The sequence below is a fragment of the Cygnus atratus genome, chromosome 7 (genome assembly GCF_013377495.2).
Source record: "Cygnus atratus isolate AKBS03 ecotype Queensland, Australia chromosome 7, CAtr_DNAZoo_HiC_assembly, whole genome shotgun sequence".
Taxonomy (NCBI): domain Eukaryota; kingdom Metazoa; phylum Chordata; class Aves; order Anseriformes; family Anatidae; genus Cygnus; species Cygnus atratus.
In genome coordinates this window covers 36,642,993-36,900,834 of record NC_066368.1, presented here as the reverse complement: position 1 = coordinate 36,900,834, position 257,842 = coordinate 36,642,993, and the positions used below count along the sequence as shown (strand labels likewise).

At 40.8% G+C, this 257,842-nt stretch overlaps 6 protein-coding genes and 1 long non-coding RNA gene across 17 annotated transcripts; 3 read left to right on the top strand and 4 right to left on the bottom strand.

Moving 5' to 3' along the window:
* Nucleotides 1-15,450: 15,450 nt before the first annotated feature.
* KAT6B (lysine acetyltransferase 6B) lies at nucleotides 15,451-126,693 on the top strand. 11 transcript variants are annotated; one of them, XM_035540377.1, is made up of 17 exons: nucleotides 15,451-15,538; nucleotides 22,570-23,464; nucleotides 68,959-69,067; nucleotides 78,847-78,962; nucleotides 79,115-79,196; nucleotides 80,198-80,330; nucleotides 83,829-84,211; nucleotides 85,687-85,808; nucleotides 87,770-87,885; nucleotides 89,823-89,964; nucleotides 92,895-93,056; nucleotides 95,492-95,585; nucleotides 115,885-116,116; nucleotides 118,103-118,262; nucleotides 118,884-119,150; nucleotides 120,420-120,723; nucleotides 122,643-126,693. In XM_035540377.1, the coding sequence occupies exons 2-17, from the start codon at nucleotides 22,844-22,846 to the stop codon at nucleotides 125,126-125,128; spliced, it is 5,529 nt and encodes a 1,842-aa protein (XP_035396270.1). In that variant the 5' UTR covers nucleotides 15,451-15,538; nucleotides 22,570-22,843; the 3' UTR covers nucleotides 125,129-126,693. The 11 variants fall into 11 exon arrangements, with proteins under 11 accessions (XP_035396270.1, XP_035396245.1, XP_035396252.1 ...); XM_035540352.1 differs by having other exon boundaries at nucleotides 83,829-84,760; XM_035540359.1 differs by lacking the exon at nucleotides 15,451-15,538 and adding an exon at nucleotides 15,755-15,923.
* Nucleotides 126,694-132,661: 5,968 nt separating this feature from the next.
* On the bottom strand, nucleotides 132,662-147,605 carry LOC118244550 (dual specificity phosphatase 29). The gene is made up of 3 exons (XM_035539621.1): nucleotides 147,421-147,605; nucleotides 137,390-137,610; nucleotides 132,662-132,909 (listed from the first exon to the last, which is right to left on the bottom strand). Exons 1-3 carry the CDS (start codon nucleotides 147,603-147,605, stop codon nucleotides 132,662-132,664), a joined length of 654 nt encoding a protein of 217 aa, XP_035395514.1.
* A 24,004-nt stretch (nucleotides 147,606-171,609) lies between these two features.
* LOC118246667 (dual specificity protein phosphatase 13-like) lies at nucleotides 171,610-180,727 on the bottom strand. The gene is given in 5 exon segments (XM_050711977.1): nucleotides 171,610-171,751; nucleotides 171,753-171,864; nucleotides 177,316-177,536; nucleotides 178,241-178,432; nucleotides 180,570-180,727. Coding segments are annotated over 5 exon segments (825 nt in total).
* Nucleotides 180,728-187,503: 6,776 nt separating this feature from the next.
* Nucleotides 187,504-202,834, top strand: LOC118243383 (uncharacterized). Its single transcript, XR_004777263.1, has 5 exons — nucleotides 187,504-187,620; nucleotides 195,200-195,249; nucleotides 195,419-195,677; nucleotides 200,676-200,807; nucleotides 202,581-202,834. It is a non-coding gene; the product is annotated as an uncharacterized LOC118243383 (long non-coding RNA).
* LOC118243374 (dual specificity protein phosphatase 13-like) lies at nucleotides 195,425-198,663 on the bottom strand. The gene is made up of 3 exons (XM_035537384.1): nucleotides 198,503-198,663; nucleotides 197,152-197,372; nucleotides 195,425-195,655 (listed from the first exon to the last, which is right to left on the bottom strand). Exons 1-3 carry the CDS (start codon nucleotides 198,661-198,663, stop codon nucleotides 195,429-195,431), a joined length of 609 nt encoding a protein of 202 aa, XP_035393277.1. The 3' UTR covers nucleotides 195,425-195,428.
* A 17,166-nt stretch (nucleotides 202,835-220,000) lies between the features above and the next one.
* Nucleotides 220,001-222,032, bottom strand: LOC118246675 (dual specificity protein phosphatase 13). Its single transcript, XM_035544006.1, has 3 exons — nucleotides 221,881-222,032; nucleotides 221,346-221,563; nucleotides 220,001-220,200 (listed from the first exon to the last, which is right to left on the bottom strand). The coding sequence occupies exons 1-3, from the start codon at nucleotides 222,030-222,032 to the stop codon at nucleotides 220,001-220,003; spliced, it is 570 nt and encodes a 189-aa protein (XP_035399899.1).
* Nucleotides 222,033-228,415: 6,383 nt separating this feature from the next.
* SAMD8 (sterile alpha motif domain containing 8) lies at nucleotides 228,416-239,863 on the top strand. Its single transcript, XM_035537362.2, has 6 exons — nucleotides 228,416-228,564; nucleotides 234,103-234,710; nucleotides 236,551-236,646; nucleotides 236,894-237,011; nucleotides 237,829-237,979; nucleotides 239,072-239,863. The coding sequence occupies exons 2-6, from the start codon at nucleotides 234,130-234,132 to the stop codon at nucleotides 239,374-239,376; spliced, it is 1,251 nt and encodes a 416-aa protein (XP_035393255.1). The 5' UTR covers nucleotides 228,416-228,564; nucleotides 234,103-234,129; the 3' UTR covers nucleotides 239,377-239,863.
* The last annotated feature ends 17,979 nt before the right edge of the window (nucleotides 239,864-257,842 follow it).

Below are 257,842 nucleotides of genomic sequence, written 5' to 3'. Positions count from 1 at the left end.
GCTATGGAGATTTTGAGAGGAATGGCCTGTCAGGGAGCGGCAAGGGCTCTCTTTGCAAGGGAAGGCAAACAAAGGCCCAGCCCCGCAGCCCCTGAGGGAGGCAAGCAAGGCAAGCCCAGTGAGGGTAACCAGGATCGGGCATAGCCCATTGAGCACCAGAGATGTCTACAGTGACAAGGCAGGCCAGGTCTGGCTGAATTCAGTCACAGGTCAAGGTCTGGGGTCACAGCAACAGGCTCAAAGCCAGGGTTAGGCAGGGCTGTGACACAGCTGGAGCTGGAGCTCAGATGGGGAACAAAAACCGAAGCTTAGCCTAAAAGCAAGTCTCACTGGAAGTGGTCTCAGTCCTGGCTGAGGCCTCCCCACAGTGCTGTATCCAATGCCAGCAAAGGAGCTGGGGCACCTCTCAGCTGCACTGCCTCTAAGCTGGCCCTGAGCCTGGGCAGCCAAATCCCCAGGACAGAGGATGCTCTCAGGGTCCTGTGACAGCCCCTCTCTCTCTGTGTTTGTTCTTGCTTAACTATGGAGGAGTAAACTGGAAAGTTGCCATGGAATGTGGAATGGTCCACACCAGCTTTAAAATCCATAATCTTCCCTTTTGGAATTTGGCTTGCCAAGTATAACTGCTGCTTGTTGCTTCGTGGTCCAGCATATGTTTTTTTCCAACCCTGTAGAGTCTGAGGAAATCGTGAGGCTGCTCAGCACCTGCTGGTGCTGGTGAACATGCTGGTGGATATGGGATGGAGAGGACCCTGACACTAAGCACCACATGAGATGGATGACCACCTGGGAAGTCCAAGGTACAGTCATAAATATTAAACTGCAGAAACTGAACAGCCAGAAATGAAATGCATTGTTACAATAAACAAGAATTTTTTAAAAAGTGCAAACAAACAGATTTTTTTTGCATGTGCACATGCAGTTTAAACAGGAAAGCAATTTTACTGCATCCCTGTAGCAAGGGTACAGAGCTGCTCCAGTACTCTCACAGCTACACAAACTCACCTACCAGCTGGACTGGGGTCTCACCTGGGATCTGAGCTCTCAGCCAGTCACACAAAGCACAGCATGAAAACTGTGCATTGCAAAGCAAACTGCCAGGGAACTCCTAACACCAGACTGCAAGAAGATTCTTGTCCCGTAATTGGGATCTGAATATTTGTTTTGATTGTTTCACTGCAAAATACCTCAGTGAAGCTACAAAGGATAGATTTGACATCTATTGCTGACAGGTTTTCCTACAACATTCACCAAAGCTGTGTTTTGTGTGCCTTCTCTTCTGTTCTATTTACTACATTAATTATCCATGCATTAACACAGTTTACAATCGCTTTCATTTATGTTAGCATTGCATTCTCACTTTATGGGTAACTTTGTTTATTAATTCATTCTGCTGGCTTGCCTGAAGGTAACGCTTTGTTCTGCACCGACACTGCCCTGTTCAACTGCAGAATGGTTCTCTGAACGAAGTCCATGCTGTTAGCTCGTTTCAGAGGATGGTCTAGAGGGAGATGAACAGTTCTACTGCACTATCAGTTGCCATTGGTTGTTATGCTTAGCTGCAAGGGCACAACATGCTTCTAAAGGACTTTCCCACAGTCAGATTGGTATTTCTGTCAGAGCTACTGTTTGAATGGACATGGTGAGTCTTGTTCAGACTCAGAGCTTGCTGCAAAAGGTGCATTTCCACTTCAGTCAAACAAGACCCAGCCTGAGCCTGGTTGGAGAATCAATCGTAGCACGTTAGAACCTCACCCCCGCCCCCAAATCTCTTTTGTAGATAAACTAGTGAACACAAATGTCGTAGGAGTGGAATGAAATTTTAAATGCTCTGACTGTGTTCTCAGCTTGCCTGAGGATTATAATTTTGGTCTGAATCTTGTTATTGCAGATTTTCTGGTAATCTGCTTTGTTTTGTTTGTTTACATTATTTTAATAACCTATATATAAACCCATAATAATGTGTCACTACACTAAAAGTATGTCATATGCATGTATGAGCATGTGTCTACAGTTTTATACAAATGTGAAGTTGCTTGGTTTTTAATGAGTTGCCTTGGATTTTTAAATGTTACGCCAGCTTTTCAAGAACTTGCCCTAAAATAATTGTATTAATTTAAGGTTGTGTTTATGGAAGAATTTTAAGACATAACTGTAAAATACTGCATAAAATGGGAAGTATAAGATACAGTTAAGATTTTTGTGTCTGTCTTAAAAATATATGAAATGGAAAAATGGGGAAAAAAAAAAGAAAAAAAAACAGAAATCAGCATCCGATAAAGAAAAAGTGTTGTATAGAATTGAAATATGGACAATTCTTCCAGCTCTCCTTTCAAAAGTAAAGCATATATCAAGAAATGAAATGAAGAAGAATGGGAATATTTGGCTAGACTTAAGGTTGGTTCTAATAACAGTTCTTCCAAAAGACTATTTGAATTCTCATAGCCAAAAACATTTGCTACTCTTTTTCCATGTGCGATTTTATAAATCAAAAGGTAATGGATATTGCTAAAAAGTCCTGAAACTGTATGGATGAGTTTTCCAGTGAACCTCCAAGAAACCGGCAAAGTCACAGGCCCTTAATTTAGTCTTGCTAGCACCAACACAGTACTTTCACAGAGTATTGACTTGATTGGAACTGCTCATGTACATAGATGTTTGCAGGGGGATTTTTGTGTATGGCAAATTCTTGCAATGTGGAAGGTTTTCTTTTACCCAGCAGTGCAATATGCAAAAACACTCCAGTAATGCAAAATGGAGCCCACTTAGCGCAGCTCGTCATAGTGAAATAGCCTCATCAGTGGAAGCACCCGGCATCCTCTTACTCAGGATGTGATAAGATCTCAGTGACATACAGAAGGGTTTGTAGGATCAAGTTATTATTTGTATAACATTAAAATCCTGCTCTATGCGGCAGGTAAATGTGTGGCGCTCTTCATGGCATTTGTTTATAAAGACAACCTGAAAACCCAGCGCATCTATGTGTCAGGGTGTGTAAGCATTGATGGCCCTGACCAGCCTCACCTGGGGCCTCCCCTCCACCCTTGCTCCTGCCCCTAAGTCCAGGAGGACTTAGGGGCATTTCAGCTCAGCCCTAGGCTATAAAGCAGTGCTGATTTCCAGCTCTGCTGCTATGCTTGTGCTTGCCATGCTGTAGGCTTTATCCAGACTGTAGCTCATAGGCTAACTTCTCAGCTGGACCTTGGCTCTGTCTCAGCACTATGGACCTGCCTGGGGATCCCTGCCTGGGGATCCCTGGAGCAAGCACAGATCCTGATCTGTGGGCTGCCCAGCTTGACCTCAGAACCTGCGTCCTCACCACAAACTTGCATGGTAAGCTTGACTCACGGTTAAACTTGGTCATGACCACAGGGTCTGCCCTGCCATGCTCTGCTGCTGCCTGCCCAGGTGTCCCACTGGGCACCTGGCCTGCAGGTTGCTGGTGCTGTACAGACAATTTGTACCTGTCTGGGAGCAGGAGGATTAATTTAAGAGATGAGTTACAAATTATCAAGAAAACTAATTAATAATCGAAACAGTGAGTCAGCACGTGTGCTGCCATTAGGTTGTGGCGCATGAAGGATTTCTTGTATCATGTCTCAGATCTTGTTTCAGCAGTATGAAATATTGATCATGAATTAATTAGAAACAAATCATTTGCATGATCATAAAATTGTTTTTCTTTCCATGAGTGGATGTAACTCTTTAATCTCTGTCAAAAGAGCTTGAATCTGTCTCTGAATTGCATTTGGGGTCTCCTGAGTTTCAGATTCTCACTTATTAGGGTTTTTTAAGTTATATGTGTGGTTCTGAAAACCTCAGTATTCTTGTTTTTAAATCTGTTTAGCAATGGCAGATAATTCTGCCTTCTTAAATATCTCCCTAAGGCTCCCTGTGTGCCAGAGAAGCCTTGTACCTGGTGCAGCTGACAGGACACTTGCAGCCCAGCACTGCAGCAGGGACTGGGCAGAGCAGAGGCAGAGTCATGGGTTGGAGGTACAAACTCTGGGGAACTTGCCAGCTGCAGGTCTTCCTCAGTCCCTCTGATGCCTGTCAGTCGAGTAGCACGTGGCACACAGCTCCCTTTTTGATGAGAAAAGGACTTCTGTTGCTGGCAGACAGCTGCCACTCGAAGTACCAGTGCAGTTTGGCCTGCCCGTTTTCTGGACTCTTGCCACAGGCACCTTTGTCAGAGGAATCTGGTATGTAGTGATGCTTCTTGGTGCATATTTGGGATAGTTTTATTACTTCCCTGCATGTTTTGTGGCCTGTCACATCTTTCAATCTAAAAAAAAAAACAAACGTGTTCCTATACTAAGCTGCAACAGGTCATAAAGCTGTGTTTGAAAAATGTAAGATGCTGCTGAAATCAGGTGTTGTTGAAGCCCGTATGGATCATGTAATGTCTATAAGATTTTTCCCAACAACATGGAGCAGATGAGTTAAAAACAAAACAAAACAAAAAGCTGCAGCTCCCCCAAGGTCAGCATAGAGTCATTCAAATCAAGCAGTCAGTCCTGTCTGTAAAGAACAGCACACTTAATATTGTTAGACTTGTGGTGGAGATCACAGTGGTGTCAGTTCTCTGATCAAGGAGAAATAAAGGTTCATGTTCCTGTCCCAAGGGAAGGCAATTGGTTTTGAAGGGTTGTCAGTCTCGAAATTTCAAATACAAACATGTACGTATGCCAGTAAAGTCAGTTTTCTGAATGTATGAATAACCTTCCTCCAGACTCGATTTTGCAGCACAAAAGCCTCTGAATGGCAGTCTGACACAACCAAATGTGTTGGTGTTCATTTGAATCTCTCAGCTAAAAATATTTGAAAACAGACTTAAAATAAGAGCAGCAAGTGGCTACAGGTTGCTAAATTGATTACTGTTGAGGAATATCGCAACTGCTTACCCTAGGTAATCATCTGCAGTAAACACTAATAAAGGAGAAGAGTTGATACGGGACTATAATTGGGGCTGCAATGGCTTAAATCACAGTAGAGGGAGACTTAGACTGAACATCAAGAAAAATCACCTGATTGCACAAGGTCTTTAGTCTATGAAAAGCTGGGGAGGTGCTGAGGGAACCTCCACCCAGGTCACTTTTGAGGTGATTCACTGAGGGAAACTCACATCTGAGTTACATGTTCATTCTGGATATTCATTTGCACATCATCTTTAAATCTAAGCTCTAAGGAACACCTTGTGGGGAGTGATCCTGCTGAAAGAAGTGAATTTTGCCAGCTTTTCCTCATTTGGATCTTTGGGTTGGTCCCATGCTTCCCTCCTATGATAGTATGCTCAGAGCATTTAAAGAACTAAATTATCAACCCAAAACAAATGATTCCTTTCCTCCTACCTTCTCCTGAAAAGAAGATAAAAGGGGGGGGGAAATGAGAGAGAATTTTAAGTAGATAAAATCAAGGAATTCCAAACTGAAGTAGGCTCTTCTGTTTAAACAGTAGTTAATGCTGCTACTGATCAGAATCACAGTAATGATTAGATGCCTCAGTGGAGATTGAGAGGGAGGGTAGTGTCAAGGAGGTATTATTGTCCCTCTATGACAGAAGAGAAGATGAAACTCTGGGAGGTTAAGTGACTTACAGAGTCTATAGGAAAGACAGAAAATGAAGCCAGAGCTTCCAAGTTTCAATTCAGTGCTTTAATCCAAAATCTTTCCCTCTGTCAGTGAGCTTTGTTACGGTAGGGCTCTGAGAAGGTTTGATGTTACTTGACCAGGGTGTTGCTACCTATGCAATGTGGAAGCTACAGTGCTCTGATCAGGTGGCCTCTGCAACAGGAATGGGAGCCAGTTAACGTGGTGGGCTGTGGGTTAATTCTTCATTAAATGAAATTGTTGTTCACATGTGTCATGCAACTGCACTCAAGAGACCTGATTTTGATTGCTTGCATTGCCAGCTGGGAACTCAGAAGTTTGTAATTTTAGAAGCAAAAGGAGAAATGTAATTTCCTGGACTGCTTTTTTTTAAGCAATTATCCAATGTCTATAGAGTCAACATGTAAACTCAGTGCTAATTCTTTTATAAGAGGTTAATTGTTTTAATAGGAGAAAAAAAAATATGCAGCATTTGAAGTTCAGTGGGTTTATCTCTACATCCAGAAACACACTCCCAATCTGAATGTCTCTGTGATAAACCCCAGCATTTACAGGCAGGAGCATTTCTGAGCTCTTCTGCTTCACCAAGAGACAGGATGGTGTCATTCCTATTTAACAAATGTGAAAACTGTAGCAAGGAGCTTTCAGCAAGACTAGAGACATCATCACATGTTTAACACTTGGGATACTGTTGACCATTGTTGTATTTCATCATTTCAGCCACCCTCTTTCCTGAGAGGGGTAGAGGTAGGCACAAAAATTCAGGGCCTGATTTTCAGTGGAGATGACAAGAGAAACAAGTCAGGCTTACTTTCCCTGAAGCTAATGAAGATAGGGTTATTTTTCTTATATTCCCAAATGTTCTCCATTTAAAGATAGGAATTAAATTGTTTGTTCTTATTTTAACCAAATTAGGAACAACATTTTCTAGTAGAAACATCTGAGTTTATTGTGAATGCTTGTTCTTTGAGATGTTGCCTGCGTTTATAAAGAGAGATTTTCTACCTCCACAAGTTTACAATGTGAAAAGTATTTCAAATTCTGCTACATCCAGTTCTTAGTATAAGGAAAACTTTTATTATAAACAGGTAAGTTTATAATCCCTAGAAAATCCCAACAATCCCTGAAATAAGATGTGTATTCCCAATGTAAAACATTTCTCATTTGCTCGTACAGTTTTACCACTAATTCAAGGGTCTCCTATGTGTCTTGGCATTTGCAGTGACAGCATTTGTGATAAAGTTATTTTTATGATGTAATGTGGAAGTTTATTACATATTCATAGATTCCTTTCCTTCTAGATAATTTGATATTTGCTTGCTTTTTGATCCTTTTGTATGTCCCTTGCTTCCCAGAAAGAGCATTGAGGCCACAGATGAGCTCCTTATTTAACTTTATTTTAATTTAGTCCAGATTAATTATTTTGTGCACTCTACTTAAGATTGCTTCACTTGCAAGAAATCAATGTTCAGTATTACCTGAAAAGGAAGGAAAATTAACCCATTGTTTTTAAAAGTTTGTTATTGATAACATAGACCTTAATTTATAAGTTTGTTTTAAAATTCCAGTCACTAGGAATGCAAAAATAAGCCCAAACATGCAAACACTTAAGGTATGATAGTACTGAAGGTATGATAGCTCACTGAAGGCAGTGGAAACCTTTAATTGGTTTTAAAGAATGTTGTAGTATTCCCTGAAGCAGGTGTATAACTTCATGGACACACTCCTGGGTATCCCCACCAAAAACTTCCTGACTGTTGAGCTGCAGTTACCCCCCTCGATCAGACCACAGTAAAGCCAGGTGAGGTGGTCACTGTTCTGGGTCTGTGCTAAAGCAGCCCAGCCAGACTGTCTGTTCGGGCATAACTACATCTGCAATCACTCCTTAACCCCAAACGGTTTAGTTTATGCACTTTTCACATCAGGTCAATTCCAGGGTGTCTGGAAGTCCTCTGCACCTTCTGTGAAGAACTTGCATGTGAGTGGGTGACAATCGAGGGGCTGACTCACTGTGCATGCAAGTTAAGCACCCAGTTCCTGTTGGAAGACAATAAGAGTTGATTAGCTCTCAGCTGAGCTTTTGAAAATATCCCATGTTGCTCTCAGGCCACCTTTCAGATAAAAATAATACACAGCAAATGCTACTGGTTGCAGTGGAGCAGAATATTTATCTTCATTCTTAGCTCAGTGGGCATGATATCTCACTTAGCAGCAATAAGCTACATTTAAAAAAAAAAATCTGGCAGCCCAGAATTAACAGAGTGGGTGAAATACTGCGAGGAGCGAGAGAGACAGCAGTGGATGTTATGGAAAGACACAGGGTCTGATTATCCAGGCGTTGAGAGGGATGGGGGGAGAAAAAAGAGGGGATGTTCTGCAGCTTAATTAATGGAAAGAGGCTTGTGCATCTGACAGCAGCCCCTCTGCAAGGTGAATTCTTTCATAAAGGGACTCATTCATGAGTTGCCAAGACATCCACAACCTATTCTTGAATTCACACAAAAATTAAAAAGAAAAACTGACTGGCTAATTTAGCGACTTGCAGGATGCAGCTGGTGCTACTGTTTTCACAAAAAAAGGGCCTTTTCCCTTCCACCTCCTAACCATTCCAGTCCTCCTCCCCACCCCCAGCTATTTTGTATCCTGCTGTACCAGTGAGGAGTGTGACAACTCCCTGACTTAGCGGGCACTGTGGGATATCGCATAACAAAGGGGAATAATATCAGGAGAACAAGGGGGTTCTGGCCAGTATTTCTGAACTGGGAACCAATTCTGGCTCTCATCAGCTCAGAAGTAGGACTTCCCTGTGTGTGTATGTGTTGAGATGTTACTGTTGGATTTTTGTTTGTATTTATGAATGAAATAAACAAAAAGCTTCATTATGCTGGATAATGCAATTCCTTCCCTGGCATCTTGATAAATCACCAACTACCTACCCTATGTACCACTGAGGACCACTGAGGAGACAGTTTGTATAGTTCCATGTATATGAAGATACTTCATGTCTCCAACACGGATATATTATTACCTTAGCTATTCTTAGCTACTACAGTAGTTCAAGTTCTCATGTTGCCTGACACAGAAAAACAAGTCCCTCCTGCCCCCCAAATCCCTTTTCACCCAGATTTTCCTTCCCATAGGGTATTTAGTACAAAATCATCCTGTGTGTGACAATAATTTAACAACCGGAGTTAGTCAGCTGGGCAGACCTAATACAAAAGAGCCACTGGCTATTTTTAAAGTAGCACTAAACAAACCTAAAGGTTTCTGAAAGGTGTTTGAAATGATGTGGTGCATTGCCACCTGACTCTGACAGGCCTCCTAGTCTAGCTAACACGGGTGGAGCTGCTCTGGCATCAGCAGCTATGGGAAATGACTGAAATAAATTGTTTGTGTGGCCAGAGCTTTATTTAGCAAGGAAACCTCACAACTAATGTTGCCAACAAAAAAAAAAGCATAGCGTGCATCATACAGACTTAGCTACAACTCCTGCTGGAGGCAGCAGTTTGGTCCTTGAGACCAACCAGCCTCCACTTGATTCAATCTGCAAAAGAAAAAGCCTACAGTGGATGTTGCTTGGTTTCCAAACAACACAGAGCAGACCTAAGTTTTCTCTAAACCTAGACTCAGCAAATTCAGAGTCTGTTTGTCATAACTGGTTGTTTCCCAAACTCCCATCCTTTGTGAGAAGGTGGGTGTGCCAGGAGATGCTGAGCAGAAACTGAAAGGGGAAGTGCTCCAACCAGCTCTGCAGGAGGTGAGGGCTTTTACTATCCATTGAAACTGAAATGTGGTGGGTGTGCCTTTACCTCATATTTCTTATTGCTCTGGCTGCTTGTCTAGTGCTGTTACGCACCAAGGGTTGTGCAGAGTCAGAATAGTCTCCAAATTATGTGGCTGGTAATATCCTCTCTGCTCATTGCAACTTCTTCAGCTTATTATTAGGATTTTAAAAAATACAGCAGTAACTGGATGAGAATGGGATTAATAAAAGTATGGTCAAGCTCCCTCCTCCCACTTTTTCTCCATGTTTCTTGGCAATGTTTGACCATTAAAGGGCTGCCAACAACTTCAAGTCTGGAAACTTTCCCCTGGCTAAAACTGAACTAGAATGTAATACACCCACATCACAGTTGGAAGTTGTGAGAATTCATTCAGTTGCATTAAGGACTGTCAGGATCTTTTAGAGGCTCAAAGTAACCTTGTTCAGCAAAACTGCATTTGCAGTCTCTTTTATTGGCTTCTAAGTACTGAGGATGTCCTTCTTTTCATCTGAAGGGCTCAGCAAGTGTGATGCCAGGCTTCTTGGCAAGCTTCCCCCCCCCCCCCCCCCCCCCCCGCCTTGTCCACTTGGATCTGGAGAAAGTAAGAATAATAATGGTCCTTAAAACAGAGAGAGAGTATTCCAGCAGTTTGGAGAGCACAAAAAGTTGTTGGAAAGCTGTGAAAGGGATTTTGTGTGAACCCTACAAAGAATCCCCCCCCTCTCATAAAGTGACAACCCAATATCCCCAAAGGGAACAGCAGGAGGGAAATCTAAACCTGTGGACAAAGTCAACTGATAATGATTGGAGAGTTAATTACTTTAAAGCTCACAAAGACAAGCTGAGGTGTTAAAATGGTTCCTGCAAACAGCAGCATCCTCCCCTTTCACCTAGACTAACTAATCGCAGCAGGACAGTAGCAAGAAGGACCTGAACAGCCCCTGATTACAGCAGCTTTCACTTGCTCTGAGCAAAGTGATCCTTATTCATTTCCAATTCCATCCGTCATCTCATCAGCTGCCCTCACAAAGCATTACCGTAAACGTGTACAAAAACACAAAGCTGCATCAAGTTCAGTGATGCTGGTTAATACAGGGTCCTGCAATACCCCAGGCCTTCCTCTTGGGGTTAGCCTAGAAAACGCTACTCCTGTATACAGCAGCAAAATACTTCTTGCCATATCAGTGCATTTTACATGGCAAAGGGAGAAACTTAAATCCAGTATAAATATAACTCACAATTTACCGTGGAACCTAGATGATGATCTCTTTTTCTTCAGATAGTTTGTTTTAGGTCACACTTCATATTAAGATTCTGTTTGTGAGGTTTAATGCAAGATTAGCAGGTAGAGACTGTAGAGTTTAAATACATTGGTAGGAAGTGTTTCAGATGATGATGAGCTATCGTCATAAAAAAAAAAGCGGACGCATTGGACTCATAACAATTGATTTCTACCTATTAAAACATCTATTAATCACTTACTAATCCTTTATCATGGTTATAAATAGATTCTCTGTATGTAGTGTTGAGATGCTGTGTATATGAAAGACATCATCGCACAGGACACTGTCACATATAAGGTCCGTCTGTTTTTTTCTGCTTTGCTTTTAGCCTTGTTCCATTGTACTCTTAAATTCTCTCTGTCCTTTTGGCTCTTACATGTAGAGTAGTTAATGCAGCAAAAAGACATGGTCCTGGCTAGGGGTTCAAATATACATTAGCAAGCAAGTTTCTTCTCCTGGACTATTACAGCTAACTCTGTGACTGGATCTCCTGTGGCTAGAGCAGGGTCCTTGCAACTCAGGCAGACATGCTTCCTTACACTAAGCACCTTCTTCTAATGGCTGTGCTCTATGCTTTGTATCCCCGATTGGAGAACAGGAAAAATAATACACATTCACCTAACAGAGCTCTTATAGGAAATAATTAATTAAGGGTTGTAAAGTACTTTGATCTGGCAGCGTGGAATATTTGCCAGAGTAGAATGGAACATGTGGGATTTATTATAAAAAGTCACTGTCTCTGTCCCTGTGGGATGACAGTTGATCTACCACAAACACTTATTTCCAAATTACAGTATCATACCAGCTGCAACTCCTGAGTTGAGACTATTATAGCATTTACCTTATAAACTGTTAGTTTCAGGAATTAAAAAGTCCCCAAATCAATAAGATGGCATCAAGAAGACTATATTATTATTCACTTTTAGTAAATGTAATAAATAAGACAACAAATGATCAGAAAATATGCCCACAGGTTATTCACTTTGTGTGTTTATAACTACATGCGTGTATATATTTGTATAATCTATAGTAGTGTTTGTCAATACTGTTTAAATTGGGCAGTGATGCTCTGTTGTGTGCAGTAATGCATATCCTCATACTTAAACCAAGAAACATGCAATTTGCATTTTGTGGGGTAGACTTAGTTACATGGATTAATCTTTCAGGTTAAATTACAATATAAAAGGCTGTAAAAAATACCCTAATTGGGGAAAAAAGGAAAAAAAAAAAAAAAAAAGAAAAAGACTGTTCTAGTCCAGAACAAATGTGAAGTTGAATGTTAGAGATACTGGGAAGGTGCTGAATTGGTGGCAGGTGAGCTAAGCAGAGGAGATGGTATAGGTATGCATTAGGGACACGCTCGAGGTGACTGTAGAGGCAGGGAAGCAGCTCACTGCACTCTTAGGATGACTTTTCTCCCACAGGTCACTTCTCTCCACAACCTAAGCCAGGGAAGGCAATTTCCAGGTGACTGTACTCACATATGTAGATATGTACTATAATAACAAAAGAAACATCCTGTCTCTAGTAAAGTCGGAGGAAGATTTTCCACTAACAATGATGTAGGTCAAGACTTCACCCTATAGCATCTTAAAAGATACATAGGGAACTGTCGCTATACCAAAACAGACAACTATATAATTGTTTCTAAACATGTTACAACCTCACTGATTGTAATGAAACTCTACCAGCGATTGAAGCCCTCACAGGCAAATCTTTGTATATGGCAGTAATTTGAGGCAAAATAATGTTCTTGCTGATTTCAAACAATAGTTCAAACTCTAATTTAGCGTTCTTTATTGTATAGCAATGAATTTGGTCTGCATATGGCTGGGCTTCATCTAAGTCTAAATCTTGTCTTACACCACTACTATACACATATCAATAGATAGATTTTGATATAGATTTTTATTTTTGAGAATCTTTGAGAATTTAACTCAGACCATGCTCATTCCTTAACTTCTTCCTTTCTCTTGCTTGTGATCCAAAAATAGCAACTGTACATGTATTTTTGGAATAATCCTAAGGACAGTTGAAAGTAAGGATATGGTTACTACATATACTACAATACAGATGTGCAATCAAATATACTTTTCTGTATGAAAAAAACATTAAGGATATTTACGCTGTAATTAAGGCAAGGAAATAAACAGAACACAGTGATCTGGGCCATAGAACTTCTTACTAAAAGCAGGTGAGGGTGTCTTTGATTTTAGAGACTTTTTTCTTTAATATTAGGGACAACTTTTTAGCAGATTTGTCATGCACATTTGATGTGTAGGTGTATAGACACCTCTTACTGCTCTGGGGCATTAACAGCCATTGTACCTCATTAGTTTCATAGTGTATATAGGAGAATAAATCCCCCAAAGTCTTACAGTAGAAGACATGCTAAAGTGTGAATTTTATTGCTTACACTGATTTCCTTGATGGGTTTATAACTTTTCAATGGATATTTTTAATGTAGTTTATTGTGTGTAAATACAAAGCATTTTTTTATTTAAAACTGAAAAACTTCTTGTCTAGATCACAAACCACAATGCACCCAATTTATTAGACATGCTTGGTTAGATCCAAAGTGTTTCTGGCATGTATGGCTTGCCTGGGTAACACGCATTGTTTCGGAAGTTCCACTTGTTTATCACATTGAACTGCTCTAAATTCATATGATGCAATTCTTTTAAAATCATTATTTTGGGAAATAGTAAAATTGACAGTGGTAACAGATCTAAGTTCATTGGAGAATGATTCATCCATAAAGATGTGCTCATGTTCATGTGCTTAACTTCTCTACTTTTCATAGTATTAGGTACACCTGTAAATGTTAAGATCCATGGGAGTTTCTCTTCAAATAAAAGATTCTTGAATATGTTAAAATATGGAACACAACACCTATAACATAGGATATATTGTCCTATAAGGTTTTTTTTTTTTTTTACAAAAAGGAATTAAGAAGAAAGAATGAACGTATTTAAAACAGAGACTTTTATGATTTTTCTCTGTGCTATTCTTATGCCTTCAGCACACTCATAATTTAGAAATGGCCAAACAGATTGTCAAGTTTTCTCCAGTGTTTTGTTTCCTGAACTGGGATGTGCCATGCCAAGTTTCAGTTTCAAGAGATTATTTTTCTCTTTTACCACTAACCAAGTTGTAAATTTCCCAGAAAAAAATAAGTCTATAATGGAAATGTTGACACAACATTCAGAATAGTGTTGCTGCAAATTGTGCTGTAATGATTTATATTGTTTCCAATAATTTTAAAACTATTTTCAATCACAGCCAAGTCTGTGTAATACATGAACCTTGAAGGATTCTCCAATAAATATTAGGTCACTGCACATTTTAGTTTCCTGCTGTATATTTAAAAGACTGCTTCTGGCCATTAAGAGACTAAATCTTCAGTCAACAGGTATGGTATCATAGGTATAAACCAGAATAACATTTTCACCTGGTGATTTCTGTAAGTAGGTCATTCAATTTTACAGTGCTCTGAAACATCACCAAGGAGCTTCCTCATACAGTATCTGCAGCAACTGACAAAAAAAGTTGCACTAAACCAAAATACTTAATCTATTATTATGGAAACTTTGTTCTCTTACTGGTGTACATGCAATACATGATCTAGGAAAGACCTTCTTGATTTATTGTAGAAGGTCACTTTCCATCCACTCTAAAAGGGATTTTTTTTTCCTCTGTGCGTAGATTGAAAATAAATAAATTCCTTTAGCTCTATCTTTTCCTCTTCAGGACCAGACATACTAATTTTACAAAACTTTGCGGACAGACACCCAAATGCAGCACGTCACCCACAACACATGGAGAAGGATGCCTTGGGGACCCCTGAGATGGGTCATGGTTCGGGTTTGGGAGGATGGGGAGCACCCCTAGCACCTAGCTGGTGCTTAGTTGAGTAGATAAACATGTAGGTAGGAACACCTTTCCCTCTCTTGACTGGTACCATACCCTATGGTATTTTGTCACCCCATAGTTCAGTGAGAAGTGGTATTTGCTAACCATAACTGAGAAAAATATCTTGGGTATTTTAGACTTCGACATGTTTCATGGCCTTTGGCAGCATGGCTCAAGGTGGCATGGAGAAAAGGTTGAAACTAGTTTTAAGTCCGTGTGCTTAACCACCTTGTCCTTTAAAATATCTCCCTCATAATATCTCATTGCAACAGACTCGATGGGAGGACATCTGTAAATCGTTCACCTTCCTTTCATCCCACAGCCTAACTACGGTTCCCCCCCGACACAACCCTCTTCCCCCGCACTGAGGAATCGCCCAGGCCCTCGAGGAAGGATCTGCCAGCGTTGGTGCTCCAACAGAGACATTTTAATCCCTCCAGGGTGGACGAAAGCCCCTCAGCACCCCCGAGCCCGGCGCCGGGGCCCCCCCGGGTGCCTGCTCCCCTCAGGCCGCCTTCCCACCCCGTACCTCAGCCCCCAACGGCCGCCGCCGCTGGGCCGCGCCTCCCCCCAACTTTATTGCCTTCCCCCCCCTTCTCTCCCTCTCCTTTTTTTTTTTTTTTTTTGAGGGAGAAAGGTGGGGGGAGCTCAATTTCCCACTTGCCAACAGCAGATTAAAAAAAGTGGGGAGGGACCTCTTCTGTCACAGCCTATGTAGATTAACCTTTCAATTAGCTGTTATCAGGTCCTGTGTCTTAGCACCAGTCCTCGCAATCTGCGTCCGCTCAGCGTCGGGGAGGCTGAAGGTTCGGGGTGGGTTTCTGGTTTAATTTCTAAAATTAACGCTAATTGTTCGTGCGGCCTCCCTCCCCCGCCGCGAGCCGATGGCTTGCGTCTGATCTGCCCGTCCACCTTTTAGTGGTTTGGAGTGAGAAGAGGAGCCCCGCGGAGGAGGAGGAGGGGAGACAAGGTATTCTCTCTGTATTCATCTTTCCCCCCCCCCCCTCTCGCGAAGGGGCTTAGAGAAGGTAACTGGTGCAATCAATCCGCTGGCTGGGGATTCCCTCCACCCCCTCCCCGGCTTGTCTGGCTCTCCTGGCTGGGTCCCCTCCGTGTGTGTGTGTTTGGGGAAGGGGGTGGGGGGAGGCTGTGTTGTTGTTGTGTTCCTGGCTCTGCTCGCAGCCAGGAGAGAGAGCGAGCGAGCGAGAGACAGAGAAGGAGCGAGCGAGAGAGAGAGGGAGAAGCCGCGATCGCGTTTCAGGGGCAGCACATTCCGCAGGAACCGCTGCTGCAGAAACACACACGGGCAGAGAAAGGAGGTCATTGCGAGCAGAGGGGGGAAACCTGCATCCGAGGTCAGACTCCCCGGAGTTTACGTGGGGGATAATAGGGAGCATGCGATGGGGTTTGTTGTGCGTCGGGTGACAGGCTGCAATTTACCATAATAATCCCCTTTCCCTCCCCTCTCGCAGCGCAGGGGGCTTGTCACTAGGCTCCGCACTTTTTTTTTTTTTTTTCCCTTTGCATTGGGGGCTGATGCACGTGTTTGCAGACACTTGCGCTGGGTAAATGCATTGCAACGCTCTGCGTTTTGCAGGGGAGGGGGAGCAGCAGCAGGAGGTGATGGCTGGGCTGGGGAGAGGGGGAACGGAGCGGCGGGGGGAGGCAGGCAGGGGTTTTTGTGCTGCATGCTGCCCCCCGCTCGCTCCCGGGCGGCGATTGTTCCTCGGCAGGCGGGCTGACAGGGAAGTCCCCGCGCCTCGCATGGCGAAACTTGCAGGGACCTGCGTGCAGCCGGCAGTCATTGTCGCCGTTCCCGTTTCTCCCCTCCCCTCCCCTCCCTCCCCTCCCCTCCCTCGGCGGTGCGGGGCGTGCGTGTGCGCGATAAGCGGCTGCCAGCGCCAGGCACCTCGGGCGGCTTGCGCTGCGAGCACGCCTCTCCCGCCCGCGCGGCCGGCGGCAACCGCGGCGCGCGCGTGACTCTGAGTATGACTCTGAGTATTGAGGGCTGCTGAGCAGTGTGTGTCGCGCGCCCGCCCGCACGCCCTGTGCCAAGCTGCTCAAGCCGGCCGCCGCCGGTGCCTCGCTCCCGAACTTCAGCGGCACGAGCGGGTGGGGCGGTGACGGGTGGGGGAGGGGAGCGGAGCCGGGGGTAGCTAGATGGACGGCGGCGCCAGCCAACGGGAGGGCGAGCTTGCGAGAGCTCCCTCCTCCGCCGGCGGCCGCTGCCTAATCGCTGGCGTGCGAGGTCCAGCAGTGAGGTGGGCCGGGCGGCTGTGTGGCGGCGCTGGCGGCCAATGGCAGCCTCCGGCACCGCCCTTTCTCGGGAGCGGGCGGGGCCGCGCGTGGAGGGAAGGGGCGTGCCCATTGATTGACACGCCCCGTCTTCCAATGGGGAAGGCCGGTCGGTTGCTGGGCGGGACGGGCCCGGTTGATTGACATCCACCCGCCGCCTATGATCGCGGCGCGGCGTGCGCGGTGCGGCCCAATGGCGGGCGCCGGTGGGCGGGGCGCGGGGGGTAGGTGAGGTTTTAATGAGCCTCCATTGGGCTGCAATCAGTGTCATGTCGGACTCACGTCAGGCACAACGGGGCGAAACAAAATGGCGGCTTAGGTGAGGCGCGGCCGGGCGCGGCGGCCGGGGGGAGGAGCGGCCCGCGGGGGGGCAGCGCAGCCGCGGGGGACGGCCGCCTCGGCGCGGCCCGGCCGCGGGAGCAGAGAGCAGGGGCCGGGCAGCCGGCAGCAGGGGGAGCCGCTGCGGCGCCCCGAGGAGGCTCCTCCCCCGCCGCCACGGTCCCGCGGAGGTGAGTGGCGGCGCCGGAGAGGCTCGGCCCGTCCTGCGGGCTCCGGGCGCTGCCCCGGGAGTGGGGGTGGGGGGTGGGGGGGAGTGGGAGGTGATCCCGGCCTCGGAGCTCGGGTGTATGGCGGCAGTTCGGGGCAGGTTGGGGAGCGGGGGCCGAGCCCCTAGAGCCGGGCTGCGGGAGGGATGCCCGAACTGGTGCTCTCTGGCCCCAAAGCTCGCCTTCATCCCGCTGCCCCTGGGCGCCGGGAGTTATCCGTCCCTTCAGCAGCGGTGTGCTCAGTGCATCCCTCCCCAGGTGCACTGCCGGTAGCGCCTGCTGCCTCCCTGTGCTGGGGGATGCTCCGGAGTCACCGGGCTTTGAGTGCTCAGAACTTCTGCGGGAGGGTAAAGCTGGGCAGTCCTGGTGGGGGTGTCGTCCTCGTGCTGCTGGCCTTGGTGGTGCTTGGTGCTGTCATGTCAGTTGCCTTTTAGTATCTGATCTTAAGCTGGCTGTGGGCTGTCACAGTGTGCAGGCGCTTCGTCAGTTTCAGGTTCCCATACACTACTCTTGCTCCCTTCAGGTCTTCTGGTATAGCTCTGAAGTTATTGTAACATCTTCTTATCTGTCTGTGTTTAAAGCGTGGGCAAGTTTCAGTTCCCTTCCTTGTTATAATTAAAAAGTACAGGTTCTGTAAGGAATAATACGGTAGCTGGCTTCATGATGTGGATAATTCTCAGAGTGTCATGTGCTGGTAGTCCTTGTCAGTATCTCCTTTCTCCTTGTATCTTTGTAGGTGGCTGTTTTGTGATGGTGAAACGAGTATCATGCCTCTTTTTGCATCATTAATTGAGATTGGGGTGGTAGAATAGAGCTGATTAGCTGCATAATTTGTAGTAATGGCTTGGAGGAAAGAAAAATGGCAAAGAACTCCCTGAATGCAATGGCAGTCTCCTCTTCTTCCTTCTCCTCTGCTGCAATCCTTACCTGACCCTGATGCTGCAGCAGAGAGCTGGCCTGCTGCTGCTGCTTCTTCTACATCTGTGCGGAGCAGGTAGGAGGAAGCAGAAAGAATTTGTGCTTCACAGGTCACCAGCAGGTTGCATGAGTTGCTGTTCTTTTTTTGTTTGTTTTTCCTCCCCTTTTTATTTATTTTTCTGGTAGCAGCTTTAACTTCAATTTGAAAATGTTTACCTGCATTTGCATTTAAGACAACTGAAGTGAATTTTTTATGAATTTATCTGAAAAAGACTTCAGATGATATTTTATAAAATGCTTTTTGGATACTTGTGTAGTAACTTGTTTAGTGCTGTTTTGGAGTGGGTAACATTTTTTTTTTTGTTGTTGTTAGTGTTTTTTATTCTTTCCAACTAGACAGCTTGCATTTAAAATGTGGATCACTCTGAAGTAGTTCCAGATACTAGTTCAGCCTAAAAAAGACCTCATTACAGGATTATAGGATTACTGATGACACCTAAGAATGACAGATTCAGTCAATGTGTTCTTTAATTAGAACCAGCTGTACAATAGCTGTATGTTTTTATATTTGCATTCAGTCTAAATCCCAAGCTGCAACTTTGCAACTTCTTTGCATCTATTTGATTATTTATGACTTAAGTTAAAGGACAAACCCTGACTAGGGATGGCTTCTCTTGGTTTGAAAGTAATGTATTGTACCCCGCCCCCCACCATACCAATGCTTATGTTCTGCAGCCTTTTGGTAGCAGACTTGTTAACAGCCTTGATGGGTGTTATAGCATGATCAGAAGTTTCTGCAATGTTACCATTTTCAAAATAAGATTTCGTGTAGTGTAGAAGCTGAAACATGGCATGTGACATAGAGCTTCATAATTCTTGCTATAAGACTTGAAAGTGGTCCTGTGCACATAAGAGTCTGGAGAACCTCATCTGTGATTGGATGGGTGCTGTTGAGGGCTTGATTAAAGGTTATTTAATTATAAGATGAGGGAAATTAACAAATAGAAATGAGTGCCTGCTGTTAACTTATAAACACTCTTAAAAATTGGTATTTCCTCAAAAATCTCTGGGTAAGCATCGCATTTTTTTTTTCTTTAAACATTAAATGAGGTGTGACCTTCTTTGGCAGCTTTGGTGAAATAAATCCTGAACTTAGAAACCTGAACTTCATTTTGAAGCTCCCCATGCCTTTTTACATTCAATTTGTAAAGCTCATTTCTGAAGCAGCTTGTTCTGTATTTATACATAGCGAGTGAATGGGTATGTATAGATCTATATGTTGTTAATCTTGGATCAATAGCTGTCCGAGCAGGACCTGATTTATGAAAGGCCTCTTTAACGTAGCGCTCCTGGGTCACTGCCTGGATTATGTTGCTGGCAAAGATGTTTACTATGAGGAGGTTACTCTGAAATTTATGTATGGTAGACCATGTCATGTGGGTTGTGGAGGTCAGGGTGCTGCACTTTGGGTACGTCTGCGATCAAAGTGGCAGAATAACTGAAACTCCTGGTTGGGGTAAAACAGTTCCGAAATGGGATCAGGTTAGCTTTACAGCGTTTCCTAAAGCAGAACAAACTTAGATTCTGCTGGAAGGAGTGAATTGAAAATGTCTTGACTTTTCTCTTGGAATATCCTGCCCCATGTTGGCAACTCAATGCTCCTGCTGATACGCTTGACTAGTGTTGATTTAGTAGGCACTAGCATGCAGGAGGTTGTATTACACATGGGGAATTTTAAATAAATAAGGAAAAATGTAATTCTGAATGTGTATTGCTGTGAAATTCCTGTGCCAAGTAGCAGGCTCTACATGAAGCTACAGGCTTATGCTCACCTTTTGCCACAGTCACTGGCCAATAAAAATTCCTGTAACCCACAAGTTGCAGCATTTATACCAAAATGTTCATTGATGTCCAGGCGCTTGGAACAGACCTGCACTGTGTATTCTGGAATTTAATGGAAGTGATGTGTTTGCTTGTATGAAATTCAATATAACAGTGCTGCAGGAGGTTGAAAAATGAGGAAAGTATGTCTGACTCAGCAAACGCAGCTTTCAGCATTGAATTGAGTACTGACCATCTTCATGAGGACCCCTCGTAGAACAGCCGAATTAAGGAACTTGGGATCTTACAACTAGCTTTCTAGGAAACTGGCACATTGTTTATATGCAACTAGAAGGGCCTTCCAAAGCCTAGGGCAAAGCATAAAGCTGTCTCTATTTGTGCCAGTCTCCACTATATATAGGCTTCTGCTTTGTTTGTTGTGTTATTGTATTTTCAGTGTTAGAGTTGTGGGAGAGTTCAAAGGATTCATAATACCTCGGAAACTTTTATTTCCCATACTTGTTTGCAGTTTGTGGCTACAGTGTTGCTTTGGAATCATGCGAAAATGGTGAATCTGAACAATGCTGTACACGGAGGATTAAATTAAAATGCCTGTTTAGAGATCAAGTTACTGTTTTATTACTGATTCTTGAAAAATGCAGTACTGTTATCAAATGTAACTTGCTGGAGTACAGACTGGAAGCAAGAAACATCATTCAGTCTGTGTAGTAGGGTTCAGTATGAGAGCCAATTAAATGTTCAGGCCCTGTGTTTTTTATCAGGAGTGTGTCTTCGTTCTGGCAGTCAGTTGAACTTGTGTATTTGAGTCCAAAAATGCTTACGCTTCAGTTGAACCTTAAGAATGAGAAATTAATTAAATGAATTGATTAATATTTTTACTATTTGGGTATAGAAGAGTTTCACATTCCCCAATTACCAGCTGTTCTTTTGTTACAAATTCTGTTGTGTAGGTGTAATAATATGTGAAACATGATCTTGTACCTTAGATTTAAAGAGATTTTTGAGGGGGATGAAGAGGAGAGCACATATAGGAAACCAAAAGCCTTTTTTTTTGTAGTTGTTCTCTTTACAGTTACAGAGGATTCTTTTTAACAAGTTGAAAAACAAAAGATTACTCTGCCAATTCAGGTTTTTTCCTATTCATAATTTACTGAAGTTTTAAACATGATTGAAATGCAAGGTGACTTGAATAAATGAATATAAATGAGGGCCAAGACTTATGTAATCACAGATATTTCTGCTTGTTGTAGGCTGATTGTCTTGGCTTCAGAAATGTAGTTTCAGATTACTTCATTTTTGGATTTTGCTGAGAAACTGGTGAATCTTCTATTTTATGAGACAGCACACTTACTGAGAATGAAGATTTCTCTCTTTTTGTATGTATTTTACTTTGATTTAAAATAATTGTACAGCTCTGTTCATGTCTTCAAAAGTTGCCACTAATATTTCACAGCAAAAAAAAAAAGCTGTTAAATATATTTAGTCATTAGATGACCACTGTTTTAATTTGTGTGTTTTTTTTCATTTTATAAAAAATGAATGTCTTGCAGAAGAAATAAATTCCCATTCAAGATGTTCTTTCAGATTTCTGAAATAAGTTTTTGTAGCCACTGAATTTTCTATTAGAGGAATATATTCAATAATAAGTAAAGAAAATTGTTCTTGGAGCTGAATCACTGCAACATGTTTTGTCAATATGACCTCCTTATGTGTTCTCATGCTGACGGTGTATATATGTGAAACTGTGTCCTGTGACTTTGTTTTAATATATGTTCCTGAGAGCCTCTATCAAAAATAGGTGCCTGTTAACTGCATACTTTGGAATGAGGTGTGCCTTTGTAATTACTTTCTGCATTATAGGATAGCTAGGTATTAATGAAAGATGTAATACCAGTAACACTGTTCTGATTCTGGAGTATTGATTCTTTTCCGTTGTGTAATCAAAACAGGGCATAGTGCTTACAAGGCAGCACACAGAAATGGCTGTGGTTCATAACTTGACTTCCATCAGTTAAGGGGTTTTTACTGTACAGGTATAATCCATACATGTAGACATTTTCTTACTCCAATGTGTCTAAGAATGTTTTGTAGGCAGTTCATGTTTTTGAGACTGTTTTCAGATGTTTGGCTGAATGGAAGCTGCCTGACAAGTCAGTAGTAGGTTAGGTGTTGGGGTGATGGAATTTAGGAGAGCTAAACCCATTGAATGCTATGAGAAATGTAAGGATTTTCTGATGACCTCTGATGTGGGGAGGGAATTATCCAACGTTTCAGATAACTTCTCAGAGATTTTTGCATACTGCATTATCTACACTACGAATAAATGTCTGATTGTGTTCTATTTGTTACTCTTCTGGCATTAACTGTAATCTCCCCTGCCTTCTCCTTTTTCTTTTTAAAGGTTGAAACAAACGTTTTGTAAGGATGTACGAGTATCACCATGAATGAATCCTTTCTGCCTTTCCATATTGGTAAAGTAATTGGAAGTTTCAGCCAGCAGATGCTTCCCTGTCTTCTCTGACTCTTCAGGATGGGTTTTTTTGAGATGTATCTAAGCAGTGTGTGGAATCCCTTGATTTGTCTTTGAGGTGTGAACAACCTCTGAAAAATTTGCTAAAAGGATAAGGAGGAACCTCTATGGGTAACCCTTGGCTGGAAACAATTACTGGTCAACCATGGTAAAACTTGCCAACCCACTTTATACCGAGTGGATTCTTGAAGCTATACAAAAAGTTAAAAAGCAAAAGCAACGGCCATCTGAAGAGAGAATATGTCATGCTGTTTGTGCTTCCCATGGATTAGATAAGAAGACTGTTTCGGAACAGCTGGAACTTAGTGTTCAAGATGGTTCTATTCTTAAAGTTACCAACAAAGGCCTTGCATCCTACAAGGACCCAGATAATCCTGGACGGTTTTCATCTGTTAAGCCTGGCACTATTCCTAAACCTGTTAAAGGATCTAGAGGAGCTTGTAACGAGCTTCGTAACGTGGATTGGAATAAACTGTTGAGAAGAGCAATCGAAGGGCTTCAAGAACCAAATGGCTCCTCCCTGAAAAACATAGAGAAGTATCTGAGAAGTCAAAATGACCTAGCAAACATTTTCAACAATCCTGCCTTTCAGCAGAGATTGCGTCTGGGGGCCAAACGTGCTGTGAACAATGGGAGATTACTGAAGGATGGACCTCAGTATAGAGTGAATTATGGTGGTTTGGAAAGCAAAGGACCTCCAAAATATCCCAGCGCTTTCCCAGCTTCTCTTCCACCTGTCAGCCTTTTACCCCATGAAAAAGACCAGGTAAGGCTGAAAAAATGAAAGCAAATGTAGTAATGCATAAGCAACGATTTATCTTGTTCTTTATTTAGCCTTTTAAATGCATGTAAGCGAGGGTGCATGCCGAAGATCTGTGCAGGATCAGGTCTGATAAGGCATGTTTACTTAGTTCCCTGTGTCCTGCCGTTCTGTGTTGGGTGGTTTGTTTTTTGGCTTTTCAGTGGGTAAACAGCAGCAGGGAGGAGTGCAGCTGTCTGCTGTCTTCTGGGTGTGAGGTTGTTCTGTCTTGTCTGGTGGACTGGTGTTGCTGATAGCTGCTATCTGATTTGGTTCTGGCATTCTTACCTTCACTTTGTGTGGACATGATTTTTCTTGTGGTTCTAACACTAGCTGAAGTACTACCAATAGAACTCTTGATATTTAAGATACTTAGTGTGTTTTGTTTGTTTTTTAAGATATCTGTATATAGATACTTCACTTAGCTTTAAAACTGTAGTTAATAGGAATAGGAACTGGAGCCAATGTAAATATTCTAGGAATATAAGTACTGTCAGACTGACAAACAGGGGTAAACTTGAGAATCCTCTTCCTATCTTCAATTTCCTTGGACTTGTTAGATGTGTGTTTTTTTTTTGTTTTGATTATTTGGACTTTCTTTTCAGGTTAGTTATTCACAGTGTTGAAGCCTTGAGGGAGAACGTTTGGGGGATGTCAGTTGGTGTTTTGTTTACAAAAGGCTGGCATCCAAGACGTGTCTGTAGGTATTCTTTGATCGTTCATCATTTAGTGTGGTGAAATGTATTTTGAGTTTTCAGTATACTTGGAAGGAAGCAACCTCTTGTGCTTGAATTGGTTTATATAAAATGGAATATTTGTGTTTTGTTTTTTTAAAAAACTTCTTAATGGTAAAGTTGGAGGCAGTTCTTTTTTGGCATGGAATATGCCAGACAACTCAGTTATTGTAGAAATGCCATTAGCATCTATTTCTAGATACTATGTTATGTGTTTTTTTTTTTCTTTTTAAGATGGTTTTCACTCATCTTTGTCTTTCAGCAGATCTTAAGGCATTAAAGGGCACAGAGAAGAGTGTGCTTGATTAAAAAATATTGAGGCAAATTTCAAAGAGTTGTTCATGGAACTGTCAGAGGTGACACAATGAATGTTGGTATCTGGACGTTGACTTTTCTGAGTTTCTCTAAATATGGTTGGTCTTATGTGGATTTCTGTCCATTTCTATTAAGTTGGACTTGGCAGGTGTTTGAAGGATGCATGGAGAGTCGTGCTCAATAATCAGAATGGGAATTCAGAAGGGTGGTTTACCATGCAATTACTGCTGTAGCTATACACTCTAAGGATTTAATTACTTGTAGTGATAAAGCTTTCTATTGTATAAGTACTTTCAGATAGTCCTCTGCAATTCTGATACTGCAGTGGCATTAAAAATGTGAAGTCTGAAGTACAGAGCAACCACTACAGTTCAATGCTATGATGCTTCATGTGAGTTCTGGGGGAAAGAAAATCTTCCCTGTTAGGCTATGCACTGGGACTGGCATCCGTTGCTAGGAATGTTAGTTGGGTCACGGCGCTGAAAAAGCCATTATTGCCGTACTAAAATGCTGGTATAAGGATAAATCTGTCTTTCAGAAGTTAGCCAAACAAATCTGTTATCTAGCAACTGCTTTGGCAAGAAAAAAGCTTTTGATTTGGGTGCCTCAAAATTAGCAGTGTGACTTGCGTGTTTAAAAACTGTTTGACATACACTTCTGCCTGACACAAAAATACTTTTGACGTAAGGTTGGCAAAGCAGTAGTTGTGTATCCGTGTAGTGCACATCCTCACGTGCTGTGCTCAGCTGTACTAGTTGTGGCACAGGTTACTGGGCAAATGCGTGTAGACTTCGTTCAAACATAGGGTGTTTCCTGATCCTCAAGCTATGTGGCTTTAAAAACACTGAAGAAGGGACAGTTCTGCAACTAATTCTATAAGCAGGCTTGTTATTGGGATGCGATTGCATGTTCATTTGATGTTAATGATAAATTATGAATGAGCAGAGAAATGCTGCAGGAAAACTGCTCGGCCATTTTAATTGGAAGAGTTAGTGTGGAAGAGTTAATGTGGAAAAGTTGGTGGCAGTACTGGGGGAATGCCATGATTATATTTTATTGTCAAAAATTCAGTAATCAATTGGCATCTCTCATGAATGGCTGGGCTTGAAAGAGATGAATGTATTTTAAAGCTTCTTTGTTTGACTGTTCATGTAGTTAGCTCGAGTAAAAGCTGAGTGCACACATTTTGTTTTTGGGGTGGCCTTTTTTTTTTTTTTTTTTTGCAAAGACTAGAGGTGAAGTTCAAGTATATTTTCTGTTGACTTACCTTGAGGAGAAGAAAGAACAGGAGGGGCTGTAGAAAACTGCTTAGATAGATTACTGTTGAAGCTTCTTGATTTTTTATTTTAAACTTGTGCATAGTTAACATCTCATCAGGACGAGAGGTAAAGATTTATTGCATTACAAGTCTGCATCTTTTCAGAGCTCCCCCTTTGGCAACCTGAACTTTCACACTTGCAGTACTAAGTGCAGACTCTGATCCTTTCTTCCTATGTACAAGGTGAACCAGCAACGTTTGGGGGGCAGGCAGGGGGTTGTGCTGGTGGCTTTTCACACACATGCACCCCTTCCTTCCCCCTCTGAGCCATTAGAGTGCCTAGTACACGGAGGAGATGATACTGCTATATTGCAGTGCCACTGAAGTTAGTTTTGTGGAGCTGGAGCCATGACTGTATGCCGGGGGTGTTGGGTGTTTTGCGTGAGATGAAGTACGTATGTGGAACAGGGAGCAGGAGGTGCTAAATTTTTCTCTCGGTGATGATACCACGCTGCTTTTCTTGCCTCCCCGCTGAGTGGGTGATCCAGCGCAAGTAGATGTAGTTGTCTTGGTTCAGTAGAAGTTGAAATAGCTGCAGCTAGTTACAGCAGCATTAGCTTGTATCACCATGTTTCATCCTGTTCCATTGGCCTGGAATGAAGGATTTGTTTAGAAACAGTATTTCTTTCAAGTGTTACCTTGACTATTGGGTTTGGGCAAAGGTGTGTCAGCTAGCTGTTACAGGAAGCAGAAGCACACAGTACAGCTGTGTGAATTCTCAGTTTCTCCACCCCTTTCCATTCCCTCGTGTCTGTGCGGGTTGCGTTTTCACTTGTGCTTCAAGAGATGCAAGCACAAGGCTCAGAAGAAGGACAGGTTGCATTGGGAGGTGGCTAACTCTCATCGTCGGTATGGTTTCTAGGCAGTTCATTCTGGAAAATATAACGGGTAGCATAAATACCAAAAAAGATGCCACAGTTACCTTGAATATTCTGGTCGTTACATTAAGAGAGCCTCTAGTTTGGTGTGGATGGGTAAGGTGAATCAAAGCACTTGAGTAGCTGCTTATTTTAAAGCGTGAAGTTTGTATTAAGGAATAGCCTAGCCTCCAGCCAGAGGTGGGCCCTTTATAACAACAAAGGCAAACTGAAAACAGCGTGATAGCCTTTAGGTTGAAGGCTTCAAAGGTTTTTCCTTTCCTGTAAATAAACAAAAATGAAACAAACAAAAAACAATGCATGCAGGAAAGCAGAAAAAGAAAACTTGTTGCTTAGTATTTTGATCTTGTGCACTTTGCTTTAGTGCAGTGCATAGTTAGTTTTAACAATTTAACTGCTCTCATGGGCTCTTCTTTATGTTCAGAGTATCTTGCATAGGTAGCATCTCTCCCATGCTTCACACCTTCTCTCATGCAGCATCTTCAGGAAAGGGCTGTGTAAGTATGTTAATTGGAACATGCAGTATAAAAGTTGAGAGCGTAGTAGGAAGGGGTGAGAACAGAGGGGGAAACGAGTCTGAATATGCTTCATGGTACCTAGTTTTTGGATAAGCCTCTGACACACTAAAATACACATCTGGAAATGCAGCAGTGAAAGTTCTGGTTCAAGTTCTTAAATGGGTGGTAAATTTTATCTTCAATGGAGTCAGTTGTAGGACAGCCATTGCTCTTCGCACACTGTGTTTCTTGTTCTCCTGGGCACTTGGACAAGCACTGGGAAGGTTCTGCTGCCTGGGAGCTGGGTGAAACCTATTGAGTCTTAAGAGGTGGTTGTCTCCTGAACACAAATGCTGAGCAGATGTAAACCTGAAGAAGCTGATGTTTATAGGCTGTAGACAGGGCTTTAATTTCTTACTTTCAAAACATAATTTAAAATGGAAAAAAAAAAGGCTTCAAAAGGTGAGGTAATGGCCACTTGTTTAATGTTCTCAGAACAGTGGGAATGTGTAGTCTATCTCAGTGGCAACATCCCTGCTGTGTTCAGTATAGCTACTACCTAAAGGATCCTTCAAAAGAGGCAGTGCAACTGCAGCTAATCTGATGCATGCAGCATTTTCTTGGTTGTCCTGAACACTCCCTTAAACAGCTGAACAACTGTATTAGTAATTGTTTCCATTTGATTCTTGGCATGACATTTTTTTCTTACCTTCCTCCCCCCCTTCCTTCACTTTCAGTTTGTATTTCTAAGCTGACCTTCATGCAAAAACAAAAACAAACTTTCTTTTTTAATACTCTGAACTCCTATCTAATTTTGTTTTCACTGGCCTAGGTACATTTAGCTTTTCAAACTGTAACTTGGCATAGGTTGAATTTCAGTTTTCGGGTATGCAGCTTGTGCCAGTGCAGACACTGGGTGTTCCTCCTTCTGTCTTTTAGGCAAAGGTCCAATCTATAGAGGAGCTTTTTTGGCATCCAGGCTCCTCCCTGCTCTGCTCTTTAGTTTCCTGCCTTTATGTGGCTAGGCAAGCAACTGTTGGCTGGGGTTTCTTTGCTTGTTCTACCTTGTTCCCTCTGGCCTCTAGGCTTTCCACTGAGCAGAAACTGAAAAGTTAGGCAGAAAGGAAGTGCTACACAATGTATCTGACTGATGTACATATAAAGGAATATTTGTACTGCCTAGCTTTGGATGTAGCTTTAGATTGTGTCTGTGTTCCTCAGGATAATTTTGAGCACCAATGTTCAGGTAGGTAGGTTTCTGCAAGAGACTGTCTGCAGTGCTACAGCTGAGGAGGATGTTGTCTAAAGAGACAACCTGTGTTTCTACCCTTGCAACATCTTCATGGTGACAAAAGACTGTTATTTGTTGTTACTTGCTGCAACACCAGTGTCATTTGACAAGCAGTAACTCATGTTTGTGCATCTCACTATTTCAATTTAAAAGGTATCCACCTTAATTTCATGTAAGAGGAAGTGCCTTTGGCTCTTGTCCTTGAAGTTCTAGAATGATTGTTAGGTACTGTTGTCCCTGTAGTTTGAGATGCTAAAAGTACCAAATCCTTGCTTGCAAAAGCCAAGTGAACACTTAATAATGGGTCCTATTCACGCTTCAGATTTTGGAGCTTAGCACAAGCTGGAGAATCCCTTACCCCATCTCTTGAGCATTTACAACTAAAATGGAAAAGTCTTGTCATCACTATGCTAGAGAAGCAGCTCATATCACTGTAAATAAATAATGGGCTTTTAAAATGTGTGTGTGTATATATATTTATTTTAAGGTTCAGCAAATTTGGATCAAACCAAGAAAAGTGCTTGTAAAATTCTTCTTGAACTGTGTGGTGGGACGGGAATTCCAAACAGCTGTTTGCTGAGTTAGGTTGGGATGTGCCTTTGTGATGACACTGCGGGGTTGGCTTCCAGTTTCTGTTGTCTGCAGGTACCGGCTCTGCACACAGGTCATCTGGTGGCGGTTTCTTACACAACTATTGGGGAATACCTTATTCATTCTTTTTTCCCAAACTCAATGTTTAGCTGAGGAACATAGTTTCACATGGTGTGCTCATGCTTCTTGTTTACTGCGAGGAGCAGTTCCAAGCCTTATACTGTAAGCCATTTAATCCTAAGGACTGCTAAAATTTGTTTCTTGTGGTAGTTTCTCTTATATTAGTTGGTGTGATATACTGCAGTGAGAGTCCTGGATTGAAACTGATAGCAATGAATTAAAGAAAACCTGTGTGGTTCTGCAGTTCTGTTTGCGGTTGTTCATCATTCCTCTCTTCTGCAAACTGTCCTGTCTCAGCAGGGAGTGACATTGGATCCTCAAACTAGAGGTTTTAACCTTTGTCTCCTTTCACAAGGTTCCTTGTAGAATAAACAAATGGCTGATTAGTCTGATTTAGACTTGAGGAATATGTTGGAAAATATCCACCTACTTTGGATATTTTCTTAGTGCTCTATTCTCAACTATCTTGAGTGCCTCTCCTCTTCTGTGTTCAATAATAGTGCGTCCTGACTCTTGGGTCTTTATTCTGTGGCAGTTAGAATGCGATGACTGTCAGTGTAGTTTCTTGGTGTTGCAGGAACTTGGTTGTAAAACAGGGGATGAAAAATCTTGAAAATCTGCAGTTGTGGTAGTCTGGCATTTCTTGACAGATTTTACATGTATAAGCTGTGTGTTTATATGTGTGTGTATATATATTTTATATATATATATATATATAGATATAGAATTCCTTAAAGTTCCCTGGGTATAGATCAACTGGTAATTAACCATTGTTCTTCAATTTGATAGTTGGAAATGGCAAGAATGGTTTTTTCTTTTCTTTTTTTTTTTTTTTTTTAAGAATTAAAAACTACTGTTAAAAGAAGAATTAGTCAAATGGTGTAAAAGCATTTTTTTCCCCAAATTTGAGCCCATTTATGGTCCTGTTAGCATCTTCTTTCGGAAGGCAACTCTCTTCTGTTTATCCAGGACTATATTTTCCTTGGTTTAAAGATAGATGCATGTTTCCTTTGATTGTTAGGACCTCTTTTGGCCAGGACACTGGGACTTTGTGGCACAAAAAAGGGACATGTTATGTCCTCCTGTGTACAGGATCAGCACTCCTAGGACCTAGATGGTGGCTGTGGAATTCTGAGTACCAAGTGCTTCAAATCAGGTGCCACGGAGCTGACAGATCTCATGCTGTCACTGGTGTCTACCTGATAAGAGGCCAACTAATCTTTTAACTAGAATGATTTCCTCTGGATGCTAATGGGGTACCATGACATTCTGCTGTCATGTAGACTATATTGTCTTGCTAAATGGCTTCCTTGTTTTGGCAGTTAGGGAAATGATAAACGTTGGGGATGATAAACATGACTGTAACTTGATTAAATGGTCTAGTGTGCTTAAATAACTTAGCCCGAAAACTTAAAAGCTCAGCAGGAAAAATTTTGACATGAAAACCTTACTAATAGCAGCACCATTGCCACCTCATAGTCTATTGACATCTGTTAACTTTGCTAAATTGCTAGAAGTAATGTGAGCTTTTGGTGCAATATTCAAGTATTCAAGTGGCTAGATATAGTGAAAGTAAGTAATTTTCAAATTTTCTTCCAAAATTCATGAGCCTAGACAGCTTATTAGGCTTGTAGCCCCATATTAGGCTTCTGACTTTTGAAACTTGTTTTTGGGAGTGGCCCTTGTGTTAAGTAATCAACTTAAAATTGTAAGTCCCACTGAGTTAAGCTGACAAACTTTGGAGAAGGGCAGGTCAGACAGCACACTTCACCTTTCTGGTTCTGTGAAGTGAAGGGGACTAGCAAGTGCATGCAACTGATGATGCAGTAGGAAATTCTGAACTTGGGTTTGTTCTGTTAATGCTTGGGCACAGATGCCTGTGGTAGCTGTGGCTTATTTCATATAGGTAGTCTGGTTAGGTGTGTATATAAATAACAATGTTAAAACAGAACTTCTAGGAGTACAACACTTCACCACTTAGGACAAGAAAATAAGAATTCAAGTAGAGTTGGTGTAGGGTGTGTTTTACACTTAAATTTAGGCAGTGACAAGCCATCTTTATTTGCAAAATATAGGTCAGTTCTTCTTTCTGAAATACTGTGTTTAATGGGTCTTAAATACGTGCTTTTTTCCCCCCTCACACTTAAACAATCAGTTTAGAACAGCTCAGAGGTCTGGTGTGGGTCATTGAGGCTTTCCTCCCATGAGGAGACACTTTGTGGGATGTTGCAGAAGCAGATCAGAGTAAGGTGCACTGATACTTTAAAATAAGCCTATGTGCGCTCTCTGTCCCTCAAGGTCTGTAAGCTGACTCTTCCCTGTGAGATGGGATGCAGCCTTCAGTCCTGCCAGGTTCACTTGCTTGATAGGATTAGCAGACGTTTTTTTCTGTATTATATATAAATAATTTTCTGAATTGTCCTAGTGTGGCTTAGCAGCAGCTGAGTAGAGATGTATGGCAGCTCTTTGCAACCATTTTCTTTCGTAGAAATGTGGATACTGGATTGCTGATTCAGAGCACCAGGTATCACTGCCATTGAGGCCCTTCTGGGTTGAAGTTCCCTTAAGGGCCTCAGTTTGCAACTTCTTGGTAATGCAATTTAGGAACAAATTCGGTGTTTTTTTCCCCACCTTCCTTGTTATTCTTCCTTAAAATCAGACTTGCAGTTGAAATGAGTATTGCCGTAATGTACTAGCCTAGAGTTTTAGAGCAGTATGACATAACTTGAGCATGTCTGTAATAATGCTGCTTCTCCAGAGTGCTTAGGATTTGTGGATAATGAACAGTAGTTAGCCAAGCAGTTATTACAAATACATAGTTAAAAGGTGATGAAAAAGGCAGTGCTTGATAAGCCTAAAGAAATTCTCAAGGCCAAAATAATCTCTTTTAGTAACTGAATTTAGTAGTTAGTTAAACAAGTTCTTTGCTTATAAAGGCTACTGTAGCTATCCCTTACATCTGTTCCAAATTTGAAAATATATTTAGCTGTGATTTCCTGCTTTGTTGCTCCTGTTTTGTCCTGTAAAGACGAATGAACCTGCTGTAGGAGTTGGGTTAATAATGTGGTAGTGGAAGAGGAGGACAGCACACTGTTAAAAGTAAGAATCTAAATACCAATCAGATAATAGATATCCACATGGGAATTCATGTAATACATGTTGGGGTTATACATAAGTAAGGCATTTTTTTGACCTGGTAATTTCTGCTGTGTTTTGAAGTGTCCAGCTCTCTTCCCTTCCAGCTTCATCCCATTATGAAAACTGAATTGCACAGAAAAAATCGTTAATACTATTTTACAAATATTAATGCTGCTTTAATAGTGGAAAATTGCATAGTAAAAAATTCCTATTTATTTTGACATGCTTGGCAACACATTCTGCTGATTTAGCAAAACAAGCTTTCATATAGATGCTACACACACTTTCTGAAGTTCTGAAAGCTGTAGATAAGTCAGCCAAGAAGCGAATAGAGAAAGCCAGTCATCAGGTTTGATTGTCAAGTTGTATAGCAGCATGTGCTGCGTGCATGTGGAGCGGTCTGTTACGGTGTGGGTGAGTGCATATGTTTAACTGCACAAGCAAATTTGTGTGCACACTGGCTTAGAAACCAGGGACTTGTTCTTCTGTGGCCATTGGAAAGAATTCTTGCTGGGTCACTGTGCTTGTCAGCCGTACATGTTGAGGAGGAGGAAATTGCTGGTACTTCTGTCTCTTAATGATTCTACATGTTCTTAAAGCAAATTTTCAGCTATGACGTTTTTAAAGGTGACGGCTTCCATTGTAGCCTAGTAATTCCTCCTCTTGCTGTCTGTATGTAATGTTAGTCTCTTGATTAAAAGTAAGATGTTTTACCCTGGATAAAACATGGAACACGATAGCTGTTAAGAGAAATCATGACTCAGGTTAATCCTCCTGCTTCACATCCATTGAAAAGCAGGGCATCTGATAAACATGAGTTCCGTTCTGGGCTTTACCCTCCCAGTTCATGTGATGATTGGCAGTTCTTTTACCTTAATGCTTGTGTGCGTTTTATTTAACAACAGATGAGTAGCTGCTTGGAGACGTGTTTTCAACTCTTTCAGTAGAGAATTTCAAAAGTTTTTCTAGATAGGAACGTGGGAGGTGGTAGGAGTGTCTTTTTAAAATAATAAACCACTGGAGAAGTCTTCCCATGTGTCCAGCTTCACATACACCTCTGAATTCAAGATGTTTGGCTTAAGTTTGTCTGCGCACTTAAGGAAATGACTGAAGCTGCTATTCTGCTCGGGGCTGACAAGATTGAGTTTTATGTCTTTCACAATACTAGTGGTGGGAAAGGGCTGTACTGGAGTTGGTTTGTTTCCTTTCTCATCGATAACTCGGCCTTCTTAAGTAACACTTCCAACATGTTTGATGGGCAGCTTCAGCCTGTTACAGAGAAGGGTAGATAACTTCTAGGTGTAGACTGGACATAAAAACAATTTACCTGATTTTGTTAATAAACCTGTTATAGTTGACTGTATTTGAGGAAAATGTATTTGGCAGCTGGCAGCTCTGTTCTTCTTAAGGGGGAAAAGGCGTTGGGTGTTCGGGCTTCGTTGTGTGAACATGCCATATTGAATTTTCTTCATGGAGCTCCAAACAACTGCCTACAGTCTGCGAACATGAAACTGAGTCTTAATGGATTGTTTCTTGCTTTAATGCTGTGTTTGGATGTATCTTGAAGAGACCTCTGAAGGATTCAGTTCCTAGGGTAGAGCTGCTAAAGTAACAGGCAGCTGAGACTAAGCGTTTTCCCTTTGCTGATCTGTGTGGTAGTAAAATTCTAAATTGCTTGCTGTTTTGGTATACGAAGCGAGTTTCACTAAAACAGGTGATTTTTTTTTTTAATTTTGTATGCACTTTACTTCTAAAGCATGATGCCTTAAAACTTTGGTATTTGACTTAGAGTTAGTTAAGATACAAATGTCTTAGTGTGCTTAATGTGAGAACAACAGTAATCTTCTCACGCCTATGTAGCAGGGGAGGGAATCCTAAAATAGTTATAGTGGCTAAAGTGGTTTTAAACTTGAATCTTTTATTTGACTTTTCCTCTCAAAAATATTTATCTGAGTTTTTAGCTGACTTGCGTATTACCTTTCAATTTCCAGCGGCAGCCTTAAGAGTAATATCTTTCCTCTCTGCAGAACACAAGCATTCTGTTTACTTCGTGTTACTGATATCATTGCAAGGCCAGCAGCTTTAAATCAGTTAACTTTTGTCTTGTACATGCATAGCTATGATTCCCATTGTTTTTTGCTTTCTTAAGCCATGACAACTTCACTTTTATTTCTAAAATATATATTTAGTAGATTTTTACCAATTACAGCAGACATCTGTTTGGAGATCACTGGCAATCGAAATCACTTACGAAGAAATTGTTGGCTCGTGATGCCTCTAGAGCACTTCTGTAAGTTCAGCTTCTTTTTAGCTGTTGCTAAGAGAGAAATTTTCATTAACATGAGGGATGTGAGGACTTGTCAGCATGCTATCAGTTGTTTTATAGGCTGTTAGCTCTGCCGCCTTGCAGATGGTTGGAAAACTCTTGGTAGTGGCTAAATGTGTGCTGATTATCTCATTGAATTAAGGTAACCTTTTGTTGTTCATTGAATTCTGCAGACCAGGCACTGAGCAGCTGCTCTACTGTTGTTGAATTCTGGGTTTGGTGAATACAAAGATTATGCTAAAGGCTGTTTAGTCTAGTGCCAGGTACTGAGCATTGGACCACTGTAGGATTTTATTTGATACCACCTGCAGTATTTTAATAATCATGGCAATTATCAATATTATGACAAAACTGTTTTCAAATGTTGTCACCATGTGCTCAGTGATATTTTAAAGCTTTGGAAATGGGTCAGGAAGAGAGATGGCAGAGAGCTGTTAGTTTTTGATTTTGTCTTTTTCCCCTCCCTCCTACCTCTCTCCCCCTGCCTCTTCTTAAGGCAGTACAAAGCAAAGACACTCTTGTTTCTTCCTGCTTCTTGCATTATTAAAGTTTTTTTCTCTTTATATTTGACACTAGCTCATGTGTCAAATATCAGTTTAAACTAGTTCCTAGTTTGTTGATGAAACTGGCCTCAAGGACAGTTTAAGCAATCTGCCTATTATAAAGTTCATAAATAAATCTGTTTATCTGTTTTGGATTACACTTGGGTGCACTTGTTTTATTGGATATGTGCGTGTGTTTAAAGGTGGTAGTTCACTGTCGTGTTAAAACTTGCTTGTAAGCTTGTCTTCCCACCCTTTTGAGAACTAGGCAGAATTAAGTTTTCAAATAGGTTGCTTTTATTAAAGACTCTCCAAGAGCTAAGTAAAATAATTAGATTTTAGAATCATTTTGGAGGAGGTGGGACTGGGGCATTCCCAGGTAGAGCTAAAATGACTTGGATTACAGAAAGCAAGAACCCATTTGGATTGTTGGACAGTTTTACAAAGCTTCAAAAAAGAGTTCAAGTTCTCAGATCAGTGTAGTTATCCAAGAAAATTGTGTTCTGTAAGGATCTGGAAGGTATTTTGTTTTGGGGGTGGGGTGGAGGATAGTTCTATTACTTCAGAAGTAGAATGAATAACATAAATCAGAATAAGGTATTGTTACAGCAATGCTGCACACAGGGGTATACTTGTGTTACAGTGCTGTATAGAACAGGGCAGGATACTTCCTTCTGTAACATAGCAGTGGATTGAGTACTTAAGGGATCTTCTAGAGGGCAGCTTTCCCAAGGCATTATGGTTCCTAAGCAAAGTTTAGAAATAGATTGGATGTCACTGTGTTTGGTATTCCAATACCTTGTCTTCAGGGTAAGAGGTGAAGAGAAGAGGGCTGGGGGTTAAATGGGCTGTGGTGAAAATGCAACCGGATGCACCTTACAGGAAAAGGTGCTTCTGAGACCTGGTTCAGATTCCTCTGGCTTTGTTCTTGAAAGTGTCTTCTTTGTCAAGTATATGAGGTTTTAATGGGTCAGACCTTAATGGGCCCTTCGACCCAAATCATATGTGCTGATTAGAGTTCTCCCAGTAAGTTGCTGCCTGCCTTCTGTGCGATTTCAGGAAGTATTGTTGGGCTGTTTCTGTTGAAACTAAATTGTACAAAATCTAGGAAGTCTATTTTGATGTAGGCTTGACTTGTATTCACAAAACAGCTAATACTTAGTCTCCAAAAATATTTTTCTTAGATCTATTAAATCCCGTCACAGATGTATTGGATGCAGCTTACATGTGCTGTCAGCATCAGCTCTCTACATGGTTGTTGCCACAGATGGCAGAGGTTTGGTGTTAGTGCTGTATGCCTGGTTTTGTTTTGTAGGTGTGAGGTTCCAAGTACGTTTCCAGCTTTTCAAGGAGTAGCATAATCTAGAACAGATAACCTGCTGAATGAAAACAATAGCAAAAGTTTTTTTTTTCCTTTTTCCTTTTTTTTTCCAGACAAAATGCTTTTTCTGCTAATTTAGTAGAATTACATTGAAGACTTCTCTTCTGAGCTTGTTAGTTTGTTTAGCCTTATCAGTGGGAAGCTTGAAGGGAAAAGCTGTAATAAATACTTTTTAGCCACTTCCATGGTGGATTAGGATGTGTCCTTTTGTGAAAGTGAGGAGTAGTAACGTATAATCTATATGAAACCTGTTCATGCTATGTACAATTTGGCTGAATACTTGGGGTTCTTTTTTTCCCAAATTATCAGTTAGTAACCAGACTGTATACTTCTGAGGTGCTATCAGTATCAGTGATAACAGTATACTGTTTTCTTCCTTCTATAACCAGTTTGGAGGCTTCTCCAGAGTGCTAACAGGGAAGTCAGTAACACCAAGAGCCCAAGCGATAGACAGGACTGGACAGATTTCATTCTCTGGTCTGTGTGGGACCAGTTCAGAAACTTCAACTGAGCAGTGTTGTATTTTGTTGTACAGCCATTTCTGAACTTCTCCCAGGAGGGGACCTTAGCTGAGGTTAACTTGGATTTTGTAGTTTCACCCCTGATAATTAGGGGAAGGAAAAAGCCAACCATGACCTGCATTTACTGTTAGGGTATAGACCACAGCATAGTTCAGGTCATGTCATAGACATTAATTAGGTTCTTTTGCAGTATTAAATTATTTAATAGTTAGCTGAAAATAATCTGAGGAAATGGGAAACCTGAAACTTAAATGGTGGATGTTAGGCGGTTTCCTGCTGGAGGAGAAGCTGCCTTTCTTTCTCACGTTCGTATCCCACTGGTGCTAGCTTCTCTCACCTATCTGTCTGCCTTCCGCTGTTGGTGCGCACAGCTTAGAAGAGAGCCAGCTCGAGGCCCTGACTGCAGTGCATCTGTGTCCTGACAAGAGAATGCTGCCTTAGGGCACTGCTTAACCTTCCTGGCCCCGGGGAATGGAGTGCTGGGTGCTGCCTGCAGCAGGTCTGCAGGGGCAGTAGCACAGGTGAAGCTTTCAGAATGGCACACAAGGAACGTGTGTGAGCTCAAGAGCTCAGGCTTTCATAGCTGGATTAAAACAATCTTTCTTTGATTGTGAGTTACAACAGTTAAATCGCTAATCCATCAGAGTAGAACCAAAAGACCAAATGAACGCAGTGGAGGTAGTTTTTTGAATTTAATGCTTAATTCTGATTCAGGAGAAGATTGTTAGGGTGTCATGCAGATGTTCTATTTGAGGATGGATGGGCTTCTCCCTAGGTATTAAATAATATTGTAGGTATTAAATATAGCATTAAAATAATAATAAAAGATGGTATTTTGCTAATAGAGCATAAATCAGGCTACTCAATTCTGAGTTATAATGCAGAAGTACTTCCTGTAGTACCAGAGTTTTTTCTGTTTACCATCCAAAATTGGTCAATGCAGGTTTTTATGTGCAAGAATCCATAGTGACCTGCAGCATCACCATTCTTTTATTTTTTAAGCTGAGAACGTGAGGTATCTAGCGGTGTAAAAAGGGAATGAGAAATCAAACTGAAGTGCAGTGTGCAGGTCTTGAGGTGCAACCTTCCCTTTTCTCTCTTCCCTTTCCCTGTGGATTATATGAACTCGATCTAATGACGCTTCAACTAGTGGTACCTATAGATAGATGTCTGTCTGTCTATCTCTTCAGCTGTCATCAGTATTGATGGGCACCTGCCTGTGAAAACTTACGGAGACATTTGGCTAGTGTGTTATCCTTTATAAAATACTCCAGAGGAAAATGTCCTGAGTGCTAGCAGGTTTTCCTGTGCAGCTGTCAGTGTTGACAATTGACAGCTGTTAAGAGCACAATAACTAAAAGGCAGAGCCTTTTACCTCCTCACAGGAAGCAGCTTTTTTACTCTTTTTCTTGTGTGTTTTTTGTTTTTCCTAGTGATGCAAAAGAAAATACTTTCAAATGTCTGGAATTCTAAGCCATCATGAATATGCCTGATGTGAAAACAATATCCACAAAGCTCTACAATTCCATAACAAAAAGCTGTATTATGCAAGTTGTTGTCCTTGTAAATTCACAGTGTGATGCCAAGAAACCATGAAGAGTCTTCTCTTGCTTCCATGCTGTATACTAAGGGTAGAAGTGAGGGGTGGGGGGAATGCCACCTTTCTGTGAGAGTTGTCTTCTGTGTGTATGTACTGCAGCATACCAACGGTTAGATTTGTAAAAGCATACTTTTCTGATGGCTTTGCCTTTTGTACAGATATGCGGTACGGTACAGCATGGTTGAAGGCAGTTGAATCCTGTCTTTCCTTTCCACTCCTGCTTTCTCCTTTGATTCAGTGAAGATCATTCATGACATCTGAGGCCCAACAAGAAAGGGCTTCTTGGCTTTCAGAATTTCAGACCTCTTATGCTAAACAAGATAGCACTTATTTTTGCACAACTGCTTGTTCTTGGAAGTAGGTTTTGCAGTAGATGAAAGGATCTTAGTATTTAGTTTCAACTAGCCATGAGAAAGCCTTCTTGAATTGTTCGTTTCTGTCTTGAAATGTTGCTATTTCAAGCTGTTACGGTCAGAAATTCCAAGACAAGACATTCCAGGTTCTCCTAGGAGGACTTAGCAAGTTAGTCTCTAATTGAGATTCAAATAGGACCTGTTCTATTCCTTTTGGTCCAGGATAGCATCTGACATGGCTGGACATGCAGGACTTATACCCGCATGCCTTATTCACTGCCATAATCAGAACTAAATGTATTATTTTCTAGTACCACAGGTAAATGAATCTCTAACTGCTTTTCAGTCTCTGAGTAATGAGTCTGATCTATTGCAGTAAAAGCTCTACCAGTCAATGTGTGTGGCACTTTAAGTGATTCTGTTGGTTAAATCTAATTACTGTACAGTACTTTTTAAATCAAGCTTGTACTGGCTGCAGGGCAAAGCATCTTAAGCCTTGTCAAACTTAAACTGTACATTATGTGGAACTATTTTAAGACTGATAACTGTGATCCCCCTGTAAATATAGAACATACTGCACGAGAAAGAAGAGCTACAGCTGTTGAAGTTGGTCAATTATATAGGAAATAATGGGATCGACTGTAGCGAGATGCCAGAAAATAATTGTGTGTAAATGAGAGCCAAACTCATTAGTCTGTGACGACATACAGTGAATGCAAGGTTTTAATGATAAACTAGGTACTAATTGCAAAGCTTTTTCTATACTACAAATGAACTAATTTATAAACTGCCAGCACCTCAAGAAAGAATTCGCTTAAGCCTGGAAGCTTGTGAATTATAACATATGTATTAGTTTGACAAAAGCTGTATTGCATTATCTGTCCATTTTAACCAGGAAGTATTTTTCTTATAACCTAACCGTAAATCTCAGGAGGAGAAAACTGTAGGAGTGTGATTTTTGCATTGTAATGCTGTTTAGCAGTAGTGATACGGGAATTGATGCAAATAAGTTTTAAACAGCTTCCAGGGAAGAGATTTTTTTTTTATCTTCTATGATGAAGTACCTGCAAAACATACCTGCACATATCTTACATTCCTACACAAATGCATTTATGTGTATATAAACATTTTATTTGCATCATTGTTATATATACTGTGAATTACCAACCTTCTCTTCTTGTGAAGACTGACATTTTTATTTAAAAAATGGGAAAATACAGTGCAAGACTCAGTGAGGATGGAAAAACAGAAGACTACAGTAAATGAAAGAAAGGTAAAAAACAAAATATTCTGTGTGCTGTTAACTTTACAGTAGTGACTTTTACACTTGAGAGCAGCTTCCACTCTGCAGGTACTGGCAACCATTCAGCAGTGTTGAATGGAGCATATTTTTCTCACCTTAACCTAGCCAGTTGTCCAACTTGGTGCTGGCTGCAGCCAGCCAACAGCTGGGCCAACAGGTGCAGAGTTGCTCTAAGAAATGCCACTGGACCACGCCCCACTGCAGCCTTCTCTTAGTGATGTGTTATGACGTTCTGAAATGACAAGCAAAATTGTCCTGGAACCTCTGCAGCGTCAGTGTATTCCTCGTCCACGAGGAATCTTACAGGAAAGCTGAGTGAGGGGTGGGAGAAACCCTGTAGCACAGCCTTCTGTGTAATCATCGATTCTGCCCTTTGTCATAAGAACTTAAGGCACTATCATGCTCAGTGCTCATGTGTGGAATAGTAGTCACCTGAATCTAGCCCCATTATCATGCTTGGGGACAGTAAAAGGACACGTAGAACAGAAAGGACCCCCCTTTCCATTCTAGTTAGTACAGCAAGAAGAGGGGAGTAAGAGACACCTAAAGGTGGTGTCTCTGCCTTCGAGCTGTAACGGAGCAGTTGGCTGTTGTGTGGGTGGTTTTCAGACTATTTTTGTTGGGAAAAATTGCTATAAAGTTGCAAGGATCAGGATGTGTTTTCCAGGGATTTCTGCTCACTGAGGTGTTTTGTATAACCTGGTACCTGTGCGTCCTATATCTTGTATTTTATTGCAGCTTCATTTCATTGCCTGCATATAGTAGCAACTGGCATGGGTTTGACGGTAGCGTTGTTAAATGACTTTGGATGGTCTCAGCTGTTGGGTTTGAGGAAGGGGAAAACATTTTCATAAGGGTTCCGCCTTTTTAGAGTTGCAAGGAATCCTGTTGCGCTTCATGAAAGTCTGTACCTCTGTTCTTTATCACCCTACTCTGATACCTGACTATTTCCAGCTCAGTTGTAATATAGATACTGTCTGTGTCTCATAGTAAGAAGTTACATGGGTGCATGTTTCTCTCCTCAAGGCAGGCTATGGAGGCGTAAAGTGTGCAGGGATGGGCACAGCATAGTCTTGCAAAGATATAAACTTTTCTTGTGGACTTCTCCACCTCTTGAAATCGGATCACAGGTTTGAAGTGGATAATGTATGTGGAGTTTGAGTTAAGTCTGAGTATCTCAGTATTTATATCACTGAAGATTTTGCCCAAGTGCATGTGTGAGCAAGCAGCCCCTTTGCATAAAGCGTCCTGTCTGTCTCCTCTCAAACCAGAAGAGAATAGAGAAGTAAAGCATGGAAGCAGTTAACATCGTGCTCGGAGCTAATGCATGTGTTTCCAAGCACACTTTGAGTTTAACTCTGTTTTGCCAGAGGTTTTCAGACTATACTGTGCAGGCACCAGAGCTCGTGTGTTGATAGGCAGTGACCATCATGCTCACGCTGGGAGAGATGGACTCCAACTGCAGACATGCCCAGACTGCTGGACTGTTTGGTGTGTCCCAGAAGCTACACATGGAGCTGGATTGCTGCGCCTTTAGCAGAGTTGCTGCTGCTTCTGACTTCACACAGGGTAGTGTTGAGCTAGTTTGTTTTAGCAGTTGGTTTGGTCAGTTTTGTGCAGCCAAGTGACTTGCACAAGTTTCCCCAGCCAGTGGGTGTGATAGAGCCTCCCAGGCTGGCTCTGAAGGAGCCACCTGTTGCTGCCGTAGTTTTCAAGCCAACAAAGTTTGGGAGCCAGGATGCTAAACCATATCTGTGTGAGAGGAATTAAACCCAACTTCTAAAACAGCTGGCTGGGAGGTTATCATGATAGCCTGATCCCAAAATGGTTTATTTTGTATGTCTTCCTGCTATTGGGGAATTTCTATGGTCAATAAGAGAGTATCACTGCATCAAGAAAATGTACTGAAAGCAAATAAATCATTAATGTTGACTCTTGCTCAGATCAAATGTAAATGCTTTTACTGTATTATGTATTAATGGTCTTGGTTTGTTTGGGTTACTTTAATGCACAATTGTTTTCAAGGAAATGAATCTTTTTTGAGCTTGTTCAAATATACCAAGCTTAATGAAAGGCTGTGTGAACTGGATGCGGTTTAATGAGGCTTGCTTCTATCAAATTTATTGCTTTAAACCCAACTACAAATAAAGTGAATTAAAGATCAAATTATTTCAATATAGATGTGCATTGAGCCAGAGTGTTATAATGATTAATTTCCTCAAGTGTTTAATTCCCAGTAGGTTTTTGTGTCAACAGCCAAAAAGGAATTTATTGACTTTACATTAAGCATAGTTTGGTCTAGTTGATTATATTATTCACGTGTAAATTAGTGGGTGGTAGAAGACTGTGTTGTATTGGAATTTTATTTTGTCTTAAGAAAATTGTCTCATGCCTTATTAACTACCAGTGCTTTAAATGTATAATTCTGATGTTTGGAGTGGATGCTAGGGCATTCAGAAAGTTTTTTTTTTTTTGTGGGTTTCTTCTATTCATTGTGGAAGAACATCAGCATTTAAGCACCATCCCCTCCCCTGCCTTGAGTGGGTGCTTTTATGATGCTATTGAAAGTTTGAACGTTTTGTGGCAAATTCACTAGTATTGTTGTTGTGTTTTTTTACCTTATGACGTGTTTAGGTTCCTTTTCAGTGTATAGTAACTTACAGGTGAGTTTCTTATCTGCAATAAGCATAGTTTAGACACAAGTCATTTCTCATTGCTTCCCTTGAGAGTCCTGTCTTATGCATCTGTTACTCTAAATAGATAACTTTATGCATTTTATGGATTGGAGTCAGGAAACATGATTTGACTGCATGTCTTTTCTCATGCAAAGATAATGCTAGAGGAATATCTGGTTTTGGTTGTGTTTTAAAGGGCAGGAAATGCAATGTGGAATAGTTATAACAGTGTATGTGTCATTGTCAAAAAGTTGTATCCTCAAATGCATTCTCTTCTCTACTATAGCCTACCATCAAAGTATCATTAGAAATGATAGGTGTTGAAACAGATGATCCTGATAGACCTTTTTATGTTTCAAATAAAAATTGTGCTGTGCAAATTAAAAATTTTAAAAAGTAGATTACTAGTTGGACTTGACAGCCCTTCAGTTTGAAAAATAATTACCATTGGATCAAACTTTCTGTTCAGTGTCTGCTATCAAGTTATCTATCAAAGAAAATGAGATGAGTGATTAAAAGGTTCAGATCAAAGGCAACTGATTTAGCTTTACTGGAGGTTCCCATCTTTTAATTTAAAATGTATCTATGTCTAACTGATTACTTCTCACATTTATAAAGAAATATTGACATCCTGCTGAAGTATGCAATGACCTCACTTCTAGCTGAGTTGTGTAGGTTTCACTGCAGGCACTCTGAAAGCATTGATATTCCTGTAACCTTTAGAGGCAAGATATGTGTTTAGTGTATTAATGAGCTCGTTGAAGTAATGTACAGTAATTTCATCCTTCGGTAAAAACAGATGTGAAAGATTCAGTTTTAATATTTAATCAAGCTCAAAGCCTCTGTTGGCTTGTTTAAGTTGACCTGACAGCATTATACCTGGAAACACTTTGAATTAAACCCTGAGTGCTTGACCTTGTTCAAACAGTTGTAATTTAATAAGGCTGCTGTCTTTGTGGAGATAGTGCAGCTAATGGGCAAATCCTTTCTTGGCCAGGACTGCTTTTTATTGCAAAACTTCCTATCTGCTCTTAAAAATATTTTAATCAGGTGAAGTAATAAAAAGGAGAAAAGAAAAATAGCCCAAGAGCTTTTGCTGTGTTGGTTGCTAGCCCTAGATTATAGTTCGGGGATCCCAGAAGAGGCTGACTTTCTTCAGGTGTCTTCCAGTGTTCTCTCCTGACAGATCCCTGGCTCTCACCGTGCCATGGCTCATCTTGTACCAGAACTTTTCAGATAGTTAGGTTGTGGAAGCTAGTTCTGAAATGGTGTGTGTTTGTATAGGTTCACTGAGGTCAGTAGACCTTAAATTAATTTAAGGCAAGTGAAAGACTTGTGCCTGCAAAAATGTTTCAGCCCCCCTGATCTCTTTCTGCTGAGCTGCTCTCCAGCCACGCAACATCAAGTTGTGCTGGACTTCTTACATTTCATTGTGCGTAACGGGGATTCTTTTAAAATTTGCAATAATCTGCTACTTGATAGGGAAGACAGTCAAACTACATTAAGAATGTTTTCATAATTCCACAGGCTACATAATTTAAACAACAATAGTAAAATCAAAATTCTCTTGAAATAATTTTCATTCCAAAGTATAGCAACACTTCATTATGCCACGGTGTTATTACAAAACATCATGTGGTTGTTGCTAAAGAGTATTAATATTGTTTTAAAGTACATACTGGCAAGGACTGCATATATTCACAGAAAAGCTACCATGTGTTGAATGTGCCTCACAATGCCAAACAAAATAATCATTCATTTAAAGAAACCTTTTTCTCACTCTAGCAAACCGGGACTTGTAAACTCAACTTCAGTAAAAATAATTCTAGTTCTAATATAATGGAAAATATTGCATTACACTTTTCTTCATATTCCTAATGTGCAATTGATAAATGTGATACGGATACAGGCATTTAACATTTGTTTTCTGGAATCAAGCAGCACATCAAGGTAAGCTTGAATGTGCATTATAAGGAAGTCCATTAGTACTGACTGATGCCCAGGAGAGGATCCAGCACACTATTTTTTTCCATCACCAGTGTTTTTATTTATTTACTTTCATTTTTTTTTATTTTTTCCAAAGATGACATAAGCAATGAGGAAATAGCTCAGAGTTGCTGAACCTCACTGAAGCGTGGCTAGTTGAGGGTAGTCTTTGACTTGCATGAGTGAAGAAAAGAAAACAAATTTCAAAATAAATATTCTTTCATCTGATAGTTACTTTATTGACACCTTGCATTTAGGGATTTTAATTGCTTCAGTGGTTTGAGAGCTTGCTAATGGTTTGTCAGTCTTGAGTTTGCTGCTGTGATCTGTCATCACCCTCGTTCTGTGCAGTAGCTCGCTTTGTCTGAAGCTTGCATTTCTACCAAAACTTCTGTATGAGCACCAGGACACCAGTGGTAGGAAGCAGCTGTTGGCTGTGTTTGTGTTGGGGACCTGTGGCAAGGCTTTGGGTTCAGTGTCAGTCCGTGTTAAGTGCAGTTTTGTGGATCACCTTCAGGTTCTGCCTGGGCTGTTGAAATGCTAGCTGATAGCATTTTGGCAGTTTATTGTTATTGGCTTTCCTTGAGAGGGTTGGTAATGGCATGTGACGCTCTTCATCTCCGGGTGAAATACAGTTTAGGCCCCTTACTGTGGGAGGTCATCCTGAATACTTGCAGGCTTATGTAAATAACAAGGAATCTCCATCCAGTTCCTCATGAACAGGTGCCTGTTTTTAGACTCGGTAATATCATGTTCTTACAAGTGTAAACAGAGTCTGGGCTATTGATTAATAACTCCTGTAATGCAGGGAATGTGTGAGGGTGTTGCCCTTTAACACAACCATTCCTGTTTTGATTTCTTGGAATGTATCTGTAGGCATCTGATAAACATATTTGAGGAAACTTCATGTGCTGTACTTGCTTTACACTCTAAAAATACAGCCCTTTTCCTGGGGCTGTTAGTGTGATGCTGTAGCAAGCTGGCTGGCTTCTTCAGTTGTCTCATTTTCCTTCGAGGCTTGTAGTTGGCTGCCTGTGAATTTAGTGTGTGACCCAAGGTATAGGTGTAGAGGTTGTTGCCGTTTTGGGGTACTGATTCTGTAGCCAGTAGGTAGACTAAATTAGTTTGGCTAATAGGAGGAGGGAGGCTTGAGGTTAGGCTTGCTTTGACTTGGAAGTGATCGGACACCCCTCTGCTCTCCCCCAGTCCCAAACCAACAGAAGAGACTAATCTCCAGACTTGATTAATGCTTACTTCTTAATTTTAAATGAATTTCCTATAAATTTTCACACTTGTTACTATTGAATTTTGGAATATAACAAGAGGGGGAAACAGGCTTGTGCTTGATGAAGACATGACACCATTTAAGACGTTAAATGTTTCCTTGTGAGTTGTATGTGGGCAGGTTGGGTTCCTCGGAAACTCCAAGAAGCTACTAGGGTGCATCTTTACGTGCCTCTGCAGTGTATGATCATCACCATCAGTGAGAATGCTCATTGTGTACTTCCTTTACCGTTTGTTTATTAAAAGTTAGATTGGCCATGTTTAAAAAAAATAATCAGCAGTTTCCTACTGGGAGTAACTGGGCCTGAGGAGAGGTCCAAAGTTTTGACTTGTGTAAGGTTGTTTTAAAAATACAGTCTAGTAAAACAAGGCAGGAGAAGAAAACAAAACAAAACTAAGCAATTAAAACCTGCCAATCTGCTGCAAAGTTATGTTTTGATGGGAAGTCTCTAGATTTTACACAGTGCTACTGTCTTATGAAATATATCTGTCTTAAATATATACTGCTGGAATCAGCAGACATGTTTAAGGTAAGGCTCGTCCAAAGTATGAGAGGGGGAAAGAAGTATTGGAGCTAAAACTTCCTTGAGGGTATATTTGGCAAGGTTAGCTGCTGGCTGTTTTAATATCTGCTTTACTACACTTAAAATAAAAACACAAACAAAAAAACCCACCACCAACAAAAAAAAAAACACACCAGAATTGTAGTTTCATTGCAACTGCAGTCAATGTCAGTCAGCTGTACTTTGCACATCTCCCCTCAATAGCATCTAACTTCTTGGCCATATTTTTTGTACTTGATCAAAAATAGCATGTAAATTTTATGGGAACAGAGTGGTCAAGAGATGTCTTTGGAAGCATTATTGCTGAAGGAAAAGGAGGGACAGCTGTACCTACATCTTTGTTGGTCTTGCGGGTGGTGGTAGGTAGTCAGCTGAAGAGTTCATGCATGATACTGAACAACATGTTTATATGTTTGCTGTTGGTGAGTTAGAGACCATGGGGACATCCAGAGGAGGAGGAGTGTTAGGGCTGTGGGGGTGAGCATGGGTGATATAGTTTGAGAATTTGGAGACGAGGAGGTAGTGGGGAAGGTACAAGATGAGTTGGTTTCTCACTTGATTACCTTCACTAGATGCGTTGTTCTGGGAAATGAGCTATTCATAAAAGTTCAAGGCTCTAGGTTAAGCTAATGTTGTTATAAAACTAAACACTTACAAAATCTCAGGGGTTTAAGGGATATTTCATAGCCTAAAATAAAAGGGGAAATCTGAGTGTTTTTTCTTGTATAGTAACAGATGCAAATACCATATTTGTCTTTAAAGGTTGTGGATATTCCAGCTCCACAGGCTGTGGAATTAGCCAGTCAGGATAGCCACACACAGTAAAGAAAGACACTTAACTTGTTTGGTGTAATCTCTCTGCCCTGTCTCCTCCTCTCTCATCCTGTTCCCATTATACAAAATTGTTTTCAGGAAACAATTTTTCTATTTGTGTACCTTAATGGAAGATGCAACAACACTGAGAGTTGCTTTATTTTTTTAAAAGAGCAACATGGTTCAGGAGTCATGTAAGCTCTTCTCTTTTGGCTACAGACAGACCTGAATATAAAGTAGACAGCCGAGGTTTTGCTTTGGTTACACTTTTTGGCATGTATTCTTAAGAGATTACCCCTGGAATCTCTTGTATATGCAACTCCTCCACCCCCAATCCTTTTAGTCCTTGTGTAATGTAAGTCCAAAGCAGGATTCTTGTCTGAAAGCATACAGTGATATTTTTGATTTGCAGAGCTCTCCTGAAGTTGGAGAGGTGGGGAAATAATAATAAAAAAAAAAAAATCAAAATCAAAGTAAAATATATATATATAAAAGAGGAAAGTAAAAAAAGCAGTATGCTTTCCAGTAGTTGGGATGAAGAAGTTGAACACTTATTTTTGTAGTATTTAGTAGTGAAATACACTTTTGGTAGTGTAAGCTTCTATATTTGTTTTGCCTTTCTGGGAAATAAATGCCAACATATGTAATTAAAACAGGAATCAGGCTAGCCTGTTTTCCTCAGTGGGAGGTGCAAATAGTTTTACAACTTGTCATGACTACAGCTTTATTTTCTGAAGGTGCAAGCAATTACCCTGTTGATGTAGCTGTATATGTGGTATCAATACCTTGTGCTGTGCCTGCAGTGATCAGCGTCACATTGAGTGCTGCATGGTAGGATCTATCTAATGCGGTTCTGTAACACCGAGCCCAGGGGGGACTAGCAGCATGAGCAGCAGTTTGCTTTTGACAGCAGAATGTCCTTGTTGCTATTGATTGGGTTGTTCAGTGAAGTGAAAAGACATTGATCCAGCTTTAAACTGGTAGTTATATGATAATCCTGGAGATGAATGAGTGTCAAGTGAGGTATTGCTGGAGGGAGTTGGCATGGGGGGAATCCAATACTGTTTTTTTTCCCTGTGTAGTTAATAATAGGCTAATGATATTTAAAAATAGATGTTTTATTGTATAGATCTGCACTACATTAAATGCAACTAATAAATATGAAACAGATCTTTCTGTACAACAGATGTAAATAGTGGTGAAAGGACATATGTCTCCTCTCTAATTCCCCAAACAGTTGTGTTCTGTGCTCTCTCTAGTGTAGGGTACTGTACATAATGTTGACATCTCTGCTGGTGTTGGGGGTGCTGATAAGGGGTCACTCTTGCAAAACTATCAACAAGACACCGAAATACTGCTTGGCACTGAGGTGCTCTGAAACAACACAGGTACATTGTGCAGCCAATGCCAGTTAATTTGCTTGTCCCATCTCCCTGTCACCACCTCATCCTCCAGTAACATGTAAACCTAGCAATGTGAGATGATGATAGTTTTATTGCAAAGCTAATTTTTTTTCTAAAATGAAGAATGTTGGGATATTGGGGTGTGGAATACTCTCTTCAACACTATTTCCTGGCTGTCTCAGATATTATCAAGCTGAAAGGGATAATGAGATGGCATTGCTGAAGCATATTTGCAGTGTTAATATATATTCTGGGATTTGAGTTTACTTTGACTTTTGCACTCTAATATTTTTTTTCTTTGGGGTAGATACTTCCTGCACAGCTTGCTTAAGAAATGGGACAAGCGTCTTGAATGTGATATGGGAGGACCGCCCTTTCTCCAGTCAGTATTTGTTAAATGTTTGTTGGGGGGGGGCTGAATGCCACGGCTTTATTGCTCAGCCTGTGGTTTGGTGGCACTAATGGTGAATGTCTGCACCTTGTGTTGCCAGTTACCTGAGCGGGGCTGCTGCTTGTTCCCCCAGGATACCATGTGCTTCATCCTCATGAGGAACACCAGCATTCTCAAAGGCTGTGCCTGCAACACCATGCTCTTGACTCCCTCTTACCACAACAGCTTACCCGTTTGTAGGGCTGTGGCTGTTGAGGCACTAAGGTAGAATTAATGTTTTATCTTTTTGTTGCACTGTGTGCTTGCTTTTTACTTGCATCAAGCTACAGATGTGCACACTTCAATAAGGATACCATGGAAAGATACTCTGTGGGGGCTTAATTTCTTTGTACAGTGTGGTCCACAGAGCCTTCTCCAAATGAGTATGCAAACTGTAACCCGTATTAAGGAATCATACTGGTAGAACAAACTACAGGTTAAAGTTTGAGAAATGCTGAAATCCATCTTCCATCCACATCAATTTTTGACTTCCCTGTTCCCCTAAAAGACTAGTACCTGAAGTGCTTGAATTGCCGATGTGTACGAGCTTCAAAGATACTGAAACAGTGTGTGGGGGAAATGAGGGAGGATGTATGGATGGATGAGAAACAGCATCAACAGCAGCATGCAGAATTGTAGTCCAGTAGGCTACTGAAGCAGGTGCTGGCCATAGCTGTTCCTAGTGACAGCTGGAAAAAGGGATTTGAACTCCATCAGCTGGACCACCCCAGGAATTTACCGCCTCACCTTCATCACTTGCCAGACTTTGGTAGTATGGACGTGCGCTCTTAGGTGGATTGGATGCATGAGATAATTGTAGTCTGTGTCTGCATGTCATTGCTTCTTTTACCTTACTGCATGAGCATAGCTATTGGTAGGGATGACTGGACCAAAGGAATTGCTCAATTATCTATTGTGTTTCCTAACAGGATTAACATTTCAAAGCTTGAATTAAAGTTTTTACTCTCCATTGTCAAAACCAGGTTCTTCACTTTTGTGAATGAAGTAAGCCTTTTTTTGAAGAAAAAAGCTTAGGTCTTTGAAAAGAAGTGACGGGAAGTAGTACCATCTAATACATAATGCATTTTTTTGGGGGTTCTTGGAGCATTTTTCATATAAACTGCATTACAGTTGCTCTTAATGTGTAGAGAGTTGATTGTAATTATGAAAGGTCATGGGTTTTACTGCAGTGCTGGCATCCAGGATCAGGATACTTAGTAACTCAGTCCCGTATTTTTACATTCAATGTGTTTCTTTGTGTTGTACAAAGATGGTGTTGTTAAAATTATACAAACTTCCCCCAATAATCATACAACTTGATATTAAAACATTTTTGCTATTAGTCTTGCATTGCTTCCTGACCAATGTGCCTCTTAGGTATAAGCAATAAAGAAACAAAAGGCAATGATAGCTAATTACTGATAACACCCATTTTACTACTCTAACTACATTGATCTCTTTCAGGAAGGCAGTGTAATAACACTGGGTAAGACTTCTTCCAAATGCGGATGCTTCTTATATGAATAAGTACTGAATATGGCATGTATTGTCACTTCTGCTGCTTTTTTTGTGTGTGCCCTTGCAAGTGGGGGGGATCATGTTGTTTTCAGAGTCTTATTGCTTAAGTATGTATCCAAGAGACAAGTGTTGTTATTAGTGGCTTGTTTTGGGAGAGTTACGTTTGTTGAGTGTGATCCTCCTTACTTTTGCAATACACTTAAGTAGCTTCATACATAAATTAATGGCACTGAATTTGAAAGAGGCAAGAGTGATTTATCAGTGTTTTTGTCCTAGAATACTCCCCCTCTGTTTTGTTTTGGTATGTTTCTCTGCTTCACTTTTGCCATAACTGCCAGACCTAATGGCCTTCCAGGAAAGCTGAGGCAGACCCCCAGCTCTCTCCATTTTGGAGGAGACCCTTTCACGCAGAGGGGAGGCCTATGCTAGAGCTGCCTGCTGCTTTAAAAGTGTTCAATAGCAAGTGTTGTTTTCAAAAATGTGTTTAATCGCCTGACCAAACTTATTTTTTGTTGTGGACCATACAGATGATGTTTTCATGTTTACCTAATAGGCCCATATTCTTTCAACCAGATGCAATGGGTTGGTTGTCACACAATCACTTTTCCAATTGAAATAAAGTGGAGACCTGTCCTTAAACTTGTTGTGATGGATCCCAGTGAATGGAAAGGTCAGCTGAGGGAAGTTATATTTTTGCTTGTGAAAACAAGGTGGGGGGTAGTCTAAAACTTGAATGGCTTAGTAGTGTGTGGACTTGTATTAAAAACAGAATTGTTTTAAAATACTAAACTAAAATCTAGGGTTAACAGTGAAGTTTGTTCAGAGAAATTCTGCCTGCTTTGATCGCCAAACAGCTTAAGTGCAGATGAATGCTTGTTCATTATCTGAGTGCTATTAACTTGTTACTACCTTACGGCATTGAATAAAGTGGGCCCGTCACTTCACTTCTGAATTGAAGTGGTATTGGATGGCCCAGAAACTCGTCCCTTGGACAGTTCTGCTCCAGGTCCTCGCTTCTTGTCTCTTTTTGTAGTGGGGGCTTGAGGTGGGAGGTTCCTTCTGCCTCCATAAACTTGTATCTCAAAGCGGAAAAGCGTTTGATACAACCACTTTTTGGTTAAGAATGAGTTTAATATTTCTTAAGATATTCTCTCAGAGCTGATGCCTTTGGACTAAAACTGTGTTGTAGGCTGTTCTCCTTTTGGACTGCAGTTGTTCCAGTGGCAGGTCAAGGGGAGGGATGGGGCCAGAGCTGCCAGGTGCTGGGCTCACTTGGGTGCTGGTGCATCAGAAGGAGCGGTCCTTAAGTGCCGTGAGCAGCCTTCTGTTTGAGTATTTTCTCTGTTTAAATTGTAATACTATCAGCTATCCAAAGCCAGTGTGGAGGGATTCAAATCACGGGTCCTAGAATTTGAAGTTCTGGAACACTAGAATTGGAATCCTTCCAGTGAATTAGTGGTCTTGTAGGACTGTGTCTAGCTTAATTCAGGTGCTTTTGGTTAAGCATGACTTAGAGAAAGTTGTGAAAATGCCCTACTACCTTGTTTGGTATTGTAATGGAAGTGGAGTTAGTTGGGGGAATGAGGGGGTTAACTAGTGCACCAATGAAGTTATGCTCCTGTGTAAACAGAAGTAGCATGGTGGCTCTGACATCTTCTTCAGCTCTGTCAAGTGGTACCTCTCATCTGTTTGCTGGGAGGTTGTGTACAGTTCTCTCATCTGTTTCAATGTTTCTGTTGTTGGACTTGATAGCTATTCATTTTTTACTATGTCTTTTTTCCCCTCCCCTTTTGGACACTGCACAGAAATCCTTGCTACTTCTTTACAGGGACAGTACAACAAAGGTGCTCCAGCCAGTGAACTTCAGAAATAATGGTTTCAGGAGGCTTTATGGGGAATGTGTGGGGAATACCTTTTGCCCAAAATTGCTTCCATATCCCATTCTACTTCCATTCCACATCTTCCTTTCCAAGCAGTGGCGACGTTCTGAAGGATGTTATGTCAGGAGATTGTGTAAATTCCTATGAGAAGGGCAGACATCTTAATAGAGATCTTGGAGTCCAGTTTCCCCCCATACCCCATTTAGCTGTGATTACAGGTGACAGAGCAGCTTTTTTTCCCCATGAAACACAAGCCGCAGAATGCAGAAAAGAATGCAGGTCCTCTTGCAAGGTATTTTATCCTTCAGTTGTAACGAACAAGATGCAAAAAAAAGTAACAAATAAGAATTTGTCAGATGTCCTTTTTTACTTCCTTCTGTACCTGTGGGTATTATCTGTTGTTCTTGTGAAGGACTAGTGTTTGCTTTATTATTGGTTTTTATTATTATTTTGGAGAGATACAGATTTGAAATCAGAAGTTTAGAGTTTTATTATTTTAAATGATTTTTTCCCCCAGACCTTAATGCTTTAGGAAATCATACCTAACAATATCATTTTTTCATTTTTTCCTATCATCTGTAAGAGAACATTTCATATTATGAAGGCATGAGAGATCTCCCAGTTGAGTTTCTGGGAGGGCCATGTTGTTAGGAAACACTTCCCGAATCATAGTATTAACAGCATATTTGGCTTAGAGCTGATGTTTTTTCTACTGGTATCTTGTGGGAGCTGTTGCAATGAAGACCTTTGCTGCCTTATTTTTAATGTGGCAAGAGGTATGCGTGGGGTTTAATATATAACGGAGCTATTAGTTCTGATCGGTCATTTCTAGCTCACTTTGAGCAATAAACTACTTTCATCAGTGAATGTCAAACTTACTGTTCACATGAATACAGACTCATTAAATTGCAGTATTATAATTAAAAGGTATATAAATCTATGAAGGCTGTATAGGCTGTCATTGATAGGGGATTTGAAGAGACCTTTCTAGAGCTGTTTGCTGTAACAGCAGAAATCCCTGGATATTTCAGGGTAAGGTGAGTTTTGCTGGCATGTGGGGTATTGTGTGAAGTTTTACTTTGTTGTCCTGAGAAGAGGACGGCATATTGCTCCCAACATAAAGGGGATGCTGGAGAGACTTGGGTCTTGTTGCTCTTCCTGAGGACCTTTCAACTCGGTGGAGTCTTTGTTGGGGCAGCAGGGGAGTGGGTTTTATTTAGTGACCAGTAGAAGCAGAGCTACTATCTGAATTTTCACAGCAGAAAACAACAACAACAAAAACCAACCAACCAAAAAAAAAAAAAAAAAGGAAATTGCCATCTCAAAGAACTTAGTAAGGAGTAGAGAAATGGTAAGAAACCTCTGTTAATTACCATAAGCTTATTAATTTTGTGAAATAGCAGCAATGGGTTATCTTAAGATCTTTTCTAAGAGCCAATGAATTTTCTGTTATATTGAAACTTTAAAAGCACTTTAAGAGGAATAAACTGTGTAAGCCCATGTCATAAACCACTCATAACTTGTCTTTCAAGGAAAATCCTCTTTAGGATTCATTACTTTATTCCTCGGTATGCACTCTGTGGTTCTTGCTGAACAAAATCAGTCTAAATTTACTGGCCACTCAGTACAGACTTCAGTTAAACTTCTTGTTTTGTTTGTAAGGAAAACAGTATTTGTTGTGGTCCTTTCTGCCTGCTTTCAATTCACTTGAGGGGCAAACTGGAATTCCAGCTACAACACATGGGAATCCTGCAAGATGCCTGCAAGCCTTTTGGCCCCCATCAGTGCCAAGACAGGCACCATTGTCTCTGCCCAGTCAGAGAGACCGAATATACAGGCAGTAGAAATACGACAACTTCACAAGTGTCCTAAATAACTGCTCTTCCCCTCTGCCCCCAGCTGTAAGGGAAGAAAGCAGACTGGTCACTGTATAAACATGTGCATTAATATGTAGCTGTTGCATAGACTTGCATGGTGTGTGTTTACTGTGTCACAGTGCAGAGCCACATGCTTGTATGTCTGTGTTGTGACTTGAGTAGCTGCTGTAAACCCTTACAGGAGTTGAAATTTTAACTTCTGGAATACCGGATTGGTTCCCCCACCCCAATGTGAAGTCTTTGGCCTGCCTTATGGTCATCAGTTATTAGTCCAAGAGCCTGGGCCGTTTTGGGTTTGAATGCCTTATCAGAGAGGTCTACAGGGAGGATTAAGAACATGCCACTGGGAGAACGTTTTTTTTTGTCTGTCTTGATATCTGCCTTTCTTTGTGTTTGTTTTGTACTACTAATTTGAATTTATTATTTATTAACTTGTTGGCAGGTTGCAAATATAAATCAGACTATTTTGCTGAAATAGGCAATTTGTGCTTGATCTGAGTAGTACTAGATCTATCCCAGATGAGAAATAAAAACACTGTTATTGTAATCTCAAATAGGAGTGTCATTGAATAAGTTATGTGATCCAGGTTTGTGTTTCTGAAGTTGTGCTTCTGTCGAATATCATTTAAATAGTCTGTCATTAAGAAAGATTAGAATGAGAAGTTGTTTTCAGTTGCTGGGTTCACTTGATTCATATACTCTGGCTTTCAGACTTGGAGCTTTGCTGTGTTTTGAGTAATAAAATTATACAGGTTTTTTGTGCAATATTAATACTTTCCCCTTCCTTTCTCCCCTCTTTCTCTTCCTCTCATCATGTTTTGTCACTGTCACCTCTCTTCAAGTGTAGATTTATTTCTCATGAATTGTTGTTTTCTTTGGCAGGAGCTACAAGCAAGTCTGTGTGAAATTATGTAATGTCTGAAAAGTTATGTTCATGATTAATTAGCCTATCATAAAATTATTTTGGCCTGTGTGGAATAACTAGATCATACTTTTTATTTACTTGGCACTGGTAGTCGGCACTCTGGTCACATCCAGTAACTATAGAATGCTTTGTATTAACTACTCTATACATTACCCGATTTATATTTGGAACATGAAGTATGCTTTTTTATTGGCCAGTTAATGTGAACTTCACATTCAGGTTCAAATAAACTTTAAAGGAAACTAGCTTGGGCTGCAAATATGTCTTATTTCTCAAATAGTAGGATTTATAGTTATTTGCTTAAAGCTGAACACCTTTTAAATGACACGTTCAAAAAGTTTTTACAAGAAGTGAAAAAAATGGGGAAATGAGATGTTATATCTGAACTGCACTGACATCAGTGGCACAACTCTGACTGCTGCAGAGTCAGCAAGCATTTCATCCAGGATTTTAAGTCTGGAGAAGACTTTGTACGATTTATACTGTAGCTTTGCCTTCTTTTTCTCTTTTCTTTCAAGAAATCTATTCAGTACAGTTGAATTGTTCCAATAATACTGTGTGGATTTTGGATCTTTCAGATCTTGGCTTGGTTAGCAAGACTTCTTGTTAGTAGTGAAGGCTTTTAGGTTCTATTCTGAGTGTCAAAGAGTAAGCAAGATCTGTTCTGTGAGTTAGGCTATTTAGGATTCTTTACAGACTTTGTTTCTAAAGCAGTGTGGATTTTAGACAAGTAGTGTTCAAAAAATTCTTTGCTCTTTAAAAGTTCTGATTTGTATCATTTAATTGATATTTCAGAAATGCTTGATTTTGCAAAACTGAGGGAGATATTTTGCTCATCCTTAATATTACTTAGCTAAATTAGCTTTGCTGTTGAAGAATACCACATCTAACTTTTGTTTTTGCTAAGTTGAGGGCCTTCTCCTGCTTGGGAAATCTACTGTAGGCTTCTTACAAAAATACTTAAAAGGCACCAAAGGACAAGAGCTGTAAATAATACTGATTTAGGGTGGTAAGAAATAGGCTGATCTCCCTGGTTGTGCCTCAGGAACCATTGTCTCCTTGTTCAGACTGGTTAAAGGAAATAGGGTCCCTTTTAGGCCAATGTAAGAACAACTAAAATTTGTACAGAAGTCTATAGGATCAGAATTTTGTTGTTTATTTTCTAGTGCTAGTAGCTCAACAGTGAGCACCTGAATTGAAAAATTGACCTCCTTGGTTAACTTGTCCCTTGGCCTTGTAGGTTACTCCAGTCCTAAAGGCTGCTCAGCAAGATAGGCAGGGTAGTGTTCTTCATGCTGCTTCTCTTTCCATTGGGTTATCACATTTTCTCCTGGATGTGAACTAAGTGTCACGGGCAAATCTGTGCCTAGAAGATCTTCTCATGAAATGGATTCCTGCAGTATGTTGTACGTGTGTCTGTGTGCTCTTGTCCCAGCTGTGCTCTGCACTCGTGGAATTAGATCTAAGAAAGCGTTCCATTGGTCGCACTGCACAAGAAAACTTACACTGGAAGTAGTTAGAGTATGATGGGTAAGGCCTCATACTTTTAGCGGTCAGTGTCCCTTAACCTGCACCTACAACTTCATTCATAGTTATTCCATCACTTAATTCTGTTAATGTGTGGAAATGAACAGCACCAGCTCTGTATGAGGTTGAAATAATCCTGCCAGTGTTGGAGGGAGTTGTTTGGCTTCTGAATGCTGTGAGACTTCATTTCAAACTCAGGCAAACTCCAGTATTACTTTAAGATTGATGTGTTAGTGTTTTTTGTATGCTCTTTCCTTCAGCTATGCCGTTTTGCTGGAGTGCAAGGTTCTTGCCACCATCTGTAGGCCATCAGTTGCTGTTCTTGAGGCAGAGCATAAGTGACTTGAAGCATGGTGTAAAAATACCTCACAAATCATAGTGAGCTGCTGGCTTAGTGAACTTTGCTACAATCCTTCTCCTACCCTTTTTTCCTGTTATTCTGATGCTATGACTCATAAATGCTCCCTTAGTAGCATGGCAGTTCAATGTTATTGGCAGGAGAGAGGATGGCTTCTTAGATTTTGTGGGTTTTTGCTTGGTAACTGCAGACTTTGAATAGATAGTAGGTAGATTTAAACCAGGGTTTGAGAGCCTGACTGATTTGTTTCCAGGAGTCATGCAATACAAATCACTGCAATCTTTTTAATTTTTTTCCTGCCTGCTTAAACATAATGGTCGAAGCCAAATCTTAAGCCTGTTTCCTTCAAGAGGCTTTCATTTAACTTTATTTAAAAGGCATGCTTGGAAACCTTTCTAAGAAGAGCTGGCCTTCTGTGAAATATTTATCGGTTTTGTTCTGAGCTGTTTGTGTTCCAGTTTACGTAGCAGGGCTGGTTAACAGTGATTTATTATTCACATGGAGATAATTTTCCCTGTATTTATAAAATGAAAGTGTTCTTTTTTATATAATTATAACATTAGTTTTAATTTGGAGGAAGGGGTGTGGGTGGAATTTCTTGTATATTGGCCTTTCCTTGTGCACATAAAGAAGCAGGGACCAGTGGAGCAATGTGCTTCATTTTGTTTGGAATGCCAGCCACTTAAATAACCTTTGGGGATGTAGAACTCCTTTGCCCATTCATTTTTAGTATCCCACTGCCATAGGTTTCTGCAGCTGATCAAGTGAAAAACTGCTGTTCTCTTCGCTCTTGTATAAAACACACTGTATGTACTTTACGGACCTAGCAGACTTTCAATGGCATCGCGTCTTGTAAAGTTAGAAGCCCTGTGAGTGACTTGAACGTCAAGGCTGTTGGAACAAATTGCCTTTCTCCTCTCAGGAATAAAATTCAGTTCCCATTGAGAGGGTAGGGAGAGTGGTGGTTAAGCTGTTCTCATTTAATCATTTATTTGTCCAGCTTTCACCCTTTTCAGAAAGGAGATCAGGAGTGAGTGTATTTTAAATTAAATGAATAAAAGTAGATTTTTCATTATTTCTGTTGCTCCTTAGCTCACCTAGCTGGATAATATATTAGTGCCATTGTTTTCACCAAATGAAAACCAGTGACTAAGCAACAGCAAAATCAGTGGTATACTGGTGTTACTTGTTGCCCATAGGAGTACAGGGGTTTAATTAATACTTGGGCCTCTGTAAGAGAGGTAACTGTCCTAACAATGATGTTATTTGTATTGCATCTACTCTTAAAATCAGCCTTTCGGCAGAAAGGATGTCAAATTACAGGTGTACCATGACAAAACCCTGTTCTAAAAAACAATCAAAAAATCAAACACAACACAGCTCTCTTTATTTAAAGCTTGCATTTTCATAATGATATCAGTGGAAGAAATCCAAATAAACATTTCTCTTGTAATCCCGTATCAAGTTGTGGAATGTGCAGCCTTAATCTTGCTTTGGTCCCAGTGCTTTTCCTTTATGTATGTGAGGCGAACAGGCAGGATATATCTTGACTTTGTGTGGCAAATGAGCAGCTTCATCTTGGAGTAGAACTGTTTTACTTTTTTTGTTTAAAACTGCATTTTGCACTATCCTAGTCCCACAAAGCCCTTGCTTCTGTATTTATAGTGCTACTCAGCTCTGGATAGTGCTGACAGTAAACTTGCCCCAAAGAGTAAACGAAATAAGATATGCGTATGATCCACTTAATATGCAATTAAACATTTTCCCTGAGCAATTAGCATCAAGACAACTAATAATTACCCTGTGCCACACTGCAAACATATTATGCACATTTATGTTGGATGACTTTGGTAATAAGTTATGAATAAAAATGTGCGTATATACAAACATCTGAGTAAACATGATATTATGCCAACCAAGTGTGTACTTTTTCATACTGGAGTTTGTTTAATCTACCTAAAAGCAATGCTTTTTCTCCAACGAATGTCAAAACTGACATTCCCATGGGATCATGGCCTGTAAATCACAGCGCTGCTTAACTGCTTGTGATTATACATGTAACTTCTTGCTTCATCCTACTTGCATTGCGACAACAGGTAGAGCTTGGAGTTAGGAAATGCAGTTCCATTGCAGCAACTGCATGTACCTGTGACCCAAAAAGAGTCTCCCTAAAACAAAGAACCAAAAACACTAAAAGTACAAAGGGGTTCTATCCAAAAAGTTTGGGAATCAGAAGATCATGAATATATGAAGAAAGCAAATACCATGAAAACAAGGTAGGTGAAGAAAAGGTGAAAATAAGAAGTGAGTAATGAGCAGGATTTGAGTTAAGCTGGGTACTTCGCTGTTTTTAAGTTTACCTCTGAATCAATACCTAGAGATGTACTTAAAGGGGTGAGATTCGTTGTGGGATTGCATACTAATAATGTGGGTAATGTGTAATAGAAGTGCTTTGTCATCAGGCACAATGGATGGCATGGTGGTTGATGGTGTAGCAGATAAATCATGATGATGATGGTAGGTCAGTGTTGTTAGGCTTACATGCATCCTTTTGTGACAGATGAAGTGCATGGGGAGCAATGGAAATGTCTGGAAATGGAAGCGTCTGGGTTCTGTAGCTGTTGAAATGATCGCAGGGTCTACCCATATCAGAAGGGCTGGTTTTAGGCTGTCGACAATGGTCTCGTGTGTCTATTAAACTTGGATTATGGTTGGCAAACCTTACCTCTGCAAGCACAGAGGCTTTAAATAGGTTCTGTTAAAACTGAAAGCTGAGCCTCCAGAGAACTGGGAAATTTATCTGTGGTTTTGAGGTGCGGCTTTGCACCTTTCTCCAGGAGGCTGCTTTGGGTATCTGTTTTGTACAACAGAAGGGGGCTTTTTGAATTGTTTTGGTGGATGCCAACAGAACACGAGTGCAGTTTCATTTGTATGAAGTTAATTAAGAGGACCAGGGCAAGCCTTTCAGAAAAACCTTTTCAGCCTTTTACAGCCTTTTCAGAAAAGGTGAGCACGTCTGTGGTTTTCTGTGGTGTTTTTGGTATGTTTTTGTTTTTAGACAGGGTTTCTTCTGCCACGCATGTTGAGCAATCTTCAATATGAAGAATATCTTGGATGGTTTCTTGAATACTGCTGCAGCAACTTTAGTAAATTGAAGTTAGTTTTGTTTTTGTTTCTAACATTTGTATTTTCATATGAAACATGGGAAGTCTACTTTGAAATAATTTGAAATACAATAGAGCTTGGCTTTTATTGCATTTCCCAGTTTGCAAGGAAAAGAGGCTTTTGATGCCTGAAGTTGCATTCTGCTTCCTAAGCAGTAATTGTGAGTCCCCCTGTTCTAGGTTGTGTTGTTCTCAGGTTTGGATGAGCAGGAATATTCCTTTCAGTAACTTAAAACTGTGTTTCGAAGACCACTACTAGTGTATGTTATTTTGTGCATGTCTTCTTTATTACAGTGTTTGTTTATGAAGGCACAGGTTAGCTTTTTGTCTGTTCAGTTTCATAAGCTGTTGTGGTGCTTGCTGACTGATGAGGTCAGTCCCGAGGCACAAAAAAGTGATGTGGGGAGCTGCATTCAAGTGGGATGCATGCTGTCCTGCGAGGTACCCTTGCCTTTTTGTACAGTCTAATGAAATACTCTGGGAGGAAAAATAATCTAATAACACAAGTTTGCATTACAGTTTGGCTGTATTTTTCAGGGTGGGGAGGAGGAATCAAGTTTTATGTTTTTACACTTACTGGCTTAAAAAAAAAAGTTGTTTTAGGGATAATACACGGGATTTTTAGCTGGAAAACGGTGAAAAAGCTAGGAGTAACTTGGTTGGCTCTGCACATCTTTCATCCTAGGATTGATGGGGACTGGATAGAGTCCCCATCTGTTTAGGAACCATAATTTTCTTACAGGCTGAAGTAGAGCTCCAGAAAGTGGGGGACTGCTCCCCTGCCTGCTGCCACTTGTAGCAGTAGGTCCATTTGGATGTGCGTTCAGGAGTTTCCTACAGAAAGTTGGATTTCCAGTTCTTAGGACGACTCAGGAATGCTACATGAGTGGTGGTCCTCACATGTGTGCTCTCACAACCTCCTTCATCCATCATATACCAGTTGCTCTATTTGTGCACACAAAGGGAAGGGCAGGGACCTGCAAGAATGGAGTGCAAGCTCTGAAGCCTAGTACCACTGTTGTAGTTAAATGCCTTTGGGGGTGTAAATCCAGGCAGACACAAGTGGTTTCATGCTTCTCAGTTTTGGGTAATTTAGTTACCTCAGAGTTATGCTGCATATCATAATTTCCATACGTATGTACCCCATGTAAGTATGGGAGACGGATGTGATGTGAGCAGAGGAGAAGCCACTTTGTAATAAGGATATAAGAGATTTATAGCTCAAAAGAAAAACATGACTCTGTGTTCTAGCAGTGAACATCCTCTTTTGGGGGAAGAGGAGAAGCTCTAGATTACATCTTTTCCTCCACATGCTCTTTATGTATAGTTTATTGACTTTAATCTGTAATACAAAATCTTTTTCCTTGGAACTGTTCTTATGCTGTTTTTTTCTTTGTGCTTTCTGAAGGTGTAGGTCCTACAGTCATGTTTGTAGCATGGCTAACATTTTCATGCTTCCACAGTAATAGCCTGGGTACATGTTCCTAGTATCCTTTGAGTTAGTGTGTATTCTTGCCATGTATTAGCGTGGCATTGTAGAATTAAATATGGGATTTAGTGGGCAGTTGTCATTAAGAAGTTGATTTAAAAATTAAAGTTTAGCTTACTTTGTAATCCCTAGTTCCTGAAACACAGCATTTTTTTCACTGATGTGTAAAGTGAACTCTTTTTGTCCTCCCACAGAGTGGGTGCAGTAAGGGAATTGGAGCTGAAGGTACTAGTAATGCCTTGCCTTGCTTATGACCAGAACAACTGTTTGAGTAGTTGAGACTAGAAATTAATATATGTCTCTCATTCAGTTTTTGTTTCTCGGTATTAATAATAGTAGTTAGAATGTTTAGAGATGATAATGGTGATAGTTCTTATCAAGGACTTCGTTTTTTGAAATTAGGATATGATTGTCAAAAAAAGAACACCACCACCAACCAAGCTCCAAAACGAAGATAGCACTTGAAGGTAAAGATTGAGATCAAAACAGTGGATCTCTAGTGAAGGTCACGGCAGTTCCCATTTGACTCTATCGTGTTAACCTTGAAATAACTTGTGCTGTTTCTATTCATGGGATAATAGAGATCTAAAATTTGTGTATTGCATATGGATGCATCTTCTAGCAAGTTGTCGTGCTGTTGAGGCCTTTCTGAAAAGGCATTGTGAGAGCTCAAATATGAACATTTGAGGCTTTTGGATTGCTGTTGAAACTTATTTTTTGGGAAGTATACATGAAACTTCTTAGTTCTCTTAGCGTGCATAACATTTAATGGGACTAGGACTTAAAACCATAATTGTTTATATACAGCTGATGTCTAGCAGTTTTAAGACAATCTGTTTTAATCTTCAGAGTGCTATAGCAATGTAAATAATAATCTACTTGCTTTCAGTGGGATTTATAGTTGTGGGTAACTTCACGTACTTGAAAATAAAGACTTTTCAGGACTTAAGATGTGACTTTTGGGGCTGCAGACTGTTAGAACATTGAATGCTCTAAGACTTTCATGGGAATTATAAATTAGAAGAACATGTAAATTCCTCCAGCACATGAACTACTGTAGGGAAAAAATATTTTGAGTTAGACTTTTGAGACAAACTTATTTTGGCATAAGTTAACTGAAAACCAGGGGAATTTTAACCGTGGATTAATTTTATGCGGTGGCAAAGCTTGTTAGTTTCTCAGAATAGATGGATATGATTCACTTAAAAATAAGTAAATCACATTTACTGGTTTCATAAAGGACAAACTGAGCTAGCATTAAGACGAGGTTTTCACTTAAGTACAGATGATGCACTAGTTGAACTACATGCTAACACTGCTGTTACAATTTCTAGATCAACATGAGTTTTTTTGTGAATCAATCTCAGGGTTTGAAGTGTGAGTGAAGACAGAGAAAGCAGTAAGGAAAGTGGGTCCTTAATGTTTCACACCTTGTAAAATATTCCAGGTAGTTGCAACTTTTTTTTAATCAATTATAAAACACTTCCTGAAGTCACCAAAACCAGTGTTTCTAATTTGGTTTTAGCTTTTATCAGTAGCACAAACTCCCTGGATATTTTTTTCTGAAAGTGATTGAAATGATTCAACAATGATCAAAATGTAGATGTACATACCCCTGTTAGTGAAAAAGATCTTAAATGTTAGTACATGCATGCATAATTACTGTCTAAAATGGGTTTGAAACTAGTCCTTTTAAGATAAAGATTGAGTTGTGCAGGAGGAACTCTATTATAGCATCCAAGCTCCGCTAACATCTCTGCTCTGCATGTGAGGCTGTGCCAGTCTGCGGGCATGGGGCAGGCATCCTTTGGCCTCAGTGTTCCTTGTGAAGCCCATGGCTGTTCCTAATTCGGCAGTAATTCCAACAGACTTGTAAACACTGATCTCTGCTCATTAATTCTCCATTCTTCCTGCTCCCCTAGATGTTAAAGTTGGATGATATTTTTTGATTCCTCATGGTGAATGATGTCACTCATGTGTCTTCTCTTTTCTTGTACTATGTGGGTGGTTGTTTCACCTTCCTTTCCTATCCTGTGCCCAGTGCATGATGGAGGATAAGCTGTGACACTCTCCTCCACCTCACCTGCTGCACCAGCTTGCACACCTTTCTTCCCATGTCCCTGTGACTTGGTCTGCTGTTAGTGCCTTCATGCTTTTTGTGGTGGGGTAACAGCTCAGGTTGATGATGTGCACTCAAGTGACATCTTTTACAGCTTTGCACTGCACTCCTGATGAAAGGCAGTACCTCTCAGGTTTAACTATCTCATGCTCTTCGCCCTTTCTCTAGGTATTTAATGGCAGAAGTTTGAATATGATGTTTGTGAGGGTTGTTTGTATTAGGTGTCTTTATTATTACTATTTTTTAGCATAAAAATTTCATTGTGTACACAGCTTACCAAACTTCTGTTTGGAGTAAATGAGCTGCAGACCTTAATTTTTCCTTGATTTTATTAGTGCCCTTTTTAGGAAGGTGATGATGCATTTATGAGATCAGAGCAAGGGTTTGTATGGTGCCTAAAGCAGACACTGGCTGGGACCTGCTAAATATTCTGAGGTACTCTATTTGGGAAGCCAGTGTTTTGAAACCTTACCTGCGTGGCTCTTCTGGTTCACATAGGCTTTTATGACACTGTTTTGATCAACTGTAGTGGGTGATTGTTTATAGGAATAATCTTGCCTTTGCGTTTCGTGCCTGAAGGGAAGGGGGAATACATTTGAGACTTCCTGTTGTGAATGTTAAAAACAACGCCTGGTTTATTTAATATTTGTGTTGTATTTGTAGCAGGATTAAATAGCTATCACCTACCAAAAGCTAGTAATTCGTCATCGCCAAGTAATACGTACACAAATTCAAAACAGATTGTATTTCAGAAATTTAAGTTCTACATTCTACGTTATAATCTTTTCTTGCTTATTGGAGAAGACTGGGAATGTAATGTCACAGTGTGTGCATCACAGGGGTTCTGACCCAAAATTACTGGTGTCAGTGAAATAACCATGATATGGCACTGGCTCGTAAGGCTATTTAAAGGATAGATTGACTGCAGTAGTTGAAGTGTGAAGTTTTTAAAGGGTTGATTAGCTATGATTGTTGAATGTATTGTGTTAAAGTATTGTTCAATTTCTAATTGGGAAGGAAAATAATCAGTTGACAGTTGCTGAATTGCTGGTCTGTTATTGCTCTGTACTAGATTTAAAAACAAAGTTAAAATCTGACTGCCTAGCTGCTTTTTTGCAAAGCTTCAGTTTCTGAAGGCAACTGCGTGTTAGCATAGGGGGTGGATTTTCTGCATATTTACCCCTACTGCAATTGTAAATACACTGTTACTTGAACAGGGCAGCCTTCTAAATTTGGATATACAATTTCTTCTGATCTAGAAAACCAAAACCTTCTGACAGACATAATTTAGCTTGTTCTCCAAGTTGAATTGGATGAGAAGTTCTCCTCAGCTTACTAGCTCTGTGGAAGAAACAACAGTATGTTACTGGAGAAGCATTGTTCAGACCTATATTCAGGGACAGAGCAGTCAACAAAACCTTAAAGTTTTTGCAACAAAATCACTAATGTGTTTCTGAAATATGAGATGGAAAAAAATAAACTCAGATTGAATAGCAAGAAAAATATTGGTTTATTTCATGTAAAGTGTTACTGCATTGAATAACCAGAGTGGTGCCTGCTACCTTACCCAGGATGGGCTCAAGTGGGAGCAGGAGGTTTGTTGCTGTGGCCAAAATCCCAGTCATGTGGGTCCTCAAATCCCAGTCCTGTGGTCCTCAAATCCCAGTCATGGTCCTCAGCTCCCAGCACATTGACTGTTTGCTTTTGGGAGTTTCTGCCCCTCCCAAGTGCTGTTCGGTGGGCATCCACCCGTTGCCTGTCCCCCCTCAGTGTCTCCCATCCCGTACTTAGCCTCTTGCTGCTTTCACTGCTCTTCTGCAGCCTTCTCCCAGGCCTCCGTGAGCTGCTTATTTGCCCTTCTGGCACCCATTAATGTTGTGACCGGTGAGGGTTGCCTGGCCCATGGGTGTGGGAAGATTGTGACAGTGGGTTTGTAGGATTCTGTAATGCACAAGGACTCGAAGGCTTTTGTTTCTTGAATTTCTTCATTGTCAGTTGCTACAAATCACTGCTGGTAAAGCAAGTATATACTCGTGATTGTTTACCTAAGCGCCTGCCTGCGTGCCCTATTTTGAAGGGCAGCTCTCACCGAACCCCTCCCAGGGGCTAACATAGGACACCCAAGTCCTGCCCCACAGCTGAGCTGTGTCATGGAGCCTGGCCTCAGCTGGGCATCCCCAGCAAGGGCCTGTCCTGTCCTGGAGGTCTCGCGTGGAGAAGTTCTTGCAGGAGAGCTTTGGAAGAGAAGCTCATCTCTGAGTAGAAAGCAAGCTGCTTTTGGGTGTTTGGAGATGTGTGGGGATTGCACACTAGTTCCTGGTACAGCCAGTAGCTGATGGCGATTTCTGCTTTCCCAGACCATCGGTTTGTTATCACAGCTTCTCTGTTCAGTGCCCATCAGGGAGATCTGGGGCTCCCAGCTGCCCTTGTCAAGGATGCCCTGATTCCCAGGCCAGCCGGTGTACTGTGTCAGTGTTTTGACACCTATGGCTGCTCCAGCACCGAATTACTGGCCAGACGAGTTTCTGTAAGAGATGAAATGGAATTAACCTTGATGTTGACTAACAGTTGTGTTCCAGAGAATAATGATACTTGATTACTGTGTTTTAGGTGAGAAACTAGTGATTAGGGCTTGAAAAATGATACAGGTAGGAGATGAGCTTCTTTGTTTTATATGCTGACAAAGACTTTTTATGGTTCATCCTAATTGAGTCAGTTGTGGGACAAAAATACCACCAGGATGACTGCAGTTCTGCTTTAGCTATGCAAGTTCAAGTAGCATGAAACTAGGCTTTACTTAGTGTGCTGACAGGAACGTCTGTATTAACTAATGTCAGTAGCTCAGAGATCAGACCTAGTAATGTTCACAGTTATTAATGTAAATGGCTCCTAAATATATACAGGAGCCTGTAAGTTTCTTGAAAACCTATATGTGAAGTGACAGGATTTGCAAGCTCTCTATTACTGCGTTTGGTATGGGAACATCAGTCTTTGTAGCCTTGAACTGCCAACAACCTTTGTCCTTTATTTTACCTTCAGTTAAAAAAAAGGGGGGGGGGGGGTGGAGTAAGGGGATTGAAATAGGAAAGTACATGAATGTTGGCTAATGGCCATGTCTTTCCTAGAGCAAGAAAAAAAGTCTTGGAAAGATAAATGAGTGTGTGGACCTGGATTTGTTTCATTACATGAATGATATGTGATGTTTTGTAAATAATTTATCAGAGCAAGCATTTCTGAAATGGCTAAAGCACTGTTATATCAAAGGAAAAGAGAACAGTATCATTGCCAAGATGAGGTTTTTACTGGCTTCCACTTAAATATCTTAAAATTATCTGTGTTAAACATTTCTTAAAGTTAAGAAATGTTCACAGGATGCTGCAACTGAACAGTTAGATAGCTCTGAACCATTTTTCTACTGCTTTTTATTGGGGTCTGAGTGATTAAACAAAAAGCTAATTTTTAGTAGTGTATGTATTTTTTTAGGTTAATACCACTTTCATGTAAATACATCTTAAAGTGATAATAATTGGACAGATCATTATAATTATGATCTCTTACTGGCAAGAATTGTAAGTAATGGGTTTTCCTTTATCTGTAGGTATGTTACTTTAAACTGACAGGTGGAAAACTCTACAGGTATGAATATGTCTTCCCCTATCTGGGAAGGTACTTATTACTTTGAGTATCCCATTGAAGAAATAGTTGCACCTAGTTTTACTTGTTACAGATCCTGTTTATAGACTTTCTGTGCAAGTACTACTGATTTATGTATTTAGATGATGCAGGTAACTAGTTTCACTGAAAATCTCTGAGAATTTGTCATTGGGAGAATGAGGAAGTAAATTTGTAGGGTTTTTAATAGTTTTTGTGGAAAGTTGTGTGTTAATTGCAGGTATTGAAAGGTTTACATGTTTGTTTTATTGTAATTGCATGAGATTGTTCCAGCGTGATGAGTCCCATCAACTAACGGTTGATCTATTGAAACCAGTGTTTTTAACCTAAACTGGTAGTTTCAGAGAGAGGCACAAGGAAGCTATCCATTGTACAGAAGTGGATAAAGTATGTCTTAACATTGACACGCGTACACGTACTCCTTTGGAAAGGAACTCTATTCAGCTGTAATAAAAACTAGTTTGCATCTTAATCTTTGAAGCAATATTACAGCTGAACCAATGATTTCTTTGTGTTCTGGAGCTGAAATAGTATATTTAAGAATAATGTCCTAAAATTCTTATTTTTCCTGGATTTTTTTTAACACTAACCTCATGTTGGAGATCTTTATATGGGTAAGTACAAAAAGTTGCTAATTATGGGTTAACTTTTGGTTTTGAAAGATGTTAAGATGATAAATCTTATTCAAAAGCAAATAAATTTGTAATTAATACATAATACAACAAAATGTCAATTAAAACTGACTTTCTGAACTCAAGTATATGAGAGAGAAAAGGCCCCTGAGAAGGGTTTGCCTGTGTCTGTAGTTTTTGGGTAACTTTTTTTCTTGCTTAATAAAGCTAACTACGCCTGTTTGTTTTTTAAATCTAGCCACGAGCCGATCCCATCCCAATATGTAGCTTTTGTTTGGGAACGAAAGAATCAAATCGTGAAAAAAAACCAGAAGAGCTGTTGTCTTGTGCAGACTGTGGCAGCAGTGGTAAGTTGGATGAATTTACAAATATTATAAATATTTATGTATAAATCTGTTTTTAAGGTATTAAAGTATTTTTAATGTGAGAATGCCATTCTCCCTTTGGACATAGATTGACAGCTACAGCAAAGTGTGTTGGGTGAGGCAGTGGGAGAGGCAGGTTTTTAAATAAAATTTTGTCAGACATCTACCAATGAGTTGTTTGAATTCATTTGTAGGCCCACAGTTTAGACATGCTGAGGAAATTTATAGGGAAATGGTACTTGCAGAATGCTGGATGGTGTGATTTTTCTGGGGGGTTCTGTGCTTGATTTGAAAACTCAGTTTTGCTCTGTGCCTGCAAATGAGCATCAGGAATTCTGTACTCATTTGCAGCATTTAAGACGTTGGGGAAGAATGGAAAAAAAAAAAAGACAACTGTGTAGCAGTCTTTGCTGTTACGTATCTTGTGTATCCAGTTAATTTTCTTGTAAAAAAATCTTTTGTTACTCAAGTGGTAATTTGTATAGTGTTTAAAATAACCTACTCAAACTGTTAGGAGAAACATCACATTTGTGTTTCACTCAACAGAAAATGTGTATGGCTTTCAGGGGAAAAAGGGAGTTGTAAGAAGAACAAGTCTTTTGGCTAGTAACAGGAAAATTACGGAGTCAGGTAAATATTTTACAAGTACAAAGAAGTCCGGCAGTTAATGAGCTAGGTGTTTGCTTCCTTATGAAGTTACATAAATAAAGCAGAACTTTAAAAAAAAAATAGTTGAAGAAAATAGTACACTCCTTTTTTCTTCATATTCTTCAGCTAGTGTGAGAATCCAGTTTCCCCTTTGAATGATTTCAATTACTTTGCAAAAAGTGTTTATGAAATGGGATGAATTTTTATATCAAGAACTTCTTTGTCAGAATGCATAGGATGGTTTTTGATATTAGGTCCTTATTTTCCCCCTTCCAAGAAAGTGACCCTGTTTGATAAAGGAGGGTTATACTTCACTGCTTGTTCCCTGAAAGGTGTTTGTGTGGGTGGTGGTGGAGTTGATCCAATAGCAGGTATGGGAACTGGTATGTAGGCAAACCGGAGGCCACTGCTTGTCAGACACAATGAAGTGACCATCCACTTACATGTACCTTGCTGCTGTTCACTGGAGCTGCTCTTGCTGTACCTGTGCAGCTGATCTGAATGCAAGTGCTTCTAGCAAAGTGATCATCTGGCTTAATTTTGAAACCATCTGGGTTAATTTTGGAAGCTGTAGCACACTGTTGCTTCGAGCACTGATTGCACATGGATGATACCAAGCATGTTCTTGGCTTAGGTTATTGCTGATTTGCAGGGGGATTTGAAACTCATGAAGACCTTGTTAGAAAAAGCTTTATGGCATATAGCTGGCCTAACTGTCGAGTTTGGGTTGTGAAAATCCTCTGATCAGTTCAGCTATTCTAAAAGAAAATCCCCTGTGTAAAAAGAGCTTTATATCAGAAGAAGAGTTATTTGACCAGTAGAGCTTGTCACTTGGGTGGACTGCTCTTGTTAGCTGTGTCATTAAAAGAATTTTTGCCCACGCAAGCTACCGCTGCTTAAGGAAGTACTTTCAGCAAAGCTTTTTGCAGTGCAGATCATCCCATCCCAGCTCACAGACACACTAGCACTACTGCTTCTTAAAGTCACAACCTGCAACATGCTACCCCTTCTTCTGCCCTGGTACACGCGGTTGCATGTGAGCTGGACTGAGGAACAAATGTAGTTGAAAGATGGCAAGTTTGATCGGTTCCGTGCTCAGCCATACAACCTTCTGTGTCAGAAAGAAAATGAGGGAAGTGCTTGGGTGGTAAATGAGTAGGGTCTGAGTAAGCCATCGCTGCTTTTGAGAAGGATGTAAATGAAAATATTGTTTCAATGTCTTTAAATTCAGAGTATATATCTCTCACAATTTTGTAGGTGTGATGCTGAAGATGGTTAATCTTTTGGTACTGTGATAGCTATAAAAGTACTCAAGTAAAAACAAACCAGTATGGAACAAAAATGTATTTTCAGTTCATCAGGGTATGCTTTTCATTGTGTGCTTCTGAATCCATCACCCTGGACAGATTATTTTTATTCTAACCAGTTTGTTTTCTAGTATATTTAAGTAAACGATTAAACAGTGAAATAAGGAAGTGGCTTTACACTGAACCCCTTAGACTTGTTAAATGGCCTTCCAATATGGCTTACAGGATTCTGGTACTTTCCAATCTGTGTTCTAGTATTTGGAAGTTTAATAGGATTTGTGCTATTGTGGTACTGTGGTACGCAAAGTTTATATTAATCAGGTGACCTCAGATAACAGCTCTTCTGTTATGGAGTAATCCCTGGTAAGTCTAAGGGCTCTGGAACTGCGGAAGCCTTGACTTTCATGGATCAGCTTCCCTTTGAATTAACACTGATACATTCTGTCTGCCTCATTAAGAGTGAATTATCTTTAATTAGTTCCTCAGATGTACCTTATATGAAGAATGAAATGTTGAGACTGCCAATCAGATTGCTGCGTGGTTAAACTTTAGCTACTGATGCCTAACTAAAAGAAAAACCAATTTCAGTGCAGTATATAATAAAACTTCATTCAAGTAGAGGTTATTGTAATTGGATTTGTAATTTTGCACACTGCAGTATGTCTCAAAGCTGGTCTTACTGTATAAGAAACATAAAAGAAAATGCATATTGTGCACAGCAAGCAAATTGTTCAGTTGATCAGAGATTAAATTGCAGTGCCCACTACTGGCATGTCTGCTTTGCCTTAGTTTTTTTGTTTCAGTTGCTTATGCTTCTTCAGGTAATGCTTCTGCATTCTGAAAGCAGAAGCTATTTGGGTATTTGAACACCTCTCTAATATACCTCTCTAATATCACTCTGATTTTGTGATATAATCTATTTGGGTAGTGAAAATGAAATGCATTGCTGTGTCCCTTTTCACAGGGTGTTTTGTAAGGGAGTAAGATGAGGGATGTCAGATAAGAGAAAACAAATTCTATTATGAAAGCAAATATTGTTCCTTCCTTTTTTCCTGCTTTTTTTTCCCTTGCTATCTTTTGATTTTGAAAAATCAATAGACTTGAGAACTGGAATCAAACTCTACCTCTGTTTGCACAATCAAGAGGTGCAGAAGCAACTAAAGAGCTGCTGCTGACAGATTTTTGAAAGGGAGAAAGAAGTTTGAGTTACCGGGAAACTATAATAAATACTTAAGAGCGACAAAAAAGCACAAACAAAACCAACAAAAAATACAAGTAGAACAATGGTGGGTTTTATTATTCCAAATAAGTATTATGTTAGGCTGAGAAAGCAGGAGGGTTAGTGATCAAATGTGGGTAAGGGAAGCTGGAGAGCAGAACAACAAAGGTTTTTAATCAGTTCAAGAGGAACAGGGACAGGAGATGTTTGGAAAGCAACCTGTGGAGGCTGCTTTACAAACAGAGATCAGGGTATGCCTGAAATGTAGGAGCTCACAATGGAGCAGGTGGATGTGGCCTGAAGGCAACTGCAGCCCATGGAGAGCAGGAACAGGCTCCGGTCCAGAGCTGCAGCCCATGGAGAGGAGCCTACACAAGAGCAGGTGATCTGGTGGCAGCCCACGGGGGACCCACACTGAACATCTGTTCTTGCAGGATGGACCCTGTGGTATGGACCCATATTGGAGCAGTTCTTGAGTCTGAGGGAAGCTTGTGCTGGATCAATTCAGGAGGGACTGCATCCTGTGAGAGGCACCCTGTGCCAGAGCAGGGGGAAGAGAGCATCTGTGAGGAGGTGTTGTGGACTGACTGCAACCCCCATTCCCCTCAGCTGCATGGGGGAAGGATGTAGAAGAGCAGATATGGGGAGAAGGTGTTTTCAGTTTCCTCTTAGTTCTTATTGCTCTGGTCTGTTATCAATAGGCATATAATATATAATAATGTTTGTTTTATTAATCTCCCTTATACAGAGTCTCTTTTGCTTGTGGCAGCAGTCAGTGTGTGATCTCCCTGTCCTTATCTCAACCGATAAGCTTTTTTCATTGTTTCTTCCTTCTGAGGATGGGGAGTGAGAGAGCAGCGTGGTGATGCTTGGCTGCCTATTGGTATTAAACTGGTACATAAGGGAATATGGAAATTGTCTTTTACTCTTGTTTACTACCATACGTGGGAGGAGGTTGGCTAGTTGGATAAAATTAACTGCTAAGAAACCTGTAGCTAGAAAAACATACTGGATGTCCAAGTTAGATGCACTGATCCTTTCTCCTTGTAGTTAAGTTCACCCTAATTAATAATGCTTTCTACCTAAAATGTTATTGAACACATTTTTCTTTGCAAATTACTTTATAGGTTTGTTTCCAACACTTGTATTTCATGTTAAAAATAACATGTTAGCGTATCTAATTTATCCCTGTAAGTAATTGTTGTCAGTAGTGTAACACTGTTCTCTTAAGACTGTTGTTTTGTCAGATCCTTTGAAGAATATACAAGACCCAAATTTGCAATGAGGAAACAGAAGTGGACTTGTTAAAGGAGTTCTCTTCACTCAGGAGTGAGACATTGTTTTAACTTCCTGATCTCACCTATTTTTACCACATTAACATATTGCAAGTCTTCACCTCTTCTAACTGGGGTAGACAAGAAAATTTTAAAGCATTTGATTTTTTTTTTAAGGTTGAACTAAACTTATATATGTATTCCTGGTGGAAATTGGCAGCTTTCGAAGGTTGAAGTTACCTGTAGTCTGTTAAGTTTGTAGTATATTGATGTTGCTGAGGCTTAAAAGAAAGTCATAGAATCATTTAGGTAGGAAAAGACCTCTAGGATATCTAGTCTAGCATTTAACCTAGCACTGGCAACTCCACAATTAAACCATGTCACTAAGCACTACATCTACATGTTTTTTGAAGACCTTCAGGGATAGTGACTCAACTACTCTGCTGGGCAGCCTGTTCCAATATTTGACAACTGTTTCAGTGAAGAAATGTTTTAGTGTGTTTATGTGGCAGGGTTTTGCTAGCGGGGGGCCGTAGGGGTGGCTTCTGTGAGAACAATCCAGAAGCTGCCCCATGTTAGTTAAGGGCCCTGCTGCTGACCAGAGCTGAGCCAATACGTGATGTTGTTTGTGCCTCTGTGAGAGCAGATTTAAGAAAGGAGGAGAAAAACAAAAAAACTGCTGGGAACAGCAGCTGGGGGAGAGAGAGGAACGAGAAACAGCCTTACAGACGCAAAGGTCAGTGAAGGAGTGGGAGAGGTGTTCCAGGCACCAGAGCAGAAGTCCTTTGCGGCCTGTGGTGAGGACCATGGTGAAGCAGGCTGTCCCCCTGCAGCCCATGGAGTACCACGATGGAGCAGGGTTCAACGCTGCAGCCTGTGGAGGAGTTCCTGATGGAGCAGGTGGACCTGCACTGAAGAAGACTGTGGCCTGTGGAGGACCCCTGCCGGAACAGGTTCTGAGCCAGAGCTGCAGCCCGTGGAGAAGAGACGATGCAGGAGCAGGGGATCTGGGGGGGCAGCTGCTGCCTGTGGGGAACCCATGCTGGAGCAGTCTGTTCCTGATGAATGGACCCCGTGGTATAGAGCCATACCTGGAGCAGTTCTTTAAGAGCTGGATCAGTTCGGGAAGGATGGCATCCCGTGGGAGGGACCCCATGTGGAGCAGGGGACGAGAGTGACTGAAGGAGCGGCGGAGATGAAGCGCTATAGGCTGACCGCAGCCCCCATTCCCCATTACCCTGCACTGCTTGGGGGGAGGAGGTGGAAGTGGCTGGATGGGGGGAAGGCATTTTTGGTTTCTTTCCTTTGTTTCTCACTTCTCTAGCTTGCTAGTAATAGGCAATAAATCTTACTATCCCCCGGCTCTGAGTCTGTTTTGCCCATCACAATCATTTTTGAGCGATCTCCCTGTCCTTATCTTTACCCTTGAGCCCTTTGCATTATATTTTCTCCTGCTTCCCCTTTGAGGAGGTGGAGTGAGAGAGGGGCTGAGGTGGAACTCGTCTGTCCACCTGAGTAAAACCACCACAAATGTTTTCTAATATCCAACTGAAGCCTTTTCTGGCACAACTTGAGGCCATTTCCTCGTCTTAGTGCTTCGGAGAAGAGACTGATCCCCACCTTGCTATAGTCTCCTTGAAAGTAACTGGAGAGGATACCTGTGATAAGGTCTCCACTGACTCTCCTTTTGTCTAGGTTAAACAACCCCAGATCCCTCAGCTGCTCCTCATAAAACTTGTTCTCTAGGCCCTTCACCAGCTTTGTTGTCCTTTGGACATGCTCCAGCACCCTGATGTCCTTGTTGTAGTAGGGGGCACAAAACTGAACACAGTGCTCGAGGTGCGGCCTCACTGAGGCCAAGTACAGAGGGACAATCACTTTCCCAGTCCTGCTGGCCACGCTATTTCTGACACAAGCCAGGATGCTGTTGGCCTTCTTGGCCACCGGAGCATGCTCCTGGCTCGTGTTCAGCCAGCTGTTGACCAACACCCCCAGGTCCCTTTCTGCAGGGCAGCTTTCCAGCCCCTTTTCCCCCAGTCTGTGTGGTTGTGCCACAGATGCAGGACCCAGCACTTGGCCTTCTGGAACTTCACACACTTGGCCTCGGCCCATGGGTCCAGCATGTCCAGGCCCATCTACAGAGCTCTTCTACCTGTGAGCAGATCAACACTCATGGCCAACTTGGTGTTGTTTGTGAACTTAACAAAGTCAAGTGATTGGACCAGAAGAAATTGCTGTTTCAGTGTGGAGATTGATAGAATGTTACTGGGGTACTGTGTCCAGTTCTGGGCTCCCCAGTACAAGAGGGACTTGGACATACTGGAAAGAGTCCTGTGGAGGGCCATCAAGATGGTGAAGGGACTGGAGCACTTCTACGAGGAGAGGCTGAGAGAGCTGGGGCAGTTCAGCCTGCAGAAGAGGAGGCTCAGGAGGATCTTGTCCAAGTCCATAAATACCTGAAGGGAGGATGCAGCCAGGACTGAGCCAGGCTCTTTTCAGTGTTGCCCAGTGCTGGGACAAGAGGCAGTGTGCACAAACTAGAACACAGGAGGTTCCCTCTGAACATAAGGAAGCACTTCTGTGCTGTGTGGGTGACTGAGCACTGGTACAGGTTGTCCAGAGAGGTTGTGAAGTTTCTTTCCTTGGTCTTTAAAAGCTGCCTGGATGTGGTCCTGGTTACCGATCTGCAGGTGTCCCCTGCTTGAGCAACGGGTTGGACCAGACAACTGACCTCCAGAGGTCCCTCCCAACCTCATCCTTCCCTGATTCTGTGGTGAAGACCTCTTGGCAGATATATCTGCTTCTGAATATGCAGGAGATAGTATGTTCTCTCTGTTCAGATGAGTCAGTGCTGAGATTATAGGGACTTCAGAGCCAAAAACATGCTTTCCCTCTTGAGCAATTTTACAGGTGCTTTCTTTACGTTTGAAGGTCACAGTGACTCTGTTTAATGGACTACAGAAATTGGTTTAACTATGGAAGTAGTTTAAAATATAAGTCACTTATAGAAGTAGAGCCTGCGTTGATTGCTACTTCATGTCTGTTAGGCATAACCCACTTCTTGTTAATGCTGTATTTTTCCTATACAATCTTGCGTCCAAAATGAAGAATGTAACTATTACCAGCTAGTAAAGAAAAATACCGTATTGTATTTGGAAATCTAAAAACCTGTGCTGTTTCCAGTAGCGCATACCTAGGGACGACAGTAAAAGAACATGGCAAGTGCATAATGATACTTCCCTTTGCACAATTCCAGCCTACAGTTACTTGTGTCTGAAGGACTTTGAGTCACAGGCAGTCTTCATGTTTAATCCCAGTAGATGTTTTTCATGATTTTTTTTTTGATAATAGAACCTTTAAGGATAGGAACAAATGTCTTAAGCTGTGTAATTACTTGAATGAAGAACGTTACGTTGGTAGATAACAGAGAAATTACGTAACCCTGTTACACTTAGTCTGTGCATGGTTACCAACTAGTGAGAATGAGCCTTTCTTAAGGTAATAACTGAGAAGGATAAACATACTTCAAAGTTAAAATCAATGAGTTAAACCACAGCTTGCTTATTTATGCCTTGAAGTAAATCACTTCTGTGCATGGTAGATGTATTTAATTCTAGTTATGAATAAGGAGATAATTGGCTTATGGTAACACTTTAATGTGTTAATGTACATGTTAAGTCATGGTTGATGGAATAAGTGTGATATTGATTATTAATATTATTGACTTCAGGGAGCTTTTTTCCTTCTTAGCAGGCATTTTTTTGAATCAAGCACTTATTATGCTTTATTGAAAGGGACAGAGTGACACTGAACTGCACTTTGCAGTTCCATGGTGCATTTGTAACTTCCAAGAGAAATAGCTACTTTAGGTGTGCAATCAGTTATAAATACAAATTGTTAATTTCTGTTAAACTGCATGGTAAGAGTCAAAGGGCAACATTTTCTGATATTTCTGTTTTTGAAAGTATTTGTGGAATTTATTCCTGATTTTTTTTTTTTTACTTACAGATTATATTTCTACATTTTATTTTGAGAAAATGGTATTTTTACCCTGTTTAAATTCCTTTTTTAACAAGAAGTGGATTGATTAAGTCTTGGGTACGTGCTGTAAGAGGAAACAGTCAGTACAGATTTCGGATTTTGAAGTGGTTTTTGCATTCCTTCATTCATCTTTGTCGTTCTTGCCTCAGTCTATTGGAAGATTAAAATAGCAAATGCTTAGGGGGATTAGCCTGTATCGTTGTTTGTAGTGGTTTAGCTGTGGTGGTTTAGACTGAGAGAGAAACAATAGATGGACAAAATCTGAATCACCATCACTAGACCATTACCTGGAAGAATGTACTTACCAGCCTCTAGCAATGAGAAGAAAGCATCATGCATTCTCATGACATCGGTACAGCATGGCATCAGGGATTCTTACCTCCCTTACAACTTGATGTCCTTGATGATCTCTAAATATAAGTGCTTCCTTGGGAAGGTTTGTTCTTTCCTATTTAACAGTGCTTTTATCTTTTATGGATTAAGGGTTTACACTCCTTTGAGATTGTTGAAGACAAGAGAAGTCACTGCCAGTATTGCCTAAGGTGTTTTATGTGTTCAGTTGTCTGATACCTTGTATTAATTGGCAGAGCTTCTAGGCTGCCATGGAAAAGATGATGATCCCACTAGGGAATAAAATGCAATTTCATGGGAAACTGAAGTTCAGCTACTCTTCTTTCCCTACGTGATCTTGTCCCTCACTTTAAACCTTCTGTAGTAGTAAACTTTTTGCGTGTCACTTGTCCACTCCATTTTTTTCTTCTAACTGCTCTGAAATTGTTCTTCGTATATAACTTAGTAATAAGTAGGAATGAAAAATGCATATCGCTCAACTATTAAGTTTCTCTGGTAGGTAGTTAGAAAATTTTGAAAAAGATACTAATTCAGTCTTGTATAAAGATTTAGTCTGTTCGTTGCACTGCTGTGAAAGGAGTGGGTTCAAGTATGTAGAAATGCTTTTTTCAGGACCAATGGCAGTTGGTTATTTCCATCGCATGTATAACTAGTGAAAGAAAAGATTATATTTCAGATGTTTGTGAAGACTTTTCCCAGGCGTCAGTTGTCAGCTTTCTACTTCTCTTTATAAATGAGTTTTATGGCAGTTTTGCCGTATCTTCTTGGTAAGAAGTGAGTTAAATGATGTATTGCAAAGTTCTAAAAACTGCTGGTGCTTACAAGGCTCTGGTGGTGCTGGCTACATTTTGTTGAACATAAGCATCAGTATTTCTTAAATCTCAAACTTTAAATATGTCGTGGTTTATTTTATTTTTTTAGGACATCCATCATGTTTGAAATTCTGTCCTGAGTTAACAACAAATGTGAAGGCCTTAAGATGGCAGTGTATTGAATGCAAGACATGCAGTGCATGTAGGATCCAAGGCAAAAATGCAGTAAGTTAGACTGTTCAGTGTTACCTGACTTTTGTTTATCATAGCTCTATACTTAGCACATGTGCAAATACAAATCACTGTTGTGCAACCTCTAGCAATGCTGTATTAAGTCTTTTTTTCCTCTTCCTCTTCCTTCCCCCACTCCCCTTCAGGATAACATGCTTTTTTGCGACTCCTGTGATAGAGGGTTCCACATGGAGTGCTGTGACCCACCACTTTCCCGAATGCCAAAAGGTGATAATGAAAATACTTTCAATGAAAATACTTTCATTCATAGTCTTTTCTCATATTAAGTGACCAAAAGCTCTTGATCATGCTAATTACTTTTGCATTGGTGAACAATATAGTTTCAATCATGTCAAAACCAGAACTTTATTTTTTGAGTTCTTTTTTTTTTCCTCTGTGAAACTGTAAAGGCCTCTGGTCAGTTGACCAGGCGAATTCACCATGAATTGAGTTCTTGGCCTATTATCGAGAGTGAAGTTTTGCAAAGGCTGTTTAAAATGTTTGGAGTGTATATATTGATGTAGAAATCCTTAAAGCCGGTGAAAAAGACAGCTGCCTCATGTAAGGGTAACTTAAACAAAACACCTGTGTCCTTCAGGTTCTCTAGATTTCTGATATATAGCACCTCTCATTTCTGGTCTCACATCTTTATGGCTTTCCTTATTTAATCTTAAAATTACACTGCAGACTTTTTCCAGCTTTTTTTCTTTAAATCTTCTAGTGTTATTTATAAAAGCAAAAAAAAAAAACACAAAACCAGACAAACAAAGAGTGTTCAGACATGGTTATCTAATGTTAAAAGGATGACAAATTCAAGTTGTATATTAAACCAAACATACATAGTTGTGATCTGGTATTTTCTTTAGCACACTCTAGCCTAGTTAGCTGTGTAATGCACATGTAATTTTTTCCCATCTTAATTTTTTCAGAATAAATATGTATCTGTAGTGTAAGGAAGAGCAAGCTATAACAGGCTTTCTTTTAAGAACCCATTTGCTCACCATCTTTTGTGATCTCTTTTGCAACTTTTTTTTTCCCCCTTTCCTTGAGCACTTTGCTCTCAAAAATTTTGAGGTATAGGTAGAAGGGGATCGCTTTTCTTTGCCTACTTCCCCTTCCACCTGTCTTGTTTATAAGAAAATTTTACATACATGGCATATGTCTTGGTAGACACCTGCAGGACAGATTAAATAAATTGTGTACAATTAAACTTTTTTTCCTTTATGTAGGGATGTGGATTTGCCAGGTCTGTAGACCAAAGAAGAAAGGGAGAAAGCTACTTCATGAGAAAGCTGCCCAAATAAGGCGACGATATGCAAAACCTATCGGACGACCGAAAAATAAACTAAAACAACGAATGTTGTAGGTTTCTCTTAATTTTTTTTTTACTGTACTAGAGTAACAAGTTTCAACCAGTTTTTAACTGTGTTACAAATTGGGGAAAGTAAGTGATGAATATTCTAGTGCAGACCTTCTAGCCCAATGGATAATGACTTTTTATTTATAATGGTTAATTTTCACATCTTGTCAGAACGTGGTGGAAAAAACTTCCTGTAAGTTACTTTTCTAGGTCCCTTTTTTTTTTTTAATACAAGTTGCACCTATACCAAATAGAAATAAAAGTCTGTACAGTAATACATGACACAGCTATCTTTATATGTAACTTAAAATAATTGATGTACATGCAGAGACCATATTAAATCAATAATAAATAATGAATTTACTTATAAATAATTTCAGGCGACTGTTCTGTTCAAAGGCCTGTTCAAATGTAGTATAAAAATGACTTTATTTGTTAGTATCAGTTCACAAAACCCATTCCAGAGAGCACAACATATAAATACTATAGAAGTTCTGGTTTCAGTGGTACTCTAGAAAAAAAATACGTTTGAATTATGTTGTTAAGCTGCTACTGGTTACTAGGCAAAGAGGCTGCAATTTGTTTTACGTATTAGGAATGTGTTCATCTAATACAAGAGAATGCTGTAATTCTTTTGGCATCTGTCCTTCCAGGGAACACTGTAATTGGACATCTTAAGGCTTGGTTGGAGGATTTCTTTTAAAGTAGTTTAAAATGCTGAGTTGTCTTTACACTCAGTCTTAAACAGGAACAGATTCTGTGTTAACTTCAATAGCATGTTGCCCTCCATTTCATGTTTCTGTCCACATGTGCCTTCTCTTCCTATTTAAGTTTGTTTGGCTGTGTCAACTCAGCAGCTGAAAGGCTTTCTGGCTGTACCTACTACTTGTTTTGTCATGTGGCTGTTACCCAACCATTTTTCTCTACAGTCTAAACCTGTCTGGTATGCTTCTGAGTTGTATGTTAGCTGCTGTAGAACTTTTGCATTTTGGAGAATAAGAACTTGTGGAATCACCATGTAAAAGGGGAAACACATACATATATTAAAAAAAAAAAAAAAGTAAATACTGGCAGTACTCAAGTACAGCATAATAGTCGTGTTGATGTACTTGGTAGTGCAGCTTACTATCTATATATTTATTCTCCTCTTTATGTCAGGATCTCATCTTTCCTTTAGGTCCGTGTTCAAAAGTTCTGGGTAGGAACCCTAGGAGGTAGCGTGGCACTATATCAAAGTCAAAAATGTAGTTGTAATGGCTCATAAGAACATGCTCATAAAGAAAGAAAGCATGAAAAACTTTTATTTCTCCCTTCTCTTAACTAAATAAGTATTTAAAAGTCATTGAAATAGCCATACACCTTTCAGTGTTTTTACATGGTGAAATGGCTGTATTTCCTTGTGTGTGCATCTCCCTCTGTTTATCGCTACACCTTTGTGGTTACCCCTTTGAGAATTCTAAAAACGTGTCCTTGATTTATGCATTCCACAGTGGGTTTAGCAGGCATGTTTGTCTGATACAGTATTTCCGCTTCCCCTCGTTCCTCACTTGTAAGGGAAAAGTTGGAAAGCTTGTGTGGGTTTTACTGTTAGCTTTTGATGATGAAATTCTCAGCTATGGCTTTTAATGTGAATGCTGTGTTAAAGGATGTTAAAGTCCCTGTAATGTTGGATGATAATTATGAATATAAAGGTTTTCTTTTCTTTGTAGCAAATGAACCACATGAGCATGTTAGTTTAGTACTTAGGGAAGTTTTTTTCTTTGTAAAAATACTTGCATTACAATGGGCACGCTTCTACTACTGCAGTGTCTAATCTACATGAAGTAATTTTGTTTTGGAAAAACAATAGTTAGGAGATTGGGTAAGAGCAGAGACGTGTTCTCATAGAATCCTACTTAAGTAATAGTAATGTACAGAAGGCAGCAGTGTCATACATAAATGTGAGTGGTCACATGAAATACAGTAAGATTAGCTAATGCCACTTGATTCTTTTTGTGTAGTACAAAGAACCTGTCCAGTTATCCTAGAATAACCATCTGCCTATTGATTGTCTGTAGGAAACCCTTCACAATTATACTATACAGGCAAATTACTATATAGGATTAACTAAAAACAGGTGCGTTAGTCACCACTAGTGCCAAAGGCTAGTACATGTGGTAGTAAGAGTAGGTCTTGTTATGGACGCAAGCTTATGGCAGCAAAGGATTTGAAAGACTTAAGTTTTTGGTTTTGTTGCCTCTTAAGAGCTACCCAAATGTAAGGATGTGTGAGTAGAAAAGGGCCAGTTCTTAAACTGGTGGGCCCTTGGAGTTCAGCATACCAGATGGTAGCCCCAGGCTCTTTGATCTCTAATTAGAAGTAACCTGTTGGAATTAATTATTCCAGCATCTCAATTAAGAAGGCAAAATCTGTGAAAGAGAACTTTTCACTGCAAAATAAACGAGCTAACTTCAAAGAGCAGGATGGAAAGGGGGAATGGAAGCATTTGATGCAACTATATAGCTCTGTTTGGATTTGCCATTTGATCATGCCTCCTGATATTTCTCTTACTCCCAATAATTTTAAACATTCAGTTTCTATATACTTAAAATATACTACTTACTCTCCAGCTTGCCATTCAGTGTTGTTCATCTCTTTAGTCATTAGCAACCAGCTGAACGTGTACTTCTGCTGTCACAAGTGTTGGCTTTTCAGCATGCCCTTTTTCTTCCTAGCATTCAAGTAGCAGTCACCACTTTTCTTTCTTAACATCTTCCATGTTAGGCTTGACCGGTTTGTGGTTTTTCTATAAACACTGCTTGTTCTTACAGTTTTGATCTTTCTTCTTGATGGTGATTTTTTTTTTCTTGTTGTTCCAATTTCTAGGAAAAAAAAAAAAAAAGAGGCCATTTGTTTGGGTTTGTTGTAATGCTCTCCATAAATGACCTCAATTTTCTTTTATATCTTAGGTGGTAATTTTTATTGCTAGTGTTGACATATGTTATCAAATGAGTGTGGATAAAAACAGCAGTTTGTTGAAAATTGACTGTATTGCTAACTAATAGACTTTCTCTACAGTTTAAGCAAATGTTTTGATATGCATTAACTTATTTACATTGCATATGAGCATCTTCTTTGTTTATACAATAAATTCTATTGTGATGAAACCATTACTGTGCTCAAGAACAGTGCATTAATATTTTTCTCCAAAGATGCACATTTCTAACATGCCTGAAAGTAGATGGAGAGGGTGTATACTTGGGAGATCTTGCTATCTGAGCTGCATCTGTTTATATGTATAGTGGACTACCTTATTTAAACAGAGAAAAAAAGAAACGTGGTGGGGAGGGGAGAGAAAAAGTTGGATGTTGCATCATAGTGTGAATTACTTTAAAAAATGTGTATGTCCTTAATTTTTTTTTTGAGTACAGTGGCATAAGTAACATGTATAAAGTGTAGTGCTATTTGGCAGTAGCTGTGTCTTTTTAATGCTGATTTTTGTTTTCCAAATTTTTGCATAGGTCTGTAACCAGTGATGAAGGATCCGTGAATGCATTCACAGGAAGGGGGTCACCTGGTAGGGGTCAAAAGACTAAAGTCTGTACCACACCTTCATCTGGTCATGCTGCATCTGTGAAGGATTCAAGCAGCAGATTGCCTGTTACAGACCCCACTCGGCCTGGTGCCACCACCAAAATCACCACCACCTCCACCTACATATCTGCCTCTACACTTAAAGTTAACAAGAAAACCAAAGGGCTTATTGATGGCCTTACTAAGTTTTTTACACCATCACCTGATGGTCGCAGATCACGAGGTGAAATAATAGACTTTTCAAAGCACTATCGTCCAAGGAAAAAAGTCTCTCAGAAACAGTCATGCACTTCTCTTGTGTTGGCTACAGGTACCACACAAAAGCTAAAACCTCCACCTTCTTCACTTCTACCCCCAACCCCCATCTCTGGTCAGAGCCCCAGTTCACAAAAATCCAGCACTTCTACTTCTTCTAACTCTCCCCAGAGTTCTTCCAGTCAGTCAAGCGCACCCTCCTTTAGTAGTCTTCCTAGTAATAGTCAGTTAAAGGGACTCTTTGATGGACTCTCGCATATCTATACTGCTCAGGGACAGTCTCGAAAAAAGGGACACCCAAGCTATGCACCACCCAAGCGTATGTGTCATAAACCAGAATTATCTTCTACTTCAAAATCTAATAGCCATTTCTATGGAAAGAAGGAGGTTAGGAGTAGGTTTATTTCTCATGCATGTACCTCTGGATGGGGTGTGTTTAGAGGACATGCTTTTAAAGCAATTGCTCACCTCAAGAGAACAACTTTCCTTAAAAAGCACAGGATTCTAGGCAGATTAAAGTATAAAGTGACCCCTCAGATGGGGACCCCCTCACCAGGGAAGGGGAGCTTGGCAGACGGAAGAATTAAACCTGATCAGGATGATGGTAAGCAAAGGTCAAAGCGCCAACCAAACCTGCGTCCCGTCCAAAACCAAAATTCTTATTTTGTCACATAGGTCTTAGCTATTTCTCTTATTCTTACTTCACTTTCATACAAAGGCGACGAAGCTGACCTTTTATCTAATGCTGACTAAACCTCCAAAATGTTTTTTCTGACTAATACCACACCACCTTTTTATTATTTTTTGCATCTGTAGTGACATTAGGAGCCCCAAATGCCTTCATGATGTTGCTTATGGCTGTTTAGTACCGCATGAATAGCCACTTCATGCTACTTCCTTGTTCTTCCTCTGCCCTTTCTCTGGCAGTAGTGCTGTCATTATGATTGTGTGCTGTCAGTGCTTACAATGGTGGGCATTTCAATTCATTTCCCACTGTTCCATTGCTTTTTCATGAACAATTCCATCCTGCTATAGTCTCCACAACACTTGATCTGTACTGCTGTAAACTACCTTTTTAATAATTACTTTTATTTAAGAAAAAGTATACTGGTAACGTTTGAATGTATACTTAGCTTAGCATTGGTCTCCAACTTTTAAGGGAAAGTTTTTCTCTAATTTTTATTATTAGAATAGAATATCCTTGTAGAATATCCTGAAATTTATCAAGTGGCATAGTTTTAATGAGAGAATATATTCCCTTTTATGAGGTTCAAAACTAATTTAGTAGAACTGGACTGTAAAGCCTTAGACAGAAAGACAAGCAAGTACCAAAAATTGCTTACGCAACAGCATACTACAGAACCAGAAGAGAGGAAAGATTCATTTCTGTTATTTATAATCCCAAATTTAGTCAAAATGGGAAATCATAACAGCTATAACTGCTACAATCCTATTTAGGAGCAACACTTTGGTAAGGCATGCATAATCTTCATGTCTGTGAATAAACTTTTTGCTGGTTTTAAATAACAGATACTGAAATCAAACTAAGCATCAAACAAGAAAATACAGATGTATTTCTGGTGGGAAGCAAGGACACAGTTACGCAGGAGGATTTGGAAGTATTTAAACAGGCTCGGGAGCTTTCCCTGGAGGTAAGACTATGTTGCATGAAATTACAGAATCATAGAATGGTTTGGGTTGGAAGGGACCTTAAAGATCATCTAGTTTCAACCCCCTGCCAAGGGCAGGGACACTTTCCAGCAGACCAGGTTGCTCAAAGCCCCATCCAGCCTGGCCTCGAACACTTCTGGGGATGGGACATCCTCAGCTTCTCTAGGCAACACGTTCCAGTGCCTCACCACCCTCATAGTAAAGAATTTGTTCCTTATATCTAACCTAAACCTACCATTTTTTAGTTTAAAGCCATTACACTTTGTCATATCACAATACTCCCTCATAAAATGCAGTTACATATGTAAATTAAAACCAGTTTCGTTCTCATATTCTCTTCATTTTTAATAAAATCCTTTTGACCTACTGCATCATGCTTATTGTAAATATAATTTGGGAGACAGCGTATATGCAGTTTAAGTCTCCTAGATTAGAGACAAGGCTTTGGAATGGGTCAGGTAATTGAGACTTGGGATAGATTTTGAAAGATATCCTTGAGCATTTTGGACACAAGACTACCATTGATTAAACAGAGATTAAGCACAGCTGAAATAATGGTAGTGACTGAGAGGATGATGGTCTGTGAGAATGTGCTTTGATGTCCTGTGCAGAGAAAGCAGCCGCTATGAAAACTTAAGCCTGTCCCAACAAATACTGCTTGGTAGAAGGCAAGGGGATTTAGTGAGTTCATGACTTTATTTTGCCCCACTATTTAACACACTTTGAGTTTGAATAATATAGATGACTTCTAGTAGTAAAAATGCTTGAGTTAAATCTGACTAAAACTGTTTATACCAGCTGGTGTTGATGCTCTTCTTTAAGGTACGTACTGGTAATCTAAAGCTTGCTGAAACTGAGCTGGTTTTCTTTACCAAGGAAGTTGGATATGGCAGCTGAATCTTCCTTTTGCAAAAGAGGCTTTTAAATTTCTTTGTCAATGAAATGAGCAAGCCTAGTAGGCTTCTATGTTGCAAGAAGCTCTTCACAAGTCAATCATGAGGAGATTTTGCCCTTCAAGCAACCAGTGTCTTTGAGAACCTGGGTCAGAAGGGAGGTGCGTGTAATGCTTCAACTGCTGTTTTTTATAAAATTGCATAATAAACCATTATGTCTAGTGCTTTTTCTAGCGATGCAAGTCACTTAATTTGTTTTTCATGTTAAAAGTAAAAGAACCGATGTTACTTGCCGTAGGTCAGTGTGACGACCGTATCACAGTGAATTCAGAGTGTGTTAACCAGCAAATTCAAACCAAGTTTAAAGAATCAACTTCATGATTAGTCTGTGTTTCCATTTGCTCATGGAAACGGTTCCCACCTCCTCCTCATTTATTTCTTTCACATGCAGTCCAAAAATGTTATGAGGCAAGATTGCTGAAATTGGGGACAATTAAATTACTTATTTTTCTATTTTTATTTCGTTTTTGTATTTAGTCTAGCAGTCATTTTCTGATCAGTTCAACCTCAGTATGTTAGCTCAGAACAGCTTATTTTAGTATACTGGGGACAGTTATGAGGTCAAATCCAATGGACCTCCAGAAAGGTTCTGCTGATCCGTCCTCTTTCCTTGTTTTAACAAGATAACGGCTTAGGGATTGAACCAGGACTGCAGAAAAGTCCTTCCACTAGATTCTGCAGAAAAGGATTCAGGCAGTTGTGCCTCTTCTTTGGCTGGGCCATTCATCATCTATTTGTATGTGCTTATTTGTAAGCACTACTGACCTCACTTCATGGTTGCGGGTTTGTTTGGCACCTTGAAAGGAATGTTCCCTTTTTATATCTAGCTTTTTGCAAACTCTGTTCTCTGCCTGGACTGGAAGAACTTAAGCAACGTTTGAATACTTTAGGTTTGTCACACCTTCACTGGGTGAAATTGATACAAAGATTAGTTTTTTTTTTTTTTTTTTTTTTTATAACTAGTATTTTGCTTTTATTATACCTGACAGAAAATTGGGTGTAAAAACACTGGTGAAACAAGTGGGCGATACCCCTCAGTGATTGAGTTTGGAAAATATGAGATACAGACCTGGTACTCTTCACCTTACCCACAGGAATATGCAAGGTAACAAGTCATCAAAGTCAACATATATTGTTTTGATTTTTTTCTAATGTGATAATTGTGATTTACTTTCGTACTTTTCTGTAATTGTTTGTAACTTATTCATGTAACTTTAAGAGCAGATATGCTTTTGTAATTATAAGGGAGATCAAGGAGTTGTCTTTCTTTTTCTACTAGTTCTAATCAAAGTTGCATTTAAAATGCCATTTTTTCCAGTTCTGCAAAAACTTTAACTTTGTAGCATGTATTAGTATTTTCTTTTTAACAACTTCAAACCAGGAAGGCCTAACTTGTGGCCATTTAGAACAGTTAATCGTGTTTGTCATCCAGAAGTTAACTTTCTTCTTTTTTAAGGACCAAGAAATCTGCAAATATTAGATAAATAAAGTTAAAGTGAGCCAAGTGTGGCAACAGTGTCCCATTTCTGTCTGCCTGTGCTAGGACACTTCAGTCAGGCAGAGAGCATGAACTAGTATGTGTGCTCAGTAGATTCCTGCTGATTTTGGCGTGTACTGAAAAAGCATATTTCATGAATCCATTGGATATGTGGTACACATGGAAATTTGCAGAACTGTATGTTCTTCAAGACGTCTACTCCAGCAGGCAACTGAGTTACGTGGTCTGTTCAAACCTTTTCCCTCCTTCCCTCTCATTCCTAAGTGTTAGCATTGTGGCATAGTGGGAATGAGGGATGTGTTGTCAATTGATAATACAAAAAACAAGGGCTAAAAAAAAAGTGTAAACAGCATGTTTCCTGTTATTTCCAATGCCTTTATAGTGTTAATCTTCTTTATCAGTTACTCTTTTAATCCCTCAATTTATATCCTATTGTGAGAGAGAGCTCTGTTCCATCAAGCAGATTAATTCTACATACAGGCATGATAATGAATAGTCGTTAGTACAAGACAACAATGAGATGTCATTTGTAGGAGACAGTTCTTGGCCCTAAGTGCAGTGGGATTACATCATGGAATGAACACTTAAACTATTTTTATGTTGTTGATAAACTTTCTTAGAATCCTATAATCATGCAAGCCATGATTATGATCCCAGGATATGCCAATATCTTCAGAGCAGTTTTTCCTCTGCTCTAAAACGTTGTGGTACAATCCATTGCTCCAATAATTTTAAAATGGAGGTTAATAGCCACAAAACTAATTGAAAAGGAGCAGTTTGTGGTATGTAGAACACTTGTCAGCATTGTCTGATACGAGGCATGTGTGTTACTTATATCTTGTCTGAACTGAATCCTCCTTGGAGGAATAGTCATCATCTAGGATGCGTTGTTTCATGGACATAGGTGGAAGGGAGACTTTTCACATATATGGACCGTTTAGACAGGCTTCTCTGGTTGAGTTAAGTAATAACGTAGGCAAGGGTGAGGGATTATAGTCCTACCACAATTGCTTTCCCATTGAAGTATTAGGAAGATAATTGTTTCCTGTATTATCTCCTATACATCTTCCCTGTATCCAAAGTAAAGAAAATTAAAGGGAAGGAAATTCTTTGTATTCTGCTGTGTCCTCTTTGTCTTTATTGGAAGAAAAAAGGTGAAATTTGAGGTATGACTGTAGTGTGCTTGTTTTGATGGAGACCACAGCAAAAGCTTTGGAATGTGGGAAGGGGCAAATCACAGGGATTTACCTAAAGTTGTACCGCAAAATAGCTGACCACAGTCACACTCTGTTGAATCAGATTCACTGTGATTAAACTCTTACCTTCTTTTTCTAATAGCTAATGTATATGTTTAATCATTCCCTGTAATGTAGCGATACTTTTAATTAATATTATTAAATTTGTTTTTTAAACTTAAGCAGCATTTACTCAGGGTACCTTATAATAAACTGGGGAAGGAGGAGCATGTCACTTTGTGATAACTTTTCTTTTTACAAAACTTAATATTTTTTTTAAAATAATATATCTTTGTAATTTTTCTCCAGACTACCAAAGCTTTACCTGTGTGAATTCTGTCTTAAATACATGAAAAGTAAAAGCATTTTGTTAAGGCACTCAAAGAAGTGTGGGTGGTTTCATCCTCCAGCCAATGAAATCTACAGAAGAAATGACCTGTCAGTATTTGAGGTAGGTGTATCCAAGTCTAGATTTCTGAAAGTAATTGTTTGGTAGACATTACAGACCAGTTGTAGAACAGTATCATGGAAACTTTAACATACTTAAGCACTTTCTCAGAGGTTCTTATTACACTGCAAAAACAAGCCCATCTTCCCTGTCCCGTTCCACCTTGTCAAATTCTGTCATGACTCTTACTTTCTTTATCTGTAATTCATGAATTACTTAGCCTTTTGAGACGCTTTTATAGTATGCATCTTAGAATGGACTGCAATGGATGCCCTTTGACTGAATTGCCTTTCCCTTGTCAGCAGAAGTGCCTTTCATCCTTTCATTTCTAGCAATTTATACATTTTGGGTGTAGAGAGACTACACCTGTAGTCTCATGTAGATTCTTCCAAGTTATAAAAGCAAGCAATACAGTTTATTACCTACTGTTCTAGAAATACAAATGATAATTAAGTGCTTTTGCCTCCTTCTGGATGTTTGAACATGAAATGTCCTGGTTGGATGATGGAGGTTCAGTCCAACTTTGGCCACAACAAACTGCCTTCAGTTTAGAAAGTCCAGAGTTGGGCTTGTGGGTACACAGCCTTTTATAAACTAAATTATTTTCTTGGGAGACTACTTCTTTAAAAGTATTGGAAAGTTTAAGGATATCCTGAACAGCAGAAATCTTGTATGTCACATAACTTTGATAACTGCAGGCATGCTACACGTTAACCTGCATGTGGCTGTTTCTCAAGAGTTGTTACCAGTCACATTAAGAGAACAGACTATCAGGGTTACTAGGACTTGTTTTTCAACAGCAAAACAGCTTCACAATATTCAGATGGGTATGTTGCCAACTTCTTTTTAATTGTAGATATTATAGGTTCTACTTGAAACTTGTGTTTACATATTGTATAAATGTCTATTGTGCCTGCTAATTGCCATTGTCTAATCAAACAATTGTAGATGCAGTTTTGGAGTCCTTACTTAAATGAAAATCTTGATGTTTGGTTCATTAACCTATTTGTTTTTATGCTATTAAAGAGAATAGCTATCTGCATCAAGATTGTTTCCTTCCTGACTCGAGCAATTTTTCTAAAGACTGTAGATTTGCTGGCAAAAGACTTAAGTTGTAAACAGGCTTAGTTCTTTTTCTATTAAAACAGAAATTGTCCTGTCAGTCTAGAATAATTAACCTTTTCTCTGTTTAGCAGGTGTTAAGGCTTGTGCAGTATACAGCAATAGGCAATTTCTGCTTTCCAGTTTGTTTTATTTTCATTAGCTACTGCCAACACATGAATAAAAAGTTCTTAAAGTAAAATTCAGCTCTGGGTGGGGAGGAAACCACACACACAAAACACATGGAAAACAAGATGCATGTGAAAGGGATGTCCGGAGTCTTTCTCCACTGCTCTTCTCCCCTTTCTCTGAGGTACTTCAATAAGCCACCTATGTTAAGACTTCTGAAATAGCTGTTCTTATTTCAAAGGTTCTGATAACTGTAAAGTTACTCATCAGATCATGTCCTTCCTCATAGGTACTTTAATGAACTTTGTGCATCCATTTTCTGTTTGGCAGCATGAAGGGTTTGTGGTTTCCTTTGTGTTCTCTGTTTTCTAGAGAAATATAAATGACTTTGGCATTTAAGATTTATGTACCTCTGCTCAGAGCATGACTTTGACAGATTTGAGAGAAGGCTTTGACACAGTTTACTACTACATTGTAGCCAAGGAAGTTTGACAGATGCTTCCTTTTGTAGTTTTAGTCTTTTTTTTTCTTTTTCTTTCTACTTTTATTTGAAGCTGATGAACAAGCTGTGTTTGCCTGCCATTTAAGGAGTCTTTTTGCATTTCCGTACAGACGTTCTTGCTGAAAAAGATAGCTTACATAATTTGGGTTTTCAGACTTGTGGCTTATTCAGTGATGATTTTTACTTGGTTCATGTTCTCCTTTAATTTGCATGCTTGCTACTAAGCGTGAAAAGAAGGGAAATAAAATGGACAATAGAGTGTGTTGCATGAGAGCTTAGTGTACTTGATACGTTCTCAAGTGCTATATGAAGTTTATTCTAATGCCTTTATTAGCCGTAGCTGTCCATTAATTGTTCTTTCTTTAATCCAGGTAACACAAGTATTATACAGCAGTCACGTTGAAGTCCCTAAATAGATCCAAAAGGTTGGGGGTTTACTCAAATTTATAACTAGGATTCTAACTAGAAACGAAGTAGAACATGGTTTCTTTTTCAGCACTGTGTGCATACCATTTGGCTGTCTCTGTTAATGAAATATAAATAATGACTTTATCAAAGAACATCAGTACAAGCAAACCTTTCCATTAAGATTATTTCAAAAATTCTATTGCCTTTGAATCCTCCCTTTCAGGGAGTAACTAATTGATGGAGGAAATCTGCATGTATGTCTGGCTTTTCTGTAGCTGTCTGCATCACAGCTTGACTCTTTACACTTATAATATAGCTAGACTAATTGTAGCACTTAGCCTGAAAATTTACTTCTCTTATAGATTCAATGTAATGAGCTTCGTTGTCTTTGATTTTATTTATTTAATTATTTTTGGTGTGCGTGCCGGACACCACAGCCTTCTTGCAAATCAGTTTAATGTAATTTTCAATAGCGCATTTTTGTTGTCTGCCACTCATGTTCATTTTGTTTCAAGAAGTAAGTGAAAGAGGTAAGTCTTACTTGAGCAATTAAAAAGTAAAGTTACTTTGTTTAATAAAACCAGATCCTCAGAGGATACTTAAAAATGCAAGGTAATTAGTACTAGTTCAAGAATTCTTATCTAACAAGAAGCAGGGGCATCTTCTTTTGAACTTTTTTTTTTGTAATGCTACCTTTTTCATGTTTCCTTCTAGGATATGGTTGATTCAAGAAGCTGTTTTGTTCTAACATACTGGTGGCTTTGGAAGTAACTGCATGTGTCTTGCTTTCTAGGTTGATGGAAATGTGAGCAAAATTTATTGTCAGAATCTTTGTTTGTTAGCTAAGCTCTTTCTGGACCACAAAACCTTGTATTATGATGTTGAACCATTCCTCTTCTATGTCCTTACGAAAAATGATGAGAAAGGATGCCATTTAGTTGGATATTTCTCAAAGGTAAAAGAAAATATGTATATATTTTAAATATTTGTACTTTCCTACTATCTTTTGTGTCAACAGCAAAGATGAATTTGATTCAGAAACTTGAAATTCTCTCTATGGATCTCAAGTGGAATGTATATATTTGTCCCAAATCTACTACTACTGTCTTTGAGAAAAAAACGATGCAAGTTGAGAAATAGTATGTGCAATCAGCCATATGCATTGTTACTTTTTGTTGTTGTTGTTGAATGTGTTGTGGCTTGTATTGTACAGTTGAAAAATTCAATCTTTTTCTTCCCCATCAGTTTTGCAATAATATACTAAGTCTAACTTTTAAAAGTGCTAAGTATTTGAAATTGTTCATTTCCGTATATTTTCATAGCTTCACTGGTAAGCAATTCAAGTTGTCTATTTAGATATAAACGGTTGGCTGTTTTCATCTTTGTTTCTTTCTTGCATAGAGTCTAATCTAATGAAGCTACTAAGTGCACAAAGCATAAGAACACAAGCCTAACTTTTATGGTGGATGTCTTTTTTAGAGTAGATGTCTGTTGCTTGTGGCTTTACTTGGAATTTTAAAACAGTAGTTGCTGCTGTAGACCAAAAATATTTCTGTGGACTGTCTTGACAAATGCTAACAAAAATAATGGTGAAAGATAATCAGATATGCCTGCAACTAGAAAAGCATTCAGCTGTCTATTTGTAAGAATTTTGATCGATTGGTACATAGTTACTTAGAAATTCAATACTTGGGTGGTCTCTAGTATCACCTTCTCCCTCAGTATGTAATTTACTTTCTTTAAAAAATGATTTGTATGAAGATGCTAACTTTAAGAAGTCTAAAAATCATATTAGAGTACCTGCATGCTGCGCAACGGTTTCTTGGGGTTTCTGTGTTCTGAGATGTGGGTCTTGTTGAGATTTGAAAAACAGACTAATAGGCACAATTTACTCCATCTTATGTTAGCTAGAAGTTCTTGTGGAATACAAACATGTCAACCCGTTTATTGGCAAGTATTTTTCTAGTAGGTTTAGATACTACAGGTGTCCAGATTAATCTCTCCTGATATTTCTTCTGAATGACTATTCAGCAAGGATGCATTTTGTTTCCCCACTCCACCCCTATTGCTTCGGCCAGTCTGTTTGTCCGTTTTGATGATAACAAATGCTTTCACTACCATAATTTAAGAAAAAATGTTGGAGTCATATCCAAATTTCACTTAAATACTTACTTTGTTTGTGTTGTGTCCTCCCATTCTCCCACCTTTTTTTTTTTCAAGCGTGTGTTTGTATGTGTGTTCTTGCTGGCAGATGTGCTCTGGCTTTGCTTGCGTGAGTATAAATATGTTGGCAGGATGTGTACTTCATACTAGCTGTGGTCTTGAGAGTTTGGGATCCTGAACAGAGTTTGGAAACCCATGCAGAAAAAATAATACTTCAGGATTCATTATACCATAGAAAATAAGAAACCTACTGAAATACGACATGGTTATCTACTCTCATGTCTGAAGAAAGGTTTGGAAACGAGGCTTGTGGTCCTGTCAGTGTCATCACTGATCTGGTGTCATCTTATGTGTGGAAGCTGAAATAATAGGTGGTATTTTAAACTACCTGTGTGCTGGCCCTGACTTCTTGTTGGTTATGCTGACCTGAATATCTTTAGTTGATTTATTTGGTCTTCCTCAAAACTACCTAGTGCTGATTTTTCTTTTCCTCTGTAATCTTTTAAAAGTAACAACACTTTAAGGATCTTCCTTTTTATCAGTAAACTCTAAAGGAACTAAAGCCTAAAAGCTGTATTGTTAGAACAGCTTCCTAGTTAAGATTCTTCCTTCTGTTGTTTTAAACAGTCAGTATAATATTTACATCCACTGCCTATGTCATATGAATTCACTTTGTCTGAAAGAGCTCTGAATTTTGAGTGTTTTGCCTTCATTTGGATTCAGGTGAGAAGCTTTGAAAAAGTTAGCGTGACTTAGTTTTGTGGGTATCGGTTGTTTCCACCAATATTCATTTAAAGAAGACAAAGGTGGAAACCAGCAAGCAGTCAGTGTAGCAATTGCAGAAAAAGCAACTTCACCATGTGTATGGATGTTATTTTCCTCTTTTATATATCTTTGAGAGAAAGGTCAGTGAAGCATGAAAATATTTCCCTTTTCCCTGTCCTCCTCCTTTATTACACTTAACCTTCATTATGCTGTTTAGACAATGTATTTAATTTTAAAGGTGCTGAGTAGTTAACTAGTAAAAATAAATATTTTGAAGGGTATGTTTGATTGGTATTTCCTTCTTATAATTAAATATTAACGTTGAATTATTCGACTTTGGTACTGACCCCAGGCATCTGTTCACCTTATTGGGATATTTTAAAAGGATAGTAGTGGCAGGTGCAGGCAATTGCCCACTTCAGCACTGCTTTGACATACTTGATCTGTTTCTCCTTCCCTCAGGAAAAGCTTTGCCAGCAGAAGTACAATGTCTCCTGCATAATGATCATGCCCCAATACCAAAGGCAAGGATTTGGAAGGTTTCTTATTGATTTCAGTAAGTGAAGTGTTTTGTTTACATTTGTGATCCAAGGAGCTGATGGTTATTGTATAAAATGGTAACATGTAAAACTTTATTTAACTTGCTTTGTTTTTTATCAATAGATGATGGGATTTCTGTTTATATTTACATAGGATAGAAAAGCTCCCTGAAGTGAATAACTTACTGCTGCTCTGTTATTGTACTCCAGGAAATTGAGAATGGATCTCTCAGCAGTGTAATATTAGCTCACAAAGCTATTACCCCGAATGAATTGTCTAAGTTTCTTTCCATTTTGCCTTGCTCATTAGTATAAGAAGAGGCAATTATTTGTGATTAAAGCTTAAGAAGATACTAGTCCAAGGCTTTCTCTACATTCTAATATTTCTAACTTACATCTTCTTTTAGCTAAAGAACTGTTTTTGCTGAAGAATTGCCACATAGAATGTATTTCGTTTTTTGTCTTAAAATGCATCACTTACTTAGTGGAAATTGTTACGGAAAAGTGTAGGTGTTCATGGTTGTTCTTGCTGATTTATTTTGCTGAGCTGTTGATTTGACCTGCTTGAAAGCTTGAGGGACAATTGTTTAAACATAGATTTGTTAGCCCCCAAACCTTAAAGCTGTAGTGAAACTTCAAACAAAATTATCCAAGGAAATGTCTCGGCTAAATGTCCTCAGTATTACTGAATCCAACTTCTTCCTATAATTTAAAGGGAGGATATTAAGGAATTTGTGTGCATTGTCTGTGATTAGAGAAATGGTAAATGTAGTTTTCACTATTACTTGTGATTTTTAAAGTGCTGTAGAATTATGTGACAATAGAGATAGTTAGGATATTAGGATTCCTGCCCAGAAGGTGTGTGCAAGAAAATAAAATGCAAATAAAAATATATTGCAGTATAACAGCAGGACAAAGACAGTAATTTGTAACTGTAGAGTTTTCACGTTCTGGGTCTTCAAGTGTGCTACCCAGCATGACTATGCTATGGTTAATAAACATACTTAGTATTTCTCTTCGTTTTGTGGCTTTTTAACAGTTTTCACTATACCCCTGTGAGTTAGGTAAGGTTGGTCTTGGACCACTTAATCCACCATTTAAATGCAGCCATCACTGGAGTGGAACACAACAGCTGTTCCATTGTGTGCATTCTGCAGCATTTTAGGAAAGGCAGTGAGAAATACCACATACTAGAACTGCAGAGTGAATTTAAGCTTGTTACTGTGGCAGAAATTGGTCCTTACCTGAGGATTAGCATCTCCTCATGCAAAAGGAGATAGGGAACTCTTACTGGGCACAAGTGGTAAGTACTTCTAGGCCTTTTCTTTGTTCTGTACTCCAGTACAAAAAGGAAAAAAAAAAAGTCCAAATCACTCTTAAGAAACATCTTTCTGGTTGAATACTGACATAGCACTGGAGTTAGGCCTACGAAACTGGTGGCACAGCTCTGAAACCTGTGGATTCCACAGAAGGTTTGGATTCAAACGTGCTGTGTCTCTTTGGATCTCCATGCTCTGTTATTATGCTGTGTGCTACTTAATCTGGAGAAATTGGTAGTGTGTTCTGTTACTCTTAACTGCCTGTAAAAATCTGGAAGTACATCAGGCTGTTTGAACTGTTACGATTTCTGTGATGTCTTGCAATGTTATGTAATGGTATAATTAGGTTGAACCTTGTCTGGTGCTGTCTTTATGCCTTCTGTCTTAGCAAACATGATCAGATCACAGCTGTAGGCTACAGCTGAATACATGTTGGACGTAGTCCAGAGACCAGTTTTATCTTCTCCTGTGGCTGAGCGAATATGCAGTCCAGTCCTTCAATGCTTTTTCACAGTGCCTTTCCTCTTTTTTTCTGGACAAGAGGTTCCCTTAACTGTCTGGGAATCAGAGCTGCTAGTGGCTGTCTTTTCCTAGGTGCAGAGAGGAAGCAAGTCTTGTTTTCTTCAGTTGTATTTATATCCTTTTGCAGGATTGAGGCTGAATGTCATTGAACAGAGTAGCCATAGCCTCATCCAGATTAGTAAACCCCAAATTTATCTCCACCAAAAAAAATCACACCCAAAATCAATTACTTTTTTCCCTATTTTTACTTTTTACTTTCACCTCTTCTGTTGTAACTGATGTCTTAACTGCTGTCGTTTTTTGTGCTTCACCATTCCTGCTCAGTTCTGGCGTTCTGAGAATAACTGCTCTAACAGGCCTGAGAATATAGCCAAACCCAGTTATTATTTGAAACTTACACAGATCAAGTTTCAAATAGTTAAATAAATAAAAAATTGCCAGTAACTTTATCTAGATTGTCATGTTTTCATAAACTTATCAGGAGATAAATTTTATGCTCTAAATGTTAAGTCTTCATTTATTATGCAGGTAACACGTCTAACTTCTCCGTTTTGAGTTTTCTGAGGCAGTCACTGAAGCCTGTTGACTTGTTTTAATAACAGTACCTAAAACAATTTTTAGTCTAAAATAATAAAAATGTTACTGTTGAGCAAGTAATTTTTCAGAAAGTGGTAGCTACAAACCACAAAGGTCTCAAGAACTTTGTGCAAGCAGTCGACTGCTCACATTACTTTGTATATACATGTAGACATATGACAGTTGGAAAGGCTGTAAAGAACACTGCCTTAAGCCGCCATGCAACTTCTGCTTTGTCAGCCGTATGGTGAAAATGTAGTTTGTGGTACAAAACTGTTTTTTTGGTAAGTGAAATGAATTTGTTCTGATTGTGATGCATTCTTTTTTCTTGAACTAATTTCATCTTTGCAGATGAGTCAGCGTGGTCTTCCTGTATCTTGGAAGGGAAAAATCAATTATTTTATTTTGCAAAAAGAAAATAAATATATGTCCGTCCCTTGAATTTTCAACTTTTTTTTTGATAACTGTATTTAAACTTACTTGTATTCAAATAGAAACTGGTAATGCTGTTTCTTACTCCATAGACACAAACATAAAGATTTTTGTAAGCTCTGTCTATCGCTTCATGAATCTATAATTTCATGGGGAAAAAAGATTTCTAGGAAGAGTACTTGAACTTTAGTGAGATGAAAGTATACTGTGAAATGTCTGAGTTGTCTAGCCTGATCGTCTTCAGCAAAAATTTAATGCGTAGTTTTTTCTATATCTAAATTGGTTGTTTAAATAGAAATTTTGTTTTTAAAAATACAATATATGCATGTGTATCTTTTACATTTTTTAAAGCTCCTGGTAAGATTTTTTTTTTTTATTTATATGGAAGTTACTTGTTTTGACTGTGATAGAAATTTGTTGGGTTGTTAGAAATGGGTTTAAAACAAACAAAAAACCAAAACACAAGTTTAATTCTAAATACTTACTACTTAAAACTGTTGATTTATAACATTGCGTACTTGATATTACGTGATCTTGTTTAATTCCCTTCACTATAAGATAAAATTAGTTTGACCTACTTCATTTTTCTAGAAGTGTCTAATTTGAAGACAATAGTTTGCGTTGAGTCTGTATTTTGTCTACACTGAGTATACTGTATTAAGTGTTCTTTTATAACAGTCTGATTACTTCAAATAAGGAAGTAATTTTTATTGGAAGTGTATCTACATAGGTGAAAGTATTTCCTGGAAAGGGAAGGGGTCTTAATTTGCTTGTTTTATTTAATGCCTTCCTGCTTTTTTTTTACAGGACAGATACTTGTTGCCAAACATATTTTTTTTTTAGTTTTGTTATTTTTTGTATTCTTTGAGGCTGACTGAATTATGACTGCAGCACTGTACCTGAGGGAGAATAATTAATGGATGAATCTTTTGTAGTTGCTGTAAATTAAGTTTCAGGCAGGTAGCTTGTAGTTTAACTTGATCCTGAAAAAAACTGAGAGCAGTAAAATAAAAGAGCAGGCTTTTAATGCATAAGATCCCAATCTGGATTGGTTTCACTTTATATCCGTGTATGAGTCTGCATGCAGCGATACACAGCTATTGCTTCTATCATGAGAATTATGTATACTTGCATTTGGGCAAGTCTTTATGTGTCTTGCATCAGTTCAGCCTACGTTACCGTTGTGGTTTTGGCAGTGCAAGTACTGATACTACTGTCTAGTTGCTGCCCCTTTCCATGCAGTCCCATTTTTTTTAATACTTAAGAAAATTCTCAATGCCAGAGGTTTTTCTTAATTGACTTGAGATCTCAAGAGTCTAGAATCCTTTGTATGCTTTTTGTTTCTATACATTAGGTTGCAGTGCCAAAAAATCTTAGTATTTCTTTATTTTTTGTATCTAACAGATAAAATTCAATATTGCTGGAGTAGAATACTGTGGTATTTCATATTTGTTTAATGAATGTTTTACCTAAGTTTTAAGCAATCTTTGGATGTACGCTTCCTCACTAAACTCAGCTCTTGTCAGTCCCATATTTTTGCTTAGTGGATTGCAATTTCCATGCTGGAGGTCCCAGCGCACTTAATACAACAGCAGTTGGAAGAAAAAAAGGAACCTAATAATATTAGGATAAACTTGTCTAAATGTGCTGGCTAGCATGTTGACAGTTCATTTGCATCACAGGAACAGTTGGGTTCAATGTCCAGGAGCAAAGTCCTTGATAGCCTTTTGTTACTTGTCTTGAGGGTGTTTCTGGTCCAGTTGATTTGTAGCAGGTTCTTCCTCCCTATCAGAATTCCTTCTTTTCATTCATTTTATCCTCATGAAATGATTATTCTTGTCTGAGAGAATAAACTTGCTTTAATATTGTTGTGATTCTGCTTGGGTTACATGCATGTTCTTTGTGTGTGTTGTTTCATTTTTTATGTATGTTTGGGAAGGTCAGTGCTGACTCTCTGACATTTTGTACCATTTATTGCATGCAGCTTTAATGCCTCTAAATAAAGTTATTTTTTCATTAGCTTGAACTAAAGCCTGGTTCCCCTCTGGGAGGTAAGGGGTCCATGACAGAGAAAGACCAATTCAAGCCTTGCAATGGAAGAGAAGAAAAACAGAAAAAACCTGCAGAACTTACATTACTTGGGGTACTGTTCTGGTACAAGAAGAACGACTCCGTTAATGTCCTTGTTTGCTTGTTTCCCTAAATCTGGTATCTGTTTCTTGGTCTAGTATTTTTGGTTTTGTTCCATACAAATAGCCAAGTAAATCTCAAGTCCTCACTTGCAGAAGCAGCAAAGTACCAGCAGTAGCAGCACTTGTGCAACAGTGATGTATATTGCTAGGGAAGGCACGTTTCCAAGGGAGGTGAGGAAGAAAAATTTGGCTCTACAAGAGAAAATAATCTGTTAATGAAAAGAAACTAATTATGTCTTTGCTCTTAAATGCTTTTCATGAGTGAACACCAGAGCAATTGATAAAGGAAGTCAGTACCACTACTCTTGTTTATAAACTGGTAACTGAGAGAGATGTCCACTTTTTTTTGCTCAAAGCATTTACGGTTGTGTCAACATTCATTAGGCTTTTGTGCTTCCTCAATAGGAGGTAGCTAAGCAGAGGCTTGGGTATGAGACTTGTTAGGGTGGTGTATCCATCTGTCATTTACAGCTTTGAAGAATTTGACTGCAGATTTGGAACTACAGGCTGTTTCTTTGATCTCAGTTCTCCTGTCTTCTCCACTGTGAATTCCTGCAATGGTTTGAGGGCTTCTGTGTGTAAATGCTGAATCAGTGAAATATTCTGGGCTAAAGGGAGCAAGGACAGATGTCCTTGAATATGTTTGTTTAAACCCAGATTACTTACTGAACCTGTATATACTTCCACTGAAAAGTAAGTGATGATGATGAGCTAGTGGATAGGCCCGGGGGAGCAAAGATACTTTCCTAAAGTGCACTCTTAAATTCTTTTCAGTTTATGCACTTGTTTTCAGAAGATTTGCATCTCTGGAAGCTTGAAAGGCCTTCATTGCTTAGGGCTTAGTCATGTAGAAGTGATGAGCATTGTGGATCCAGTCCAGAAAAATACTTTAAGCACAAAAAGTATCCCAGAAAAATGGACACTTAACGCAAACCTGTATTGATGAGGAAGGAGACAGTGGGTTTACTTCTTCAAGGTGCTTATTGCCAGAAGTTTTGAGACAATTTTGAAATTATCTAAAAAACTGCATTGCATGAAACATAGGATAGTTTTCAAGCACATGAGTTTAAGGAGATTGTGAAGGGTATGCTCTTTTCTTCTGGTCTTCAGTGCAATTTTGTTCTTCTAGCGAGCTTGGTAAAGAGCTGGTCTAGCCTATAAAAGGTCAGATTTTCTGTATGTGTTAACATCAGTAGAGGAGGAGCCTTTGGAAGGGTGACATTTTGTTTCCTGAAGGGCTTTCATTTTTCAGTAGGAAGATAGAATGAGGCAAATGAGCAAAGTTAACACAGTATGGAAATGTTGTTTCTAAGAATACTTGAACACAGTAAGCAATACCAGACTATTAACAGGAACACTAAAAGTGCAAAGCAAAGCACAAGTAATAAAAGACATAGTTTTATTCTGCATTGTGAGTTCACATATCTTTGCTGTATCTATATAGCCCTAGCCTGTGGTGTTTGTTTTAATTAGCTGCGTAGATTTAGCTTATAGGAGCAGGTTGAGGGTGCTGTCTGATTTAAAACTCAGTGTTCGGTTGGAAGTGAGGCACAGGACCTGAAGTGACTAACCTTATGTTGTCTATAATTATTCATAAATTAAGTTCTGGAAATAAAACGTGGGGTGGTGGATGGTGGCGGAATAGTAAAGACGGCTTCTGTAATGAAGCATATCTATTACCAGAGGTGAGATGAGGTATGTTCATGTGTACGACATATGAGTGCTGGTACCTGCTGAGAACCACTTCTAATACCTGTGCTGCTTAGAGCTTGGTCAAAGCTGCTGAGGGCTGTAAGTGGTTGGATATACTTTTTTGTTATATAGAGTTGATGGTCTACATCTCTTGACCTTGTTGTGGGAAATACTGTGCTAGCCAAAAAGTAATATTTGTAAAAGACATTTGAAGAAAAACAGGATTTTTTGAGGATGGCTAGGGAACAATGAACTCCTTCCATAGACACCCTTCAGTAGTCTTTTCCAAAGTCTGATGTTAAGATGTTTTGTGGTTTGCCATAACAAATACTGAAATATAGCAGGAATACAATCTATGAATAAATATACCTTTAAAAAAAATTGTGTACAGTTCTACTTTGCTATGCTCTGTGAACAGAATGTAGGGGGGATGTAGTGGGACCATATAGTTTAATCAGGAGCATCTTCATGTTCCTTTTCTCACATTACAATCCTGAAAGAAAAGTTTTGGTGCTGTTGAGGGTGTGGCCAACAATATACAGTAAGAATGAGAGGCTGAAGGTGGAGAGGAACAGGATATGATTTTTTTTTAAATGAACTTCACTGCAAAAATGTATACTCAAACTACTCTTAAGAAGTCGACACCACTAATTTAAGGAACTGTATAATACAGGCCTGTGTCTGTTATTACCTGTGGTGGCCATTATTCTTTTTTTTTTCTTTTTCTTCTTTTCTTTTCTTTTTAAACTACTGACTGATTTGCTTGTGTACCCCAATACAGAGCACTGTGTCAATCTCTTGGTCTTTTTTTGGTTTCTTTACAGATGTGTTGTGTCCAAATGAAAGGTTGAATTATCTGCCTGTTTTCTTCAAGAGGGAGCTGAAAGTCTCTGGGAGCTGTGAATTTGTGAGGGAGCCTGAATGCTGCTGCTTATTTTATGTTCTTTTCTTGACAATTGATTATGTTGCTGACCTGAAGGCATGAGTTTGGTCTCTCCTAAATAACTAATAAGGAATATTCTGTCAAGCTGAGATTTAGATGAGGGGGGAATAAAGATGGATTTTGAATCAGGCTTTGTTGACTTAATCTTGGGATTTCTTGGCATCACTTTTATATAGCTTCGAGACACTGCATTTATCAGAACTGCAAAAGAAATCAGGCATGTCACTTCACATATAAAAGCTAAGACTATTCTTACTGAAGAGCATCTTTATTTCAGATAGCATTGAAAACAGCTAAAAGGCAAGGCCAAACATAGTAGCAGTAAAAACAAATGTTTGTTGGACAAAGCTGTCCTTTTAGGGGATGAGTAAACAGGAGAAGCCATCTGCCTAAGACTGGTGGCTGAAAACAGATTTAATTAAATAGTGCATCCTTAATGATCAATAATTTCTGCTTTTGACTGCACAGTGTAGTTCTATTACAGCAAGTCAGTGGACAAAGCAGGTATTTGTTCATGATGTGTTACCTGTCGCTCTGGTGTTGAGGCACTTCTAGCATCACAGCGAGACATCTTGCCTCAGTGAGATAACCTTGTGGCTTTCTTAAAAGATGTCTTTCTTTGCTAGTGCCATCGCTTTTATCAGACAGTTCTGCCTTCTTGTAAAGAAATGACTTTTTTGCTTGCTTACTGCTGTTTTGAGTAACAGTAAATATTTAGCAGATTGCCACGTCTTGGACTGAGCTTTTTGAAGTGTAGTGTAATAGATTTTTGTACTTCGTAGATAATGTGTGTTTTTTTTATCATGTGATTTCTGCATCTTCTGGCTAACTAGGTATGACCATGAGATTCCTTAGCAGCCTTTGTAATCTGTTTTTTCGTTGTTCTAAATCTTAATTGGTTAATGTCTTGCTCTACAGAATGCGTTAGTATAGCAAACAAACAACAACGAAGATTTGCAGCCCATGTAAGACAAAAATGTACTTTTCATGTTTTTGTTTTTTGAAATGTCTGTGTTATGAACACTTAACTGAGCAAATATAGTATTTGTAGTGATTTGTTCTTTTCTCTTTGTCCAGGTGTGTCTTTTCAGCAGTGACTCTCCATTTTACCTTTCCCATTGCTCTAGTATTATGAGTCTGTTTTTTGTAGTTAAGAATAAAAGAATGATAGGAAAAGATTTTGGGCTGTGGAACTTGGTCATCTACTCTAAAACTGTTTAAAAAACATCCCTGGTACAGTTTTGGTCCAGGACATCTGTCACTTTCCAAGCTTGACAGCAATTTTCTTGAGCTGTAAGTCTGAGAGTTATGTTAAATACCAGGTTAGGTGCAGACATTTGCTCTCTTCTAGAGAGTTAAAAATTAATGGTATGGTTGCCTTGGTATTGGTAATGGTAATGGTATTTGGTTGGCCTTGTTGCCATGAAAAGGTTCTTGTTACGTTAGACATAGCTTGCTAGGGTTCATCTGTCTGTCTTGTCAATTGAAATCTTGTCCTGTTAGTATGTAGATAAGGCAAACAGAATTTTGTAATGGGCAAATTTGATTTTTTAAATACTTTTCATATGCTCTCCATGTTAACATCAGAAGATAATGGCAGATGTTAAAAGAAATTTGTTCAACAGTTAGTTGTAGAAGCCACTTGTTCAGTCTCACTCATGTAAATTTACATCTTAAAACTATTTAATAAATTGGTGATTTAATAAAATACTGCATATAAAATTGAGATCAGTCCAGCCTTATTAATTATCTTGTAAACTACTTAACCTAGTGACAAATTTCTTCATCAGATTGGTGGTCAGGACTGATGCCCTCTGTGCATGCAAGTCTTCCTTTTAAGGGTACTTCAGTTTCTTTTCTCTTTTGCTCATGCTTTCACTCCACTTGTAAATAGTCCACTTGGTACAAAGAGTGTTCATTCAACGGATTTACTGGCAACTGGCACAGATAAAATAAGTGTTAGCCAATTAGTTTGCTCAAAGGGTGCCTTTTGTTGGTCTGACTGTAATGCAGTCATCTTTACCTTTCCTTCACTTCATGAAGGGAATTTGTTTAGCCCTAACCTCTTCTGTGAAGCTTTCTGTAAAAGAACTAAAGGTTTTCGGCCCCCTGTGTTGAGTTTACTCGAGGATGTGGAAAGGAATGAGAGCTGGCATTATTTCTTACAACAATAATGAGAGAATCTTTTGGCTTCCTCTGTTCATCAGGAAGAAAGCTTTTCTTCAACCAGACAAAGAAGAAAAGAGAATGTAGCAGGTTGTTCACAGATCTGAGCATCTCAAGTTACAGCTAGTCTTTTTTCTTTTTTTTTTTTTTTTTTTTTAAGTGTTTGTGTGGATCTTGGTCTTGGGGTCTTTTGAAGCTGCCTCAAAAGTGCTTTCAAAGAGGGTAGTAACACCTATTTAAGATCCTCTGTCCTTGACCTTCCTCCCGTTTACATAGATAAGAACAGACCAGAGGCACACAGAATAGTTATGGAAAAAATATAACATGAATTACAGTTTTAGACATCTTAAGTCTTAATAAGCTCACACTTTCACCTTACCTATTTCTGCCTTTTACTCATGGTCACACCTCTGAACTAGGAATGCTGAGCTGACCTAATTGCATTGAGCTGTCTTTTCTGAATCCTCAGCTGTTGTGATTTTTCCAACTACCTTTTTGAACCTGTCTTCAACTTAATATAATTTCAAAATGAAATATCTGGTATTTTATGAGACAAAAGGAAGTCTCTAATGATAACTTGAAATGCTGGTTTGAGGGAGATCTTCATTTGAGACACTGGTATGTTATAAATGCAGTTACGCTGTTCCATCAGATCTCTGGTTTGATACTGAACGTTGCATGAAGAATTACGTGTTCTTCCTTTCCATATTAACGGACTTAGTTTACTTGGTTATGTTTCAAACAAAACAAAGTTAAATGGAAAAGTGGTTGATTCCATCTGAGTCTGGTAATTGATTTGTGGGGTTTGGCCTTCAAAGAGACTGAGAAGAACTTAGAACATGCAAAGGCAAACAGTTCACTGGTTGCTTCTTTTCCCCTGGATGGATTTTTCACAAATACATCTTGTTCTGACAGAAATATTAACAATGTATACATAAATAGGGGTTGAGCGGTGCTGATTACATAAGGGCAATCTTTTAAGCAAATGCTATTGCTTTTAAGACTCTTTCAGAAAGACTCCATTTTATGACTAAGGCCCTCCATCTGAGAAGTAGATCTTAAGCTGTTCACAACTTCTGGCAGCAGTTGGACTTTTTTTTTTTATTGCAGATATTTTTCCTGCTCAGGGTTTTCAGCACTGCATTGGCATCTTTAATGTCTGTATCTGGAAAACTTTCATAAGTAACTTGATTCTTTCTTCTGTGTGAGAGCTACTTCAGGGGTGTTGGAATACTTTCTATGCTGCTGGTGGAAGTATATGTAAACTTCTATACTGTGATGTGCATTCTTAACTATGAACCTGCGATTGACAGGTTTAAGTTGAACAATGTTTGAGAAGAACTATTATCTTTGTAAATCGGATTCAAGTCCAGAACGTTAATATTGCATTCATTTCTCATTTTACTCATGTAGTGTCTATGTGCCTGGATGCTTTGGTTATTAGTGCATTAAAATACTCAGTGAAGTGTAGCCCTCACAGCAGAAGTCCATTTAAAAACAGTTTAAAGTGAGGGAAACATAAGTAGATTAAGATCAGTTCTTAACTTCAAAGCGGCCTGCTCCTATTTGACTCTCATTTTCATGACATCAGTATGCAGTTCCTGTCCCTTTACTACTGTCTAGTAGTTCCTGTCAGTGGTGACGTTTTTCATCTGCCTTCCCTGGCAGATAGACTTGCATCCAGCCTTCATTGGTGATTACTTAAGTATGGAACATAATGAGGTGAATAATAGGGTTTGATCCAAACACTTAATTGCATGTATTGTTGTTCTAGTTTGTGATACAGTTAATCTGTACAGTTGGTATAGAGTTGCAACGTGCATTTGAACTCCAGATGTTCCTGTTGATAAGGTAATCGCTCTGGACCAAGTAAGTGATCAGTTAAAATACCTGTTTGTCATCTGTTATTTAAATAGTTGTTCATATATATATATATATAACCTATATATATAGGTTAGAGGGTTTACAGAGATGAGTTGGAACAGCTGAGAAGACTGGACTGGTGCAATAAACGGATATAGTCTCTTCAGGAAGCACAGGCAGGGAAGCCACTGACAGGAGGTTGGGCTCTACACAAAGGAATGACTTGAAAGCATGGACCTCTGTTATGGCCTGGGTGATATGCCAGTTGAGGGAGGCCTTATACCCCAAAATCACTCAAGAGGGCAGCAAGCAAGAACATTGTGGTGGGTGTTCGTAAGCCTAATCACATAGGGAAGAGGGTGAACCTTCTTAGCAACTGGTTGACATCTGTTGGGGAAGGCCCTTGTTCTAAGGGACTTGTTGAAACAATCTTCACAACAGGATACAAGCAATCCACCAGATTTCTGCAGTATGTTTGAGTTACTATTTTGTCATAGATGTTGGAAGGACCAGCAAAGGTAAATGCTTTGCTGGATTTGCTACTCACAAATAAAGAGGTGTTGATCAGACAAGTAACTGTCATGACAGCCTAAGCTGTAGTGGCCATGAGATAGTAGGGTTTTAGATCCTGAGGGAAGCAAGGATGGTGAGTAATAGGCTAAAGCCCACTGTTTTGCCTTGTTTAGAGGATTGATAAGTGGTATCCTGTGAGAGACTGCTGTGAAAGTCAAAGGAGAACAGGACATTGATCTTCAAGGTCAGTTTCCTCAAACTGTAGATGACTCCTCCTAATGTTCATGAAAATAACAGGTGTGACAAAGCCTGCTAGGCTGCAGGGAGAGATCCTGACTCAGCTAAAATGAAGTCTGCCGAATTTAGAAGTGGGATTGCCATTGCTTACACATGCAGGAGTGGGATTAAAGCAGAGCTTGGTTGGAGTTGCACCTGAGGTATGTGGAGAGCAACAAGAGAGCTCTTAAAAGCATGTGGACAGCCAAAGTAAGGATAAAGGGAGAGTGTGGCCCTGCTGCTGAATCAAGTAGGCACTGTGTGGTGCTCTCAGGTGTGGCAGAATTTAAGGAGTGGAGAGAGGTGGCATCCATGGTAAAGAAAGATCAAGTTAAAGAGTTCATAAGTAAAACAAATCCAGGTACATGGGACCAGATGTGACATGTACCCAAGAGGGCTGGCTGACAGGATTGTCAGACCTTTCCCTATCTTCTCTGAGAAATCGTGGCAAATGGGGGATCATCCTTAGTGACTGAAATGTGACAAATATTATGTGTGTCTTCAAAAAAGACAAAGTCTGGACAACTGACAATGAATGAAATAAATGAATTTGTGTCATCATTATATTACTTCGTGTAAATAATGTAACAAGTGCTAAGGTGCTTCTAGTTCTGAAAAAATTCAAACCTATTGATAGGATCAGTGACGTATTGTTAGTACAACTGAACAGTTCCGGAAGGATAGTACAGGGTTTAGTTGTGCCTTGACAGTAGTTTGGAACAGCTGTTCAAATGTGATTGAAGTGGCGTTAGTGCATGGCTAGAGAATAAGCATGTCCCTTGGGATGGCGATTGTGTTTCTGTCTTTGTTGTCTGTCTTGTCCTTGATTCGCAGGCAGCTAAGCCATATACGTCTCAACTGCTGAATAGTAGTGCATACAGATGACACATCTCTAAAGCAAATTGAAGCTGGTGACACTTGACCTTATTATGACATGCTGTATGTTGTAGCAGCTCAGTAGCAGTTTTATGACTGTGAGAACTGGCGAACTGGCAACCTGGCAGTTGTTCTAAGCTGTGTCATTCCTGTTTATGGGTTGTAACCTGTTTTTAAAATGGTGCTCTACACAGGCAAGTCTTGAGTAAGTTTGCAACCATTTCAGCTGACTTTCATGTTTTGCTCTAAGACAAATTAGAGTGGTGAAAGACAATTACTTTTGGAAGTCATGCTTAGCAGATCTGAATTTGGGTCTTGCTTCATTTGGTTTATTTCCCACACTGATGCTCAGTTATTACACATTACAAGAATACCATCTGACTTGTGGAAGTAAAGCTGATTGGAAGATTATTCAGATGTGATGTGTTGTGTATTGTTTGGGTATTTTAATACAGAAGCAATAAATTAATGCATTTGCAATTATATGGAACGTTACTTCCATTAAATTGTGATCCTTTGCACTGCAGAAGGTGGAAAGTTTTTTTCTTCCATGTAAATGAAGTAAAAATTCACAGTAGAAATTTTTCTCTCTGAAGCAAGGCAACATGATGACAATCAAGCATTTTCATGAGGAAACATGAAAGATGGTAGCCTAAAAAGTATGAAAGGAAGTTGTCGTGATGAAACCCTGCTGAACAGAATAGGTATTTCATACCTGCTAAGCCCACTGCTGTTTCTAGTGGAGTCCAATAGGTTGCAGTGTTAGGGTTAATTTACCTGCTGAAAGACTCTTAGGAGTCCTTCCTCTGCTACATTGCATTTTCTGTATTGTTCTTGTGCTCTGCAAGAGTTATTCCTATTAGAGGGCTGTGTGTTATGTTTATTAATAAATCTATGAGTGTGTGGAGAGGAAATAGGATGTAAACAGTTCTCTGTAGTGTTTTCAGTGCAGCAAAGCTCAGCTTTTCTTTCATTGAACTACCACCAGTGCTTCTCTATTTTTGAAAGAAATGCTTGCAGCATGTCATTGCAGCTTTTCTGTAAGATTATAAACTAATCTAATCTGCAGATGACTTTGGAAAAAAAAAAAAAGGTTTAATTTAAGTAGCAATTACAAACTGAATGAAGTGGTTTTTTTGGAACAGCTAGGATGATCCAAGATGAGGACTCTGGAATACTCTGGTAACACATCCTAATTTAAGATGTTTGTCCTTTTGTTTCCAAGTAATTAAGACATTCAAATAGTCTGTATGGAAGATTGACAGAATGGTATTTTTCCCCTTTAACAAAGGATGTATAAGGGCATGTAATACTAATATTAAAGTCAATGTGATTTTTCAATCAAGCTGATGTTAATTAGTAATCAATGTGAAGGAGTTTTTGTAAGCTATATTCTGGCCCAGTTCTAAGAACATAGGACTTCACTAGTATTTGTATTTTTTTTTTTTTTAATTCAGAGATTAATACTATAGATTTCCTAGAACATGGTAGATAAGGGAGAAGACTCAAAAAAAAATTCGTTTAGTTTTTCAATTTATTTTATTACATGAGTGGAGGAATTGTTGTGTTAATTTGGCACAAAGTCCATAGTTCATTGTGTGTGGCACGCATGGTGAGGTTGATCTGTCAAATGCACATGGGTAGTAGAACACAAGAAATGATAATAGAGGTTCAGCTGGTGGCATCTTCCTGAGTACTTTGCATTGAAAAACCATCCCCAGGATGCTCTGGGTGGATTGTATTCTGTTTGTATGTTGAATTTTCAACAAAATGCACAATTATATTGCCTGCTTGAGATTGTGAAAGATGTTGTGATACCTTTGTAAAAAGAGGATTAATAACATGCTCTTTATAAGCCAAATGTAGCCCTCCGTTTCACCTCCTTAATAAATACTCTGCTGCAATTCTTAATTCTCTGAAGTATAGATGCTAACCAATAGACTACTGCTTACTCTTAAGCTAAACAAAGTAATCTCTGTATTTACTGTAAAATGCAGCCTTTGTAGAATCTTTCCAGTATATAAAGTTTTCTAAAAACGGAAATACTAAATACAATTACATCAAAAATACATGTTCAAAACCTTAATATTAGCTAAGCTCACTTAATTCTCAGGTGAACAGGAAACCACTAATGAAGTGTTCATTCAATCCTGTGCATTACATGTACCACATTTTAGCTACTTCTGTGCATAACTGAGCCACTGTATGGCCTTGCTCTTCTCTTGCATGCACAAATGCATAATTCAGTCTCATACATCCAGGTGGCAAATGGTGGGATGAAGGGAAGGGAGGGCAAGACTGGGATTTCTGTTTTGTGGTTTACTTGATTCAAGTTAAATTACTTAACTTATTTGAAAACCTAATGACTTTATAATGATTGTGGCGAGTCTTAAACACACCCACAGAAACTGAACTTTATAGCTACATCTCTTTTTTGCAAAACTTTTCATTTCCGAAATGAAATGCAGCCCTCAGAAATGAAAAAAATTGATTTTTTTCATTGCCGTAGAATATAAGGCATGTATAGAGAACACACAAATTGCAGAGAGTCCTTCAAACATCTTCAAACCTCATTTGACATCCTTCTGTCACTTGGTCTCCCTCAGTATTTATATTCAGTATATATATATATATATATACTCAGTATATATATTCAGTCATTTAGTGTCTTTATTTGCAGCTTCTTCCTGTGCTTCTGGCCTCTATGTAATGTGTGTCTCTGCCTCCTTACACCTTTGAGAGCATGCCTGCATTGACTGCCATGTCAAAAGCAAAGTGACAGGTCTATATTTCTTCAACAGATAATAAAGTTTAATTCAGCTATCTTAAGTGAGATCGTGTCCGCCTTATTTAAAACTGTGGAGTGACTACTGCTTAAGGATTAAGTTAGACTTCTTATCAGAAAGCTAAGTGGGTGAAATTTAGAAGTGTGTTTGGCAGGGTAAGAAGGATGTGGAACTAAAAGGGACTTTGTAATGAAATAGCAGCTCATGGCAGTTTGTAACCTGAAGTGCACCTAAAACTGCGTACATCAGTGCTGCAGGACTGAAAGGGGCTAATGTGACCCCAGTTTTTGAGTTAGAGAGATACAAGTTAGTTCGCCTTATGTCAGTATCAAGCAAATTAGTAGAAACTACACTAAAGAAAAGTACTAGTGAGCACACAGGTAAATGCAGTAGATGGAGGAGGAAGATGGACTCCACTGTTTGCAAAAGACAGTGGTACAACAGATCTTACCAAGATCTTAGAAGGTGTCGAGAAGCATGAGGGTGGTGATATAGATCTGGTGTGATTTGTTTGGACAGATAAAAACTTTCTCTGTGGATTTCACAAGATGGTTGCCTATTTTAGTCTGTCCCATGTGTGTTTTTTTGTTGTTGTTTGTTTGTTTGTTTGTTTCCTGTTGGCCCCTGTTGGAACAAGGTACTATCAAGTTGGGCCTCTAATCCCACACTGTTTTATCTGTTACAGAGACAGTGCTGATTGTAACAGAAGTAGTAGCTGACTGACTAAAGGTTTTTGGAGGCTTGCACAGATGTATTAATGTTACTTTTTTATGTAAATGTGTTGTAGACTGTTGTAGCTAATTACTTAGAGGAGCTGCATATTAGGAATGCTGCAGATTCAAAGTACAAGATAACTGCTCACGTTAATTTCTTCAACTGTATACTTTTTAATGTCGAACTACCTCCTAAGTTTGTGGTGAAGGCATAAAATGTATGTATCTTACACTAATTTTTCCTTTCTCAGATCGAATTTATTCTGTTTTAAATACTGAATAAGATGAAACCTTAGTGGCTCTGGAGAGGTTGTGTGACAAAAATCAAAGTCTGTAATGGCATGTGGCATGTTGGTTCACTCTGAAGGTTGGAGGTAGGACAAGAAATAAAAACCATTAATGGTATTTTTGTCTTTTAAGTTTTTTTGATACCACCATTTACATGCACAGATGATGAGACAGACAACTCTGTTTTTCTAGCTTAAGTCTTAAAATTATTTTATTTTTATTTTTTTAGCATACAGTCTGACTTCTTTACCAATGGGTGCTGGGGAGTAGCTATATTTTGTCCTCTGAATGTTGCCATTGTTCGCAGTCACAAGTCAGGTGTTACGGTGTGAGAGTTTTTTCAGGTTTTCACTTTGAGGCTATCCATTATTAAGATTAGGTAGACACATTGACCCTGGGGGTATGTGTTTAACAGGGACATATTGTACTCATTTCAGATGCTTCAGGATAGATACACGAGCTATCAAGATCATTGTTTTTTATTTACCTGCAACTTAGATCAATTATTTGGCATCTCTTTGGTAAGTTTAATTTAATAGATGTCATTCAATTCACAGAATCTTAAAAGAGAAACTTTCCTTCAGTGCCTGTTACACATAACTAAGACTGTAAGCTCAGGTCTGTATTTCTGATTCTATAGAATATCTGTATCTTGGTTAAGTGTACATTGTATTGTAGGAAGGTTGAAGGAAAAATACCAACGCATGTTATTGACGTGTAGGATAAGTTTCAATACTTGGATGTAGAATATGTCAGAATGACCATTGAGAGCTAATCTCTTAAGTCCCCAACCACTGGAAGAATCTGATGTGCAAGGGTATACTAGTAAAGTCTAAGGCTATTTGCAGTTGTGTAATTAATAACACTAAACTCTTGATAGTGGTTTCTTCAGTCTTGTTAGATGTTTATCAAGGAAGTCTAGTTACAGCCATGTTATTTATGAGAAAAATGGAAATGGAGGAAGCTTACAGATACTTGCTATTAGTGCCCAAATTTTCTTGAATGTTAAGTTGGTAGTTTAAACTGTATAGTTACTTGAAGTCAACTGTAAGTTCTCTTCATGGAATTCTTTTAAAATCTAGGTACTTCTCCCTGTCTTTTTCTTTATTGAGACTCCTGTCACGACTTGTACTGCTGCATCCTTTTCTGTAGGCAACAACATCTTGGTATAGAACTCGTCTTTCTAAATTGTAAACAAGATGATCCAAAATTGGTACAAGTAAAACTCTTTACAGAATTATACAGAGTGGGCTATACATAAAGTCTAGGTCTCCTTTTGTGCATTTGGAAGTAAAGCAACAATTCTTCAAACTAGTCAAGATGCAATCTGTTTTTGAACGTGAAAGCTCTTGTCAACAACAGTTACAATTAGTACTCAGATGCATCATCCGACTACAAAGTTTTCATATGCTGCCACTTGGAATGTTGAAGTACTGTCCTTTTCTTGAGGTCCAAGGTAGTGTTTCTTCTGTAAGACAGAATAAATTTACTTGCTGAATTTCCAGTGGTACCTTGCAGATATTGGCAGGCTTTATGTAGGCTTCTGTGTGCCTGTGTAGAAGTAGGCAGATGTGGGATGGCATTCCTTTTGAAGTGGTAGCACCTTATTGTAAGTCACGCTAATGGATATGAACGTGACGCTACGTATTTCAGTTTGCATGTTGCTAGTGATCACTTGGAAAGTAGTACTATAATTGCTTCTCTGTTTAAACATTTTTATGCAAACTGGAGGTTAGACTATGATGGCCATTCAACATGTGTTTTCCAAATTCTGTAGCGGACCTTTTGTGTTGTCCCCCCAAAAGTGAAGACATTTTTTTCAGGCTGAGTGAAAATACATGTGTGCGTTTTATTTTTAGCTATAAATAAGTGTATGTGTGTACATGCATATATAAATGCGTGTGCATATGCGTACAATGTATATATAGTAGAACATGCAGCAAAACATGGAAACAGACACTGCTTCACTCAGCTGGGTGTTACATCGTATGTTTTAAATTTGTAGTGAAGTTGGTTACCAGAAACTTTGTGGAGAAACAGACGAGGATTTGCTTAACAAATATGACATGGATGTGTTGGGTATGTTTAGAGCAATCTTTTAACAATTAAAGGAAGGATTCCAACTTTTTAAAGTAAATTATTTCAGAAGAACATTGGTAGATGAAAACTATATATGTTGGTGGACTCCAGGTGACTTGGAGTAATGTAATTCCATAAGCGTCGTGTCCTAGCTTATGTTGGAAAAAGCATTTTGTAAGCCTGGTTTTCTTAAGACCCAAATTTTGGTAGCATTTGTAATGGCACAGTGCAGAATATTACCATGGAGAGATATAATACTCTAGAAGGATACCTTTTATTAATTGTGTTATTTTCTTCTTTCTCCTGAATTAGTTTTAATGGTGGCAAATACCAGAGTTCTTCTGTTATCTCCAAGCAGGTGTGTTCTACTTTGAATTGTAAAAGCTTCTTAAAGCTGAAGACAGTTGAAAAGGACATATTACGTGTATAGAAGATAAAATGAGGATGTATATTACATATAGGAAAATTAATATTATGTAATAGCTGATAAGTTAGTTGTGAAGACTGCAAACTGGAATTATGTGAATGCTCTTGAACATGAATTAAGGGAGGGTTTTTTTTATTATTATTTCTAAGTAATTCTAGTAATTCAACTTGTGAATTATGTCACCTCAAATACAATGACTAACTGTTTAATCAAAAATTTGTCACTTGAGGCTTCATGAAGAAAACTGACATAACTGGTGCTACCTGTGACAGTTCCTGTTGAGATTCTTCTGAGAATTCTTGGCTTCAGTAATGTAAATGCTTCTGAAAAGGCCAGACACCTGAAGTTCTAAATGAGAACGTGTATGATGAGACCTGCTGAAACGTGCTGGCTTTCTTTCCTCCTTGCCTTATGATTAGAAAGGGACTTTTGTTTGATTCTCGTAATGTTTGAATCTCTTAAAAGAACTTAATCTTTTTAAATGTCATTATAATTATGAAAAACAATCTCTTTTGTGGATAGGATTTATTTAATTGCAAGTGTTGCCAATAATGTTATGCTGAGCTCTCTATTAATACCAACTTTCTTAAGGGGTAGTTTGAATTCTTTAGTTATGTTCTCTTAGTAAGATATTTTGTGTCTTTTCATTCTAGGCTATTTACTTTCTAGAAGAGAGGGTCAAGCAGGATCCCCTGAAAAGCCGTTGTCTGATCTGGGTCGTCTCTCATACTTGGCTTACTGGAAAAGTGTAATTTTAGAATACCTTAACTGCCACCATGAAAAACAAATCAGCATCAAAGGAATGAGTCGAGCTACAGGAATGTGTCCGCATGATATTGCCACAACCCTGCAGCAGCATAGTATGATAGATAAAAGAGAAGATAGGTCAGTGAATCTTATAAAAATTAAAAAAAATGATGAGACAAAATACTTTCTCTGCATACAAAACACGTGATATAAAAAATGCCCATGTAAAATTCTGACTTTAAAATGAATAACAATCTTACTGAAGAAGTCAGTAAGGCCGTTTCATTCAGTATCATCATCTGTAAGTACAATTCCTGACTGTTGCTTTGCAAATATATTGCTTTGAATACCAATGAGGGAAAGATTTGGTTTTATGGGTGGCAGCCTCTCTCTACAAAACCCATTTTTCAGTCATTACTGAATTTCACAAAAGTCATAGGATTGGGTCAGCTCTTCGTGAAGTCCTGCCCAAGGTACTGGGAATACAAACTTTTTTTTTTAGAGTTTATATTTAATGCTATGATCAATATTGAAAGTTAATGCACTGAGAAGGTGAGTTCCTATTTTGTGAATGTCATCTTTCTTAATGATTGTGATTGCTGTTTTAAACACTGAATAATTTTATGTATTGCATTTTTTAATTTTTATTTTTATTTTTTTATACAAAAAGCCTTAAATGACTTTCAGTGGTATTTGTGTTTCTCAAGACCTTAATTCTTTCTGGATGGTCCAATCGTGGAAACATAATTAAGTGAAATTGCCTTGCAAACAGTGAGGTGCCAAGAAATAAAATGAAGATCACAGATTAGCTCAGCCTCGGTAACTTTTATGTGCACCAGTACTAGTATTCAAAACTAGCAAGTTTTGAACTGATAAGAATGCAAGTATTCAAAAAGGAGATTGGCCTACAGATAGTGTTCTGAGAGTGGTTTAGAAGGCTGTCGTTAGAATAAAACCTTAATTTTCTGGGGTGCTTATTTGTAGGCAACCTGTTGGGACAAAAGCATTTTACGAGAGAAATAAATATGTATTAATTTCTTGTGTGAAACTTGTTCCCTTTCACAAATTACTATAGGCTTTGAATACTGTCATCCAGTTAGAAAATAATGCTTTTTCATCTACAGAATTCAAATTACTTTATAAACGCAGTCAGTTAGTTTTTTTTTTTTTTCCACAGGTAGTAAAGCTTAGACAGGGACATGAACTGACCTGGCTAAAGGTATCCAGGTCAGTGGCTGAGCCAGGAAAAGAAATCACATCTTTGAAATGCCTGTCCAGAGATTTACCTTAGGAGTCAGGAATGGTTCCTTATTATTTCTTACATTTAATTAATTTTTCTTACATTAGTGCGGTAGAGGTTTGTCACAGTTCTGCAAAAAATTTTCACCCGGATATGATTTTTTTTTCCAAGTATTCTCTTGGTGGAAAGTAATGTTGTCACTTAATCACTTAATCTTTTTTTTTTTTTTTAAGCCTTCAAAATCCTTGCTTAAAAGAAGTTTAAACTTTTATAGTTATTTACTTTATAACAGGATACTTCAGTGGGGAATGTGCTAGCATAGTACTATTATGTTAGTCTTTGTCTACATTTGATATGCTACTTCATAATAATTAGGAAGCTGTTTTCTACTGCATCAGCATAGGAGAGAGGTACATTTTAATGTTTTGTTAGAAGACCTGTGTTTATAACGTGCTTTCGTGTCCAGTTAGCTGCCATCTTCAGTTACAGTATTAACAAGTTTCTCACTCTTTGCTTCATGATCCACAGTGTTTTCTGTTTTTATTTGTATGCCATATTAAAATTGGAAACTGCTCTGGCAGAGTGAAGGGCCTACACTAAACCTACTGCATGTATTTAGACTGGTTTACTATAACAACTTAACTTTCTTCCCTAGTGATGTTTAGTGTTGGGTTTTCCTTTCATCAACTGTTGTTTCCTTACTTTTCTTAGAAAACAGTCAGCAGTGTGTGTTATCTATGTACATTAGCTGTTATTTTTAGTTTGATTAATCTGTTGCTTTACCAGTCTATTTTCACAGGTTATTGTGCAAAAGGATTTAATCTGTAGGAAGATTGTTTTACATGATCACTTTCTAAAATAAAATACTGTTTGTTGGATTGTAGATTTGTAATTATTAGAAGGGAAAAGCTGATTTCAAGTCATATGGAGAAACTGAAAGCAAATCCACGTATTAATGAAGTAGATCCTGAAAGCTTGAGATGGACTCCTCTGTTAGTTTCTAATGCTGCAGTTTCTGAAGAAGAGAGAGAAGCAGAAAAGGAGGTAATAGCAGCAACTTTTTTTCTGAATTTCCTTTCTTTTCAATTTCATCATTCCCTAATATTCAACAGTAGGCTACCTTAAATAGAGCAGTTGTAATTTTGACCTCTGCCTAATTATGGAGGATACTGATTATGTTGTAACACACAGTTTTGGAAACTGCTCAGCAAGACGTGGTAACTTTTGGGGGGATGAATATTAAAACTTAAAAACGTGAATCTCTTGTTGTGGAGCTGTATTTATCACTCCTGAGGTAGTCAAGGAGCATGTAATCAGATCAAATTTGGTGCAGAGCTCAGGGGCTGCAATGTCAATTGATTCTTTGTGTTATGAACTTGCTCAAAGTGATCCATGTCAGTGGGCATGTAATGTAGTGCTAAAGGACTTAAATCAATTCGCTGCATCATTAATAGTGCTAAATATCCCATGAAATGCAATCTTCTTTGGTTTGTTATCCTAACTGTTGTAAAGGAGCCTACTAGATGATTCAGCTGAAATGTTGTTGCTAGGTTAGCCAGCAGTGCTAATCAGGGTTGACTTATTGTAACTCTTTAGCTGAACGTAAAGGATATGGCTAAGTAAATGCTGTTTCAGTGACCCGTTATTTTAACCTCAACCCTTCAGGCTGAGCGTCTGATGGAGCAAGCTAGCTGCTGGGAAAAGGAAGAGCAAGAAATTTTCTCCACAAGAACTAATAGTAGGCAATCACCTGCAAAAGTACAATCTAAAAATAAATATTTGCGATCTCCAGAAAGTGTGGCAGTGGTGGGGGAACGAGGGCAATCCACAGAGCAATCTAAGGAGAGCAGCGAGGAGGATGGTGGGGATGAGAATCAGCAGAGTTCACCTCCCCGGCTGACAAAGCCACAGTCACTGGCCATAAAAAGAAAGGTGTGTTATTCAGTGGTTTGATTTTGTCATTTAACTCTGATTTCAATAAAAGCATTATCATCACAATAACAGCCTATTTTGTTTGCAAGTATTTATTAGACTGTTTTAGTTCTTTTCTGTATCGTTAGAGCATTGAATGCTTCCTGTATTTGTTTTCTTCCCTTCCATCCAACTTTTTATCTTTTCGATTTTTTTCTTTATCTTATAAATTTGTCACATGTAAAAACATGGGTGCCACCAAAGAAATCAGAATTTCGTGTTTATTTTTAAACTAGTGACTGCCATCTGCTGTTGGGCATTGGTACTGATTCAATATTTTAATGTTTTTTCCTTTTTCCCTTTTTCATTTTAAGATGGACTTCAACTTGAGGGGTTTGAATTCTTACAGTCCATTAATACAGGAAATCTGTAAGGGGAGTACTTTTTTTCCAGACAAAAAGGCAGTTATGTTTTAAACCATATTCTTCTCATCTCAAAGAAATTGAAATGTCAATTTCTGCTTGCTGCAGTGTTTACATAGTCTTGAATTTTGTTGAGAAGTTAGCTGTTTGAATGGCTTAAATTACTGAAATAAGCACCCCAAAATTTTAAAACACATGATTTAGCACGTGTTTAGGTGTCTTTGGTGAGAATTAGGGAATTGGAGTGTCTCTTTGTTTTTATTTTCAATTAACAGACTTCAAAGAAACTATCAGTCTCTGAGAAATATATATGCATAGCAATAGAAATAAAAATATTAGCTAGCTTGCTTTATAGCAGCTAACCATGGGATTCTTTAATGTACTGGTAAGACCAATGTGAAGCTTGAGGTGCATTTCCGTTGCTTTTACTTTTTAAATATACTTTTGTTTTTTTGTAAAATAGAAATCAGAAATGTAGAAGAAAATCTGATACTTGTGAGTGTTCTTGAATTCTAAATCTACAGTGGAAAATCTTGTAAATACAATTTATTTATTACTGCTATGAATGTTATTTAACAGAAGTAGAATGTAGAAATCGCTGTTGTATGAAGAAACTTCTAGTCCTCATTTTTCACCTACAGAAGGGTTTGTGTGTATGCATAAATACATACTGGTTTTAACTGTGTATACTTTAGACATTTTACCCATGGAGTAGATCTACATTTACATTTGATACCATGTAAGGTATTTTGGAATGAGTAAATTGATTAAGGTGAACTCACTTAACATAAATGTATTTACTAGTGCACCAAGTCAACTGACAAAACAGGAATGTAGGAAGAGTTATATTTGTGGAATTATTTTTCAGAGACCTTTCCTACTGAAAAAGAAAAGAGGCCGTAAACGCAGAAGGATTAATAGCAGTGTTACAACAGAGACAATTTCTGAAACAACAGAGGTGTTGAATGAGCCATTTGATAACTCAGATGAGGAACGTCCCATGCCACAGCTAGAACCTACCTGTGAGATGGATGGGGAAGATGATGACTTGAAGCCTGTGATTAGAAAAACTTTTGAGTATCAGCCTGGGCAGCAGAAACAGGAGAAGGAGGAAGACCAGAACAAGGAGGAGAAAGACATTCGTTGTTACAGGAGTGATGACAACTGTACAAGTAAGCTGAAAATGTTCTTATCTTAACAAAATTAATTTGTCATGTGGGTTTGAAAGTAAATGTTATTTTTGTCATAAATAGGAAAGTTATAAAAAAGTTGTTTGGCTATTTTGATCTTAAAATCGTATCGTAATGATTTCTGCTTAGAGGTGCTACTGGAGCCATTAATCTTGCATAATTTATTAGAATTTGGCAGTGGCTTCAGGGTTTTTTTTTGTTTGCTTTTTTTCCTCTATCCCAGGAGTATTAATACTATAATATTTTTGTTCAGAAAAAAAAGTTTTCCAGTCTGAAACACAGGAGTCCATGCCATGTTGCCAAAAACAACTTCTCTGTCCCTGCAACAGGCACTTCATACTCCACAGAGCAAGAGTATCTTTGGAATGTTATCTAGTCTTGTTTTTGTATCTTGGTAAAAGATACAAGCAAAAAGGAAGATCTACTTTACAGAAATACCTTTCTGTTCAACATTGTTGGTAATTCAATGAAATGTCTGTAGTTTCTGGGGAACAATATGTCCTCATCTGCATTCAGCACTGTGGTACCTGTTTCTATCCCTGCAAAAGAGATGGTTTTAACTGCTTATCTAGTTTGATTTCAAATATATTTCCTGGCAGAAAAGCTAATGGATGGCTAGTGAAACTACTATTGAGCTACTCTAAATGTATGCTCATCCCTTGACCTCCTGGCTCTCAAATTACATTTGTAAGTTTTAATTCCAGAATGAATGACTGGATTCTTAGGGCTACATATTTTCTTTAAGAAGCCAGTGGGTACTACTTCCGTGTTTTTGTAATTACATGGAAGGTTTAATCTTTGTGATCCTCAGCTAAGGGATCATCCACTAATTTCTATTTTAAAACAGCTTTTGTGCAACTAGAACAGCCATGCTTATGAGTGTTGATGCTGCTACAAACCAGTCCGCAGGTACATTGGAATATTACCGCTTTTTCATGCTCCTTAGTAGGACTTGATTAAACCAGTAGTAGCAAATTCAGTGTTCTAGCTATGTATGTCCCAGTGATCAGGTTTGTACTTTGCTAATGAAACTGATATTGTGTATTTGTCCATGGACCATGTCGTCGCATTAATTGACTGTAGTAGTGTGACAGTACTACAGTGAGAGGCAGAAATCAGCAAAGGAATATCACTGAAGCCTTCACACTCCCAAGTGCAGCATGTTGTATCTTGAGAATTCACGCCTTTTTCTGGTATATATGTAAGTGGTACCTAGGGAGAAAGAAGAGAAGAGTGATTGGAGAGTTTTTTTTAATAGTCAGTGGATTAATTTAGTGTTCTCATGTGCTCTGTTTAATTTCAGTTATCTTTTAGCTTTTGTCATGTGTTATGAGTTGTGCCATGATATGCTGCCCCTAAGAAGATACTTTTGAATGAACCACCTTTTTTCAGTGTTGGCACTAAGGCATGATTAGATGCTTACTCTAGCCTGTCCTCCAGCATGGTCAAACAGGTGACTCCAGACTCTCACATTCCTACTGTCAAAACAAAACAAAAAACAAAAACCCAAAACACATTAGCTTCATGTCTATATAAAGTGATGACAGAGTTCTCATTCTAAAAATAAAGGTTAATAATCACATCCTTGGATGATATGTTTGCTTTAGTTTACATGTGGTGTGATTTAAATCTCTAGGGTTCTTTTAGTGTATAAATGGTGGTTCTAATGGTCACTGTCAAAAGGCCACCAATCAAGAGGCACTTTACATATCTACATAAGTGTGTTTAAGCTGTGCTTATTATGTATTTCTTTTGTGGTATAAAATCTGTTTATAACTCTCATTCCAGAGTTTCTTAATGCATTTTGAGTTTATAAATTACTTTGGGTTTATGTTTGAAAGTATTGATTCATTAGTCTGTGCAAGCTAAGATGTTTCTTTTGTCTCTGTTGCCTCCCAAAGATAATACAGATGATGTAGCTGTGTTGGAAGAAAGCACTAAAGACAATCTTGAACCTTTAAAGAGTAAGCAGGGTTGGCCTAAAGGAGTTAAGCGTGGTCCATCTAAATGGAGGCAAAACAAAGAAAGAAAACCTGGCTTTAAGCTTAATTTATACACTCCACCTGAGACTCCTATGGAGCCTGACTATCAGGTGCTGGTAGAGGAACAAAAGGAAGTAGCTGAAGATAAGCCCTGCCCAGTTCCTGCTGTTATGGAGGAAGAGATTAAAGAGCCTGCTGAAGGATTACCACCACCAGATGATAAGGTAAAAGAGGTAGAACCTGAACCTCTGCATCCATCCAGTGAACCCTTTGAAAAACAAGAAAATGATATGGTGAAAGTGGGGGAAGAAGAAAGGAATGTAGAAGAAAGTGGAATCGATTCAAAAGGTGAAGAAAAAGACAAGCCAGATGAGGCTTTTCTGCAAAAAGAAGAGTCCGTGCACTTGGATGATCATGAGGAAGATGAAGAGGATGACGAAGAACCTTCTCACAATGAGGATCATGATGCAGATGATGAGGACGATAGCCACATGGGTTCAGCAGAAGTGGAGAAAGAGGATTTGCCTGGTGAAGCTTTCAAAGAAATGCTGGAAACACAACAGTCTTTTTTAGACGTAAATGTTCAAACTGGTAATTCAAATCAGGAGGACTTAATGAATTGTAGTGTTGACCTTGCAGCTGATGAGTGTGAAAGTGACCAGAAAGAAGTAACTACAGCTTTAGATCCAGTGCCGGAATCTGATGATGATCATGCAGATAACAACCAGGACCAAAAAGCTGATGAAGAATTACATTCCGATTTCAAGGGAGAGAGTACTGAGACCATGGAGATTGATTCTGAGACTGTTCAAGCAGTACAGTCTCTAACCCAAGAAGCAAGTGAACATGAAGATACATTTCAGGATTGTGCAGAGACTCAAGAGGCCTGTAGAAGTTTGCAAAACTATGCCCATACCGACCAAAGTCCCCAGATGACCACTCTGGATGATTGTCAGCAGTCTGACCACAGTAGCCCTGTTTCCTCTGTGCACTCTCATCCCAGCCAGTCAGTTCGTTCTGTTAATAGTCCAAATGTTGCTCCGTTAGAGAACAACTATGCTCAGATCAGCCCAGATCAAAGTGCTATTTCTGTGCCGTCTCTACAGAACATGGAGACCAGTCCAATGATGGATGTTCCCTCAGTTTCTGATCATTCGCAACAAGTTGTGGATAGTGGGTTTAGTGATTTAGGAAGCATTGAGAGTACAACAGAAAACTATGAAAACCCAAGCAGTTACGATTCTACAATGGGCAGTAGTATCTGTGGAAACAACTCTTCACAAAACAGTTGCTCGTACAGTAGCCTTACGTCTAGTAACCTAACACAGAGCAGCTGTGCAGTGACACAGCAGATGTCTAACATCAATGGAAGCTGCAGTATGATGCAACAAACAAATATCAGCTCCCCTCCCACTTGTAATGTAAAATCTCCCCAAGGTTGTGTTGTTGAAAGGCCTCCAAGCAGCAACCAACAGTTATCTCAGTGCAGCATGGCCGCTAACTTTACACCACCTATGCAGTTAACTGAAATCCCCGAGACTGGCAATGCCAACATTGGCTTATACGAAAGAATGGGTCAGAGCGAATTTGGACCGGGGCATTACTCCCAGCCATCGGCCACCTTTAGCCTTGCCAAACTGCAACAGTTAACTAACACGCTTATGGATCATTCTTTGCCTTACAGCCATTCAGCTGCTGTAACTTCCTATGCAAACAGTGCCTCTTTGTCCACCCCCCTAAGTAATACAGGGCTTGTTCAGCTTTCTCAGTCTCCACATGCTGTTCCTGGAGGACCCCAAGCACAGGCTACCATGACCCCTTCCCCTAACCTTACTCCTCCTCCCATGAATTTGCCACCTCCCCTTTTGCAGCGTAATATGACTTCATCAAATATAGGAATATCCCACACCCAAAGACTGCAGACTCAAATGGCCAGCAAAGGTCATGTTTCTGTAAGAACCAAATCCACACCTCTGCCACCTGCTGCAGCAGCTCATCAGCCCCAAATTTACGGGCGTGCTTCACAGACTGTGGCCATGCAAGGGCCCGCGCGGACCTTAACAATGCAGCGTGGTATGAACATGAGCGTAAACTTGATGCCAGCGCCAGCTTATAATGTCAATTCAGTGAACATGAATATGAATACCCTTAATGCTATGAATGGTTATAGTATGTCCCAGCCGATGATGAATAGCGGATATCACAGTAATCATGGGTATATGAATCAAACGCCCCAGTACCCTATGCAGATGCAGATGGGGATGATGGGAACTCAGCCATATGCACAGCAGCCAATGCAGACAGCACCCCACAGTAACATGATGTACACCCCTCCAGGGCATCATGGCTACATGAATACAGGCATGTCTAAACAGTCTCTTAATGGCTCCTACATGAGAAGGTAGGCCCTTTGGAGAGACAAACTACCAAACTGGCGTATTGGATTGATCTGCACAAATATCTTTTGGAGAGTACGATTTCAAAACCAGCAATTGGTGTGAATGCAAAAACATTTATTTGTTGGCACCATTTAAAAGCTGTATGCAGCAGAAAGCCTTATACAAGTTTTTCTTTTTTCTTTTTTTTTCTTTTTTGCTTTAAATTTGTGGGATTTTCCTTTTCTTCTGTTTTCTTTGGGGGGAACTAGGTGGTTTTCCATTTTTTTGTTTATTTCACTGAGCTTGAAGTTTTCTGGAAAGGAAGAACTCTTTCTATGAACTGCAATTACACAGCAGCTGATGGTTCAGAGCCATTTTATGTGCCTGCTCCCATTAAAAATGTGGATAAATAGACTCCAAAACTATCAGACAGTACTGAATCTTGAGCTTTTCTCTCTCCTTTCCCCACATGTAAATGCCTTTTAGCAGTTCTTTTATTGTATTACTTTGTTTTTGAAGGTGACACTTCCGCATGCCGCTAATGTCTTTGTTAGTGACAGTGCATTTTGTAGTACTGTACAAGTGTTGTGCTTAACAGTAAGCCATTTCTTAATTTTTTTGCCTTGATTAGGTTACCCTAGTTTGAGGGTAAAAAAACAGAACTATATTTTTGTTAATTATAAAACTTGTAAAAAAATAATAAAAAAAGCTGCAAAAGCTATTCACATTTTGGTTAGTTCGAAGGGTTTTATTGCTGTATGTTTAGTGTAAAGTTGAGACTCTCTTCCATTTTGGTGACCAGTTTCTTTGGGGCTGGGATAGGGAAAAAGGCAGCTTTCTGTTTTATATATACTGTTTTGGGTTTTTGTTGATTGAGACATCTCAGTGTTTATTTGTCAAGTTTTGAAACACTTTCATATATGTCCAAATACTTGGCAGGATTTAAAAAAAAAAAAGTAGTGAATTTGGTGTAAAGTTGCTATTTTATGGAAATGCCTCTAACTTTACATTTTCATTCCATCTGTAGATTTTTCTATCTTTATAAAATATTGGAGTTATTTTTTAAGGGAAAAAAATAGAGCAGTAGCGTGTGAATAGCTCAGACTAAGCTTACAGATCGCATGTAAAAAGGCAAAAGTTATTTGTGTCTGTTTATATTGCTTCCTTTTTTGTAGCCTTTGTACCTGTACAGAGTGACTGTAAGGGCCGAACAGAAGAGGCTTGATACATGTAAAAATAGGACCCAGTGACACTCTTGTATTTATCTGTTATCTTTCTAGTCAGTCACTTAAAACAAAACAAAACAAAACAAAAAGCCCACAATGAAACACCCAAGAAACAAAAATAAAAACTGCAAAAAACATCCCCCCCAGCTGTACATTTTAACATAAAATAAATTATGATGAGCCATTTTTAGCCTCTTGTGTCTTGTCATAGTTTGATGTTGCATGGGAATTACCTCCTGAAACAGTGTTTGTTACAGTGCTTTCACATGCTTGATCTAAAGCCCATTAAAGTTGATGGGGTTTGGATTAGGCTGTTAGAGCCAAAGTGTAGGTTACTCATCATAATTGCATACACCTTGTGAAAATAAATATATCTAAGATTATTTTTTTTAATAATCTTAATAAAATATTGAATAAATATGTATTTAATACATTACAAGGTTGTCAATATTTAATGTATGAAACTTTTTTTCCTATAGAAAGTGTTAACATGTATGTAAAAGGGTATATGACAATGAACATGATGCTTGGACTGTATGTTAATGATAGACCTGATCTCTTCCTTTTATCATTGCTGTGTTACAAGGTGATACAAATCTTGCTTAGAACCTTCGTGTTCTGCATGTATACCTATACACACACACACACGTGAACACTTTTAGTCTGGCAATAGGTCTGTAAAAATTAAGAAGGCTATCTATACATGGACTTCTTGAGTGCACCAAGATTAAATCAGTGTTTGTGAATCTGCATCAGAAAAAAATCTTGTAAGAATTTTTCAAAATGCACCCAAAGTGAATGTTGCCACTGAATTCCCCTCTACCCCACTAACATTGCAGGAAGGTTGCTAACTAGGGTGAAAGAATAGGTCAGTGTAGTTGAAAATACCATCTCCCATTGTAGAATGTAAAGCAGCTTTATGTATGTGATTCTATATGTTGAAAAGTCAAAGAAAATGTGTATTTTTTTAAACCTTTGAATTGTGTGCTGTTGCCAAACCAATATATTGATGCTACAGATCCAGACTCATTACCCGTTCAATTTAAATGTGATGGGGCAGCAGTCTAATCTAGCAGTGGACCTGAATGGGAGATGAAGTTTCCACTCAAATAGTAATTCAGAATAACTTTTTTTAAAAGGATTTTAGAAAGCACAATATAATGAATATTTTTGTTCATGTACTTACACTGTCACATTTGCTTTATGAAGCCGGAGAGTATTCATGGTACTTAGATGATCTGTGTGCCTCCAGAAATTCACTGTCACATTTTATTATGCTTAGGGAAAGGAAAGATGAACTCAAGAGTTAATGTGTAGCCTTTGAGTGTGTATAACTAGGACCTTGCATCTTGGTTGAATAACTTCATGTCAAAATAGCAACATGTCTTAGGTTTTTTTTACTTTCATGTTTTTAGAGTGAATATGGAAGACACCTGGGTTTTTATCTACTGCTGTTCAGTTTCAGGTTCCCAAGTCTGTAATAAACAGTCAAATCAGTTTTTGCCATTTCAGTATGTAGCAACCTGAAACAGAACATCCTGACTCCGGCATATTGCTAATATTCTGTATTGCAATACATGGATTAAAACTTGGGTGGAGAATGATGTACTGTGTGTTGCACAACAGGCAAGTTTCCAACATGACTTTTTATTTGAGAATGGAATTCCTTTCAGCAGGACAAATGGCTCTTCTAAATCTTTCCCCATAGTGACTGTTCAAGCTGTGAATTGCATTACTGCACTGCATTTCTGCTTTATAAGAAGGCTGTCTCACCCTTGACAGATCTTGCTCTTGTATTGTCTGCCCATTGCAGTGTCAGTCTCGATTGTGTGCTCTAGCACCATCCCAGCTGAGAATTAGCTCTTCCTTTTAGTGTCTTAAAAGAATTCTTCACCAAGTTGTAATAAATGATTCTTGTGAAATGCAGGATGTTTCCTTGCCCAAGCACTTATAGTCTTTACATAAAGAATAGACAGTTTGACAAGTAGAATGCTTAACCACTGGTGACTTGCAAGAAGGAAACCAACTTGCCTCATTCTGCACGTACGTTGCTTGCGGACCTGGCTTTTATGTTTGTGCTGCTAACGCTTGTTATTATAGATCATGTTGGGTGAGGTTGACCAGTGATTTGCTGTAGCTGTATTGCATAAGTCGCCTACTTTGCAGAAGCTGCGTGTTCCAGAACTTTCCTTTTTCTAATTTAGCCTAATTGATTCTGGGACACTCAAAAGATAAGGAAAAGAAGCTGGGAAGTAAATACGAAGTATGTTTGCTTCAGAATTGCCTAATTGGCATAGCTGTACCAGCAGAATGCTTCAGGCAAGACCTGGTTCTAGGAACTGCCTTTGGAGCAGAACCTTCTTCATCTGGAAGCTGATGATCACTGTATTCCTGAAAGCTGCACTCTAGCCCTCTTGCAAAGACAGGAATGGTAAGTGTTGTGGTGTTCTGGCTGTCAGTTCTCATAGCAGTGTAAAAAACATGACCAATTTTGACTAATTGTGTTAGAAGATGGACAATGAAAGCAGAAGCAGAGGACTTTTAAAGGTATGAAACTTTAACATTAGTCTACTGTGTTTCAGTTTTTTGGTTTTGGGGGGATGCTTGATATGTCCATAGTAGATGGAAACAAACACTAATATACAGTGTGGTAAATAAAAAGAATGGACCTGATAGAGGTATCTGTAGTGCTTAGGATTGTCCTATTACAGTCTGTTCTGTAGAGGCCGAGACATTTAGGAGTAAGTAAACTGACCAAGATAGTAAAGACCTATGACTGTTTTTTTCTTTTCTCTTCCCATTACTGAGCATAGTTCTCTGTATTAAAGCTGTGTGTTTCCAGGGTTGTTTATGACCTATGTGGAGATATAGGTCAAATCTTCTGTAGTGAAGCCATGGGGCATATATCAATCAAAAGCTGTTGCTTTGGGCTTTGTGGTGTGGGGAGGGAATTCATAAGAATATGTAAGGTGGGTGACAGGTTTGGCTTCATCATGACTTCAGCTGAGTCATTTAAACTCGGTATTTTTTCCCCAATCTACTATATATGATTAAATGAGCTTAATTAAGTGCAATTTGAACACAAAACAGTGGTGTGCCCTTGCATCAAAGAAAGCTAATGCTACCCTGGTCTGTATTAGGGAAAGTATTGCCAGCAGGTCATGGGAGGTGATCCTTTCCCTCTGCTCAGCACTGGTGAGGCCAGACCTGGAATACTGTGTCCAGCTCTGGGCTCCTCAGTACAAGAGGGACTTGGACATACTGGAAAGAGTCCCGTGGAGGGCCATCAAGATGATGAAGGGACTGGAGCACTTCTACAAGGAGAAGCTGAGAGAACTGGGGCAGTTCAGCCTGCAGAAGAGGAGGCTCAGGAGGATCTTATCCAAGTCCATAAATACCTGAAGGGAGGATGCAGCCAAGACTGAGCCAGGCTCTTTTCAGTGTTGCCCAGTGCTGGGACAAGAGGCAGTGTGCACAAACTAGAACACAGGAGGTTCCCTCTGAACATCAGGAAGCACTTCTGTGCTGTGTGGGTGACTGAGCACTGGTACAGGTTGTCCAGAGAGGTTGTGAAGTTTCTTTAAAAGCTGCCTGGATGTGGTCCTGGTTACCGATCTGCAGGTGTCCCCTGCTTGAGCAGGGGGTTGGACCAGATGACCTCCAGAGGTCCTTTGCAACCTTGACCTACTTTGATTCTGTGAGATCATGCTTAAGACCTTCAAGTAATATGTGTAGAAGCAATGAAATGCAGTATGTTATGGATATACTTATTTTTGTTTAGTCCTATTTTTCATGTCCACGTTAGAATGACAGTTCCTAATTTCTGAGTAGCTTGGAATCCTGTACTTTGGAAATTGTAGTTTAAGTTTTTTTGGTTGCTGTGTCAGTGTTGCCTTTTGCCAGTTGCTTAATCTGCTGTGCAGGACAAAACGAGTGGGAGCTACGTAAGAGTTTCTAGTATTTTGCTTGGTATCAGTAGTTGGGAGGTGGCTGTTTGAAGGCTCTGTCAGTTTCCACGTAAAGCGGCAGAGCCCCCAGGAAATATATATATTTTTCCCCATGTATTTTCGCAAGTCTGCAAAAGAAACACCCATCTCCAGGCCCCATAAAACCTCGTTCACATACAATTATGAATGCAAATCAGCTATAGATCCTCTTCCAGTTACAGGAGTCAGCAAGCTATCTTGCAGGGTAGAAGAATGAATAACCTATGGCTTGACTGAGGGAAATTGAAGCAGATATTTTTTGTATTTTAGTAGGTCATTTGATTTAGAGTTCCTGTCTGTAAGGCTAATGCTAAGAAATAGACTGCTTCCCTAGACGCGAAGGCGTTCAGCTTTCTCCATCAGGGTAAATGAAAGACCAGGGCCATGTCTGAAATGCACGTGTCAGACATAAGGCTGGGAGAGTTGTTGGATGTCTGCATTGTGAATTTAGTTGCAGTAGACAGTGAGGTGTTCTGAGAAGGTGCATTTGAAGGTCTTTTCAGGTAGATGGAAAAAGTTGAGGGAACCTTTCCAAGGATTTCTGGACTAAAACTTACATGTTGACTGCTTGGTTATTTTTGTACTGAGAAATGGCTTCTTCTGAGTTGCCTTAGATTTCTGTTTTAATAATCCATGTGAAAAGAGACTGACTTTGTTGGAAGGCCCTGAGTCTGTGTATTCCAGTCATGAATATTTTTCATATCATCACTTTTATATTTTTTTAACAGTAGTCTAGTTGTATTTATTGTCTTCTGCTGTGTCTGAGAATTTGTGGGTAAGGTATTTATTACACACAAATACAAGTGAGAAGTTAAAAGCATTGCATTATGCATGTCTACAGCCTTGGCTGCAGTGTTACTGCTGGACATAATGAATAGAAGGCCTTCATGCTGGAGATGCTAAGCTGGTAAAGAACTATTAACATCTGCAAAAAAGGATTTCAAGTTCTGTTTTGTTCTGTTTGATTTGTCGATTAATACTCACAGAACTCAGTGGCACAATTCTGCCCCACCTGTGTGTGTGTTTTATTTTCTTTTTTTAAAAGAATCCAAGACTCCTACAGTCCGTGCTGCACCAAAATTACAGAGATTTTTCCAGCTGGTAAAGGCAAGAGCTCTCCTGTACTTGCTGGCTGGGTCATTCCTCTCACGCAATGGGGTAGTAAATAGCTTTTGCCTGATACATTGAATTAAGCAAAATTCCGCTGGAGAGAGTGATGACTTGACCTTTTCACTGATGGAAGAAAGGTAAACATGGTTCAATTTTGATCCCTCTCTACAGTATGTTTCAAGAAGATCAAATATCGTTGAGGTGACAAAGCTCGTATGTTATCTAAACACGGTTACTGTTACTTGTATCAAATAAATTGAAAAAATGTAGGTGGAAAAGTAGATCTGGTATCTCCATTTGCATATTTGGACTAATGTCAATAAATAGCCTTAGCAACTGTATTTGAGCACAATAATGTATTGGGGTGACTAAAGCTGACAGGAGGAAACATTTGGTAACTGGTGTCTGGAAGCACGGCAGCAGCTTTCTCTTTTGTTAGGTTACTGAGATAGGTTTTTTTTTTTGTGTGTGTGTCTGTGTGTGGCCTAGTAAATTGACTTGGATAATGTATGTGTAGGATTTCTTTAAAATTCAGGCATTTGAAGCATTTAGGAGAAACAAAACTGAAACTGCTAAAATGTCATGCTTGTATATCTCCTTGAATTGTTACCCATTGTATCTGCTTATGCATCTGATCTTTTGAAGGATCTTGCTTTGTTTCTAGCTTGCATGTTGTGCTGTTAAGTCCGTTGTGAAGACTGGATAGCTGATCCTCATCTGGAGGCTCTCTAAACACTGTGCTGCCCTAGATTATGTGAAGAAATGGGGATGCCTGGAAACAATGTAAAAAGGCAAACTCCTGGGAAATCCTTCAGGACTCTGGGACTAAACACTTCATCTGTGCTGCAACTATTTCAGCATTTTTCCTGCAAAAGCTCTTCAGGAATGGCTAGTTCCTCTCTTTTAAAGGTCATGTGCTTGGACTAGGATCAGGATTTTTGGGGATACTCAGAATAGGGTTTTGTTTACATTGTGTCTGCTTTTGTGCTGCAAAGCCTTTACAGAGAAGATTTTATTTGTTGATGTCATGTGGAACTGTTAAAGCTAGGATACCCTAAGAACAAGCGTTTTAAATTTGGCTTCCCTTCTTTTCCCATCCTGACACCATTTGAAATGGCTGTGATGTTTTTCCTTCCAGATAACAAAAGATCCTTGTGACTGTGTGATTAACTACACCTTTTCCTCCCCTCCTTTTATGAAGTTTCTTTTCCAGTAGCACAGTCCTGCCAGGAGCAATGCTAGATCATGGTGCTGGTCTCGTCATCATTGGATGGTAGGCTGTTTTTGGTGTTCCTCCTCTGCAATGCCAACGCTATGTCCAGTTCTCTCAGCTGCTTCAAGAAGCCCCGGTTTGGCAAGATGCATCGGTGCCTTGATACTTGTTCAATGGCATCCACCACTGTCATGTTCTTGTAAATCATCAGGTAAGCTAAGACCAGTGTGGCTGACCGGCTGCGACCCATAGCACAGTGAACCAGGACCTTATCTGCGGAAACAAAGAGAGATTATGCAGAGAAGAAAATGGCATGTTTTTTTCTGTTTGTTTTTTGTTGTTGTTTTTTTTGACAGTGATGCTTTCTGTAGTGCCTCTGTTCCATTTGGGGGGTTGACTACCCTTACCAGCATTTTTGTAAGGTCCATCTTTTTACAGGTGGGGAAACTGAGGCTTTCTGTAGTACCTGAGCAGAGTCTACGTTGAAGATTGCCTTTTTAATCCTAAACCAGGTATCTTTAATTTTATCTCTGCAACAGTTGTTTACAAATGGTTTAGGGGCTGACAGAATTGGAAATTTTTTTTGGTCTGACACCATTTTCCTTCAATATCTAGATCACATCACTTGATCAATTGGCCCAAGTACTTGATTTGTAACATATAGCTGACGTGGCTTCGTTAAGGCGCAGTAATAATATTTTGAGGGCAGAAGGCAAGAAAGGCTGGAGACTTTAATAGACCACCAGGTGGACAGAAAGAAACCGTCTCTTAAACTGCAGAGAAGCTGCTTTTGGGATCTTCTCTGGTTAGTGAACTGTACCCTGTCATTTGGAATGACAGTAAGATTTTTGTCACCCACTTCTGATTGTTTTATAGAATCACTTCCTTGAAGCAGTGCCTGTTTTGTATACAGTAAATACAGAGTCTCTGCTAACATATTTTTTCTTTGTGTATCTGGATAGATGTGGTTCATGTTTTAGTTTTGTGACATTGCTTAATTTACCTTTGGACCAGTGGCAGAAAGCCCTTGCTTTAAGGTACTAGCAAGGATGCAGCATTCTCCATGTCCAGGGACGTGTGGAGGAAGAGTAATAGTAAGTGGGTTCGGGTCTGATTGACAGGTTTCAAAACACTTCAAAAGATTTCCAAAATGATGCAAAGCCCTTCAGGGAGTCACACAAAGGGTTGAACTACTGAAAAAAGTAGATCTGGAGCGCTCTGACACCCTGTTAAGCTGAATTGCCACAGGAAAAAAAAAAGTCCTATCAGGGCCAATAATAGTTTGTCAGTTATGCCTAGTGAGAAGTGTTAGGTACAAAGACATGACTCCTGCCAATTTAACTCCTCTGCTTCCAGGCACAAGAGGATGTGTTGGCACAAGTAGCATTGCTGTGTAATGGATGCATCAAGAACTGCCAACACTAGAGGATTAATGGTTACAGTCTGCATCCTAATCCCAGCAGATAGTCTTAGAGGCATCTTGGCAAAATTCCAGTCTGATAACTAAAAGTGCTTCTTCCTCTCTTGGAAAATGATAATCCCTTCTATTATTACTCCAAATATTTGAAACGGATGAAAACTCTCATTTGTTTGGCCCCTCATGCTTCTATTTACAGCTTCCTACCTTGTAAATGGGTTGCTGTTGAGGTGATAAAATACAAGATAGGACAAGGAAAGCTTCGCTTTTGTGTGTGTGGGAAGGAAGGGATCTAGGAGAAAATGTAGTTTCGTATTATATCAACAAAGGCAAAAAATTGCCATACAACTTTCTGAAATGCCATTTGTTGTAGGAAAATGAAGATCTTGCTTTTTTGTGTATGTTCAAAGTCTGACTGCCTACTACAGCAAAATGCTGGTACTATTCTGCAAAGCCATAGCCCTTCTGTCCTGCTCTGTGGTCTCTTCAGTTTTGATGGTAAGGACCAGTCTAAGTCGTCTTTCCCCAAGAGGGAATCCTCCCGCAGTCTCTCTGATTTTGGCCAGTTATATTCAGTTGCACCTTGGAGAACATAAAATAGCAGTACGTAGAGCCAGAGGTCTGCTGAGTGGTGACAGGTCCCCGAACTACTCTTGTCACTTAGCTTGGGCTTGTGCTTCTTGAAAATCTGTCTAGATGTAGCATTTACTTTCCAGAGCCAGATGGAGTGGTAAATGTTGAGGTGTCTTTGGTAAAATGCTTTAGGTCTTTACATCTGTCTCATGTTTTCTTCTCACATTGCTTTTATTTTTTTAATCCATCTCTAAGGTAATTTTTGCCACGACATCTTTACATGAAAAGAAAATCCTTTTCCATTTTACGTTTTGAGGAACAAAAGCACGAAGAGAATGAGTACTAAATCTGCAGCATAGAAGGCAACTTAGAAGTCCCTTAAAATAGTGCCTTTTCTTTCATACCAGCCTCCCTGGTATAAAATTTTAAGCTGTCCTAAGGCCTGAATTCTGTGTTTTGGGAAATCCTTATGCACAGCTGAAGGATAGCATGCATGATTGTGAACAGTTTGAGTTTGCCTCTAAAGTTTGCTCTTCTAGCTGAGCTGTTTTCATCTTTCTTACATCCATCTGTCCATGCTCAAAGTCTGCAAATACTGCTCTCATGAGGGAGCTTCTTAACCATGACAAAAATTTTGAAGTTAGAGTCAGAGTTATCACATTAGAACTGTTTTGGCAGCATCTAAATTGCCAGGTTTTCTGGCCTGTTGCAGCAGAAGAGGCTTCATTTGTGTGGCAGCTTGTTTCAACAATATTGATTACTGAGCATCTCAGCAGAAAGCGTTGTGTAAAGGCATGTAGTCAGTGTATTTGGTCACTCAACTGGCTGTGAAGGTTACACCTCAAGCAGTGTGGTGTACAGATGAAGCAAATTCATTCACACGTTCTGATCAAAAGGTGGAAACATTTTTTTTTCCCTTCTCTCTGTTCACATTTCCTGAACTCCCATGCAGAGTAAGTAATGACTTCATAGTAATGGGTGTAATTATGCTACTGATCAGAAGTGTTTAGCCCCAAATACTGAGTTCTGCAGTCCTATTTCATTACCACTGGGGAAAGGCACTTGGTTACTTACTATAAAATATTATTTAGGAATCTGGATGCTTCCTGTCAGTCAGGATGTTGCAGTTAAATAGCTGTTTCATTAGGCCCTTGAAATGCACAACATCTTCTAGACCAGATGTGCATTCAGAGATAGGATGCTATCTGTTACCATTGTTTAAAAACTGTGTGGATGTGGCAGTCAGTGCGCAGCTACAGAAATTACTGCAGCTGGTAAGGTCTACTTCAGTGCAGATTTTTTTCTGGTAGAAATGAATCCAGTTACTATTTGACTTGGATCTTTTGTTTTGGTGCTGGACAGTTCTTTGATGTGGTTTTGAAACAAGAAGGTTCACCTTCCCCCTGTCCTGTCCTCCCCTGCCCCTATAGGTATTGGGATGCAAGTTTTTTCTAGACTTTGCAGCCTTGCTTGTGCTTATTTCTGTACCTCAGTGCAGAAGACAAAGGTATTACAGGAACAGGAAGGAAGTCTGCGTTTCTTACTTCAGCTACTCCAGTTTGATACTGACCTCTGGCCTTCAGCCATGGCTAGACACAGGTGTGTTTTAGTTATCCACTCCTTCCCAAAGGCAGTGCTTCAGACAGACTTTTTGCAATGCCAGGTACTTTTTCTTCACAAGTAAGCAAGCTCCTGAAGCTGTTTCTCTTCTATTAGGACTTTGATTTTAAAACAACTGCTTTCAAGACTTTCTTCTAAACAAGGGAAGAGACTTTTGCTGTAGACTGCATTTACTGAAAGGCTAAAATTGTAAAGACCTGGCTGGCTTTTGGGGGTAAGCCAGGTAGTAGCTTGCTACAGCTGAGCTAAACAGCCAAGAACAGAATCTGACAGGAGACTAGCAACTTGATATGTGACTCTCTGGTATTAAGGTCTTTGTAGGTTGGCTGGGAGTCTTAAGTTTCTCTGCTGGTTTCTGGTAAAATATCCTATTGAGATAAAGTATTTTTGGGGGGGAGGAGTAGGAGTGATACTGAAAGCCAATGTGAGGCCTAGGCTTGCAGCTCTTCACATCAGTTTAAAACCTTCTGATAGAACACTGCTGGAGGTTGGCAAATAGTGAATTGGTATAATCAAGCTGAGAAATAATAAAGGCTTTAACAAAATGTTTCTAGATCTCTGCTGTCAGAGCTGTTTCCATCTCCAGGTGCTTGGTAGATGGCAGAGAGAAATCTGTGTTACAGATTGGGGTAGAGCTGATGGCCAGGTAGGAAGGTGGGTTTTGTACTTGTAGGGATTGAAGCTGCGGAGTGACAGCCTGAAATCTCTGCAAAAAACTTGTATTCCACTATCACCACTATGCAGCCTGTTTTCATTAAACCTTTCTCAATAGGCACTAATTTGAGGAAAAGACAGCTAATTCAAGGACCCTATGCAACGTCTGGTGGTCTCTGAGCTGTTTATGAAGGAGTCAAAACAACAAAAAATCTATGTTGTACAGGAGACCTTAATGCAAATTGTGATGTGGACTTTGTCCAACAGCTTGGTGTAGGGGCTCTTGGGTTGGGTTGGTACCCTGCACTGCAGTGAGAAAGGTCCAGTTGCTATCACTATCCAAATAGTTTCCTTCTACTGGTTTTGAATTCTCTCTGATATTGTATTGGACTTGTTTCACTCCCACAGAGATGGATGTGGTGAACTACACTTATAATCAGATGGAGTAAAAACTGTCCTGTTTTTAACCAATTTCAGCACTTTCCTTACTTCTTTCATCCTGAAGCGCATTATCAATGAATTTAGAAGCGGAATAAAAGAACTGGCTGAGCTTGAAAGTGGGGAGATCATCTGCTTCCACTCCATGGTACTCCACAGCCATGTCATGGTAATATTCTGGCCCTGTGTCCACATTCTTCTGACCGTGAGCCGCATTGAGGATGTGGGTGAAGCCTGCCTTCTCAAGGCTGTAGCGGTCTAACGCAGTTTTCCTGTTAAAACAAAAATGGTCCTGTAAATGAAGAAGCTTCTTACTCATCCAGCAAGCCAGGAAAAACAACAACAAAATCTGATTTGGTATGTGCTAAGTGTTAATGAAACTGGTAATTCTTCAAAAATCAGCCATTTGCCATTGTAAAGATTTTAAGATATTGTCATTTATGGAGAATGACCCCTCTGTAGTTCTTAACTATCTTTCCCAAGCCCTGGGAACACCTTAAAAATGAATTTATTTTCCTGGCACCCTTGTAACACAGGAATACTGGCTAATATCCATCTTATACAAGAAGAAACTTGAGATACTGAAAGAAATAGAATGAATTATTTAAGGTTGTAAAAGCAGATTGGTGGCAGAACTTGAAATAGGACCCATGAACACTGATTTCCCCTTCTCTCCCATCATTTGATATTGCAGAACTAATGGAAGAGTCAGTGATATGTGAGTAGTAAGATAAAGAGTTTCTTCAAAAAGAAACTCTTCATCTCTAAAAGAAGTTACTGAGCTTCCCGCCCCCCCATTTATTCTTGGAAAAAAAAAAAAAGAGAAAAAACCCCCACACCCTTCCTGTGGTCACAGCTCCCTGTCAGGTTCCTTTTACTGTCATGTTGGGTTAAACCAGAGATGTAAAGCGAAAAGAACTAGATATGAAAATTGGTTATCAGCCTCCAGTGAAAGCTGAAAGTAATATTTTTAGCTTAATATCATATGTATTTTTGTTCTCTCTCCTCTTGGACAAGGGATGTGAGATAGAGGAGGAAATCCTAGGTTTTTGTGTGTCCAGTACCTGCTGTAAGTGCTTGCCAGACGCCTGAAATCCCTCAAAAAGTACAGAATTTGTGGTCAGGCACATAAAAATTCATTTTTGTCTGAACGATTGTGTTACAGAAAGCTTTTAATTCTGGAAAGTTTTGTTCTGGAAAAGTTGTCAAGTTTCATTAGTGCATAGGAAGATTACTGAGCTTTTTACAAAAAAAGAAATAATTCTATAGGCTTTATTCTGTTAATATATTTTCACTAACTACTGCTGCCATAAATGAATTAGTGCATGATGTGAAACAGCTTTTTCCAACCAAAAGTACCTCTCTCTGTGAATGTTTCCTGAACATTTCAATGTGTAAATGTATTTGCTGTCACACAAGATGTCATTCTGAGCTACCTGTTGTGTTTCATAACTGGTGGTGACAGCTCAGAATGGCTTGAAGTTGACTCCACCTTCCCACCCTCTGTCAAAGTCAAAATCCCACTCTGAGCAGTCAAGAATGTAGTGATTAGAGCAGTTAACTGGGGTATAGATGCTGAAGAAGGTCTTACCTATGCTCTTTCTGATTTAAATTAAGCTCATAATAATTGGCTGTTCTGAGTAGATCCTTCTCGCTGCAGAAATTCCCTTCTGGACAGGAATGCTCCCTGCTGGCATTTTTACTATGAAATAATGTCACATCCATCATGCAATGATTTAAAAAGTAAATAAAAATTGAGTTAGTGGTGTGATCCCTGTCTAAGTGCAGTAGACTCTAGAGGACAGAGAGGCAGTCATATCTTGCTGCTAGTGCTGTGACTTTCTACCTTCACCTCAGGTTAGACAGTACTGACTCCTCCTTTTTGTGTTCTTGTTGCAGTGATTGACTTAGACTTTTCTTTTTATGCCTCATTTTAGGAGACTTACTCCTTAGAATTCTCTTTCTTGAGGTAGGTGTGCTGTATATACTTGGCCAGCAGAGGCATTTAAGTGTTGGCCTGTAAAGATGGCCAATACTTATAAAAACAAACTAAAAATAAACCCCCAAACTGTTAAAAAGTTGTACTGTCTAAAGAGTAAAGGGGTAGTGAATAACCACGGGTTTTGGCCAAATTGACATGCTTGATGTCAACTACAAATTCTGCTTCCAAATGGTCTTATTTTGTTTTGCCTCCTTGATCCTGGAATAGAGGGAAAAGTTTTCCATTCACTGGACTTGGCCCAAAGCATGAATCCAACAATTGAAAGATTGGTGTTTTCAGATGAAAACTGTGTTCAGCTAGAATCGCTGCAAGTCCTACATGCTGAATAGCAAGTAGTATTGCATTGTAGTTAAGGTCAGTGGAAAACTGAAGCAAGTTTTGATGGACTATAGATACTACCGAACTTAGTTTCTGCAAGCACTGCTCAGGCTAATAAAAAGCATTTGAATTAAATGATGATGATGCTCTGAGCAAGGATAATGTCAAAGAATAGCTCACATGATAATCATATTAACGTTTGACACTATTACATTCACCTGGAATCCAATTTTCCTTTTTCCTAGATTAGGTTCTCAGGAGACTGCCTTTTGTCCTAGTGAGTGCATCTAATGCATGTGTTTCTGACAGGTGTGCTTACAGTCTTTTTCTATGGCTCAGGATCTTTTTTTAAGTGTTCAGTGTCCCCGTTGTTTTAATAGGAGTTCAGAATTAAGAGGTACTGTCTTTCACTAACTGCATAAGCAGCCAGCTCAGTCTGGCTGAGCTCCTGGGACCTGGAGTTGGTTAGCATGCATTGGGCTGGTTGTGTATGGTCCTTATTTATTTGTTTTGGTATGAAAATCTTAAACCTATATCCATCCAGTTGCTCCTATGCTTCCTAATCTTTCAGTGCTTAAAATGCCAATGCTTTTTAGGTCAGGGTCTAGTGTTGTGCCCTGGCTTTGAGGAAATTTCCTGGTTCCCCAGGCTTTTCTGTTTTTCCCCTTCCTGTCACATGTCTTCCGTACCCAGCCTTGCACATAGCTGCATGCTGTGAATTTGGGGCCCAGCATGGGATTAATCCTCCTCCTCTTTCTAATTAAACACAAGACAGTCAGTTGTTCATTTTGCATTGGAATTCAGATTGGCCTTTGCCTTGGCCTGTTGGAGTGTGGCTGTACGCTCACTTACACTCTGTGCTCACTCAGTGCTGCCCATGGCCTGCAAAGGGAGTGAGGAGCAGCAACAGATCTACCTTGAATGCATCAGCTCAAGCTCCTTGAATGCAAAGCTCATTGTAAGAGCTTAGACTTAACTAAATCATCTACTTTGAAATCTCTTTAAGTAAATTAGAAGTGTACCAAGGAGATACCTGGGGAGTTACTTATTCCACTGTTTTTGACATGAGAGCATATATTCAATTTTTCTTGGTGCTTAGGATACAGTTACTGTGCAATATAAAATAGTGTTCACAGGATTGCAAGAGATGCCTGTCTTGAGCTTTGGAATATGTGTCTTAGAGGAGAGCTTAAGTGATATTTACTCTTTCAGGAACGAGAGTGCTTGGTTTCAAACTTCATATACTAAGACTAAGATTTTCGGAAGCACTTACGTGCTTTTTCCTTCCACTCCATCCCCAGAGTCTTACACTTGATAAGTATGTTTTCATAAAAGATGCTTCTGCTATTCTTTTGAAAACTTTATTAATTCTTCTGAAACCTTTCCCCAGAAGCTAGGCAAACTGCCCAGTTGAACCACTGTTTGTCATACTGATCTGCCTTTTCACTCCCATAATCCATCTTTTTATTTTGATAATAAAAGCTGTGGGGCAGGCATTGCGTGAGTTGAGACTGCCATTGCCATCATATAGTTCATGCTGTATCTGCAGCATGTTGACTGCCAGTTAGCAGAGAGCTAGAAGTAGGCTGTTGATTTTCATGTAGGGGTACCATACACCTGAAAATGCAAATGTGACCGTGCCCCTTGACATGTTTGCTTGGACCAGCTTTAGCCACCCAGTGAGCTCCAGCTTTCTGTGTAGGACTGGCTTGCTTTTCAACCTCAGCTGAATCTGTAGTGTAGATACTATTGTGGAAGTATCCTTCACTGCCTCCTTATTCTAACCAAAGCCTGTTTTTTTTTTTTGTTTGTTTCATCTTGTCTGCTACTCTGGGTTATATCACAAGGATAATAGGGGAATAATTTTGATCTTCCTTGCAGTTTTTACCGTGTTTGAACCATTATTATTTCAGATGAACAGAAAGAATACATCCAAGCATCAATATTTGCAAGTATCCAGTTGGTTGAGGTGACTAATAGCATGGGATAGTTAGATAGCAGAGACTGTTGTATGAATCGTGTACCTTTTTGGAGGATTTATTGTGCAATTTCTAATTCGCTTTCAGCTGAAAGTGGCACAGGTAGTTTTCCCCTTGTAATTGGCTCAATACCAGACTCTAACAGTTGAGCTAACAATATTCGCTTTTTTCCCCACTTTGAGTGCTGCTATTTCCTAATAAAATGCAATTAATATTTCTATTTTTGTGATGGTGATTGAATTTAAAGTAGCCATTGTAAAGAGGAGTTTGCTACAATTGCCAGTGTAGGTGAAGCCATAAGCATTTGATTACTCTTTCAATTGTTTTCATTTTGTACATCTTCACCATCTGTGCTATTAGCACTTGATTTCCTCTTACATGATGCAGTTGTGGTCTCCAGTGGCTGCCCTGAATGTGTTTCTACACAGAGGAGGTAAAGTGTGGCACTGGGAGATAACAGTTAAAATTTCAGTATAATTCATTTTAGTAAGGGATGAACTGGGCAGATTGGTCCCATGTAAAAACTCATCAGCTCTTCAATTCAGAGCACATAAACATATGTTAAAAGTTAAGCATACTCATAAGTCCCTCTCTGTATAGCAAAGCAGGATAAGCAAAAGCTCAGTCCTTTGCTGAATCAGACCCTGCATTTACTGTAGGACAGATGGACTCATAAAGATGCTTTGAAAATTCTGAGGCAAGGGGGAGTACTTTGATATGGGAATGCCACCTAAGTGGCGAAAATCAGAGGTGAAATAACTTTCACGTAGGGATATATTCATAATATCAGACCACCACCCAGAGGGACCAACTGACCCAAACAAAAATGTCATCCGCTTTCAGATGGTTCCATCTTTCTTAGGCTGTGAAAGGGCACGTAAAGGACACGCCCAAGACTTTAACTGTGCCTGCTGTCAGTTTTAAAGCTGAGAGTTGTACAAGAAAAGGCAAGTGCTGCAGCAAATTTGGCCTTCTGAAAGCAACAATATAAGTAAAGTAGCTATAATGTAAAAGAGAATCCTTCCTTTAAATTTGCCATCTCCAGTGTATCAATTCTCTTTTTTCTCTTTTCAGAATACTGCCACGAACAAGCTTTAGTCCAGCTACTTCTGTCAGGAAGGTGCCCAAACCAATGGGATTTGGAAGAGAGGGAAAAAAAACTTGCAAGGGTCACAGCCTGCACCTTCACATTAAGTATCTTAACAGCAGTTAACAAAGGGAAGAGAAGGTGGCTTATGACAAAAATCCAAGCGCATCTAAAAGAAGGGAAGGAATTCTGTGAGATTCCTCATGAGGAAAGTGAGCAGAGCTGCTCCCTCCACAGGAAAGTCAGCTCTTCATAGCTGGTACTGGCTGACTAGACAACTGGTACGTTTATAAGCTCTAAGTAGAGCCAAGTCTCTTAAACGTGGTGCAAAGGTTGAGCAATGTAAGCATGTTTCAGCATAGGCTCCTAAAGCCCACAGATAGATGTGACCCAGATTGACAAAACACAAGGAAATCTGAGGCAACACATTACTAGAAGAGGAATTGTTGTTCTCAAACTTTTCCATTTTCTTAAACACTGAAGGGAAGTGTAATGCAGGATGGTAACTTACCAGATGGTCAGTGTCAAAAAGAAGCATCCTGAATATAGGCAATACTGACACTTTCTTAAGAAAATCTGGCAGCTCTCCCTCCTGAGGAGAGATGTAGAGAATTTCCAATAATACTGACCCAATTTCCTCTAGCACTGAGGGAGTCTAGTGATAGTGTAGCATTGTATCCCCTTTTCCTTCTGAGGTGTTGCTCCATTTCTGTGGATACCTCCTGTTCAGTGTGAATTAGAAGAATTTTTTGGTACCACTGAAAGTACTGAAAAAGATCTTCATAACTTGTAGTAGGAAAAGATTTAGCAGCCAATTTTCCTCTAGCCCCAAATGGTGGATTTTTTTTCTTTTGTTTGTGTGTGCATGCATTTTTGCAAGTGATACAACATATATAAAGGAAATTCCTCTCAGCTGTCTATATAGCAAAGACATCAAACACATTTGATGTAGCCAGTTCGCGGTCCCAACTTCAGTCACTTGTGTGCCTCATCAAGTGTTAGAAATCATCAGTAGACTGGGACGTTGTCTGGGGAAGGCTGGATGACAAGTGTTACTTGTCTTGGAAATGGTGTTTTAAGAAGTTTATTGTCCAGTGTTACAGATCTGATTTTCTGGATTGTTAAACTGCTGTTAGAGTTGGCAGATTCTCATACTAACAGAGTTGAAACTATGTCCTCATGAGTGTTGTTCTAATCTAAATCTACATGCTCTCCTATTTTTCTATGATTAATACTCGTATAAGTCCTAGGAGTTCATAATGCTAACCAGTGGGAGGTAACTGTTTGTTGCCCTGAGTGAGTACCATCTGTTTTCTTCTAGATTAACATAAATTGTCTTTCTACTTAGTCACTTGGAAAGAAACATACCATATTGTTTTCTGGAGAAGGGAAAGAGGGGAGAGCATGAGTCAAGAACGTATTTAAAGTTATATATTTTTATTATCATAGGCTCCGATCTGTAGGTGTGAGCTACCTGCATGCTTTATTGAACCTTATGTGTGTTCGTTCTCAAAACTGTAACTCCTGGGGCTCTACAGGAACAAACATAGACCTTCACTGTCTTGAAGTGCAAGCTCAGTTCAGGTGCCTATCCCGAAGTCTGGTTTTTGTTTTTAAGCTGTAAGGAATTAGTCTCCAGAATATTTCCTTTCCTGTGGGAGTAGTTTGAGAGCACAGTAAGACTTGAAATTGTCTTAAATCCTAATGAGAGGTAGAAGATGGCTAAGAGGAAATAAAAATGTTAGGAGCTCTTTGTCTTTAGTTAAAATATTCACTGAAACTCAGGAATGTGGAATCATAAACATCGTGTTGAGCAACAAGGCAATCACTGTCAAGCCACAAAGAAGAAACGACAAGCTGTGTGTCTGGCAGAGATTTTCCATGCGATTGCAGTGAACCAGGCAGGTTTGGGATTAGCCAATAAAACTGCCCATGCAAGTAACCTGGTGACCGGTGAGAGAAGGAAGCAAGACAAAGCTGCTTTTCTATTTCTTTAGAAGGCTTCAGGATGTGAGGAGGACAAAGGCAGGCACTAATCCTGGTAGCAGATGAATCAAAATCTTGGCAAAGCAGTCTTTATTCCTATCACTGGGCTGTCTCCTACAAGTTCCAGCGTCTGGTCTTTTAAAAGTCCTTGGAACTTGCTGGAGGAAAATTTCAATTGGAGCTGAACACAGCATGTTATATTTTGAGGCTTTGATTATTCTGGGCCTGACAGGCTCATGGAGATTTCATTGCCTCTGGGCAACATCTGCAGTGAAGCCTTGTAACAAAGGGATTGAGTGGCCTCACAGGGCTCCTTGATAGCCTGTATTGCATTAGATGGAAGATGTGGTTACGTAGTCAGGGTAATTAATTAGCATTTCCATAAGCAGTCACAAGTCCTGTTAACTTTGTAAATGCAGGAGGCAGGAATGAAGCACAGATGTGAAGGCTCTGAAGATAAACTCTGCATGTGTGTGTTCACTTGATTTTGTTGATGAGCTCCACTGAATTCTTTTAAGATCAACCTTAATTTAGCATGGCTAAGGATGCAAATACACCCAACATCTGTTCACGTCTCCATGGCAGCTCTTCGGTGACCAGGGCTACAGTAAGATCTTAAAATAAAACATTACAAACCCCCCTGACACACTGAAGGGGAAGCTGTTGATCAGAGGTAAGATGTGGAGCTGGCTGAGGAAAAATATTAGAGGTCCCTGGACCTTGCCTGCTTCAGATCAAGTGCCTGTTCTGGTAATGAAACCTGCATCTTGCCTGCAGACCAGTTCTCATCTTGAATTTTCTGGTGCTAGCTGTCAAGCTTGCCCTCAGCTGGCTGATGATAGTCATCCTCTTGTTGGGAGCCCCATTTTCTGGTGCAGCTTTACTTCTGTTCACCCCCTGCACAAAACCATTCCCTGCTTCTTTTTCCTTCCCTGTTGGCTTTCTCATTTTTCCTGGTCATGTGGGGGACCTGTTTCCCCTTGAAGCACCATTGCTTTTCCTCCTGACTCAAGACCTGTCCCCTGCAGAAATAAACAGCTGCCCAGCTTAAATGGGTGTCGCTGTAAATATCTCTTGAGAAGCTTGTTTTTCTATATCTCTGCTTAGTTTGTACTAAGTGGAAGTGTGCATTTTATTCAGTCACAGCTCTTAGCAGTTACTCAACTGCAAGGTGTAACAAGCCACCGTGACAGGAACAATGACAGGAAAGACAGTCCTCTCCCAAAAGGAGAGTGTCCTGGGTTTAGAAACTATGGCTGGCCAAAGACCCGTTGTCTCGTTGGGACCCTTTGCTCAGAGGGCAAAGTTGGAGCTTTATCACAGAGGTAAGAGGGAAATTATCCTAACCATGTCATTCAGAATAGTTCTGGTGACTTTGAACAGGGAAGTAGGAAATGAATGCCAGAAGAAGCTGTTGCTTTTTGCTGAATCTTGAACTAGTAATATCTAACAAAAGGGGCAGAATAGGATGGGGAGAAAACAGCTCAAACCTATTTTATCTTGTTCTTGAGCAGACAATCTCCCCCCCACACACACACACCCAGTGGCTGCCCCTGCTTGGTTAAAGCCCGGATCTCCAGTGTGTCTCTCTGTTGCCTCTGGCACCACAAAAGTAATTGGTCAATGATATTAGGAGCCTCGTAACTTCCAAAGCTGTGTATCTTTCTTCTTTTATAAGCTGGTAACAGATGAATTTTAGGACCTTTTAAAAAAATTATTGAGAGCTTTGAGTCAGTGGGGCTCCTGCTTGTGCCTTAGAATGGCGGTGTAAAATAAATGTCATGTTAGGGAAGGGTGTAGAAGAGAATGGAAGTGTAACAATAATGCCTAAGGGGTAAGAAAGGCTCTCTTGCTCTGCTCAGGGTTTGGGTTGGGGGATTTTCTGATGGCCTGTCTGCTGCGTCAATTGGCTCTGCATGTCAGAATAGCCTGTTTCAGCTTAGTCCTGTGTTCAGCAGAGCCAAGTCTGTTTTGCAGGCTTGTTTTTTTTTTGTTTTTTTTTTTTTCCAAATCACATTTGGTCTGATCAGTGAGATGCATCTCTGCAGCTTTGCCTTTCAGCAGGGTACCATTTGTTTTAATCTCTTGAGCAATTTGGAAATGCAGAGTACTCCATGTATGCAGGCACAGGCTTGGAAGCACAGAAATACCACTGCAAGTTCAGCTGTCTTTTCAGTCACTTTTCAAGAATTACATTTTGGGTTCAAACCAACCTAAGCTATGGCACAAAGCTATGGTACAACAGAGCTAGAAAGTGCCCTTCAGTCAGTGTAACTGTGGAAGGACTTTCACTCGGAGATAAATGACAAATTACCATTCGAAATGAATGATTTAAAAATGAGTGGTGTAAAGATGGAAGTGACTAGCTTCAACCTCTGCAGGCTGTGCTAGTGCTGTGACTGCTGTGTTGCTCGGTGTTTAACAGCAGACTCCTCTGCATTCAACCAGTGCTTCCTTGGAGCAGCAGCAACCCAAACCGTGTGCATGTGTTCTGTGAGGGCCGTGGCACACCAAGTGCTCTGAGTTCTGGTATCTGTCAGTAGCTCATCAAAACAGGCTGTCACTGCTCAATACTACCTAACAGGGAGGAGGAGAGAAACACCTTGCTCTGATTGTGAGCTGTATCTAGTACAGCTTACTCATTTCCTATGTAGAGGAGATTTACTATGTATGCTTACTCATCATCTACGCAGAGGTAGTGGGCACTTACTCATCTCCTATGTAGAGGCTGGGCCAGACTTCATTGACATGAGTGTACTTCGGGCATCCTTTCCAGAAGAGTCGCTCCAATTCAAATGCACCTGGGGTACAGTAATCCTCATCGGGATCTACTTTGATTGCCATGTATGCGTTTTTCTTCCCAGTGTTCAAACCTGCTGATGGCGTTTTGTCCATGGCGTGGTGTGCTCAGGCCGTGCAGGAAGCTGGAATGCAACCAAAACAGAACATTAAGGTGAGGAAGCACAAAGCCAGTGAGTTCTGCTCTGGTTATGGGGCACTGGGAGCAGCACTGGCCAGGTGTGAGGTGGATGTACCTGCTGAGTGGCAGACACGAACTGTCACCTGGATTTCTGCCTCCCCTGAACCAGGTGAGGAATGCTTTGTGTGAGCTCACCAGCAACAGGAGCAAAAGCAAAGGCGAAGTGACTGCCAAAGTTTGATTGCCACTGGGAATTTGTTTCTTGGAAAATCCACTGGTAAGAATTTGGCAGGTGTAGCAGCCTGATCCAAGGAATCTGGAGTAGCTCATAGAACTCAATGGAGGAAATGTAAGATGTGGTCTTATCATTAAGTGCAGGTCTCCTAAAGGCTTCTCCTGTATGTGATTTTCAGCAACCCAGTGAGATCGAGCATGCCCGTTCAGGTCAGTGCTGAGTGCACCACTTCTGTACGTTCAAGATCTTACTGCAGACCTGCACAATGAACCACGCAGGCTATTTCCGGGAACAAGAGTTTGCTTTTTAGTATCAATTCCCTTCCCACTGACTGACAAAATATTGTTTAGCAGGGTGGGCTCTTGCTAAGGAGCAAGAACCTCCTTCTTTCCAGGCTTTCAGGCTTACTATTTTTATTTTTATTTTTATTTTTTAAATGTAGATGCACACACACCAAGTGGTAGGAGGAGCACTGATAAGCATGTAGTATAGAAGGGAACAATGGTGTGATGTTAACTTGTAGCTAAAATCAGAGTATCATTAAGGTTGTGTAGAACAACATGTTTCTTGGACATGCTATCGTGTGTCAAATTTATCTGCTAGTATTGAATCTTTTGGTGTCAGCTTTTTGCACCTCTTTGAGCTCCAGATTTTCTTCTGCCTGCTGTGATTTTCTCAGCTGCCCTCCTGATTTAGTGTTCCCTTATATGGTTGGCATCCCTCAGTTGCTGGCTCATTAGTTGTACCCCAGTTACGTGGTCTTCATCCTCGCTGCTTCCCTTCAGGGCTGTGCCTCACTAAGAAGTGGGCAATGACACTGAGCAGTGGGAGCTCACAGGGCAGCCTGGAGCTGGTGGGTGAATCTAAAGGCTTGTCTATGTGATGGCCACTGACTGTCTTGAGTCACAGGACCTTCCTCATCCCTGCTGTTACGAAGACACTGCCATAGGATGTGGCAGGGAACATAGGTTTATGAGAACATTCTTGTCCCTTGAACTGATTTTGTTAGTTTGCTGTGTGATTTTTCTTTTTTTAAGTCCGTGTTTAACTTTCCAGGTCCTGTGCAGCTGAAGCACCTTGGGTGGAACCCAGTGAAGTGTGTGTGACATGGGAACCCTTGCACCAGCAGCAACCGTGCCAGCTGCGTGTGCAGTACAGCTGCAGCAGTGCAGTGCTGCACTCATGGGCTCAGGCATGGCACTGCCCTGTCCTGACAGACAAGGCAGCTGGCATCCCCACATGATGTGTTGGGTGCCTTTAGGTCAGGGTTTTTTCGAATTCTATTCATTTTTAGGTTTTTGATTACTTGAGGAAAAAATTGCAGGGAGAGAGTAGTGACTCCCACATTTTGTTTTTGTTGGCAACTGGTGACATTTGTGGCCTTTTCATGACAAAAATCTGGGTAGTTACAGAGCTCTCCTGCAAGCAGGATGACCCTTTTTCACTGACATCCTGCATACTCTGAGGGATCGGTTCGTTGGTTTGGGCTCTTTTGTGCCTGTCATGTTCTGTTTCTCTGTAGGACTTGAAAAAGCCAAGCAATGCCTGGTTTCACACTCCAAAGCTAGGCAAGATTGTGGAGTCAGTTTTTGTTTGGCACATATACACCTTTGTTCAAAAATTGGCTTGCTTTCACTGGCAAGGGGATCTATCTTTCAGCCAAGCTTCCTAAAACATGATGATGTTTAGCTAAGTGGTCCTCTGAGATGCATAAGGGGCTCTGAGAATTTGTTTTTAGCAAACTTGCCTTGTGCTCAGTCTTATGTGCCTGTGAGTAACGCGAAGTCCCATTTCTGGGCCTCCGGTAGCTATTCCCTAGAAGTGCCCTTTTCCTTTCAGGGTTATGTTAACTCTATATGCAGACCCAACAAAGTAAATAATGCTGGACTGTCAGAGATACAAATCTAACGCTGTCTGACTTTGAAAGTGAACAGGCTGTTATCTAGAACTTGATAAGAGAGACTATTTGTCTAGTAAGGAATTATCTTCGCGTGAGAGCCTTGATGCTGAGGGACTGACTGAGCGTTTATTCATGGCTCTGTAAAAGGGGAGGGGAGGAAGAGAGAGAAATGAAATCAGTAGTTATGTTTGGTAGCCACAGCACATGGGTCTGTTACAGCAGCAGTCCTGCTCTGAGACTGCAGACCTCAAAACAGGACAATTGCATCTGCAAATGATCGTTTGTGGTACTGTAACACCATTTTAGTCTGAAGCTTGGTTAGTTCTCTAAAAGTTGGGCCTATGAGAAGTACTCCTCTCTCTGTCCTGGGAAGCCATATGCTCCTTGAACTTTGTTTTTTATTCCTTGCCAATGTTATCTACTGTAGGGATTTTTAAATTGATTTAGAGCACAAGCAAGCATCAGTTGAAATTCCTCTAATAAAAGATGTATTTGGGATTGACTCTAGACTAAGTATGAAGTAACAGAGTTTGACTAGGAGGAGGGGGAGAAAGGGGCTGGTGAGCTACCTGAGCTCTGGAATTAATTCCCATGAAGTATTTGGGTGGGGAGAAAGACAGAGGTTTGTGTCTCTGCAGGAACCAGATATCTCACCTCGTCTCTCACTGACTGCCCTGCGCACACTGAACGGAGCTGAGGGAAGGCCGTTCCCTTGGCCAGCCTGCTTGGACTAGGAAGAAGAAAATTGGCTGGATTTTTTTGGTGCTTGTCCTTATTGCTGTTGTGGATATACAGGTGACTTTGCCTAAGACAAGCCCTGACAGTGAAGCCTCAGATGTGTTTTTCAGACCTGTGGGGTGGGAGGCTGTCCCCTGCGGGGCATTAGGCTGGTGCAGCTGGGTGGCATGTGGGGTTACCTCTGTGCAGGTACCCCGGGGCAGCCTGCCACTGCTGCTGCTGCTCCTTCTGGGCCAGAATGGTGCCGCCTTGTGCTGGGGGATGTAACCTTGGATGTGAAAGCGATCTGGGGTAGGGCTGGTCCTTGTGCCCATTCTGTAAGGGACAGTGCACCCTGCTTGCTCCTGGAGGTGCTGCTCCAGCACAGGGAGTCAGGTGGCGGGAGCTGTTGTCCCAGTGAGGTTCTCTTCCTCAGAAAGCTATGCAGCCTGCATGTCCCCATCCTATCCTTCCCCTGTGACCAAGCCACAGCTCCTCTCTTGCTCTCTGCTGTGCCAACCAAGGCTAGGCCACTTGAGCTGCCCTTTGCTGCTGCGCCTGCAGTGGCCAGTCACCAGCTGCGTGCCGGGGACGCCTCGGTGGGACCAGGGCACACTTCTAGAGCTGGCACAATTTGCCTGCCTCATTTTGCAGGTTCTGCTTCTCAATCCAGCATGCAAATATAATGCTGAACTGCTGGTGCTCACCAATTATGCTGTCATGGACTTAAGTGTATTATCAGAACAAGGATTATAAAAATTCAGTCATCTGCATTTTTATACCCTAATCTTTCTCTTCATAAATAAGACCAAAGTGCATGTTATCTAATGAATTTTATTTGTTAATCACTTGGATGGCTGGAATATTTTTCCCCCTTGGGTTATACGTATATAAATGAAAATATTGTTAGTGATTTCACAAAATGGTAATTCAGAATAATGGAGAGTTAATCCTCTTTTCATTAGCGAGCCACTTCAGGACATACACTGTGGCAAATTACTCTGCATTTTAAGTCATTCTCGAGTGCTGTGCACTAGAAAAAAAACATTAAACTATTTTTGCATTGATAGAAGTAATTGTGTGGCTAATTTGGATAAGCAGCATGCATTAGGCATAGCAAAGGAATCTCTTCTTTATGTTCACTATCCACTCTACAGCTGCCAAATGGAATTGTTTATAGTGCTTTTTAGCTTATTTTATTTTTAACAAAATGGGGAGGGAGTAGAGCAAGCGTAAGAAGGGGAAAAGAAAACCTGCCAGTCTGTCTGCTGTTTAATTCACAGAGGGAACACAGTCTAGTGCCTGGAGCAATGATACGGCCATTAAAGGTTTCCTTTCTGCACCTTGTTCTTGGTCCCTTGAACTACTCAGATGTTTCCAGGAAAGCCTTGGGAAGGTGCAGGATGTAAGGGCCATTTTTCAGATGTGTACAACAGGAGGGACATGCTCCGCCACCCCAGAGCTGCAGGGGGTTAGCTAATACTTATGGAGGCAGCAGCCACAAGCTCTACGGTTCGGTAATCCCACAGATGGGGGGCGGGAATTGAGGCTCATATTTAGATGTGAACGTCAGAGCTGCAGTGATGGCGTGTACGTTTCTAATGCTGGTTTTCCAGATGTGGTGGAAGTTTCTGAGTACTTTGAGACTGAAAGCTATAAGTCATTATCTGCATCACAAAATACTATGTTTCTGAATATTTTTGGCTCTTTGTGCTGTGCAGGCCTTGTATATTATAGATGCCAAACAATTTGGCAAGATTCATGCCTGGGAGTTAAGATCCAAGTCAGCTGTAGAAATTTAAAAAGAAAAACAAAAAGCGGAGGTGCAGAGTAAAGGACTGTATTTCTTTGTCCTTTGCACGGACCTATGCACCCTCTCCCCTTTCCTGCCTCCAGCCCTGACCCAGGAGGAGTTTCTCTGCATAGCTGCAGTCACCCCAAGCATGTGTACCCTGGCTGCCAATGTGGGGCTGTGTTTGTGTGCCTGAGGCAGGCTGTAGATCACCAGTAAGGTCGGAGCCCAGTGGTGGTGGTGTGCTGTACAAGTGTGCAAAGATACAAGCTAAACAAAAGGTGGGAAGAAAAATGGAGACAGAAGGTGATTTTTCTTCTTTCCTTCAGAAGGAACAACTGTAATGCTATTAGCTGTTCTGGACTGCCTGACGTTGACCACAGGACTTCCCTGCCTCAACACCTATTTCAGTCCATATTTATATAGCAGAATATTTTACGTTCTTTACCACCCATGTTTCCTGCTCTTGGGAGCTTTCCCAGGCCATATTAACATCAGTCACCTTTGCCAGTGGGGCTTTTCCAGTGCTGGCTTTATTAAATCTAATTTGGTGTATACAAGTGTGTACTAGCTTTAGTTTTGTACTCAGATGCTTTTTATCTAATAAGCATTGACTAAAAGGTACTTCTCTGTGAAAATACCAAGCAATTGCAAAATCTGCTGGTTTAGCTGGGAATGAAAGGTCTTCAGCATCCTGCAAACAAACACCTGAAGGATCGAATTTATCTGTTCCCATGAGCATTAAATTTGAAAGGTGAACAGTAAAATGAGGAGGAAAAAATACACCCTGTAATTACAGTTAAGAAATTATTTTTGTGCGTGAGGTGCTTGTTATTGAAAAATGTTTGCAGTTTTCTGTTTTGATGTTGTATGGAAAGCTGACATTTGAATGTTTTTATTTAGTAGGAAGAATTTAGCTGTGCTGAAATCAGATGACACTGAAATCAGGGAACATCTGTCTTCCAGGGTTCCATACCTGAGCTTTGTGGGTTCCAGACAACTGCAGAAATAATGCTTGTATTTTTATTTACTTATTTTTTCAGTTTAATAGCCACCTAAGATAAGATCTTGGACAAAAAGCATCTGTAACAATGGTGTACAAGAGAGGGAAGTACCTGACAGGACGTAAGGATGAAGAATACCAGTTCTCATATGTTTTCAGAAAGATGCACAAAAGACTTGAATCTAATTTACTAACCTTTCTCCATGTAAGCACTTTCTCAGTGCTAAAGGGAGACAAAAATCAGCTCTAATGACTAAGGGTCTCCAGAAATAGCAAGAGGGATTCATTCTATCAAGTGAGTTCCTGAATTCTTAAGTTTTGTTCTTTCCCTTCTAGCCAGCATGCAAGCTACATACTTCCTTTCAGGACAAAAAAAGTACTTACGCTTTTTTGAGTATGACTAAGCAGAGAGTTGTTTTATGCACTGGAAAGTTCTCCTTGCAGAAGTCAATGTGCATGCTGTCTGGAGTGCAGTGTTTACACTTGGGAGGAATATAAACAGTGCTTTGGTTTCTAAGTTTTTCATGACTCGAAGTGCATCAGCTGAGCTGAGATCTGGTGAGCTGCAGTAACAAAAGCCTGCTTTGTTGGATGGTTTAAGTAGATGAATTTAAAGGTGGTGCTCCCTGTTATGCCACCCCCATGACATTTTGCTCAGGCTCCACATGCTAGCAATAGCCACTAAGAGATGTGTGCTTTCCTGTGTAAACCTGACGCTTGCTGTGCCTCAGAGGAATGAGATACAGTAAAGCAAAGGTTCTTTGGATATTTTTTTTCTAACACTAGACCAAAAAAAATATTAATTTTGTACAAATATTTCTTGGAAGGGAGGAGGAGCAAGTCTTTCCAAAAAAATCTTTCTCTAAAAAGAGCCCCAAAAGAATGAAGCAAAGTGCTGCACATAAAAAACTGGAAATACTGGGGTACCTGCAATATATTTAAGTAAAGACTTACGCAATCCTATGTTCCTATCCCAGTCCTGACAAAAAGCTGTCATTTACTTCAGTTTCTTTATTTTACCCCATCGTTTTTATGCTTGAAGCATTCAGGGACTGTAAAATAGCTCTTGCAATGCATTTGTCTTTAAACAGTTTTAAAAGTAGAAGAATCATAGCCTATGTGTAATTATTTCCCAAAGCCTCTTGCTGTGAATATTCAAAACTACCAGTTATTTCAATCAATTTCTAAGTCACTGATGACTCTCGAAAAACTTACTTTTGCTCTCATTCTTTGTTGCCTGAACTGGTTAATTTAAAACAGATTAAGCTGAGATTTTGTTAAATATTTTTGGGAGTGCCCAAAGAAACTTAAACACAGTGTCATCTGAGAGAATTGTAATTGAATTGGAAAAGTTAGATTTAACTGGGAGTGTGGAGGGATTATCAAAGAAAAAACATTCTGGGATGAATGTCACAAAATGCTTGGAAAACTGCATTTTGAGAACCATCTTTTAAAATTATAATTGAAATTCTCCCTCTAATATGAATACAGTTTTAGAACCTCATTTCCTATTTTATATATTAAATTTCTGTAATAGGGCCACTTTATTTTTAAAATAATAAATTCTACTTTCTGAGCCTTTTTAATTCTGTAATGGTTTTAAGCTTTTTTCTCTGCAACACCCTTGGAAATACAGCTACCTTGGAAAGTTTGCCAGCTCTCAGTCGTTTCCCCGGTTTACCGAACTAGATTATAATAGGAAGCAAAGGAGCACAAGAAAAACATCAGAAAACTTGTATTGATCAGGCTTACCTGTGAGCTTGGGCAGGTGCTCTAGGTGGCTGGGCTCTGTGAAGTGTGGCAGGACAACAAAAGAAGCCTTACCGACTTTGAAACTGGAGCCTATTTTTAGAGTAGGATTTGCTGACTCTGACCTTGAGTGCAACCCACTCCAAAGGACGATCTTTACATCTGCTTGTAAAAGTATTCCCTGATGTGACCTGAAACATTAAACCTGGCAATTTAGTTACCTAGCCTCAGTGTGACTAAGGTAATGGGGTGTCTGTGGGTTGACTACAATAAAACAAAAGCCATCTTTTTATTGTCTTGTCTCCTTGTCAAGCCCAATGTTAAGTTTACCACTGCATGTGTGGTAGGAGCATTTCACTGCTGCTTTCTGCTATGCTATACAGGAATGATTTGGTGTTGGCACAGCAATAGGATGGCACCTGTGTGCGAAGATCTTTATCTCCTGCTTGTGTACCACCAGACAGCCACCTTCCCCTATGGTGCTACCTGTGTCTGACCAAAGGTTCAGGTTGCCCAAGTGTTTTTTCAAAAGTACCCGGGTCTCAGGGTAGGTGCCATGAAGTTTCAGTGGGACTTGTGTTTCAGTTTCTTGGTTATTTGTAATGTTAGTGCACATCTTCCCAGCCCCCTCTGTCTCCCCTCCCCTCCGCCCCATGTTTAGAAGCTGGAAGTCAGTTCCAGAAGGAGCAGGCCCAGACTTGGTCATGGCCTGTGGCTAATACTGCAGTACAGATGTGAAGGAATAACAAAAAGTTTCAGTTCAAGTTCTGGGCATTGTTTTTGCTGCTGTTGCATGCTAACAGCAGCACTCCAGCCAGCTTTCTGTATTTCAGAGCAGCCAAGCTCCTCCCTGCCAATTATTCAGATAGTCACTCTTAAAATGCGAAAGAGCTTAGATGTTAGAAACCCGCTGTGCCTTCTAAGTTACCTCAGAAGGTTGTTGTGCAAATTAATTCTGTACGGATAACAGGGAAACTAGGCGGAGGAGGAGACACAGACCCTATATAACAGAAACTAGCACTGGTTGTTTTATTTTTATCCCTGTAGGCGACCCAGTATGGGGGAATATGGGTAAAGCGATATGGCAGAAGGGCAGCGCTGGCAAGAAGAGGCTATGTAAGGTGTGGGATCCGGGCTCTGTGGGCGCGGGACGGGCAGTGGTCTCTCGCTTCTCTCAGGCAGTTGCTGTGCCAGGTTGTCTTCTGATGTCAGATCGATGGCATGACAGTGTGTTGTGGTATCGCTTTTTCAGGCGGGCATTTTGAGTGCCGGGAATATTATGCTGAAACAGAAGTATTTGTTTGTCTGCCTGGCTGTCAAAACAATGCAGGCCCTTGTGCCCCCTCTCTGTGGGGTCCCAAGAATGTGTAGGGAGGGATCATTCACCTCCTGGAAGTGTGCTATTTTTGGGACCATTTGTGTGTGTTTCCATTAGTTTTGCTTTTGTTAGGTTTAAAATATTAGCTGCTGAGATGTTTTGAGAACAGCCAATGACTTAGAGTGCTTTGGAGCCTGAACACATGGGAAACGTGACAGGAAGTCTCTTATTTTGAAAGACGTAAGCACCTGCCCTCTGAAAAGTTGAAGAGTTGCCTTGGACTCCTAAAAGCAGATGTTTGCCATGTTATTGGTCATTTCTGAAAATCTTGGCTAATCTGCCGATGGTGCTTTGAACATACGGACCACTCCGCCTTCCTGGAGCTGTGCATGAATTCGACCCTCTCCATCGCTCTCCTTCAGCCTGCAGGTCCCTGCTGGTGGCAGTCAGCTCTTGCTTGTGGTCGCCCACTGGTCCCACTGCCTGGCTTAGCAAAGCAACTGCATCAGGGAACGCTGCCCTGGGGCAAAACTCTTTATCCCGTTATTCTTCGTGTATATTCTAAACACATGGGTCAACCAAGAGCAGTGCCAGGCTCTGCTCAGATGCATGGTAAAAGGCAATTCCTCACCTGGAGAGCTAATATTCAAGGTTAGAGACAAACCTCAGGTGCCAAAAGGAGGACACCCAAGTGGAATGAGCAATACATTGGCTGGAAAGATGCCACAGACCAGCTTTGTAGGTGGCAGTTTTTGCAGCAGAGTTGGGAGCTGTGGAAGGATGAGAACTGAAGTCCCCCACCCTGAGGGGAAGTGGGGTGAGGGTGGAAGGAAGCAAAAGCTTTTTTTCTTAATCTTGGAAGGAATGAACTTCTTCCACAAACACTGGGTGAAGAAAAAGAGAGGGGGGGAGAAATGGTAGATTTCTGGCCAGACCACACTAGAGCTACAGTTGAAAAAATCTGACATGCTGTTTTCTAATGTTTGAAATTTTAGTGTTAGTTTTGAGTAAAAACTTTGAGTAAAGTTCTGCTTTAAAAGACTTCCCTCCCCCACACCAACCTGGTGGACTGGAAGATTTCCTCTTTGCTACAAAATATGCTATTATTTGGAAAAGCAGTGTTTTTAGCAATTGCATGGGAAGAATAAGTGTATAATTATATGAGATTGTCCTAATGGACATTTGTTGCAGCTGTACTGAGATGCTAACAGCATGCAGAAACCATTATGTTTCCAGTTGTTTGGCAAAAGTTAAGAAACTTTATATATATATTTTAAAGTTAACTGTAAAGTAAATCCAGATGGTTCTCTCTTGCACAGACAGGCAGTCTTCAAACTAGACATATAGATGTAGCCTGGCTATGACTTCTTTTCATTACTGCAGATAGAAATGTTTTAAATGACTGTTCACCCTCTTCACAAAATGCTGTGTGCCCTTGATTCTTGCTGAAGTCAACTAGCGTTGACGCAGCACTACATAAAACTTGTTGGACAACACCTTGCATGCATGAGGATCTAGCTGAGCGCTATGTGTCAAATCCCTTGTTTTACTGAGGTATGGCTAATGGCCCCACCAGGGGCTGGAATCTGCTGAGGCAGGCGTTGCAGATCCATAAAGCATAGAGGACGTGTAACCTGCTGTTTGAAGTCGAGTTTGTTCTTCTCTCTCATCTAGTTAAGGACTACCAGAAGAATTGGTGGTTTGCCTGGTTTGGGCTGGTGATGTATTCAGAGTTATATTTGAGTCTTTAATAAGCTTTGTCTGTTGTGTTCATTGCTTTACTTCAGTTAGGCATGCTTCTTGCTAGCTTCTATCAGCAGGGAATCAAAATGATGTTGACTCAGGAGACCATCCTGCAAATCAAATCAGAAGGAAAGATTTAGTACATAGGGCAAGGATTTCAGTGCTTGGGTGATTTAAGACAACCCATTAGGAGCATTTCTGAAATTCTGAAAAGACGGTGAACTGAAAGACCCATCATAAATGATAGGCTTTGGTTACGTTCCTTTTTATGTTGTTTTTCCTTAGTCAATAAACGAGTATTTGTGTAGGTAAGAGTTGATATTGTTTGTCCAAGTAGTATAACAGGTGGAAATATAGCTTTGAGTTTCTTAGGCAGTAGTACTATCAGAAGGGTAATGGATTTGACCTGGTATGGGTCAAATTTACTGACTGGTGTGTTTCTTGCTGTGTCTCTGGCAGGACTAATAACCCAACAGTCTTGGTGGCTGTTCTTATAAGACAATATTTTGAGGCTGGGGGCAAAGCCAAGTCCCTGGGAGCCAGGAGTGAAGGACCCTGGTCCTGAACAAGGTTCCTTAGGTTTGTGGGAAGTGAACAAGGAGGCTTGTTCACTGTTCTGCTTTTTCTCTCACTGTCAGCAGAAAAAGCGTTCTGGGAGATGTGCATTCAAGTAGAGTAGAGATCCCAAGGCACAATAATGTGAAAATAAGGGATGAGGGCTTTCTTGTAATCTGCCCTTACTGCAGAATAGTGGGAACAGGAAGAGCCAGAGGCTCCAAACTACTTAGTCCCTATTTCTCAGTCAGTGCTAAGGGGAAGCCCTGTGAGAAGAGCACCTGCCAGAGAAATCCTATAGAGAGAGAGAGTATTAACCAGTAAGTAAGTTCTTCTGTGTTGTGCAGTGCAGGACATCCTGACGTGCCCCAGAGGTCCAAAAATCAAACACCTCCAATTGCTCATAGCATTTAAGCTGCCCTACAAGGAAAATGGCATTGCCAAAATTCAAGGTATTTCGTCTTTTACATGCCAAAGTATTACACGCAGGATTGCACTTGAATTTTCTTGATGACAAGTTGGGAAACTGCCACAGTTTTTCTACTCTCATTGTCTGTTGGGGTGACAAGGTTTTTTTCTTCTTCTCTGTATTCTTACTCACATGTTGCTGCAGAGATTTCAGAAATGTGTGGTCCAATCTATTCCCTAAATATGACATATTAAAAAATAAAAAAGTAAAAAAAAATGGTACTTGGTATGTAACTCTGATCAGACAGTTTTGTCCAGGCATGCTGACAGCAGGTTTTGGGTCAGAGTAATCTCATGGTATATTGAGTGCCAAATCTAGACTTAAATGGAGCTGAGAGACAGAAATTGGATTGATGCTCGCTATCCTCTTGATGTGGGCTCCTGGCTCGCTGGCATTGTAGATAGAGAAACTCCAGAGTTGCTGTGCTGGTGCCATTAGTCCAGCATCTGTAATGCTGACCCTGGTCAATAACAAATGCCTTAAAGGGAAGTATGCATAATCTGTGCTCCCCGCTTAGGGGATACATGTGTTGCCCCCCAAAAAAGCTGTTTAATCTCCCCACTCCACTTCCTCAGATAAAGCTTGTCTGGAAGCCTGAAGCATGAACTTTTTATAGCTTTTCCAAAGCCATTTTTTTTTCTTATAATGGAAATTGACTCTCCTGGTGGTTTGCTTTATTTATGCAACTATCCAATATTCTCTTTAACTCTTCTGTGCTCTTTGCCTCTGAGTGTTGTGATAATGAGTTCAACAGATTAAATAATGAGAATAACTACACCTTGTAACTTTAACTGGTTTGAGGTTTGTCCCCTTTGCATTTTTTCTGAGCTAGCTTGGGGGAAATTTGCCCGACCACTTGCTCAGGTGCAGCTGTTTTGTGGTGCTCCGAGCATCTGGTCCTGTGGTACCGTGTGGCTGCAACCTACTGTCTGTGTAGAAGTAATCAAGTACACTTCATGTCATAAAACCCCACAACAGCAAAACAATGCCTCGTAATCCACAGGGAATGCTCCACGCCACCTCAGGGCAAGTGCCTTTTAATGGCTTTTTGCTCGGAGTTTGATCAGGTTCCAGACTCTTTCAAGCTGAGAATGCCATAAATGTTGGAAGTGAGGTACTCCATTTCAGGGAAAATACAAAAACCAGACTGAGTCGTTCTGTGAAGTAGAAACAGAGTTGTTACACTATGAGAGATAGCAAGGCTGTCTTAATAGATGGCATTCAAGTGCAGCTGTTTATGGGTCTTAACTGGTGTTGGCCCACAGAACGCATACTTAGAAAGGAAATCAGGGAAAGCTAACACATGCCTGGGGGCTTTGAAGTTGTTATTATCATCCACATGCATAAGAACGGGAGATCCTCTCTAGTCTAGCAAGTAGTGAGAAATGAATGAGTTTGGCTGGCGCGTACATCAAAGGTCTTCACTTGTAATTTGCTTAAGAGATTAAAAATGAAATATGAAGGAATTATTGAGGAAGAGCAAGCTGCTGTTTTTTTTCCCCTTGCAGCAGGAAAGAAGAACAATTGAGCATCTATTCTGGCTGAAAGTGATTACCAAAAAGCTTTCTGACAACCTTGAGCAAAACAGCAGTTGAATCTTAGCTTCACTGGCATCAAATAAGCATTTGATTTACTGAGACCCAATTGGACCTGTCCAGTGCCAAGGAGTGTCTTTGAGATACAAACAAACTTGATAAAGCTTTTCCTTTAGCCACAATCTCTAAAGCAGTGCATTGCTAGACCATGAAATGTGCTCTGCGTTTTAGCTACCAGAAATATTTTGCTGCAGAAGTAAATGAACAAAACCTTGTGACAAACATTTGAAGCCTGCTGCTGTTTCCCATGCTGTCAAAAGTGATTTTTACTGAGGTTGTTCAAGAGACTGAGTAACCACTGGGAAGGAGGCAGTGTTGTCTGGTGATTAAGCCGTGGTTGGACTGAGAGATACGAAGGCTTGACAACAGCTGTGATCTTTTGGGACAAAACCGACTATGAATGCTTTTGAGGTGGAATTAAGAAGATTTCTAGTGAGGAGAGAAGTGGCTTTCTGAAACAGCTTCCAGCAGGAATGCAGAGTGTGAGAAACCCTTGATTTTCAGGGGTTTAAGGAATTATTATTTTTTTTTAAGGATCCAGAGATGTTGGCAGAGATCTAGATCATGTAAGTCTTCCCATCCCATGCCTCTTGCTGTTGCCAAGTCAGAGGATTTATGGAATGACTTGGAGCTTCTTAATCAATATCAGATACCTCAAAAAAAAAAAGAGCCTGACCTTTTTCAGAGGTGACACAGGAGCTGATAGGTGTTAGTCTGCAGCCCTTATGACCTAGAATCACAACCTGTGATTCTGTGACAATGGCACATGCTGACTGCAGATAATTTCCATGTTCGCTTCTGACCTTTCTTTAATAGCGCAAAATCTGTTAAAATTTGCTGACTGTAGGTCCATCATGTGTTTTGTCACTTTTTCTCTGCTTCACCACGCAAACTGTTATCGAGTGTTCTTGGTCCACATTATAGCATTTAGGTTGGGATTTTACCTGTCCTTTTATGCTCCAAAATGGGGAGTGCTAAAAAATTGTATGTAACTTTATTGTACATAGAGCAGAAGAGATCATCATTCCAGCTCATTTATTATTTTCTATCACTGAGACACAAGGCAGGAGTGTAACAAATGAGTGCATCTGTTTCCCAGTCAGAATTGATCTACAACATTTATGCTCTGAGTGTTGCTACTCTTAATTGTTATGCAGTGTTAAAGAATTCATTTTTGTGAAGCCAGCCAGGCTCTCCCACACCTTTCAGCCCATCCACATTACAATGTTAGCACTGAGTATTTTAAGCCTGTAGCATAACCCCTTGCTCTTCCATTAAGATTCCCAAGCAACTGCATTTTTCCACGAAACCATTCAGCCTGCTTTATTCCAGCTGTTGCAGGTGCTGATTTCAGCATGAATTATGGCCTTGATCTGCTACATTTATGAAATGTATTAACAGATATATATCAACAGATAGCAGAGTGTCAACTAAGTGTTTTAACAGAATGTTCATGTTGCAGAATTTCAAGTGAATGAAAATGAACTCAAAATGACAACAGCCCTGAGACAAGTGTCCCGTGCCAGAGAGGAGCATGCAGAGCGGTGGAAGGAAACTCCCGCTGCCTGAAAGGTGGTGTAGGGAAGGGCACAGGACATCGGGAGGAGTAAAACTGGGGGAAAGCTGGGCGAGTGGTCAGCAGGGGGATTTCAAAAATCTTTCCAGGAAAAGAGGACTTGGGTGTGAGATGCAGAACTGAAGTTTTACAGGAAATTGAACAGGAGCTGATGCCTATTGCAATTATGGTTCCTTTACTATTAGAAAATTAATATGTATAAATAGTGAATAAAATTACTGCTAAGCGTATTTTTGAAATGTCTTGAATTTTTCAGTGATAAGAAAAAGCCTGGTTTTAGAGAGAGAAGTATGCTGCACACCAGAGATAAGTACAGGCTTTACCTGTTGACTTCTCTCTTTAAAAAAAAGGAGGGAGAGAGGGGGGAACCCTAAAGGAGGAAAAACATGAAAGTAGAATACATCAAATATTGTTTCCTTGGAAACAAAAAGGAAGGTTACATCACAGGGTTCAAGACTATAAATAGAAACCTAACAGTGCAGATGCAGAAGAAACTCTTGTTCCTAAAGGGAAAATTTAGAAATGAGCATGACCTCCCTTTAGACACTGCTGTCACAATGTAGTCAGCACAAGCCGATCTCGAGGACTAGCAGTAAATTTAGCTGCTGGTGTATGACAGTCTTCACTCAATTAGCTGCAGAATTCGGTTCAGGGAACTGGTTCAGTTGGTGAGAAGAGGTGCAATTTTCAGACTGCTATAAATACAGTCAGTGTCTCCAGAGCCCTGCTATGCTGCAATGGCAGAAATTATTAAAAGTCTTTAGCTTGCACTCTAAATCCTTCAGGCAGTCATGACAGGTCAGTGAAAACCCCCAGCCCTTATTAATGCTTGTGGAAAGCTACCTAGGTGAAGCATCACTGTGCTCAGGAGCAACAGGCAAGGCAGGAGCTCGGGCTTTTGGACATGATGAGTTGGGGTTCGTGGGGTCTGGCACAGGGGTGCCTGTCCCCTCATGTCCCCCTGCATCCTGCCCCGTTTCTGGGATTCTTGATGCCATGGAGTGTTTATACTACTAGTTGCAAAACCAAATAATGTTGTTTTTGTTGTTACAAGTGGGGTCCTTCAGACAATGTCAGGGGTTCATCATAAGCCTTGTGTTTAAGTGGTGGTCAACTTTCTCCCTGCTTTTACAGTCAAACTTTCCCCTGTGTGTACGTGTATACAATGCTGCTGAAAAGATAGCTTCAAAATTGGGTGATCTGCACATCATTTGACAGGCTAAAGCAGTTAAATCTTCTTTCTAAAAACTGAAGCCTTGAATAAATAGCATTATGATGTGGCCTTTCCAGATGTTTAAAAAAAATTGATTGGTTATGGCTCTGTGAGTAAATGATTCCTTTCAAATTGAAACACAGATTTGTTCCATCAGTTTGTATGTGATAACACAGGGCCTGGTCAAATTTCCCCTTTTTGGTGGGAATCATCTCGGTTTGACTGGTGATCTTAGTGTGGCTGGCAGCTCACAAGGGGCTCCTCTTCCCCAAAACCGGCAGAGCAGGGCTTGGAGTTAACAGTAAGTGAAGAGCTTTGCTAAATGTCCCAGTGTCAAGGATCTTGATGATGCTGTAATATATATGCATGTATACATCCTTCCCCAGCACTGCTCATTTTAAGGCATAACGAAGTAAATGAAACAGCATGTGCTCCCAGCTGCTTTAGCCCTAGGACATGTCTGTGGTGTACCAGGTGGCAGTGCTCTAGCTCTTGGAGCTTTTTCATGTCTCAATGTGGTACGCACTCCTAAATCTACCGCAGAAACTCAGCTTTCCTTGGCAGGGGAGAGGAAGAGAAATATAAGTTTATTGACCTTGTCAAGAAGATTATGAAAACAATGAACTTTAAAACAAATAATAGTAATAAAAAGATCCCATGCTTTGTAAAGACAGTCTCACAATGGAAAGGATGGGAGCGAGAGAGGAGTTCAGAACATCTGGGGCTGGCGCAGGTTCAGGTCTTGTTTGGGTTGATGAAGGGGTGATTTGTATGCATGCCTGAGCCTAGCTGCGATTCTGCATCCAAGGTGGATATTGCTATAGCAAACCTTAAGACTCCAGGTCCCTAATCAGGATAAGATTTGGACTTTGTGATTTGTGTCAATCTTTAGCTTAATCTTAAGCTTGAATTTAAAAAAAAAAAAAAAAAAGTTGTAAGGGTTGCGGTGTACTTTTAATGGGAAAAGTTGTTGAGGGGATGATGTTTTAACGTTGGTTTTCCTGCCTGCACAGTTGCTGTCTTTTCAAAATATCTGCTACTCATTGAGAGCTGGTATTTCAGTGTGCAGTATTCTGCCAGTATAACCAGAGCACTCCAGAAGTGCTCATGCAATACGCTGTGTGGTATAACTACTAGACTATACAGATTTTTTTAGCCTGACATGATTTTTTTTTTCTCCCAGGTTTCTTTCTTTCTTATTTCTTTATTTTTTAGCAAGCCAGCACCTTCATTGGCAGGTAGGCATTTCTGAGCATTGGGATGACTGTCATCAGCATGACTAGCCTGATAAAGATATATTAGTATTCATCTGTTGAAATGCTTTTGGATGACTGGCCAGATGGACTGTTACTGCACTGATAGTTGACATCTGATCAAAAGGATGCGGAATAGCAAAGATGCAGGTAAATTGACAGTGCATGTCTGTGGTGTGAAGTAGGATGGGGTAGGAGCTCAAGGACTTCCTGGAGGTTATAGTGATCTTAAAGTCAGGTTATAACTACGTGAAAGCAGAACTGAGTCTAATCTAAAGCTTTTTTATTATTATTATTTTTTTTCACAATGAAAGATGACAGTAGAAAAAGACATCAGGTGAACTGGAGAGTTGTGAGAATTGATGAAAAGCGACTTCAGAAAAAATCCAAATATGCCTTTCCGTTTACTGCCTTCTCCCAATCATTCCCTGCCTCCTTGAAAAGCACCAGGCAGCTATTCTGCCTGATCAGATGAGCCTTTTAAATTAAATCTACTCAGCCTAATGTGTATGCCAGCACTGTTTTCCTTCATACAATTTTCATTTCTTGTAACGTTATGTCTCCTTTGATTCATTTAAATATGTTGAAGATGAAAAAGATGGTCAGTCTGATTAACAATCAGTTGTGTGTTCCAGCTGAGTATCAGCTAATTACGTACAGACAATTAACAGTTCCATCTGAGAAATGTGTTGCATAGGCTTCAAATGTGCAGAGCTGGCAAGGCTGAGATTCCCCTAGGAGAGGTGAAGAGGAGAGCAGCCAGGAGCCCCTGCCTGGCAGTGGTGACATGTCTTCGTGAGGGGAGATTTTCTCCTGAAAACCTCTCAGCCAGGCAGTGTTTCCTGATTATTTTTTCTTGCAGTTTTCTTGTCATTGGCTGTTGTAGACTGAGCCCCTTAGAAGTGTTCCTTGCGTAGGTGACTGGTCCAAATCACGTGGACTGAGACTTCCAGGCATGGTCATCACTACAAAAATGCTGCAGCCGATTGGTAGCTATATACATGCATGGACAGAGGATTAGAAATGCAAGTCAGTGAATAGAACAGAAGGTAAAAAGTAAATTTAATTTTCTGGTAGTCTCTGATTAAAAATGCTGTTTCTCTCTCATGAGAATGACTAAGAAAAGTGTCTTCAAGTCCAGTCCTGGTGTCCTGCTGTGTCTCTCTTGTGAATGAGTAATGAAAAATGGCCATTCATTGCTGAATGATTGTTTTTCCCCTTCAATGGAGGGGGGAGAACCCTCCAAAATCCAAGTCTTCTATGAGTCCAGCAGACTGAAAGCATCAGGAAACCTCTGGAGGGAAATAAAAAGTTATGAATGGAGAATAAAATATTGGTGTAGAGCAAAAGGGCTGTTGTGTATAAAGAGCAGATGGGAAAATGTTGGGTTTGAAGTTTAAAAGACAAGGATCTGAATCTCATTCAGTTGAGCAGGGGGAAGTGGTTTGGGTTTCCTTTCCTTGGAGGTTGGCTCCATTTGATGAATTGTCGAGATGTGCTATAAATGTTGAAGATTTATAGGAGAGGCTCCAAGTATTACTAATAAGCAGCTAAAAATAGATATGATAGGAAAATATAAACTGACAAACAGATCATCCAGCATAACAATAACTTCATAATCACACAACTGTTGCCAACTGAAGATGGGAGACATGGCATGAAAATGAGCTTTTGTTTTTCACATCTGAAAGTTAAAGAAGTCGGAGTGGAAACAGATGTTCTACAAAACAATGTGTCAGAATAACTCTAGTAACAGCCAGTTGTCACCAGAGCTGAGCAAATAATTCCTTGCTGGCTGTTTGCTGGCTGATAGTTTTCCAATGATGGGTGGGGTTTTTGTAAAGAACTGGTTTCTTTCTTTGTTTTTGTAAGCAACCTAAATGTTTTGGTAGAAGAATATCAATATTTCACTGCTTATAGTTCTGTGCTTCTCAGGTTTTTGGAATTCTTGTCTAAAAGCTGTTGACCCTCAACAAGTAATCTTAAGGTATTTGGTGAATCATTTTGGTTGTAAATTTCTGTGAATAACTCATTGTTGATAGTTAATATTAGACAAACTGATGAATTATAATGCTGAATTATTGAGGAATTAGATGGCTTAGATGTTTAGTCTTCATAAAAAGGGACTTGCAGAGCACTACTGTCTTTCAGAAGTTTTACACTGGGGCACAACCACAAGAGTAGACTTCATCTACTACTTAGCCACAAAAAGAGAGTTTGGCTTTTGTTTTCAGACTTTGTATGCTGAATGTTTCTCTTCCATATGTTTTCAAGTCAACTGGTAATACATGGACAATTTGACAATGGGATTAATCACTCTTAATGCCATTGTGAATCTCGGTCTGTGCTGGGTGCCCCCTGAACACACTGGAAGATCTCTGTGGTTGTGAGGGTGGCTGGCAGCCAGCAGGACCCAAGTGCAGCAGCCAGAAGCCCCCATCCCTTGACAAGTGGCATTTTGTGTGAGGGAGGCTCTGCCCATGTCTTAGAAGCAGAGAGCTCAGCTTCTCAGAAATGGGAGCTGAATCCTAGACCTGCTTTAGAATTTCACTTGAAGTTTAGTAACTGATGTTTTTTGTCAGCTGGCTGGATCTTTGCTGTGCAGGTTTTCTATTTCTACTACTAAGAAAATATTTTGATTTGCAAGGGTATTTCCACTAGGAGATGCTTTGTCTCCAGGGCAACTTCCCTGAGAATTGTTTTAAAAGTTGGTTTATGGAGAGAACTGAATCTTGGTTTTGCAGCCTTAAACGCTTGCAGCATTTGAATGCTGCATTAGATAGTAATAAAAAGATTTTATTCTTCTTATACTGTTTTTGCCCTTACTTGACACCTTCTTATTTTCTGAAAACTGGGGAGCCATGCAGGTGTACTCGAGGATTTGATAAGGAAAATGTGGGCCTCAGTGTAACTTTGCAATCGAGTGCGAAAACATTAGATGGGACACCACATGGCCGCCTCACAGAAGGGGCTCTGCAACAGGGCACAAAATGGCTACCAGAGGAGAAGCAAGGAAGAGAAGGGATTTTTAAAGGGTGAGACAGGAATAAGGCAGCTTGAATAGCCAGGGCTGTTGAGCATGAGGGTGATGGAGGGATGTTCTGGAGACAGAAGCAGGAGGAGGAGAGCCAGAGCCAGATCCTCAGCTAACATCACTGGGTATTTTTAGGAGCACTTCCTGAAAGTGCTCTCAGTGTATAAACAGACGAGGTTCCAGGAGGCAGCAGCGAGGGGGAGCGGTATAACTCAATGATGCTTGTACCACAAATAGTACGCTGCAAAGAGCAAGTTGTTTGACTTTATTAGAACTACAGCCTCCTGCAACGGATCAAGGATCAAGTTTATAAGCAAAATAATTGTAGCTTGAGGAAAACTTAACTGTTGAAAGCCTTGCAGGCCATAGATTCCTCTTTGACTTGGCTTCAGGAGCTGCAGATACTCTTTGAATGTCAGGGTATGAAGTAGATTTGCGAAGCACATGCTATTTTGAAGCTCCTCTCTGCAGTAAGATGTACCTCAGCCTTGTGATCAAGGAAACACATGAAATAGAAAATAGGAGGAGGAAGATAACATCTGGCAAGTGGACTTGACAGTGCTTTGCAGATCTAGAGGGACTGGCAGGAGCTGGGCAGATCTGGTCCCAACAACAGAATTAGGCAGCAGAAAATCACCTGGTCTTGTTGTGCAGTGCCAAAGCTCAAGCAGAAGTGGGAGCCGCTGGCTCACATGGAACAAACCCGTGTAATGCAGAAACATAAATTTCCTTGCACCTGCAAGGAAAAGGCTGACACTCTTAGCTGTTGCCACTGCACCACATGGCGTGTACCTGGACAGTGTCCTGGCTGGCACTTCTTTCCATAAGAAACCTATCCTTGGCAGGATCTCCTTCACTGCAACTTGTTGAAAATTTCTATCCTCTCCTCCCGTGGCTCTTTGCAGAACAGATTTATGGTCCCACTTTCCTTTTACAAATAAAAACCTAAGTGCAAATCTGAAGGATAAATAATGCAGTGCAGACATGCCCGCAGCAATACTGTCTGTATTTATCATTGCTGAAAGTCTGGGAGGAAAAGCTGCAGAAGGCATGATATCTTAACTGAGAGAACTATTCCTGTACTTTTGTGCTAATTCTGGAGGCTGGAGAGCAATTCCGTTGTGTTTTTCCCTAAACATCCTGCTGAAGCTCAGGCTAAGTCCAGGTGCTTTGTCTGACATGGGGCTAAGATGGCCATCCTCCTTCAGGGGCTTCCTGGGTGGGAAAGGCAACAGCTCCTCCTCGGTGCTGGAGGTCACTCCTCAACGGGCACTCAGAGCAGAGGTGTTCATAAATAACCCTCACCACTTGCTCTGTGCTGGTTGAGAAACAGGCATGGAAAAGATGATGGCCTAAATGTTGCTTTGCCCATATGTATGAGTCTGCTATCTGATCACCTATCCCTGTATCTACTAGCATGGTTTTGGGCAGGTAATATTTAGCTAGTGCACTGGACAAGTGTGATAATGGCAGGCTATGTAGAAGACATGCACCTCTGGGGGAGAAAGTGGGACTTTTCTCTACCTGAGTCCTCAGCAGCAAAATTGGCAGCTGCCCACCAGGATCAGACTCCTGACTAGCAGCAGGGATAGCTGTCGGGAAAGAATCTATTCCTTGTTTCTCAGGGCGAGCTGGCAGCTTGCAGTGAGCCAGCAACTCTGGTTCTGGAAACTGCAGCAGAAGATACACTGGAACCACCCCCAATATTGGTTTTAGTTTTTATTGTTTGACTTGATTCTGGCTGTAATTTTAAGAGACTTCTGCTTGACTAGAGCACAGGGGCAGCAAGGTACTTGAGTGTGCAACCTGTGTGGGTTTGATGACAGCTGCTGAGTTGTGACCAACCTGTGAGCTGGGGCACGTCTGTGCTGCTGCAGGCCTTTGCCATACACCTGCAGCCATGCCACCTAGCCAGTGGCCCTGCTTTGGCAGTGCCCTGGCTTCCTGGTCCATGTGGCAGGGCATCTCCGGCTGTCCCTGGCCAGCTGAAGCAGTCCTGCAGTGGCTGAGAGGCCTCAGCAAGGGTAGACTTAGGTTCAGTCCCTCTGAAGAGGTGTTCATTTTATATGAATACCCGCAGATGTTTCCAGGTGTGCAGTTCACTGGGAATTATGACCTGTCCTGACGGGCATAATGCACGGATTTTGGACTTGAGTGTTTCATACACCCCTTGTGTTTTAATGTAATGCCATTTGGCTCAGCATCAGTGGCGCTGCAGTGAGCTGAAGGCAGCTGAAAAGACTGCTCACAAAACAGCTTCAGCATGGCCTGAACCTTTCCATTAGGAAAGGGTCCCCAGGCAGAGCTTGGTGGGGCAGACCCAGGTGCCAGGAGTGATCCAGCCACCAGGCCCCCTGAAATCCAGCCTCCTTGCTGTGGCAGCAGTTAAGAGGCCTATGAAAGCTGTAACTCCACTGATTTTTCCGTCGTTAGCTGTGACCTCCCTTCTGGCCACTTACTCCGGTGTCAGAGCATCGGACCTGTTCTGAGGGAAGAGTCATCTCTCTGTTCCCTGGGAGGAGGTTGCTTGCTTTTTACTTACTGCATTTATGGAGGCAGAAACACCACCTGAATTTCTCTGTAGGGCTCTGCAGGGAAATCAGGTTTCCATATTGCATTATGAGAAATGCAGTGGAAATGTGCTATGCTCAGTTAATTTTTTTTTTTAATGTATGGAGGCAAAAGAAACTTCAGTTGGGAATGGCTTCTCTCTCTGTTCACCATCCCTAGTGCTATAAATATGAACTGCATGGTACTTTCAGAACTGCAAGCCTTTAAGGCATCTCAGGGGAAAACATCACACCAAATTAATCTGCCGTCAAGTGGAAATTCTATATTGTTTGCATTTGCCAATGTTCTGTATGTGGCTGTAATTGCACTGAAGCAAATATCTGCTTCGAATTCTTCACAAGATTAAATGTGGCCAATTGGGCATAAAAGAGTAATCGAAAAGCAGAGCTGCTACTTTGGATTTGTTAGAGGCACTGCTCATTTTTGCTCTGACACAATGACACCAGGTTCTGCCTTTCAGTTGTAGCAGGGAAACCCAGGGAATGTGATGTGGAGCACAGGGTTTCCAGGCAAGAGAAGGACATCCCCGCCTGGCACTGCCACCCCACAGGCAGTGTGCCCACGCATGTTCCTTTCATGAGCAGCAGCCTCCCTTCACTCCTGATCTCCCTTCCTTCCCGGCAGCATGGCCTTGGCATGCAGCATCTGCCTGGCCCTCCTGCCAGCCCTCTCTGGCCTACTCTGCCCTCTCTGGCCCTCCTGTTGGCCCCTCTTAGCATTCTGTGCCCTCGCTGTACGTTTGAAGCTGAGAGGATCAGTGAAGGCCCCCACAGGAGCCCCTTTCTGTGGCTGGTCACAGAGAGATCCCCGAGTCTGAGCTGGATCCTGGGTCGTGTCACCATGCCTGAAGGAGCATGTCAGCTCACCAAGCCTGCAGTCCCGCCCTATGCCAGCTGGATGTGAAAGGTTAAAGACTGCTTGAAAACCTTATGGTTTCTTTTTCTAGTTTACTAGTTGAGCCATTTTCCCTCCTGCCATATAAATGCAATTATAAGCAAGTAAAAAGTCTCCTCAAGTTGGTTGTGCTGCCTTTTAATTCTGCACGAAAACCCAACTGCTCCCTGTGCCCTGCACAGCAGGTTGTTAAAGAAACAGGCCCAGGTGGGCGAAATTTCCAGTATGAATCCCTCTTTATTTCATTTTCTTTCAATTAGTGGGCTTATCCAAAAAATACATACCGAGCTTCTACCAGCCGTTTCCAGAGGAGTTTCTCAGTGCAGCTACAGCTAAGTCCCCGCAGCATCTGTGCCCCATCTTCAGCTTGGGCAGTGTCTCTGGGTCTGGTGGCAGGAGACAGGCCCTGAGGGCTCTGTTCCTCTGTGTTTGTCCCTCTCTAGCTGGAGGTCCAGCTCCCGAAGCTGCTCGAGGAAGCCGGAGTTGGGGCAGATCCCTCTGTGAGCGCACAGCCTGAATTGCGTCAGTGAGGGACATGTTCTCGCAGATCATTAAGAAGGCAAGGACAAGAGTTGCGGATCGACTGATTCCCATTGCGCAGTGAACTAGTACTTTGCCTGGAAAATGGAGAGAGAGGTTCAGTTATACCAGGGGGCCAAGTGGTGGGGTTCATGGAGCTGGAGCAGAGCCGGGAGCAGTGCTGATGCTGGGGCTGAGCAAGCGGGTGTGCACAGCCTGTCTGGGCAGAGCTGCTGTGGCACTGGTGGGGCATAGCAGGGCTTTTAATGGCTGGGGACAGAAAGTTCATAACTGCATCCCAGCATCTGTGGTTGTGCCTGTGAGTTTTGGGCTTAGCCCTCAGCCTGGTGGCATGCAGAGGTGGCAGAGAAAAACGTTCAGAGCTGCACAGCCTGCTTGTGATGGGACCCAGGTGAGGGGGCACGAGCTCTGGGGCTGCACAACCGCCCCCTCTTCCCTCTGCTTCTTGTGCCCCGTGCCCAGCCTGTCATCCCTGGTTGTCCCTGCTTGCTCACCCATGGTTTTGGGAGCGTTGTAGTTGCTGGTAGAGTTTCAAGTGAGACAAAAATATCCCTGTTGGATGATGACACTAGATCCAGCCAAAAACCTCAGACTGATTGCCCCTGTCTCTCTGGGTGTTAATTCTGGATACTTTGTGCACAGCTTTTCATCTTAAATCCCATTTTGTTTGTGATAGAGTATTTATTTAGCAACTGCTCTGGTTCTGACTAATGATGATCGCATAGCCACATGCTTGGAGAGCACGAGCATATGTTGTAAAAACCTACTCTGGGCAGCAGGTTCAGAGAAGTGTCAATTCTGCAACGTATGTGACACCGCCACCTTTCATTATCCTGGCATGAGAAATCTGAGCTCAGTCCTAAAGATAGACATGTCTTCAGGAGAAATAAAGGGACAAATATAGTCTCCAAGGAAGCAGCAAAAACAGCCCTGGTGCCAGCAGAGATGGACTGGGCATCGAAACCTCTGGGGGAAGGAAGAAGTCTTTGAATGTAATGTAAAGTTTTGCAAACCTCAGACCCAATCTGCATGGCTCTCTAACACACTTGTTCCCATGAGGGTGCAGGTATATCGCCTCTTTTATGTGTGCAGTGTTTATTCCACAGCTAGCCTTTTTCACCATGCACAGAGGTTATGATAAATGCTGGTACACTGACAATAAAATGACGGTTTGTTGCAGATAAATCAGTCATGTGAAATGATTTGATTAACGTAAAATTGCTCTAATGAAAGCAGATTTGAATTTACTATGTGATTATTTGCAGCAAACAAATTGAATATTTAACTTGAGTCAGGAAACAAAAGCTGTGTTGCTCTTCAGCTCCTTTTACAGGCTCAGAGACGTATCCCTTCTCAGGAGCTGTAAATGGGTTAAGTGACACTGAACCCACCACGACGTACTGTGCCTGAGCAGCGCTCAGAGCACGTCTGCAGTGTGTGGGCTGACTGCAGCGACCTCGGTACCGGAGCGTGGCGTCAGCCTCCCACGGGAGGCAGCTGCGCTGCGCCCGTCCCAGCGCTGCGGCTCGGTTTCCTGGGGTGGCTGCTGGACCAGGGCCTGGGAAAGCAGCACTGGAAGCCCTTGCGAGCAGCCTTCACAATGGCCATTGTGGTGCGTGTCCCCGTCATGGGATGGGCAGGGAGGTTATAACCAGATCTTCAGCACCGCAGAAGCTGTGCCACAAGCTGATGTCCTCCAACTCTGCCCCCCCCAGCCTTTGTTTTAACATACTCTCCAAAGAGAAGTTGGACTGAGCCCACATTAGAGGGCCATGTTGCAACCTTCTCTCAGCGTGTAACAGGATCCCTTAGGAATAATGGGATTAACTGAGGAGAAGTGGGGGCATTTAGCTTCTGGCATTATTAAATCTTGCAATCCTTACTTGAAATGTTGCACCGCGCATCTCAAGCTACTCTTTGCAGAGGCAGACAATGACTGTCATCTGGCTGGGATTTGTGCAGAACAATAACACTTGGTTTTTAACAACGGATTATGGATATTGTATCCAGCTCATGCCTGCTGTAACTCTACTGACATCAAAGGGTTTGCAGTAGGGATAAAGTTTGCACATTCAACTTTGTTGGCCAAATTCAAGTTGGGAAATTCAATGTAGCTGAACAAATTAGCCATTAAAACACATAATATCTTATTGTCCTTTTGCTACTCATCATTAACTGAGCTAAATGTCCCAAACTAGCCCTTGCTTCCTTGCAGGATGGATTCAATTTGGCTTCAGACCAGGCTCCAGCTCCGTCACCCAGAGCGAATGCCCCAGCTGCCCTCGCTCCTCTGGGTCCAGCAGAGCCCCGCTGCCCACCAGCAGCAGAGCTCAGAAGGGCTCTCCCCACTCCACCTTGCTTTCCTCATCTCTCGTTATGTTTTAGCCACCAGCCTGTAGCCAGGTGCAGGACCAATGGTCTATTTCTCGATCCACCAGTGTCTATGTTTGCACTTCTTTAAACAGCAAGAAGCCTGAGGAGAGCTGTAAATGGCGGCCTGCCCCTTCTTCCTAGGCCTCCCAGAACAGGTAAGGGCTGTCATCTCCTGGGGAGAGGCAGCTTAAAGTGAGGCACGGGATGTCCCTGTGGCAGAGAGAGGAACCCTTTTCTCCTTGGTTAAGCTTCTTTCGTAACCAACAACCAACAGCAACAAAAAGGAAGGAGAGGGAGCTTGGCTCTTCATTTGCTCCAGTGGTGTGGAAGAAGGGAAATGCCTTTGAGAGGGTTTACAATTTCAGTAAGTTAATGGGGGACTTGAAACCTGCCTGTTTTAAACATGTTTGGAGGGCAATAAAAGGATGAGCTCCCTACTTGGGAATCTTTCTCTTTTAGTCTGGTAGTTTTCATGGTATGCTTTCAACTGTGTGCTCAAGTTTGCTTTTTCTCCCCCTTTTGCTAGACTTCATCAAACTCTGCTGATTTACGCTTAGGTATAGCTGCTCTACCAAAAAATGCAACTACACAGATGCCCATGCAAATGGGCAAGATTGATATTGATATCACTGAATATCTGTTCAGTTAAGACAGAAATCTGGAGTAAATCTGTCTGTGCTGCACTCTGGACTTGAGGAATAAAACATCAGAATTTTGCTTCAAGCATGATGGGAAAACAATTCTTACTTGATTCTAATGAGTATTTGATTCATAGTTTTAAATATGTTTGTGGCTCGTGTAGTCTTAACTTTAACTTATCCTCCCAGGTAGAAAAGATCATTTAATTTCATTAAAAAAAAAAAAAAAAGAAAAGCTGAATTTACTAGTAGTAGTTAATCAGCAGTCTTAAATGACTTCTCAATCAAACAGAAGTACCTCATTACATCCTGAATTTAATATGAACAGGCCTCTTGTCACCTGGTATAATTTTTTGTTCAGCATCACTGCTTATAATACATTCAGCTTTTTTCTCTTCTTCTAAATGATGTAAGTAACAATCCCCTCCCTGTCTCATCCCTTCACAGGTCATGGATGCTAAAATTTAGCATAGCTGCTAAATTTCTGTACTTCAGGAAATTATGCTTCTAGAACATCTTGTTTATATATTTTCCAAACTGTTGCACTTTCCTTAAAATGATGAATGTCAGCAACAGCTGGACTCCATATGATTGAATTTCACCTTGTCTCCGTTCCCAGAGCCCTGTTTCCATATGGAGTTCAGTAAAGCAATATCTAAAAGCACAGGAGTAGGGATAAATAGGAACTCTAGACACGATGAGTTCATTGTGTTTGCCTTGAGCCCTGACTTGTTCTGCGTTCATAACTTTGAGTATTTGGGTATGCATCTTGCAAAACACTGGTTTTGCTTGCTTTTGTGGCCACTGTGATTCATCTGTTGTTTTCTGTCTTTTGTCAATCATCTTGGAATTATTACTATTATTTTAAACTCCTTTTGCACATTCATGAGGAGATTTTGGATCTTACCTTTCCCCAGAGCACCACCAATAATGACTTCAATTGTAAACAGTATATGCTGTACTATGCATGGATGCAGATCCAAGTTTCCCAAATACGTTAGTGGTTTTGATATCCAAATGCAACCCTCAATTCCACAAAGGCAAGTGCTTTCTATTGGGGTGGATTATGCACTCCAAACAGCAGTAAACTCGTGTATCTAGCACAAAGGTGCACTGGTTTCTGTTACTGTGTCTCCCTTTCCTAACTTGTCCAGCGTAGATCTCTAGATGTATAGATCAGATTTTCTAGATGCATATCACCAGGCTGGGGAGTTAAAATTTTGGAACCCTCACTAGTATTAAAGCTCACTATGATGTAAGCAAAACAGTCTGCTGAGTGCATAACTGTTCTCTTCATAAATCACTTTTCAGTAGGCAACTATACTGTTCTGTGGCACAGTGGAGACCTGACGTTGTGAAGGCTTGTCCTTAACAGGCACAGTCTCCATTAGCTCCAGGTCTCTGGCATCATATCTGGACAGTGTTTAGCAAGTCCAAGGATTTTGCCAGTTATCTTCCTATTTCAAGGTTATTTCTTAGCAACATTGTAGTGTTATCTCCTGACTGTTTTTTACCAATAAAATGACATTGTCCCAACTGGTTTTATCAAGTCAGGAGACTTGGTAAACAAGCTCTCTTCAACCAATTTGCTTCCTAGCACGTTCTTTCCTATATTGTGTTCTTAAGACTTGCATAGATTGTTGTATTATGGTTTTTTTACACAATCCCAGCTTTTATTTTAAACTCCATTACTAATTTGGCAAGATCAAGTGCATGCACCTCCTCCTGGGTCAGGATGTCCGTATAGTTAGTATGGGATGTTTGCTATTCTGTTGTCTTTTGGTAATAGAGATGTTAAGTAGCAATTCCGACAGGGAAAACCTCTTTGAATGCTTGTTCAGTGCACCCTCCCTGTTTTACCTTCAGAGAAAATACGCATCTATTCAACTGTCTTCCTAGTGCTTTTTTCCTTCATGCACAAAGACAACATGTAAACTGCAGGAAGCTCACACCAATATGCAGTTTTCAAAACAAGCAGCAAATAACAGCAAAACACACTCAAGTGACACCTGCCTTCCAGCCTTCAAGGACGTTCATGCCCTAGGGTGAGCCACTGCCATGCCATGTTCCCTTGCTCGGTGTCTGATGCCCTGCTCTGTGCTGGGAGCACAGCCTTGACTTTCCTACCCCGAGTCCTGCAGAAGTTTTGGGGGATCTCTGCAATAACTAGTTTGCTTCTGAGCAGGAATATGTGAAGAGGGGATGATGTGAGCCATTCCTGAGGGCTAGAAATAGACTTCTACAGCAGCATGGCTTCACTTCTGTCCTTTCCTGGACAGGGTAATGATTGCAGTAACAAGGAGCTTACAGTCTCTCTACAGCTCGTGTCATCAGCTTCCCAGACTCGCTGTGGGAGTCTGGGAGGCAGGTGTGACACTGCTTGGTTTGTGTATCTCTGTTCTTACCCACATCTGCAGGTGGTTAGTTTATGCCGAGTACTATTTGATCTCGCCCTACTTGGCTCCTACACCAAGGAGCATGCCGAAGGTACATCACATGCACAGATGATCTAGTTACCTCTTGGGGAGTTCAGTGCCGCTCTTATGTACCGAGCAACTGGGTAGCAGTAAATGCTGAGATCAAAGTTGGGGTTGTCCTCTGCTTCTATTCCATAGTAATCCACAGGCAGGTCTTTGTAGAACTTGGGCCTGGTGTCAATGCGAAATCGCCCGGCAGCGGCATTCACAATGTGAGAAATGCCCATTTGGCTCAGCTGAGCTTTGTCACAAGCGATGTACCTAGATGAAGAAAGGTGGTTTGTATCGTCCTGCTGCATCGCAGTGCGGGATAAAGCAGGCTGCTAATGGTGCGGTTTGTTACAACAGCCGGTCATACTGGCTGTTTTCTGACGGGTTAGTTAGGTCCAAAGTGTCCACAAAAAAGTTTCAAGACAGAATTGGCTTTTTAAGAATCTGGCTGTTATATTTCCTACATTTCCATTTTTTTCCCCAAACATCAGCTTAGGTTCTTCTCAGATAAGTAAAAATAAAAAGGTTGTGGTGATGAAATACTTGTGCAAAAACTGTTTTTCTGGTTTGCTCTCCCACCAAGTCACCTCTGCTGAGCATCCGTCAGGTCAGGGGACTGATGCCATCTGGCAGTATGAAGTGAAAACCAGGGGGTGTTTGTTTAACATGGCCATGGTGCGGCCGCCTTCAGTAGTGATGCTGTGGCCCCACCAGGCTGCAGCAGTGTGGGCCTCCTGTGCTAAAGCAGGAGGAGAAATCAGGAGGGGGAGTGTTCTCCTGGGGGGGATTATCAGGATGCTAAGTTTGCTGTGGAATCTAAAGCACAGTTCAACCTTGCTCAACAATTAGACTTACTGTGAGGAGTCCCCAGATTAGTGCCTAGCTCTCTTTTTAAATAGAGTGGAGGATTTGGTCAGGGATAGGGTGGGGGCTAAGAGTTTCATCAACACCTTCAACCCTTCTGTCTCTCTTACAGGTCTCCCATGTAAAGGTTTGGCCAGACTTCATCCACGTGCCCAGTGGGGCATGCCCATGTCCAGAGCAGGCACCGCAGCTCCTCCAGGGATGGTGTCTCATCGCTGCTCTGGCTTCCCCGAGTCCAGCTTGAGGCTCTTCTTATTGTGGGGCGCAGCAAGTCCCTGCTGCACAGCGAGTCTCAGGCCACCCTGAAAGGGGGAGGGCAGAAGTTCACCACCAGCCAGAGACATTTCTGAGGTCATCCTCACTTCTCCTCACCTTCCCTCACCCCTTCACAAAATTTGCCCAGGATTACAATAGTGAGCTCTTTGGGGCAGAGATTATCTGTCTTCTCTGTTTTGAGATTTATCACAGCAGAGGCCATGACTGGAATTTGCGAATACTGTTGCAGTCTAATCCATGACAGTCCTGTGGCTCATGTGGTCCCATGGTGGGGTTCAGACAATGACTTCGCATGCAGCATGTGCTTCTAAAATAAATTTTTATATTATTATGGCAAATTGGATGCTAAAGCTTTTGCAAACTGCTAGGGTCAGGTACTCAGTAAGCTTATTTTGATCTGATTACTCAACACTTTTTCCTAGATTTGTCAAACAGTTGATTATAACTTCATGATTATGTTTTTAAAGTTGTGTTGTTTTGTTTTATTTTCCCTCCCTCCATAGTAATAGAAACTTTCCCTCTTCCTATTTGGAATTTTAGACACTATTGTTACTGCAGCAAAACAGCCCATTCCTTGATAGGCCAGCATGAGAGGAGTTCTGCTTTTAATGGACAGAGGTAATGCTATGGAAAATGTATCATGTAACTGTAGCTACTCGGTGGGTATACAAACAAGTTATGAATTTGATATGCTGCACTTTTCCTTTAACCTTGCAACTAGAACTTGCTTATATATTCTTCATCTAAGTTGTCTTTTATAATTTGTAATCAACAAGCTGAGCTGAGTTGAATAGAGTTGGGCATGCAAAATCTTATTCACAGGCTAACTCTGAATTGTCTGATTCAATACAGGAAACCATAATGAGTATTTTGGTTCTTTCTAATGGTAGTTACCAGCCATACTTGCTGTCCTGATGACAAACATTCATGATAGAAAGAATCTGCATGAGTAAGTTAGACTGATTCTAGCTGCCATTCATGAGCATTCCTATAGGGTTTTTTATAGGTTGTTTCATTTGCATTCCTCTGCTTTCCTGAAATAAATACTTTAATTATGAGGATAATTTTATTTTATTTTATTTTATTTTATTTTATTTTTAGAAATCAATTTATTTCTGGAATTACTCTATTTCCATGTGGTACATTTATTTTGAAATAGTAGTTCCATGTGTTAGATGCAGATTTGAGCTGTTGGGAGGATTTTTGAGGAGGAGAATAGAAACTGCATTTTTACCAGAGTTCTGTTTTAAGAAATTATTTTTAAAAGTCTGCTTCTGTGTTCTAAAAACTAGTCAAGTATCTGCATTGCAGAGATATTGCAAAGTCTGTCAACTCAGGCAGCTTTAGACCAGCAGTATCTGTCTAGGACTTGGATGAATTTGTAGTCAATGAGTCAAAATCTTGTTCTGCCATCGACTGCTGAATGTGCTTTGCGCAAATGATTAGAGAGGTGGTGTGGGGTAAAACAGTACAGGACAGCAGACCCGAAACCTTCCATCTCTGTGCTGAACAGCTGTCATGTACTAATAGGTTGTGTTTACGTTTAAGCACATCCATTGACAATTTTTTTCCCAACCAAAAATAGCTGTGGTGAAAGGTTTTCCTGGTGTCCCATCAAGGTGCTTTCACCAGCCCTAAAGTCACATTTTGATGTCACGTTGTTTAAAAATGTCTATCTTCACACACACAGGCAGAGAGAAGGTGAAGGCTAGCCCGCTTTGGGAGCTTTTGGCACCTTTATATTAATCCACTGTTTCGCTGAAGGAGAAACTGGCCAACCAAGGAGGGAGGGAAGCAGTGACCGCTGTGTTGGTGTTAGGTCAGTGAACGCCAGCCAGAAGCCACCCTTTGGCTGTGCCCTTGGGGTGACTCGCCTTGCCACCCAGCTGTCAGGGGGGCACCCTCTTATTTCAGTACACCTTCTTCTGCCACCTTCCCAGGCAGTCTCCTCCTTTTAAAATACAATATGTTTTCACCAAAAAACAACATTCCCAGGATGGTCTTGTATTGTTTGTGTTACAAAGAGCTCCACTCTGGAATGTGCTCCACTTCCAAATGTGCATATCTCCTCCAGTGTCAGCTTTTACTGTGAAAACAAAAGCAGATGTTCTTGCCCATTTCAGATGGCTTTATGCAAGAGGAGGCATGGAGGGATTCCCATACTGGAACGGACATTCCCCATCAATTTTGATAGCTTCTTTGATACTGGCCACCCTGGTGTCCCTGTACCAGCTCTGCCCCGGCTCCTGCTGGTGATCCCAGACACCTGTGTGACTCTCTGATCCCACACAGGAGGTCTGCAGCAGAAATGGGACTCGCATTTCCTGTGTCCTGACCACAAGGCCATCTGCCAGTTCATTAAAATGTTTCAGGAATAACAGCCTCCTCCAATCCTTCCCACCTCATAATATCTGCAGCAAATGTTCCCCTTTTTTGATGTATCTCATTCCTTGCAGTGTGGCTAATGACCACTCTAGGGCACTTCTCACTCCCTATAAAGCTGCTTTCAACTGTTTTGGGTTTTGTTCCTTATTTACTGCTGCCTGTTATCCCTTCCTCTTGCCCTCTCCACTGTATAAATACTTAGATTTTCATGTTACCTTGCCTCAGCGGACTGAAGGCTGCTGTCAGCCTTGCTTTGCTAAGCTTTGTGTGAGCAGAGAATTACAGGGCACTGACCAAGAGTGCTGGTAGTGTTGCTGTGTTTGTGTGGCCCTTCCAGGAGCTGTGCTTTCCAGGTCCATAACCCCATCCCTGTAACAGCCTGGGGGGACAGCTCTGAAGTGTGGCAAACCTTAGGAGAACTGCTCTGTTGGAGATATTTTTTTTTTTAAAGTTGTCTTTCTAGAAGTGAACATAACTGTGTAGACAAGGCGAGAAGAGGCAGTGTGTGCTTCGCTTACTGCATGGATTCCAAAAGTTGTGGAATAATGGTTTTCTTTGTAAGGTGGGTGTGCTGCTTCAGAACTATGCTAAGCTGACTTTGAGCTGGTGCTTGCATTGATCTTGTATTCAAGCTAAGGAATTTACTCCTGTTGAAATACAGACGTGAACTGCGGAAGTTGTGTATGAAACTTAGTCCATCTGCAGTCTGGTCACATTTGTTCAACTGGAGAACAGAATCGGTTCATGTAAACTCTATGCCCAATAAAAACTAAGGACTAGGGCTCAAATTTCAAATGTGAAATAATTGGAACTAACAGGCTGTGAATGATTCAAAAGCAGAGAAGTCTCTGTAGGACTATTCAGTTAATATGTTGAATAATGAATGCGCTGAAAAAAAATCACAGCTTTCCATATAAAATTTACAGACAGGAAAACAAGGCATTTTTTTCTGAATAAATGACTGCTCAGTTCTAGTGTCAGTCTAACATTTTAACTCACTAAATTTATACATGCAAGTGTCATTTACTGAAATGCACATTTTTAAAGAAAACAATGATATGAATAAAATTGTGTAATGTTTTATAAGGAGTATGAATAGATTAAAACAAATTAGTATGAAGGGAAAATTATTATATGTAATAATATGGCTCTTCATTTTAAAAATATGTTTTTAATGAGTCTCAGCTTAATTCCTCTCTATATTTTTTGTGGTGAATTTATTTCTGTGAAGTGTCATATGCATGAGCAATACAATTTTAAAATGCCTGCCTCTGAATGATATTCCTATGAAATATTCCTGATCTTTGACCTACTAGAGTTATATTGTAGTAATTATTATGTATTAATGTAGGAGAAATTTTACCATTATATTTAGATTAATTTTGAATTGGTTTGTACTACAACTGTAATTTGAGTTCCAGTGTGTAATAAAATTTCCTTAATTATGAATAGCAGGAGAATTGCCATCAGATGCCTATCACAAAGCAAAAGGTCATTCAGATGGCCTAGCGACCTAGACGCAGGCTGTGCATGTCACCGCACCATGCCCCTCTCTGTAACCCCCTTTCTGAAAACCAGAAGTGACTTTGCAGCAGTGGGACTAAGAGAACGGCCAGGTTGATGGTTTGTTGCTGTGCAATGTTTAGGGAACATCCCTGGAAAAAGGGAAAGTGGTCCTGTGAGAGGTCAGAGAACATCTCCTTGTTGTCTGATTAGGCTTCCTCTCTTCCCATCAGTGGATGCCTGTTTGGGCTGTATATGCTGTGAACACTTCGGTTGTTTTTCAGTTAATTCACTGGCTACAGCCTTCTCCATAACATAATTAGTGCTGTTTGGTGCCATGCTGAGGAGAGGGCCTTTAGAGACCGATCCTGTAACAGTCCTTGGAATCCTTTTTGAAGTCCTTTTATCCAATTTTCCAACACCACAGTATTTAATTAAATAAGAAAAAAATCAAATGTCAATGCAATTTTACCATTTGGCAGTACATTGGTGCGATATCAAGCTGAGAGGATGGTGTGAAGGCTGAGCTGGGACAACATGAAACCCTGCAGCATGATGCTCTGGGAAGTCAGAAGGGAAAAATAACTCTTATGTCTAGGATATCAAACTGGCGTCCTAGTAGAAATCCCTTATATCCTTTTTTTTCCTTACAATTTTCCAATGCCAAGATAATGGAGAGATTTTTGGTACCATAGAAGGATGTCAGTGCTCCCGTTTCAATGATGTTTGCAATATTTTAATCGTCCCAGGTATTTTATTAGCTTTTGTGTATGGGTAGAGCATAGCTGTTTTCCCCTAGCTTTAGTAAAAAACACATTTTTCAATCTTGAGAACAAAGTGCTTTGCATCCTGTGTTTTTTTTTGTTTTGTTTTGTTTTTTTTCCCTCAAGCTGGTATGTGCTGTACCCTTGTCATCTGGAGATATCAGTCTGACTGCACTTCAGATAGACTGTTTGATTTGCGACGGTAAAAGACCAGGCTGAAGCCCAGGGCTTGGCCAAAGTAGGTCATGTCAAGTTCATGCCTATCATGTATTCAAAAGCCATAAACGTTTCTCAGAAAGCCTATCCCTCAGAAAGATTCCTCCAAGATAACATATGTTTGAGAGAGGGTTTTGTGTTGCTGCATCTCCACACAAATGACAAGTATTACTGTCATCATTCTTTCTTCCTTGGTGTTTAACACGATAGTCTCACTGGAGTCATAATTTATCAATTGCTAGGAGCACTGTGGGATATAGATGGTATGAATCAAATACAGCGATGGCTGAGGTAAAGCTATCTGGGCTTGAAAGCTGTGATAGAGGCAGTTTCCAAGGAGGCTCGAGGTATTTAAGTTGCCAACTGTTTGTAAGAAAATCTCTCCAGCAGCTGGAGGATGTAATCTGAAGAGCACTTCCAAATTTAGTAGAGGCTTCCAGACTGACAGCTTTAACTGAGCTATACGTTTAGGGTAAGGCCACCGCTTGCCTTGGTGTGACTTAGCGAAATCCTTTCAGATGGCCTTGCTCTCAGCACAACATGCAGAGCCTGCACTGAGGAGCAGACTAGCCAAGTTGGTTCGTATCTGGGACAGCTTTGAGCAGCACAAGGGAGAGGAAAACATCTGCTTGTTCCTCTGCTCAATGCTGCGCTGGTACCAAATTCCCTGTCCCAGCTGGAGAGTGACTGTGACACTTTTCCTGTGCCCAAGCAGAACTTCCCTCCGTGTGACACCCAGGGAAATTGGCGGTGTTATTTCTGATGTAAAGCACTACTGAAACGTAAGGAAGAAATTAATCAACCCATCCTGATTCTCAAATATGCTGAATTTACCACAACTTCCACTGATGTTATGGGTAGCCAGGCCTCAGAAGCCTCAAAAATGTCTGTAATTTTTTCATAGCAAGGCTGTGGGCCAGCCAGCAGGGCTCAGACCTGATGGTCTTGACTGTTTCAGGATGTACAGCAGCATGTAGGCCCTGAGGCAGGGTGGCCTCATTTTCTTCTCTAACTGTAGTATAAAATATTCTCTTGTCATCAGCTGGTTAGTACACTTGTATTTACCAACCATGCGTGTGGCTCCTGATGGTGGCTAGTCAGAAACAGCCACCCTTTCACTGGCAGCAATATTCGCACTGAATGTGCAAAACCTGGCCACCTGCTGATTTTGCTAATTTTTTCCTGCATCTTGCATGTATATTTGTTTTATTCTTTAGCCATGGGAAATTATCTCAGTAGAAATATTGCCCACGCTACAGCTTTTGACTGGATAAAAGAGAAGTGAAAAATATGGGCAGCTAAATAGATTTTCCCTGACTCACCCCTTGCTCACTGAATGGAAAGCCAAAGCTTTCTGGACACAGTTGTGTTTTTGTAATATAAATGGGATCCTAACAATGTCTCTGAGTCAGAACAGAGGCAGGGATGGGCATACGGAGAATGCTTTACAGAAACTATGATAGGTGGCACCGCCAGCAGGACTGCCCAGAAAAGAGGAGAGACCTCACCCACCCCAAGCTCAGTGAGAAAGGCTTGGAGAAACAAGACTCACAACAATCCCACTGAAATCAACAAGACTTTGAGCGGTTTTGCAAGGCATCTTCAGTATGGAAAAGAAGGTCCCCAAACTATATTTTGTCAGGGTAAACACATGAGTGAAGTGTCTTTGGGAAGGTGGAGAGGTAAGAGGCTAGAAGAAGGTACATTGGGCAGGGATGTGCTTGGAGAAGCAAGCTTGGCTAATGCAAGCCATCCCTCTGGCTTTGGTGGAAATTGTAGGGAACCAGGGTGACAGAACTGGGCTTCTTCTCTGCTGCTTAGTAATTTTAGGAAAAATAGCTTAAAACTCCTTTTTTTTGTGTGTGTGTGTGGCTATTTTTGGCCTACTACAGTGTAATGAATAATTATGGAGAAGCTGTCAGAAGGTGTGCACAAAAGTCAATTTTCCGTGACTTCTTCACCACTGAAGCTTGGATGTATTTCGTAGCTGAATTGGACCCTTTATTTACTAGTTACAAATTTTATGTGCCATTTTAATAGTGTGCATTGTAACTATTTAAAGCTGTGCATTAAACAGGCCCAGACACTGTGTTAACAATCTGCATGTTACGATATATTTTTTGTAACTGCTTGTTATAGCATCAGCTATTACGGATTTATTACTAGTGCATTTTAGGTGGTGCTTTATAGTCGTTTAATTACAGCCATCTAGCAGTCGTTACATAAATATGCATCGAGAGCAAGAACCCCAATGTAAGGTGACCCAGAAGGCTTTTACCTGCCAAGACCAAGGTTCAGGCCCTCAGGTGGCAATGATATCATCAGCGTGTGCAAGGAAACACAAACATTTAAAGCTGTGCGGGGAGCTCTGTTCCTCCCTGCTCTAGGTGTTCATGAAGTCATCGGATGGAGCAAGAGCTCTGTAGACCTCTAAGGACCTGAACTTGGCTCTTGGCAAGCAGGCAAAAGAAAGTCAGTTCCTCTCCATCCTGTGTCCCAGCAAAGATGCCGGGCTTTTGGCAGCAAACTGCAGAACTGGGCCCTCCGGAGCCCCTTGGTACTCCTCTGCTCTCAGCTGCTAAGTGCATCCTTACACCCAGTAACCCAACCTGGTCTGCTGGAGACCTGGAGGCATTGCATGTGACCCAAAGGCAGCAGCTGGTCCAAAATGCATCTGCCACCTCTGTGCCACTGGTCACTGCTGCAGCATGCTCGTATCTGAGGCTCTCTAGCTCCCTGCTGGGCTACCGCTCCTGGATCACATACCATTGCTAGTGTCCTGTGCAATGGACCTCAGCCACCAGACTTGACTGGTGATTGATTTTGACAGTCTGTAACACATTCATCCATTCAGTACTGGTATTTTTTACACCCCATTGAGAAAACACAAATCCCATTCTGCAGTATGATAGTGCTAAACAGCTATGTGCTACGTTCATGAGAAACTCCTGCTATTCTTATGCTCCCACTCAAAGACAAGCTTGCCTAAAATTCAGTTCTTCCTGCGTAAGGCTGTCTCTTCTCCTGTGCACAAGGGCTGTTAAATTGCAGTATCGTTGCCTCCAGCAATGACTTGCCTGTGATGAAAACAGTTATTTTGAATGGGTAAACTGTGGTGTTTTTTGTTTGTTTGTTTTTCTGAGAGCACCCTCAGATTACTGAAACATTTCTGAAACAGAGATTGGCAAATGGATGCAGGTTGAAAGCAGGAGAAATGTGTGCCATTTTGTTTTCTTATTGGAGCTGCTAGTAACCAGCTGGGCTGTCTGGCTGACCTTTTTTTTTTTTTCTTTGGTACAACCACTGCAAAGCTGTCACCCTTCCTGAGCAGCACAAATCTTGCTTGCTTTTTCCTGACTTTTAGTAATGTTCCACCAATATTTGCAGCCCGCAGCTGCAGAGAGCATGGGGTGCTCTCGTTACTGGATGGTGTTAGTACAGCGTGACCCTGCAGAGAGGTACAAGCTTAGGTTTGTTCACAGATTGCCTGAAATGTGCTGTGCCTGTTTCTCTGAAGCAGATCCAGTGTACTGAAGGCTCACGTTTGTGGCGGTGTGTTTCAGCCGCAGTGCTGTGGCTGTGTGGGAGGCAGAGCCTGGCAGTGCTGCACGCTGCAGGGTAAATCCATGTGCACCCTGGCTGCTGGGCATGCTGCATCTAGGTTCATGAAAGAAGGATAAAAGATCACCTGGGAGTTGTTTTCAGTCTCTTATCTATGGTTTTATCCATCTTGGGATTCGCTTATTGGTGCATGTTCTTAATCTAGCCTGATCTAGTTTTCCTAGGTCACCTCTGGTATCCAAAATGATCTGTGGCAGAAGTCATGTGTATTTCTATGTCAGAGGCCAAGGATTTCCTGTGTCGTGCCTTGTGCAGAACCCCAGCTGTTACACAGTCCCTTCGGTCGGTGTCCTGTGTCCCCACCAGAGTTTACCAGGCCACATCTGAAGGTGGATGAGGCCGCTGTAACAATAAGTACTGTAGCAGTGTCTTCCAGCCCAGCGCTGGAAACATCAGGCTTCAGAATTCAAAGAATCCCGTTACAAATGAATGGTTTCTGCCTCAAGGATTTAACCAAAAGGATGGCACAATGCAAAGCCCTTTTCCCCTGTGACTAGCACTGGTATGTTCTTCTATCTTAAAAACAATATGCTGCTTTTTTGGGTCTGTTCTCTTTGGGGGCATTGACAGCTTCTCTGCTCTTTGTTCTTGTCCTGTGGTCTCTACCAGCACCATGAAGAAGCTCTGTGCGACCCACTTGCGGGGACAGCTGACGCATATCCCTGTGCTGGCACGGCAGGAGGGCCTAGCAACCTGTTAGGAAGGAAGATGGGAAACAGCAGGAGGTAGGCACCCGCAGTTCCCTGGTGTTTTCCGAGCACTGCAATGTTTTTTGTAGTTATCACAGTGAGCCTGTGAGGAAGACACTGCTGTTCCCACCACACAGGTCAAGATGGAAAAGAAATGCTGGATTTTTCTACGTCTGCATAGGCCTGAGCTGGGAGGGAAGCCGGGGTGGAGTGCTGCCAAGCACTTGTAGTGATAGCTGAACCTGCTTTACCCACTGTAATTTTGGTCAAAAGCTGTGCCCACTTCTAGTGTGTCATAGGCAACTTATATTGAGGTGAAAGTCATGGTTAAGTTTGGCCTTCTGTGGGATTTCTTTCCAAAAATTATGCTGGGCGATGAGGTCTTCTAGGGATGCTTCAGCAGACTGGGTTTTTGCACTCAAAATAAGTTTCAGAACATGCAAAAATCAAACCAAGGACACAGAAACCTTATTTCACCACACTGTGCTCCTGATACCTTTCTTTCAGTGTTTGCAAAATCCTTTATCATCATACTGGAAACCAGCACTAGACCTTATAAAATGGCTTAAAAACAATTGCAGTAAGGGCTTCTTAATCGTTCTTTCTCTCACCACAGCCTCTCTGATCTGAGGCTTTCTATTAGTGTGATAGCCATGGCAGGACTCAGAGAGACTTGGAAGGCTAGTTCCAGAAGTCTGTGTTTCTTACCAGTATCTTCTGGCAGAAAGACAGACCACAGAGCTGATAGCAAGCTCCTGTTGCCCAGGTTTCTGTCTGGAAAACTAGAAAGGATAAACACCTCCTTAAGCACTATAAGATAGAAATAGAACAAGAGAAAGGAATGGAAATCCTCTCATAATGCAAGGGCTAGAAGCAATCCAGCTGTTTTGTTTAATTTGCACCATGAGAGCTGTGGTCAGTCCCAGTGCAGGCTTGGCCACCTGTCAAATCAGGTTTGTAAACTAAAGCTTATTGGAATTTGACATTCTTGTCTTGGAGCACACTGGTATGGATCAATAAAGGCTCCTCCTATAGCAGTGACACAACATGTATGCTACCCATGCAGTCCCAGATGCCCCCCAAAAATCATTAAAATACTGGACAGTTCTAATCAGACCCTTTGGGGTATAACGTAATATACTATTTGAGAGCTAAAAACAATAAATCAAGTTAGTACAGAGGTCAGTATGAGACTGAACAGATATGAGACTTGCTGGGTGATGTGTGTGCAGTCTAAGAGATGCAATGGAAAGAAATGAAATCCCAAGTCAGCTATGCAAATTGCTTTCTTCTCATTGTAAAATCTCACTACTAAGTCTGCTGAAAGGGAAAAAAATCATATTCTGTAGCACAGCTGATTTGAGGTCTAGAATTTCCCAGCAGTTGTGTTAGCTCTTGGGATCACAGGTATTTCTAATCATTTCTCCTTTACTCTTTTACTCTTACCATATTTCTAAAGTAACAGAACAGAACTTGTTTTCTTCTAGAGCTGGAAGCCAACTAACCATTAGCGAAAATACAAAAAATAATTCAGATCCCATTAGGCAGCTGCTGTGTTTGCACTCTTCAGCCGTGCCTGGGACACGACAGGCAGCTTTGTGAGGGGGAGGTTGCCTTGCTGTGCCCAGGTGCTGGGAACTAGTAACAGCCCACGTGCTGCGGCACTGCTGCACAAACCCAAACAATCAAGGCTTTCTCGTTGATACAAATAAGGTCAAGTCCCATCCACATTTCAAGTGTTTTGAGACAACACAGTGTGGGGTACAATCAATCTCCAGGGACAGCATGTAGCTTGCCCACCATAAATGTTATCTGGCAAAGCATAATACTAAAGGCTAACTCGCTCATTGATGGTGCATCTGCATGTACCTTTGGTTTCTTACCTTGTATTTAGAAGATAAATACCAAATAATTGTTTCTCATCTTACCTTAGGGCAAGGACAGTCTGTGATGCATGTTGCAGATGCTAAGGCTACATAACTCTCAGCACTGCTGTTTAATTTCCCTTGTCTTCCCCTGCACTTTTCCCTCAAACCTCTCTATGTTTAGCCTAAATGGGGCAGAGTGTTTTTAGAACCCATGCAGCAGAATAGCATGGCACCTGGGTTTTACCTATGGAACTATCTTTACGGTAGTGGTCTGCGGGAAGCGATGTCAGAGGCCCCAGCTGTGGTAGCCTCCCTTCACCTGCAGAGGCCAGAAAAAGATTTTGCTCTAATCCTGTCAAAGCTGCTGTTATTAGAGTACAGGCTTTGCCATGGGGAGATGCGTGTCGTACGAGCTTTTGGGGTTTGTGCTGGTGGTTCTCGAGGGTGGGCTCAGCTGAAAGGTTTGGAGGGCAGTGCCAGGAACAGATCTCAGACCTTGTCTTTGGTAATGCAAACCAGTAACCCAGAAAGTCACCATAACACAGTGAACAAAGTCACCAGGAGACACTGGTATTAAATAAAAGCTAACGAAAACCAGGGCAGTAAATAACTGGTGGTGAAATGAGTGGAATTTGGCCTGCTTGAATGATGTACCAACACCTCCAAACTGGGTGCATACGCAAGGCAAGGTGACTTAATGTTGTATTTTGTTTCTAATTAGACCTAAAACAAGTCTGAATTTGTTTTAAGCCTGGTGGAGAAGTAGTTGAAACGAAGATGGAGATGCAGTAACCAGTTCCATCAGAGGTGTAGCACAGCTTGATGCAGGAACTTAATGAAGATTTGTTGGTCAACAACAATCTCCCAAGCCGCTTAATGTGCTCTCTATTTAATTTGCTCTGCTATTGTAGTAAATTTGAAGCCCCCAGGTCAGACTCGGCTTTTGTGGCTCTTTTGTGGCTCTCCTGCAGTGTCAGCAGGAAGCATGAACCGAAGGCTGAGAGCCTGGACTCGAGCAATGTGTATTTCTCTTAATGAAACCCAAAGCCAGGAGAAATTTTTGGGAGAGAGGAAACAGGATATGGAGCCCCTTTGGGGGATGGGAGGTGTTCATAACACTCCAAAACTTGGCCCATGTTTCTTTTCTCCTCCACAAAGGGTTTGTAGTTTTTTTAGACAAACTTGGATCCATCACATGTTGTGAGAGAACCTGCTGGGAAATTTGGTGATTCCTGCTCTCCAGGGCAGAGGAAACGTGTTTCTGGTTTGTGTTTTTAGGAAAGTAGGAAGATGAAATTCAAAATGAAACACAGCAGATGGGAATCTTGCAGAGACAGGCACTGGGAAATGTTTAGACAAGCTTTGTCCCCAGTCCTTGAGCTCAGGATTTACCAACTATACCGTAGAGAGACTTCAGAAAGACAATGAAATGCATTTTGGCTTCAAATACTGTTCCTCCAGAATCCAATGAGTTGTGCACATGAATCTGAAGGCAGAATATAGCCAGCAGTATGGGGAATAGATGTAATGTGAGAAACTCTCATGCTATTATTATTATAGTCTGAATTGTTTCCATCATTTTGGGTTAAGTAATTCCCCACTATCCATCTCTGAGGTGTAAGCAGTACAGCCTTGATGTGCCCCAGGGAGAGGAAGCAAACCAGCCTTTGAATCTTTACCCAACCTTACTGCTCATATTTTGCTTTCAGTGAATAACTGTTCAAATCCTTTAATATTTCATTCCCATAAAAATATATTTACCAGGGTTTTTTGTGGCAGCAGTGAGGCTGTGTTTATTATTTTAGAAACACAACACAACTGGCTTTAGAGAAAAGACGAGGCAGAAGCACAGAGTGCTCCAATCTATCAGAGAACAGCATGTTTTCCACCTGTTGAGGCAGCAACCACAATAACAGATGCACATAATAATTAGCTGTACCTCAAAGGCAGCACCAAGTCCTGCACCTTCTGCTCCCCACCTAGCAGACAGCTTGATAACAGAATTACAAAAGAGGAGCTCCAAGAGAGTAGAGTAGATAGTGCTTTGTGAAGAACGAAAGAGCAGCTCTTATTAAAGAGAAACTGGAAGGTGCAAGATGAGAAGGAAAGATCTGAGACGCCATAATGCTAAAAAAGAGTGGAGCTGAGGAACTCCAGGAGCCTGCCTTATTTTTAGCATAGGGGCCAGGTTTTTGCAAATACCTTTTCCAAGGCTACTCTCACGTGTACTCTTACCATGTGAGCTGATTTCTCCCGATGACTAGGCACCCCACACACCTACTGCACCCACTCCTTTCCAAAGATGGATGCCTCCCAGTGGCAAGAGGCTGTAGGACAAGGGTCTCAGTACATGGCACGATGAGCAAGTGTGACCCAGGGCTGGGGGCCCTGTTCCTCTCCTGCTCCATGCTACCTGGCATTGAGAGCACACCGGAGCTGTGCTGCCTTCTTGTTTGCAAGTGCCCCAGAGAATCTGGTGTAAGGAAGAGGGCTGGGGACAGTGCAGGGAGGGGGGATGCAGAGCAGGTGAGACACCCTTGATCTTCACTACTAAACTGCTGGGGGCTTGTGAGGCTCCCCTGCTCTGGATACCGCAGTGGAAGAGGTGACATTTGCTGGGTGAGGGCTCCCAGAGCACATGAGCTTTGAGGTGATTTGTACTGCTGTAGTCCTTTATGTGCAGAAAGGAACAAATACTTCCTTGCAGAGATTTGCAGGGGAAGGGAATGATCTCAGCCCCGATTTAATCTTGACAGAAGCAGATGATGAGAAGACTGTGTGCTGAGTTGGAGTTTTCCTTTGAATTCCTACGGTGGTGAAGGCAGAGTTATAAATAGACACAGTATCCTTTTTACCCTGGTACAATTCTGTCTCCAGCTCCCCATATAGACAGCAAGTCTGCTGGTAGGTATTTAGCAGGAATTAATTTAACCCAGTCTGTACTCTTTTACTCCAAGCATCCCAAACATATTTCCTCAATAAAAACGTTCAGAGGAAGGCTGTTGATATTAAAAAATCCCACTTCTGTCTGAAAATTCTATCCTAGTTATAAATAAACCCTAAAAGCCCAAACTATAAAGAGTATTAAAAAAAAGGTTAAAAAACCTCTTTGTTATTGTTCTACCCTCTCCCAGCCTTCTTAATTTTTCCCCCATGTTTTGTTTTTGAACTGCACAGCATTTTACTCATAATCTATTTCACATTTTCTCCAGTGTAGCTGGTTCGTCAGTTTCAATGACTCTTGTGCACATCATCTGAGAAGTAGAAAACCTGTATACGGCTATTATCTTAATGATGTATCTTTAAGAAATTTCAGTATGGACTAACATCTATAACAAGAAGATGGACTGGTATTTATAGCAAGAAAAACTCTCATTTAAGCATCTTTTCCAGCGAGGGCTCCTCCCCGTGGGAGTCCAGCTGGAAGGCAAACTAGAATTTCACAAGTATTGGAGTACCAGCGGCAGTACTCTGGCCTAGCCCTGCCCATGTCCCGCTGCCGGCAGAGGCGAGGTGGCTGGGGCAGGTTTGCGAACAGCGTAAAGGTACTTGCCTGGTGGTGGGCGAAGCTCCCACGCGGCTGTGCCTCGATTTACCTTTCTCTGAGTAACACCCCTTGCCTTCCTTCTAACCTCCCTGCTGCACGCACAGCTTTCCAGCCTCTCTGTGTTCAGTTTATTCAAAGTCTATTTTTATTTGTGTTAATTATAAACCATAATCCCCCACCCTTTTTGGCCCTGCGAGCATCAGCCGGAGGGAGGCAGCTGGCAGCCAGAGGCCGTTACGCAGGGGGATGAGGACTGGGGCTGGGGGCAGAGGTGCCTGGGCTGCCCTCACCTGCACCCCGAGACCCGTGGCCGTGGGGCTTCGTCCCGCGTGGGTCGTGCCCGGTACCCCCGGGCAGGGCGGCTCGCCTGGTGCCGCGGCTGCCCCTTTTCCCTCGGGTTTCCACCCGGAGCCGGGACGAGGCGTCCCGCTGAGCGGCCTGGGGCTCGGAACCAGTTCAGGGGCTCAGCGCCCGGGATGGAGCCGGGGGTGGCCGCGGCCTGGCCCCGCCGCTGGGCCGCGCCGTGCCGAGGGCTCCACCTGGCGGCGCCGCCGCGGCTGTGGGGAGGCGGCCGGGGCCCGGCCCCCGCCGGCTGGGGGCTGGGGGCTGGACGCGGTCGTGCTGCTGCTGCTGCTGAGAGAAGCGGGGGGATTTCTGCGGGTGGGAAGCATGAGGAAAGGAGGTGCTGGGGCTGGGGGCACCTCTGCAGCCTGATCTGCCTCTGGGGGTGGTATCCACTCGTTCTGCAAAGTGAAGCCTTCTTTTTTAATTTTTTATTTTCTTTAATTAATTAAGATGCACTTGTCACATTTGGATTTGGGTCCGAAGTACGCTTTCAAGATGATTGCTCCTATGCGCTGTGCTTTTGTTGACCTTGTAGAGCAGCCCTGGAGCTCAAGAGCAGGTTTCCTTGTGCAGGGAAGTGAAGCAAAGCTGTGCTCCAGTGCTGCTCTCCTGCTGCCCAGGGATGTTCAGTCAACAGGACTCGTCCAAAACAAACCCCCCTGAGATCCTCTCAGCGTGAGAACCAGGTCCACAGTGCCAAAAGTGCTGCTTCGTGCTCTCGCTCCCATTGCGTGGTCTACATAGCAGATGTAGATGCTGCTAGAGACTTTTAAAAGGCACTGAGTTGTCCATTAGGAGGGCAGAAATCCGCCTTTCAGACAGCACTGGGAATGGCAAGGCATGTTTTCCCTCGTTGCTCGGCTGCTCTTGAGCAGCCGGCTCACCATGGTGGGCAGTATTCATGCCTCTGTGTTCCCAAGTGTGGTACCGGGAATGCAAACAACTGCCATCCCTGAGCTGGCTCTGTGCTCTGAACATTTGTCCACTGGGAACCAAGAGCCAGATGTGCCTCTCATAGTTTCCAGGCAGCACTGATCCATCAGATGACAGTAGCTATTGAGCACTCCTATGGTGGCCCAGAGACACAAAGATGAAAGTCTGATGCCTGTCAGCACCTCCTTTGCTGTTCCTGTGTCCCTTCAGTTTTCACTTGAGTCCCCTCACAAAAGCAAATGCCACAGAACATGATGTTGCAATGCTAATGGCCTTTATTTCTGAGAAAGAAAATCATGAGTTTTATGATGTTGAACTGCCAGACAGATTTGGGATCCCTTGAACTTTGTTGTCACATTCCTTCCTGCACCTAATCCCACTGCCCATGTGGCTATTCGGAGCCTCAGCTTGGAACCCACTTTCCTCTTCAGAAGCAATTTCCACGGCACCTCCTGGATGAATTTAGTAGGGAAGATGAAGAGGATTTGAGTGCCCTCTTGAACAAAGATTTTTTCATGGAGGAAAAAAACGATTATTTGATGAACAGTCAAAAGGAAATCACTGTAAATAGACTTGGAATCATCTCTTTAAGAGTGGCTTGTGTTGTATTCCAGCTGCTCTGCCTCTAAGCAGACTCTTTACCGTCAACTCAGGGGCTCCACCAATTGTAAAAGCAAGAGTTAACTACTGCCAGATTCAAGTCTCAAAATATAAACCATTTTAGATATGGAAAGCAAAGGGGGTGGGGGGGAAGGCTGATTCATAAGAAAACTTCTGAGCATTATTGTAGCATAAATAATATGGCATCTTTCACCTCAAATAGCCTAACACTTCATAAAGTGATATGAGCTTCACTCCTTGCTGAAATGCAGCTATTTCTGAAGTGGAACCTGATATCTTTTCTTTTTTTTTTTTAAACCAGCAGAGCAATGTTTTAAGGTGGAGAGTGAAGGATACAATACACAATCAACTGTAAGTATAATCTAGGGTGGTGTTGCAAAATGGGAAGATCAAGTAAAATGTACTTTTACTAATAACATGCATTCTAGTGTATCTTAAACATCCTTAGTTTGCAATCGTAATTCATTTGAAAGAGATTTAGGAAACTCAAGTAATGTTTTGTCTTCTTTCTTTCTTTTAGGAATACTTTCTTACAACTCTTTGCCAGCAGATTCTCTGTTTCCTTTCCTCTCTTCATTTAATTTAATGTCCAAGTCTCGGAGCTGGCTGAGGAACCCTGTGTTTGGGCAGATGTTTCTGTGAGAACCCACTGTTCTCAGAGCATCCACAAGTGTCATGTTTTCATGGATCATCAAAAAGGCAAGCACTAAGGATGCAGAGCGGCTTACCCCTATGGCACAATGCACGAACACTTTACCTGCAAAACAAAGAGACACGAGGTGAGCAGGCTTTAGCATTTCTAAAGTGAAGGGAACACAGAGAAGACAAAAACTACAAGACGTGAATTGGCAAAATAGCTGTGGTGTTTGGTGGGTACTCATTTTTTTTGTGGACGGCCTAAGATTGTGCTATAGATCTGTTGCAGTGGTATTTCATACTGAGTATATGCATCTAGTTTAGGTCTCTCAGTAGTTAGTGAAGAGAATAATAGAATTAACACAGCTTATCTTGATGCTCAATAGCACTAGAAAGAAAGGACCTAGGCACTGAAGTTAGATATTGGAAATGGAGCATTATGAATGTTCTTCCCTGACTAAAGTAATTGTATGGTGGACTTTTTTCATGGAAGGTTTCAAGAGTGCTGTGGAGACTGGATTGGTTGGTCTGAGGTAGAAGACTAAACATTCCCATGCTGACATATATTCAAAAAGTTGTTGTTGCGAAGTTATACAGACTACTAGAGCCTCATGTTTGCATTATCCCTCCACAGACTGCATAGCTCCCTGACAAAGCAGTGCCCGGGGATCTGCTGGCCGTTACCCTGCAGGAGAGGCCTCCAGTCCTGTGAGGAGCTCTCACCATACAGAGAGCAGGGCAGAGGAACCTAGGCTGGTGACTGTGCTCCCAAACCAGGTCTCATCCAAACTCTCTGGGTTCTCAGATATTTGTTCCCAGATTAAAATAGCTGAAACTTTCTGTGGAAGGAGAAGCTTTCTGTGACAAAACTCATTAGTGTAATTTTTTGTGGGAAAAGGAACAGTTTTGGCAGAAGATTTTGGTCCAGCCCAGACTGTGATCATTGACAAGTCCCATAAACTCTGTAGGACAGTCTGCCTATAAAAACGGACTCGTAATTTACTGTATCTCAGCAGCCCAGTGTGAGCTATAACTAGGGATTTAATAAAGCACTCCAGCGAAAGCAGCAAGATCTCAGCCAGAGTCGGAGCAAGCTCTGGAACAAATGGAAATTACAATAACTAGGCCCTAATCCAAACTCTGCTGACAAAAATTCAGCAGGCTGCGGGTCAGACTCGTAGCTTGCGACTTAGTTCATTAACTTGTACTGCTTCTCTAGCTTAATAGACAGCCTGGACCAGGCTCCAGTTGTGTGAAGCACTTTGGTACGTGCAGCCTGTCAGCCAGTGCTCCCAGGTGCCGGCGGGGAGCAGGCGCAGAGCTGCCTCACAGTACAGGGCCTGTGCCTCTGGGTTGCAGCCCTGGCCGGGGTGCTGGGGGCACAGGACACAGCAGGCAGGCCCTCGGACTTTGCCAGGAGGCAATTTCTGCAGGGTGGGCATGAGGGTGCCAGCCCTAACTGGCAGCCACCTCGTCGTGGCCACCTCTCCATGTACTATAGAGCAGCACCCGTCCTCCCAGCCATACTCTGCGTGTGCTTTCTCAAACCCTGTTAGCGCAACGGGAGGTCCGTTGGCTCGTGTTGAAGCTTCATCCCAAAGCTTGCCTCTCTCTTACCTCCTGAAGTGTTTAAGGCTTTGCCAATGAAATTGGCAGCGTCATAGAAGAAGATACTTAAATCAAAGGAAGGATCATCAAATGCTTCTACTCCGAAGTACTCTATTTGCAGATCTTTGTAATATCTGGCTCCCGTGTTGATACTGTATGGCCCATCTGCTGCATTAAGGATGTGAGTAATGTTGAGGCTTTGAAGAGTAGTTTTGCACCTAGCAGCCCACCTGTTGAAAGATGCGAACGGTTCATTGGCAGCACGCCTAACATTCTGGTAAAATACTGTGGTTTGACGTTGGTGCCTGCTCCCTCTAGGGAAGGATGCAGGAAATGCAGCTTGCTTACAGCACATGTGAAGAAGCCCATAACAAATGAAAAATGTGGTGTGGTGGTATGGGGAGCAGCGTGAGTACAGGCTTGCCTGTGGGATACTGGTAGCTGAGCAAATACCTCCCAGCAGTTAGCCCCTGGGAACACTGCTTACTGTATAGAGCGGTCAAGATTTTACTTCACATACTTGTTTAATGAGATCTGCAGCTAATCTCTCACTCATTGTGTGCGTGGGTGGCAAGGGCAAGAACCCTCCCAGATGCAGCACCTTGTTCCTGGTTTGGACACGAAGCGGCTCTGTCATGCTCACCAGCCAGGTTCTCCCCCTTTCTAGCCACAAACTAGGAGTGAAGTTATTCCATAAAGTTGTGCTCCTTAACTGATGTATATATAAGGAGGAGGAGGAGAAAGGGTTGGTAATCATGAGCTGTTGTTCTGCCCATCTGATGATCTTTGTAATCTGCAGTAATCTAAATAGAAGGAAACAGCACTAAATAGAAGTGGTCACGAGTATGAGGTATTTGAGTGGAAATTCCTATTTGATATTTTCAGTGTTACCATCTTTGAAAAGAAGTTTGGATTTGGACTGCCAAAATCCTTACTGCAAATTTTATTTGGGTCCTTGTCCATCTGGCTCCTGATCCTGCTGCTCCTGTATTTGAGTGGAAGGCTACAGTGGCCTTGTCTGCTGCCCAAGAGCTCAGTTCCCAGGGCAGATAACGCTTCTCACAGTTGACACTAATTTGGGATGGGTTCTTTCTAGACTTCTGTCTAGAATATAAATAGTTCTTACCCTGCCAAAGTCTGCTGTGGTTCACAGAATGCAGAAAAAACAACTCAGACTATAAATTACCCTTTTGTCTGTCATGTTTTTCATGACATTCAAAGTCCTTGTGTTATCAGTTTTGGAAGCTTGTGTTGTGAAAACATTCCGATAGACCCAACAGCTGCTCCCCAGTGCACCACATCCCTTCCTTCTCCTCCCAGGGACTGATAACAGCTTAATAATAGGACCATATGTTCTTACGCATCTCCCAGGTAAATGTTTGGCCAGACTTGGTCCACGTGATTATCCAACCCTCCTCTGAACCAAATCAGCCGCTGGAGGTCTGCTAGCGCTGGTGTTTCATAGGAATCTGGGCTACCTGCACTGCTGGTTGGGGAAGAGCCATCTCTGGTGTGAGGCATCTTGCTCCTCTCTTGCACACACTCGGTTTGTCTCAGAGACAGCTTTTCTGAAATGAATTAAGAGGAAATTTTCATACAGAAATAATAATCCCTAGGAAGCAGTCCTGTTCATTACCCTCCAAATAGCATTACATTATTATAACTGGTGTGTGCAGTAGGGCCTGCAGGTGTTGCTGAAAGCATCCAGAGAGCAGGATTGACTCTGTGGTATGACTCTACAGTATGTAATTCATCCCCTGAGAAGGCAGCAGCATAAGACGATATGATTTAATTTCTTGTCAAGTAACGCTGTTGAAAAAGAACATCCTGTGCCACCCGAACACAACATTAACTGAAACTCGTAGGTGCAGGTATTATTGCTGTTACTGTAGCTCTGATGAGTGTAATACAGGAAAACTCCAGCACTTTGTGTTGGAGAGTGTTTGTGCACACTTGCTTCTTGTTACTTAAAACTGGAAGTTTTTGAAAGAATGAATCATTGGACTGACTTAAACTCACATGGCTTCTAGGGCCAGGGTGGAAATCCTAGGATGTGTATATAAGACATTCATATGGTGTATATGTATAAATACATAAAATGTACGTGTGTAGAGTTTTTCTTTCATTTATATGGATGTATTTATATACATACATGCAGATCTACATGCACACATACAGTTATATATGTATGTGTGCATATAGGTAGAAACAGAGAGAATTTGAACCAGGTTTTTGTATATCTCAGGTGAATGTCCCTGAACACTCATCTATACCAGTATGCTTATGTCTGTCTGTCTCAGTCTCTCTTCTGGGAGCTGTTCCACCTTGTATAAATAAGGCGATAGATATTTTGTCTCCAGAGAGAGGCTGTTTCTCTCATCTGAAGGGTAGGGCGCTTACCTGGGATGTGAGGAAAAAGAGCATATAAATTTTGGAAAATTAGGAGGCTGAAAGTTCTGGCTTTGTTGCCATTAAGAATCCCAACTGGGACTGTTTTGCTCCCTTACAGACCCTGCAGTAGATCCTGTGCCTCTTTTACAACATTGTTTGCTGTTTTAGACCCAGGAGGCTCAGTCCAGCCCGAAGCAGAACTCTATCAAGAGCAAGAGTTCAAAGGCATCCAAGGAGGCCCTTCTTTGAGACTTTAGGAGCATTCCCCTGCCAGGATCTCATTATCTGGAATTGCTGTTCTTACCTCCAGAGAACATTGATGAGCTTTGTTTGGTTGTTTGTTGGTATTAAAGCCATTATCAATGTGGGAGCCACATGAGAACTTGTTCCCAAAGTGAGGTGGGTGGCCTGTGTTTATTCTGCAAAAGGTTATGTGTCCAGAATAGATCTTTGAAAGTCATCTAGTCTGTCCCCTGCCCCACAGCAGCAGCAGCTAGATGGATGCTGTTCCAAAAGCCCAACAACACTTTGTCTGAACAGGCAAGTGTGTTATTTTAAACAGCGTAGGCTGATGAGAGGCATAAGCAGAAAGCAAAAGAGGATATCTTGTTGCTTATGGAAAAAAAGTAGTTCAGATGATGCAAGGCATATTATTGATCACACCACATATATTCCCGTGACCTCAGACTAAATTTGCTTTCCCCACTCCCCTCTCCCTCCTCCTCCCCACAAATGTTAAGAGCAGCTACAGCTTTTTGTACATTCCAATAAAAGGAAGTCTCCCTGGGGTAACTACTTAATAAGCAAAATATGAAAAGCACAGTAAAAATGGTGGGGGAGATGGAAAAAAAGTTAACTGGTTTTTACCTTTAATGATGAAGGAAAAGACCTACATATGAGAAACTCAGAAAAGTAAAGAAGGAATAGGGATAAAAGCCTAAAGATTTTTCAGGGCATGTAACACCAAGAGCTTTAGTAAAGGAATATGTTGTGTGCTCCCAGCACAGATTAGCATGAAGAATAGCACAGAAAAAGACATCGTGCATTGCCTTACAAGTTATACTGCCTTGCAGAAGTCATGCCCTATGCTTGAGAGCTACTGCCAGCATTGTTGTGATCTCTTTGTATTTTCACTGATACAGAACATTAAGCTGAAGCAGTAGAAGGAAATCAAGAGGTTCTACATCTGGAGATTCAGAAGACCATGGACTAATTTTCAAGGAGCATGCATGACTCTCAGACGCTGCAGATGTTAAAAAGCTGAAGTCGTGGAGGTAAGCAGATGGTTCCTAAACTTTCATTTGTCGTAGCCCCCCATTGCTTTAAGCTTCTGTTTAGTCTGTCAGGTTGTTATGGTAATGGAGATGATTTGCAGGGAGAGGGGAAGAGATGGCATCGCTAGGCCTCTTGTTCAAGACCTGGCTTTGGGGAGGTTCTCTTGGCCTGCTAGAACTGAGATCTCTTGGTGATGGTGAAACTTAACAGGTGACTCCAGCCGTTGCAGCCAGTAAGGTGCTTTGCAATAGAGCTCCCTTTCATACAGCAATCCTCTTCCCAAAAAGCGCGTCAGCGTCACTTGCTTCCCATGACTAATAGCAGACAAGTGAGCTCCTCATGTCAACGTGCAGCACAGCTCCTCCCAGCCATGCTGCTCTGCTCTGTGCTGTGCTGGCCTTGAAAGTGAATTACACCGTGGGGCCTTCAGGATAAGCTTGGAAATAACTATACCAGATGATTGGACTAATGAGGAAGGTAATACGAAATTTTTAATTGAGGACCAGGGATTTTGCTGAGGGTTTTCTCCCCACCCCCTTCTATTTCAAGATACTGCAAAGTTAGCAAAAGTGCTGCCACAGATCACATTACTCTACACTTCCCTCTCCGGGTGGCTCACAGAAGCTGCTCTAGCAGGAAACAGTGACTGCAGGATGGCACAATCCTTTGTAACATGAAGAAAAATCACTTCCTGCAGAGATCTAGTCCATGCAAGTTAGGGAGGATTTTACTTCTCCCCTCCCTTCCCTTTTCTTTACTTCCCACTGCACTAGAAAAAATTGCCATTTTCTAATCAAGATTTTTTTCTGGCAGAGAAAAAAAATGCACAGCCCCCACTGACTAGAATTGTCCGAAGTAGTTAACAGATTTGTGTTGGACTTGCAGATTCCAGTCTTAGAAAACTCAGCAAATTCCTGGAGAAAAAAAAAAAAAGAAATACTCCAGTATTGAGGGGGTTGAAATAGTTGATTCTGTTATTTCAAAAAAAAAAAAAAAGGGTCAATTCCATTTTTTCTATCAAAAATTACTTTTGTTTTGGAGTTTTACTTTATCATTGCATAAAATCTTTTAAAGTATGAATACAAATGAAGTGGCTTGTTCCTAGTTGAGAAAAACACATTTTGTGCAACTAAACATGCACACAGACTATCTGAGCAGCCTTCACATTCAGTTCTGTGATGGGGGAAGGCCTGGTGCCATTTTGCTGTGGTTGCTTCCATGTCTCCTAAAGCCAGAAGTGAGCTACAGCGAGGCTGAATGTCTCTCTGAAGTCCCAAGACGAGCCTGTGGCAGGGCAGCAGCTGAGCCCCAGGCCCTGACCTAACTACCTCCACGTCATCTTTCCTCTGTCTCTTGTGCTATCACTTTCTCAGCGGGCCTGGCTCTGCTTGTGGCAGTGATGACAGCCTGGATGGGGACAGGTGTCTTTCAGTAACAAGGTCTTTTATTAGGTGGTTGGTAGCCTCAGCCACTTCAGAGCACTGGTTTGGAGTGGACATTTGGTTACCACGATAGCACAAGCACTAGATAACAGTAACATGACACAGAAGGCTCCAGCAGCCAAATATCCTAAACTCCCTGAAACAAAAGCCAGCAGACGAAATGGTTCAAAATACTAGAGTACGAGATCAGAATATAATTTGCATGAAAAACAAACAAAAAAGGCCCGATGATGCATTTTAAAATTGTTCTCTACCCTGTTTTTCCTTCTCTTTTTCTCTGACCAAGCATCCCTACACACATCTTTTACACACCTTGTGCTTTTCTCTCAGGTAGTGCTTAACACTATGGCTCTTTGTCCTCCTGATGGAAAATTCCAGATGGAAAGAAGCATGGTTCACAGGGAAATGATCGTGTAAGTTGAATTAATCTTTCAGATACTGTAATGTGAAACCTGATCTTCCTTTTTGTTAAGAAGACCCAATCTGTGTCTCTACATTTTGGCCAGAATCCGATGCTAAGAGAACCCAGGAGTCTCCTGAGGTAGAGCTGAAAGCCTCATGCACAGAAACAGGCGCATTTAAAAGCAATAGCAGAGTTAAAACAGCCAGATGGGAACTTAGCAGGCAACTGAGAGGGGAACTCTCTGTTTTCCTTGCAAGCCTACAGGGGCTTGTTTGCAGGAATTAGAATCTCTCACCAGCAGTTCGCTGCAGCTCTAATACCAAGTGGTATTGAAAATAAGAAGCAGGTTATGGCTGATGGTTTAAATGAGGAACCTATGGGAATTTTGAAATGAGATCCTGGACTCGTCTCAGTATAGATCGCGCACATGGCAGAGCAATATTGCTTTCCTGACTGACTGCATCATATATTATGGCCTTTTATTTTGCCCATGTTGAAACAGCAGGGAACAGCAGAAGTTCATTGCTCCTGCTTGCTCCTTAAACCCTGATCTGCCTCACCAGAGGCAGTGCCCCTGCCTCGTGGAAAGCAGAATCAGTCCCTCAGCCCCCGTGCGGTTATGTGTTCGATGCAGCACTGTATTAATGCCATTTCCATTATTCTAGAGTGAAGAGAAAAGCAGAATGTACAATTAAGGATCTGTTGGCTTTTTTTTCCCTTTTTTTTTTTTTTTTTTAAGAGAATTTACCGCTCAGGAAGGATGCCAGATTGAGGGCTCTGGCAAATGCAGCCCTCGCTTTAAGCACTGCACTGGGGAAAAGTGGGGCGCAGCCCTGCCAGCCACCCGGTGCTGCAGGTGCCCCCAGCCCTGTGCTGCAGCAGCGCTTTGCTGGCTGGGGAGAACCCAAGCTCCCACACCTCTTCACTGCCCCATCTCTGCCCGACGCCTCCATTCACGCCTGGTGTTTGCGGTGGGGCCCAGTAGCTCCTCCAAAGCGGGCTGGAAGGGACCAGCTTCTGCTCGCGAGGCGCCAGAACTGGGCTGAGGGGCAACTGATCTGTACGTGTTGTCCCAAGACTGTATCTTTCCATGGGGGGAGAATGTCGGTGGTGCCCCCAGCCCTGTCCTGCCTCCCCGAGCCCTCCCCTGTCAGAGCCAGCAGCCTAGGAAGTGACAGCTCCCCGTGCCCAGGCTTGTGCTGCAGCAAGGGATGGAGAACCGGGGTGTCCTCGCTGCTTGCAGTGACAGGCCCTGGCTGTGTCAGGAGGGCAGCTTTGACAGCTGCAGCTTCCACATTCAAAGGAGGAACAACAACAACAAAAAAGCATTACCTTAGCAGCTGGCATCTCTGAGCTATTCAGTACGCCATCCCCAGCAAGACAGCGCTGCCCTCCACAGGCTCCTACCATAATTTCCGAGTCAGCTGTAGGTATCTGTCAAGCCTAGGGTGATGCTCTCCCCTTTGGCTGTCTTCTGGGGCACTCCTGTCCAGGGCACAAATGCTAGGATACAGACTTTAAAAAAAAAAAAAAAAAAAAAAAGGAAAACAACATCCTACTGTTTCTCTCGACACATCTTGACCTGATTCTTGCTTCTCCCGGAATTAAAATAGCTGTAGTTTTAAGTCCCACTGCCAGCAGTCATAACTGTGCTGTAGTCAGGAGAGCAGCAACCCGACATGCAGCTAACTGTTTCTAATAGTAGAAACTTCACCCTCATCTTATGTAAGGCCAGGAATGGAGCAAAGTGGCTGTGGCTTGTGACGTGCTCAGGCTGAAAGCTTCCTGGGGCAGCCCGTGCCCCGAGGGCAGAGGAGCTCCAGCCAAAGCAAGAAAAGCAGAGTGACCTTGATATTGATAACAGCTCAGTGAGCACTGCCAGCCCCACGCTGAGATGTCATCGGTGTCACAGGCTGTCAATAGGTGTAAGTTATGGGCACAGTATGCGCCCATCTGACACAAATGATGTCAAACAGACCTGATTCTGAGAGAGGAAAGGAAAAAAAAAAGCCTTGCAAGCTTCAGGAAAGACAAACAAGGATGTTAATATATTGCCATTAAAACAGGCTCTGAAGCAGTTGCCCTTCTGCAGGCAGTATGGATTTGTATGACTGTGGATTAAAGATTTTTTTTCTTCTCCTCGATTTACTCCTCAAATGATTTTTGTCTGACTGCTGCTGTCAATACAAAATTGATGACACTGTCAAGCTTGCAAGATTTCAGAGTATTTGAAGGCATGAGTGAAGGTTTTTGATATTCCTCAGTCACTTGGCACTGGTATCTTTGAGCTGCCTGCCTCTCCCTACATTTCTAATGTAAGCAGCGAAGTACTTTCCCTTCCTGGCCTTGCCTGAAAGGGTACATGTGAGAAAGTCACCTTTTTATAAAGTTGATAAAGCTGTACAAACTCTTTGCAGTAGAATAAAGAGCAAAGAGACTTCAAAACTCCACACTTGAAGATCTATTTTGGCACTTAATTTTTTTTCAGGGAAATTGTAGAGCTCTCGAGGGATGCTCTGTTGGGGTGAAGTTGAACATCTTTTCTTTAGATTTTTAATTGCTGACTTTAATCCGATGATTTGGTTTTTGATTAAGTGATGCCCAATGGATCTGCCCCATGCCCAAGACATGATGTTGATGCCCCCTGAGGCTTGCAGTGTTGGGCAGGGCAGGAGCAACAGTGGTTGTGCTCTAGCAACTTTGGGGAGTTGGTTTTTTTTTTCTCCCACCTATATTTCATCAGGTTTTACGCTGTTGTTTTTGCAATGATGATTCTTGGTGATGCTTTGCATGGGCTGTAGATCAATGACAAAGCTGATAGGGTGGGGAGGGAGGGTAAGCCCCCAGCAAAGTGCAGCCCCGTGGCTCCCAAGGGGCCAAGCACAGGTAGCAGGGAGGGGAGCAGCCTCGCTGGAGGTTGTCCTTGCTGGAGGCGATTTGTAATAGATGCTTTGGAAACAGGCTGCAAATTTCAGTCCCTTTTCCCAAAGCAAATCCCAGTGCCTCCAGCACCGCCATGGGAAGGCCGTCCTCTGCCGGAGAAAGTCACTGTGAGCAGGAATACGTTAAGGCTTGTGAGCTCCTCAGGTACAGTGGTAATGGGAGCCATCCCTGTGCTATAAATAGCATTAACGTCCTTTCTCTCCGGTGCCTGGCATCCCAAGCAGTCATTTTTGCTGGTGCTAGTGAAAATGAACAAAGCTTTTAAATGCTCTTGTTTACGTTCTCTTTGCAGGCTGGAATTTTGTGAGTAGTTTTTCTTACTGACTCTGAATTTTGAATTTATTTTAAGGTGAAATATTGGCTTTTTTGTTTAGGATTTTTTTCATTTTTTATTATCGTATATTATTTTCATATCTTTAGTAAAGCTATGTGGGGAAGAGCTATTGTGAAAGGAGAGAGGGGATCAAGACTAGCTATTTACAAGGGACCTCTGCGTGACTGAAGGAAAAGCCAATAAAAAAACAAAAACAAACCAACCCACAGGAACCATAATTCAATCTTACATGCTTTCTTAACACAATATTGAAAGTGGTTTGTTTTAGAATTAAGAAAATCACATAAGGTGTTTTGGCAGATTTGTGGTGTTTACATTGGGAGATCAGAAAGAAATAATTGTTGCAGTAGAAGGAAAATCTTTGCATGCCTATCAGACAAGGAAACAAAGATGTCTTTTGTCAAGGAGCTCCAAAGAACCAAGAGCAAAACTGGCAAAAGGGACTTCTCTTTAAAATACTGATTGTATTTTCTATGAAGTCCTGTTATAAAACTGTACAGCCTCACGTGCCATGCAACTCCCCTTTGCTTTATGGGCAGTGAAGAAGCAGCAGGCCAACAAAGCAGACATTTTGCTCTGGGATAACCACAGGAATACTGCTACTAGATCAACTGGTAGAGCTGGAGGAGTTAGGTAAGTTTTCAAATACACAACAAGGGCTATATTTTTTTTTTGCACTTATGCCAACTGCTCTAATTACACACTACCTTTACTGACAACCCTTGCCTTAGACCAGCACAGCAGCACTGCTGCTTTTGAAACACAGGGTTTTTTTTCATTTTGCCAGAAGATGGCAGAAGAAAGCAATCTTGGATGTTTTAAAGTAGTGTATTCATGGCTGTCTTTTAGAGAGAGCGGTTACTGTTGTACAAGAAACTGCTGTGGTTGGATGGGAGAAAAATGTGAAAGGTATTCGATGAATTAAATTGGTATTGACCTGGGCAAATACATCAAATGATCTACACTGTACCCTTTCCTATGCAGGTTTTCTGTATGAGAAAAGCATGTAACAGTGTTCAGTTTTCCTAGGCACAGTGCAATTTGGCCTGGATTTGCTCCAGTGGCAAAATCTGTTGTAACAAACCAGGATCCAAAAATAAAGAAACCTTGCAGAAGTTGTTGGGCATCAGTGCAAATTAACAGGCAGTTACTCCTCAGGGAGTTATTTCCAAATGACAGCCCAGCAAAGACCCTGGGGTCACCACTCCCCACCAGGTGCCCCCACAGCCCTGGCGCCCACAATTGCTGTATCTCCTAACCGACTGGAAACATTAGATGGAGCCTGCTGCCGACTTGAATTTAGTTCACATCAGAATTGGGCATCAAGGTAATTTATTAGTGGCATTTGTGGTTCATCCAACATGGGGAAAAGCATCCCAACCAGGGAAGTCACACTGCAAACCCAGCAGCAGCAGACCCACCCCATAACCTTGCCGTCCAGCCGGGGCCTGGTGGTGTGAGAGCCCTCTGCCAGAGCCAGCTTTCCATCCAGCCAGCTTGCCATGGAGGCAAGGTGCTCGCTGGGTGCAGAGGGGAGCAATTAGGGAGTTTTATAACGGGACCAGACCTTCCATCAGTAATTAAAAGCATCACAAGGTTTAGGAAGTAGTTAATCTGTGGAAGGCCAAAAGCTGGAGGCAATGCAGCGGAAGAATCACTCCTACGTTGTCCAGCTTTTTATGCTCTCTTCCCCTAGACACTGCTCTGGGCTGATGGAGAACGATCAGCTAACCAGACCTTCAGGTCTAACCTGCCTTGGCACCTTTTCCATGTGTCTTACGAAAGAGGTGTCTGCAATACCCATTACTAAATACTGAATTATATAACATGGGCACTAAACCCATGGACACATACCACATCTGCTTCCCAGGCTGTGAGAAACATTTATCACTATGAAGCAAGATTCATTTCTTAGCACCAGCAAGGAGGAGGATGACAAAGGATTGGGAGTGGAGAAGGAAAAGAAAAATGTTTAAAAACAACTTTCAACTGTTGTGGTGATAAGGAAAAACAACTGAAGACATAGATGCCTTTCACCTGAACAGCACCACCCCCGCCCAATGAGATGATGCTAAGACAGACCCCAGTGCCCTCCTCCCTCAGGATTCTGATCCTACTCGGCTTTTTAAGGTATTGTTCTTTATATTGTTCCATTTGGTAAAAAGACTTTGTTCCCAGGTTGGTTCTGTGCTTATCAGCAGGAATCAGCTTCACCTTGTGAGGAAAGCAAGTGATGGAAGCTCTGTGGCTGCTGGCAACACCACAAATGCACTGACAGCATCCAGAAACCTTCTTTTGCCCACTTCAGTCACAGGGTCCCTCCTGCTACTTGGAAGTGGATTAAGTCTTACTAAAAATGAGTAAGTTTAACAGAGCACAAAATGACTTTGAATCTGCCTCATCTAGAATGTCCTGCAACCCGGGTCCTTTTGCTACACTTCAAACAACTGATCATCTTGGTCAAAGCCACCTCCAGGATATGCTGAATCCTCTTCTGGAGACACGGTGAGCAAACTCATACCCTTTATATGTTGAGGTTTTAGTAGATGTAGGTATATGGGGGAAAACAACACTGCAGATGCCTCTTCCCCTTCCATGCTTAGAAGTAAAATCCTCTGACCTTCCTTTTAGCATTGAAGCATTGACTTCAAATGCTAATTTGCCATCTATCTCTCTCTCTCCTTTTTTTTTTTTTAGTGAAGCTAATAGTGAGAAACCATTCAGCACAGGTAGTTCTTCCCCAAAACAAAGGCAAATTCAGGGCTGTTAAGGAATTTGAAAGCCCTGGGTGGAAGGGATTTTGCGGTGTTTTCTGTTGAGTGAGGTGTATATACCAGGGAAAGAAAGAGCATACATACAGGTGAGCTCAGAAGGGAGGAAGACTCCCTTCTCTTGACTTGGCTCCTGCAGAGCCAAGACAGCCATGGTTGTGGTGCTGAATCAGGTGATGAAGTACACAACTCTGTTCTTACCCTGCCCGTCACTCCTGACCATTGCCACAAGTAAGGGCTGCACTTGGGTGGGTCGCTCCTAACCTGAAAGGTCAAATTTGGTCTGAAATGCAGGAGCTCAGAGATGGATCAGCTCAGATGAGCCCTTTTCTCTTTTCCTGATGCTGTCAGATGGAGGAAAGTGGCTAGTGGCTTGCTGACAAGAGCGTGCTGCAGAGCTGAAGTGCATTCTTGTCATGGCTTACTAAATGCCTGTCCCACTTTCTGCATCCGTGGTGACAGCAGCCTGTACGTGGGCCTGCTTATCATGACTGCCTTGTTTGCTGCGTCTTCCTAAGGTCATAAACAATTGCGATTACCAAATAACCCCATCTCGTCCCTCTGTTAGCTTAAGCATCCAGTTGATGAATCGAAAACTGGGTGACGACCGGCAAGGCCTCTACGGTTAAATACTCAATCTGCATCTGCTAGCAGAGGTGTTGGCACGGCAGCACAGCTCTCTTCACACGCACACAGGCTGCCATCTGGCCAGTTACAGCTCCTCCGCGCAGGATGCTGTGCTTTGACTTCACAGCTCCTCTGCATGGCTACACACTTTCACAGCACGACCTATTAGCACCAGCTATCCCCATTTGCAGAGAGTTGAAAGCATGCCACCTTTTTGGCACAGCAATGCGGTCTGCTACCCCTAAAGGTGGAAATAAAAAAAAAAATCTTGGCCGAAGAGGGAATCCTGAAAAGAGAGCTAAGGTTATGGCTTTCTAAATGTTTATCTTCAGTCTGTATTTGATGTCTGGATAATAAGGTGACTGGGCTCTTACAGCAACCTGAAGCAGGATAAACAACTTGGAGGAAAACAGTGGTTTTCCTGAGCTGCAGGACAGAGGATGTGCAGGGCCTCTCTCAGCCTTTGTGGCTGACAATTTTGCATGGTGTCTCTTGTAAAACCCTTCAAATCCAAGCTTTAGTTACGGTCTTTACAGCTGCACTTCTTGTTTCTAAAAGGAATGGATCTCCCTCCATACTGTTTGAATTTTCTCACACTGCTTTGGTTCACTCATTGTTTTCCTGGGTTTAGCTGTCTGTGAAAACAATAGAGGGAAAAAAAGAAAATTATCTAAGACTTTTTTCTTATATGGGGGAAAGAGTTTTCAAAGGCAGAAGAGGGAGTCTATCAGGCTGTGCACCTAAGTACTATTTATGCCCTTGAATATGTTTCACTTACAGTGCTTAATTGGTCTGTGAAAAGCCGTTGCCAGAATAGGTAATTGACCATTTTTATAGAGGGGTCAATAAGAAAAACACTCAGTGCTATTTTTCTAGAAATTAAAAATAAAATAAAATTAAGAATTATGCAAAGAATATGTTTCAGGGCATAAGCCAGCCTCTCCAGAAACTATGCAAATTCAGTTGGTGAAAACAACAGCAGCCACAATGAAATGAGTTGTATACGAAGAACTGAGATCTCAGATGTGATATTATGCAGAAGGTAAAGAGACTGTACTAGATAAGTAACAGCTCAATGTGTTATCAAGGGTGCACTTTGATTTTGATGAATGTTAAAAGAACCTTTAGCCTTGAAAATAAAGAGGATAATTTCTCTCTAGGCAATGGCTGCTCATGAAAGTCATAAAATAAGAGCACTGGAGCCCTAATTTTATAGTGCTTCTTAAATGATTTTCAAATGGTCCAGCTGCTTTGTGCCACAATAACACGAGGCAGAGATATTTATGCCGGCGATAACAAGCATGCATCAACCTGCCCGAGCTGCTCTCCACAGGCAGCCAGCATTAGGTGAAACACATATGGAAAACTGATACTTGCCAGTGCGGATTGATCACAATTACACCGTGGTTGGGGTGATCCTGGGAAGCTGCTTTTTCCAACAGACAGCTCGACTGTTTTTCTTGTTTGCGTCTCGCTTGCGGAGCACAGGATATACGCAGCTGGTGATTCTGCTTCTATTTTGACACTTTATAACCTGCCAGTTACATACGCCTCCTAGGCCATGCCGTCCTTGGTAGACACCTCTACAGGAAAGCTAACTCAGCCCTGAGTTGTACCACTGTTTTTTTGGTGGGAGTTTCACCGTGGATTGATTATCCCCAGCACTGATGTTCCCAAGTTGCACTGTATTCATTTGTACAGAAATGTATGCACACTGCAAACAAACTCACTGCAAATGCTACATAGTTCTGCTGAGAAGCTGGAGTTGTCACCTGCAACTTTCCCCAGGTATTTTACTTCTGTGTCTCTAGGACTTCAGTCAATAACTGTTTTTCTAGGATCTGCCCTAAGATAAGAACTACCGCAAGGTGGTGTAGCTTTGCTTGTTAATTTCCATTCATTTCAAAAATCTAATTAGCATTTTATCATTTCACTCCCCTTTCCTTTGTGAGAAAGTGACAGAAGACAGGCTAATGGGAGAAGCTCTGAGCAAGCAGAGTAGGGTTGAAAGAGCAGTTTCTTTATGAAATATTCCTGTAAAATTAAGGAACTCAGCTCTTTATGTGTTCACTAGCACTGAAGACACAGCACAGCTTGCTTAAAGAGAATTTTGGTGGGAACAGGGCATTCTGAGAAAAGAGCTAATTTATGGCAATCCGTTGCTGTAAATCTCAGGTCCATAAAGCTAAGACTGAGCTGGACAGAGGACATGGTGGCAGGAAGGTACCTCTGGGAAGTCCTTGGGAACTAAGCATCTATTGTCAGCAGGGTGGGAAAACTCTGTCCCCCATTTGGGTAACTTGTTGTCTGTGCTGGACTTCCACATTTTCCTCCCTTTTCATTTGTCGATCCCACTGCAGCAAAACAGGTTACCATCATTTTAAGTCCAGGGTTATTCTTAAGAGCTTTAACTTCAAACATGGGATTGCTTTCTCTTGAAGTCAAGTCTTATGAGTCTTCGCAAACAGAGGGGACAGCAAATGAGGAGCATATTCTAGAGGTCTGTCTAGCACATTTGTTGCCTTCATTTAACCAAATGTTTGAGTAGTGACTGGAAAAACCCTCTGTCCCCTAAACAGAGGGGAAGCATAGGTTTGATGCCAAAGCTTTAGGTCACATTCCTTTCATCTTTATCTCATATTCAGACTGGCTGTCTGACATTTCTTCCTGTCACTTTGATCTTCTATTGCATAAGAATTTACATAGGTGTATACCGTATGTATCTTAGTTCAATATCTAAGTCCTGGAGCTGTTTCAGGAACCTTTCGCTTGATGAAGTTCCTCAGTACTGGATAACTCCTTGGATAGCATTGCCCAGAGAAAAGTGATGGAAGATCATAAGGTTAAGGTAGCAAAAAGGAGGCAGATCTGCTTTTTCCAAGAATACAATGAACCAAAATTTTCCTGCAAAATAGAAATGAATACATGTTGTGCTGTTCCAAGCTGCACAGAATAGTGCCATGGTCACAGATGGCATAAGCTGGTACTTCTGCCTTACTCACATCATCTCATTTCTTAGAGATCGAATTTATAGCAGCTGAGATAAAGTACCCTGCAGGGTATTACATTCATCTCTTTCATAAATCAAGAACCACTTTTTGTTACTAGAGATCTGAGTCCAGAAAAATAGGAAAACATATGGCATTAGGCTCTGTAAATGGCCAATTGGCATGTCTTTACAATAGCTGTTTGCGGATTTTGGCTGCTTCTCAAACCAGAAAGTAACATTTTGTGTGTTTTGTATTCTGATGAATCAATACAGAAAAACTCAAACAACAACAACAACAAAAGTGTTTTTCAACTGAAAACTCAGTCCTTCTCCCCACCCACTAAAATACAGGATTGTTCCCATTTCTACTTGCTTACTTTTTTCTCTTCTGTTACAGAAGATACACTCCGGTCATTACAGTGGGCCATGTGTGATCCTTGACACTGACTTGGATGTAGTTTTGTGGGCCACTCCATATCTTTCAGGATGCTGCTATCCTCCCTCTTACCATGGAGACAATATCTGTAGAAGTAGATAATTAGGCTTACCCAGTCGTTGAATGAAGTATAGTTAATGCTTCTAAAGTAATCTGTGATCACTTAATGAAAGTGCTGTGTTAGAGCAGTGGCTTACCACCATTTGGCCTTGTGAATGTGCTCAGAGGTGGTACAGAAATGCGTACCAAGGTGAAAGTCCTCTGCAGATATTCCATAACAATGACTTTTCTGGCCACGGAATGTTTGGTCCCCTTTGCGTCCGTATGCAAAATGTGCAGCATTCAGTACCCAAGGGACACCAAGTCTCCACAGGTCTTTCTTGCTTTGGGCTATGAAGCTGTGGAGAATTGTGTATGAAAGCTTGTGACAGAAAGCAGCGCAACATATCTTATTGCCTTGTAACGTCTTAGTCTGCAGAGCTTAGTGCCTACCACACTTTGAGACTTGCATAGGAAACAGTGATGTAGTTAAAAGTAAAAGGTTGTGATTTCTGAATATACTCAAAATAGGTGCAGAAAAAATAAAACTTCCTGTAAATTTAACAAGTATTGCAGGCTCCATTTGACTACAGTCATTGGGAGTTACTGGCCCAAACACCTTGCAAAAATTCACTTCATGAGGTAGCTCAGGTCCTCCTACAATTGGACTTGAAGTACAATGCTGAAATAACACAGTCAGGTTTTAGTACAGCCTGTAACCCTTTTGCCCCAAACTGTGATTGTGTCATATTTCTTTGCTGGGGTGGTATTAATCTTGTTAATCTGGCTATATTCCACTTGTTAAACCTGCCTATTTTAAATTCACTGTCACATTTGATTTTTGCAGGATGTTTTACATCTTGTGCCCTGAGTCGCCTATTGTGCAGCACTTATAAAAATATTTTACCTTTCAACCCAAAGGGTCTTGGCCTTGGCCTTTTGTATCAGCAGTGGCTGATAGCAGACAAATATTTAATAATCTGTTTGTTGACCACTTCAAAGTCCTCCAGGATGAAAGACATCATGTAAAGTCAGCCATCCCTGCTTTATTTATAGTATATATAATATAATGTTATAGTGTGTAGTATATAATGAATTATATTTAACTCATTTAAAGAGCTGACCATCAAAATTCTGATAAAGTCATAAGGAAAAATGTCTTATAGAATACAGCTTTAATTCTAGATTGATCTTTAATTGCCTGGTAGCTCCTGAGGAGCTGCACATAACTGGTTCCACAGGAACAAGCAGTGACAGTTTATGGTACTGCTTTGGGTTATTTGGCACAAGCTGTGGCACAAGTCCTGATGCTGGCACAGGTTTGCTCAATAACAGAAACAATCACTGTTTGTTGACTTCACTGTGTACTGGGTAAGTCCCTAAATGCAAATTCTCTCTCTCCCCCACACTTCCACCTCAAGAAGATGCTATGAAACCTTATTCTGAGGTGCTGTTCATATTTGTTATATTGATGTTGGTAGAATACAGAAAATTCCATTGATAGTACTTGATAAATTTCCAGTTTCACTGATTGCAGTCTTTCACTCTTTATATTTAACCTCCATATTATAGATCAGCTGTTGCATTAGCAAATCTCTTTACATTTTTATTCATCTTGGCTGAAAGTTCATCTTTTACTTACTATATGTACACACTGCTATCTATACATTTTTTCCCACCATTTATTTTTTTTTAGTACATAGAATGCATTTAGAAATACAAATGGAAGGATAATATGTAACATATATCCCCATGGGCATTAAAAGGATGTCTTAAATCTGCACTTAGAAGAATGTCTAAAATCAAGTGATGGTGTTGAGACAAAAAAGTCTGTAATGTATTTTTTTTTAGCGTCTTGAATCTTTGCTTTTGCTACCTGTTGGATTCAATTTTGCAAATCCTTATTTCTCCAAATTGTTCTAAAAAGTAAAAAAGTTAATTTCCAAGTATAGTCACAAGGTTTAACTGGAAAAGAGAAAGCAGGTTTCCCACTCTCACCACCAAGTCAGAAGTTCATGGAAGTAGATGGGATTTTCACAGCAGATTGAAGGTAGTGAAGGACCACTGGGCTTTTCTGTTCAGCTTTTTCACAGCTAAAAGATTCCTACTTTTAGCTGTAATCAATGGGCAATTAGTCAAAGGATCTTTAGTTCCTTCTGCTTCTCTCCTTTAGGAATTATTATAATTTTCAGTTATTTCAACATGCTTTTAACTTGCTGGTGGTGTAAAGAATGTGTTTTGACAAAAAAAAATTGAACACTAGGCACATTCAGTGCAGGTGACTGTGTGTTCACTTCATGCTCCAGAGTGAAACAACCGTCTGTACAAGTCTGAGAAATAAACAATGAAGTCTGGTGTCATTCAAGATGTTCAGACATTTTGTCAGAAATTTCAACTGAAAATCAGCTTATAATACAAACAGCAAATATTGGAGTACTTTATTATTATTATTTGAAAATTGCCATTCTAGTTAAAAATAAATCGAGAAAATGGAAAAAAAATTCATGGTTCAATTTTAAGGCTACTCAGAATCATGATTCTGCCTTGTGGTCTACGTGTTAAATGCTGCACCATTTAGGAAATTATTTTTTCTTAATAATTTTAAAATAATACAAATTCATAAAGATAAATTTGGCCTCAATCCATTTTAGTCTGTTTTGAAGGTTCTTCTTTAATGGGCAGTCATTTTGCTTTCTTCTATGCTAATCTTACATCTATTTTAAGGCAACTAAATTTAACAATGCTGACTAAATAAAACAGTTGGTCAGCATATGTTAACAAGCACTACATTCCTCAGCCCTTCAGCCTCAAATAGCACTTACGTATTGCCCATGTGGAGCTTAGGCCACTCATCACACACGTGCTTCAATTCCACCTTGCAGCTGCTCAAAATGCTTTGTGATTCCTGGGCAGAGGGAGTGCAGCTCAAAGTGTTCCTGAGCGGCTGGGTCTGACCACCTCCAGGCACCGGCCCCCCGTTGGTGGCCACACACAGATTTAGGCAGTGGAGAGCCTGCTGCTGCAGAGCCAGCAGGGGTGGCTTTGCTGGAGTGTGCCCTTCACTTGATATTCCCAAACAGGTGGCTGTCTGTAAACGTGGCATACGCCCGGACGCCTCCCGAGATGAGCTCAGTGTTGCATCCCCAATGGAATGGGAACAGCCACAGGAAAACAAAAGCAAAAACAAATAAACCAAAAAACACCTCCCCCCAGAAGCAATAGTGCTGTGCTTGCCAGCACGGAGCTCTCCCCATGAAAGAAATGTCAATGAATGCAGCCAAGACGCAGTCCCCAGTGCCTCGTGCTACCCAGTTCTAATAATAAGCTACTGGGAAACAGGGGCAGCTCATCTTAAGGGCGAGTTCTAAATAAAGACCAGGAGAGCAGTTGTCCTGGGCCTCACCACAGTCCATCGAGTTTGACTGTGGCCGTAAGCAGATGCTGATGGAAAATGAGACCAGGCAAGTATGAGATATACTGCTTTCTAATACTGTCCCAGCTTACAGCTGGCTGCAGCTCAGGAACTTCCAGGTCTGGTCACAATTTCTGTGTATTTGGTAACCCTGAGGGGATTTCTGTTCCCTAAATGTTCCCAGTTACTCCTTGAATTTTTGTAGGCTTCTACACCCTGCAGCATCCTGGGGCAAGGCATCACACAGCGCACATAACCCCCCTTCCTCCAGTTCCTAGCTTGGCTTCTGCTGACTTTGTCTCTTACCTTCAGCTTTTCTACTTGAGAATAAGGGAAGTTTCCACTGGCATTCTGCATGCCTCCCTTCAGGGGATGCTGTGATTTTGTTAGTGCTTTAAGCTGATTTAGGTCCCTTTCACCATGCCCTCTGCTCACAGTCACCCACCCACAGCCTCCATTGAGCTGGCACTAAGCCTCATGACCCACTTGGTAAGGTGGATCAGAAATTGAATCTAGCTGAAAATTGCTTTCAAAAACCAAAAAATTGTTTTTCAGGAGCATGCCTCTGAGCCTGGGCAGCAAGTCCTGTGTGCCTGTTTGCTTCAAGGGAGATGGAAAGTAAGCAGCTCCTCGTCAGGCTTGGTCCCCAGCATTGACAGTTCCTTCAGGGTCTTGGGAAGGTACAGGGGCACCTCTGGGTGAGCCTGGATGCTTTGGTTCAGCAGGCACCCAGCTTATCTTCAGCTACTGAAGCATCTTCCCAAGTGGGATCCTTTCTCAATGAGGAGTTAACATTCAATGCCTTTAGTCTCCTGCATCGTGCAGCCCATGTTGTCACATGCATATTCTTGTGCCACTGGTGAGGCAGTGTTTTGCTTTTATTTTGGCTCCTCAGCCTAACTTGCCAAACCAATATTCAAAATACAAGTTTTTTTTGCTGATAGAGGAAAACAGGGAAATACTAATGTTATGTCACATCATGACCTGAGCTATGGATAATGTAAAGGACTGGTGAGGTCTTTTTTCCACCTAGCAAGTCAAAGCAGTGTTTTCTGTTTCAAGAAGTTACAGGACTAATTTTACTGCTTTTACATATGTTGATGGGAACCTTTTTCCCTGCGCAGAGCTGGAGCCAAAGGTGCACAGAATATAAAGAAGGGAGCAATATTGCAGGCAGGAAATTTAGGCAACACAACCGCTGCAGATTAAAAACACTTCTGTGATTTGCCAGTGCCCTTGAAAGGAGTTTCGAACTAATTTTTTCTATCCACTGGGGTAAGTAAGTCTTGCTGTGCAAAATCACTACCGTGTCACCGGTGGCATGGATGCCATACTGGCTCAACTTTGGTCTACAATTCTGTACCCCTTGTGAAACAAAACTCTCAAAGGAGAAGCAGTATCTAAGAGAGCAAGTACTAATTTACAACAGGAGCAGCTTTCACAGCTGTGGCTTTGTGGGACAGATGTTCAGGGGCATGCAAAGCATTATCCTGATGGGAGGTTCCATCAATCTTGCTCACATATGTCTAATTTTGCCCAGCCTAAAGCCATTAAGATGCATTATTTCACTCACATGAATTTCAGATTTTTCAGTGCCATGTCTTCAAAAGGCTTCAAGACTGAAATCTACTGTAATGTGAATAAATTACAATGAAATGTTAACTCGTGTAAATCCTTATTAACGCTAATGGAGAACTTCAAAGCAAACCCAGCTCCTCCTCCGCTGCTCTGCTGCTTTGTGAGGTATAAAGATTGTGCTAGCACTGTTGGATTTTAAATGTGATTTTCTATTTGATCTTTTTACATTACAAAATTTTCTCTTTGTTGCCAGTGGAGGTCTTTGGCAAGATTTAGGAAAATTTGAACAGACAGTCAAACAGACCTGTAAAAGGATCTTAAATATGCTTATTTTGCAAAGCATTTGTGTACACTGAAATAGGGATTTCTACATTCCCATAAGCACTAGGCTGAATCAGCATCTGTGTCTCAGCCTCTCCAAGAATTAAGGGTGATAGAGGTCAGGGAAGGAAGAACTACAACCCACAAGTCACCACCATTTATGTTTTGTAATAACTTTGCAAGCCTTCTCCAGCAGAGAGGAAATGATCAGGCCTGGTGCTTCAAGCAAGCAGAAATGTATTTACTTAATCTGGCAGGGAAAGTTTATAAGGTCATCTAATCAATAAATCAACCTAGTAGCAAAGGGCAAAAATAGATTTGATTATTGCTTCATGATTCACCATAAGGAAATTTTTAGGGAGAATAGTAGCATGAATTTCAAATTCTGTTTCTGTATTAAAAATCATGTTGGTTTAAGTAACTGATTAACTGGTCATAGGAAAAGTGACAACCTCAAAACAACCTAAAACTAATTTGTATCAATTAAGCCAAGCTATTTATTTAAACTAACTCAGTTCCCTGCTGAATTTAGAAAATAGCAATACAAGATGGGCTTAAATCAAATTAAGGGCATGCAGGCAGGCAGGGAGTCTGTCAGTCTGGTTTTTTAGGCTTATTTTAAGTTGAAACTTTGAAATCTGGAACATAGACAAGACACCATATTCAGGTGTCAGCACCCTTACGCGGAGATGGATGGAAAGCATTACTTGGATTTCCTGGACCTTTGACACTTTCTTTCTCTGGACTAATCCTTTGTGAAGGAAGAGGCCAGAGAGGGTGGATAATATTTTGGTTTAAACCTGAGAAGTTGGAAGGAACAGGATAAAGGCAGGAGGACAGGCAGAGGGGGAAGATGTCCTTGCTCAGGTTCAAGTTGCTTGTGTGTGGGAGCAGTTGCCAGGCGTGGAGCTTAGCAATTTCCTTGCAGACTGAGGGGTGAAGAGCAGAGAGATGGTGCAAAATAAGCACTTTACATACTTAAAGCCAAAATGACTCCTTATACACGTCTTTTATGGATTTAACATCCACAGGCCCTTAGCGCAATCTGCATTTCTTGTGGGTGAGAGCTTGGAAACACACAGTGGGGAACAGGCAAACACATGCCAGTAGCTCCTCAGTAATGACGAATGCCTGGGTTCCTACCTGATGTTAAACCAAGGATGATTCAAAGCCACTTACACAGAACTAATGAGTTTATGCTTACAAAATACCTTGAAAATCTGTCTTCTTTCTTAATGTCCTCAATATACTATACTATACAGTATCTTGTTGAAAACATATTTACACAAGAAAAGGCTTGTGGGTTTGCTGACCCTGAGACTGCACAGAGAGCTGCGCGGAGGAAGTTTATTCTGCTGGTGTGGGTGTTCAGGCTGCCACAGCTTTCTGTGGCAGTGCAACACTGAAGAGACTGGAGGAAGAGGAAGGTGTCTGCAGCAGTGCTTGGGCTTCTGACCAATTGCCCTCATTACATCACCAGGCCTGCACCACGACGAGCTTTTCATACGAAAACTGCAACCAAACTGAAGGTCATTTTACACACCTTAGTAAAGGGGTCTCAAACATACTGTACCACTAGATGCAGTTATTGAACTTGCCTTTGGTATTAGCACAAATAGGGAACAACCACAGTCCATCCTAACTGCTCCAGGGGAGTCATCTGGTAGCACCAAGCTGGGCACAGCAGCTCTGCAGCATGTGGTGCTTATAGGGCTGATGTTGGCAGTGCTCGTCTACAAGAAACTGAGCTACCAGAATTAATCCATTGGCAGTTCTGTTGATTTTTTTTAATTTGATGCATAACTCTTCATCTTTTCAGTATGCACTGATCATGGGAAGTATTATAGGCACATTGATTATGAAGGCTGAAAAACTGAATGCAAATGGGTTTGCCCTTTCAGAAGTCCTTCTTTTGCCGTAGCTGAACATCCAAATTTCGCAGGTGTTTCAGAAAGCCACGGTTGGGTGAAATCCATCGATGTTCCTTCACTGTTTTGATGGCTTCAATCAATGGGAGGTGGTGATTTATCATGAGATATGCTAGGACAAGGGAAGCTGACCTGCTTACTCCAACTGCACAATGTACCAAAATTTTAGCTGGTCAAAAAAGGAAAAAAAAAAAAGGCAAATTATAACCATAAAAGTGAAGCAGCACAGTGGATGAAGTTTAATTTAAAGGGAAGGCAAACCCCTCCCGCCTTCTCCAGTGTGGTCAGAGCAACACAGCAAACAATTTATTTTTTACCCTTCCAATAGATGGCATGAACTACTAACAGTGAAGTCTAATTTGTAATTGTTCCAGCGACTTGAATGAGCAGTGCCATGATGTCACAACCTGATTTCAGAAACACTGGTAAATCAAAGAGAACCCTGTTGAAGCAGTGATGTTGTTCTGTTGTGAACAAGAGGAAAACCAGACCCATTGCTTTCAGAGGGGCTTACTAAGGTGAAGAAGAATGCTACAATATGGCCTGAAAGGATGGCACTAACACATTAGCCACCAAGAAAAACGACTGGCCTAGTACCATTGCGTAATAAGGCAATTTGCTGTGGCTGTATTTCTTTTTTGAAGGCAGAGCATGTGAGACAGACTGAGGTAGATCCATTAATGCCAGTTTACTCATACTAAGGAATAATCTTTTATGTAGTAGATACTAATTAGTATTTTATAGCACCAGTGCCAAGACGCTCAATCTCTTGTGCAACGTGCCATAAATCTCCTTGGGTAAAGGTGCATCTCCTGCTAAGGCGCATGCTCTGCAGGCCCTGTTCACATAGGAAGTTCACCTGCAGTGTATGGGCCTCTTCACATGTCTTGTGGCTGGAGAAATCAGGACTTTTATCTCTTTATTCATGTGTTCTTACAAATACAGTTGCTATGAGAGGGTCTCAAAAGACTAGACCAGATAAAACTGTGTCCATATCAAATGTGTGTTTTTTCTTTTCCTTGTTTGAATAAGCCTTTCCTTCCAGATATTTTTCCCTCTGCTCCTTCTCCTCCCTGCCTCAGTGTTTCTCCTTCACTGTCCATCCTTTTTCTCACATCAACTTTTTGCAGTCTTCCTTGATCTTTTGGGACCAACCTAGAGCTACACATGTGCTCTGCACACCCTCCCCTCCCCACCCACTAGGCAGGTGACCAGCAGTCTGCGCGCTGACTCGTCCACCACTGAGCTTGTGGACCTGAGCAGTTACGAGAGGCTGCCAACACATCTGAAATGCGAACAGTGATAATTTCATACCTCCCGGCGTATTCAAGGCTTTGTGGATAAATTCTGCCGCAGAGTAAAAGAACTGGTTTATATCAAAGCTGGGGAGGTCGTGGGCTGGTACACCATAGTAATCAATGGTAGCTCCGTAATAGTCCTGGTCTCCCTGGCTGTACACTGTGCTGTGGGCAGCGTTTAAAACATGGGTAACACCCATCTTCCACAGAATAAATCTGTTGTGAGCTGTTACTCTGAGGAAAAGACCAACACAAACAAATCAAGATGGGTACAGAGATATTCAGAGGGCAGGAACAGTCCTGTGATTGCATCTCCCAAGCCATGTGCTGGCACATAAGCCAGCACATTGTTCCTGAGGGTTAACAAAGAAGCAAATACCCAATTAGTCATAATTTTATCTCAGAAACTTTGCTGTCTGCAGTTTAAATGACATCAGTCAGCAAAACCAAGAGCTACCTAATGCCTGACCGATGAGGGATAATAACAGGCTGAAAAGACAGAGCGTACAGCGTGGCATTAGAGCAAAGTCAGTCTGTGCAACTTTACTTACAGGTCTCCCAAGAAGAGATTAGGCCATACTTCATCGACGTGGTTACAGGAGCGCTGCCCGGTATTGAGGAGCTGCTCCAGTTCTTTGAGGGAGGGGACGTCTCCTGTGCATGGCTCGAGGCCCAGGGGGCCCAGCGCCTCTGCCCCGGACATGTGCGAGCCCCGCTCCCGGCAGCCAGAGGCACTGTGCTGGGTGCTGGGGAGCTGCCAGCACCCGTAGCAGTCACGGGGTGCTGGGAGATGGGCTGGGGCAGGTGCTGGGCTACAGCTCCTGACACTACACCCACGCCGCGGCATCCCCCGAGCCTCCTCCCCAGGGCTGGCTGCTGGCTGAGGGGTTGGTCTGGTAGGCACCGGTGGTGGAAACAGAAGCACAAACCTAATCATGCCTTGCTGGTTCCAGTCTGCTCCCTGCCTTTCGTCCCCAGACCCTGTCCTTGAGCCCCCAGCCCACAGGACACCCACCGTCTACGCAGACATGGCTGGGATGGCCCTCAGGGATGTCCTCAGTGCTGCAGCGGCAGCCAGCCAGGTCTGACCGTGCATCACAAAGCCATAAAAATCCTGATAAAGGAAAAATGCAAACCTGTCTGGGGTAAGATGCATGGCAGCTATCTCACAGTAACTCAGTGGCATTTAAAAGTGTAGCTGCTAAAGGGCTAGGAATGCACCAACATGTTCTACCAATGTGGTCACCGCGAAGCTAAACACCAAGTAGGTTAAGACATCTTGCCTATCACCAATAATCTAGAGAAATGTTATTTCTTGAAGATACTGGTTTTTCACCAAATGAAAGAATCTGAGCCTGTTTGTTATGTTTAATCTTTTCTATTGCAGTTGCTGCTTTCATCAGTGCATTAATACAACACACCTGTCACACATTGTACCATACGTTCCTGTGTTGAAAACAGAGCCAAGAACATGAGTGTAATGGTTGTCAGGTGAAACTTGTAAGCCTCTGCATTAGTTTATATGCCAAGGTCTGGAATTCATAGGTTGGAGGTTTAGCATGTTGAACTGTCATATTAGTGGATCCTTGCAGGTATGCTAGTGCTTGTGCTCTTGGTCTGCAGGCTGCGTGATTCCTGGCAGGGGACTGCAAAACTGTAATGAAGCTTGTGGGCAAAATGCATGAAATGCTGATGTTCTTCCTTTGTAAGCCTGGCAGCTGATATGAGGTCCTCTACCAAATGAGTCCAGAAGACAAGGTGATCCCAGAAGAGAGGTATGGTGCTGACCCCCCCCCCCCCTTCCCATCGAAAAAGGGTGGTGAACACAAGTGAAACCTTGGTAAGGGCTGACACACCTTTATTCCACATGCATTGCTTTACTATGATGGAGGGGTCATTTTATTTTATTGAAAGATGTATCACAGAGAGCAATTTGAAATTGAGTATTAATATCTGGACTATTTAACTGTGCTTAAGAGGACTCTGGATGATAGCTGGCCTGGTTTAGCAGAGGAGAGGACTGCAAAAGTGGTTAAAGTTATACTTCAGGCACATGTTCTTAACATGTCATTTTGTTCTGGCTTGCTCTTGTTTTTTTCTTTCTGCAAAACAGCTTTTTAAGCTGACTGGTTTGTGTTCATGAAGCAAGAAATTTACTGACCCAGCAGGTGAAAATTGTTTAGTTCAGTCTTCTCAGGTTTCTGGGTGGAGACTCAAGTTGGGGTTTCACTAGCAGTTTTGCTAATGTAAACCCAGCCCTTTTGTTGCCAATCAAGTTATGTCAGAAAGGTAACACCTGTGTTTTATTCTGGCCCTTTTCAGCACTAAAACTTTTATTGGCCTCTACCTCAAATGTACTGGCTAAGAATTCAGTGGTACAAAAGCTGATGAGCAGAAAAATGTGACCTCCAGAAAAATGATATCTAAACACCGTGCGCCTGCAACATTGATATGGCATAAGGCCAGCTGCTTCAAAACCGTGTGACTCTAACAAAACTCTAGCCTTCCACTCCTAGCACCCTCTAAACCTTTAATAGCTCTGTGAACTTGACTTTGGTACAGCTGTGTTATGGACTCTTTCTTGCCAAGAACTGTTACTGAAAGAGGCAGGAGGCAGAGATTTGCTTTTTGGACAAGCTCCCTTACTAACATATAGGATGTAACCCTGCTAAAGAGGAAAACCATTTCTTCCTGTTCCCTTTGCACTCTTGCCTGCTGTTCTGCCCTTGGCACTGGGCTTGGGTGGTCTTGGAATATTCTTCTCTTCCCATGTAGTCACACAGAATTTAGCCATCAGGTCTGCGGGCTGGCACAGGACTATCAAGCTCTGCTTTACTGGGATGTGTGTTAGCATTAAACTCCCAGGAGGCTGGGGATCTTTCTCAGCAGAAGTACCAACACTCCTAAGAAAAACTAAAGGCTTCTGGTAAAGTTCTTGTGGTAGCATTCAGGAAAAGGCCACGATTCTCTTTGTGAAGAATTGTTGTAGTTTAGTTCATGTAAAGGCAGCCTCAACGCAAATGATTACAAACAAACAAACAAAAACACTATGGAAAACATGAACTTAGTTTTGTCCTAAAATTTGGCAGCAGGTTCCTTCCAGGTGTAATCTCGTGTCCAGGTGGGTTTGGCTCACTACAGCTTTGCCTCTTTCATGGTCCTTTTCAAGTGACTCAGAAAAGGTGTGAAAAGCAACAAACCTGGCCACTCTGAACAGAGAAGAAACTAGAAACTAGCTTTCTCTGCATCAGGGGCTTTCTGAGGTACCAAGGATTCCTACATTCTGCTGACTGTTTGGTCAGGGAGCAACCCTAAGCCAAACACCTGTGCAACTATGCGTGATCTTACAAATAGCTGCTATTTCAGCTGGAATTAATGCATGATTACCTACACCTAACAGAAGGCATCCTTTTAATTGTTTGACTATGCCTTTGTGATTATTTTGTAGGTAGTACATGGTGCAGTAATCCAAATCAAACATTCCCTGGCTAATAATGTAATAGGTGGAACCAGTGTAAACAGCCAAGGAGTGCTTTACTAGTGTGCAGCACGGCACTACCAGGAAAATGTGCACTGGTCAAAAATAGGGCATGCATAGAGTCTCTCCTATTGAAAATGCTGCTATCAGTCCCACCTGATGCCACATCTGTGACACCTCTCTCTCTCTCCAGTGAAAACTGGGACCAAGTCCTTCACGTATTCTGAAGGAAGAAGGCTTTTAATAGTGGAAATACTACAACACGGAAGTTCAGCTAGTGTAAACAAATATGACTGTCTAGATACATTCATCTCCACCATCAAGAAATTTACTCATTTCACTCATCACCCTGTTTTCAGGATTTGTTTTTTGGGATGGTTAACTATTGAAGAAGAATGGAACTGATTGAATCCTGGTACATTTAGTTCAACGTTAAGTGAGACAGGATTTTCTGGTGTTCTACAACATGAATCTGCTCATAACCTATGGAACAATTCCGTCTGCTTAGCACATGGCATTCAGTCTGTTGTTTTTTTGCTCTGACAAGGTCATCTTCTGCCTTGAAAAACAATTATGCTTGATGAATTTGATTAGTTCTTAGCTGTTCAGTCCATTTTTGTTCCTTTATGGGAGTAAGAAAGTTACAGTTGAAAATAGATGCTTGAAAGTTCACACATGACTGATCTGAGTATGCTTCAACACAAGTATGGAGATGATAAGGCAAACAAAGAAGAGATCACCAAAAAGAAAAAAGCATGATGTAGATCAATTAGCACCTCTAGCTAAAGATCCGCGCCCCCCACCTTGCTGCATTCTTTGCTTGAAGAGAATTTTTATAGGCAATTTGTTCTCTATTCCCCCAGGGCTTTTCTTTCCTGAATAGTCGTTAGATTTATTGGAGAGAGATTGATTATTGATTATTGATTGATTATTGAATACGAACACCATTATTTAATGACAAAGACTGTTTCAAAAAAAACCAACACCCCGTTACATTCACACATCTCATTTTCCTTTGCTATATATATAATATATTGTAATTGGACCTTTTGTAATTGGGAAACTTCAATAAAATTTTCCTTTCTTGTTGTTATTAAATGTCAGCCTGAACATTGAATCAATATAACTGTGTAAATTGAATAATTTTTTTTAATCTAAAGATGCACACAGTATAATTACATAGTTTAAAGAGTGTTGTTTTTTTTTTTTCTTGGCAATCTGCAGGGATTTTAAAAATATCAGTAGCGTATCATTTGTCATAAATTCTCAGACTGACATGTCAGCATTGTCTCTGCCTGTCAAACTTAGATCAATGCATTCATGTCACATAGCATGAAGTGACATAACTCACAGTGATGGAATGAGGTTTATCAGAAATTTCTGTTATATAAAGCATAAATTATTTAGATAATTCACCCTTTTAAACCGCATCAGATATTAGCGAGGAAAAGTAGTTTTCAGCTTTGAAGCACAGTGACTAAACAGCTATTAGATGTGCACTTTCATTTAAGAGTTACAAGTTTTAAATTGTGCTCTTTATCACTTTTCTGTGTAAGCTAATTTGGTCATTTTGAAAATATTTGTTAGGTGATGAAACTAGATGCCAGAAAAATGCCATTAGCAGTGATGACTTCAGATGGAAACTACAAACAGTGAAGGGGAATGGGATAAGAAGCCTTTGGCTTGCACTTTTTGTTTCCTTTATGCAATCCAATGAGCTTGTGGATTCTAGTGAATACTTACATTTTTAAAAAGGAGGAGAAAAAAAAAGTCAGAGTACTCTGAATAAAGCAGCACTTTCCTGTCACCTCCCATAAAAAAGGATGACTGCTAGCAATTTTGAATACACTTTGAATGGGGACTTGGAGTAAGCAAAATTGCTTTGACTTTCAACCTGCTTTATTAACGGCTTATCTTCAGGACTGTTTGATTATTTTTTTTTTTGTCTGTTTGTTTTTCAGATTCATGCTTATGTGATCTACAGGTCACTGGTGGATTTGGACTTGTCAGTTTTTCATCTAATTTGTGTGGAGGGAAAGAAAAGGAACATCGAGAGGACAGATACAGCGTCTCCTTCTTACAATGATTGCAGAGGCTACTAGATCTTGGCAAAGAAGGAGGAATGTTCTCTCAAACTTCAGCACTCATTTGGGAAGAAACACATTGTTTCACGTAAAAAATAAAAGCTAGGTGGAACGGACAGCTCGAAGAAGCATCTTTGAACCAGTATCAGGGCAACATAATAATGAGCAGAAGTTCTTACAGCTGGTGTCTATTCTGCCTACCCAGTGCTTCATCTATTTAAAATGGATATGTTCCATTACAGCTGAGACTGTACAATCTTGGGCAGCTGCATTAGACTGCTCAGTGACTTGACAACTTGATGTAGCTGTGAAGCATTTTGAAATGCAAAATTTCCTTTTGTTTCACTGTGATTGCACAGGCATAGGGATTGCAAAAGATCCCCTTTTTCCTCTCAAAAGAGTATGAGGCCAAATTCTCTGAAAAGGCTAGGCTTATTAACGTAATGAAGTTACTGGCACCTGAGCTTTTTTACTTCAAAGGAAGCAACAATTTAGGAGACTTGTATTGGACCTCATAGCAATTACATCATCGATACAGAAATTTCTGTATGTTCTTCAGGCTGCTGCTGCAAAGGCCTGACTGCTAACACAGCCAGCTGATAGACAAAATAAATTTATTTCTGGAGTCACTTAGTTCTAATTTGTCTGTCCCCTTCTATCCCTTCCATTTGTATTATTTATAGGTTGTGGAGCACCTGCAGTTACAGTGTGCGGGTGAGGCTTTCATAAGTCACTTGTGCTGTTCACATCTGTGCTCCAGATCACCTTGGAGAAACACTTGAGTGCTGTCAGCCAGCTGCTGGCTTTCAGATTTATTTCCTCTGCAGACATCAGAGAAGAATAATTGTGCAAAAATCGTGCTTCTGAAGAGAGAAATGTTTTGGAAGAGTTTATTTATATAGAAATAAAGCTTTGTAAGGGTCCTGCAAGTCTTCTCAGCTGTATTTTCCACATGTATGCCTTCAAAGGAAGGGGGGGGGGGGGTATTTTCATGGACTATTCAAGTATGTTTTTTTCTTTGAATGTTATAACTGTATGTTTATAAGCTTCATTAAAAAGTCGATGGCAATTCTGTTTCGTGTGGATTAAAAAGTTGGTGACAATTCTGTTTAGTGTGGTGAAAAGCTTCCATTTTTCTCCCATCCAGGCCCTACTAAGGTACTTCCCTGTGAGAGACAGACTGTACTGGGTAAAAACATATACTAATGTGCATTCTCACAGAATATTTTGCACCCTCTCGTGGATTTAGACACGTTCTGTTATTAGACAAGCAACAAGCTGCATTTCTCGTCAGCTCAGCTGTTCGGCCAGAGGAAGGTTTGGCCCGCTCTGAGAAGCGCTGCCCGCCTCCACCACCTTCCCGGCTCCTTTCACGGCCCCCAGGAGCCGAGGTCGCCCCTCAGTGCCTCTGGCACCTTCCCCTGGCCGGACCCGGGCGCTGTGAGGGAGCTCCTCGGCAGCAGCAGAGGCATGCCCTGGGCCTGCCGCCCGATGCCCCCCCGGATGCCGCCACCGCCCCGCTCCGCCCTTTCCGCCTCCCGCGCCGCCGCCGCTTCCGTGCGGGTGATGGGGAGACTGCGGGGGCCGCGGCCGCCGCCGCCGGAGGGAGGGAGGGCGCCCAGGAGCCGCCATCGTCCCGGGGCCGGGCGCTGCGGCACTGCCACTTAGCGCTGGTGGGTGAGCGAGGGCCGAGCGGGGTGCTGGTCGTGTCCCCGCACCGTGCCTCCCGTCCCTTCCCTGCCTTTCTCCGGGGTGGCTGTTTCTGGGGTGGGGGTCCCGGTGGCGGCCGGAGGGGAGGAGGTTCCTGCGGTGCCCTGGTGTTTGCGCCGTACGGGGGAAAGGGGAGCGGGCCGGAGGGGCCGGGGCACGGTGAGGTGCGCACCGCTGGCAGGAGGCTCCTTGCGAAGCGTGGTGGGACTGGGATGCGGGAGCGCTGCTCGGTGGAGGAGGCGTCCTGCAGGTTTGCAGCGAGCACAAATTTAACGGTGTCTTGCTTTGGGGGATTCTGTTTCTGTTGCTCTGTTTTGTTTTCTTCCCAGAAATACACGGTTAAAAGGACAGCTCGGTCCTGGAGCCGCAACCATTCGGGTTCTGTATGGTCGCTTCTCCTTGTACAGAGCCTCAGCATTGCTGCCCCCTCATCTGTTTGGGATCCCTGAGCCGTTGTAGATGTTTAATGATGATCACATAACTTGTAAAAGTTTCTTATTTCTTGTGTGTATTAATGCGTTTAAAACGAAGAAGGCTTAGATTTTCTCAAGACTTAAAAAGATCAGTTTGTAAGTCATTGTCAGGAGTAAGAACAAACATGGCTTCACTTCAGATGTTCTGGTAGGTGGAAGGATTGTTCGTGTCATCCCCTGTTCTCATCTGAAAATGGGGGTGTGAGAAGAAAAGGAAGAGGTAAAAGGGGAAAACAGTACACCTGAGGTGTTTTGCTGGTAAGTTGTCTAAGGGTAAAGAGCAGCAAATGTTCTGTTACCAGATGGATGCAAGATTTCTTGAAGTTGGAGGAAGAAATACTTGACATTTGACATTTAGAATGTGAAATGTACGAGGTCTTGTACAAACATTAATGGAATACTGTGAATTACATTCTGTGATAAGTGGGGGAGTACTTGATCGGTTGCTTAAAAATCACTTGTGTGTGCCTTGAATTATGGTGGTAGGATAAAAAATGTCTTGTTCGCTGGTTAGTAGATCAACAGTTGAGCTGCTTTTAGTGTTCATTTGAGTGTAGTACAACCCATTTGGTTTAATGAGGTGTAACAGTCAAGGAGCGGTGTATGTTCTGTTCAGCTTGCTGCAGTGTGTAATCACTCTTAGTGGTTCTCAAGACAAATATGTTTAGCTTTCAGGATTTTCTGTAATAGCTGCTGTCAGTTTTGCATGGAGGCATTCTGTCAGAAGGGCTCTTCTAAGCATATGGAGCTAATCTTTGATTTCACAGTATCAATTCTTTATTTTCCACAATGCAGCGCTTCACTGAATAATTCTCGGAAAACACATCTTCCTATATGATTTAAAATCTAATACTTAGAAAAAGCTAAACAAGTTTTACTTTAAGATTTCTTATCTTACTTTCATAAATATCATTAAGACCTTTGAGTACAGTTACAATACTGCTGACAATGTCACTTAATAGAAATGTTTATGAAGCAATTCTAACAGCAAAGTCACTAAGTAAAACCGAACGAAAGTTTTACAGTAATATTGCTGCACTTGAAATTAATGTAGGCTTGCTTCAGGGAAGTATCCAATTTTTCAGTCTTACAGTGGGCATTGTGCCATGCTTGATCAGTTTTATATATCACATGGTATCTAGGTATTGTATAAAAAAAAAAAAAAGAAAAATCATGTCCTGTTTTTGCAAGTTTTCTTTTTCTCTCATTGTTTACAAGATAGACTGTATGTAGTGACATTTACAAGGTAAGGATCAAATCACTGCACTAATGCATGCTATATGGCTATAAAACTTTTGGTGCTGTTTGCTTTAAATAAGCACTGAAGAATTTGGAGTTTTCAAGAAGAGCAGGTGATGAGCTGCTGATGCAAGCAGTGGGGTTCCTGAGACTTGTGGTGCATGACAAGGCAGTGCTGTTTCCAGCACAGCATTCTTCAGTTGGTGTGCCAGACAGTAGCCTTACTATTGCAGGCTGGTTCAGCGTACGCTTCTGTGTATGGTGTTTTTGTGCAGCAGCACAGCCAACGCCTCAAACCTGTGTCACGCCCGCATTGCAAGCTAGCAGACTTTGTACAGGAAAACTTTTCACCCAAGGTGTGAGGTGCTGTGCTCCTTGGCCAGCTGACCTGGTGAAGGAGGGACTGAGCTGGAGTTGCCTATACGCAAACTGCAGCCTGAAACCTCCTACAGAGAAATGTAGGTTACGTCACGTGAGATCTGATAGTTCTTCAGCATCCTTCCTAAAATTACTCTCAAGGATGGCAAGAATTGAACCTAGCTGGGGAAATAAAATCCTGAAGCATGTCAGCAAGGAGAGCCACGGGCCCTGCCTTGTACATATGGTCAAATTGTGGAGCAGCAAGGATGCTGGTAGCTTGGTATGCGTGTCTGGGGCCAACTCGCTCGGTATCCCATTAGCCCTGCTGCAGGCACAGCCAGAGTCTCATCTAACCCCTCAGTTATGATTCTGGTGTAAGCGAGCTTTGTTTCTATGATGGGACGTTCCTGTAACAGGACTACTGCTCGATGTTGGTATAATGGCAGTGCTATTTTCCCTTCACTATCGTAGGGGTAATATTTGACTTTCCACGTTGGTACTTCAGGGTAGTGACTCAGTGCCCATAAGCTGGAGAAGTTATGGGCGTGATGGTTGACGGGTAGTAATTCAATAGAGGAAAACATGATAGAACTTTGGATATTAATTTTGAGAGAGATATATATTTAAATATGGAAAATCTAGGAAAATCCAGGGAAAATCTAGGAAAAATATATTGGAAAAAATAGCTAGGGTATGCCTAGCCTTGCAGAGGCAACTTGTTTTTCAAACTGCCCTAACCAAACTGTAGAAATATTCATGACTTATAAAGTACCTTTTTTTTGTAAAATAAAATAAAAAGACTCCTTACACAGACGCATATTGAGCGCATGGAATAGTTCATATTCGGTTGTATCCATGCTGTTAATTGAAAGGCTGGAGAAAGAAAAGGGGAAATGGAACACATGTTATGTACTGCTGATGGGCTGACTAAATATAAAGTAACAGAAAAGTAATCAACCAGCTAGCTGCAGACGTTGCTGATGTCAGGGGAAAAGTATATTTTGCCCTCTGACACTTCATTCTATACTTGGTCCACGTTATTCACGCGTTCCATTATTTGGTTTCGGAGATAAAACCAGTAACGTAGAAGGCAAAGTAGCTCTTAGTGCTGTTTTCTTCCAAAAGGCAAGTACAGTCGTCTAGGTGACTTGCTCTCTTCTGTTGCGTCGATCAGTCTTGAATCTCAGGTGGCTAGTGTTGGAAATGTTATGAAGCATAAATGGAATCTGTATCGGAGTCCAAGTTAACATATTGGGATAAAGAAATTGCATAAAAGGCATGGAAAAAAATTAAGGCTTTTGATTATTGTAAGTATAGAATATTTCTGTTTCTGTCCTGTAAATTCACACTTTTAGTAAGCTTCAAAACTGAATAGTAGCAGTTGGGCATAGAGATCTGTATTGTATTCCAGGTGCTAAAATTAAGTGCTAAGAAAAAGTGTTTTTTACTATGTAAACTACAAAAGTGGCATTGAATGGGTAGTCTGAAGGAGAGTGCTGCTTCTGGGTTTAAAGAAAATACCCTCGCATTAAAGCTGAACTTAACCTGTTGCTCTTAAGATGAAGTTAGCTGTGAGCTGTGTGGAATGGTGAAGTTTGTGCTTTAAGTGCTTGTTTCTTTTGTGATCTTTGTCTTTTGCAGTTGGCTGAATGTCTTTTCTTTGGTAGCATTTAAAAGCAGGAACAGGTCCTATCAGGTGCATCTTAAGCTGATGCAGACTTTCTCCCAGGTCCACTCTATTCAGTAATGACCTTTGAAGTTTTGGGGTATGCTTCCTCAGTGTTGCAAGGTCACTTTTACTGCATGTTACACGAGGGCAGATGTATTTATTCATTCATTTATAAGTTCTGGAATGCCATATGAAGAAACAGTGGGTTGGTGTTAGGATTCTTGACTCATACTGGTTTGTTCAAATGAACGGAGTTCTGATAGGGTAAAGAAAGTTTCTTGCCTTTGCTCTCAGAAGTTGCTTTGGTTAGAAGACAGATCAGTGAGTTGAGTACATTTTGGTAAGTCTAAATTCACTGCTTTTAGAAAACTTGTGATGACTACAGTTTTGTAAAAAACACTGAGATAGCAAACGTTTGCAGTTCATCTGCATTTCTAGTTGAAGCTGGAAATCCAGATGAGCAACTTAAGTGTTACGTTGTTTTTTTTTGTTTTGTTTTGTTTTTTTTTACGTGACTAAGATTAAAAAGAAAAGTACAAAAAGGTCAATTAACTGATCATTAATTGCAAATTGTCATAATTTCTTTTGTAATAGCTGTGTTATAGTTGTTTTGAGCAATATTTTCAAAAGTAGTAAGATAACAGAAATGAACAAATATGCTCTTACATGGAGAAGGAAGAATATAGATGTGGCGAAGACTAGTAATTGTTTGTGGATGTTTCAGCAGCTGTTTAAATAAAGGTATTAAAGCTTATGTACATATTGACTGTATGTGGAGTTTTGAGAAATCAAATCTGCATTACATACATGCTATTTACATGCAAACAGCTGCAGAGGGAATATCGTCAGAGGTACCACTCCCTCAGTTCTTTTAGTAGGGCAACTTTGAGTTGTGCTGCCATTTTTCTTCTAACCTATATCTTTTGTACTGATGGGAAATCTTGATGGACATGTCAAATGTTCTGTGTTATAGAAGAAAGTAGGACGGTCCTATTAGATGTATGGTGAAGAAAAAGTTGCACCCAGTAATTATAAGTGCTACTTCTAACAATAGATACAGTGCCTTTTTAAAACAAGCAGCAAGAAGTAAAGATGATACTGCAAATCATTTATCTGAAGTATGCAGATCAAACAGATGTATGTAAGTATGACGACTGCACCGTTAACATACAATGAAGATATCCCAAGTCAGTATGACTGTAGATACCTTGTCTTAGGTTTACTTGGGGGGTGGGGGGGGGTGTCATGCTGCCAAAGCTTCTGGATGAATTTTAAATCAGTGGAATATGTTGGACCTGTAATGTGCTATTTTTTATCTCTTAGTTCAGTTTTACATAGTTGCTGGCTATACTTTCTTGTTTAGTTCTGAACTGCAAACAGCAGAAAAGACTAATGATTAAGCTACTATTTAAACAGGGTAATCTTTGTTCTTCGTTGCCTAGCATAATTCACAAATTCAGAATTTCTTTTTTAACAAAAGAATAAAAGACTGGGCACATCTAGGAAATATTCTGCTTCTAGGTGGCTTTAAATTTCTATTGGGGATCAAGTTAGATAAACTTACTTCAGTTTTGCTGGACTTGAAGTGCTTAAACTATTTTTGTATTACTTACCTAATAAATCATATGTCTGGTTTTTGGCTGGCTCTTACATAAAACATCTTTGCATAATTAAGCATCTAAAGACGCACAAAAGACACTGATGTTTCAGTAATCTTCATTAAACATTGAGGTCTTCTCTCTTTCTCCAATATCTAACAGGTCAATTTTATTGGTGGATAGAGAAGGATGATGGCAGGCAATAACCAGCTTTGCATTCGACGTTGGACGACCAAGAACGTGGCCAAGTGGCTGAAGGAAGAAGGCTTCTGTGAATATGTGGATATTTTGTGCAATAGACACAGGCTAGATGGAATTACATTGCTGACACTTACAGAATACGATTTACGATCCCCTCCATTGGAAATCAAAGTCCTGGGGGATATCAAAAGGCTAATGTTGTCCATACGCAAGCTACAGAAACAACATATCGATGTCCTAGAAGAGCTGGGTTACAACAGCGATAGTCACATTGGCACAGCGTGCACTACTGTTGGTTCGCTGCAGGGTGCAGATTGGTTTTGTAATGGTGAAGTACCTCGGGACTATGATGGGCCAATTACTGACTTGAATGGTGATCAATATCAATATGCAAATGGCAAAAACAAACACTCCACGAGGAGACTGGACCCAGAGTACTGGAAAACAGTTTTGAGTTGTGTATATGTCTTCATAGTGTTCGGCTTTACATCATTTGTTATGGTTATAGTACACGAACGAGTACCTGACATGCAAACGTATCCACCTCTACCAGACATATTTCTAGATAGGTAAGATTCTTATTTTTTAAAAAACAAAACAATAAAACCATGTTTAAAGTATAGGCTGCTTTTTCTTCATTCTTAACATTTCTTATGCTCTTGAAAATGTCTCTGCAAAATTGTAATGAGTGTAGTAAACCCTCTGCTAAGACTGAAATGTGCTTCTGTTAGATGTAGGGATTTGATCTTCTCAGGGGAAGGTAATCTCTTATTTTACCCCATTTGCATTCAATTCTACATCTTTAGCGAATCACAACACAGGAATTAATTCTTCCATCTTCTCATTCTAGTAAAAAGGATGATGGTCAGCTCTCATAGGTAAGCAGACATATACTTTTTCTGAAATTCAGATGCTGCTGTGAAGCATAACATTCTTCACATAGGAAGACTTTTGATGAAGAAGTATTTTGGTCTTAAGAATTAAGTTTTTTCACAGTCCTGGCAGCCCACAGATAGCTGAAGATCTGGAGAAGGGATGCACTATGCTTTGGGAAAGTTGGTAAACAAAGTGCCAATGGTGATGAAATTGAACGGGGATAGCATTGATACTGTATATATGTTGTCTCCTTGATGTCAACTTGCTGAAAATGATTTAGGGAAACTGAAGCATACTGAATACGCCAGCTTCTTTACAAACCATAGAGTATCTGTGTACAAAAACACTTTAATGCCTTAAACAGTGCCTGTGCCTTTTTTAGTGTTAAAGAATATATTCCGCTTCAGTCAGAAAAGATGCACAACGCCAGAGGTGAAATTCTAGTCAGTGATGAGAAATTCAGTAGGAGATAAATGCTCCATTTGAGGAAGTTCACTTGCACCATGGAGAATTTATGGCCTGGAGAGTTCCAAAAGACAAGATAAACTGTCTAAAGTCACGGTCTTTTTATTCTTGCCAATGATTTCCATTTTCATTAATGGTTTTCATGAAATCAATAGGGGCCTAATCTTTCAACGTAGAGTGCAGAATCCCCCATAAATTTAGATATAGCTCAGCAAGGGTGGACCTAATCAAACAAAGTGATGGAGGGGAGAGAGAATGAGAACTATGTCATTGCTGGATTTTGTTCCCAGGACAAATTCCACAATACTCGGTGGAAGGATATGGAGGAGATCAGACAGCAGCAAGCCACCAAACAATGCAAGAGGATTACTACAAATCTAGCATTCGAGCAATGCTTTGCTAGCCCTTTGTATCAAAGAGAATACAACTATTAGAAACAGCCTCTCCTGAAAACTGTCAGTCTGTATTTTGGTGAAGTTGCAGGGTGAAAATTGTAGCTAGTGCACGCAAGGAAGTATTAAATCTTGACAAGCAAGGCTAAGCTGTTTTCATACAGTGATTATTACCGAAATCTAACTTCAAAAGTAGTTTATACTTTTCCTAATACTTTCCTGTGTAGTTCTGCTTCCTTACAGGTATTTATGACTTAAAGTTGTGCAGCATTTCATTGTGTTGACATGGCATTCTTATAAGAATAAGCAGTATAATTGATGTGCAAGTTTGTGTCAGATTGAAGATTGTTGGGAAACAATGGTAAAGGAACATCGTATTAGTAAATCACATGTAAATTAAGAGAACAAACTAGAGATTTTCTTTCACTTAGTGAATTCTGTGTAAATGTTTCCTGAAAGTACATTATTAGAAAGGAGATAATGTAATTAAAAATTAATTCTATTTAATTCAGTCTATTGATAATTTTGATTGTAGTATAAACTATTGTGAGATTAACGAAAGTTCATTTTGTAGTTAGAACCTTATATGCTTTTTTCTAACTACTGAGACTAGAAAGAAAAAATCCAGCCTTTGTATTTGTATTTTAGGTTAACATCCTCTTTTTTTTTTTCTTAGTGTCCCAAGGATACCATGGGCTTTTGCTATGACTGAAGTATGTGGTGTAATTCTTTGCTACATTTGGCTATTGGTTCTTCTGCTTCACAAACACAGGTACAGTGTATATATACATTCAAATTAAGTGGTACCTTGATTTAGAGGAAGGACTTAAAAAGAATTTATCAGGACTAATTAAGACTCTACAGTTAGTAAGAAACTCATAAACTTATATTATTGTTGAAATGGAGTATGGGGATGATTTAATCAAGAATGTGGAGTTATAAACATTACAGAGTAATATGTATGTATAAATACCATATATTAGTATTCTTACTGTCAGTTGCTATATATTTTTTCCCAGATCTATACTTCTGCGAAGGCTGTGCAGCCTCATGGGGACAGTATTCTTACTGCGTTGCGTTACAATGTTTGTTACCTCACTTTCTGTGCCAGGCCAGCACTTGCAGTGTACTGGAAAGGTAAAAACTTAAAATGCTTTAAATTCTTTCTCACGATTTCTTTTTTTTAAAAAAATACATATTTTTAAATTTTATTTAAGTTATGGTTACGATTACTGTGACCATCATGCTAGGTGTGTATTTGTTAGAATAGCACGTTGCTCTTCTCTTCCCCTCCATCCCTAACTTTATTAGTTGCTATTGTGCATGTATGCATAGGGGTCTTAGGGGTCTTAGAAACACGTGCTGCATTGGGAAGGAGATGGTGACTTGGTGAAGGGAGGCAGGGGGCATTCAGAATATTTCACAATATAACCTGAAGAGAATACATCAGAGAAATAAGCACTTAAGACACTGACTTAACAAAGACAAGATGAAAGTGGAATAATCACTTTGTCTTGTTGGATGCTTTGTTTTGAACAAAGTATTTCACCCCGTCTAAGAAGAAATAATTCCATAGAACATGGGATCTTTTAGTTGGAAGAAGTTTGAGCTGAATACTGGAAGATTCCCAGTGACACATTGGGAGGTAGAATTCATTTGGGGGAAGAAAAAAAAAGGTGGCAGACTTCGTATGAAAATGACTTGCAACAAAATACTTGTTCTAAATGCCAGGATTAATCAGAGGTAGTAATTGTAGTTACTAATGGGACTGACTGCCACAATAAAATCCACAGGTGTGCAAACGTGTATTTTAATAAAAGACACAAAATGATTGATGCTACTAAACATACGTAGTGCTAGACAGCTAATTTCGAGTTGTCTGTGGTATAACTTCAAGGGTGTATTGTTTGGGCTGGGGAGGAACTTACTAAAGGTTAATGTTACTGTCTTTTAGTTGTACGGCAATGTTTGGGCAAAACTCCAACGGGCATTTGCAATATGGAGTGGCTTTGGAATGACTCTGACTGGAGTACATACGTGTGGCGATTATATGTTCAGTGGCCACACTGTTGTCCTGACCATGCTCAACTTCTTTGTCACAGAATGTAAGTACACAGTGTCAATACTTGAATGTCCTTAAGTATTAAGAATTTGTACTGTTTGCTGTCAACCACAGGTGCAAGAGTGTAAATACTTAAATGTCCTTAAGTATTCTCTGCTGCTTGCCCTCAGCCAAAGTCATGTTGAGTAATATTAAATTAACAAATTCAGATCATGGGCTTTTTCTCAGGTTTGTGGCAGTTAACTTGCAGACAGGAAAGGAGCAGAACCATGTAAATTAATGGGAGGGTAAATAGGGCACATGGGAAAAAACAAGTAAAGTGAGCCAGGAAATCAGAAAGGCTTTGTAACTAGCTACTAGGGAATAATACTAGGGAAGGTATTAATGATTTTCTGCTACCTATGTGTCTGCCAGTGACCCATCAGACAAAATCCCAGTCTAGGTTTATTTACCTTTAGTATAATCCGCAGATCCAAAATAGGAAATCTCATAAGTGAGACTATATGAAACAGAGTTCTTCTGTAAATATTAGGTGTTATTTAATACATTATATAGCAAGCTAAGGTAATTAGCCTGAGTTCACGTTTGATCAAATGACTGGAATAACAGAATAATGTATACTTTGTAATATTTCCCCCTATACATGTAAAAGGCGTGATTTTCATTAACAAAAGCCAATGGGACAAAATTCTGATTTCCATGGTCCTAGAGAACTTTAGGATGCTGTGTTAATCCAGAAAAAGAATTGTAGCAGCTGTATTGGTAAAGCAGTAATAAAGTGGTTGACATTTGTAACTTGTTCTTACTAAATTTATTGGATGTGTGAATGTAAACAAAACTTCCTGACAAAGACAATAATTTCATCACATTTTGGATGGAAAAAACTGCACATAAACTTGCTCGGTTTAGTCCTGGATTGAATTGTATATCCTGTCTGGTTCGTGAAATGCTTCCTGCTATAGAAGTAACTCAGAGAACTTCATATATTTACAAGAAACTTTATATTTGTAAAAAAAAAAAAAAAAAAAAAAAAAAAGGGAATTTAATTGTTTTCTACTTTTTTATTGTCAACTGTGCACTTTTCAGCCCAGCGATTTGAGACACTCTAGGTCAGTCCCTTTCTGTTTTCTCCTAGATACGCCAAGGAGCTGGAACTTCTTGCACACCTTATCCTGGGTCCTGAACCTCTTTGGAATCTTCTTCATTTTGGCTGCACATGAACATTACTCTATTGATGTCTTCATTGCCTTTTACATCACTACAAGACTCTTTTTATATTACCACACATTGGCTAATACTAGAGCATATCAGCAGAGTAGAAGAGCAAGGATCTGGTTTCCAATGTTTTCTTTTTTTGAATGCAATGTTAATGGTACTGTTCCCAATGAGTACTGCTGGCCATTCTCAAAACCTACGATAATGAAAAGACTGATTGGCTGAAGAGTGTGAATGTCAGTTCAGATTTTTATGCACTGTTATGACTAAGACCCTACAAGGCTAGCTGGAGGGGACATGAAGTAACAGTTTTCACTCCATGGCCACTGCCTCCTTGTCTTGCTTCTTAGATTCTTAGCCATAGAATGGGGTTGCCACACTCTGCAGGGATGTGTTTTGTTCCTGTTTTAATGGAAGACAACATGGGGACTGGTAGAGGCAATCAGTGAATCATAACTACAAACCAGAATAGTAACGTTCTGTGTGAATGTTTAAGTAACTTCAAGTCACTTCAAATGTGTGCTTGTACTGAATATAATATACCCTTTGCAGGTTCAGTTAATCACCTTTACCTGACATGCCAGCCTTTATGTACACTGACTAAAAAATTAGAACCTTACAATGACTTCCTTTTAAAACATTCATAAATTTAATTCTTGAAACAAACTCTGCGTATACTTAAAGATTGAGGAGTAGTGTCATAATGAGGAAAGCAATACAGTTCCTTGCTAAAAGAGTCTCTTAACTGTTAATAGTAAGTCTTAAAGTATAATTGACAATATAAATGGTCTACGTACGGATTGCCAAAAATGAAAGTCTGCCTTGTGGCTATAGAATGATGTCGTGTTTTTCTTTTTTTTGATGAAAGGTTATTTAGTCCAGTCTATCAACTGTCTATATGGTTGTTCTGCACTTGAAAGTTTTCCCTTTTGTTTTAAATAAATGAGTTAAAGTAAATGCTGCATCCACTGAAAGTAATATTAATTTAGCTTTAGTGTGTTTAAAGCCACAACATATTTTTTCTGTGTGGTTTTAATTGCTTTGTACCCAGCCCTATGCATGCTTTTTAGGAGCAGCTCTTTAACATTGGCGGAACAGAACAGTTATCTTCACATATCTTACTGTCCCATAAATGGATGGGGAAAATGCATGTAGTAATTCTTTCAGGAAAAGTAATAATAGTGAGTTTTGGAAATACTGCTCATATTGATGTATGTTTTAGCACTCTGATGTCAACAATATGGTGAATATCTCTGGATATATATACACAGTATATTTGTATATATATATATATACACACAGTATATGTTCTTCTAACAACATGAAAAAGAGAAAAAGACTAGTTCTTAATTTAAATTCTTCATTTATTACGCTGAAAGATAGAAGTACCATAAACAGTTGACTTCTGGTTGTTTAAAAACAAACAACACACTCCCTAATGCATAAGCAAGGATCATAGGCAGTGACCTCTTATGCAGTGTTTTGTAAGGGGACAATACTAATGTTGGCTGTAGAGGCTTGAAATGAGATTTATGCTAAATGAAAATGGATAGGTAAAAGGTGCAAATTGTAAAAATGGTGTAGCCTTTTTAATTTGTTGTTACAATTTCAGAATAGGTAGTATGAGCAAAAGTCATAGCCTAAGTCAGCCTTGGAAAGTTGCATGAAGCATTTTCTGGCTTGGTACAGGCTGACTTGATGACCACAATGTACTTAAGCTTGAATAGAGAAGGATCCCTCTGGAGGAATTTTGCAGTTGTCTATGTTGTGTTCCTTTTATAAACCTGGATTGTACTAACTTGACTGTCATGCACTCTTCATACTATATTACTTTTGTAACTTCATTTAGCTCCTATACCACAGAGGAATTGTGCATCTTAAAGAGTCTCTGCCAGCTGTATTGAGCGCACACACATTGTACTATTCTGCATACTTTATATTTGTAACATTCCAATTTTTAGCAAAATTCCAAGTATATTACTATATTGTTCAATCTGCTATAGTGTAGTGGCTCTTGCCATCCAAGCTGGGGGAGTGTTCTTGCACTTAAGGGGGAAGAAAAGGAGAAAATACTCAAAGACTTAAAGACTGTTCACTCGCTGTCCTTACCTTTCTGATTTCCGAAAGGCAATTTGAACATTCCTCTTGAGACTTTATAATCAGAGCTCTATTTGTTAATTTATATTTGCCTTCACGATGCACACAGTTACAAATTCTGTTTTTTAAACTCTAGGAAAACTTCTGTTGTCAGGATATGCAGGGGGTTGTATTCTGAGTTCTGACATGTGGAGGGATATGCAATTAAACTTACATAGCTCTTCATTCTAAAAAGAAACATGTCAGTACTGACCAGCATAGCTGTGTCTAAACTGAAAAAAAATATTTTGCAACTTAGGCATACAGGAGAATTTCCAAGTACGGCACAGTGTAACAATGTTTACGTAAAGTAAAGCTACCATTTCAATATTTTTTTTTAGTGAAGTTCACATACTTTGAAACATAAGGCTTCTTTTTTTGTTGTTCTAATTTATTTTTTTTCAAATTATTTTAAGTAAATCTATGTTTTAAATCAGTGTCGACTATCAGTGTTTTTTAATGAAAGCTTGTTCTTCTGTGCCGTTTCACTTGCTGCTAGATATCTGCGTATGAGAGTAATATAAAGAGGTAGTTCTTGTGAGAATTAAAGTGGGTTAAAACATTGTCAGGATAATTGAGCTTTTCTGTTTTGGAAATTAGTGTTGTCTGTCTGTAAAGACCCAAGAGGAAAAAGAAAAAAGAATAATAAATAATAATGATAAAAGAAAATCTGATTTCAAATGCTAAAAGATCACAGTTGATCTGAAAATCTGATAATGTAAGATTTCTTGTTAATGAGATGGAAACAAATTGCAAATGACTGACAGGCTTAAAATTCCGTACCTCCTTTCAGAAGAGTCAGTGGTTTAAAAGCATTTTGCTGCTTTGCTGCTGCTGACAAGCCTTTTTAAGTAAAGGCAGCAGAGCATTGTTGGGCCTTGGATTTAATGCTAAATATCTTCAGCGTTGTCCTTCTCCCTTATGTTGGCGCACCAGTCTCTTTGCTCTCCTTCAACCTGCTGCATCTGTTGTATGCAGTCATCTTCCATGGTCCGTGGGAGTGCACACATCTGAATTCAGAGAAATGAATGAATTGCTGCGTTGTGTCAGCAGGTACAGGCGTCTAACAGTGTGACTCAAGACTATGAAGTGCATAAACTAATCAAGTAGAAAAGTCTGTCTGCTTGGAGGTAGTGTGTAAAAATACATATATGTATGCACCGACCTGATGGTGATAGGTACAGCCACTTCTCTGTCTTTTTTTTTCTTGTACCTTATGACATACCTTTTTAGAATAATTTTCCTGAACATTTTGCCTTTAGTTTTTCCTCTCTGTAAGATCCATTAAGCAGTCAGTGAAACTAGTGGTGCTGTGATACTGTACCTGCGTACAGATGTAAGGTTTCCATATAAGTGTTTTTAATAAACTACAATTACTAATAAAAGCTTGTGAAAGCATCTTTAAGCAAGGTTCCTCCAGCTGTTCTTGAATAATGATATAGAAAGCTTCCATATATGTTAATTATTTTAATGTCCTCTGGTAAACAAGGTAACACTAATACCAAGTGACAGTATGAAAATGTAGATAGGCCTGAAATTTTCAAATGTCCAAGACTAACAAGAATTGGATCCTGTAAGTGTATTGCTTGTGGTACAGCAAATTATAAGCTTAACTTTAAGCAAGTAACTAAATATTCTGGCTTTAGTGAGGGTTACCATTTTAGTTTAAGCATTTCCTTGGATTAGATGAGGTGTGTGCTGTGTAAGAGGTGCATACTGATAAGTAATGGGAATAGAAAATGTCAGTTTATTTTGTTTTCCCTGTTCGTTTTTTCACATCTGCCCTAGAAGAAAACATTCCAGTAGAATTTAAAAGAAGTTACCAACATTTACATACTCTTGTGAGAGAACAACTCTTAATAAAAAATACAATAAAATAGAATTGATAGCTAGGTGTACTAAGAAGCCAGAGTTGGTTAAATGATTTGAAAAAGTTTTTTGATGTAAGCATGTTAAATAACATTATTAAAAAGTACTTGAAATCCTTCAACAAACATAAAAGTGCAGGTTCCTATAATCACCTTTTCTGTATGGCTATCTATATGTGGTGTCTCGTGTAGTGCCAAAAATAATATCTAAGGGAAAGAGGGAAGGGTTGAACTGAGATGTCAAAACAAGTCTTTTGTAACAGAATCTTTTTTTTTTTTTAATTAAGCACTGTTTGCATACTTCAGTGCTACACTTGTCCATTACTATTTAGCTAGGTTTTTTTGGTATGCTAAAGTCCACTGGGGGTTTTAAGCATCTAAAGTATTGTGGAGCTGAAATGTAATCGTTAAATGTGCATTTGTACAAATAGCAGATGTCTTGGACAAAAGGTAGGTTTTGTGGATGTGAAGCATGTGTAACAAAAGAAAAGTCGCCTATAATGACTCTGACAAATAGTATTTTATTCTGTCTAGTCGGTGTAGTTTCTACTGAAAAGTTGGCTGGAATTTACAAGCAGTATTACTTTTCTATTTTTGTTGGTTGGTTTGTTTGTTTTAATAATGTAGGATTCCTTTATGCAAACTTGACCTATAACTACAAAAAACACCATAATCTTTAAGTAGGAAATTTATTTGGCAGAAATCCTAGCAGTGAGCCGCTTGCCCTCTGAATTGTTTTGCACATGTAGACTATGAAACAAGGATTAATTGTTAGACCAGTGATGATTAATACAGTTTACTCTTTCTCATGCCTCTTTGATATGTCACTGTTTGACATTGAAATGGTATTTCTTGTAGGAAAAAAGAAAAAGTACTTTGGAATGAATGTGCAGATGTCTTTCTCATTGTGTTACGGATATCCCCAAAACTCCTAGCCTTTTGAACACTAAAATATGAAGTCTGAACTTTCCATATAGTAGTTTCCTGCATACTTACTGTTTCTATTTAAAGAAAGTTGCAGTGAGCATTATGTACATAATTCAGTGATGTGCACATTTTTAAAGCCAGTTTGTAATAGGCATATAAGAATTTAAGATGATAAATGTGGAGCACAATAACCTGACATGTCAGTCCAGTGACTATGTAGTTGAAGACTACCTGTAACTTGGTTTTGCTGTCTTTTTCAATTCAGTTTTGTCAAGAGAAATTTTGTCAAATGCAAGTAACCACAAACTGCATTGTATATGGTACTTAACATAATAGGGATGCAGAAACAGGACTTGTCATGCTGAGTAGTTACTTCAATTTTGCTCTGACAGAGAAAATAGTATTACTTAATGGCTAGAAGGTTTGCCAGTGAAGTTTAAAGCAAGTACTGTAAATAAGTAAATATTGTTTGATTCTAAACTCAGATTGAATTAATATATTGTTTTATATCTTTGTTGTATTAAAACATATTTAAAAGTACCAAAATAAAATGATTGAAAGATGACAGATGTTTAATTTACTTTACACATAAAATGATGGCTTCACTATCTCTGTTAGTGTTGTGACCATAAAAGTTAACTGGAATAATCTAGGGTTTAGAGTGGTATTTTTCTCACAGCTGTGTTTTACTGGTGTGAGAATACATGCTGCCTAGTACATATATCGGTGTGCATGAGGTTTTTAAGCTGTATGTTGCTTTCACAAATCATTTAAATATTTTTGCTATTAAAAAGTTTAAAAAGTTTTGTTCGATCTCAGTTAAGTATGACAAGAGGGCTTTTGAAGACTTTTCAGCAGAAGGTGGCTGTAACGTCTCTAGGTATGGTAGTGAGCAGTGCTACAGTAAATCAACAGTCAGTGTACAAACTAGTAGAAAAACCATGAAAAAGTGGAGTTAGGAAATTTTTATAAACTCTTCTAATAGGTTTGTATGCTAGACCTGTTACTACTTTGAGTCACTGATTTCAGCCATCTAGTATGTAAAAGGATGAACAGGAAACTCATTCCTGTGGAGGTATTTAAATAGCATACCAGGTATGCCGTCTGCCCTGGAGTTGTATAATCATACTTGTAAATGGCAATTTTGAAATATATTTTATGACCTTAATCCAGCTGAAACTTTCTCTCATTAGGGTTGAGCCAGGTAAATTTTAGTATACTGAACTTCTGGAAACTTTCTCGTTTACTTCCCTCAGAATTATAAAATCTTGATCAACCTGATAATTTAGAGAGAGAATTCTGAATAAGAAGCCCTTCCTCTGTGTATCATTATTATTGGAAAGTTGTTAAAGAGGAGATTCAAAAAGAGAAATGGATGCAGCAATATACTTTTCTGAAAAACTAAAGTTTGCAAGGAGGAAGGGAAGACAGAAGTAAGGTCGTGTGTACCAGGAGCAATGTGCTTACTGCAGCCTTTGGCCTAATATTCTGGGAACCAGTAAGTTGTGTTCTGGCAACTTTAAACAAGTACGTGCTTTGTGTGGTGTAAATACAGATCGGGAAAACTTCCGGAAAACATTACTGCCTGCTTCCCAGAATATGTTATAATACTACTTAGAGTTGTGAACTGTGAATAAAAATCTTTCCCCTCCACCATAACTTGCACTTACCCATGTAACTACTACAGTCAGAGCTAGAAGGGATAAAGAATTGTGATAATGAGAAGGAATAAAATACAGTCTATGCAGATGGGATTCAGTCTGTTGTTACAATGCAGGTCTCACTAGCCTACAATCTCATGAGAGAGAATTTGAGGGTAACCAGACTGCCCTTCTGAGGCCATTTTATTTATTTATTTATTTATTTATTTTTCAGATTTACCTTCAATAGTCTCTTAAGGACATCTGATATGGAACAGAAACTACTCCCCCCATAAATTGAATGGAGGACATTAAAATATCTTGAATATCTGCAAACTGTTTATTACCGTGTTGCATCCTATCTCTTTATTCAGCAAGCTGCTTATTCACTGCAAGGAAGTAGTTTATATTTACTTTTTAAATGTGTAGGCGCCAGTCTTATTTACTGCTCATCAGTTAAAATGTATACTGAATTGTTAATCTTGGACTTCCAAAAGCTGCCAACTTCCAGAGCTGCCAAAATACTGCACAGAGACTGAGCATATTTGCACAACTAACTTTGAACTAATTGGAATTATTTCTTAAAGCATAGGTGTGAGAATAAGATTGGTGTTATGAGCTCTTCCTCCAATATGGAAAGAAGTAAATGTGAAAAAAATGCAGTTGGTACATACTACATTAATCTATTATAATAGTGTGCATATACTTAAAACCCTTTCTGGAAAAATAACTGTTTTGGGTGATGCATTATTTAAAGATTACAGCTACAGCCTTAAGTCTGTGGCTATGTATGATGGATATGCTTTTTATTCTGGTGCTGGCCCTTAAGAAATGCTGGTAAAAGTACTGGTTCTTCCTGGTCTTTATGGATTTCTAAATAGTTGCTAGTATTCTATACTAGAATAATTCCTGTTCCTGTCAAAACTGTACTGGAGTTTGATGTTACGATAGAAACTCACTGGACTCCTCATATAAGTCAAGTGACTGCTATAAAATATTGACCATCAACCCAGGTAAGTATTTTTTGTTTGTTTTGTTCTTATTTTTTTTCTCTAAGAGTGTCATTAGTTTCTCAAATTTTTTTTTTTTTTCAAGCTCTAGTCTCTGGTGTATCACAGCAAGTAAGATCAGTTTGGAAGGAGATAGGGTATGCTTATTTTCCAAGAAGCATTGTTCGATTTAAATACAAGAAGCAACTTTTTTTTTTCTACTTGCTCTGCTAGATGAATGCCTCAAAACTGAGCCTGTGCCTTTGGGTCACTGGTTGACTTCTAAATACCGTAATTAAGGGTAATTGGCCTAAAACAAATGGAGCAGGAGACAGCAGCAGGCAACAAGATTGCTGTTGGTACTGTAGCACTGAGAGGGGTCTTCAGTAAATGGGATGTCAATTCAGTTCTCAAATTTTGTGAAGGAGAGTGGGGAATGAAGCTCAGGTTTTTACCAGAAATGTTCAGAGTGCCTGAACTCAGTGCCTGAGATGGCTGTGGACACTGGTGTGTGGATGGAACTTGGAGGAACTTGGGGAGCTAATAAAATTAATGACACTGTTGCCGACTTGTGTAACTTCATTGCAAGTCTCATCACAAAGAGCACTTTCAGAACTTAAGTAAAAGTTAAGACTTCTGTGTCCGTATGGTGCTTTTTAAAAGATTACTGATTGTTTTTTATACTGGGGAGAGGCTTGTAATACTGAACATTTACAGAGCAGTGACCTGATGTGTGTACTGCTTACATATGGAGGAAAAAAATTCATGTCACAAAACGTGTTTAAGGACATAGTAATTAAGGACAGTCTTAATGTGGAAGAGAGGATGTTTGCAAGCATGTTTCATTGGGAGGAAATACCAGTATATCTTGAATGAGAAAAAAGCGAACCTTTTCTCATCATACCGATTTCCTAATTATGCAGTACAAGCAAAAAGGTCCTGCTAATATTGCTGCCTCTGTGCTTCTGCAGAAATAAGGTAAGTGATGTTCTCCTCCATCCTGCTGCTCCAAGGTAGATGTGATGGAAGGCAAAGGAGGGTAGATCCTACTGAGGAGAAGGGCTATACCAGCTCTGTTCCACGAGGCCTCCAAAGGTGTGCTTGAATTGCTTGTGAGAAGTGACAGCTTGACTGAAACAAGAGCAAAAGTCATTGAGAGAGAAGGAAATAAAAACGTGTAAAGCACTATCTCTAGCTTCTGTGAAACAGCGAATGTTTTTCTGCAACAGCTCTGCCTCATGCCAAATTAAGTTGTACTTGATGTTCAAATTATACTTAGATGAGTTTACTTTTCCTCTCAGGAGTTTTCAGTGCATCTTAGCAAGCTCTGTTTTTCTCTTGCTATACACTAACTTGACCATCAGGGACATCAGATGAGTGGACGTTATGCAGAGCTGCTGCTGCGTGTGCCTCTGTGAGGTGTGCTCTGCTACTCCCTGACAGAGCCGTGCTTCGGCCTGTCCCAGTGGAATGAGGTACGAGCGTTTCTGATGAGGAAGGTGAACAGAGTTTGTTAGCCAAATGCTTCCATGAGGGTGCCAAAAAGTGACTCAACTTGTGAATAACAGAAGGTTGTAGTCTATGCAGTTGAAATCCCTGCCTCTGTTTCTTTCCTGCCTGCTAAGAATAGTCTTGGCTAATGCAGAGGGGCATGCCAGTCACTCATGTGATAGCCGCAAGCAGTCAATCATGAGACTGGAAATACCTAGAAAGGCATTGGGCCTACTGCAGGCTGTATTAATAAGCATGAGGAGACAGCAGAGGAGGGAGAGCGGTTCTCAATAGACTCTGCTGAAAGGTGGCCTTGCTGAAGGCCTCTGAGATGACACTTTCACAACAGTAGTTCTGGTTTGCCCTTCATCAGGCTGCTTGCCCAAACAGTGGGCTGCAGTAACAGAGAACTGCAGCCTTAACAGGAGGCTGGTGCCAGTTTCTGCCAGTTCTCCTGGCAACAGAAACACTGCAGGGTTACCCCCTCTGTGACAGGCCTCAGAAATGCTGCGGCTCTAACTCAGAGCCGGCTCGTCCATGTACAACATGGCCCTTGTACCAGCAGAGTGGAGTTACCACAGTGGTACTGCCACCAGCAGGTGCACGCTGACCAAGAACGAATTAAGTTTGTATGCCAGAAATGACATTTTCTTCCAGGAGCAGTTGCCTACAAGACAGTTACACTGGTAGCTAAATCCATAGTCAGGTACCTGCTTGGGTATCACTGCCATGTACAAACACACCTGAGCTAAATTCAAAGCCGTGCTAGCTTGCATGGTTGATGGGTGGTCTGTAATTCATGTTGTTTTCATTGGGGATTTTCAGCATGGATGTGCACTATATCATCTGATCACTATTGATTTGCCCTTGCTTTTCCACTTACTATTTGTATGCACAGATCCCTCCACTGGTTTTCCCACAGCATGGTGGGAGCTGGCAAGGCACCACAGACTGGCCCAGTTCACTGCAGGGCAAGTAAAGTCACAGCATCTTCCCTGCCAGCATGTGCTATGGTGGGTGAGTTAGTTGTGAGATTACAGCAGCCTGAACTTACTTATGGCTACTTAACTGCAGTTATTCACATCCGGCCTGGGTGTTCGAAGACCAATGCCAATTAATCCCATGCTAATAGATGTTACTACACCAGATGCAGTAAACCCTAAGTAAACTGGTTCAGCTCTTTGACTCAATCTTAAGAAATCCCCCAGATAAGAGTAAATGCATATATTTATTTTTAATATCTTTCTTAGTTTCCTCTTTTGGGAGGGGTATGCTGGTCCCCAGTCTCCATATTTGTAAGATGTGGGAACTTAAACCTGGCTGGATCTGGGGGTAGTGGGCAGCTGGGATGCAGGTCCCTGCTATCCCAAACTGCTGTCTCACGGTGGAAGCTCTGTGAGAGCTCCTCCTGGGACAACTAGGAAAGATCCTGGCTTAGAAAGGAGGCTCTGTTACCCCCTTGATAAGAAAGGGAGGGAGAGTAATGGGAGTGCGCTGACAGGTGAGTAATCTCATCACTGTTTCTGAGGGCATTTATCAGAAGCAGAATAAAGGTAGTTTGGGTTCCTTAACTGAGTGCATTGACTTTCTTAAACATTTAATCTTGAGTAAAATGTAGTGTTTTTGAAACATTTTCTCCTTTTTTAGGTCACTAAGAGATTTAGTTTTGTCTAAGGATTTCTATACATTAATATGCCCAAAAGCAGGGAAGGAAGGGCTGAAGTTAACTTGGATTCACACCTGTATTTTCTCAATTCTTTTTTCTTCTTTGTTCCCCTCAACCACAGAAGTCTTAAAAAGCTTGTGCTGCATTACCCACCTTCTAGTTATCATCCCTGTGATTTTGTCTTGCCATACCTCTGCTAGGCAGGAACAAACTTGTCAGCTTGGTACAAACACAGGCAGAGGAACTGAGAACTAGCACCCTATTTAGATATGGAAACCTGAGCTGTGTTGTGGTCTCTGCTAGACTGAAGATCCCTTCTGGCACAAGCACTATATGCTGCAACATCCTTTTTGCTCCTTGAATACAGGCCAAGGGTGAAAAACCTTTGAAAAGCCTTTTTTACCTGCCAGAAGTGATTAATGGTGAGCAGCCGGGTGGCAGCTCAGAACAACAGCTGGAGTGCCAGCATCCTGCCAAAAGAGGTCCACTTGTGCACTCAGACTACTGAGCACTGGCTTTTGTCACTTGGACATTGCTATCCTGCTCTGAAGATGTCAAAGCACATTTGAAATTCATCGTCCTGTGAAAATGAAAGCACAGAAGTAGTACTAGGCATGCCAAAAATTGCAATGGGCTTAGACAAACATATTATACTGCATCTGGCTTCTCAGACAGCTTATTTAAAACAGCTTGAATATCTTCAAACTGTAGTTGCTGATATATAAATTCCCTGAGCAGTAAGAAATCAGGATTGTGGTCAAAGAAAATACATGCTCCTTGTAAAACTGCTTGTGCCTGCAAAGAAAAACTGAGTAAAACTACACAAGAAAAAAAAAAAAAGTAATATGTACATAATTATTCTTGGTCCCATCTAGCAAGCTATACAAGCCAGCTCACAAAAACTGTAAGAGCTGCTAGCAGTGCTAATTGTAGATGTGTGGAGAAGGCGAGGCTGTATGTTCATTGGCATATTGTATAATGCAGAGAACAGGTGGTGATGCTAAGAGGGAGATTCATCAGAAAGCGTCCACAGCACCACTTTACACAGCTTTAACTGAAGTCCCTGTGTCAGAAGAAAGTCATCAAGCATTTTGAAAATGGTGCTGGAAGCCTGGAGAGAGTATATATCCTTTGTGGGAATGACCACGGCTTAGCTGGGATGCTCCAGGATGGGGTGAAGCTGTACATGATGCAATCTGTGCCACATCTGGCACTTTGTACGTCTAGTCTTATGCTGCAGTACTGAGCAAGGTAACGGTGAGGAGTGCAGCAGTCCAGCACGTCACTGAATCAGTCAGACTGTGTTTGGGGATATGTAGGCTGAAACTGCAGTTTTATTAATGCAAGAGTATTTTAAAGATTTTTATGTAGGTGTTTCACTTCACTGTTTCTGGGTGAGTCTTCAGGGATGACAGAACCCTGGATGACAATGTCATCAGGCTGAGGCATGTTAGGCTGCTGCTGGCTGCTTGATGGGGCTGCTTCCCGTAGTCCTACAGAACAGAGGTGTCTACATGCAAGCAGCTTGCAAGTATTGTCTTTGATTTTGTACGTTCTTTTATAGTGTACTGTATAATAAATGTTATGATTATCTTTTGATCTCATTTCATCTTTCTCCTTTCAGTATCTCATCTTTGTGGATCAATCTAACATGTGGAAGGATGTCTTTTAGGTATTTAATGGTGTGATTGTACTGGAAACACAGGATTGCAAACACCAACTGTGAGATTTCCTGCTTGGTTACATACCTGTTACTGCTAATATTTGTGACCTTGGTACAGCATTTTTTTTTTTAATCTCTAGAGGAATTAGCATACCCCATTTGTAGGCATATATCTAGATTATTTTAATCACTAGCTTTTTGTTTCATTCATTAAAAGATTTACATTTTATCCCTATTACCAGGGGAAATAGAGACAGACCGTCTGTAATTATTCTGGGTTGGTTGAATCTCCAAGCCTGCTAGCAAGAAGAATAAAAGTGTTGAGGTAAAATAAGAGAAATTTTCTGAATCCTTTCCACAGGGATACCTGGAGTGGGATAACTTAAAGCAGTTTGGCATTAATTGACTGTAAACAGTGGATATATGGGAAGACAGTTTCATTAAAGAGGCAGAATGGAAAGGAAAGCTTACGGTTTGGTAAAATTCTGAAATGCACCATCAGATACCTAGTAACAGAGGCATCAAAAACATTTCTTCTCAATTTCATAGGTCCTGTCAGACAGAAGAGTTGGATCCCTTGGAGTCCTCTGTGAAGCAGAAGCTTGGCCATAGCGGAGGACTGAGGCCCTCCAGCCCCCATGTCCCGCAGCGGGCATTACTCATCTGTTGATGTTCAGCTTGAGAATACATTTGTAGACAATCAGTACAAAGCAGTACAGTTTAAAACATGTTCCAATAATTTTCTAAAAGGTAGGAAGTTATTTCAGTAAGAATATTCATCTTGTTTCAAGACTAATTTTTAGTACTTGCATGAACTTACAATATGTACTGTGTAGTTACTTTTTAATCAAAATGCATCTGGAAATGTGGAGTTTAAATGTGTATAAAATACTACATTTTAATACATTTTCAACAATGTTTTGTAAACAAGGCTCTCAGAATGTCATAAACATGAAAACAACACGAACTGTTGTCATCTCTGTCATCAATTATGGGATTATTTGTTAATCAGATTATCTTCCTTTTCTCCTGATTTGCACAGTCTCTTTTGAAACACCTCTGTTTTCTAAAAGGCACAATAATACAAATAATAAATTATCACCTTTATTTTCTATTAGGAATGGGAAAACTTATCTATAAACATTAATTTGGATCTTTATGATGGATAACACAATGGGCACTGACCTACAGTGGAGACTTTTGTTGAATCCAAGGACTTCATCCAGGATGTCCTATTTAAACCTTCATTTTCTGGTTTAAGGAAGGGGGAGGAATGGAACTGAAAGAAGACATATTTGTAAGGTGTGAAGCAGCATTTCAGCCAATTCTTTCAGGTACACACTGCATCCTGGGAGAAAGGTGTTTAACATAATCTAACCTGCCACAGTGAAATAATCTTAACTAAAGAGGCCCTTCTACCTCGTGGAGTCTCACTTTTTATTGGCATGTATATTTGCACATGAAGGTTAGAATAAGACTGAAATATGAAATGTTTTTCAGTCAAAGTAACTTTTTATATTAAGAATTAAGAAAGTGAAATAAATCTGCAACGATGCTACGTTAACTTCATTGTTAAACGGCACAATATGTTGAGTTCGGTTTTTAGGCACTGCCATCTAGCCAGCTACAGTTTTAAAGGTAAGCTTCTATCGTTTTTATGTAGTGTTCCAGGCAGATGTTTCCGATGCCGAAATCTAATTTTAAAATAGAAATCCTTATTTCCAATCAACCATGTACATCTTCAGAACCAGGGAATGATGGCTGGCTGCTATCAGAATGCCTTACTTTTATTTAATTTTCTGTCCTTTCCATCTGAAGCTTTTCACTTCAGTTCCAAGAGCTTGTCCAATACAGTTTTTGGCTGGGCTGTTTGTTTGTGATGCTTAAGAACTAATGATGGTCAGTTATCTTACATACACTTAAATGCAATTTTTATTATGAAGATTTTGACATTTCCCTCTTCAGCTAACAGCTGGGTACACATTATCTTCTTCATGTAAATGAATTTGCCAGCCTTTCTAACACAAGAAAACTAATATTTCAACAGTTTTTGACCAATGTTCAGGCTCAATTATTATTGTTCATCTTTAGAAGATGACCAAAATACACTTTTAAAGAAGAAAGATACTTTTAAAATGTGTATTGGTGAGTTATATGAACAACTGACTAGTTATCTCTACAAATTTTTCAAGGCTCCTTGGATTTCTATTACTCAGCTAACAAATCTTCTATAGACTTGTTATAAAATTAAAACCAAAATTTATTAAAACACAAGGGAAATCTAATCCATATAGATGCAGAAGAATTCTTACGCATTTTGTTTATCATAGACAGCCAGTATGGTTGGAACCTTCTCTAAATCACCTTTTAGCATGAAGCAGAAACGTAGTAGTATAGAAAATGCGAATATTGTTTAACAGGATTTCCCTAGGGCTAGAATTACCTTTTTCAGTTCAAAGTAATCTATCTTTATCATCTAGCTTTAAAATAGTACTAACCATACATTGCCCCAAAAGCATACTAACTTTCTATGTGCCTTTAAAATAAATTGTTAATGATTAGTATCATCCAGGCATGCTCTGTTTTGTAGTTCTTCATTATATTCTATTTCTTAAGGTTATATTTTCTGCTTGAATCACAGGAGTTATGCAGAAGCCTTTCCTCATGGGTCTAGAACCAGCCTTTTAGAAAACTTACCTCTACATGACAAAATGGAGCAAAGGATCACTTCTCTCTCTGAAAAGACTCTCCTTATGACGACTCCTTATATCAAGGAACCACATGTTATTTCTCTACATATGCCCTAGCTAGTCTCTTAATGTTTATGACTTCCTTAATCTGTTGCTAGGTTAATTGAACTGCTTGCCTGTGTCTTGCTGTGAATATCCATCAAGTGATGGAGGTCTGTTTGGTTTGTAGTGCTTGGTGACATTATTTTTAAGAAATATGTATTTTGTGGATCATTACTTTTAGGGCTTTGTAACTCCTTTGAAGATTTGTATTTGGTTCCGGCTGTAATTGACACCAATGAAGCAAGTGACATTGAATTTTTCCACAATCTGCACCAGTGAACCCATCTGCAAACACATACAGTCCATCTTCCCCAACACAGGCTTTTTAAGTCTCAGCATCACAATCCATCTGCAAGTCAACCATTTTCACCAATGAGTTCTCATTCTTAGTTTTGTATCATGTGATATACCTGGTTAATATAAGATAGCATTCTGAAACAAAGTTAATGACCATGGACAACAACACTATAGTCATTAAAATAGTTCTTGATAGTTTCCTAGATAGATGCAGTCTACTTAGGCTATTTTTGAAATCACATTCATATACAAACACCCATATTTCTCTCTGCTTGTCCCTCAAAATACAGATTTGCAAGAGCTTCCCCAGCAAGCAGTGCCCAACAAACTTTCCTCTCCAAAACATAGTGCAAGCGAAAATTTTTAAAAGCCTGATTTCTAAGAATTTGCTAACTCTGTTCCGAGGGTATGAAGTAGTTAAGCCTAGACACATTTTCATCCCAGACAGGAAGAAAAGGGGACAGCTAAGAAGCTGTTTTATTTCAGATGGTGCATGAATTTTCCCGGTTATTTGGCCGCGTTTGTTATAGCTATCTTGTCACCTCTGAATGTGGAGGACCTTTGTGTAGATTTTTAAGCAATATCTTATCTGTCTTTCTACTAAATGCTCTGTTAGTTTTATACCTGGGTGTGCAAGTATTTCAATATGACATTAAAAAGTTGCAGTTATGTAATGGCTGGAAAGCACGACACGTCTTTTTTTCAACATTCGCTTTCTGTTGGGCTTTACAAAAGAGGTCAATATCATTATTCAAATTAATGGAATTAATTGCTGCAGGTAAATCTGCAGTAAACCTCAGATCTCTTAATTCTTGTCAACAGACACCTTTGCCTTTGTTCCTGTCACGTTTCATTATCCCTTTGTATTAGTGCTCAGATGGGTGAGTTTTACTGGACAGCAGAGGCCCATCTTTCCATGGACTAAAATACCCGTTGCAACATAAAAAAAAAAAAAAAAAAAAGTCTCAAATCATTATAAGAACTAGTTCAGTTGGGTAAACAGCATTTTTACCTTATAAAGCACTGAACATTTTAAAACTTTTGAAAAAGCATTTAGGCTAACAAATTTCTGGACTGAGTAAATAAAAAGGAGTCAGCTGAAGTGTATATAACTAAAATACGACATTTTACTGGGGGTTGTTAGGCAAAGCTAATTATAAGAATCAGTATCATCAGCTCTGCTGCACTGATGCCAGCACTGAGCAACCAGCAACTAGCTAGAGTGTGACCATACGTATCTGTAGTTATATTTCTGTTAAAGAGGAAAAATCGGCCATGGACTGAGAATAGATCACCCCCGCAGGACTGAAGAAAGACTGAGGTCCCACAGAATGGCCCTACCCCCAGTCCCCCTGCCTCACCAGAGCAGAGGGGACAGTGGTATTTGTCCTCCAGGAGCCAGAGCACATCCAGGTCCATGGCTACCGCTTCCTTGAAGTCCAAGGCCTTTTGGGGCAGCAGCTCAGGTTGAAGCAGACAGGCTGTGGAACACCACCTTCTGTGTTCATACCCCTGCTGCTGACAGGCCCCCTAGAAAGAGAGGTGACCTGAGGAAAAGATGTATCCTCACAGAGAATTTCATTGAGGTGCAGGCTGGCATGACAGTAAATACTTCAATAAATAGAAAGATTTCTTAGTATTACTAGTAGTCCCTCCAAAATCAAATGGCCAGCAAGTGCTGTTGCTGTCGAGATGCCTTCAGGTTTGAGGATGCACACTGAGAGCTGTTTACAGCCAAGACTATCATCACTAAAATTACTATGATAAAAACCATAAAGTGACTATCACAAAAAGGACAGCCTGTATATAATGTAAAAGAGTGTGATATCAGGGAAGCACATCTCTTTTCTTAGGGAAGAATTTGCCTGGGGATAAACTGCTGTCAAGCCCCCTTCCTTAACACTTTCTGTACAGTACACGGCCTTCACTGTTCTGCACCCACCTCCAGGTGCTCAACACTTTTCCTCAACCATGGTACAGCTGTACCATTTCTCCCCACCTTCAGGGTGGTATTTACAGAATTTAGGCTTCACCCTGGCATTGCTTCAGCAAGAAAGAAGGAATTCCACAAAAACATTGATCAGCTTGCTGCGCGCTTGTGTCCCTCACTGGGTCATGCCTTACAATGAGACAAGCTATCAGTTTCATGCAGGCAAATGAGATGTTTTCACCTACAAGTCAAATCTTGGGGGCCTGTTGATCTGTGGTGTAATTTCTTAGACAAAAAACACATTGAATTTTCTGGGGCATGTAATTCTCATTCAACCTGTTACAGAAAACTTGAGGTGATTGAAATATTAGTGACCTAACGGCATCCTGGCTTTTATCAGGAATAGTGTAGCCAGAAGGACTAGGGAGGCGATCGTCCCCTTGTACCCTGCTCTGGTGAGGCTGCACCTTGAGTGCTGTGTTCAGTTTTGGGCTCCTCAGTACAAGAAGGACATCAAGGCCCTGGAGTGAGTCCAGAGAAGGGCCACAAAGCTGGTGAAGGGCCTGGAACACAAGTCCTGTGAGGAGCAGCTGAGGGAACTGGGGTTGTTTAGTCTGGGGAAGAGAAGGCTCAGGGCAGGCCTTACTGCTCTCTACAACTACCTGAAAGAAGTGGTGGGAAGCTGGGGGTCGACCTCTTCTCGCAGATAACTAGCGATAGGACTAGAGGGAATGGCCTCAAGTTGTGTCAGGGGAGGTTTAGGTTGGAAATTAGGAGACATTTCTTCTCAGAAAGAGTAGTCAGACACTGGAACAGGTTGCCCAGGGAAGTGGTGGAGTCACTGTCCCTGGGGGTGTTTAAGGAAAGGTTGGACGTGGTGCTTAGGGACATGGTTTAGTGGGTGACATTGGTAGTAGGGCGATGGTTGGACCAGATGATCTTGGAGGTCTTTTCCAACCTTAATGATTCTATGATTCTATGCATGCAGTGCTGGGCATATGACAAATCCCCCCTTCTCCTGGTCTGTACTTGTTGGGGATTTACAGGGATGCCATTTGCTTCCAGCTGCAGGTCTTCACCTGGCAGGTACATGAATTGAAGCAATCACGTGTGCGCGTGTGTGTGTGCATGCATGCACTACTGTTTGCAGGATTGCAGCACAAGATGGTAAAGATAATCCATTATTTTTTAGGCATCTGTTGTTTGCTTACAATCTCCCATAGGCTCCAATGTTTGTTTGTTGATTTTGTCTTTAATTCATGGCAATGTAACAAAATAAATGAGATGATTTA

Coding starts and splice junctions, on each gene's coding strand:
- LOC118244550 (XM_035539621.1), bottom strand. CDS start 147,605: ATGGACAAAACGCCATCAGCAGGTTTGAACACTGGGAAGAAAAACGCA. Junction 137,611..147,420: donor AGCCTCTACATAGGAGATGA/GTAAGTGCCCAC, acceptor TTGTTTTAACAG/GAAAACTGCGTTAGACCGCT. Junction 132,910..137,389: donor TGCGCTTCAGGATGAAAGAA/GTAAGGAAAGTG, acceptor TTGTTTCCGCAG/ATAAGGTCCTGGTTCACTGT.
- SAMD8 (XM_035537362.2), top strand. CDS start 234,130: ATGATGGCAGGCAATAACCAGCTTTGCATTCGACGTTGGACGACCAAG. Junction 236,647..236,893: donor CTTCTGCTTCACAAACACAG/GTACAGTGTATA, acceptor ATTTTTTCCCAG/ATCTATACTTCTGCGAAGGC. Junction 237,012..237,828: donor ACTTGCAGTGTACTGGAAAG/GTAAAAACTTAA, acceptor ACTGTCTTTTAG/TTGTACGGCAATGTTTGGGC.
- LOC118243374 (XM_035537384.1), bottom strand. CDS start 198,663: ATGCCTCACACCAGAGATGGCTCTTCCCCAACCAGCAGTGCAGGTAGC. Junction 197,373..198,502: donor AACATTTACCTGGGAGATGC/GTAAGAACATAT, acceptor ATCTTTCAACAG/GTGGGCTGCTAGGTGCAAAA. Junction 195,656..197,151: donor AGCCTTAAACACTTCAGGAG/GTAAGAGAGAGG, acceptor TTTGTTTTGCAG/GTAAAGTGTTCGTGCATTGT.
- KAT6B (XM_035540352.1), top strand. CDS start 22,844: ATGGTAAAACTTGCCAACCCACTTTATACCGAGTGGATTCTTGAAGCT. Junction 118,263..118,883: donor AGAGAGAAGCAGAAAAGGAG/GTAATAGCAGCA, acceptor TCAACCCTTCAG/GCTGAGCGTCTGATGGAGCA. Junction 120,724..122,642: donor GAGTGATGACAACTGTACAA/GTAAGCTGAAAA, acceptor TGCCTCCCAAAG/ATAATACAGATGATGTAGCT.
- LOC118246675 (XM_035544006.1), bottom strand. CDS start 222,032: ATGTCCGGGGCAGAGGCGCTGGGCCCCCTGGGCCTCGAGCCATGCACA. Junction 221,564..221,880: donor AATCTCTTCTTGGGAGACCT/GTAAGTAAAGTT, acceptor TCTTTTCCTCAG/AGTAACAGCTCACAACAGAT. Junction 220,201..221,345: donor AGCCTTGAATACGCCGGGAG/GTATGAAATTAT, acceptor TTTTTTGACCAG/CTAAAATTTTGGTACATTGT.